General features: G+C 37.5%; 25 protein-coding genes and 1 long non-coding RNA gene across 36 annotated transcripts; 16 read left to right on the forward strand and 10 right to left on the reverse strand.

Moving 5' to 3' along the window:
• The first annotated feature begins 2,754 nt into the window (after positions 1-2,754).
• LOC145208270 (uncharacterized) lies at positions 2,755-7,765 on the forward strand. The gene is made up of 6 exons (XM_080078896.1): positions 2,755-3,010; positions 3,344-3,589; positions 4,248-4,358; positions 5,273-5,386; positions 5,820-6,055; positions 6,468-7,765. The coding sequence occupies exons 1-6, from the start codon at positions 2,974-2,976 to the stop codon at positions 6,480-6,482; spliced, it is 759 nt and encodes a 252-aa protein (XP_079935022.1). The 5' UTR covers positions 2,755-2,973; the 3' UTR covers positions 6,483-7,765.
• Positions 7,766-7,775: 10 nt separating this feature from the next.
• Positions 7,776-8,461, reverse strand: LOC145208286 (uncharacterized). The gene is made up of 3 exons (XR_013854611.1): positions 8,342-8,461; positions 8,189-8,269; positions 7,776-7,884 (listed from the first exon to the last, which is right to left on the reverse strand). It is a non-coding gene; the product is annotated as an uncharacterized LOC145208286 (long non-coding RNA).
• A 4,965-nt stretch (positions 8,462-13,426) lies between these two features.
• On the reverse strand, positions 13,427-19,721 carry LOC145231972 (uncharacterized). Its single transcript, XM_080096450.1, has 10 exons — positions 19,328-19,721; positions 19,079-19,173; positions 18,516-18,721; positions 17,852-18,037; positions 16,811-17,046; positions 16,214-16,314; positions 15,601-15,771; positions 15,016-15,240; positions 14,384-14,579; positions 13,427-14,012 (listed from the first exon to the last, which is right to left on the reverse strand). Exons 1-10 carry the CDS (start codon positions 19,530-19,532, stop codon positions 13,642-13,644), a joined length of 1,992 nt encoding a protein of 663 aa, XP_079952576.1. The 5' UTR covers positions 19,533-19,721; the 3' UTR covers positions 13,427-13,641.
• Positions 19,722-19,913: 192 nt separating this feature from the next.
• On the forward strand, positions 19,914-20,692 carry LOC145231991 (transcription initiation factor IIA subunit 2-like). The gene has a single exon (XM_080096474.1). It carries the CDS (start codon positions 19,970-19,972, stop codon positions 20,294-20,296), a length of 327 nt encoding a protein of 108 aa, XP_079952600.1. The 5' UTR covers positions 19,914-19,969; the 3' UTR covers positions 20,297-20,692.
• Positions 20,693-20,702: 10 nt separating this feature from the next.
• On the forward strand, positions 20,703-22,040 carry LOC145231982 (bis(5'-nucleosyl)-tetraphosphatase PrpE [asymmetrical]-like). Its single transcript, XM_080096461.1, has one exon. It carries the CDS (start codon positions 20,703-20,705, stop codon positions 21,621-21,623), a length of 921 nt encoding a protein of 306 aa, XP_079952587.1. The 3' UTR covers positions 21,624-22,040.
• A 1,537-nt stretch (positions 22,041-23,577) lies between these two features.
• Positions 23,578-74,723, forward strand: LOC145224718 (uncharacterized). Of its 4 annotated transcripts, XM_080091293.1 has the most exons (10): positions 23,603-23,738; positions 39,461-39,575; positions 52,078-52,143; positions 66,728-66,900; positions 67,601-67,872; positions 69,005-69,178; positions 70,472-70,822; positions 71,639-71,743; positions 72,156-72,374; positions 73,609-74,723. In XM_080091293.1, the coding sequence occupies exons 7-10, from the start codon at positions 70,631-70,633 to the stop codon at positions 73,909-73,911; spliced, it is 819 nt and encodes a 272-aa protein (XP_079947419.1). In that variant the 5' UTR covers positions 23,603-23,738; positions 39,461-39,575; positions 52,078-52,143; positions 66,728-66,900; positions 67,601-67,872; positions 69,005-69,178; positions 70,472-70,630; the 3' UTR covers positions 73,912-74,723. The 4 variants fall into 4 exon arrangements, with proteins under 4 accessions (XP_079947410.1, XP_079947419.1, XP_079947427.1 ...); XM_080091301.1 differs by lacking the exon at positions 67,601-67,872; XM_080091284.1 differs by lacking the exons at positions 67,601-67,872; positions 69,005-69,178 and having other exon boundaries at positions 23,578-23,738.
• On the reverse strand, positions 24,352-55,844 carry LOC145224700 (uncharacterized). Its single transcript, XM_080091262.1, has 4 exons — positions 55,789-55,844; positions 37,978-38,862; positions 27,011-27,117; positions 24,352-25,401 (listed from the first exon to the last, which is right to left on the reverse strand). The coding sequence occupies exons 2-4, from the start codon at positions 38,621-38,623 to the stop codon at positions 25,192-25,194; spliced, it is 963 nt and encodes a 320-aa protein (XP_079947388.1). The 5' UTR covers positions 38,624-38,862; positions 55,789-55,844; the 3' UTR covers positions 24,352-25,191.
• A 139-nt stretch (positions 74,724-74,862) lies between the features above and the next one.
• LOC145224691 (protein ILRUN-like) lies at positions 74,863-78,834 on the reverse strand. The gene is made up of 5 exons (XM_080091253.1): positions 78,583-78,834; positions 78,197-78,351; positions 77,584-77,781; positions 76,492-77,171; positions 74,863-75,849 (listed from the first exon to the last, which is right to left on the reverse strand). Exons 1-5 carry the CDS (start codon positions 78,744-78,746, stop codon positions 75,805-75,807), a joined length of 1,242 nt encoding a protein of 413 aa, XP_079947379.1. The 5' UTR covers positions 78,747-78,834; the 3' UTR covers positions 74,863-75,804.
• A 724-nt stretch (positions 78,835-79,558) lies between these two features.
• On the reverse strand, positions 79,559-83,201 carry LOC145224709 (alpha-soluble NSF attachment protein-like). Its single transcript, XM_080091272.1, has 5 exons — positions 82,952-83,201; positions 81,983-82,141; positions 81,656-81,778; positions 81,033-81,262; positions 79,559-80,167 (listed from the first exon to the last, which is right to left on the reverse strand). Exons 1-5 carry the CDS (start codon positions 83,102-83,104, stop codon positions 79,939-79,941), a joined length of 894 nt encoding a protein of 297 aa, XP_079947398.1. The 5' UTR covers positions 83,105-83,201; the 3' UTR covers positions 79,559-79,938.
• Positions 83,202-84,783: 1,582 nt separating this feature from the next.
• LOC145224684 (flotillin-1-like) lies at positions 84,784-96,350 on the forward strand. The gene is made up of 5 exons (XM_080091241.1): positions 84,784-85,165; positions 85,479-85,638; positions 87,925-88,126; positions 88,996-89,195; positions 94,872-96,350. The coding sequence occupies exons 1-5, from the start codon at positions 84,847-84,849 to the stop codon at positions 95,269-95,271; spliced, it is 1,281 nt and encodes a 426-aa protein (XP_079947367.1). The 5' UTR covers positions 84,784-84,846; the 3' UTR covers positions 95,272-96,350.
• A 3,779-nt stretch (positions 96,351-100,129) lies between these two features.
• On the forward strand, positions 100,130-110,300 carry LOC145224671 (Na(+)/citrate cotransporter-like). Of its 2 annotated transcripts, none has more exons than XM_080091220.1 (13): positions 100,130-100,305; positions 100,699-100,964; positions 101,748-101,895; positions 101,991-102,083; positions 102,307-102,434; positions 102,491-102,610; positions 102,774-102,866; positions 103,167-103,360; positions 103,524-103,648; positions 107,492-107,653; positions 108,862-108,998; positions 109,555-109,694; positions 109,752-110,300. In XM_080091220.1, the coding sequence occupies exons 1-13, from the start codon at positions 100,204-100,206 to the stop codon at positions 109,781-109,783; spliced, it is 1,740 nt and encodes a 579-aa protein (XP_079947346.1). In that variant the 5' UTR covers positions 100,130-100,203; the 3' UTR covers positions 109,784-110,300. The 2 variants fall into 2 exon arrangements, with proteins under 2 accessions (XP_079947346.1, XP_079947354.1); XM_080091228.1 differs by having other exon boundaries at positions 102,310-102,434.
• An 8,599-nt stretch (positions 110,301-118,899) lies between these two features.
• On the forward strand, positions 118,900-123,304 carry LOC145212920 (Na(+)/citrate cotransporter-like). 2 transcript variants are annotated; one of them, XM_080081169.1, is made up of 12 exons: positions 118,900-119,025; positions 119,151-119,416; positions 119,686-119,833; positions 119,945-120,022; positions 120,089-120,213; positions 120,278-120,397; positions 120,716-120,808; positions 121,122-121,315; positions 121,528-121,649; positions 122,290-122,451; positions 122,516-122,652; positions 123,041-123,304. In XM_080081169.1, the coding sequence occupies exons 1-12, from the start codon at positions 118,924-118,926 to the stop codon at positions 123,267-123,269; spliced, it is 1,776 nt and encodes a 591-aa protein (XP_079937295.1). In that variant the 5' UTR covers positions 118,900-118,923; the 3' UTR covers positions 123,270-123,304. The 2 variants fall into 2 exon arrangements, with proteins under 2 accessions (XP_079937295.1, XP_079937302.1); XM_080081176.1 differs by having other exon boundaries at positions 122,293-122,451.
• On the forward strand, positions 123,117-137,647 carry LOC145212884 (Na(+)/citrate cotransporter-like). Of its 5 annotated transcripts, XM_080081150.1 has the most exons (14): positions 123,117-123,180; positions 123,311-124,629; positions 126,098-126,363; positions 126,477-126,639; positions 126,703-126,795; positions 127,340-127,461; positions 127,659-127,778; positions 127,840-127,935; positions 128,198-128,391; positions 128,481-128,605; positions 129,552-129,713; positions 129,944-130,081; positions 130,731-130,869; positions 133,205-134,205. In XM_080081150.1, exons 2-14 carry the CDS (start codon positions 124,528-124,530, stop codon positions 133,327-133,329), a joined length of 1,845 nt encoding a protein of 614 aa, XP_079937276.1. In that variant the 5' UTR covers positions 123,117-123,180; positions 123,311-124,527; the 3' UTR covers positions 133,330-134,205. The 5 variants fall into 5 exon arrangements, with proteins under 5 accessions (XP_079937276.1, XP_079937266.1, XP_079937260.1 ...); XM_080081140.1 differs by lacking the exons at positions 123,117-123,180; positions 133,205-134,205 and adding an exon at positions 134,218-137,647 and having other exon boundaries at positions 124,562-126,363; XM_080081134.1 differs by lacking the exon at positions 123,117-123,180 and having other exon boundaries at positions 124,562-126,363.
• Positions 137,648-137,689: 42 nt separating this feature from the next.
• Positions 137,690-145,293, forward strand: LOC145213182 (glutamate--cysteine ligase catalytic subunit-like). The gene is made up of 15 exons (XM_080081446.1): positions 137,690-138,125; positions 138,433-138,545; positions 138,881-138,997; positions 139,063-139,128; positions 139,790-139,906; positions 140,322-140,380; positions 140,441-140,646; positions 140,937-141,064; positions 141,134-141,258; positions 141,871-141,995; positions 142,297-142,494; positions 143,135-143,162; positions 143,233-143,348; positions 143,559-143,679; positions 143,740-145,293. The coding sequence occupies exons 1-15, from the start codon at positions 137,973-137,975 to the stop codon at positions 143,862-143,864; spliced, it is 1,797 nt and encodes a 598-aa protein (XP_079937572.1). The 5' UTR covers positions 137,690-137,972; the 3' UTR covers positions 143,865-145,293.
• Positions 143,763-148,173, forward strand: LOC145212948 (glutamate--cysteine ligase catalytic subunit-like). Its single transcript, XM_080081196.1, has 10 exons — positions 143,763-143,830; positions 145,312-145,466; positions 145,972-146,084; positions 146,571-146,687; positions 146,787-146,852; positions 147,012-147,128; positions 147,341-147,399; positions 147,633-147,756; positions 147,918-148,045; positions 148,111-148,173. The coding sequence occupies exons 2-9, from the start codon at positions 145,314-145,316 to the stop codon at positions 148,030-148,032; spliced, it is 864 nt and encodes a 287-aa protein (XP_079937322.1). The 5' UTR covers positions 143,763-143,830; positions 145,312-145,313; the 3' UTR covers positions 148,033-148,045; positions 148,111-148,173.
• Positions 148,174-148,262: 89 nt separating this feature from the next.
• On the forward strand, positions 148,263-151,251 carry LOC145212956 (glutamate--cysteine ligase catalytic subunit-like). Its single transcript, XM_080081206.1, has 6 exons — positions 148,263-149,135; positions 149,592-149,679; positions 149,735-149,805; positions 150,004-150,124; positions 150,182-150,337; positions 151,188-151,251. Exons 2-5 carry the CDS (start codon positions 149,643-149,645, stop codon positions 150,304-150,306), a joined length of 354 nt encoding a protein of 117 aa, XP_079937332.1. The 5' UTR covers positions 148,263-149,135; positions 149,592-149,642; the 3' UTR covers positions 150,307-150,337; positions 151,188-151,251.
• LOC145212937 (uncharacterized) lies at positions 151,209-155,147 on the forward strand. Its single transcript, XM_080081187.1, has 7 exons — positions 151,209-151,271; positions 152,373-152,642; positions 153,272-153,447; positions 153,647-153,710; positions 153,843-154,018; positions 154,196-154,256; positions 154,429-155,147. Exons 2-7 carry the CDS (start codon positions 152,401-152,403, stop codon positions 154,766-154,768), a joined length of 1,059 nt encoding a protein of 352 aa, XP_079937313.1. The 5' UTR covers positions 151,209-151,271; positions 152,373-152,400; the 3' UTR covers positions 154,769-155,147.
• Positions 155,148-155,536: 389 nt separating this feature from the next.
• Positions 155,537-167,356, reverse strand: LOC145208903 (solute carrier organic anion transporter family member 4A1-like). The gene is made up of 14 exons (XM_080079152.1): positions 167,167-167,356; positions 164,913-165,044; positions 164,133-164,411; positions 163,667-163,782; positions 163,215-163,308; positions 162,865-162,953; positions 162,379-162,490; positions 160,394-160,566; positions 159,778-159,939; positions 158,924-159,102; positions 158,260-158,421; positions 158,147-158,200; positions 157,518-157,688; positions 155,537-157,117 (listed from the first exon to the last, which is right to left on the reverse strand). The coding sequence occupies exons 1-14, from the start codon at positions 167,256-167,258 to the stop codon at positions 157,004-157,006; spliced, it is 1,929 nt and encodes a 642-aa protein (XP_079935278.1). The 5' UTR covers positions 167,259-167,356; the 3' UTR covers positions 155,537-157,003.
• Positions 167,357-172,432: 5,076 nt separating this feature from the next.
• LOC145238760 (solute carrier organic anion transporter family member 4A1-like) lies at positions 172,433-182,584 on the reverse strand. Of its 2 annotated transcripts, none has more exons than XM_080102025.1 (14): positions 182,339-182,584; positions 181,234-181,368; positions 180,483-180,758; positions 180,116-180,231; positions 179,594-179,687; positions 178,912-179,000; positions 178,096-178,213; positions 177,480-177,655; positions 176,475-176,636; positions 175,100-175,278; positions 174,321-174,482; positions 174,176-174,229; positions 173,555-173,722; positions 172,433-173,152 (listed from the first exon to the last, which is right to left on the reverse strand). In XM_080102025.1, exons 1-14 carry the CDS (start codon positions 182,425-182,427, stop codon positions 173,045-173,047), a joined length of 1,926 nt encoding a protein of 641 aa, XP_079958151.1. In that variant the 5' UTR covers positions 182,428-182,584; the 3' UTR covers positions 172,433-173,044. The 2 variants fall into 2 exon arrangements, with proteins under 2 accessions (XP_079958151.1, XP_079958159.1); XM_080102033.1 differs by lacking the exon at positions 182,339-182,584 and adding an exon at positions 181,462-181,793.
• A 598-nt stretch (positions 182,585-183,182) lies between these two features.
• On the reverse strand, positions 183,183-194,821 carry LOC145213284 (solute carrier organic anion transporter family member 4A1-like). Its single transcript, XM_080081547.1, has 14 exons — positions 194,622-194,821; positions 193,500-193,631; positions 192,751-193,026; positions 192,114-192,229; positions 191,611-191,704; positions 189,669-189,757; positions 188,721-188,850; positions 187,762-187,934; positions 187,086-187,247; positions 185,841-186,034; positions 185,250-185,396; positions 184,892-184,945; positions 184,275-184,445; positions 183,183-183,865 (listed from the first exon to the last, which is right to left on the reverse strand). The coding sequence occupies exons 1-14, from the start codon at positions 194,711-194,713 to the stop codon at positions 183,761-183,763; spliced, it is 1,935 nt and encodes a 644-aa protein (XP_079937673.1). The 5' UTR covers positions 194,714-194,821; the 3' UTR covers positions 183,183-183,760.
• A 4,758-nt stretch (positions 194,822-199,579) lies between these two features.
• Positions 199,580-211,569, forward strand: LOC145209110 (solute carrier organic anion transporter family member 4A1-like). The gene is made up of 14 exons (XM_080079357.1): positions 199,580-200,143; positions 200,862-200,993; positions 201,096-201,368; positions 201,668-201,783; positions 202,116-202,209; positions 202,520-202,608; positions 203,598-203,733; positions 204,146-204,318; positions 204,988-205,149; positions 207,290-207,474; positions 207,917-208,078; positions 208,574-208,627; positions 209,414-209,584; positions 210,532-211,569. Exons 1-14 carry the CDS (start codon positions 200,019-200,021, stop codon positions 210,643-210,645), a joined length of 1,986 nt encoding a protein of 661 aa, XP_079935483.1. The 5' UTR covers positions 199,580-200,018; the 3' UTR covers positions 210,646-211,569.
• Positions 211,570-211,655: 86 nt separating this feature from the next.
• LOC145213372 (glutamate--cysteine ligase catalytic subunit-like) lies at positions 211,656-216,067 on the reverse strand. Its single transcript, XM_080081652.1, has 11 exons — positions 215,988-216,067; positions 215,734-215,792; positions 215,294-215,499; positions 215,000-215,127; positions 214,818-214,942; positions 214,101-214,213; positions 213,426-213,623; positions 212,773-212,860; positions 212,642-212,712; positions 211,970-212,090; positions 211,656-211,901 (listed from the first exon to the last, which is right to left on the reverse strand). The coding sequence occupies exons 1-11, from the start codon at positions 216,065-216,067 to the stop codon at positions 211,759-211,761; spliced, it is 1,332 nt and encodes a 443-aa protein (XP_079937778.1). The 3' UTR covers positions 211,656-211,758.
• A 7,480-nt stretch (positions 216,068-223,547) lies between these two features.
• Positions 223,548-225,299, reverse strand: LOC145213453 (glutamate--cysteine ligase catalytic subunit-like). The gene is made up of 4 exons (XM_080081772.1): positions 225,147-225,299; positions 224,057-224,196; positions 223,926-223,991; positions 223,548-223,671 (listed from the first exon to the last, which is right to left on the reverse strand). Exons 1-4 carry the CDS (start codon positions 225,297-225,299, stop codon positions 223,548-223,550), a joined length of 483 nt encoding a protein of 160 aa, XP_079937898.1.
• Positions 225,300-232,695: 7,396 nt separating this feature from the next.
• On the forward strand, positions 232,696-234,050 carry LOC145213535 (adhesion G-protein coupled receptor D1-like). The gene is made up of 3 exons (XM_080081887.1): positions 232,696-232,917; positions 232,986-233,453; positions 233,578-234,050. The coding sequence occupies exons 1-3, from the start codon at positions 232,857-232,859 to the stop codon at positions 234,048-234,050; spliced, it is 1,002 nt and encodes a 333-aa protein (XP_079938013.1). The 5' UTR covers positions 232,696-232,856.
• A 5,650-nt stretch (positions 234,051-239,700) lies between these two features.
• LOC145213607 (adhesion G-protein coupled receptor G6-like) lies at positions 239,701-242,466 on the forward strand. The gene is made up of 4 exons (XM_080081998.1): positions 239,701-239,809; positions 240,697-241,400; positions 241,918-242,139; positions 242,431-242,466. The coding sequence occupies exons 1-4, from the start codon at positions 239,701-239,703 to the stop codon at positions 242,464-242,466; spliced, it is 1,071 nt and encodes a 356-aa protein (XP_079938124.1).
• On the forward strand, positions 242,437-243,545 carry LOC145209405 (adhesion G-protein coupled receptor G7-like). The gene is made up of 2 exons (XM_080079686.1): positions 242,437-242,889; positions 243,342-243,545. The coding sequence occupies exons 1-2, from the start codon at positions 242,466-242,468 to the stop codon at positions 243,431-243,433; spliced, it is 516 nt and encodes a 171-aa protein (XP_079935812.1). The 5' UTR covers positions 242,437-242,465; the 3' UTR covers positions 243,434-243,545.
• Positions 243,546-275,327: the final 31,782 nt, after the last annotated feature.

A 275,327-nucleotide genomic window follows, 5' to 3' on the forward strand; every position in this document is an offset into this window, starting at 1 on the left:
TAAAACGCCTGTATGATACTTACTCATATTAAAAACCAATAAACTGCTCAGCTAAACGTCAGTTTGGTGTCCATTTTTAACGCCAAACAAATAGAATAACTATGATAAACAGTAGTAAATGTATGAAACCTATAGCCAGGGTTGCCATACCGTCCTTATTTCTAAGATTTGTCCTTATTTTGAAGGGCTATGTCTTAGAAAAGTTCATTGTCCTTATTTCTAAGAAATGTCCTTATTTTTGACTTGAGTCCTTCTTTTGTCTTATTTTCAACAATTGCTGGTCAAATCCCTGCTACAAGTAAAAGTAAATCTAGACCTGAGTTGTTGTGAGATGCATGAAGTATTTTCTACGAACAAGAAGTGACTGAAACAGATTTTTTCTGGCCAAAATATTGCATGTGATATGTCACGGCTCGTATAAATGCAAAGATTTGTTCAAAAACGTTTGTTTTGTTGCATATGAAAATTTAATTTTTCGGTTGTCCTTATTTTTGGTTTCAAGTCGCTGGCAACCCTGCCTATAGCACATTCTAGATGTACATGTTGACCCTAATTTAAATCCGTTCAATCCATACGTTAACGGTTAGTCAATCCACCCACTAATAATAACAACAAACCAAGCTAACCTTATAAGCAATACCAAATGTTTGGAAGCAGAAACACCCACCACAATCTTGCGTAAAACTGAAATGTCATGTAAAAATATTCTGAATTACTACTATATATAGTCCTGTGTTAACCATGTTAACGATTTGCGTTGTCCTGAACGCAGCGAACTCTGATATTGGACTGAATATTCGCAATTTTTTTAAACTCGGTTACCCTCCAATTTAAAGCTTTTCAAATCGAGGTTTATATGGACCAAATGGCCCGTGGTATCTTTTTAGGTAACCCACTGGATGTTTTGAAATTACTTCACTTCTCGAATTTTTACTGTTTAAAAGAAATCTATTTCCAACGAAAATGCCTGCTGTTGTAAATGCTAACTAAAATAAAAGAGAATTGTTTTCCCCGGACTGTTGGTCTATGGCCGGAATAGAGTTAAGAACCACTGCATTGAACCACTTTGAAAGACACAAGTTACTTTTACTTTTTCTTAATCATCCGATCACTTAAAACTGTTGCAAACACTAAGTCCAAACAAGTGGGTAGCGACTACTATATAGCAACGTGTGTGCGCGTGACATTACTAATCATGCAATAATAGGACCAGAGTCGGGCCGGGTCGGGCTTAAGTTTCTTTAAAAAACGGGCTTGATTCGGGCGGTACCGGATTAAGGGTCTGCTGGCCTGTAGGCACATTTATAAGTGGCCCGAAAATCAGGGTTGCCAACTAAAAAATTAGAATTATCAGTGTTGCCAAATTATTGTCACAAAGATCGTTGTTGCAACTATAACACAGGGTACCGTGCAAAAACATGGTGATATGCCTAACTAAATAACAAGTTTGCGCGTTTTGGCGTTTGAAAACGCGTTAACTAGTTTTTGGAGGCCAATCTTACGGAGTAGATCGCTTTCAATACACAAAATAATTATTTTGAAAATATGACTAAATTTCTACTGATTTTAAAGTGGTCTAGATTTTTGACTGGCCTATAGGCACGTGACTACTTTGCCTAATGGTTAGTCCATAACTGGATTCGGGCTTGACTTTACACTCTGCGTCAGTATATTTTTTTAATAAATTAACTATAGCTATAAAGTAGCCAGTTGCTGGACTTGACGTAATGTCAAACAGCCCTAAAACGCCTTGTTCAAAACCATTTGTCTATTATTGTCTAGTGTGTTTGTTGTCTCGGTCTTTCGGGCTTCTCAAAAACGGTAGAGCTACTAACACCATACGTTACGCCTGATCCAAAAGTGCTTAATTTTCGATAGGTGGCGTAAAGAGCTGAATTATTTATGTAGCGTCTATAAATGGGTTGGGTTGGGAAATATTTACATAAAAATTTTACATTAGTAACTAATTTTTTGGGTTAGTTTTATTGAATTTTAAGTGCTAATACCTTAACCCAACCCTAATAGCCCTAACCGTGAGCATTTTTTGAGATATACCGTTTCGAAAATTAAGCACTTTTGGATCAGGCGTAACGTATGGTGTTAGTAGCTCTACCCTCAAAAACGATTCTGGTTCGGGCTCCTATTTCAGGCCCGTTTGCAACTCTGATAGGGACCGAATAGGGTAAATCATTTGTCAATTCGTCTCTAAGGTTAGTTAAAACTTAAGTTTACTTATATTTAACACAAACCGTGGAAATTTATTGCTTAGAAGTAACCCCCCGACATGCTTCTGTGCTCGGTGGCGCTATCTAACGGTTGTTTCCAAATCACTCGTTACTAAACTTTCTGTATTAAAGACTTTAAATCTTAATTTGTAGCTGGATATTAGTGTGGCCAAAGCAGTCCAAAACTTGCAAAATAAAGTAAACCAACCGTTATTTGAAGTAGTCAAATGGAATCTTTATATTTGGGTTGGACTTGTCAAGCTAGGTGTATTTTGGCAAGTAATTTAGTGAAGTAGATAAAAGTATAATTTTTGCTAGAAATAGTATAAGAATAACTATCCTTATAGTTTGGAAATGAAAAAAAAATTCCCACTAACAGAATAAATTTACACATACTCCCTGCAGATAGAAATCTTACAGGATACGATTTCTATGGCATTCATTTCGTCAGCAAAAATCTTTGGCGTAAGGAAGGATTGGCATGATTTTCATATTTTTACAAATACTGTATTATGAATTCAACATAACAGTTTTACATATAACGCTGGTAACTTTGTCGTGATTTTACCAATCTTGATTTTAACCACTCCTTTACATTTTACACCTAAGTTTCGATACGGAAGTAAACTATCTTGCCGTTTATTTTCAGTACTGTTACGTTTTGCTATTGGACAATAACCACGTTTTTGACGGAAATATTGGCCTCGGCCTACAGCAGAATTGTGTTTGTTAGAAATTTGTCAATACAATGTCTGTAGCAAGCGACACAAAACCGTTTGACGATGGTGAGTTTGACAAAATACGTTTTCCACTGTTTTCAGTTTAATTAACATGCAACTTGCCTCACCTTTTCTGTACAAATACATTGTTGTTACCGTAGTTTTATTAGTAGTGAAAAATCTATTCTTTAGTACAGTCCATATTACTTTATAATACAAAGCCAGTAAAAGGGCAAAAAAATTATAGCTTACTGTACCTATTTAAACTGTTGAAGTTGCACATACATTTAATGGAAAGAGTTTTCAGTTGGAAATCTGTTTCCAAGTGATTTTTAAAAAATCCCTTTTTAAACACGTTTATTAATAAAGAAACAACTTTTGTTTAATTTCATTTTGTAGGCACCAAAAATCCCTCCAAGAGCTCCGGAGAAACAGCAAAAACCAACACATCAACAACTGGGGAACAACCTCAGCAACAGAACAAAACTCAACCTTTCGTAACTCCTGGTCCAACTGCTGAACAATCTGCATCACAACAAACATCACAACGACCATCACAGCAGCCAACACAACAAAACCAAGGCTTTTCTATCAATAGGCAGTATCAGGGAAACACACCAATGGAAATTAAAGCTGCCAGTGAAAGTAAGTTCGACTAAGTATATATGTAAAAAATTACAAACATCTTTTAGGACTGTTTTTTGGCATTGCAATTCCCATTCATGTAGGGTTCTTTCAAATTTTCTACAGAAAGGATTATAGCTGTATTATGCAACATTAAACTGGGGTTTAGGTTTTAAAAAGATTGCCTACACTTCAGTGCATTTGAATTTGCGAACAACAGAGGATACGGGCGCACCACAAATAACCTGTAAACAGTGTTTTGTTAAGGTGTTTTGGGGGACCGAAACGGTCCCCCAAATTTCTCCAGCGGTTTCCCAAAAAGCAAATATGGCTATTTTTTGGTATTTAAATGAAACACTTGCGGTCTCTTAAAACTACTTAGCGGTCACCCAAACCAAACCTTAAAAAAACCTGCCTGTAAATATTATCTCCAATTGTTTTGGGGAAATTAGTATAGAAAACTATTCCTGCACATATGGTTGCAACTGATTCAAATTGCATGAAAAATGACTTCTTTTAGTCTGTCTGATCCTTTATTTAAAGTTTTTCTTCTTCTTTGAAACAAACAATATTGGCGAGGTCAGTGAAAATAAGTGACCTATCTTCAGGTTGCAATTTAAATTGTTGTACATGTGATGCCCACTTTCGTGTATGTTTATTATGTGAACATTTCTTTTAGAATTTGGGACTTCCAAACATGTGAAATCTATCTTCAACATCAGGGCATCAAACATTAAAAATACGACAATATCAGGAGTGGGAGATGTTGACTTTAAAGCAACTAAGTCTGGTATGTTGACTGCAAAAATTTTGTATCAAAAATCTGTTTAATCACACAATAAGTTTAATTGCATGGATATGTAAATCCCTCCATTTGTTAAGAAAATTGTTCGCAACTCACATAGCCTAAAAAATTGGCATTTTAGTTATGCGATAGATCAGTGGTTCCCAACCTTTTTGTAGTCACAGACCCCTTTTATAAATTTTATCGGTCCGCGGACCCCCAACGTAATTTAGTCTTTTTTCGTTTCCTTCATTCATTATACCTATACGTTATTATACTTTTTTGGGGGCAGAATTGTAATCAACCTTCACAGTCCTAATAAGGTTCTGTACTGTAGCAGTCAATGCAACAAAGAGATAAATTTTCTGGTGTACAATACTTAAAACAAAGCACAAAGAATTATATTGTTAATGTATGTTGTGATGTCACAATGGAGGAACAATCACAAGTTTTTCTTGATCCAAGGATTTGATAAACAGTTTGCACTCAGATGCAGGATTGTAAAAACGGTTTGGGAACTTAAAAATATTGTACTGTTGTTAATACTACTACAAATGTTTGCCTCCACACGGACCCCCTGAAACCATCTCACGGACCCCTTGGGGGTCCGTGAACCCCAGGTTGGGAACCACTGTGATAGATTCTTTTATATTGTCAATTATAAAATCATGTTGTTTGATAGTTTGATATTACCTTTGTATTTATATGTATATTACTCTAATAACATGATATAATTAGTGTAATGGCAGGTGCCAACATATTACATTTTCATCACCTTGGCAAAAAACTTCATTTGGTTATACTATTACATTGAAGTTATGCCAGATTTCCCACTTTTCATTTCATTTTTACTGGTTGTTTTGTCATTTTTAAATCTTAATGAAACAAATTTGATGAATGTTTTTTTTTACTGATTTTAGTGTACAAGGATGGTGCTGTAAAACAAAATTATGATGTATCTGGTGGCCAGTTTATACAGTCTAATCTTGGTGGAAAAAGTACTTACACCAATGAAGGGTCTAATATTCAAGCAGGTATGAAAATTAAGTGAATTTTGCCTATTGTTCCTGTTCATCTCATCTTTTTAGAAAGTTGTCTTTATACAGTTAATTTTTTTTTAGTGTGTAGAGTTTTTAAATGTCATTTTATTGTCAAATGGCTCTATTTCTTGTGTGTTCTTAACAAGCTAATAAGGGATTTATAACAAGCTTTTATATATATATATATATATATATGTATTTATATGGTAACAATAATTTGGTGTTAAGCTTTTGAAACCAGTCTAGAGTTGGTATGAAACAAGAGTTATGTTTGGCGGAATTTACTTTCTTTTTTTAGTTTGTTTTGTATAGGATTATGCCCTGACATACCTTGTTCATTCTATGTCTGCTGACAAAGTGTCTGCATTTTTTCATGTATAAATTTTAAAGTGTAAAAAACAAATATCAACAAACCAGTATTTTTCAGTGTCAGGGTCTGGCGGAGCTGCAGGATCTGTAATTGATATTCCAGAATATCCCCCTTATACACCAGAGCAAGTGGTGATAAAGCTTCTAAATTCAGGAGTCAGTACTACTCAGTTGATTAAGTTGCTTGAAAAAGATTATACTGTGACCAACCTTGCCTATGCACTTCCAAAATCCACCCAGAAAAGAAATGCTATGGTGAATGCCTTGTTACAAGCATCTGTTGCTGAGGAAGTGGTGAGAAAATGTTTGCTTTATTTTGTTGGTCAGGAAGTATTTTTGAGTCAATTTGAAAGGTTGATCCAAATGGCCTGCGCTTAGTTCAGTATCATATTTTATTAAACCTGTGGGTTGAACTACTATTTTCTGCAATGGCTGTATTGTACATTGTTGTGTGGTTGTATGCAATCCTAGTGCAGAACATACCCTTCAAGCCTCATTCAAATAGCAGGTCACTTGACTCCATTACCTATGGTTGTTTTGGTGTTCTTGCCATTTTACAAAGGGTAATGTCAAATTTAAAAATTTCACAATGCAAATAAAATTGCCTTGATTTAGTGTTAATAGGTGTTGTCACATGTGTATGTTTGTAATAATAATATAATTCTAAAAGCCAACATTTGTAGTAAAGCTTGTTGCTTTTTTGCAGATGGATACAAACTAGCAATTTCTCGATGTTTGATTTAAAGTGGACTTGTTCTTCAATTTTTGTAAGTGTCATTTGAACAATGAAATTTCAACCACTTTTCAAACAAGCTGGGAAATGTATATTTACTGGCCCCTATGTGGAACTATGGGTTTACCAACCAACATGCTGGGATCCTTGCACAACAAAATATCCATATGTCGCAAAATCATTTTCATAAACTGTGCTTGTTTTGTACATTTAACTTTATCAGATGCCTTTAAATCAAGAAAGCGTCTGCTTTAAAAATTTGGCGAGTCCGATTTTTTTAAGTTCCATTTTTTATGTCCACTGTATTTAATGTTTATGTGACCAGACTAAACATTTTAGTGTTTGGGTTTGCAGCATGTTTTAATATACAATTTTTCCAGAAACAATTCTGCATTTTAGCAGTCAATGATATTTAATAAGAAGGTCTGCCAAGTTTGTGGCTTATTATCTGGGTAATGCTAATTTAAATAAATGTAGCCTATCCCCATTACCCAGGCATAAAGCCACCAACTTGGCATGATTTATGGATAAGTAAGTCATGATTACTGGGCTGTATAGATGCTTCAGGGTTGATCCTAGTATGGTATTGAATTGATCTTAGCAGACTAAATTTAAATGTCTTAGCAGACTAAATTTAAATGTCTTCTAAAGGATGTTTGTTTTACATGCTTTATTTTTGTGTACAACTATAAAGTGCAGAGTGATGCCTTAATCTACTGACAGCATCAATATTCAGTAATGTATTTCGATGATCTTTGTTTTTCATGTTTTATCAAGAAGTTCCATGTATTTACAAATAACTCATGGGTTTATTTCATGGAAAACAAACAACGGGTTCATTTCATTTTTAAAACATTTCAAACAAAAACACTGCAACAAACAAATGTATGCTGACAAACTAAAGTAGAATTGAGAGAATCACCCAACACATGGGCCGATTTCAACAAAATTTTCTTGTTGTTTATTTTTTATCTGGTTGATCTATAAAAGGTTTCCTTTGTACCTTTTTAATCCATCTCTGTAAAAACAGTTGTTTTTTTATTTTAATAAGGCATTTTATTGTGTCGTAAATTATCAATTAGGCTATATTGTACATGCAAATGATTTGCGTTTTAATTTTAATCACTTATTTGCAATTTTGAATACCACCAAAAGTAATGCCTTCTTTGGCTAATCATCACTAAATTTTTCGTTCTGTATTTTTTTGCATTTCTGTTCGTTGGTGGCAACGTTAAAACCGTGTTTTTGCCAGTAAAACTTTTCAGTTTAAAGCATTTAGATTTAGAACTCACAAGCCGTGCTCTCTAAGTAGTTTTCGTTTGTGACGAATTTCGCTAATTTCTTGGAGTGACTTGCGCAAAAATTTGAGAAGTTTTCTGTGTTCGGTTTTCTGCAATAGAGCAAACAACATCAATTGGATCAACTCTTTTTCTGTTTACACAATATAAAAGCTTATTACGAAAAACAATCGAGCCTTTTAGAACGGATGAGTATCATAAAAACGAACATTAAAATCTCATTAAACAGTATTAAAAGGCATTGTGTGTTTGGTAAAAACTTGGTGACCAGTATACCACAATGCATCACTAAGTTTCGGATTAAAAACAAAACAATTTGAAAGTGATTGATGATAAATTAAATTGATTGATTGATATATAAGGCATTAGGTACAAACGCGGCAGGACGGTACGAACTTGTTTTGAAGATTTCGTAAAAATTCTTTCACTCCTCGGCGAGTTTGGAAAATTGTAAAGCGTTGCGGGTGTTTGAAGATCCTGAAAAAGGCACAAATACGATATTTAGCTGAGAGATAGGAACGTAAGTAATTACTACAAAACCTACAATACCTCGCTTTGCTGAGGGCTTGATGGCGGACTCTCTTCAACAACTTGTGAGGGGTAGATACTAGCTTCAGTTTGCAGAGATTCATCATACTCTCTCACTAAATTGGCTAAAAGTAAAACGATTTTTTTACAGTCAGGTCGATGCACGTTACGTAACATCTCTAAACGGAACTTTACTGCATAAAAAAACAGCTGGCACAGTTAATAAAATTTCACTTTATATACCAGGGTAGTTACGTTTCAGTCTAAATCTGGCCTCCATTAAGACAGATCTTAGAAACCCAAATAGTATTTTGCAATACGATCACCAATAACAGCATACCGCAATTATGGCATGATTTCCAAGAAAACTCGGTCATTTAAATCTATAAGCTATATAAGACTTTTTGGAAAAAGTCAATGATTGCTAAGGAAATCAGGCAAGTTTTGTAATTAGTTTAACACTTCGCAATAATATCAGATACAAAGCTTTTATCACTAACCGTCAACTGCCCTTCTACCCATCATTAAACTTCTCAATGCTGGCGTTTCCAAATTTGCTTTGTCGCCCAGCAGGTTTTCAACGGTATAAGCTTGGGAAGTGCGTTTCGGCGAATCAACATCAGTCACAGTTTCAAGACGCAAACTGGTCTTTTTCTTAACTACTTAAACGTTATAAAGTAAGTTACAACATTAAAGGTCATTAAACCAGTACGACAGCAGCCTATGTTTAGAAATAATTTTTTATGCCTGTACATTTAACAAGTTTGCTAAAATGTTGTTGTCTGCAAAAACCGCTTGATTTAATTAAGAATTGATAATTTTTTAACTTCATCTGGGGAGTGCGCTATTTTTTTTTCTTTCGTATTGTAGCTTGAGGTGTGTGGCAAAATTTTGAAAGTTTGTCAGTAAGCTATAAAGTGGGTAAATCCGTTTTGTGAAGAAATGTGTTATGTTGCGTTTAAAATCTCTTCAAGTTATAAATACTTGGCGCTTTCTGACATTTATCTGACCAAAGAGATTATATTTTATTAAGTCTTTGATCTGACGAATGCTTTTACCAGTAGTTGACAAACATTTTCTCTTTTTGAACTGTTTTATGGCCTGATTTGTTTCGTTGTATTCTCAATATGCTTTCTGTCAACCACAGATTTCCCGGAAAAAATTTATTATTAGCACCAACATATATGACAAATATAATACAATCCAGCACAAATAACAGTCCTTATATCAGCTATATTTATTTTCCAGGGGCCGGACCACCCAGGCCGCCTCCCCCGACGGAATAACCACCACCTTGAGAATTGATTTGATGGACACTAGCATTTCTGCAGCAAAAGCTCACAGCATAATCTCTGCACTCAAACATAGTTTGCTTGTTATCTGCACACCATAGGCCCTTGTTGTAGTGAAGGTAAGTAAATGTGTTGTAGTTGTAAACATTGGTCGGCTGTGCTCCGCTCACGACTCGGGCTCGAATTCCAACTCTCTTGTTGCACACTGAGTTCGGTGGGTAATGGTTTTGTATCGTGTTAATCATCTCGTTGTCGCCGTAATATATGTTATTATGTGGGTCGTCGGCGTCAAACCATTGTGACCAGTAGTAAGCTCCGTTTTGTGGACAACTGCCTCGATCTGGTAAAAGTAAATATATATTCACGGTTTATTTTACTGAAATATTTTTTTTTTCACAAGCATTTGAAAAAACACACAACTTCTTTTTTGATCGTCACATTTTTTTTCGAAATACGAATAATTTTTATGACGACAAATTTTGATGCGAACGGAAACCCGAAAAGAGTTTTAGCTTTTAAGCAGGAAGTCGAACCGGAACTGTACCCGAACCGTTAATTCATCAAAACTGATAACGATTTCCTCAAAACCCAAACTGGAGTTGAACCATACGCGAATGTATATAGACATTAAATAGGAAAGCGATTTAACCGGTTTAAAAAGCGCAAACCGATTCGGGCAAAATATCTTTAAAAAAATCCGAACCCCTGAACCTATATAACAGGCGGTTTGACTCACTGGTTTAAGGCATTTAACAAATGAAGAAAACAAAACAGTATCCGGGTTGTAAATAGGGTTGGGTTTTTAGAGACGGTTTGGACCTGACTCTTCACACTCGGTTTAATGTTATTGTGCCGCAATTTCACGTGGGGGCCAAATTCAGGCTTTGTTTAACACAAGTTCGGGTTAGGCCGGGTTTCGGGCCTGTCGTTTTGGGTTCGGACTTTAATTTCGGGCCAGCTTACAACTCCGAGCTAAAATCTGTGATAAAAACGCTGAGGTACGAAGACTAATTCACAAAAAAAGGTTTTTACAGATTTTGAAAAAGAATTAACGTGGAAAAAAGAAAGGTTTTTACTTACTTATGTATTGAGCAGTTCCCTGGCACAGAAAACATAACAAACCAAACAGAACCGCTTGAATGACGATCTTCATCTCCTTGGTAACTGTAAACGATGATTGAAAGTGAAACTTGAATTGAATGATGACCAACCACGATCTGACGCCGCCTTTTAAGCGGGTGATTTGGATTCTTATACCTTTAGGCAAGTGATTTTAGGTGTGTAGTTATGCCCTTAAAACACCACGATTGATTTTCCCTTACATATAGATCAGTGAAAGCAGCGGTGTTCGTGACCAACTTAAACGTTTTTTTAAAATATATGTCATGCGTAAAGGCTAGGGTTACCAAACGCCAGGAATTTCCCGAACATGTCCGGAATGGGAGCGTAAAATCTGTGTCCAGAATTAATTTGAAAAACACTTCCAACGTCCGGAATTTTAGCGTCTTGTCGCCTAACCTACAATAGTTCTCACAATTCTTTTCCTGAGAGACTCAAACGTTTACGTTTTAACTGTTGTTTGTGCTGTTTTAATGCATAATGCTACCTACATTCATGCTACACACCTTTTCAGCATGAATTAAAGTCTAGTTGGTAAAATAAAGGCTATTTTTGCGTCTAAAAAGCTAACAATACTCTGTTTAAATGACCGAACCCTATGGAACTTTTTGTTAAGTAACTAGGCTTTTTGTGTTTGTGATATTAAGGTTATTTTGTCAAAAACGGGACTCTTTGGGTTAGTATCATATGTAACAACAGGCCACCCAGATAACGTACCATAACGCATGTTTGGTGTCTCCTAAGATGAAACCGGACTTTGCTTGTGCAGAAATGGTTACCTTAGTAAAGTCACAAGTTTGGCACTTAATTGTAAAATCTCGATAAGCGTAAGGTATCTGTTGCTACCGGTGTTTACGTGAGAAACGTACACGTTTATTTTTCCCGCAAACGATTATGTAAAATTACTCCCAGATGGGATTTCATTATTTGCATATTTTATTTAACTTACACGTTTGGGTTTTGCCGAAAACATTATGAGCACATGTTTGAACTAGGAAAAACACCTGGCGCAAATTCACGCACCTTAATTATTGCTAAAGATTTTTTTTGCGTGATGGTTTTACGTCCGTTGGTAAATTTTTGTGCTTGCGGGCATGTTACGATTGTCACGGCCAAGAAACCGAACTAATGGGATACTTTGAAATTTTATGATTCATAAAATCGTTACACAGCTGAAAACCTGGGATGCTTGGACTTATATAGTTTACGGCTAGAATGTGATTGAATTTTGTGTGGTAAAATGTGACATATAGAACAACTTGGTGCTATTTAAAGACAAAATACGACGAATTTGTTCCAACATGAACATTTGCTTTCCTTAATTTAATTAAAAATCACGTTTTTTTCCAAGAAACGAAATTGCGCACTGGAATTGAAATTATCGATTTCCATCAGGCTAATTTGGATTTTCGTACTCCTGTGTGAACGGTAATTGTGCGGCACACAGGTCGACGGATAACTCAAAGAGCTTTCGGGCTTACAAAAGATAATCGTTTTATAATTACCATTTTATAGATTTGTTCCAGATTTATCCAAAAACGCGACTCGACTCTTTTTCTTGCAATAACGCATAAGCATGGCGTGAGCTGTAAATGCTACTACCCCCATGGTTAAAAAAAAACACATTTTACAAAATTTGTTGTTATATTTGACACTAAGACGTGGTGTTGCGATGAAAAACACAAACATATCTCATGTGGGACAAAAAATTCGGCTGCACGAAAATTTCTGTGGCAAATATTATTCAGGCAAAAACGTTGTGTTTGCGGAACGGAACAAGCAACGTTATGGACTGAGAAAAAAGCTGAGAACTGAGTTATAAGCACTGCCAATTCGGAAAATGCCCTGGGTTGTAAAGCGTATTTTTTAGGGGTGCACAACCTTTTTGATATTGCAAATCGCTCGAGCCCAGGAAGGCAGTCAGACGCCTCAAAACTGAAACGAAAAGTTACTCAATATAAAGTGACCTTTTATTTCAATTTCATGATAAATTGTAGCAGTTTTATCTTATATGAGTATCCCGAAAAACTGTCCTTATCTCATACGCGCACAAAAAAAAATTTATGCGACAGCGTTTTTTAAATACAAAGTCGCAATACAGGTTTTTAATATACGCGTGGGCGGTTGTAAAAACTTGTAATCAGAAAGTTGTGCACCCCTGGTTAGGACGACAAATTAAATTTCCTAGAAAATGCAAAAATATTAACGATATCGATCGTCGATCTGAAATAGGCTAGTAACAAGACAAGAAAATGTTTGTGTAAAATTGCTAACTGCAACACAACATAATGACAAGAGTAATGTAGAAACGATCTAAATTTTAAATGATGCTAGATGTATCTAAAAGCTAAACAACGTACAGGTATAAAGTGGGTGGTTATATCGGACTGCTGGTGTTAAAAAACTTTGGCAACTTGACGGAGAAAAATTGGAATTTCTTGGGCGGAAAACTGGATTGCAACGGGATTACTAAAACAGGGGGAATGACATTGAAACTTTTCGTGACATTGAAAATATGGTTGTAGGAGGATCCAGAAAAAATAGAAAATGTCAAGATTCAGTTCTATTTCAAGTCCCAAACGGTGCCTATATACAACTAAGTTTAAATTCCCTAAAACCCTGCAGGGACTTCTTGGTGAAACAACTTGTTTAAACAAGGGCAAGAAGCTATTGTCACAAGTTACAAAAAAATGTCAGAAGTTGATAAAATATCTATGTTATGTTCTAGTGTATGCTTTGATATTGGTCTCTAGTTTGAACCATCGCCTACGAAGTTGCACTCACATGTAGAAGTAGAAGTTGTATAGGACAAGAAAACGTATGGCAGCATTTTCTATCTCCATTTTTAAACGATTTAACTCTGTCTTCATCATTTTTGATTCTAATCAAATCTTCATGGCGAAAATAACATCACGTGTCTGATGACGTATCGCTATCGTCGCTTTCTGATTGGCTGGAATCGGTCTCTGGCGACTGACGTTCAAGGTTGGGCATAGAGATCGTAGAAAGCTTGCGGGAAAGTGGATATCTCTTTCGCTCATCGGATTTCGTACCGACCACCGTCTGTGCGTATTGTATAGTGGGGGCGGCGGGCGGCTTGGTTGTCTTGGAAACGTTGTAGATCGTCATCAGGCTTTTACTGCTGTCGACTTGCCGAGGGGGCGTGTTGGAGGTGTGGTTCGGCGGTTTGAGAGGGGTGGGATGAGGTTTAATGTTGTTGCGGATGAAATCGTAGTAAGATAAGTTGGACGGATTGGAGTTAGCGGACGGTTCGCCGGAACCTGGGGACAAAACATCAAACTATTTATGAAATCCGTTTCGCCAAACATAATTTCTGCTGGAAAAACAGCTTAAATGCTTATGGCGCAGTTCTGGTTAAACTGAACAGATTATCGGCTGCAGGCAGCACCACACGAAACTGTTGAACCCGCTACAACAATATCTCCGGCTTGGTGATTGTTTTAATTCTAGTGCGTCGCCATATGTTTTTTCACCAAACGAAATAAAAAGATTTTTTTATTTTTTTTATTTTTTATTTTTTTTTTAAAACGAAATAAATTCAGCACAACTCAACAGCTGTTGTGTATCAAAGCCACCTAGCGGATCTTCTACAGAAACTTAAATACTAGAGACAACCGGATAGACATCTTACCACACTCCCTGATTTTGCTGTTGGGTTTAGGAAGAGGAGTGGATCTGATTGTGCGGAAGTAGCGCTTGATGTCGGGATCAGCCGGAGGATGAAGGGATGAGATCTTTCCTCCACTCCCATCCGAATCTTTAGAGGAGATTGATGATGCGCTGGAAACTCCACTGTCTGTTCTCCCTTCGTCACTCGCCATCGCCCCCTAGTGGCAAAAACAGATACGCGTTGTACAAACGAAAATAAGCTCTTGTTCTCGTGTATGTAAATCTACAGCGATATTTACACAAACTAAGCAATGGTTTACATTTTGGGCAATGTAAGAGACAGAATGACCATAGTGTCTCAAGGGTGTGATAAGCCAAAAACAACTGGGAAACAGACTTTGAACCTTTTTTTTGTCGACACTCTTTGGAGTTCACCAACCAGTTCTTGCATACCTTTTCATGTAAGTGAAGCAAAAACTACTCCCCCAAGCCCGATGGTGAGTGGCATTGGGTTGTAAGCGGACCTGAAATTGGGGCTCGAACCCGATTTTTTGAAAAACAGCGCCTGAATTAGGCCCAAAAGACTTGAAGATCACTGACTGGTTGTGTCCAGCCATGTGTGCTAGTTGACTTCTCTCGTATGTTTTCAATTACCTCGGCAGTTGCTTTTTCATTTCGCACAGTCAAGTCGTGTAAGAAATCCTTCCATCCGAGTTTCGCCACCAAGCGGTCAATTGTTGCGGTCAGTTCGCCCGTCAACGCGTGGTCGTTGGGTCGACCTCTGCTTCGCCTCTCAAACGGCCCGACTCTGTCCCGGTTCAGCAGAAGTCTTGGGATGTTGTAGCGCGTTGAATCGACTAAACTCGCGAAAGGCTCCACCTAGAGCAAAAATGTTTCAAGGTGAAAAATTTTTCAAATCGTTTAAACTTGTAACCGAAAACTGTGAGCGATAGAAACAACAACCGCTTTTATTCGTGTTAATAATACAAAAATATATTTTCATGAAAAATGTTGGACGACTTCAACCCAATGGTGGGATGCAGCCGGTTCGCACCGGTTCTTATATTGGACTTTTGTGATAGAACCGGCTGACAAAAAAATTTGAATCCCACCACTGCTTCAACCTTATTAAAGCTTAGTGCTTAGTGGTTTTCCCATAAAACTCTATTATAATGACTACATTTTATGCTAGTACTTTGGCAGTTTTATTGTGATTAAAACCAACAAATTACAACCAACCTCTAAAGATGTTCCCATGACAATAAGCATGTCACACACGGGGAAGTCCCTCAAGTAGTAATAAAACCTTTTAGGCAAATCTTCGCCGAAGAATACAATATCGGGTTTGATAATTCCGTAACATAGAGGTGTCAGTTGACATCGTGGAATCTTGCCGTTAAATATCTTTGCCTGTGTAATATGGAAAAGTTATAAAAAAAACACAACCATTTAAGTTTGGCATAAAATGTAACAAAGTTGCGCAAAAAATAACTGAGCTATACAGGCTCAGTGGCGAGCCCGTCGAAAGTCGAATCGCAAACACCATTGCCTGATTTCTATGCTCAACATGTCAGCTTAGCAGTAGGACATCGACCAGCGATCACGACACACTCATATATGAATCACAGTACGACAGGCCGATTGAAGGCGCCGTACCGAATCAGCCGGTCACCAAGCATCCACCATATGGCAATACGTAGAAAAATTTAGTCTGGGGTGGGATTGGATCCCCACTATAGCTGGGTTTCAAAAGACGTGTTTGAGAACTTTTAAGTATATTTCAAGCTACACGAAGTAAACTTAATTTTACCACAATAATTCATTTGTTGGATCTTTAAATATGTTGTTTAACCTTAATATCTTCTCCATCATATTTCTTCCCACACTTGGTACATGATGCTGTAGCAAATGTTCCATGTGCTTCAACAAGCTTTGAGGATGGTATCCCTGAAACTAAAGGAATAATGTGTTTGCTGAATCTGTAAGGACAAGTAGGAAAGTATAGTAAACCAAGCCTACTAAAATTGAAAGTGTGATACTAAATCAAACCGGGCTACCAAGCATTCCAATAAGGCAAGGTATCTGCGGTGGGATTTAAACCCACAACAAGAGCATATCCGAAACTGTCGATATACCAATTGAACTATGCATAATAAGTTAAAACCAATGTCATCTTTTTAATTTAATTATGACTGTGCGGCAAACACAAAGTTTATTTACGAAACGAGCCAATTTTAGTGCCACACATGGAATTAAGGACCATAGTTTGGCCACACAGGAAATTAAGGACCATAGTTTGGTGAACTTTCAAATGCCAAATTTAGCTTAATATAAACATGAGTTCCCGGACTTTTACCTAAGAAAACCAGTTATGACCCGCTTACATACTATTACAGATTCTCCTTTCAGTAAGTGTTTGAAAATATATGACACATCAAAAATCACCTACTTCTTTCAAGTCCATCGATGTTCTGAGTATAAAGTCTCATGAGTAGACCCTTCTCGTGAAGAGCTCTTACAAAATAATGAGCAGAGTTGGGACGGTACTTTCCACTCGGATATAACTCCTTGGCAAGTTCGAAAAATGGACGTGGATTGTTGTGAAAATAGTTGAGATCAAATACTGCAGTTGGAAATGGGATTCTGTACTTTTGAAGGTTGTCATACAGTCCAGTACCAGGGCTCCTAAAAATGGTGACATTTTTGACTCACATGATAAATTTTGGGAGAATTTTTATCATTGATGGTTTTGTTTTTGCATTTTATATGAAAGATTGAGCTATTTCTGAAAGATATCATGTCATTTTATATGAAAGATATATCAAGAAAAAGTTGGAGTTTGGAAAAAAATCTCTCTTCAACAGCATTTCTAGCATTAAAATACACCTCCACAAGTAATAATTATGACACAAATGTTTATTTAAACCCTGGCTATTTCAATGTGTACATGTATAAATATCTTAAACACTATAAAAGTTTAAAGGTTTAAGCATAGTTCATAGGGGCAGCTATTTATGGACAAAACAAGTAAGACCACCATGGTGTCGTGTTTTCTCACTTTCGACAACAACAATAAACAGAAGTAATTGAAAACCTTTGTTTGGCGTGTGTCACCTTACATGTACATATTGTGACATGTGATTTGATATTCGATTAATCATGTTATCAGAAGACATACAATTGATGCAGATTGAACATGTGCTTTGGTTCATTTTTATGGGACCACATATATTTAAGCATAAAAGCCAATAGGTTTATTCTCATTCTTGGTTCTATTGAATAGAAAACTAAACAGAGAACTGTTTTTTTTTTCAAGTTTTCACAGAAAAAAATAGGGCCAAATAGCGGTGTAAAGCATCATGCTTTATTTTGAAACACTGTGACAAATGCTTATGCAATGAGCAGTACTGTATTACAAACACAAAAAATAAAACAGTTTTCACATCTATATTTCTCACCAAATATAGTTAGAAATTTACAATATAAACACCTGAAATCTGGGATCCCACTTGCTGTACTAATTCCAGCACCGCACATTACTACAATGTTTTTTGCTCGGCCAGATTCGATATATTTCACCATTTCATCTAAGGAATTTAATTGAGCACTTTTGGATTGACTTGGACCAGCGCTATGAGAAGAATAAGCTCTTGTCTTTTGGATGTTACCTGGCAACCTGTGGCAAATATTTTTTTTAAATGGTTACTTCAACCGCCTGATAAGAATTGGATTTAAAAAAGCTGGTTTAGAGTTGTATCCTGCAGAAACTATAATCAGTAATTTCTAACTCTGGGAACACATCAAGTCAAATAACATTGGTGGTTGAAAGAAATGCATAAACATATTACCAGTAATGCTAAAAACATTAAAAGCCATGTGTCATATGCAATATATTGGTGGTTATCACGTGATTGCTTTGTAGGCCCATTTATTTTTATGCTTTTGTGGACCCTCCATTCCTAAAATATTTTAAGGCTGCTGAACTAAACAAGGACTACTTGGAAAAATGTTACAAACCCTTGAGAGTCAGCACATTTGAAAACTAATATATACATATATACAGCCAATTAATGGCAATAGATACAAAGGTTGCAACTTACACAAGTACAATTGTATGTACGTGGAGCTATATTTTGTAAATTAACAAAAGTCACCTTCTTTGTTGTTTGATTTTGTTGGGACTTAATTCAAGTTTGGACATTGACTGGGAAATTCCAGCAACTGCATCTGAATGCTTCTTTCCTTTTCGCTTTTTATGTGATGGAAGTTTCTGTTTTTCATCTTTAGTGGTGATTGGTTTTAGTTTGGATGGAGGTTTGTCATCAGAAATACTGGCAACTTTGACTTGTGATTGAGGTTTCTGTAAAGAAACAAACAACAACAGTTAACAAATATTTCTTGTTAATTTTATTTTCTGCAGAAAAGAATGTCTGAAAGTTTCTAAATGTCTGCTGGTAAAAAAATAGTGTTTTTCAGCTTTGTGAAACATAGTTTCCATGTTTTACGTAAGTAGAACCAACTGCTTATAATTTTAGCCTAATGTGCTTTGATGTGTATGTTGTCAAAGCATAGGAGGTGAAACTAGCCCATATACAATCATCACTGAAACTCTGAGTTTTTGGTACATGCAGAAACAATACAAATTTACTAAAGAAATAAATTCACTAATGTGTTGTTCTTTAAATTGCACCAACTACCTGAACACATTTATGCTTACCACATGGTTAGAATTCAAAGACTTGCTATTGGAACTTGATGACTTTTCTGTGGTAACTGTTTTGTGGTTTGGAGGTTTTGGTTTTGTTGTCACTTCTGAAAAGTAAATGAAAGTTAATTACTTTCACAGAATAACATAACGTAATAGCACGAAGAAACTGCTTTTTAATCAAGCATAAACATTAGGTTTTAATAATTTTGAAGCATGTCAGTTGTAAAAATTTGTTTTTTTAATTTCGCCTATTCTTACCACCAAGTATTTTCTTGGATTTGTGTGATTTTCCCATCTTATCCACCGACAACAAGTGGTGGAAAAGCTTGTTCGAAGTATAGGCAGGTGTCACATATTGCCTTGGTTTCACCAAAATGAAATACTTTGAAACCTTCAACAGGCTTGTAGGTGGTCTACACACAATAAACGGCAAAACCCTTCTACCCAGTTGTGCAATACACATAAATATATTCGCAATGCAGACAAATGTTTTGAAAAACAGCCAGCAAAGATTTTAGCGTCGTTTGTTGACATGGGAAAAAGAACTCTATTTACCTCCAGCGGAAAAAAAACAATTTATTTCGTTTTAAAGCACAAATGGTTGTGTAGTTGTGTGTGGAGTAACAATAACTCTATTTTTTAAAAACTTTTTTCAGCCTAGTTACTGCAAAAAATCACTAAAACCGCAGGCAACTCAAAATATTTTTGCCAAAAAATAAAAAAAACGCAAACGACCACTCATGCGTGAAATGCCGATTTTAGAAAGTTTATAGTTTTTGCAGTTAGATCATGATTTCGCGTTTTTTTCTTGATTTTTGACGTGTGAGAGCTTTATCAATTGTCATGTATATTTCAAGTGTTGATTTCTTGCAGGATCAAAAATTAAATTAGTAATTAATCATGAGTTACCAGCTTTATCGAAACACAACTTTGGGAAATAGTTTACAAGAATCCCTGGATGAACTAATTCAAAGTCAACAGATAACACCTCAACTGGCCTTAAGAGTTTTGCTGGAATTTGACAAAGCCATCAACTTGGGATTGTCTTCAAGAGTACGGAATAGAGTTGTTTTTCGGGGTGATTTGAACACCTACAGATTTTGTGACAATGTTTGGACGTTTGTGCTGAAAAATGCTGAGTTTACAGACTGTATGTTAAAAACCAAAGTGGATAAAGTTAAAATTGTGGCTTGTGACGGAAGAACTGCGGCCGGTAAAGATGACTAACATTGAGGAACTACTTTACATTGAGATGTTTACCATTTGTGAAGCTTCATGACTTACTGCATTATATGTGCCAGTGCTGAACTCAATTCCTACTTTGCTTTATTCTGAACACAACTTGCAACAATATGTTTTTATTTTGGAGACACCAATGTTATGACTTTGTTTATTTCACTTGTTTTTGCTTGAAACCCAAAACAATCATGATTCTTGATAGATTATTTTATTTAGTACATATCATTGAGTTGATACCATCTGGATGCATAAAACATGTCAATGTAAATTTTTGAAATGTGCGTTTTAGTACATTTTAGTCAAACAATGTTTAGATTTGCAGCATGTTTTCATTTTGTGTGCCGTGAATCTATTGAATTAAACCTTGTTTTCTTGTTGTTTAGATGAGTGTTCAATGTTTGTTGCAAAACTGCAGCCTATTGGTAAGAACATGGCTAGTTTGCTGACAATTACTGCAACATTTGTGGCTCCCTACATCTTTCCCAAGAAGCACAACAGTCAACAAAGATTCCAGGACGAAACTGAGCCATACATTCGACATAAAACAATCCATGAATCTGTTTTAGAGGGAAAAGACCTTCTGATTGTTGGGGATGTTCATGGATGCTGTGATGAAATCTTCATGATACAAGATGAAGCTCGCAAAAGAACAAAGAAGGAAATTGTTACAGTTTTTGTTGGGGATTTAATTAACAAGGGTCCAAAGAGTATCGAAGTTCTTGATTATGTTTCACACTCAACACTATGTTTTTCGGTTCGCGGAAATCATGACCAAAAAATTGTATCAATGTATCTTAAACATATCAAGGGTATGCTTTCTGAAGATGAATGCAAAGACTGGGTAAAATTGATAACTCCAAGACAAGCAGACTTCCTTAAAAGCCTTCCGTACACTTTAAGTATTCCCTGTCTTAATATTATAATTGTACATGCTGGATTGCTGCCAGGGAAAACTCTCAAGGATCAAAATCCTGAGAGTATGTTAAATATGCGGAGTATTGTTTATGAAAAAGATGACTTTCACGGGACTGTTTTCCGACCAACAAGCACGAAAGTCCCGGGATATACATGGGGTAGACTTTGGCAGGGGCCTGAGCATGTGTATTTTGGACATGATGCCATTAAAGGATTGCAATTAAACAAATACTGCACCGGTCTTGATACTGGCTGTGTTTATGGTGGAAAACTGACTGGTGCTTTGTTACATTTACCTGACATTCCCTCCCAGGGGGATATTGAAAATATTCACAGAGAAATTATTAGCATCAAGCCAAAGAAAACATACAAAGATGTTGGTTATAAAGCAACAAAATAGTTGATTGTTACAAAACATTTGTAACTTTTTTATTTTATTAAATTGTAGTAAATGGTGGTGGTAGCAGTAAAAAAATTGTGCTATATGTTGCAAAATGCAGCGACATAAAATGAATGTATATGTTGCACTTCAAATGTTGTAAATGCAAGGAGCTAAGTTGTAGTGTGCTGCCATGGATACATGTTATTATTTTACACTGTTTGTTATTATTTTACATTTGTTTCATAACGTTTTAGGTATTTAACTTCTAATAATCTCAGTATTTCAATTTTTTGTGTTTGCTCAAAGTTTTTTTTGGGTTTCAAAAATCATAATTCTGTATTTCTATCATGTTGTATTTTCAATTTGTTTCCTACAAGTTTGCAAACGCTTGTGTTCATATTTTTGCAATTAAAAAAAATACCTTTTAAAAATGAATGCCTCTTGTGAATTTTTTTACACAGGTTACAGAATTTGTGGTTTACAGTTCCATTTTCTGATGAACCGAACACAATTAGCGTGATTAGATTGTGGGGCACGTGGTACAACAGAGATTGTCGTCACTTTGTTGCGCAGCATTACATCCTAAAACTTTAATTCAGAGTAGTTTGGTATTTTATCATGACTAAATTATTATCTAAGGAATATATAATGGAAAAAAATGAATGTCACTGATTTGGAAGTCGTACAGATGTGTTTATATTTATGCCGACATGAAATAAGTAAATAAAGCGTCTCGGCCCGTCGAGCCTCAGTTTGAAGAAACACGCAAATTATTTGGCTTCTCCAAAATTTTCGGCCGCCTCCGCCGCATTTGGCCTGCAGGTAAACAACGACAAGTCGACAACAGTTGCAAAGAAGCATTTGTCTACCAGTAGACTTTACCTCGCTTATGCCACACCTCAAAAAGTGAGATGCGCAAAAACGTATACAACTGATACACATTGCGTACCATATGGGCCATGGCTTTCTAAACGTTTTATGTCACCCCCATCTTGTTTTTCGGAATCGTTTCGTTTAGTACAGGGGTGGGCAACATACGGCCCGCGACGGGATTTTGAGCGGCCCGCAGACAGTTTCAGGTCTTACATGATAATGTGGCCCGCGGCCACAGTCTGCCGCAATCCCCCACTTCTTGCTTACTGCGTCAAATTATAGTTGAAACGGACAGTAACGCTCGCCAATAGCAAAAAACTTTCCCGCCGTTGTTACCATTGCACCTTTACGTCCATTGTTACGACATATAACTGCCAACCATGTGTGTGGCCTGCTTTCACGGTTTCCTTTGTTTCCACACGTGTAGCCTAGTTAGTGTTTCAGCAGTGTCTAAGTCTGTGGTGTATGCATTAAATTTGCTGTGGTGAATAATTTCATGTTATATCAGTTAGATTGTTTGGACTGTATTGTATTTGTGATGTTCTTGAATGTACTTGGTTTAGGTGATCAAAAATCCGTTTTAAATCACTGGATAAATACGCGATTAATGTATCGATTCAGGATTCCGGCCTGCCAAGTACTTCATTTTCCCATATCAGGCCCGCCGACTGGAGAAGTTGCCCGCCCCTGGTTTAGTAGAATATTAAACTCATAAATTGTTTGTGACGTCACAAAAACAGTCTCATTCCCAACACAAAGAGAAGCATTGTTTCCAATAGAAGCAAGCTTATTTACTTAGGAAGAGCTAATTAACATAGCAGTGAAGATTTCAGCGTTTAGCAAAAGTAAATGCGTACCAAAATAACTTTTCATAACTTTTCCGGATAAAAGCTGTTTAATTTTGGACCTAAAACCGGCAATCACTTTCTTTCCGTTATCGATTTGTTCGGTTTTAGACAGATTGTAGCGCTGCTAGTATTTTGCCACAGGTAAAACTTCATCAGGTTGTAATCAGTGCAAGGTTTTAGGACGTTTTTTCTGAAGGCACGAACTATTGCTCCCGATTTGACTAAAACTGCATGTTAGTTTGCAACCTTTAAATCAAGGCTTGTAGGTAGATAGCTTTTCTAAACCTTGGGAATGTGTTTGCAGTTTTTTAGCTGTTTCTGCTTTTCAATTAACTGATTCTACAATTTTTTTCTGTATGGCGCACACGACTGTTCATCAACGAAAGAATTGACAATGGAATGTATGTATAAGGTCAGTAGATGTATTTGCTTGTGCCTATTCTATTTTTGCTGGTGTCCAAAATCTTTGCTGTAAAACTGAACCAGTTACTTGAATCCCTAATCAAACAAGCTAAGACAAGGGTACACTTTATATGTAAAGATATGCTGTGTTTGCAAACATTCATGAAGACGTTTTTTTCGCCTTTTTTAATATATATATACAACCTGTTTATCGGGACTTTGTTTTTCTGTGCAAAAACTTGTTACAGATTTGTACTGTGAAGTACTGAAGAAAAATTGTAAAATAATCCTAAAATATAAACTGACAAACTTGTTGAACTGAGAGGTAAAGAAAGGTTATAACGTGGACTTGCGTGTTTTGCTACTACAATGTTGCTCTAGGAAAGCGTGATGGTGTGATTAAATATAGTGGGCCTCTTTACTGTATTTTTCAACAATTAAACTGCTGCCTGAAAGTACTTTTATGTCATTTCTATTTGAAATGCTAGTCTAAATTTCAAGGAATTATATGTTGTTGAATAACCTCCTTAAAATTCGGATTCTGGCCTTAACAAATTACCACTGAAGTTTGTAACTTCGCTTTTAACTATTTCTGCCTGTCTTTACCATTTCACACAAGAATATCAAGACAACTCTTCCTTTGTTCGATTGTTTTCTTGTAACGCGCAACAATATGAGAAGAACAATACTGACTTTTGTATAGGTAGCTTCTCACTTATATTTACGCTTGAAAGATATAGAGGTGTGCAAATTCTTTATAACGTCACACGGGTGTAGTAATAGGTCTTATGACGTAACAACGTGATTTGTTTAAGTTGGAAGGTGTTTTTTATGAGCTGTTCGATCCATAAGACGTCGTCCGTTAACTTGTGAGGTGAAAAACTGAAATCGACTTTTTTCGAAGGCGTTGTGAGTTAGTTGGTGATTCATATCTTCCCGACCCACAAGGCCCGTGCGTTTTCCCCGTGTGTGACGTCATAATGAAGGCGTAAGAGGCTTTTGTTTGAAGACAAAGGGGTGCGAATGTACTTGGGACGATAAAACGAACGAATGAAAAGCAAAAACAACGAGTAGTTTTTTTGAAGAAGAAAATTTCAATAGGTTTAAACAACACTTAGAAAAAGAAATAGGTAGGGTAACGATTATAGATAATAACGGCCATAGTTTTTTTCATAATTTTGAAAGGTTGCTTTATTTTTATGTCATTAGGAAAGTGAAAATATGTTGTGTTTTTAGGAGATTTGTTTCGTGGCAATAAATAAGATCACTATGCAAAACATCCTCGATTGTTTAGTCATGAATGGGCAGTGTTGCGTCACTTGTGTTTGCGTTGGAGGTGACTGGTTTACATTTGTTTACGCCAAAAACTCTCTCGTGCGTGCGGGCGTCGTCTCATGCTCGAGGGTCGCGCAGTCGCTATGACAACCGCCGGTCGCCGTGGCAACGGAGGAAGAAGACTCGCGCTACAAACTCGTTGCCAACATCCATGTCGCTTGGTGGGACTCGTTCACCCGACTTCCCTTGCGGACCTTGCCCGATTTGCCGATGCCTACGAAGTAGGCCTTGTGACGCCGCCGCCGTTTTCCTTTAGGTAGCGCTAGAGAGTGATAGGTGCTGTACATGCTTCCTCGCAGAACCTCGACGAAGTTGCATGCTGTCGGTATGTAGATGCTCTGTTGTAGCAGAAAAGAGTTTGGTGAGATACTGATAAATGAGCAGAAGTTATGCAAAATGTTTCATGTTAGGCTTTTTAGCAAATGCGCTGAAAACAAATGGCGTACAACAATATTTTTTAAACTGACTATTTTTAAAACCAGTCGTGTTTAACCACAAGGTGACGCTAGTTGACTGTGGTGAGCAAAATTTTGAGACGCCATCAAAAGACAAACTTCCCACCGACCCTTAGCGCGCCACAAGCACCAAATTCCCACGCAAGAACATGACCACACGTACTGCCGAGTCATCAAACGTCAGAGAAAAACGAAAAAAATGCCGTGTCACGGGTTGTCGCAGCGCTTTCGGGTGCTCGAGTTTTCGCGAAAACGATTAGCATATCTGGTTTTCACGGGGCGTGAAACTTAAAGGAGCGGCCTGATCGGAAAATGGCGCAATTGATCAAAGCCGAACGGGTGTTTGGCGAGTTAAAAACAGTTTGCTTCGTTTAACTCGTGGCTCCTTGACGCGAAACTTTGACATTTTTTAAATCGTCCCAGTTTCAAGGACTTGGTTTTCGTCAACGTTTTGTGACAGACTTTTCTGCCTTGTTTGATTTAATGGTGTGTTTGGCGTTTAAAATTGTGGTGTAAAAGTGCAATGTTTTGTATGCGGGGACATTATTTTTGGTTGATTAACTATAACTTTCGATTACTGCAGACCGTTTTTTTTATGATAAAATCTATTTGGTTCGTGTCTTTAAATTTTTGGCACCTAGATGTAAAACATTTTTACTTCAAAACTGACAAATCGTTTCGTTCCATGCTTTACAAAAAGACCACAGTCTCAAATATTTCATTGGTATGTTTCACCCCTTGAACTTTGCCTTGACGCTCGGCAGGGTTGGAAATAGCGCAGAGGTCACCGCACCAGTTTAGCAGTTTAATCCTATTACACTACATCGCATGCAAAACCGTCACACGTTCGTGCATATCTTATCCACCCGCTTCCTTGCTACCGATACTAGCTATGTAAATAACATGTGCCTAAACAAATGGACCTAATCCGGTTCAACCACTTATTGCGAAATTTTACCATACTTTACAATCTTTAACGCGGCCACTATTATCTACCAAGTGGTTGCAAAAAAGGCGACAAAAATTTACAAAATGTTGAGTTTTGGGCAATTTTCATTCTAGGAGAGCGAAATCATGTGCGTTTTTGTGGTCGTGGGTTCTCCCTAAACCACAAAACGTTCCTTAACTATCGAACCAACTAACCGTAAACGCCCTGAACCTATTTCTGTATCAGGTTAAAAAAAACTGCCAACAATTGCTACCACACATGGTGTAGAAAGGTGCATTTTGCTAAACCTGGCTTAAGTTCAAAGGAAAGTGATGTAACCAAAATGAGGCTAAGTTACAAAAACTGATATTGTAATTTTGATCTCTGATTTCGGCCTGTATGGAATTCGCACCGACATGAAAACTTGGTAAAGGAAAATATTTTAAACCCGCAAGTGAAAGAACCATAATATATAGCAAATAAACTTAAACTTGGTCGGCGTATTGATTGTTTTTCTTTGTTGGAAATGAAATAAATGTACTGTTAAGCTTTCTCATAACTTACCGAGCCGAATAAATAGCCGTCGTCGGTCATGGCGAGGTATTTTTTTGACACAACGCTGTAGATGCTGACAACTCCCACTCTTCCCACTGCCAGTATCTTCAGTATAGCTTAAAAATAAAAAGAGAAATATTTATAATTATGAAGAGTTTAAAGTCACAAAAATATGATGGTTGTTTGTTTTATGTCAGATGTGTCTACAAAACCGTAAACTGTTTACAAATGTCACATAACATACAGAGATCTTGTAAAATTGCATGTTGTGTTTTCCATAAATTACACCAAAATGCAAAAAAGTTCAATATAACGTTCAAAATTAGTTTTTATGAAAATCACCGGAAATGGTGACTTTTAGTTTAATATTTTTCCAACGTTTTTTCGTTTTGTTGTCCTGAGGTTGTTTTACTGTGTCAGACAGATTTAACAATTGTGAACAATCTGGCAAAGTTTTTGCGACACTCACGTACGCAACATTATATCCGGGGCATCTAAACCGCTCGCCCGGTATAGCTCTCGGTTTAGGAAGACCCGGATTAAACGAACAAAAATCTCGCGCAGCTAATCGTGGGGAACAGAGAAGGCACAAGATCAACCGACATTCTTTACCCAGATGCGTGCGAGCCGCAAAAAATGCCCTAGAGGCAAGGATTATGGGGCTTGCGACCGGGCTAGCAGCCCCCTGCGAAACCCCTACTATTTCTAAACAACCCCCGTTGCGTGCAAGGCCCCATGAGGCCGGGGAAAGTGCTTTGGATCTGTTGAGTTGATAAGATCAGCTACAAGGTAGACGACATGCACCCCCTCCGTTTTTGTTTTTCTCTTGACTCGGTTGCAAGTAAAAGTTTTTCAAACTCATCAGTTGTCTACTGTTGCGCTCTGTTTCCGCTGGGGTGCCTCGCCCTGTGCAAGCATGCACGTTGCAGTTGTTTGTTTGCGACTTGAAGGTAATATCACATGACTTGTATAGCGCTTGCCAAGTAGGTTAATCCAATACAAACTTAACAAAATCGATAACTAAACCATTTCCAACTTAAGTGAACGAAAACTCTTGTTAAAGCAAACGTACAGTGCCCTTGTTCTCACTTTCTAAACTGAAACATATTTAAAAAAGACATTGTTTTTCGCTACACAAAGGTATTTGGTTCCAAGCAAAATATTAGGGATTAAACTTATAGCTATCGTTTACAAATGTCAAAATAAGATAACGTTGTTTACATCATTGTCGATCAGAAATAGTAACTAGGGCAACAGGTGCAACTTCAGTTTAAATGTTTTCTCTCATGACCAATGCTAATCGGTAACTGACAAGTATAACCGGGTCTGTGGGGCACTGGGGTGAAGGCAAACAACGCGGTGCCTCTTACAGGCGACGGACCCGGTGGTCTGTGTTTGTTGTTTGTGGTGAACAATGTGTATTGAAAGTTTAAACGTATAAAGGTCGATTTCTTAGGAATAAAAAGTATGTGAAAAACAATTGCCGAATTTACAAGATGAAATCTGCCCAATTTATAACACCGTCACATTTGTGCGCAGTGGCAAAGTTTAAGATAACTCAAAGAAGGATATTTTACAATCACTTATGTGATGTTGTTTGTTTTCGACTGTTATGAGATTCGACATATTTTTTCACCGTTTTAAATTTCTTCACACAACACACATTTTGGCACAGCGCCACCCCGCGGCGAAGCTCCATAGACGCCAAATCCCAATCTGACGTCAGCGACAATTAAAACGCGATCGAACGGGCGCCCGAGCTGTTATGGATGCGCGACCGCTAATCATACGTAAATGGCAAATCCCATGAGGGCAACGCCGCTGCACGGAAAGTCGCCGGCTGCTGTAAAGCACTTTCTCTTCACTTTGGGGCAGAAGATTTTCGGGTTGTTGAAAGTAGGTTTAACATGCCGAGCGGTTTTGCTGTGCACATTTTACGCGTTGTTGTTGACTTTGCGAGGCGTGGTCCTTTCTAACACACGCGAAGCGTTTCTTCATGCAAACCCTCGCAATAACAAGGGGCAGATTCGGTCAGAGGTTAAGAAAGGAAACCGGGTTTTTGGAGTAAACTTGTTTATATTTTTACTCTTCCCTGACGATTTGATTTGAGTAAAAAATATACATTCCCAAATTTTAAAATCCAATGAATTTGTTTCATGTAAACGTATTTCTGGGTTCAAGAAATTGTTGACAGATTTTTGAATTTCTGAATGGGCCAAACTCTTAAAGCCGCTTAGATTGTGATGCAAGCTAAACGCAAATAGTTTGTCCTATAGTAATAACATTTTTAAACACGAAAATCAGTTAGAAACTGTTGACAAATTCGCTAATAGCTTAAAGCTAACACATAGATTATAAAAACAGAGCAAATTTGACGAGGTACACAAAATTTAACGAAATATAAGAAAACGGGAACAGAAATAATGATTCTCTTTCCGTATTACCTCACTTTTCGTTACAATGGATTAATACGTGGGAGACGGGAAGGCGCTGTGAGTTAGTGATGCTTTAAAAATGAGGCCGAGCACAAAAGGAAAACGGGTGGATGCGTTGTAAGCTTAACCCGTTATACCCGACCATCTTTTGGTCCCAAATCGGTGGTTTAAAAGCGGGCGAGGTGTCCACGCGGCCTTTGATGCCTTTATGACGTGATAATGTTGTCTGACATTTTCTGGCGTCTGCGGAACACGCGAGCTCGCCTAATGAGTTAAACAAACTTGGTAACTTTCCCATGCACTGCCCGGAAACCGTTGCGAGTCGACGCGTCCCCGTGTCGTGAATTACACCCTCCCTCGAGGCCCTAGCGCCCGTAACAACACTTCTGTTTACCCCCATGTGCCCAGTTTCGCTGAATCGCCTTGCAAACAATCGCACTGGTCAGTTGTTGGTTGTCTTAAAATGCAACCTAGCCTTGTAAATCGCGCTCGATCGCTTGTTGTGTTGTTTTAGGTCGATTGTTTCACACAAAACGCGAGCGCTCGTATTACAAACGACCCCGCCCGCCGCTGTCCTGTCGATGCGATTTAATAGTGTTATGACGACACACCAACTCTTTTGTGAGGTCACAATTGCTTGTCAGTCTTATCGATGCCGCTGGTCGGTCGACGTTGACGAATTAAAACTTAATCGCGACTTTGGTTTCGGCGAAACAATCTACCCGAAACAGTTCCCAGTTGAGATCGCTATCTTTAAAGCTTTAACCCCTAAACTTCACACAAACACGATCCTAAACCGTAATAAATCCTCTAAACCGATACCCCGGTGTGTGTATGTTCAACTTCGGCTTTGGGACTGAGTTGTTTTGGTGTTGGTCATCAACTTTTGTGCGTTCAGACAGGAGCGATTCAGTTGCTTGGCCGCATTGCTTTGCGTGCACGCAGCTTAAACGGTGCATTAATAGATTTACTGCTTCTTGTTTGAAGCTGCCCGATGTACTTCCTTATAAGGGTACGTTGCTGCTGTAATCTGTGTTGAACGTTGCCGGTAAAAAAGGTTGCTGTTTTGTTGCTTCCTCGGCGAAAAACAACCCCCTACCCCCCATCCTTACCCGGGTCAAAAAAAGATTTGCGGTGTCGTCCCAATAACGCGTTCAAAGAATCTTTTTAGGTTTTCGAAGTAGTTCTTTAAAGTTAATTTTTACCAAGGTTTTTTTCATGCTTGTGGTTTGACTTTAGCATTATAATTGGAGTTGTTGGAAATGTTAATCTTTTTTTGACGATGCAAATTTAAAAAATGTTCAAGTATTAAAGTCGAGTTTAAATTTTACTCTTTGCGCTTTTTATTGTTATTTATTGTTGTCAAAATGTTTCAAAAAATTGCATGCAAATTGAGACTTCCGAAAAGCGAAATCTTTACCGCATCGCAAGGGGCTTTATTTAAGTCTGTAACTGTTCATTCTTGTAAAGCGCATTAACACAAAGCCCCACCCGGTAAAAACGTCCTAAAGCAACGCGCCAAAGACTGTATAGGAAGTCCGGATTGTGTCGGCATTCTCTAAATGCTTGGACTCTTCCCATGGAACAAATGCCAGCCGATTGCGCTAGTCTCTTGCCCTCACCACCACAAGAACTAAATACAAGACAGTAGCAAAAGTAGGCCCCCCTTCCGTGCAAAGGAGGAATGTTAATTTGCCCGTACAAGGGTCTGGCTCTTCGACGCCAAACTTAACTTGGGTGCTTTGCCTGATTTTGCTGCGATGACTTTCTCATTTCGACCTCGTTTTTAAATATAGCAGATCCCCGTGCTTACTAAGCGCACGCGAACTCTTCTAAACACAAAGTAGAGTGCTTAGCCGTGAACTTGAGTGACATTGCTTGTTTTTCAGTGAGAGCGGTCAGATTTATGTCTGGAAAAAGGAACTACCAAATAATTGTCTGGGGAAGTCGCAAAGTTGTCGAAAAATAATTTGGTGCTCGTTGCGCAAGGCCACAAATAAACGAGTTTCTGTTGCCGAATCGCAAGTGCATCCCAAAAACTGAACTAAAACACTCATGGCAAAACTAATGGTATCGACTTGAGATTTAAAAAATTGAAAAATAATGGCTATTTGTTACGCAATGTTGTTCCACTAGCGGACGCATTGTAAGTGAATTTAAAAACACAAAAAATGTATTTCTGACCTACGAATAATCATGCGATTTCGTTTCGCATTACAACTCAGAAACGATCAAACGATAGTTACGTAACACAATTGTCCGTGAAAACCCCACAAAAGTCGCTTTTTTAGAAATTTTACCCGGTTTTGAGCTCATTCAACTTGTAGACGAAAGACGCAGGCACAAGTGACAATCCACGTGAATAGCTCTTGAGGTCGCATCAAACTACACTTGAGTGAAATGTCAAAACCCAACTCCTTCTGTGCAATTGTCCAGCGATAGGTCAACGAAACGACTGGTGTTAAATTACTTTGTGAAGGAGGCTTAGCGGGCACTTGTTACACGTCACTGACGTCACACGTTACGTCACCATGACGTGGTGATATTAAAAATGGAGAAGTTCAAGAAGGGGCTGAATTGGGTAGAAGTGACGTGTGACTTTTAGAGTTCTGATCGATGGGGATTTCTTGGTAACATTTTCGAGTTATTTGAGCTTGACGGATGCCACTATTGAAATAGACTAAAACGATTTTTTGGAAAACCATTTGACATCACGTTATTGCGCAATTGTTTTAGTTATTACATCTCGGTTTCATGTGGGTATTCTAAAAGTTTTACAAACTATTTCTTTTGTTGGTTTGAATATTTATAGTTTTACATTTTAATTTGTACGTTTACTTTTTTTCGTCCAATACGCATCTGTGAAATGGGAAAAGATATACGAGATCTAGACCACGTTTTGTTCACAAAACGCCACTATTTAGCTTAAACAAGATTGCAAATATATAGGCCAGTGTAATTATAATCAAGTTGACGAACAACTCCTAATGCAGCAGTGTTCCTATCATGCAAATTCGTAAAAAAATTGCCCTCGATTTTGAGACTGTTGGGTAGATTTGGTTGATAACGCGTAGTTCCCGTTTCGTTTAAGCAACTCTTAATTTCGACAAGAATGTGCTTTCTGGCATGGGTCTATGGTTTCTTGCTGGTGGTGCACGCAAACTTCTAACGAAAGATTGATGACTAATCACCCGTCAATTTCGCTAAGTTGTCCCGGTTAACGGCGAAAATTTAACCCAAGCCACAAAAACCTCAGTGACCCTGTTGGGATTCGTGGTTCTTATATAATGGCAGAGCCGGAATAGCAGGTTAAAATTTCAGAAAATTTTCCATGTTACATCTTTTTAGTAGTGTTTATACAACGAATGTATTATTAAGCTTCTTATGGTGGAGTATGAAAATTGTGCATTGCAAACACATATTTTTAAATATGTGATTTCTGAAAGGTAAATATTGGTTGTAACCTTTCATGCTGTTGGTTAAAATACTTTTTTTGAACGGGCTTAGATTACGAACATTTAAGTTTCTCAACATTGCAAACTGCCATAAAATTGGGCATATGCAAACTTGTTAAGTGTTAAGAGTATGAAATAGGTGGTTTAAGGCCACTTGGTTCCCTTTGCAGTTGTCCCCGTGTGTCCCCGTGCAGCGCTTGATCAGAACAATGTGCGTCTATGCTGCTACGCATTCGCATGGCATTTCAATGTTGGCTTCTGGACAAAACTCGGCTTAACACGAAACGAACGCGTTCAATTGTTTCTGCGTCAAATGCCACGTTCTCACACCCGGGAAATCCCCTGGGGGAACTTAACACTGTTTTAGATAAACACCTACGTCGTCATGGTGACGCGTTAAAGGTTTGCGATGCTAATAATAAGGTGATAAATATGTGAAAAATGCGAAAAGAGAATGGTTTTACGGGTAATTAGGCGCTTAGATTCACAGCGAAGAAAATATGCGTCGTTTATTACAAATATTTGTAATCATAATTTTCGTTTGTAAAGCCCCAGATGATTAGCAAATGTGTGTTGTGAGTGTGCTGCTCAAAGGTTACACTTCTAAGTTGTTATAAAAGTAAACTGGAAATCTTGTTGATGTCATTGTTTGCGAAACGTTTTTCAATGCTTCATGCCTCAAATAATTTAAACCTCAAACTTACATGGGCCTCAACAAACTTTTTCAAAATTAAAAGTAAAAATTGTATTTAGGAAAGTTTTAGTGTTTCAATTTTCTGTTAAATATCAAACTCAACCTTCAACGCATTCCAAATGCTCTACAAGCTAAATGGTGTAATAGCTTCAAAGTTTGTAATCGCGGTGGGATTAAGGCACACGGCGGCAAGAACAACCAGAAACACTTAACACGGGGTTTGTGCCTTTGCCCTGCCTTGCTAGGGGGTCTCGCTTGTCCATTGCTTCTCACGTTATGTTGACATAGAAGCGCAAACGACAGAGCAATGAATCAGAGCAACTGGCCCCGAGCGTTATGTCAACTCCGTTTCGCGTGCGCCAGGGTCTGTGAAAGTCCACAAAAGCTTCCACACACTCCCTTTGGATTCGCACATATGTGACCACTGTTGTTGTTTACTGTCCGCCACGCACGCTATACTTCAATTTATGTTTGCGTTGGTTTTTCGTTGCTTAAAATATGTTAAGCTTGCTGGTGTTCGGAAAAACTGTCAACGAAATGTGGTTCAAACTCTTTAGTATAGTTCCAGTTGTATCGTTTGTTAAGATTAAACTTCGTCGGTGAAATGCAAAATGACAAACCTTTAACAAACCCAAATAGGTGTTTCGATTTGATACAAGAATTGCAACTACAAAAGCAAGCACAACTGATTAAACCTAAACGCCAAAACTGTAACCTTAAATTTGTTGGATTTAGCCTCTTAAACGCGTATCACCAAAAAATTTTAGCACTTAAAACTGCCTCTTCCCAACCGCGCACTTGAAAACGCAAGTAAAATCCACTAACGAACGACAAACGTTTACACAAACATGCCTGCGCTGCAAACAAACGGGGAATCCCCCATAGGAAGAGATTAAAATCAGCTGGCAGTAGTTTGCGTTCATCCTCGCATGGCTTGGACACGCGCAAGGCTCCCGCAAAGCCATCAGTCAAACCCGGGACCGAAGATCAATCCCTCGGCCGCGTTGGAACGCCAGGCCCGTCTAAACTAAGTCAATTTTCCCACACATCCAGTAGAACACCCACCGAGGAATCGCTCCGCCCCTTCGCCCCAAACAGAGCGAAGATGTTCGCTTTAAAGTGAGGCGTGTGGCGGTCACGTGCTTGTCGACCCTTGGGTTCAAGGGTCAGGGGTCAAGAATATTTTATTTTGTAAGACATGGACTTGAAAAGTAGAATAAATAAAAACAAAAACTGCCAGATAGCCAGTGTGTCAGGAATACATGTGTTTGTGTTGTCTTATGATGCTAATGGTAAAGTAATCATGAGATATAAGTCCAGTAGGCGTTTTATTTAAATTTGTGACAAACTGTATTATTTTCTTACATTTTTATCATTATAGGATTTAAAAAGCAACGCACAATTTTGGCACCAAATATTCCAACTGCGCTTTGTGCACGCTTCCAAATAAATTGGGACTTATAAAATACCTAAAACCACGACATATTTCGAAACTGACGTTTTCCGTTCGAAAATAGCACCGTTTAAGTAGAAGGGACATCGCGGACAAACAAGGGTTAACTTTGGTTCCTTTGCGGGAATTTAGGTCCCAAATTACCGCGGGCAACCTATAATTTAGCGCTGACACACCCGTGGGGCTATTTCAATTGCCCAGAGCTAATCCTCGCAACCAGGGGTGCGACCAATTACGATGTTCGAATCGGTCCCATCGCGTCACCTACGCCCCAAAAACTCGCTAATGTAGATACGTTGATAGGAAGCCAAACCCAAACAAGGAGGTATTATTTGCTGGCAGATAAATTCACAACAAGTTTTCCCATAGCAAGTGAACAACAACTGATTGATCACAACAAAAGGGGACTTTATGGCGTTTTTTTTTCAACTATTTAAATCGCCTTTGGCTGTTTTAGTTATAAGGTAAGCCTTTCTACATTTCACATCTGTGGCATTTTTTTCAAAACAATCATGTCAATAAATGTGCTTTAAATTTTAAAAGTTCTCAACACCGATTTTTTAAGTCAAAGATACTCTGCCGTTACGATTTAAAACAACGTCTTATGGTACTTAACATTTGCAATTAAACAAGAGGAAAAAATATCCCCTCTTTGGCCTATGCCTGTGCCAATGCCCTATACATTGCAGGATAAATCAACATATTATCCCCCTATACCAGTGCCTTGCACCTCAGTGAGTCTTCTGTGACTCAGACAAGCCCCCAAACCGCAAGATTCTCTCGAGACATGATAATCAAGAATGATTGGGTTTAGTGGGTGTCCTGTGAGTGGAAATAAATCCTCAAGAGCAGGAGCAGTGACCTTTACAACGTTTGACTCTCGCGTGACAATTCGAAATCTAGACTTATGTGATTCGGCGCCGAAAATAGTTCCCATTAAGCCCTTCCACTCGGTTTTGACTCGACTTGGGTCGGTTTTGGTGCTTTTCGAGATAAAAACAAACTTACGTGGGAAAGTCAAAAACAAAACGCAATTGTGCTTCTGCTTTTAGCCCCCTAATAGTTGTTAAAACATCAATTTTTACTATTTTTGAAATAAGACCACGCTTTTAGAAGGCCATGACAATGGACTTGAGATTTTAAAGTTCCACCCGGCCGACTAGATCTTGTTTTGTTCACAGCGTGAAAAAACACGAGCAAAAATAGTAAGCATAATTTTTACGACCCGGAGGTACGAAGCCTTTGGCGCATTGGTAAATGAACGCGACACATTTAATGGCTGTGGCGACTCAAACCACTTTGAAATTAAGTTGTCGCAAATTGAATTAACTGTCACATGCGATAGGACTGTCTAATGGCTGAATGGGGTTTATGCTGCAAGCGCTTTACAAAGTCGTGAGGCTAATTTAATTGTTTTGCAATCTATCTGGGGCGACCACTTGTGATTAAGTGACGTGGTGCGAGCTATTGCAAAATAACATCGATGTGACTTGCAATGCCAAACCTATAAATAAAGATTCACTCAAAATAAATGGAACTTATTTAGATAACCAATAAGTTGAAGAAATTTCCCTTAAGTTGCTGCTCATACGCTGGGCTTTAAACCAATCCAAATTGTATTCCAAATGCTCAGAAATTAATTGTGACGGACTAAGCTATAAAGTTAACGTAAGAAGGACTCCTTTATGTTTAAACATTGGCAAACTAACTGATTAACCCACGTTGGTTTAAATTTCCACAAGATGCCACACGCTCATTTCCACAGAGAAAGCTACAGATAAGGGTAACAAAATATGGGGCTAATTCAAGGGGGTAATAGGGGTCAAGAAGGGGGGCTTCTACCAACATGTTTTGGGGTCGGTTATCAGCGACCCAGTAAAAATCATTACCCTACCCCAGTTGGGTTAAAACGGGTCACGGTTCAAAGCAGAGAGAAGCCGCACAAAGCGACAGTGCTCTAAAGGGTCGGTGTTGAATCCTCAACTGTGACCTCTAAGCTATAGCGTTGTTGGCGTAAAGGATTTGCTTCGTGAAAACTTACTTGGGCATTCGAACAATGTGAATGTGTACAAATCGTACATTAAAACTTAACAAATGTTTAATAGTTAAGGGGGTCATTGTGACTTTTTCAGTTTTGTAAGTTTATGGGAAATTTTCTTCAAAGTGCGCAATAAGTTTAGCAAAAAATACCAACATTTAAGTTGTATAAACTGTGTTCTACAGATGTTAATGAATTGGATCAAAGTGTTTCCTTCTAGTCAAACTTCAGAAAATGTAAGGTTCATTTTGGGGCGAACTTTTTTCTAAGAATCAGCAGCCTTTGATCTTAAAGCCGCAAAAAGACTTGACTGGGTTCGGTGCTGCCGTTCGCGTTTAGAAACCTAACTTTCACCCAAATACGGCATCAGCACCGCGCAACACTCGCACGTTGTACAAATAGCAACTCAACTTCAAACGTCAACTACCGAAAAAAGTTCTTTTAATTACGTTTCTGCTCCAGTGATCGCAAACCCCAGGGTCCATGCAGTTTGTGACGTCAGAAAGAGGGGCGATTGACCTCAAACTAATTTTTTCGGCCACCATACTGTTTACGGAGCCGGTGGAAGGCCGTGTTTGGGACCCAGCTGTTGTATAGCTGTCAGTTTCTGAGCTGCGGTATCAATGTGTGTGATTGATCGGTAACATGCCGAACCATAAGACATTTCCCGAATTTGTGTGTTGCAAATAGCGTTAGATATCGTTACAAGTGAAATTTCCGCACAGAACATTTTGTACGCATTTAGAAAAAAAATATTTGATGCACTATCTGGGCAAACGATATTTTCTCGAAGAATGTAATTTATGTCCCAAACGACACTATAACCAAACATGGAAACGTTACGCCTTAAAATACCTCCTACGTTGCTTATTTTGCTACAAGAATTAACATTTTCACTTACTGTTTTGTGTTTGGGTCTTTGAGGAGCGAACCCTTCCATTGGGCAGCATTTCAAGGTAATATCCAGTTTTACTGACGAGACTCCTCAGTCGCACATCTCCGTCACTGGCCAGTCGCTTCTTGCGCGAGAGCAGTCTTTCTGTTAGTGACGTCATATCACGTCGCTGTGACGTCACTTCGTCTTGCGTATTTTTCGCTGCGGGACGACATAGTCGCCGGAGTTGTTCGTACGTCATATCGCCACACGCTCGGGCCGTGCGCTTGATTTGCGCGCGCAAAAGTCTGCCCGCCGGTGATGACGTAGGCGTCGTGACGTCAAGCAGTGACGTCAGGTATCTGAGATGCTGGCAAGACCTGCATCTTTGTGCGGTTGCGTCTTTTTCGTGCTTTGCTGCTGCGAAGTCAGTTCTGGCGCTTCTTAGTCTTTGCACGAGCGCGTTCTGTTGTCGTCGGTCCATCGCCGGACTTCGGTAGGATAGTTCTGCTGCGACTGGCAAACAACAGCCGAGCACAATCAGCGCAATATAAAGCGCGGCAATGATTTCAGTCCTGTGACGTACTAATGACGTCAGGGTCTTGAGTAATCCACGTATGGTCGTCGGTTGCAGAAGCTTCAGCAGTGGGTCGGCTCCGAGGTTTGTGGACATGGTGCTGGAAACTTGGGTGAAGAAGCGAACATAATTACTTTCCAGAGGAATAACTCGGATTTGCACGCGCGTTCGGCCGGGATTCGATGCTCTTATCCCCGCGTAGAAGCGTTCGTCTTTGTCGTAGTCGCGCACAGAAGAAAAGGAATGCGTTTGATTTCGGCGAAGCGCCTCACGCTTTTATCCTGCGTGTATTTTTTCTAATTTTCGATCGTCTGGAGACCGGGCGGGCCTCGAATCTAGCAAGAAAATAAACTGTTGATTCACTCTTATGCAACACATCATGACTGTTTATGTAGGATTTGTTCCTACCACTTTTGTTAACCTCACTTTACTGCTATCTGCTAAAACGTTCTTCTGACAATGTGTAAATTCATACTGAATAGAGGCGGCACTTTGTGGGCTCCTCGCGTGTTTATCCGGGGATAAACGAACCCAACTCAGCGTGGTCTGTCAAAGTGGCAATATTATTTGTCTCGCAAAGTAAGGCTGCTTTTTACAACAGCCTCTTGAAATAATGTTGACACAATGCTAAATATATGTCAGAAACACATTCAGACCATCGAACAACTTTCTAAGCTCTTGTAGCACCCAATTCGCCAAGCAACATTTAGCTATCTTTGCAAATATATGCACCAATTTGGCACAATAGGAACCACTTCATGAATAATTTTAACCTTATACAAATGACCAACGTTACTTACAATTGAACTTATTTTGCGTTTCTCTACAACATTTTTTCACATTTTTGAAAAGTCTGACTTACACATTTTTTGAAAGTAATATTTACATGGTAATATTTTCTCACTCTAACATAGTTTTTTTTTTTTATTACAGAACAAAGCTCGGAACTTAATTTGATCTTTCAGCTGACCTAATTTTACTGCGCATAAAGCAGATGATTGTTCGACTACAGCACCTGTTCTTAGGGAACGGAAAACGCCAAAAGAAGGTTGGTCCTATATAGTGCAAACAATAGAAGATTGTCGAGTAGCTTATAACGGCCGGTACTCACAAATGCCCGACGTTTACCAAACCCGTTTTCTACCTCTAAAGGCAAATGAAAAACTAATTTTAATATTTAAAATTATGTACAGATATAAATTGAAGATTCTGCTCAACTTTAGTTTAATTTATTTTTTACAACATTTTATTGTAAAATGTTGTCAACAACATCAACATTTGTGGTTGCCGAATTAATTTACGCTTACAAACTAAACTGAAAACTTGCAAAATAATGTCGGAACGAAACAGAAGCTTAAAATGTTAAGTTAAGGGAAAACATTTGTAAACATTTCAAATTCTAAATCCTAGAAAGTCATTCACACATTTCCGAGACAAGTAACAAAACATAAACATGATAAACATACTTCTGACAAAAACATATGACCTAAACATAAAAAGTAACAACAATTTGGAATAACTTTGCTGCTCAAATATTTCACATTACTTCACAATATTTAAAAATGCATTGTACTTATATCGTCCCAAATTATCGCTAAACACCTTTGAGTGTTTGTCAGTCTGGAAGCACTTTACAAAATTAATCCTGATTTGACACAAATAAATGAACGCAGTTGCGCAATCCTGTGCTCAGTGTGAGATCCTTAAACTCCAAAATCACTGTTACCGCACCGTGGTGCAAGATTCACTGAGTGCAACTCAACATAGAATCACTGCAAGAGTCTCCAAGACAACTCCTTAGAAAAAAATCTACTTTCCTTTCCACCTTTCTCCTATTTAAGGCTTAGGGAGCGTTCTAGAATGTGAGGTCTTGGGGGGAAGGAATTGATTGATCGATTTATTTTAAAGTGGGGGCCGTCACGTAACAGATTGCCAAGCAAGTTTCAGCCACCTGTGTTTGTCAAATGTCTTTGTCGGCAATACACAAATGAGTTTGGACTTTCACCAACCACTTGCAACGGAAAAATGTTTGGGTTTTGGAAAACTGAGCGTGTTTTTACAAAAAATAATTAAATATATAATCCACTATTAGGGCAAGTGACATACAGCGTTAGCCTGTTTATTTATGCTTATAGAGCTTGTTAGAAAATATATCTATTTTGATATGTTTGTTTACATATTTGTAAGTTTTAAAGAAGCGCCAAGTATACGCAATTGTTTTTTGCGACACATTTACTTTTACTTGACAAATTTGTTTCGTTTTACTAAATCTGACTTAGTAAACATTTAATATTGAGACGAGTCCCAATGAACTTTCAACGCGACCCTGAAAATAGCCGCAAGTGGGCAAGCAATTCCCCGCGCAATATATTTAAAAAACCCGGGGTCTTCAACACCGCCTTCTGCGTTCAACCAAATGACAAGCATGTTGACTCTTGCAATTAAGGCTTGTATCTTCTGGGCTGCTGAAGGTTCTAAACAACAGCAAGGGATTGAGGTGGGTATGCAGGGGCGTACCCTACCACGTATCGCATTTGTCTTTATTTTTATCTTCCCTTCATCTTTCCGCATGGGAAAACATCGAGTAGCCTGCATCGATGCTCCGGCCAACCAGGGCTCCCAGGCCCCGCTTGCACGCATTGCTCTCACGCGAACATTTTTTCTCGAATTCCGCTGATATTTTAGAAAGTACTGTTGCCCTTTCGCAAACAACCAACGCAGCTTGGGGTCTGAGGTTTTTGAGGGTAACGGGGACAAGCCGGCGAGGCCCCCTAACACCCCAGGCTAATCCCTTGCCAAATAATGTCACCTCCCCTCCTGCGCGCTGTGATTTATCACTCTGTGTGAAAAACGCTTGATTTCAAGGCTTTAAGACATGATTAAAATAAACCACGACCCAAACCAATTCGCAACTTTGTAAATTACTTCCAAATTGTTGAACAAGTTCGAGTAAATATGCGATTGCATGCGTAAAAAATCTTGATTTCAAGAGCCCTAAAGTAAACTACAACCAAAACAACTTGCTACTTTTTTGGTAACTCACAAATTCGTTTACTATCCAAGCAGGTACATAAGGCACACGCTGAAAATCAGTTAACAACGAACAAAATTACCATTAGAAAAGGAACAAGTCACAAAAGACTACTTAACAAGCTCTTTATTGGCAGGTTTGTTCTAAGTTCATTTACCCACTAGATATCTCATTTACTTGCAACATTGCAACATTTTTAACGTTGCTGAAACTGCTCATAGCGCCACATTGCCGCTAACTATTCTTGCACATAGATTTCACAACTATTAAACATGGGCAGTGTTACAAGAAACCGGGGTCAACCACCTAAAGTTTGCAATTCACGGGGTCGCAAAAAATTTAAATGCGTTTGTAGTCTGCGAGAGAAGTCTAATAAAAAAATCGTTGGTAAACAGCAGTAAATGTGCGTGGCACGCGAGTTAAAAATAGATCAAAGAAAATTGAAAGTAATAGATTCTATTTGAATAAGCTTTTGGTCACAATTTTGCAAGTAAATTGTCAAGAAAATGTTTTGGTTGTTTCTTTAGATTTTAAGTCAGGTTTTTGTTGCAAAGGGATGACAACAAAGTAAAATATCCCTTCGTTTTTGGAAACGTTTTCACGACAAAGATCCAGCTGAATTCGGTAGCAATAAATTGTGGAAAAAAGTATACAAATAGTACTGGCACGTAATGATTCGTTGAAACATTTTAATGTACGACCAACCACCAAACATATGTCATCATTTCTTTGTGTATTCATTTTTCTCAGGATTGTAGGGCATTTAATTCGTTACTCGTTGAAAATATTGAATAATGTTTAGTTGTTGTTAACATCAGTGACGGGAAATAATTTTCGAACCATTTTTGTTACAGTTGTATTTTAACGTTGTGTGAAGTTAAGTTATTGCTGGCATTTGACAGTGAGTGGGTTTAAATTGATTGTTTAAACAAGGTACAGTAGTTAATAAAGACTCCAGTCAAGTCAAGGATTAATTTAAAAGAATTGCCCATCTCGAATTTAATCTTACTTAGGACTTTAAATCCAAACGAATCTTATGTTTAAACCGCAACTTCAGTCAATCTTTTTTCTGGTTCAGCTCAGGAGTGACAGTCGAGTCGAGACAGAGTTACGTAATATCGACCCGCAAGTCGATTTCTTAAAACTGTGCATTATAGTTGCAGAGTATCTGTGGTTTGTTTGATTATCTGCAAAGTAGCGAAGCTGGCTTCCGTAAACTGTGCAAGTCTTAATTGGTTTCAAGTGTTCTGCCAATATACCTAAGCTTCACATCAACCCGACCGATAACGCTTTGATGCAAGACCTCTCAGATAATACGGATGCGGCCAGAACCTTGAATTAAAGGAAAACCGTTGAGGATTTTTTGGGGCACTTCATATGTCAAGGGCGTCTTTTTGACGTTATTGGTAAGTGTCAAATGCTATTCTTTTTCTTTCAAACTAAATCTAGGGTACACATTCGAAGTTGCAAACCAAGAATTTCTGCCTTTTCTACTAGCTGGACCTGAGAATGGTGTAAAGCAGTGGTTCTCAAACTCGGTTTTCGGGGCTGCATGCGGTTCCCAACTACTTATTTTGCGGCTCGGATCAGACCTCAGAAAACCACCAAACATTGCTTTTTTAGCTTTCAAAGTCATCTTCTTTAGTGATTTTCTCAAGGTTTCGATTTTTTGCGGCTCCCTACACACTTAAAAAATACCATTTGGCCCCGACAATAAAAAGTTTGAGAACCACTGGTGTAAGTATTGCAAAATCAATAAGCCGTATTAGATGGGTATACACGAACATGAAAAAATCAATATTGGAGATAAACAAACGTCTGTTGTAATTGTACAGCCGTTACTAAGCAGAATAAGCACTGTATTTATCAAATACCATTTACACTGAAACACTTGGTGGTGGGTTCCAAAATAAGAACTTTTCAAATATCTTTCTATCCATCATTTCTTCATTGCCTGTCTTTATCACTAAATTGAACTTGCACTTGACTAGCACATAATAAACTCAACCAAATAGTGCATGTAATTGTCCACTGAACTTGCGTAACAATATATACACAACACCTTTCCTTTAACAAATTGGAGGTTACGACCCGCATCAAGGAAAGGCCAATATTTAATCAAGATGTGATAAAAACTTGCTTCCGTTCGTCGAATACGTCACTGTGACGTAGACGGAAGCCGGTTAAACGAGCTAATTGATCGACAAAGGTTAACGCTACGATAAAAACCCGCTTGTGGTGTATATTAGCTTCCATTCATAAAAATTGCTTCGCTCCGAAACCTCAAGATAAATCTAAAGCAAAGAGAACTGCTTTCCCAGGGCAAACACGGCCGCGTGCTCTCAGCATGAAAATGAATGTTACCGGCTCTTTATCAAGCTACTACATGATCAAACACCGCATTGTTACGTCATAAGCTCTGTTAAGACGTAATAGACGCAAGACAATCGTTTTCGCGGTTTGTTTCCGCATTTGGACAAATAATAGCGTGTTTATTGCGGCAGTAAATTTCAGGTTGCGGTTTTCCGGTGAGTGAAGCTGATGCTATTTGCTTTCGATTGAATCAAAATTGATGTTGATTTTTGCGATGTCTCTTTGAACCGGGATTTGTACTGTGGAAACGACTCGTTTTTCACGTTTATGTTGTTAATCAAACCTGATTGCTTGTACAATTGATTGACCCTTAACGTCTAAATTGCGTTATGACGTTGTTATACGTCAACATATTATTGTCGTTTATAGAATGCTTTGTTGAATAACAAAGGCCTGATCTTTGCATTGGAACGACGTTTTTGTGACGACAAACCTTGCGTAGATTGATAAATTAAGTAATTTGTAAAAAAACACAGTTTGTTTCATTTTCCGGGGTTGGTATCATAAACTTCGTCACGTTTGTCGTTAACGAAAACTTTCGAAAGGCTTGATGCACTGCACTATTGAGAAAATACCTGCAAGTTTTACTATCTTTGGTTTCACGTCATATTCCGTTAAATAATTATAAACTTGCGTAAGCGTTGACATGGTAACCCCCTTTAAAGGTTGTTTCATCACAAGGCGCTGCTTTTACTCATAATAATATGTCCATGGCAACAACGAAATTCGAAGAAACATTCGCATAACAATCGCATGTGACCTTCGGTGACCTCTAACAACACACTGAGCAATATCAAGTTACACTTCGCCACGCCGACGTGAACCACAAAAAATACGTCATCTCAATCGAAAACATCAAAACAGCAGTAAAATCTATGAGGTCATACGTTGGAGCTGAGATGTTTATTTGCCGGCGAGTCGAGTTGCCAACTCAACTAACACTTCTTTTTGATGAACAAACAGATAACAGGGTTGTTGATTACACAATGCCCGTCCGGTTTGGTGACAAGCCAATCTGATATGTTCTGAGGCTTTGGCAACCGTACATACTGAATGAGAATGGACAATCGTCTTTGTGAAGTTGGTTTAAGATTAGGAGATCCCGGTTTTCACAGGTGTCAATATTTGTGGTTTTCTAACAACAAAATATTAATCTGTAACTGCGAAGTTTACTATCCGCCTGTTTGTGTTGCGTTGTGATACGATTCCCATGGATTTTTGGCTATGTAAGACCTGATTTAAATACGTCATGTGGCTATAAATGGTGCAGTGTTCTATTACGTGATTCATGAAAATGCTATTTAATTTTACAATTATTGTGATAAAAGCCGTATTTGTCAAAAGTTTTTGTTGATCTAATTTGGAGCCAACTTAGAGTTGCGGACCAGGAGAGTTTTTCGGTTCGGGTTCGGACTTACGCCTGAATCTACCGTTTTTTTTCGGACCGGACTTTATAGACTCCTTATGTACTGTACTTCTGGTACAACTTTTGGATATAATTCAGACTTGGTTTAGTAAACATTCAGGCCAGGATTTAAGCTAATACTTTCGATCTCGCTTACAATATGATCAACGTCTACTATAGATAAACAACTTAAGAACGATGATCCAAACTGTGGTTCCCAAGCAGTTGCTTGGCCATTGTGAGCCAGTTTCATTTGTGCTGTATGCCCAGTTGTGGCATCGCACGGACTAGTTGATGCATGGGGTTGTACCCTGTTGCTCCCAACAAACTGGAGTGCCGTTGGATGGCTACACTAGCCAATACGGCCGATCTCTCGTCACCAGCTGCACTGATGAGACCTTATAGGTCGAAACAGTGTGAAGAACGATGATATTAACAAGATTGAATATGAAATCCTTTAGCTTGAGATACATTTTTGAAATCGCCTTAATATACTTCTTATTATTCGTTATCCAAAACGCAAAAAGTTAAAAACTGCTGCAATGCTTTGAAAAAACTTTGTAGCCAACACAGAAAACCAGATCCTATATTTTCTTTCGCATTTAATATTCAAACATCTACCCATAGTTTTAATTGCAACTTAACAAAATTAAAAAATCGCTGAAACTTTTTTACGCTTCTTTTCTGTAATCACGTTTGGCAGTTTAGCGCAACTCGCACAAAGTATCCCACACATTATAAACCAGCTATTCTACTGTAGCCAAAATCAATAACTTTTGAACCCTGACAACTTCAGGTCAAGCCTATCACAAGCCCACTACAAACTTTGAGCATTAGGCTAAAAAAATGTCCAAGGGTGTACATTTTCGTAAATCCTGTTAATCCAATTTTAAACGCTTATCTTTCCTTACACGAGTGTTTTTTCCAGCGAGTCCACAAACACAAATGAGTCCGTCCACATCTTACATACAAACAGTCTTATTCATTTGGTGTTATTTACGCTGATGAAGACGACCTGTATAGGACGTCGAAACGTCGGAATAAAAGTACATCTGCCAGAAGTGCTCTATAAATTTGATACAAACAGATTTCTGACTTAACACTGTTTAGTTGAAATAAACGACACCATAAGTAAGGTGCTCTGGCAAAAATAGTCCAAAACCGAAAAAGAAAAACTGCTCTAGGCTAACGAGAGAATATTCTGATAGCCCTAAACCTGCTAAAGAGAATTCTGCATGAAAACTTAGATTTTTCACTGATGCAATCTTGCATTAATCGCAAACTTTTAAACAATAAAAAGAACGAAACTTTGCAATGGTTGACTACGTAAATCTTACTCCTTGACCAGCTTCGGCTGTGAAGAAGTCTTCCTAGCCGCTAGCGAACCTTTGTACCCATAAGATCGACTTTACACATGCGTCGAGGTTATTTCACCCTGTCCTTTAGCAACGTGCGTCACTGCGCTTCGAAGGAAATTAGATTTAAAATCCACGTTATGTGTTTTCAGTGTCGGTCGGTTGCAGCGCCGTTGCTATGGCTGCCTCCCAACGGGATCTGATGCATTGGTGGCCAAGAATAGAGAGATTAACAGCACGATTCGCGCTAACCTCATGTATCGCGTGTTGTGTCCTGAGGGACAAACTCGATCGGAGACGTTTGAAAAGCTCTTCATGCGCTGTCCAGCTATTAAGACCACTAAACCAGGTTTCGATGTACCGAAAAATTGGTCCAAAGTCCAAACGACCTACATTCGTGGCTGCTGCAATTTTGATTTCTGGTTTTCTGAGGCAAAATTGACTAGTTTTAATCCACGTACGAATAACTTCACCATTTTCGTCTTCTCATGGTATTGTAATCAACATGCATGGATAAAAAGGAGAAAATGCACACTATCAATTAATGAACTACAATCCGGGAAAGATCTTTTTACTAACCAACCAACTAAACAAACATCCTACATCCCTAAACTTGCAGCAATGGCTTTCAGTAAAGCAGAACCAAACACATAAATATTAACAAGTAGGTCAAATATGAAAGGTGTCAATCTCAAACTCTCATGCCTAACTTGGTTATATTGACTCACATCCACTTCAACTCCCATAAACTCACAAGCACCCAATCCATCCCTGTTCAACTGTACCCGAACACTTGTGAGAATAACCCGTCAATTGAGTGTCGCGATTGTGGCTTCATATGGCAATGACCAAGGCCGAGGTTGGCGCATCACACCACAGGAATGTAGGGACGCTGCCAGATTATTACGTAACAGACGCATCGAGATGTGGTTTTTGTTTGTTTTAACCAATATCCTGTCGGTATATGGGGTTCACCTCTGATTAACTGTTAAGGCCATGGTGCCGCGACCAATACATTCAGGAATAGATTGGCATGTGTTGATCTGTTCTGCTTCTGACTGGATGTTACTATACCATCATTTATGTAAAGAAACTCTTGATTAGTAACATGTTACGATTGTTCGAAGTAACAATCTCCGCACAGTCTTGCAGCTATTATGTCGCAAAAATATTGATTAACCAGACAAAACAAACCCAAATTCAGCGTTCGCCCACAAACTTTTTAAACAGTGATTCGTACATGCGTATCCTACTTCAGTTACAATATCAACATTGCAAATTTGTGCAAAGAAATTTGTTCGCAGTGACAATTATTACCTCCACAATTTTTAATGGAAACATAGTGATTAATCCAGACCAACAGGTGTCCTTAAAAACCTCTCACCAAAACTCATGAATGTTTTTTTTTTGTTTTTAACCTGATAAACTTATATTTTGAAGTCACCCGGTTCGATTCATAGCAATTTTGTGAAATGATGCCATTTTGATCAAAATTAAATTGCTTTTTTAGTTAGTTGGTTTGGCAAGGGAAGTCATTGCAACAAGATGAATGACAAATTTGGCCATCAAACCCAATATTTCTACCATTTTAAATCAGTGTGCATAATTTTTTTAAGACTTTGTATTGCGAAAACCGAAGTCATGAACGTATATGGTGGCGTACAACGTGTGCGAAGGCAAAACTCTTAACTATTTTCAATTTTAGTTTACCGAAATACCTGTTTCTACAAATTAGCTGATTAGAACTGACTGTAATTGCAAGGAACCAATTGACTCATGAAAACACACCCACAGTGGTCAGTGCAGAAGCAAAAACTGAAAAACGGATTAGCGGTCTAAGGCGACTTAAAAGTTTACCAATCGAAATGTGTAGACCAATGCGTCAGAAAATGCAGCTTGATTTCTGAGCTGAACGTTGTTGTGAACCTCTTTCACATATGAGTCATGAAGCCACCCAAGTGCTCAGGAGTTTGAGAATCTCACGAGAGGAGTCAAGCCATACTAATGTGGTTTGGGAATTGTGTTTTGAACACCCAACACCTAAAATTATTTCTTCTTAACAGATAACGAAAAAGCAGGAGTTTAATGTGTAGCAACAGTTAAAAATCACAACTCTAAAAACCGAAGCTATTTATGTTTGACAGAGTTTTTCTACTTGGTAAATTTCAACATAAAAATGTCTTTTATGTATGTATGAGGAAGTATTTCCCCATTATGGAAATATCTCTGTTTTGATTAAACATAAAAATAAGTATTCATCAAGCAACCGTTTGTCAAAACTGTCGTCTTCTATGATTCCATGAATCAGCAAATTTACTTAGAACTATGAACCTTGTTGTGTTTTTCAATATTTTGTTACGTGCTGCGTCATCGTCTTGTGATGGCTGTCCTCCCTAGCAACGACACCTGGCCTCCCTAGCAACAACACCTGTTCGTTTCATTCCACCCACACCTCCTCGGACAATTATTTTTGGGCGTGGATAAGCGGGGGTGCTAAATTCGCACGCTAAAGCAGCTTTAACCGGCGGAAAACAAATATTTCTTGCCCAGTTAGCGATCCCGTTGACTGACTGCAAGCTAGCGTGCCAAGTGAAAGGGCTGGTCACACCTTGACATCACAAACGGGTCGCCTATGATGTCACAAAACGATGACGGAAGACATTCGGACGTGCTAATTGGCCGCGAAGTTGGCAACATGGCGCAAGACCCGGTGCTGAGCTCTACAATGTCAGGCAAATATCGGTTAATAGTCACCAGTTTGCCTATAGATTTAGCCGACTATGATAGATCACCGGGCCGTCAGTTTAAATCAATGGCTTAATCGCGTGATCCAACCTTTCCCGATCCACCGGCTTAGCTGCGGGTAAACACTTCGCGTCTGCTCGGCCACAACACAAGTAACGCTTTCCAGAGAGACGGTTGCTGCTTGAGCAGGCGGTTGCCACAACCCAAACTCAACCTTGCCACGAACTCTACGCAAAAACCTGGGTTTTGTTTGACCCTTGTGTTGTTATGGCGACTTGTATGGCCCAGTTTAGTATTACTTCAAGAGAAAACATGAGCGCGTAAGATGTTTTGGATCTAAGTACTTGGTCAATACGTCTTTAAACTCTGATTTGGCGAGTAAGGCGAGTGAAATTCCTTTTTAAGCTTCGATTTGACGAGTAACGACCAGACCCTAATATAAACTTAGGTTAGATAAACTCGACGATTACTTTAATTTTTCACCTTGTTTTGCCGAAAGCGCAATTATGGGTTTCCAAAACGAAACATTCAGTCTATTTTAGACCAGATTTTCTTTTCAGTTGGGATGTTTTCTAAAATTGTCAAACCTTTCTATCAAATGAAATTACCATAGAGCTAAAATAAACATAAAAGGCAAGTCTTCCTTGAAATCTCAAACAAGCCAAAAATTCAAACATCACAAACACCTTAACCCTTAGACAGAAAAGAACCAAATTAGATAAGAAAAGAACCAAATTGGTTAACCAGCACTGCGAGCAACCTATTTCAAACATTTTTTTATCTGGGTTCAAAGCAATTCAAAATACCAAGCACACGAAATTAAAAACATAAAAAGGTTAGTATATATTTATATGTATATATATCACCTCATCGTTACACCCTAATCTCAAACAACCAAAAAAGTTAAAAATCACACGTAAGCCTCGTTAAGAGAACTCACTAATCAGCAACAGGCGTCAAAATCCACTTAAGATCTCACACAGTAACAGCAAAGGACCGCGTTAAAAGCCTGACGACTCGGGGCTGCCCATGTAGGCCGCAATGTTGATTCGACAAATAACTATTAATCCTCTGTACGTGATAAACATAGTGATCGAATCTAGGACTGTTTCCGCGTCCATTGTCGTTCCCTGCTTGGTCAGGCTTCACTTTATTGTTCGTGGACAGCAGTGCCCATGTTAGAGGCTTAGTTCTATATTTTTGGGTTGCTTTCAAAAAAAGCCTCGGATTTGCGAGATCAGCCGGCCAGACGCCACCAGTGGTTTCTATATTCTGACCTTTCCGTCCGATTCAAAGCCACAAGTGGTTTGTAGTGCAAGGGCGTCTGTCGTTTACATAGCGACCAAGACATCTAACAAGCCGACATGGTGTTTTACCATCCCCTGTTCTGAAGTTATTATTGTAAACAGCCTTTACTTGTGGGATTAACTATAAAAAGCATTTCACTTACAACTCTAAATGCAAAACGATTGCGGCCAAAAATATCCTCATGATAATAAACCTTCACAAATAAATATGTAGCGGTATTTTGGCAAAGAATGTGGCCATTGTATGCAAGCTACCAGGCGGTTTTGATTTTGATCAAGTTATTTCAAGTTCGTACCTGGCGTTTCTATATAATTTTATGATGTGCTTTGACAAAACAAAATTAGCTTTTAGTGCGCGCAACAGTATCAATATTGAAAAAACAAAGCGGTCAAAAATCCATCATCAACTGCTCATGATTTGCTTGTTATTGCTTCAGCTGCTATACATTAATGCCCAAACCAACCCCTAACAAGATTGCTACCAAAAGTATGAAATAACAAACAAATTGATGTGCAAGCCCCTTTTGTGAAGGTTTCATCTCTCTGTCCTGACAAGTTTATGAGTTTTGAGTGTTTATGACGGGTGTTGGTTTGAAAAATGCCACAAAACAACCCTGAAATTCTTTCTAATAGAGAAAGATCGAAAGCCATAATCAGACTTGGTGATTGTATTGCACCTAATGATAAAAAAACATCATCGTTTTGCCCTCGTTTTATTCGCTTACAATGGGTGACCTTTTGACCTTTACTAAGTGGAGGTCGCAAGCTGAAAGGTTAGAGACCTCTGTGGTTCTTTCATGATCGCCGGTGGTTAGTGCTTGCACATGCAACCGATGCTAAACAATCGTCGCTAAGCAGCTGAACATACAATCGACTCTCTCTCTTGTTGTTTTGCGGCCGTGTTGAAACGACAAAAGTGCTTCGACAGTTCTGCAATGACCAACGCAAACATTGCTGCTTGTTTTCGACACTCTGCTGAGAGCAACTAAAGATTCCACGGCATTGCAATGCACTAACGTACACAACAAGTGTATGGACTAGATATGTATGTTTTTGTATGTGCTGTCATTAGTAACATACACGCACATATATTAACTTTTGATGCTGGCTGTCAAACATGATATTACCATGTTCATTTTTGTGTGGGCTTTCATTGACACACCCGCACATAGGCTGTTTAACCTGTGCTGTTAGCAGCCAAAATTATCATTACCATTCCGCGTACGGCTTCAAGAGTACATTTGTTGGCTGTGAGTCCAAACGTTTTTAAATAAAAAATCAAAATTTTTTGAATAAAAGTTTTTTTGCCACAACTTTGTTTTTAAATTTTGTAGGTAAATTTAGAATAACCTCAACGCGCTGTTAAGGAGACCACACCGGCGATTGGAAATGGATACTAAGTAAGTCGTACCATAGGCGCCGACATTAAATTTTTTCCGGGTATGCCGTATTATATGACGTCATATAATGCCAAATATTTTTTCTGCGGATGCATATTGTAAGAATGCATTAAAGTTGTAGTATGTAAGCTTTACACAACGTAATTCCACCGCCAGGCCCTTTTGCTACTGTTGCAATTTAACGACCCATTTGCCGAAATTACGGGGAGGCAAAACCATAAAGATAGAAAAGATTTAGTTCGACTGTCACCTAACATAGCAAATCACACTTTGCCGTACGTCACAAATTACTTTAATGTTTGACATTTATCTTCTCTGAAATAACTATTACAAAAATGCTTAGTTTTCACGCAACAAAGCGCACACACTTCTGGCCTTGCAATCACAATATTCGTTTTGTACGTTTTAACGTCGCTTGTTTCGTTTACAACGTGTCGCAAATTTAACGCAGTGAGTTGTGACGCATTATTAATCTTAAAGTACTTTGTTTCAACGAAGTTCTGACCTGCCTGAAATTTTCGAAAAGCAACCACGTTAATTTGTGTAAGTACCAACCTTACGTTTGTGACGTAACATTAGGTGTTATTTGTTTGTTTTTTCGGTTGAAACTAGCCAGTCGCTGTTCTTGTGGTGGAGGGTGGACTGTATTTTTATAATGTAGTTCACAAACGGTAAACTTTTTTATCACGGGGTTTTTGACGTATATCCGGGGCAGCGGCGTTTCTACTGTAAGTCACCGTCAATACCTTTGTTGTGATATTTACCACTCTTTAATGTTTAAATTCCAATGCTTCTCGAATACGTTTCACAACTGTAATAAATGCGAACAATTTAATGGTTGTGAGACAATAACCTCGATTGAAATCAATTACGTATGTTGCGTCTTAGGTCGAAACAATTTTACAAAGCAACAACGCATAAGTGACGTTGGTCCGATTTTCGGGTATGCGGCATACCCGAGTTTTTCGTCCGGGTATGCGTGGCATACCCGGCATACCCGTGTTCGGCGCCTATGAGTCGTACAACGCACATCGCGCAATACCAACAGTTATGTTATAGGTATTTCGCTTTTTACCTAATATTTAGTTTTGAGATATAAATTGTTTATGGATCACTTCATTTTCGGGCGTGTCGTTATTCGTAATCCAGTTGCTGCAACATTTCAATATTTTCACACAAGAAACTCTCGAAGGCCTTTTGCCGCCAGTTACTTTCCCTGTGGTTTCAAACCTATAATTTAAATAACAGGAAAAAACGTCACGCCGAAAACGCCTAAAATTGACCACAAACAACCAAACAAAACACCTGGAAACTGACGCCAAAGCACATATTTTCAAACGCACCCTTCAATGCTTTCATCCGTTCAGTCAGTTAGTCACAGAAGCTTACATCACTAACGCCCATTTGATTGGACCCCATTACGCCACCCTGAGTCCCACACCCCAAACGCCTCCGCAGCATATCCTGAGGCATTACATCAAGCGCAGTTTAATGTTGTTTGTACAACACCCAGTGGTTTATATCAGGCGAAAGTGAAATATAAGAGTTCCATCTTCAGTGTAATGTGAAGCGTAAAAGTCAGGTCGGCACGTATTTCCTCTACGCAGGTTTAATGACATCCCCGACCCACCTGATGTTGCATGTTTTTAGCTTCTGGTTTTGAAATAGCTGAAGTTAAGGAGGATGGGCGACCTGGCGTGTTTAGAAAGCGTGTTTCCTATCAGTTACAAAGCGTTTTGTAAAAAGACTTTTCCACTACACTGAGTAAAATACATTTTCTAACCGTTTGTCTTTGCTTTTTACTCGTCAAAAGCATTTACGAATTAAAGCAAACTAGTTGCAACAATGCAACCGAAATACACACCAAACAAAGCATTGATCTACACCAGGGGTGGGCAAACTTTTCAGTGCAAGGGCCGCATTCAAAAGTTTATAATCTTACCGGGCCGCATAGTATTTCACCAACGACCGCCAATTGCTTGCTTGTTGTTTTGTTTTAAAACAACTGATGCAAAGAATAAGGTTTGTATCATATATATACCATTTAAAGTCGCCTAATATGCTCTGATTAACAATTTCTAACTTGTGCATAAATTTAGCTGAACGGAGCTAACTGTTTATGACGTCATAAACTGTATTGTGACGATTCCAGTGCCTGTTTTTTCGCATTGTTTGCACATAATAAGCGGACAAAAAGCCTGGCACATATGGTTACTAGACTGCTAATCTTTTTTCCAGTCCCACGAAATCTGTTTTAGCAGTTTAAAAATCAAAATATTTAGCAAAATAGATTGCGGCCGCAGGTTGTGCACCCCTGCGCAAAATTATTACATAGTATATTTTCAGCTTTATGCAAATACGTTTGTTCATGACTGCACAAACATTGGTTGAAACGCTACAATTGTAATTGTTTCAAAAAAACAAGCGTTTGTTGCAACAAAGGCTGAACCACGTATTTTGTTAATAAAGTCCGAGTGCCAACATTAAACAAAAAGTACTGCAACGACCTAACCATGATCCAAAGTGACCAAAGTTTGGGCGTCAACAGTGCAAAGTTGGCTGTTGAAAACGTGAATCGCTTTTACTTATATCGAACGAAGAAATTGTGTCAAGTGACGATTTGCATAATAACGTGGCAGAAACAACAGGCTAAAGCACGTGAAAAGTATCTGTGTTTAGTTCCAAAGTATCGAACGGGTACAGATACTGCATGTGGCATTGGTATCGGCAAGTGGCACCCCCGGTATTTTTAAAACTCTGCGCCTGTGCTCATAGTACTATTCAGCGTTGCTCGGAAACATTTGGCGGGCCGCATAAACTCCTTTGGCGGGCCGCATGCGGCCCGCGGGCCGTAGTTTGCCCACCCCTGATCTACACAAACCAAGGTACAGATCAAAAACAAATTCGACAAAAGTCACATAATGTGAATGTGTCTAATTTTGCAATTGCTTTGCTACAACATTAACACTTGTTAAGATCTCCTTTTTATGTACCTATATAGTAAATCCACGGCAACCTAACAACCACACAGTGATTTACACACAGTTCGATCCTAATTCATGCCCTTATTGGCCTTGTGCACAGTCCTGGATTAACCATTAGGCAAAGTAGGCACGTGCCCACAGGCCAGTCTAAAATCCAGACCATTCTAAATGATTTGGCAACACTGATAATTCTATTTTTTTAGTTGGCAACCCTGATTTTCGGGCCACTTATAAAATGTGCCTACAGGCCAGTAGACCCTTAATCCGGCGCTGCTTGTGCTCCCACTTAAGCCGCAAACTCCACAACTGAGCTTTACTTAAGCTCTGGCCTTCAGAGAGACATCAGTGTTTGTGCAAAATGTTTACGTTTACAATCAAAAGCGCCGACGATGTTCGACCAGGCGTTCTTTCCACCCTATGCGCCGTAATATCCCCGATGTTCGGTATTATTATTGTGGGCACTGTAAGTCTGGTTTAATATACTCTGTATAAAGTTTAGTTCCTTCTCCTTAGAGAGGTTATGTGCTGTTTTTGTTGTTGTTGTAGTGTGGGCTTTAGTTTGGATTTTAAAAATAGTTGTAGATTATGACCCTAAGATCAGTTTGTTGTTTAAACTTTTATCAAATGCTGATGAAAATATTATGTACAAGATTTTTTATACCTTTTTTAATGTAGTTTTTTCTTTTCTGTTCGATAAATCCTTTGGAAACACGCCGACAAACCGAATAGCCAAAGGCAATTGAAGTTTCATCAAAAGTCAAAATTATAAAATTATTTCAACATCAAATCAAACGGTGCAAACCTATGCAAAACTAAACAATCAGAATTATTGTGAACCAATCCCAAGTTGTTTTTCGCGTTATGACATTCATTGGATGCACAGTCTTCCGATATAAAATACGATTATGAAATAAAGGGTCAACGTAAACGTAATTTAAAACAATGACCAAATAAGGACACAAGCAACCCTAAATATTTTAAACTTTTTGCAAAACATAAAGGCAATGTCAAATCCGCTGATTCTGTTTCGACTCTTAGCGTTGAAACCACTGTAAAAGTCAGCGGGGCGAAAGAAAGTAGTTTGTTGAGACACAAAGATAATTTGCGTGTGCCAGGCCCGGGAGCAGACGAAACGATCACCGCACAAGCACGAAATCTGCTTCGACCTATTTTGTTGCATGTTGCTGGCCTATCCTCTTACTTAGCCTGCATCGTTCTCAGTTAATTTAGACAGATCACCCAAAGTTACAAGTTTCACACGGTCCCAGAGGTTTGCCCTTCAACGAGAGATGGGACTGAATGCTTTTGGACCCACAGTGCAGTCTTCGGGTCTTGTGATTTAAAACCTCCCTATATGGTACTCTTAACCTTGCGGTAAAGTTGATTTGGTGCTGTCTCACAACCGATATTAAAATACTACTTGATGATGCAAAAATTTTCTGAAGTTATTTTTTGCAAATTTCGTTTTGAAGTTATTTTTTACAAAGATGTCGTTGCTTAACAAAAAATCTAATGTATACCCTGATAGTCATCAAATTTTTGGTCTACAACCCAAATTGTAAAAGACAACTCCCTTGCCAATAAGTACAAGTTTTAATGCATTTATGCCACTTATTTATATGAACTGACTGTCAACCACGCATGCGTTGTATACAGTTAATTGATTCGAAGCATGTCGTTTAATCGGACCTTACAGATTTAAAGCAGACGTTTTGCTTTCCGAAAGTTTTGTTTTATCACTAAACCAACCGAGATAAATAAAGACCCAGCCTTAAACCATTGTTATTCTAAATTGTTCGACAAAACTCTGGCGTAATGTTGGGTGATATTTAATAAAAGAAAAAAAAAACTGCAGTTGTGGGGCATTGGTTTTACGTAAGTAATTACACACAAAAGTTATCCAATGCTTTCTGTAGAAAGTATAAACTTTTTACCCTTTCCATACTGTTTTTGTCATCTGCACTAAACGCTTTCCTCTCTTCAAGACATAAAACTCTTCAAAAAGGATACCTCAAAAAGCGCAGCACATACTTTGTCTTCGCAACATACAGAAACTATAGGCCAGCATAAGACCGAGCCATGTGGAAGTTATATTTTCCTCAGCGTTTTATAGCGAGCAAGCAATTAATCTAAGCGATAAATCTGTTTAGGATGGAAAGTTGGGCTTTTAGTCAAACCGCCAAAACTTTTAATAATTCATCTGTAATACCCAATTACGTAATTATGCTGTAACATGAAAAACAAATCGATGTGCCTACTAAGAACACCTCTTGAGCTAAAAAATAGTTTTCTGTATAAACAACTTTAACGGCCACATATATGCCCCTCCCTGTTACGAACACTTCTTATTTGAGCACAAAATTATTATTTTTTCTGCACAATTAACTTCCTGTGATCGAAACGCTAATAAATTTATACAATGTCATACAAGTCAACAGCAAAAACTTTCTTAATCTCTTCACTCAACACTCTCTGTTTTCTATCTGCTTGTAACTATCGTAACGAATACTTTTATCCATTTAACTTTGGCCTTAATGGAAGTTCTATTTTTTCAGACAGCCAATAGGCGCTGGAACATTCAATTAAATTATATGGAGTAATCGCGTGATTCCTAATCCGTAATCGTTTACACGCTTTCTATCACAATCGGTTAAATTATTTTTTCAGTTTTTTGTTTTGTCAAAACAAGGTTGAAATAATTGACCCCATACTTCAAATTATGCCCGTCTCTCATTTTACTCTTTAGAATAATCATCATACTAAAACAACAATCATCATACTTAAACAACAATCATCATACTTAAACAACAATCATCATACTTAAACAACGCGTTGCTAAATTTATTGCCAATAATTAAACAAATTTAGGAATCTTTTCCACTATATTGCAATGCCCTTGGTCCTTTACACAAAACTATTCGAAAAACATCCAATTTTTTCGTTACCCATTAATTTAATGGTTACCAAGCTGGGGGCGCGTACCCTCGTGGTCTGTGAAACTGTTTCAGGGGTCAGTAAAGGCAAGAATCCAAAGGGAGCATAAGATTAACTTTTCGCAGGGGTCTGTGACCCCATTAATTGCAGAAAAGATGTCCGGTAAAGTTTAGGAACGTACTGCTTTATACTGTAACCATCATAACATAAGTGAAATAATGCAAAACGAACGTGACTTTAAGACAACTTGGCCTTGTTTAGTAAACTTGCTGCGTCATTGACCGTAAGATGGCGGTTGGAAATTTTGTATCGACGTCATTATTGATTAGCGGACGTCATTGTTTTTGTACTCGCTCTTGTTTTTGCAGGTTTTCCTAAATTAGGCCGGAGTTTTCGCGAAAGCAACGTAAAACTTGTGGTTTCGGCTAAAATTCCAGCTTAAGCATGGTTCATTACAAGAATTCTTGATTGAAGTTGTCAATCAAAAACATGTTTTGGCACATTTGTTGACAAGAGTTTTTCAGCAAAAATTGTCTTTATTATTTCTATGAAGTGATTAGGACGAAAAGAATAATTGCAGATGTCAAAAGTATTCGAAAGTTAGTCGGAGAAAATGCTCTTAGTAACACGACATGGACCCCATGTAAGTGAAGTTGTTTTTGTGTTCTACACACATAAAAAGTTGGAAAATGCAAAGTACACTATAATGTTTAATTAGATCACTCTGTGTGGCCTTGATAACGTATTCTTCTTATTGCCATGGTTAACTGAAGCTTTCAATACACTTGAATCAGTCTATGTTTTTCGTTTGCAATGTAACAAAAATGTATTGTATTTGAGTACACGTTAGTTCAGGACGACTTCTGTACGAGCACAGTTTTAACTTCTATTTGTCGTCACTTGTTTATCTTCTATTACAACTTTCGTTTTGTGCAAACGATTTTTCAAGTGAAACAGACAGTGCACCAGCAAAGTTTAAAATAAGTGCTACCGGGCTATTTTTAGAGATCATTGGATGCGTGTGTATTGAAGTTATAATCCCGTAAACGACCGTAGTTAATCCGTTTTGAGTCGAAACCCAATTATGTTAATCCTCAAAGTTGGCGGCTGAGCAACTGGGGCAAATTAAAGCGGAGGGAGAGGCACGCGAGAAGCCCTTTGTCATTTTAACAGGCCAGAACTATTTTGAAATCGTAGTAAACTGTTTTTGCTCATTTAAGCATCGAATTGCAAAAACAAAATGTTGTACTACTGGTAAAAAGATTTAGGCTGTTGGGAAAAACATTTTTGCACCTTTAAATTTTGTTCTTTTATCTAAGGCAACCAAAGCACAAATTTTAAAAGATTAAAAAAGACATATCAACAACACAACCATATGTATGCTTTTCTGTACGCGAATGATATTTAAATCGTCAGCCGCAAGATAACAAGAATGTGCGTTTTTCCAAACAGTTTAATTTGGATTTTTTATGGAACGAATGCATGTGTATTGGAACCTTTGTTATATTTGTCAAAAGCAAATTACTCAACTGGCTCTTAAATTGTTTTTATTTTATTTAAATGATATGTTTAAAATCACTTTAGCCGCTATTGGGAAATCTTTCTTCGTCCAGTTTAAGGTTAATAAGCAGGGTTGCTATAATGTATTGCAACTTGTCAGTTTTGTTTGAACCTGGCTAATCTTCAGCTTGTGCAGCTTGACCTTGTACTTGACCTTGCAAGTGGCAGAGGCCCCACATGGCTTTGCGGGATGTAAAGCCTGTCACAGCACATCGTTAAGAAACCGCAACTTTTGAATCATTTTTAACATTATTTCACAGAAAGTCAACGTTCCATGGCAAATGCGATCAAAAAAGCAACTTCGAGTCGAAATCAATTAACTGGGGTACTTTTTACGAGCCCCTGGTGGTCCGACGGCAAACTTTTACTGAACCAAAAAACGTCATCGGATTATCGGGGTGTGGTCTTGAAAATGGGGGCATCTGTCTGCACCCGGGCTTGTTTGCGAACCTGCAGCGCTTTGTGCACCAAACACGTGATTGATGCAAGTGTCTCCAAACACGCTCACTTTCTGCTCCACAAGAAAGTGAGCGTGTTTGGAGACACTTGCATCAACACTCCTTTTTCACTCACTTTAAACTTGGTTCAAGGTCGTTAAGCCATAATACAAGTGACAAGATATAAAATACGACACATTTTGTCATTAAGAACTATCACCCTGAATCCAGTCAAGTTGTAAAAATACTTTACGGACAGTGTTTTACTGGTTAAAGACCAGTTTCCAAAATAATGCTTGTAGGAAACCGCTCTGTAACTCAAAAAGTTTACTTTTCGAAGATTAATATATTGCTCTAGAAGTCATTTCACAAGACACAGATTAAAAGAGTTTTAATTTTACTAAAAACAAAATTGCCACACAGACGTAACATGAAACGCCGTTCTTTTATAACTTAAACTATGTTGTGAATGTGGGAATGTATTGTCACACTCAGTGAATCATTGTATGTTTCAAGATGCAACATCAAAAAGCGGTGGATGACTTCAGACTTTTTATAGTTTTCAGTCTGAAGATCCAATGTTTGATATAGTTTGATGTTACCTAAACAATTTTTCGTAGAGATGCAAAGTTCCGGAATTTTTAGTTGCTATGACTTGCGACCCTATTAGGAGGTGAAGCATTTGGTGTAAACGAGTCAGATGCAGAAAACGCGTTCTTAAAGTCAAAATTCCCATCCGACATTCAAAAAGATTGACATCCACCAATTCATGTCTTCCTAAACCGCGTGAGAGGTCGAGCTATCAGCAGCAAATGGGCTTAAACTTTTGTTGTTTTTGCCTTATGAGTGTCTGACGCACAACAAACAACTTTTTCATGTATCTCCAACGAGCCCGTTAACCGCATCTGCTAAACCGATACCTGCCATCTGACCAACATGTTCCTACTACGGAATGTTAAATCGACATTGACGTAGAAACTGAAGATTGACATTGCACCATTTGCTCCTGTTTAATGCCCCAATGCTTGTGAATGCATGAAGCGCCTAGACTCTTATTATCTCAATTGACGCCCGTTGTGTGATGTGCGACTTTGAAAAGTTGATCGATTGGTTATGATATCTTGCTAGGGCTGTGGGCTCGAACCCCGACTTGCGCCCCGAGCAAACTTTTTGGACACCGTTGTTTGGCTCTTTAAAGTGGAGAATTGGTTTGCCAAAATTTGGGTGTCACAATGAAATAATACAACAGCTACATGACAGTCATAAATCTGTAAACATGAATCCTTATTTAAACTTCTTATGTTGTCAGCTTTGTTTTTCACATGTAAGCAACCTATACCAAGATTTACTCTGCTGTCGTATGCTGATTACCATATTTGGAAGTTGCTATTATGTTACTATACTTTCGGTTGTGCGTTTCCTATTGACCACATAATGTGAAAAAAAATGTTAACAAACGTTTATATTTTTAATTAGGTAAACAATAGTTTACGGATCAATTACTATTAAACTGGCATAGTTCCATTTTCCGGGTCCTGTTTCCTTTACAAATACGAGCATTTTAAGTCGACGAAACATCGGGCATTGTGACGTTGACAAATAGACTACGTGACTATTGACGTCATAACGATTGACAACTGTTGATGAATCGGGGTTTGGGTCTTAAGATTGATGCCTCTCAACAGTTTGGCGCGCTTGTGGCAAGTTACACATGTGTTAGGGGTGTGTCGAAGGCGTGGCTGTTTTAGCTGCTGAGTTTGGGCTATGACATAAAATGTTATGAAGGATGCAAAAACAATTTGCGAGAGTGTTTTAAACTGAGCGACATCAGACTTGAAGATACGAGTTAGAAGAAATATATAATAGTGTATGATATTTACTGACTGATTTGGTTACTTGGAAAATAATTTTATTTCGCTTTTAGATACAACGTGCATGGTCTTTATTTTAAGAGTTCGTTGTGTGTTGGTTTAATTTTCTTTCTCGCTTGGCAGAACAAAGACTGACCGAGATAGGATTATAACCGACTTTAGGGAGAGTTCAGTCAAATCAACATTTGTTTACGTTGTTGGGTGTTGGTCCCTCCTAAATTTGGTTTGTACTTTCACGTACAACTGTGCCTTGTAAAGTTCCATCAACCAATTTGATAAAACACTTATTCTCGGCTGTATGCCGCTACACTTAACCTGAAAATACATTGCATGCACAAATCAATTTGTCCAGTATATTTAAAACACTTGACTTGTCGAACCTAATTTCTTTTTACCACCCTGTACTCCTTGCCACATATTGCTTGGGAGACCGACTTTATATTTGGTATGACGCCCTTTAGTACAATGATTAAAACAATTCTCGCTACATTTTAAGTTTTAAAGATTGCAAGAAAACGTAAGAGTTGAAACAGACACGACTGGCAAGTTGTTGAAGTTCAGTTTAATCCAAAGACTTTTTTCTCAAGAAACGACTTGAGGAAAAGTACTGTACCATTCAATCTATTCATTTGCACAAGTGGATTATAAGATTATCAATGTTTGCAATGGTTATGTGACTGTCGAAATATTTGGAACACACCAACCTGAGCGTCCTGTGTTTTTGTGGAATTTGTTTTACATTTTTTGATGACATGTTATGATCTCACCCATGTTTTGCAACAAAAGTGCCGGTAGTTATTTATGGCTTATCACGTTCTGTAATCCCCCGATGAATCAAAAACCCACAAAACTACCTACAAGGGCGGTTGCACAATAATTTTGACTGTGCGTAAGACCACACAAAACTTTCCCAAAACCAAACCACGCACAGGAGAAACAAATTTTGTTAAAATATTTCTTTTTATTTATTATATTGAAGTTAAAAAAGTTGTGGTGTAAAAAACGTGGTATTTCGTCGAAACGTTTATCGCTGCTTTGAGTTTAGTTTTCGTCGAGCCAAGCTTGGGTTATCTGACGTAGACAGACGGAAATGTTCTGCTCAGACGGACCCCGTAATTGCCCCCGTCTTCCGCTGATTATGGGGTAAATCGTCTTGTTTTTGCCCCCACATGCAGATTCGTGACGATCGAAACAGAAGTTAGGCGTATGACGTGTTTAACTTCGCAAAACGTGCGATTATTTGCGGGTTTATTGCCATTTTACGGCGGTTCTGTGCAAACAGCAAATGTTGGAAGCCTTTGCGCCGGTACTTGAAGTAATTTCTCTCAACACGTTGAAATGTCACTCAAATTGTTTGCATCGCAACATAACATGTTTTTGACAAGTTAGAAATGCCAAAATAAATTCCGTCATTATTGCGGAATTCCAAGTGTCACGTGGCCAGAATTGGACCAATAGAATCACGGCATCTGTCATTACGTAACGCTATAGGTAACCGCCCTAACGTCAACGGCTCTCAAACAGGCTCTTTACAATCTTGTTCTTACCGACGCTAGTTCCCTGATCAGACCGAGCCCAACGTGGTGTTTTCGAACCACATCAGGCTTTGAATCTGAAGAAACGAAAACGTGTCCCCCCACCCAACCTTTCCCGCAGTTAATTAGGGGCGGTTTCCCCCGAGAGATCTTAATTAAGCCCCCAGACTCAACAAAACCCATCCCACAGTCTGTTTGTTGATTTTCGACCAGTAACGTAAACTAATTAACAACCGACCTAGAACCAACTGAAACTGCAAAATGTGCTCCCGAAGTTCTTTTATATGAGCGAGATGGTTTTGTTTGATTAAGTTATCATGAAAAATCTAAGATGGCTTGATGACCATGGTGTCATTCGTGACAAAAACAATACTTACATGAAAACTTCCAACTACTCTACAAAAGTCCATCACGGAGATCAAAGTGATAGCGCGGTGCTTTTGTTCTGATAAAAAAAGTCAGATATGCGATCATAATATGTGAATTCGGGATAAGTGGTATTTGGTTTCGGGCAAGAACATGACATTAGGTTAAACCAGGGGTCACCAACCTTTTGAAACCGGAGGGCTACCTTAAGATAACCAGATGGCTCGAGGGCTACCAGTTACATATGTATCAACATGCTGAAGCAATGTGTTCATACTTTTGTGTTATTGTCAAAGTGACGTTGTTCAAATCAACATGTCACGATTTTCATTTTTTTTTAAAACGAGCCCAATTTCTTTTGAAACATTATTACTACTTTTACTAAAAATGAAGCTATGCGGTCCTGGACATACCACTAGGTCCCAAAGAAAACGTGGGTCGCTGGTTGGTTCCGTTGGGTTGTAGCTATTTCGACAACTCAGTACCCTAGTTTTTTGCATATTTTGAACTTAACAAAATCAGGCGTTGTAAAAAGCAGCTTTGCCATCATTTTATGCTTAATATTTGTGTCGTTTCTGAAAAAACACGGCGGTCAAACTTTGCACTCGTTTTAGTAATTAACAATTTGACTCGATGGTATCACATTTAGTCGCTCGTCCGACATCTACACTTGCTCCCTAGTCAAATCAAGCTTTTAATTTTCAATGCTTCGTGGGCCGAACAAAAACTCTTGGAGGGCCGAATGTGGCCCGCGTGTTTAAAACCACTGGTCTACAACATTTTAGCGTATGAACTTGTTCACTAACTGGCATTTATTGCCGCGCGTGTGTGTCATGTTGTTGCATTATAGTTTGTTAAATATTAATTGCCCATAGTTAGATAAACGTCTTTTAATACAATCTTTATATGGCGCAGCATTTTGTGTAAACTAGAGGCGCAACTGGTTGTTTCTAGAACCACATAGCGGGCGACTGGAAATGATCCAACGGGCGACCAGGTGCCCGCGGGCATAGGGTTGGTTACCCCTGGGTTAAACCAATGCGGTCTATGAGGCTTCACTCCATTTTGATGTTGTAGGTTGTCCAACATAAAAACTGACAAGCTTTTGTGCAAGATGCAAATGCAAAGCCAAAATATATTGAGGCGTCTTCTTCCCCCAACCATTCAACACAACAAAGTTATCAAAGAGAAGACTTCTCCCAGAATAACTTGGGCGTTTCTGGAGAACAATTATGTGGGGCAATTTCTCTAAAAAAAAACTGTTTTACCGCGATTTCGATTCGATTATTCTCATTTGTGACGAAATAAAAGGTCAGACGCGACGCACCTTTGCGTGCTATGACGTCATGTTTGCGTTAGAGCTTTTGCCGCTGTTAGTGATGTTATAATGGCGAAGTTGCCTAAATTCGAATAACGTGGGTGTTAATATCGTGTGAAGACGTTTTGACTCGTTTTAGAATTGTGTAACTCCTGTTTTCGGTTTTGAGAAAGCGACTTTAGTTTTTTGTTAAAACTTTTCTAATGTTCAAGCGGTGGCGATATTTAATTGTTGTTGTTTGTAGTTTCAACGAAATGACTGAAAATAATATACAAATGTGTAAATGTCTGTAAAGCTTTTCGTTGTATTTTTTTTCAGGTTGTTAATTAAAATCTCAAATTGACCTCTCGCTCGAGTCTCCTAATATCTCAATTATACCAAACAGTGGTGGGATTTATCCGGTTCGCACCGGTTCTATAGAACCGTGTCACGAAATTTTATAAGATCAGCGAACCAGTTAGCATTACTGGTAACTGTTTTTGTAACAGAACCGGCTGAAAAAAATGACTTTTGTCATAGAACCGGGTGACAAAAAAAATGAATCCCACCACTGTGCCAAACCCATATTTTTTCATACTTTTGTTCACAAATTACATTTTTTTCGATTTGATAAAACCAGTGTCATAAAATTCGTAAATATTTGGCCTTGTTTGACACCGTTGTTGTCCGAAAAAGGCTACCGACCTCCAAGTTATTTGATCCTGAACAAACCTCGTTTGAAACTTCTGAACACAAACAACGCAGCGTCATATCAAAGACTGTCATTCCAACGTTGACATTTCCTAATCCCGCTGGATTAACCCGTTGCATTGTTACGTAACTATACATGTTAAACTTGACACCGCTGAAAGTGCCCCCGCATCGTCATAGTGACGTCACAAACCCGTTTTTCTCGGGGCATCTTTGGTTGAGAGGCAAGCCTTAACCAGGTGAAAGGGTTTAGGGTCAGGTTTAACAAACTAGGCTTGTTTCCACACAACAAAGGTTCTGTGTGACGTAACAACGTACCCGCGGTATTTTCGAATCGCTATTTTAGTGGTTTGCTTGTTTTGGCTCTGCAGTCTTAAGGGTGGGCAAAAATGTTCCCAAATTTGGGTCCTTTTTCGAAGAATTCGGGTTTGGAAAAGTAATCAACACAACTGGCACACCTGAAACACTTATTAGGAAGAAACGCCCCGAGATTGCACCCACAAGCACATTCTTTTCGAAACAATAAAGCAGTGTAGGCTATTCTTTTGCAGGTGGTACCTCAAAAATGATGTTATTGCTAGAAAATCTCAAAAATCTTGTGTCAAAAAATGTCAAAAGATTCCGAAACGCTATGATTTCATTTGATTAACCACAATATAGTTTTTAAATTTAAGCTCAATATATTCAGCACAGTTCAACTTCCCCATGCAGAAAATCTAAACTTAGTAATGTTCAAAATGTGTAATATTGTGTTTACGTGCTTCATTGTGTTTAAAACCTGATCTTTATCTTATTTCCTACCAAAACCAGCTTTAATCATCACATAAAACATGCACCTAATTCCAATAATTACGTTTTCATATTAAAACTAGTTTGTCACAATTTTCAGAATTACTAATTTGCATCATGAGTCGATAACCAGATCCCGACCGGTTACCGTGCAATCGTTGCCATGATGACAAACAGTCCACCGTCGTCTACCCTACAGCTGACCGGAGGCGGGCCAGACTTCAAAACTGGATGATCTCCAATTGCAAACTCTTGCCAAGCTGGGAACTGCAGGTTTGTAATTAATTCTAATTTTTACTGTGAGCAGGGACTTGGCGGGTCAATCCGAAAATCCTATGCTTGGACCGAAGTTTTAACACCTTTTTTAAGGAGGAGGGCTCTTGTAACTGGAGACGGTGATGTAACATTGGCCGGTGTCCAATGACTTTTTGTGTTGTCAGCTTGAGGCTAAAGGTTTCTGGTTTGGCAACATGAATCCGGAGTTGTCTGGATAGTAGGTGTTAACAAGTGGTGTTAGGGCTTTGAAGGAATTAGCCAGTCAGTAGTAAAGGATTGCAAGCAATGTTTTCTTCATTATTTCCGTGTGTCTGGGCATTCATTATTGAGGACCACTGTGTAAAATTGTACATGCTATGGCCACACACTAGTTTATGCGCAGCATATATTTTTATGCGTGTGGACATACACACAAGCTCCCTGAGTACACGGAGGAGCACTGTGAACAACATTAGAAATACACGCTGTGACCAGACACCAGTTCAAAACACATTTTCATGTGCTGAGAATGTCATTGCGCAATTATACTTACAGGAGTAAACATCGGTTTTAGGACATCATTCAAGTTGCTGTTTTTCATTTTTTGCACCATTTTTTTCATTAATTGACGAATAGACTGTATCTAACCAATGGAAAACCAAACTTGAACATTCAACTTTAAAGCAGACATTATGTGTCTCTACGTTGTTTCATCCAGGTGATGAAAAGTATGGAAAAAATCATCAAAATTTTGTTCACATGGAGTTAAACCCCACTTGATCACAACTAATAGGTGACGTAGAGTTCACACGCTTTCTTGACTTCTTCAAAACTCCCTAACACTCTATGACGTAACAAGCAAACACTCGCCGTCGGCTGGAAGGAGTGTTTTTGGGTGTAAACGACATTCGAGAATAACCACACGGGGTTAGATCGGCCACTTGAGGACGCGACGTGAATCACTGCCACAGTGACGTCATCTGCTGATCAGTAAGATTTCTATTTTGGGGTGGCAGATTTTGGGAACGGGTTGAAAGAAAAAAACACGGTTGCGGCACGTACACCGTGCTTTCGGTTATTCTTAGGTTGTTTTTGAACTTTCCTTTGTTGTTCTGTTCGCTCTGTAACGTCACTGGGGTGTTTGTTAGACTTTTTGACCTTTTTAAGTCAGTCGCTGTTTTAATTTTAAGCTGGGATTCCCGAAGTGCCAAAACTACTTTGACATAAATACCAAGAAAGATCAGCTAAACGAAATGTAACGATTAGGATTAAAATTAACCAAACTTGTCATACTTTTAGCCAAGCAAAAATATGTATTTTAATTGAAAGGTTGTTACGTAACAATCTGTGACACTTTAAAAGTTTTGGTTTGTGGTGCCTTCAAGGGCAACGAATTTTTCATTTTTTTAACTAGCAAATTGTATTTTTACTTTGGCAAGGTGCAGAACTACCTTTTGTGATATCCCAGGTTTTATTACGTTGCGTTTGGCGACACCTAATGGAGTTGTTTGCACATAACTCTTTATTGCCGTCATGTGGAGTTAACAAAACTAAACTCTAATAATAATTTGAAACTCATATTCAACATGTGACAAATTCTTGCGGTTGTTCCTTACAAGACTAAAACGTTTAAAAATTTAACCAAATTTGTCGAAAGGCAAATCAAAATCGAAATCCCTGGACACCTGTGTAGAAACACATTCGCAACGTTTCCTCATACAAATATGATTTTCTTGTCCATTTCTGCGCGTCGGGTTTAGGTTCGAGAAGTTGAAAAAAAGCTTGATTCGTGCCTGACTTCACACTCGGCCACTTTAGTGTCGTAATTTCGCTTTCATAAATTTGACTTGATAAATTTTGACCTGCTTAAAAAGTAAAAATCGACTGTTGGCGTGTCATAAAAACAGTGAAATTGGACTTTGCTGCTAATGCATACGTTTAACGCATGTATCAAATGTGGATACGAAAAGCATCATGATAATTGTCACAATTTATAACCTTTCTGTAAAGGTGGACACACACCCACAAAAACTCACTTGTCAAGTGAAAAATATTAAAAATTATGATGTACATACTTACAGCTAAAAAACTTCGAGCAATTTTGTTTTTGTCAAACTTCCAGGCTAACAAAAGTAGTGAACATCTGCCCGACAATTGTTTTGTGGACAATAGCAGACAGTGGGACACAAGTGCGATAATGAGTTGCCCATTGTGACGTGTAATTCGATCACAATACAAGGCTCACTTGTGGAATACGTCGATTGTCAGTAGCTTGGTGAATCAGGACCTGTTCAAAGTAAGTAGATTAGGAAACAGGCCATCGACTAAAGGTGTAGCCTATGCACAAACTGACTAAATATATTCCACAGAAACAAAAGCAACATTTTAAAACTAAAGAGCCGACCGATTTAACTGTTTGCTGAGATAGATGGTTTTTATTAGAGTTGTCGGCAGTAGAATACGAGCACAGTGTCGTTATGGCAAAACATGAAATTCTGGACAGAGTAAAGTGTCGAGCGAATTATTGGTAAAAAAAGTATTTCTGGTTTGAAAAGAAGATATTCGAGAGGTTTAAGAGGAAGTTTACGCTGTATTGAAGTTTGTTGTTAACAGACAGTTGTAGTTACAATTTCCACTTGATGTTATGTTATACTTGACATTCTAGAAATGTTTTGATAGTACAAAATCATAGGCGTGTTGCAAAAACATACAATAACTCAAATATTGGCAAGACAAAACAAATGCGTACATAATAAATTGCAGTTTTAGCTACGTATTATGTCCCAAATGTACGTGTAATTTTCATGTTTTTTTTTACCGTAATAATGTAAAAATATACCTACGTAATGCTTTCAAAGTATACGTTACACTAATTTACAATTTACTTACAAAGCGAGGTATGTGTAGTTATGATTTGTAAATGTGCCATTTCAAATAATTCATACAACGCAAAATCCACCATTAAACCCGATATGATGACAATCATTTCTGCACTGTCATGCCCGAACTGAGTCAAAGTTGCGGCATCAACGTGAAGAACGTCAAACTTTAATATTTCAACTACTACAAACTCACACCGCAAAATTGTTTTAACCACAAGAACCACTATTTGCCGACAATGTCAACAAACATAAAAATCAAACGTTTTCTTCCAACCTGAAATACTAACGCGTCTTTCGTCGCATTATGACGAAACAATTGTGTATTGAATAGTAACGAGCCCAGTTAAAGGAATGTTTCCTTTGTTACATAACAATCGCCGTTTTGTGTTGTTCGATTTCGAGTCTGGTTCTCATTATCTGCCATTGTTGAGTGGATCTGTGTTTACAAGGAACAGGTTTTCTTTTGCGTCCGAATTGTGGTTTTGTTGCTAAAAACTCACCTATTTAGCTGCTTGTTACCTGTTGTGCAGCAGTATGAAATTTCTGATAGCCGTGTTTAGTTCAATGTCGGAGGAAAAGCTGTCATTTAGAATTAGGATAAACATCCGTACTTTGAGGCGTCAGAAACCATTGCTTTTGTAATTTCGTTCGATTGCAGACTTATTTTTATGTTGTAGCAATATGTCTTTTGTGTTTTCTTTTTGCAGGACATCAAATGTTTCACAAATTGAGATTCAATCCAAGGAAAGAAAACAACTCATATTCATTCTGTTAAAACGTTTCCTTTTATTTGTAACAAAACTCAACAAGCTATCGATTCTCAATTGATTGTTTTCTGACAAAATCAACCATTTTGTAACGTCACAATGTCAAAGCGCATGAAACAAAAGAAGCCGACTGTTGTGTTTTGCGAGCTGCGTCGTCCACCGGAAGAAATCGTGAATATTTCGTCACAAAACGGAGCTGAGGGCGTCGTAAGTCGGATGCTGCCCAAGTCACATGTCAGTCACGTGATCTTGAATGCGAACGTCAGCGAAGAGAGATTTCTCGATATGAGGGTGAGGTTTTGTTGCTTGGTTTGTTAGATTCAAATCCATTGCAACCAGTGCCGGATTAACCATTAGGCAAAGTAGGCACGTGCCTACAGGCCAGTCAAAAATACAGGCCACTTTACAACAACGATCTTTGTGACAATGATTTGGCAACACTGATGATTCTATTGTTTTAGTTGGCAACCCTGATTTTCGGGCCACTTATAAAATGTGCCTACAGGCCAGCAGACCCTTAATCCGGCACTGATTGCACCAGTTAGCCTATCATAAAAATAAATATGTACAATGATGAAAACAAGGGCCCAAATAAACGTAAAAAGCGGCATGTTTTGAAAAGCATAAAAATGCGAACCGTTTACACCGATTTGAGAAAAAGATTGACAAAAAAGGTTAATATGTTTGCATATTTAACACGAATGTAAATATTTTTTAAGAGTGTAAAAATTTCGCCTTCGTAGATATAAAACTAAAAGTTTAAGCTGCAGACAATGTACACACTGTTTCGCCTCGAAAGGTCTCATCAGTGCATCTCATAGGTCGAAACATTATACGCTGTCTTCAGCTTAGTTATTGTCTATTGGCTTGCATGTGACTTTTGTAGATAAACAATTATTCGTAAAAGTGTAACATTAAACCAAAGCATATAATATCGAGCCGCCTGGTTTTCAGTAAAAGAGTTATCTGTTAGCTTATGTGTTGTTTTAGTGTCTTTGTGTGGTATTTTTTGTAAGTTTCTAAAAATATATATTTTGTGTTCAATATTGTGTCAGAAATAGAATTGCTTGACGTAACAGTACATTCTTTTTTATGACATCGCTGAAGGTTTCGACGGAAAACAAGATGAAGAAGAAGAGCATGGACGTCCACGATCACTTCAAAAACACTTTCATCAAAAGACTCGAGAGAAAACAACAACGATGGATGAAGGTTTGCAACTTTCATTCCTGCCTTCATAAAGATCTAGCAGAAATATTCCCAATATTGCCAACATATGCACAACAGCACAAGACTGTCTTTTTGTATTAAATTCTGTCAAACCCATAAAAAAACATTAAAAGCAAAACCCAATATTGGGCACAGTTGCTGCATGCTTGGTTTTATATTTTCTTGTTCGATGAAAAACGTAAATGGTTGCAGCGAAAGGAACATAATATTTTAGGTTGTGTCATAATTTCGCCAAAACCGTTTTATTTAGCATATTTGTTCAAATCCTGCTTTAAAAAATACTTAAAAAGTATTGCATGCTTCCACAATATATCGTGCATGGCAAAACCGCTAGGCTCATCTATGCACAAAGCAAAGTCTGATTTACGATTTTTCACAATCCGGTGCACCACAGGAGGATACTTACGTCAGCAAGAACTTCCAACTTTCAGTTCAACAGCGTTCCAACAGAGAATCCGAAATCCCTGTTAACCTTGGTAGTTTAACTCTTCCTACTCCTCCACGGCCTGCAACCCAACTTCTGTACAAACGAGCCAAATACCCCTACGTCAGTGTATCAAGATTCCCGCTCAAAACTGCGGACGCTTCAGGCCAGCGAACGGCCCGAACTACTGTAAGTATATTATCTAACCGGTATGAACATAAGTAAAATTGTTAACGCTGGCACATACATGTGCCCTATGCCTATAGGGCTTATAGTGAACACATGTTATTTCTTGGAGATCCAAAATATGTGCTTTATCAATTATGCAAGATCTTTAAAAATCTTATCGTTGAAAAAGTTCTGGAGGATTAGCTTCTCTTCCGAGTTGTACGTTTGTTTCATTTTCATCATCGGTGGATTGAACGCGTTTTGCCCACGTTGAGCCCACCGTCCAGCTGCCTGTTTTTTTTTAGATGAAAGCGATCTCGCTTAAGATTATTGCTCAGGAAAACACAAGTGTTCGAGACAGGATTATAACCTCAACCTTATGAACATATAGGCGGAGCGCTATTAACTACCCAGTTATCTTGGATGCTGGCCTTGATTTCCGAAGTGTTGCAACTGGTTGCATTTTATTACATTTGTTTCAAACAGCAACGTTCAATAGTATCTAAAAAGAATGGATATCCTGTTGGGCAAAAAAGACACGACAGGCTACAAAGTATAGCGTGGCATTGCTCTAAAACAGGGGTCACCAAAACTACGGCCCGCGGGCCGGATCCGGCCCGCGAGGTCATTTCACCTGGCCCGCGACCACATTTTTTGGTTTCCAAATCGTATCGATAACTTTGTGACATTCAAAAATTAATTTACGAAAGTTTTCCTGTCGCGATATGTAGAATAATATTACCTAGTTTTATAAGATTACAACGCCCAGGATTGATCCTAAAGCCAGCAGTTTGTTACGTCACAGACAAGACTACAAGTGTCAGTTGTGCGCAAACAATTGCCTTTTTTGTTACTTGTGACGTAATATACAAGCATTGCTCGTAAGAGACGACCTTTGTATTTTATAGGTCGCTTCACCAGATTTTAAATGGGATTGTAGAAAGACCATATCTTGGCGCACCTAGAAAAATCGCCTCGCGGATTAAGTTTGGAAAGGCGGCGCCAGGGCATGTAAACTATGCGGCCCGCGCGAATTATTTTTAAACTTATCCGTCCCGCAGTGAAAAAAGTTTGGTGACCCCTGCTCTAAAAGATATTAATTGGGTTGTAGTGGTGCTTAAAAATTTCGTACCATTAAGTAGCCAAAAGGGCAATTGTTGGTGTTAGGTCTATGAGGCGGTATAACGCCTTCAATTGGGCCTGGCGTACGGTATTAGGCCTACTTATAATCAGTTTTATTGTTTTCTGCTTCAAGGACACTCTACCACGCATACGTACAGTCCCTGCCGGTGGAACTCGTACTCAAGAACCCAAACCACCAACGACTAGCGATGCGAAACCGACCGAGCTTCCGCCAACCAATCAGCGTGCAGAAACGGCCAGCAGCATAGCAACGCGCATGACGACCACCACCAGAGGGCGGCGAAGAGCGAAACAAATGAATAACCACGACAAACGCTTCACAGAACTTATGAGTTTTCTATCACCAGTCGATGCAATGCGCGAACAAATGAAACGAAGTCGCTTGTTAAACTTTTCGGTGCAGGCCTCTTACTGATAATGCTAAACTTAAAAAATAAATGTTTGGTATTGTTACATGGCAAATAAGGGCTTGAATTTTTCCATTTTTAGTTTTTGTGAAACGGTCCCAAATGTGTTTTTTATACTGTTTGCGCTCCGAACTGACCTGTTGTAAACATTTTAATCCTAATTTTAGGTTGTACGTGAAATCGGTAAGGAAAAATGCCGATTTAAAAACAGAAAATTTGATTTTACACAGCCCAAAGAATTCCCGGTGAATTTAAACAATCCCAATTAATTGTAATTTATGTTGTTCACTTGCACCTTGTCGCAACAAACAAAGTAACACATAACGGTAATGTGGCACGAAAACACAGGACATTTTGCAGCTAAATTTAGGACTGATAGGCCTTTTGCGAAACCTTCCATACAAATAGCGGCATATTTTTATAGCACCCCCACCCAAAACGTCTGTGTTCGTATTCAAACAACATATTACGTAGTTGTAATGAAACCTAACTGCAATCTAATCCCAATCACACATCGTCAAATGTGGTCACGCTCCGTCAATTTCTGGTACGTGATAAACGACAACTATCTAACTGACGTCAGCAGCTGCGTGGATCATAACAAGACGAGTGAATACGTGTGAAAACCAAAACAGCCGACGGCAGACAATATTACTAGGCGTGTCAATTAGTGTTACAGTATAATTAGTTTTGGTACAAATCACATTTCAACGTTTCGTTTTATATTTTATGCCTCTTGGTACTGTACCTTTTTGCAATTTATAAAATTTGTCTGCAAAATATCACTTGTGTACCCTGTAATATATCTACACAGAAGATACTTTTAGTTCTGTTTAGTGGTTTTTATTTTCAATTCGTTTTTGTTATACCTTGGTTCCCATTTTCTAACAATGTTTTTCATTTTTTCCCTTAAGTTTCATTACAATGTTATATAACTAAACAGCACAATCAAGCAAAAATCTATGTCAAAATTTATTTTTGTGGGCACAGTGCATGTATCAAACACAAAAACCTTTACACAGGAGATACATACAATAAGGGAAATGCACAATTGAGAACTGTTTCTATAATATTCTATAACATATTTCTCTGCCCCATTTTAACCCACTACAAAAACAACAGTTGTTTAAGGACCCAGTAAGTATATTTGCGTTTTTTTAAGAACAAGTTTTAAGAAATCTTTATTGTACATTCGTGCATATGAAGCCACTTGACTGACCAACCAATGGTTGAACCTACTAGAATTAATATTTACTTTAAGTGTGCAATGAACGTTTTCAAAATAATCAGATTTTGGCCCTGTTTACATGCACACAAAAAACAGCTAATAAACACATTGTCATTATGCTCATTTTGCTTTGATAGAACACATAAACAATTTTAATTTAGTGATTTCAACTGCCTGTTTAGCTGATTTTTATGTGTGCATGTAAACTGGGCAATGCAACCAAATGGTTGTATATTCTTTGGTTATACAATATACCAACACATATTGAAACTGTTAAAATATACAAACTGGCTGTATTTACATTTTTCATATATACCAAGCAGCATGTATTAACTCGTATAAAAAATAGTCAATTGGGCAAGCTATATAGAAATGCTTTGTACAAATGCTATACAACATCAATATGTCTGTATTTATATCAGAAAGATGGTAGCATTTGCAATGCCAGTTATGCTTACCATAGCAGAACCATCATTGATTTGTAGTAATACATGTGGCAGCATTTGCAAAATAATGACAAGCAAGTGGCCAATATATGATTTTTCTATGAAGACATAGCAAAGAACTTTGTCAAAATATCGACCTCGAACCTTAAGGACACTAGAGGAGTCGCCATGGTAACAGCTCCACTAACAATGCAAATTAAATAAACCTTGTTGTTTGTTGAATAAAGTCAAGAACCTGAAGAGAAATCCAGTCTTTGAGCAGCACTTGATCCCTGCAATTAAAACATAAAAACTATAAGTGTTTTGTAGTTGATGGTACAGACTTAACTGTAACATAAATTTGAGAATTTGTTACTGCCTAAATGGGGTGTCAACAAGAAAGGAGGTTATAAATTGCTGCCATAAATACAGAGCAAGGTTCTGATTCAAGTTAAATCACTTTATGACATCATGTGGTGTTATTGTAGTAGCACAACTGGTAAAAACTTTAAGGCCACATGAAGAGCCATTGATAATTGCAATGATAACAAACATTACAAATGCTTGCATAGTTGACATCCAATATAGTGAACTCTATAGTAATGTGTCACAAACTTCAAAACAACACAGAGAGTAGGGAGTATGGTTAAGACAAGTATGCTGTTGTTTTTAAATAAATATCCATGGACCAGTGATGGGCTTCAAATTTTTTTGTCAGTCGGTTCTATCACAAAGGACATATTTTTCAGTCAGTTCTGTAACAAAAAGTCCATTGACAGGAACCAGTAACACTAACCGGTTCCCTGACCTCATAAAATTTCGTGAGACGGCTCTATAGAACCAGTGAGAACCCGCTGAATTCCACCACTGCAATGGACTCACAAACAAAGAAACCCTGCTACAAAATTATTTTAAAAAGGTTTTAATCAACTCACCTCAAAGTTAACCATTAGATTCCTAGCAGTAGGCCTGATTGGCGAAGGTGCATCAGGGGAAGAAAATGATTTTTCAAGTTCAAGAAGTTTCGATGGAGAATTAAATGGGGATGCTTGTCGGGCATTTAAATCGTAGGAAGAGTTCGAAGTTAAAAATGCAGGGGTTGGTTTTATTCCAGCATTGTTGTTTGTGTCACTGCTATTTGATTCCTCAGTGATCGAATGTAGAGAATGACAAGCTCCAGAAATTAAGTCACTTGAATCACCGATAGCTGTGGGGCTTTTAGCATTCCAACAGGATGGGTTCATTTCTTCTTGAATTGTCTTAAATGTGGTTGGGCTAAAGCTTAGTGATCCGCCTTCCAATTTGTTAGCAGTGTCACACATTTCACTGTCTTCGAATGCATTGCTATTAGATGTCCGGCCATTTTTATTGAGAAAATTTGATCCATCGGGTGAAAATCCATTTGGCTTGTCAGTTGAATTTGAGCCAAACATACTGTCATGATTGTGCATGGGGTTGTCTGACATGGCAAAGGGGTTTCCGTTAATACTGTTTTGGGTATTTCCTGCTCCGAATGTGTTTTTCGGGCTCCCTAATCCACTAGCGAACTGTGACATTTGTTGGGTGACTCCAAGCAAACCTCCAACCTCCACAGAAATAATCACCCAAATTGTATCTGCAAAGTGTTACATCAGGTAAGGTACATGCCGGAAAGTTGCATACAAAGTCTTATAACCCTAAACCAATATTACTACAAGATGAACTTATACGTTAAGGCAGTAGTTCTCAAACTGTGCGTCGCGACGCCCTGGTGCGTCGTTTCAATTTTCCAAGGGCGTAGCAGAATTTTTCCAATTTGTGGCTTTTTATGGTTGTTTTTGGGAACCACTGGGTTAAGGTATAAAAAAAATGCGAGTTGAATGAACACACTCTATTTCATGCATTTTAGCTTGATAATGATAAAGGTGTCATTTTTGTCAACAATTCAATATCATCAACTGTTAAACAAAAATTGTCCCAAAAAACACAAAACATTACAATGTTTATTAAAGTCAGGCCTTGGCAAACAAATACAATGGACTGTTTACCTCCAAAAGGAATCATATTTCTGTTATAAATTCTCCACTGTCCCTGGTGCAGTCCTGCAACAGATGGGCTTCTCATTCTCACGGAAATGTCAATGGTATCACTGGGCTGTAGCTCTGAGACTGCCACCCAATCAGGGGCCTCCATTTTTTCACCGTTTACAAACCTCAAAGTACAACCCATTGGCCACCTTTCATCACCTACAATGGTCCAAAATGGTCATGTTATTATGGTAAAAAGTGGCCTGTTGTATCATATTTTTAAGTAGGTGACATAAATTTGGTACACCAACAACAAACTAATTTTGACTTTTTATGATTATTTTTTATGATTTGTATGGTTCTTTATACTTTATGATTCGCATTAGCTACTTGTCAGGACAGAAGATCCGGTCTGTAGAATATGGCAGTTGCCAAGAAGATTTTGCGCATGTAGGACCATTATATATATATCCAGGTGAGCACTTGCAAATAACAAAAAAATCACACTTACAGCTGTCATTCTCTGCAGACTGGAAGGGGGCATGCATTAAGTGCTTTATGACATTATATACTTCTAAACTATTTGTACGCTCACAGCTAATGTTTTAATTTGCAAGTATAAAGCTGTACCTACCATTATTATGTAATCTCCATGTTTTTAGAAATTCCGTGTCTGGGGGTACGGCCTCCCCCTCACCGATTGTGACATCACGAACAAACGCCATCGATGGCAGCTTTCCCACTGGTGTCTCAAAATCATAATAAGCACCAATAGCCGCATGCAAGTTCCTACCAACAACAAAAAGTTTGGATGGGTTTAATTTATTATAAGCTGTAAAATGTTCCAGTTTATGTTTTGCACAATAAAAAGCAAGTTATCATACCTCGATCCAATGCAGTTTTTTTTTGTGTGTACTTACTTACACTTTCCAATTCATTAAGAAACCAGTGCACTACTAAGTACTAACTATATATTGTCACTTTTGTAAGTTAACCATAAAACATAGACTCCACCCTTACCAATTTGTCATATCCAGGAAAAACTCACAGCCAGCTGCATTAAGTTGAAAACCGAGCAATTTTCGAAACTCAGAAATTAGAACGTCTTTGTCAGTTGTTCCCATTGAACTAAACTTTCCGATGAGACACTGATCAACATCCATATCTCCTCCACTGTCTTCCATCGTACAAAGTTACCAAACAAATATGGTATGTAATTGTTTTGGGGGCCTACGATAAGACACCTTTTGAAACAAACAACCTTGATTCACAAAATTGAACTGTCTGTCGAAATTTCTGTAAATAATTACGCAAATGTGTCGCCAAAAGTTCTAATTTATTGTCAATTAAAATTGGGCTGCATCATTTTTGCATTTTTACAACGTTAAAACTGGTGTTGTCGACTGCTATGTGTTTATTGCAGTATGAATTGAATTAACCACAACACAATCACATCGTCTACGTTGTTTTCCGAATAATTTCGACTGTCTGGCGGTTTTCCGGATCGAGGCAACTCTTTCTGTCAAAACTATGACTAATCAGTTTTAGCCTCGATTTAATTTCAGATTTAAACCAGTTCAAGGTCAATTATTTTGAACGATAGCTGATTAAAAACATTTGAAAATAAACAAGCCTCAGAAAATCGTCCAATTTTGTTAGCCTTAGAACTTTCTAGTATTTGTATTTTTCATTTTGGCAAAGCAGACATATAAATTTTTGCTGATTAATTGTAGGTGGCAAGGTTACGCCACTAAGCGGCAGCAAACGCTACTATTTTTTTTATGTTTTAGGTAAAATATTTTTACTATTGGCCGTTTTTGTTTGAAAAGGCTGGTGTAGATCAATATCCATGAAATAATGTTTGCTTGTCGACTGTTGCCCAAACCTAGACGCACCGTTTACTTTCTCAGATGTAAAATAAGTTTGGGGGTGAAATGCACAAAACACATCAGTGACACAATAATGAGATACACTCATTGGAAAACTGCTTGCACTATATCATAACTTTAAAATATATTTTACACAATTCCAGAAATGGCACTTATGTCGTGGGAGCCAATCTTGTACATTTCCTTAGCAAAAATGCTTTAAGTGTTACTAAATATTATTTGGAAACAATTCAGCATGTTACAATATAACATATCAGAAAAAAATCATACAAAATTGCAGGTTTCTTTCACAAAAATATGAGGATGACAGCAGTGGCACACAATGGACACTTTAGCTTTAGAAACACATCAAGGGATGTTGATTACATAAGGTTTAAAATAACAGATAAAATCAGAAAACAATAAATTACTCTTATTAGCAGACATGGACCTTGCATGCGATCTCTTGTACTAACTTAGCAAGTTGCAAATGTTGGCAAAAAGAAATTTATGTCACATCAATTTCATCCGAACATCCACTGATGGATTTCTTGATTCGTAGCAAAATCGTGGTCAACCATTCATCTATTCGTGTAATTTTATCATAATCAGCAATAACTTCAGCAAATGAGTCTGCTGAGTTATTTTCATGAGCTTCAATCAGTTTATTGACTAATTTGAATTCTCGGCTGTCTTCGAAGGCAGGCATCCACTCTTGGTATTTCTCCAGTGCTTGACTGTGAATGGAAATACAGTTTAAGGTATGAACATAGGCGCCAAGTAGTTATTTCAGGTGCCACAAACCAACAGCAACATTTTTCAAACTTTTCTAAACCAATAATAAACAACGTGTTCAAAACAATGCTTCAAACATTTTGTTTTTTATTAAATTTTGACGAACGTGCCGTTCTATGCGAAGTTTGTTGGAATTGAGTTTGAGCTCTTTGTAGTTGCATACTTTACATCCGCCACCTTGCATTTTTGTGAAACTCGGCGCCTATGGGTATAAGTGTAACCTTGTGCATCTTTTACAGTGCAACTAGTTTGTAGTGAACGGTAGAGGTGGGCTGAGCTGAGGCAGATTCAACGTACTCAGTACCAACCACCGTTTTCTACTCGGCTGAGCAGTTGCACAAACTGACCCAAGCATTAAATTTGCATTCTTAACACACTGACATCTGAAACTAACATTCTAACATAAGAAACTAGTGTTCCAAAGAATATAAAAAAATAAAAATGACTGTTTAATAAATGTGTTAGATGGTGGAAAATGTGTTGTTTTGGAACCTGTACAGTTTATTACACATTGGAAACCTAAATACTAAGTGGAAATGTTTGGGACATCACAATCACACCATCCTGAGCGTGTTCAGCCGAGCCCTTGCTCTGTTATGGTATTTAGGTTTATGTCTATTAAAAAGTGCATTCTGAATGATTCAAATGCAAAAACTTATCTTTTTAAAACTAAACACATACAATTTTAGAAAACAAATGTTACTATGATTTAATTTACGAAGACTTTGTTAAGTCAAAAAGAGTACTTGTAGTTTGGACAGTCTATATAACAATCTTGAACTGCATGTTTACTACAAAATAGCATACCGTGCATCCACTCCACTACTGCCCAAGCAAAACTGGCATAAGGTTGCCTTGAACATGTATTCCTTGACTGAGTACTTTAGCAAGGGGCTCTCCAAGGAGGCCATGGCCACTCTTTCGAACAGCTCAATTGCTTTGGTGTATTGCTCAAGCTGGGCTGCATAGGAAGCAACTTTGAGCCAGCACTTATTTGCGCTGCTTTTCGAATCTTCTCCATCGTAGTAGTCTGCGGCCTAAATGTAAAAATGTTTAAGGGTCAACACAGCAGATCACAAATGTCAACAAATAATCCGTCCCGACTGTTTGTTGACAAATATTATAAAAACATGAATGCTTCTGCAGAAAACAAGTTGACTATGGGCTCAACCATGTAATCATGTTGACATAAAATGTGGAATGTATGACTAGAGTGAATCAGTTTACCAGTTTTCTGTCTGTTCTATGCCAGCACCATAAAGGCAAACTAAGGCCATTATGATCAATGAGCCTATCTGGGTTTATTGATCTGGGAGCTAAATAGGATATTTAAATGCAGTGAGCAAATTAATATCGGCATTTAAAGCTTATTCACTGCACAGATAATGTATTGTTACTAGTTGTTATGTTAACCTACAATAAAAATGTACCTTCTCATAGTGTGATATAGCTTTATCAATATCTACAGCTTCTGATTCATAAAGTTCCGCAATGTTCATGTGATGTTTTGCTGCAATGGTAAACCGTCCCATATCCGTGAATATATCAATTGCCTGTATATATTTAAAAACACAATTGACGAGGAAGCTCATAAAATACATGCACACAAAGTGGTATTTCATAAAATGGCACCTCTTTGCATTGAATAGCTAAAAGTTAAAACACTTACACAATACAACAGCCTACTTATTCCAAGTTTGCAGTTAAACATTATTCTAAGTAAAGACAATAAATTAAAATCATGTTAAAATGCATACCCGGCTGAAACATTTGATAGCTTGTTGTGCTTCAGACTTTTTGTAGCAGCCCGCAGCATCTACTAAATTTGTTGCTGCTTCATGTTTGTTTTGTAATGTAACTTGGAGATCAGCTGATTTGCAGAAAGCTCCACCAGCAGCACTCCATTTTTTTGTCATCTGTGAATATAAAACAATGTCACCAACCCAATATCTAAGTTGTTTATATATTTCACAATGTGCATGTAGTGTTTGACCTCACTGAATTTCACAAAAACATCAAAAATTTTAAAACTGATTTATTTAAAAAAAAAAAACTGATGTATATGTTTTCAAATTATTGGAAAAGTACAAGTTGGCTTGCAAAATCACAAAAAAATGAAAGGAAAGCTTTGCAGTTACAGCCAAAGATAGTACTATAAGGCAGGGCATTAAAATCACTTCAACATGAAAAATTCATGGCTAGGGAATCCAAATGAGACAAGCAAGTTTAAACCAGGACAAGTCTCTGGGTTATCTTTAACCTCCACAGTATAAAATACTTTAACTTTTCACAAAAATTACTAAATTAATTGTTATTGAATTGCCAAAGCAGAAACAGCAAACTATTTAATGGGGTGTAAACTATATGTATGTCTAAGGCATAAACTTGATAACAGTTTAATTCAAACAAAACTTATTTTGTGTAACTCATAATTCATCTACTTCAATAGACTCCAGCATGTTGAACTGGCCCTAAAATGCCATACTTTATACTATGTAACATTCATAGTGCTAAAAATGACACAAAAAACTATTTGGCCTACAAAAGGGACATGTTCACAAACAATTTTTCTTGTATTATTGTAGCGGCTTAAGTTATTCTAGCAAGAAAAATAAAGATTAAAGTACACAAAAATTTCACAAATTTCACCAACGCTGTGTCAACCCACTACCCATCCAATTCAGCAACAAGTTATTTAACCAGCATACAAAACCATGTTTAGGAACCTTAAGTAAATTGGCAGCTCGAATATATTTTCCACAGGCATCTTCGAGTTTTGTAGAACCACCGAATAAGGTACTTAAGAAGCCTCGACCAGATTTGACCATCTTGTCGGCATCAGCAATCATGTCCATTGCTTCTTTTTCCTTCGGATCCATTGTCAAGTGTTTTTTGTTATTTCACACCAAAATGTATATGACCGTTTTATTGTACAAATTTGCTATTGTAATTGCAACTAAATAAAAAAAAAAACTTTATTACATTTGGTCTAAAACAGAGTATGCTTTGCTTACCAATTTTAAAAAGTAAATGTTTTGAATCGTGACTATATTTGTTTGCAATATTGTCACATTTTAGCAACGAACTAAAATTGGGTTTAAGTCAGTGGTTCTCAACCTTTTTTTCTTTCGTGGCCCACTTTCATTGCAAAAAAATTCTGTGGCCCAGTAAATTTTTAAGATAGAAAGAAAACAACTATAAAATAGGTTCAGAACAAAAAACAAAACAAAAACATTCCTTCTCAATTCCTCTCCAAGCCATTATTCTTGTAAAATTGAGTGTAGTGACACAAATGAAAGTAAATTCTTGAAAGTAAAAAAAGCTTTCTATTTGGTTGGGCCATGGCCCACTGGTTTAAGTGAATAATGTGCATTATGTATAATCAGTAAAATACAATAACCTTCCAAGTTTCCAGCACATTTCAGTACACATATCTAATTATATACGATTAACGATATGTATAAAAAAATTCAACTCACGAAGTACGAATCACGCCATATTGCTACTGCAACTTTGCATGAAAAACGTTTCGCAGCCAAGTGCCGCTTTCCCTACCTTTTCACAAAAGAACAAGTCAACAAGTTACAGAAATAACACGAATTCGTAAATCGTAGTCGAGTGTTTGTTTCTGGACTGCTAGTGGACAATGGCGTGTTTTGTGATGTCATGAAAGATGTCGCGATCGTGTACAAAATTTCATAAAACATGAATTTAACCTTTGCTTACTTCGTAAAAATTTACCCGATTTCGGTACGTTCGGTTTAAAGAAAAAGAAAAAAAATGGACGTTGCGAGGAAAATTACAAGTAAACCCAACTTTCAGGTCACATGACAATTTGGTCATTCACGTCGCTGTTGTTTTTTCCATATCACGTGAAAAGAGACTCGATTTGCAATTAACATTTGACAACAAAACTAGTTTGGGATACATTAAGTTTCGAGATACGTTGTTTTAACTAATGGATAAACAAACTTATTCAGTGGTTAAATTTATTTTACTTATTTGTTGACATAGTATTGTTCACTGTTCAGAACTGACATTAGTAGTGTGCATCGAACCGTAGTAGACTTGTGCTGCGCCTTTTCGCCCACTATGATTAGCAACGCAAAAAATTGTTGTGTGCAACGTGCAGCGCAGGATAAGGGCGGTTTCCACTTGGAAATGCAAGTTTAGCCTACGCAAGCAGGCGTTTTAGCATGAAATATCTGTAGGAACAACTTACTAATAGCTTGAAAGTTAAACGAATATATTTGAGTGTGTAAATATCTGCTAACAGTTGTGCTTGACTTATTAATGATCGACGGCATCAGCTGCAACAGCACGTTTTTTATGTGTGACTGTGACACTTAAATTTGTTTAAAAATGTGTTACTCTTAAAACAGACATGTGTAATAGTGTATATTTTACCACCTGCGATAAACATAAGTGACCTTACTGCCCCAGTAGGCCAGTAGTACTATGCCATACAAAGTTAAAATTTATAACATACAATTGTATTGAATTACTTTGTTATTTTATGTAACTTATCGAACGTCAAATATATCGGTAAATATTTTTGTGTGAATCTACCAAATTTCAGGTTTCATTATTTTAACCAACTTCGAATAAAACAAAATCAAGCATGGGATTTGAAACATGTGGACCAAATGAGGCCATGGTAGTAGCGGGATGTGGCTACAGTCGGCCCTTGATGGTTCCTGGTGGTCGTGTATGGGTTTGGCCGGTCATCCAGCAATTGCAGCGCATCTCGCTTAATACGATGACCCTGCAGATACACAGCAATGAGGTTAACACATCTAAGGGTGTTCCAATTTCGTGTATCGGAGTTGCTCAAGTAAAGATTCAGGGCCAAAGCCAGGACATGCTGGCCAATGCTTGTATGCAGTTTCTTGGCAAATCCGAAAATCAAATTCATCAGATTGCATTGGAAACTCTTGAAGGTATGAATTTGTTAAATAAATGCATGTTTCATAAAACTGGTTTGATTGACATTGGTGGCCAACAATACAAAATGTTTATTTTGTTGAAATATGTCTACCAAAAAGTGCACAAACAATAAATTTATTGCAAGTTGCATGTGTACCTAAATTAGAAATAAAATTGCTGTGATAATCATAAAGTATATTTATATATGTATGTAACATAATATTGGGTATTGGCAAATGCATTGGGGCAAACATTAGCTAAATTCTGCTTTGATTTCGAAAAGCAGTCAAAAATGTCAGCTTTTGTTCTATTTCTGATGTCGTTTAGGTCATCAGAGAGCTATCATGGGCAACATGACTGTGGAAGAAATTTACCAGGACAGAAAGAAGTTTGCTCATCAAGTGTTCGAAGTTGCCTCATCTGACTTGATTCAAATGGGAATAACTGTGGTTTCTTACACTTTGAAAGATGTTACAGACAGAGAGGGGTAAGTTTTAATGATGTTTAAGTTATGAAACCACAAAACATTGGTAAAAACACTGTAATGCATCACACATGATTGTACAATTAAATGATTAGTTTTTTAACCTTTTTTTTACGGGTCCCCTTCCCTGAAGGGGACACATTTTGATTTTACTCGATTTGTTGTTGTTGTTTTTCTTTTTTTTTCTTTTTTTTTTTTCTTCCCTCAAGTTTGTCCACCCCACTTTGCCAAGAAATGTTTGATGGATTTGGATGAAATTTTCACAGATGGTAGATATGGTTATGTAGATGTGCCATTTGTTTTGTTTGACTCGATAGCCCCAGTGTTTACCCCACTAGCCCCCTAAAATGGGTAAATTTTGAACAATGTCCGAATTGGATGAAATTTGGACAGTTTGTTCATTGTGCCATTTTAGGGCATCGTTTGTTGTGTTTTACCCTGTAGTCCCTATATTTACCCCACTAGCCCCCTAAAATGGGTAAATTTTGAACAATGTCCGAATTGGATGAAATTTGGACAGTTTGTTCATTGTGCCATTTTAGGGCATCGTTTGTTGTGTTTTACCCTGTAGTCCCTATATTTACCCCACTAGCCCCCTAAAATGGGTGATTTTTTAAACAATGTCCGAATTGGATGAAATTTGGACAGTTTGTTCATTGTTCCATTTTAGGGCATCGTTTGTTGTGTTTTACCCTGTAGCCCCAATATTTACCCCACTAGCCCCCTAAAATGGGTGATTTTTTAAACAATGTCCGAATTGGATGAAATTTGGACAGTTTGTTCATTGTGCCATTTTAGGGCATCGTTTGTTGTGTTTTACCCTGTAGTCCCTATATTTACCCCACTAGCCCCCTAAAATGGGTGATTTTTTAAACAATGTCCGAATTGGATGAAATTTGGACAGTTTGTTCATTGTGCCATTTTAGGGCATCGTTTGTTGTGTTTTACCCTGTAGCCCCAATATTTACCCCACTAGCCCCCTAAAATGGGTGATTTTTTAAACAATGTCCGAATTGGATGAAATTTGGACAGTTTGTTCATTGTGCCATTTTAGGGCATCGTTTGTTGTGTTTTACCCTGTAGTCCCTATATTTACCCCACTAGCCCCCTAAAATGGGTGATTTTTTAAACAATGTCCGAATTGGATGAAATTTGGACAGTTTGTTCATTGTTCCATTTTAGGGCATCGTTTGTTGTGTTTTACCCTGTAGCCCCGATATTTACCCCACTAGCCCCCTAAAATGGGTGATTTTTTAAACAATGTCCGATTTGGATGAAATTTGGACAGTTTGTTCATTGTTCCATTTTAGGGCGTCGATTATTGTGTTTTACCCTGTAGCCCCAATATTTACCCCACTAGACTCCAAAAATGGGTGATTTTTTAAACAATGTCCGAATTGGATGAAATTTGGACAGTTTGTTCATTGTTCCATTTTAGGGCGTCGATTATTGTGTTTCACCGTGTAGCCCAATATTTAGTGCTTAAGCCACCTATTGTTTATAAAACGTCCGATTTGGATGAATTTTTGATAGTTTTTTGAATTTGGCATTTGTAGCTGTCGAATATTGTGTTTCACCCTGCAGCCCTATTATTTACCCTACCAACCCCCCAAAATGGGTGAATTAATCAACAATACATTTTGACAGTTTGTATAATATGCCATTTTGAGATGTCAGTGTTTTATGCTATTTAGGCACACAAACTTATAACAATGTCTCAATTGCATGAGATTTGGACAGTTTGTACTTTACATAACTTCTTTTTTTAAGTAACACTACCAATCACTGTGTTTGACTTTATAGCAACGTTTCTTATGGTTGTCTGTTTACAACTTTGCGGTTTTGGGGACCCATGAGTTTCTGCCTGCAGAAACAAATCAAGATTATAAAAATGTTGGCTAATATGGGACCCAATATAAATAAATATAGAGAATATATTACAGTTTGCAGAATAGGTTGTAGTGTATATGCTATAGTAAAATGTGCTAAGCCACCCTTCTAGTTGATCTTGTTTTTTCAAAGCTTAAAATTCATTTTCTGTATTTTATTAATATTTGAAGCTGGTAAAAAGTTTTTTAAAGAACCGTTAGTCTCTTACTTTGCCGCATTTTACATCTTCACACAATATTATAACTTGAATTTTTATGTTGTATAAAAGTGTTTGTTTGCTATTCCGTACATTTAAACAATATAACACACAAAATTACAAATAAAATGCTACAGAAGGTACAATTTGCTTTTAGGTTTGTTTTGGATGCAGTAATGGAATTTTTGGCCTTTTTTCACCAGGTACTTGAGAGCTTTGGGAGAAACAAGAACGGCTCAGGTGCATAGAGATGCAAAGATCGGTGAAGCGGAATCAAGACGAGATGCTGGAATCAAAGAATCAGTGGCATACCAGGAAAAGATGAAGGTCCGATTTGAAAACGACACTCAAATTGCTAAAGCAAAGAGGGACTATGAACTAAAGAAAGCTGCGTATGATATTGAGGTAAGTTTTAATTCTATTGAGGTAAAAACAAAATTTGAATTTATTCATGTCTAAAAATTAACAAAAATAAAAATATGTAAACCAAACAATACTTTTACTTTTTCTTGCTTATAATTTCCACTTTCTGACCATTTAGTTCCGTTTGTAAAATAATTGGCTGCTGTTGCAAATGCTTTGATATTTTCTGATTACATAGTAGCACCTTTACTAGATATACATGCCACATTTACAAGAGTATATATTTTGCTGGTTGTCAAATGTGTGTGTGTCTGGTATATTAATGATCTTTATCCTTTTGCAACATATGGAAGGCATAGGAAATAATAATGCAGATGACTGAAAGACTAAAATAGCAAGAGGGGGCTACTCGCTATGTGTGAAACAGGAAATAATCATTATTTTCTATCGGAAACACTTAGTATACTTTATGTGGTCTGAACATTAGACTCTTGATATATATATATATGTACTGCATATAGTGCAGAACCACTTTCTTTACCAGCTTTACAAACATGATAATGCACTTGGGAATACGGCTAAATGAATAATTAATTTTACTTGGGTACCTGAAAAAATAGGTACAGAAATACACAATATGTGGTTTTTAAGACTTTTTGCAGAAGTTAAATTTTAGAACAACATAGAGATTGTATCATTATATAAATGCCGAGTTGTGGATAAACGGAATATAGTTTGCATAATGTTAACAGAAATGAAAAGAACATCACACTATGAAATCTGAAATAACAAATTTAACTTGGTATTTGTATCAGTAGATTTTAAGTATTTTCAATGCACCAATTTTGAGGTCTGTAAGACCAAACTGAAATAGTGTGTATTTTTTTGACAAATCTTAAACCTTGTTTTAGGTGGAGACAAGAAAAGCAGAATCGGAATTGGCTTACGAACTCCAAGCTGCTGTGTCGAAGCAAGCTATCAAGGAAGCTGAGATGCAGATCCGCGTTGAGGAACGAGCAAAGCAGATTCAAGTCCAGGATCAGGAAATTCTGCGTCGTGAGAAAGAGCTGGAAGCCCAAGTTAAGAAGCCAGCAGAGGCTGAGAAGTATAGGTAAGCAACTTTGTGCTGTTTTATTTGGCTTCGGTTAATGTACATCTATCAAATTTACTCTTGTTTTTGCTTTAACCCTGTTTTTCTTCACAAAAAAGGCTGATACCAATTTGTGCAGTTAAGTAAGTCAATAAGTGGTAACAAAAGCAGATATTTATGGGTCCCCTTCCCTGATGGGGACACATATTGTTTTTGTCCGTATTTTTTTTTTTTTCTTCTTTTTTCTGTCTAACGCTGGTTTGTGAGACGCGTTTGGTCAAGAAAGAGTGCTTCAAATTTATTCAAATTTACAGAGATGTTAGTTAATAATCCAAATTTGATCCTCCTGAAGTTTGACCCCGTTTGACCCAGCGGTTCACCCACAGGCCCCCTAAACGTAATTTTTTTAACGCTGGTTTGTAACGCTGGTTTGGTAAAGAAAAAGTGTTTCAAATTTATTTAAATTTGGACATATGTTAGTTATCAATCTGAACTTGATCCTCTAGAAGTTTGACCCCGAATGACCCAGCGGTTCACCCACAGGCCCCCGAAACGTAAAATTTTTAACACTGGTTTTTATCGCTCGTGTGGTAAAGAAAGAGTGCTTTAAATTGATTCAAATTTGGACATATGTTAGTTATCAATCTGAACTTGATCCTCTAGAAGTTTGACCCCGAATGACCCAGAGGTTCACCCACAGGCCCCCGAAACGTAAATGTGTCTAACACTCGTTTGGTCAAGAAAGACACTGTAGGCAGAAGTACCAAGAAAGTAACTCACTGGTTTACGATAGCAGGAGGGCTCAGCTTGACGTCGGACAGACGTTTTACGAGACGTCGTTTCAGTGATTAGAAATCAGCTGTTTTGCACAGTAATGCTATGTCATTTTATTAAGTTATCTCTCACATTTTTAGTTTTGGCGAAGGTTTTACACCTATGACGTGATTTAAACCTAATAACCGTGCTTCGGTTTTGTATATGTCAAGAAAAACTTTGTTTTTCAAAGAAAAGATGAAAAAATTAATTTGACTTTTTTGCCAAATAAATGTTTTTTAAATGCTCGTTGTCAGGTTGGCCGCCACATGATCACTGGTTACTTAAGGTCAACTAGTCGGTATTACAAACACAGTTCAACTTGTTGAACTGTTGTTGAACACTAAGGACGGCATGCTATTGAAAACGGTGTCAAAAGATCAAACAGTCGTTTGGCGTGTGCACACTGAGAGGTTACTACAGGTCAATGGTACTCGTTTTGCGAAACAAAGTTAAATGAAAAACAATTTATTATGTATACACTTAATAATAGTGCAAAAAGAATACAAAAAATTTTTTTTTATTGTTGGGTTAATGCTTTCTAAAAATTTGTCCTTAAGAATCTAAAAATCACTGCAACATTTGTTTACTGTAAATCCGCACAAACGCGCGTATGGGGACCCATTTGTTTTTGTTAACAAAAACAATCATATGTGTAGATCAAATGATGTGTATAGTAAATTGGAAAATATCGTATAGAACAGGGGTTCCCAACCTTTTTACGATCCCGTACCACCTGGACGCTCTGCACTGCCACGCGTACCACCATAGAGCACTAATGTGCTCTACACTCTACAGTGCTCTATGGTACCACTTCTTGCAGAACAACTAATTTGTTTGAATCATATTTCATTCAACGCTATCTTAAGCACCAAAACAGTAGATATATCTATCAAGAGCAATCATTTGACATAATTAACGCCCACTGTGCCGCAGCGTTGTTCGGCTTTTCATAGCAAGTAGCAACTATGGTTTTTGTTGAGAATTGACATGACCTGTATTTTGAAGATGGTAATGATACGAACAACAGGAATAGTTACGTAACAATGACAATAGGCCTGGGGACTGTTTTTTTTGTAAACAAAACCAGACAAACAAAATATAAAGTTGCAAATTGAGGTTTTTGTGAACAAAACAGAAGCTACTCGCGTACCACCTGAAAACCCTTCGCGTACCACTAGTGGTACGCGTACCACCGGTTGGGAACCCCTGTTATAGAATATATAAAATGGAAATATATCAGAAAGCCACTCTTCTAGTTTGTTTGCTGTAAAAGGCCTAAATTTGTACCTTTTTAGCAGCAAAAAACTTCAATGTTGTTTAAAATGTGAACGCTGGATGATTGTAAGACAGGGGTGGCCAAACTTTTTTACCAGAGGGCCAGATTTGCAACTGTCTTGCCACTGGAGGGCCTGATTAAATGAGATTTACGTAAATTTATCCAATGAGCGTATTGTCTCTTATATGCTCAGTAAAATACTGAAAGTCAAAGCTGGAACAATTAACTTCCTGATTTCTTACAAAGTAGGCTAGTAGGCCAAAGGGATGTGAAAAAGAGCACATACAGGCTATGTTAGCTACTTACGTCTTGGTTGGCAGACTGTTCTAAAAATAACGCTGCAAGGGCATTTATTCTAAAAATAACAACGCTTGCCACAAGCTACTGCTAGTAGCACCCAGCGCTGTTGCACTGCTTGTTCACAGTGGTAAATATGGTGCTTGGAAAAAAACCAGGCAAGGTGTTTGGCGGGCCAGATGAAACAGGACTTGGGGCCAGGATGCGGCCCGCGGGCCGTAGTTTGGCCACCACTGTTGTAAGACAAAGTAACAAAAAACTTATACGTATAAACTAGCATAACCATATGAAAATGAAACTAATGAATGCCACTTTAGAGCTTTTGACGTCAATTTCCCCTTATACTGATTAGTGTCTGGGCAATTCTTAGACAAGACACAGTTGCATCAAGCAAAAAGAACATAGTTGCGAACATGCCATTTATTTGCAGTCCAATGACAAAAAGGGCAATACAGACGAATCCGGTTAATCGCATACCGGTTAATCGCATAATCCGTTTAATTGCATCACAATTAAAAATCCCAAACCGTCGCCCATCGTTTGTTAAGAAAATCGTCCGGTTAATCGCATAAACCGGATATTCGCATCGATTTTCAACGAAATATGCGATTAACCGGATTGATGATCTCTATGTGAAAGTCGAACAGACCGAGTTTTTCGAATAAAAAACGACGATATGATAGTAAAATCCTCCGGAGGTAATGTACACGAAAAGACGTGGGTGGATGCATGGTTGCATTCTACACCAAATAACGCATCTAATTTCAACGTTGAAAATGACACGTCTCGACTATAAAATATTTTGGAAAAGTCATTAGGAGATTAAAACGGCGTTCAGTGTAACGCTGTGCGATAACAAGGAGTCGTTATCTCAAAGCCGTGCACATTGATCCTTTTTTTATTGGCTTATCTAATCGCCAATAGTGATATAACAGGCGTTTAAAATTTAAATGAAGAGTTCAACGTGTCAAAATTACGAAACTGGTGTTCCGGCAAAGACGCTGATTGTAATTTCTTACTAAGTGCGAACTGCACCAAATTCGAAGTGTTGAACTGTATTGAAATTTAAACAATGTTAAATGTGAAACAAATGTTTAAAAATGTTTTCTGTTATATTGTTCATGACCCGCCAAACACGTAATGGTTGTAAAAAATGTTAGATCGCAAGTAATCACACGATGTTGTTTAGATTCACGTAATTGGTAACGTGCCAACGACTGACATATTTTATGTCTTCTATTCGTGACCTTGCGTAACTTATCAGGAAGAACACCGATTAAAAAAGGCATTTACTCCTCTAGTACTTGTTGCTGCTTTAAATTTTTGAAGCAACGATCACACGTTGATCACGTGACAGTCACGCTAGTCTTGCAGCTGTAGTTTTGCTGAGTAAGCTAGAAAGTAGCGCCACAATCTGAATCTTTAAAGTTTTGCTAAAATCAATTATTCTTTTTGTCAATTGTATAACGGGTTATAATAGAAACTAATGATGCAGCTCGCCTTAGCGCCCTTGCGCTGTAGAATGTGCCAAAGTTGTAAGTTTGACTAGGTTTCGGTCGTGTACGGGTTTGGGCTTGCTTACAAATATGCACCTAGCACTTTGCCGCTTAACACGCTGGTTTGAACTAGAAAACGAAATAGGTTAGAAACAACAGGCCATTTTACGTGTATATGAAGCGAGACGCCTGGCACATTTATATGGGAAACTACCCAAAACAAGACTAAAACGTCATAAACCGTCTTCATAGGGAAGTTCCCAAATTTAAATGTTGGGCCCCTTGGCTACGATGCGATGTAACATATCTTTTCAAATAAACCTTACTGCAAGAGAAAGCACAATCAAGCGAACTGTGGCGTGCGCGCCAACTAAGAGTGTGTGTGTGTGTGCGTGCGTTTCTACTGTTTCTTCAACACACTTAGGCGATTGCACCCCACCACGACAGTTAGGAAGCATGACGTCATGCATTGCGCTGAGAGTAATAAATCTAGTTTTGACTTGAGAGTACTTTTTTCGATTCTCGGCAACAAAAGAGAGAAAATACTGCCCCGTTGCCATAGTTGAGCGTCACTGCAACTTTGTTTTAGCTGGGGAAGTGAAAATGAGCACTTTCGTTAACGGGGCGTGTACTGTTTACATAGCAACCGGATTATGGCATAACAAATCGATGATGCGATTAACCGGATTCGTCAGTACTTCTAAGCAGAAATATGCCCGAATATCGGTAAAACCCTGTGAATAAATGAGCCATTTGCCTTCTAAACTGTGCACCACAGCTTATGACCTTAGTTGTATTGTGAAAGCCATGTTCAAGTTCAACTCGGTTTGTACATAATAGTGACTTAACTGTGCACTGTAGTTTACAATCTCAGTTCTGTTGAATACAAGTTTGTCTGGTGTGTTTTGCATCAATGTCAACACATACCACTAATTAGTGAGTGGGCGATGCTTAAGGCAAGACACAGTTGCATCAAGCAAAAAGAACATAGTTACGAATGTGCCGTTTATTTGCAGTCCAAGGACAAAACCGCTATGCACAAATATATATGCCCGAATATCGGTTAATCCCTGTAAATAAATGAGCCATTTGCTTTATGACCTCAGTTCTTTTGTGAAAGCCATGTTCAAGTTCAACTCATAATAGTGGATAGACTTAACTGTACACTGTAGTTTGCTATCCCTGTTCTGTTGAATACAAGTTTGTCTGGTGTGTTTTGCATCAATGTCAACACATGCCATTGGGGATCTTTGACTCAAACAATGTTCAGCTAAATCCGGCTGGTATAGTAAACCAGTCTTTACGTGTTTTTGTTTATCCACACCACACTTAGTCACCTAGTATCCTAACTGCTCCCATGTGGTGATATGTAAAAGTTTTCGTTAAAATGGTAAACTTTTATTCAGACAAATAAACTAAAACCATGAAAATAATAGTTTAAACAAGCTCTTAAAGAACACAAATCACTTCAAGCAGATATCCAAACAGTCCACAGTTATAAACAGTCTGTTTACTTATTAAGTTTGTATTGCGGTGAACTTGGTAGTGCAAACCCTCACTTACAAATACAACTGCTACAGCAATGTTTAGATAAATAACATGTTTTGACAGATATCTTATATCACCTTCATTAAATTACGTAAAACTGTTGACAATTTATGATCATGAAAACAGAGCTGAGAACATGAAAACAGTATCAGCTTCATTTGAAACTGGTTTCTTGGGCAATTCTCTTCTTTAAGCTGCCGTTTCAGATTTTGTCCTGTGTAGCGATGTAAGCTTCATGTCATACAATTGTTTTTTTGCTTACAGATTGGAAACCATTGCAGCTGCAGAGCGCAACAAGGTTGTTTTGGAGGCTGAAGCAGAAGCTGAAGCCATTCGTGTCAAAGGAGAGGCACAGGCTTATTCTATTGAGGCTAAGGCCAAAGCTGAGGCAGAACAGATGGTGAAAAAAGCTGATGCGTGGAAAGATTACCAGGAGGCTGCAATGGTCGATATGGTTCTGTCTACTTTGCCGAAGATCGCCGCTGAGGTAGCTGGTCCTTTGTCGTCAGCAAAGAAGGTTACTATGGTGTCATCAGGTAGAGGTGAGGTTGGTGCTGCCAAACTTACTGGTGAAGTGCTCGATGTTGTTGGAAAGTTGCCTGAAATGGTTGAGAAGCTGACTGGTGTGGATATCTCCAAGGCAATGAAGCACAAGGGCCGTTAAGCAGTCTTGGTAATTCTGCAATTTAACATGTGTTATTAACGTCCAACCTCAGAAAAATAACCTTTTGTTGTAAATATGCATGGTTCATTGTTGAGCTTGAGGTAGGTTGGCAGAAATACTTGTCAGTCTTCAATTTGTTAAAGTCCATTGAATTAAGGAATACAAACCTTGTGCAGTTTCTATTTGATAATTGCTTTACTAACACGTCAACCGTTGCTGGTGTAATGAAAGAAACTGGCATTTTCTATGTTTGTCTTATGGATACTTTCAAAAGTGAAATGCATTTCTCTGCATACATGCCTGCTGGCCTTTTTGGGCAAAAAAAATAAGGTTTTGTGTGTTTAACCTTCAAAACTATTTTAGTAGTGTCACTTAATACTTCTGTAGTAAAAGATGTGTTGTTTTTTTGTCGAACTGCTTGGTGCCTGTGTACACATTTCACATAAATAATGATACTACAACCTAAAAATGTGTTGTTTTATGTTACTCCTTCAATTTATGCCTTGATTTTACTCTGATTTAACAGTTTTGGCTGGTTCTAAGCATACCCTTCAAATCAGTGTGTGTTTGTCACCTATAAAGCTGTTTTATTGCAACCTTTTACCAACTGTTGTTATTCAATCATTCTGAGGAAAATAGTTTCTCAGCCATAGTTTGAATAACCTAATTATTGGATTTTTTGTGAATTATGATTTTACGTTTTTATAAGTTACACATACTAGCTATTCCGTTATATATGTTTTCGTCTAAAACAAGACCCAACATTTTAAGCCATCAGAAAGCTAAGCTTTACAATACTTCAGCAACGCAAGTCTACTAACAAATTCTAGTATCTTTGCCTTATATTGCAGCAGTAAATCGCCTTTTGTGTGTTACATTTTTTTCTGAGATAACCACATATAATTTTAGGCATTACCTATACCTGCCTGGTACCAACCATGTAACTTGTCAATTGATTTGTAAAATTACATATAACCCCCAACAATATTATCCTTAACGTTGTTTTTAACTGCTATTACTTTAGGACACAGATGGTCCTGTAATAAATAGAAAGTGTAAATAAACTCATTTTAAACCCATTAAGCGTGCGTTTATAGTTTGTTAATTAGGTAGCTTTTTTCTGTGAATTGGACACTTACAGTTTGCGTTAATTATATGTGTAATAGTCATTTCTGTTCGTAACAAAGTTGGTTTAAAATACCACTGAGACAGTGGTGGGATTCAGCCGGTTCGCACCGGTTCTATAGAACCGTCTCACGAAATTTTATGAGATAAGCAAAACGGCTATCATGAAAAAAAAAATTTAATCCCACCACAGGTTTTACGAGATCAGCGAACCGGCTGACAAAAAAATTAATCCCTCCAGTGCACTGAGATAAGTTTATTTGTATTCAGAAGTGCCTGAATGATTTTGAGAATCTAATTTACGTTGTTAACTAGTTGATCAGATTTTTACTGTTGTGCGTCACGTTTATATAATAGTTAAATGCGGCGTGTCCCAAGTTTACACATGGTATTAAAGTATACATTGGCGGTCTACTCTTAAAGATATTTTACTTTAAAGAACGGCACCACAGTAATTTTTGCCTTGGAAAGAAGCGGTGGCCGGCAAAAGCGAGAAGGTTTTGCGCCTCTAGCGTAAATACCAAACAAGCGTTTCGTCCACCAGGTGGCATGTTTAACAAATTTGTCGTTCAACTGGTGTAATGCTAAAATTGGTCTGGCGCGCCTGGCCCATATACAGATATAAAAAAGGAGTGCAATGGGTCCGAACCCCGTGAAAAAAATGCTAAACAAAATACTAGTTGTTTTTTCAAGAACTAATTGTAAGTTATTTTTGCTAACGTTTCGCCCACCAGAACGGTAAGTCTTCTTCAGAGCAATGAATGGTGTATTGCGAGCACACAAGGGAAAATGCACAAGCGCAGCGGGATATGATCAAACATAATTACACAAGAACAAAGGCATTTCGTGAAAAGTTGCGTGCGTTATAAAATGACAGTGCGTATCTAATGTCCGTTGTTTGGTGGGGAAGTCGGACGCAAAATGACGCGGAAAACCGGGCTTAGGTTTTTGTCATCATTACGATTTAAAACATTTGAATTTGAATTTATGAGGCAACTTTCAAAGATCAACCATTTCGACCAATTTGGTTCCTGCTTTAAAATTCGGGCCTCGTTCCAATTAATACGGTGGTCATGATCCAAAACGTGTTCGCATAAGGCGGACTTTTTAATTTCCATGTTTTTGACTGCGAGTTGGTGTTTATTAAAGCGTGAATTTAGATTTCGCTTGGTTTGGCCAATGTAAACCACATCGCAATCACGGCAAGGCACCAATTCCTGTACGGTGTTGTTGTATAGGGGTATCCTTTGGTTTTGGTCGCAACTGCCCAATTGTTTTGAGAGGTTTTATTGCCAGTTTTACCCCAGTATCGTTCAAGATTCGTTTTGCGTTAACTTCGATCAATGTATTGCAATGGTTAATAAAATTTATGCTACCAGTGGCATTCAAAAACATGGAAATTAAAAAGTCCGCCTTATGCGAATACGTTTTTGAACATGACCACCGCATTAATTGGAATAAGGCCCAAATTTTAAAGCAGGAACCAAATTGGTCGAAAAGGTTAGTCTAAAGTTGCCTCACAAATTCAAATCCACATGTTTAAATTTGCAATGATGGCAAAAACCTAAGCCCAGTTTTCCGCGACATTTTGCGTCCGACTTCCCCACCAAATATCCAACGTTTAGTTACGCACTGTCATATTGTAGCGCACGCAACTCTTCACGGATAGCCCTTGCTTTTTTATGCACGAAAACACGTCACTTCACATCGCATCTATTCTTTGCGCAGGAGCCTGTAGCACGCTAAAGGCATTACGTCCGTTATGATGTTCATTGTGTTGCCCCGTTTGTGAATCATCACTTTGAGGAAGAGGGACCCATAATCACCTTGTTTTGCAATTGCACTCAGGTTAGAAATGGACATTTTCCTGTCACAAAAAGGAAGTTAGTGTTGTCAATATAATCCCCAACCACAACACCGAAGTGTACGTATAATATCGTGCTGACAGAGTAAACATTTTGTGTGTTTGGGCAGAATAGATAGTCACAGATTCAATCAAAAATTCCCCACATTGTTTTACTGTATTGGAGCGATGGCAAAGTGTATTTTTGTTTGCAGGCAAAACATACAAACGTATTTGAAGAAACATATTTGCAACGTAGCCTTACAGTGCTTTTGATAACAAGAATTAAAGAAGGCCATAAAAATGTGTCAATTGACTTGTACAACCCTATTTTTGTAGTCAAGCCACAAAACATGTTGTAATAGTTGTAAGAGTTTTGCGCAGCGGCTAACATTTTTCTAAAAGTACACATAAGCTTCTTGAGTGCATGTTAAAGAATGTTGGTAAACATCAGCTTATCGGTCCTTATAATTATGGTATAGGGCTAGGCTATATGTTGGATTTAACTGTATGTGCAAATACATGGAGATATCGGTACATTAAAAATATGCGAGCAACTCGCCAGGACATTGGATGAGCTACGCCGTCCGTGTGACTTCCGAATATTCTAAATTTATTCCGGAATAGAAGTGTTTAGATCGCAAAAATGGTTAACGCAGCGGTTCTCAAACTGGGGTCCGCGGTCCTTTAGGGCATTTTGCGGGGACCGCGAAACGGTGGAAGTAATTCTATATTTATATTTGGCGTCAGTTTGTGCAACTGAATAAGTTGAAATCAAAGTGAAAGTGAGAATCGACCGTCTCCATTGCTAAACAATAGGCTTTATTGCATGACAACCAACAAAAATGCAATTGTTCGCGTACAGTTGTAATACTTTTTGTCTTGTCTGTGATGTCACATTTGGATCATTGTTATGCCCAATTTTGCATAACTGGCTAAAATCCTGCAATCAACTTTCGTTTTTCCGAAATACACATTCAGGCTTACTGACCGCGAGCCCTCGAAATAATGCAAAGGGCCGTTTAGAAAAAAGAAAAGAAAATGTCTGAGAAAAATTGGGTTAACGCAACCAAGATAAATTTTGTCAGGGATTGTGTATCATAAAATATGGCAACCCTAAGCTCCGGCAAACAAAAAATCTGCATTTTAACCGCGCGCCGCAAGTCTTATGCTATAATGTACACAAAACCAGATTTCGTGCGTTTCATCGACCCAAAAACTTTCTAATTTCCGCTGTACTAGGAAATCGTCTCTCAGTTGGTTGGTTAAAAATCGAAAGAATGGATACACGATGTTCGGCAAGTTTTTTTAACGTACACAAAACTTACGATTGGCGAAATGTAAAAAAAACGACCACAATAACCTCGGAAACATTTTGTTGTCGTTGAATCGTTATGTTGTTATGCAATGGGAGGGGCGATACTTTAAAGTGTAAGATATTGTAGCTTAATCGATTCTTTTCACAGTTAACAATAATCTTACGCATGAAAAATTTGTGAGTCAAGTGTGGTTATAACTTTATTGAACTTTTTGAGGAAGTTTCAAGAAGCTAAAACTTTTTTGCACAAGTCAGTGATTAAAAATCCCATTCTAATCAATCGTTTAAGTGTCGGCGATAAGGTTTTTTTCATTGCCAGCAACTTTAACACGTTGATTTACCTGGGTGCACATCTCAATAAAAGTGTGAGCTACTATCAGGTGTTTGCTGGGAGCATAATCGCTGAGTGGCCATAATTTGTTCAGTTTAAAAGTCAGCCTTCTGTGTACTTTTGGCACTTACAAGTCAATTGGCTTGAAAGTCGAAATTTGTTTAGTTCAAATAGCAATTTTGCGTTCGGTATTACTTTTGTTGTTGAAGTCGAAAGTCAGATAAACTTATAAGCTGGCCTCATTTTAGCAAGGATTGTTTATTTATTTCTGTAGCGTTTTGTTTGTGTTTGCAATCAGACTTTATATAAAATAAGATGGAAAAGGGAAGGTTTCTTCAAATTCCCAGTTTTTCTGCATTAGTTCTGGTTTTAACTCCTATTTTACTGAGCCCTCTTCCCGTAATTGTTCCTGGAAAGGTAAGAAAATAACAAGTAACACTGTGCCAATCTAACTTTTTTGTGAGCCCCCGTCACACAACGCTTAATAATACGGTGTAGCTGCAGCGCGTTCATCATCCACCAATTGAGCCCTTCACTGTTTTGTCCTCCTTAACGTTGCGCAGCAATTTCCGGCTTGGTGGTCGTTTTAGTGCATTGTGTCGTTATTTTGTCTTTCACTAGGAGGAATAAACTCCACTCAATCCAATTAAAATAAGATTTTTATGTATTTCTGTTTACGCGGGAATTTTTGGTAGCGCGTGTCGCGTAGCCGCTTATAAAGTTGTATAATATTGTTGCTATGTATAGGCCACTTGTGTAAGTCGTTGTGTGTTCATAAATGTGGTACCTTTCACAGGTAATGTTTTGCAGGAGTCGGATTGTGCTTTTGTGATATTATGGGTGGCACTGTATTGGATAACTGGATGCCTTCCATTGGGAGTAACTTCTTTGTTACCAGTGATTGTTTTTACGTTTATGGAAATTCTTACTTTAACCGAGGTCACCAATGCATTTTATTTCAACGGAACTTGGCTACTGCTCGGCAGTATATCATTGGCCATCGCAGCACAAACCACAAAATTACACTTACGAATTGCGTTGAAGATTTTACTGCTTGTTGGAACAAGTCCTAAAAGGTAAGATTTTCCTGTTTATTTCCTGATTTCCATATATTTTCATTGTTAGAGCCATTGTAGCCATTTGTTTGTTATATAATTTATCCTCGTTGGGAGGACTGACTGACACTGTCACAGTGAATGCTTTTTGAAATGTATTGAAAAAGCTTTACGTCGTTCCAAAGCAGGAGTCCGCCAGCTACATTCAGCTGTGACAGGGCTGACCTTGGTTTTGCAAGGTTGCAGATCCCTGTCTTAGAGAGTTGGTGACTTAATACACCTCAACTCACCAGGTTTTTGGGATTAAAACAATGCCCCTTGTCTTACGATACTCATATGAGTGGTGTTTAAACTAGGCCTACCATATTTCCATCCCCAAAAAAGAGGGCACATTGTTGAAAAGAACATGAAAAAACAATTTAATGCCCCAAAAAAATAAAAGCTTCAGAAATTAAATGATATACAATATAGTTTGGATAAAGTTTGACGTTTATCGCACCACAACATTAAAATAAGCTTGTGTTTTTAAAAAGGAAAACCTGTATTCATTAAAAAATAAGCTGAAGATTTATATTTTGCTGTTTTGAATAGCACAATTGTCACATATGTATTTGATAAATCAGAAATTCCTTTAAAAGAAGGACATTTGGGCATTTTTTCTTGTTCTCAGACAATTTGGTTTTTGTTTAAAGGAGGACATGTCATCCAAAAAGATGATGTATGGTAGGCCTAGTTTAAACAAATATTTTGCATTGACAAACAAAATATAATGCAATGCGTTGTTATTTTTAAATCTTTTTACAGACTGTTGTTTGGGTTTATGCTTACAACCTATCTTTTGTCAATGTTTATGGCAAACACTGTTGTTGCTGCAATGATGATACCAATAGTTGAGGGTGTCTTAAACGAAATGAGACAATATGAAAAACAAAGAAAGGACAATAACATGCAAGTAAGGAAAGCAACAGTACTCTTTCCTATTAAAATCATGCATATTTGATTGGATTTTCAAAACAGTGTGTTGTTAGCATTGTAATGTTTTGTTAGAAAGGCGCTAGACTGGAAGAAAGTCATTTGAATAGACGTAATGTTGATATGGAACAAATGCCAGATGATACCTGCTTAGTCAAAAATACTAAGGTAAGAGTTTTGTTGTTGGGTTTCTGTTCCATAAAAACCTTCTGAATAAACAAACAATTAATCTCCAACAGTAGTGATGGTTTAATGTCTTAGAACTGTTTTATTTTTATACATATTGGACAGAGCGACAAGAATATATTATGCTCACACTCTGAAGTTTCTTGTTTTAGTATGAGTTCATTGATAACAAATTAATGCAAAGTGTATGTTGGCATATTACTAGCAGGATGGTGTCCTGAAAAACTTATCAAAAGGTCTGTCAATATGTGTTCCCTATGCTTCAAGCATTGGTGGAGTTGCCACGGTTACGGGTACCATGCCGAACATGATCACTATCAACATTCTCCAAACGTAAGTCTTATATTCACATGACGGAAGTTTTTTGTTAAAATACCCTTTTTTTTCAGTTCATTTCCGAACTCTGAAGAAATTGGTTTTGCCAAATGGTTCTTTTATTGCTTTCCTGCTTCTTTGATCACTTTTATTGTTGCATATTTTTGGCTTTTGTGGCTTTACTTCGGAATCAGGTATTTTCAGCAATTATTAAATATATATATATTTATATACAGCATTTGTTTTGTTTTTGTGTTAAGTGTTAACAGCTAATACTGTAGAAAAAGATTTTTTAAACTTAAATTGTCATTATAATGACTGTATTTGCCAGCTTTATTCAAACCATTGTTTTTGTAGTCACCCCAAAACATGGTTTAAAAGAAGTAATGCAAAGGATACTTCAACTAAAATGCTGCTACAGAATGAGTATAACAAGCTGGGTCCAATTAGGTAAAGTACATGGAAGTAAAGAAAGCATCTTGTTAGTTGTGAGAACCAGGGTTGCCAGGTTAGAATTTTGAAAACAAGTTGAAGGCCAAGACTGTTCAAATTCGGCCAACTGAGAACCCATGTGTTTCTGCATGTAAAAAAACATTTTACACTAATAAAGCCTATCCTATAGTGACTCTTTGATTAAAATTGAAATGAATAATACTGTATGTGTCAATTCTTAACATATGTTTTACCCATCTCTTTGTTTTAATGTTGGTAAATGAAAAGTTTGAAAACTCAACTCTTGTCAAAATGTAGGTGGAACGAAAAATGGGTGCTTGCCATTTTCTTTGTTACCTTGCTTTTGTGGTTTACACGTCGTCCTGGCTTCATGCCTGGCTGGTCACAAATTATTGATGGAAAATATGTGAATGATGGTGTTGTTGCGTTGACCACTGTTTTCATTCTGTTCCTTATACCTCAAGAAAGGCCTAAAATATTTACAGACAAAAGTAAGTTACAGTTTTAATTACCTAAAACCATTTATGTTGTTGATAAATGTCATAAATGTCATAAATTTCATGTTTGATTTTTACATATTGTTTTAGCATGTAATATTCAAGGGTGATTTTTTAGGCTTTTAATTGCAAAAAAAATTACATTATACTTTTCTAGGTTATCGAAAACAAAACAAAAAACGTCTGAGAAGCATTTTGTCATGGTCTGACATACAAGAGCTTTTCATGTGGGAGTTAATATTCATTTTCGGAGGTGGTCTTATTTTAGCTGAAGGTGCAAAGGTATGACTGATGAATACAATTAACATTTTTTTAATATATATTTTTTGTCTTATGTTACCAGTCAGTGCTGGTTGGCTATAAATCCCCTTAAATAGGATCAGTACCGAACCAATAATAATGATACAGTTAAAAAACACAATTTTTTTGTGACATTATAAGCAGTGGTGGGATTCAGCCGGTTCGCACCGGTTCTATAGAACCGTCTTACGAAATTTTATGAGATCAGCAAAAAGGTTAGCATTACTGGTTATTGTCAATGGACTTTTTGTAACAAAACCTGCTGAAAAATTTGACTTTTTGTGATAGAAGCGGCTGACAAAAAAAAATTTGAATCCCACCACTGATTATAAGTAATACCGATTAATATTTTATAACGCATGTTGGCATAAAGTGGCTATAATGCTTTTGCCGATAAATGGCACTGTTGACTGTTACGTCATATATGCGCGCTTTTAATGACGCCAGTTAATCGAATGTCTACGCTATACAATGTTATAAACCAGTGGTTCTCAAACTTTTTTTGTTGCGACGCCTCTGGAAAAGTTTTCCGGACTTGCGACGCACCAGCAAATAAAAGTTAATTAAGCAACTTATTATTAAAGTTGTGTTTATTGACACAATAACTAAAAGTTACGAAACGGAAATATTCTGCGACGCCTTTGGAAGATTGAAACGACGCACCAGGGCATCGCGACGCACAGTTTGAGAACCGCTGTTATAAACAATGGAAAACAATCACCACGTACCTACAACATGGTTTGATGTACAAGTAGCCACTGAAGTGTTAAAAATTCAGACTTAGGAGACGGAATAAGGAGGGAAGCGTCGAACCGAGCCAGAACCGGAGTACTCTGTACTTAGCTGTCGCTCGAACTGAGCCGAGCATTAAAAGTTCAAACTTATTCTGAACTAAATTTAAAACTATGCAGTTACTGCGCAATCACATTACTTACTTATAAGGTAATGGCCAACTCACAAACGGGTTTGTTAAGATCGCAATAGATCGTTTGTTCCTTTGTTTTGGCAATGAACATGTGCAACCAAAAGATTATAAAGGCTAGTCTTGTGTATTTGGAGTATGTGCCCATTCTAGAAGTCAGGCATGGCATCAAATTCTTCGTGCGCCTGGGAATATTTTACAGTATCAGAAACCAACGAGTGTTTAGCAGCCTGCAAGCTTTGTAGTGCCAGCATTAGCAGGGAAAAAGACCCTTTGTCTTACACCACTGCGTCCATACTAAGACATTTGAGACAAAAACACGACTTGGAAACCAAAGCAGATAAAAGAGCGTCAGGTGAGGCGGCAACCAAGCAACCTACTTTGAAGGAAGTTTTTGCCAAAAACGCGGTTTGAAGCTTCTTATCCGTACGCAGCAAAAAATTGCAGAAATGATTGCTGTAGATTTTTGTCCTTTTTCCATCGTTGAAAAACCTGGATTTCGTCGGCTGATGGCTGAAGTTGCGCTCAGCTACAACCTGCCTTCCCGTAAACATTTTACTCAACAGATTATACCAGAAATCTACAATTCTGTTAAAAAGAAAATAAAGGAAACAATAAGCAATACCGCAAGCCCTGTTTGTGCCACAACTGACATTTGGACAAGTATGTGTGGAACGTCGTATCCGAGTGTAACTGCAAACTGCAATGTTTGGGATAAGTGAGATCTAAAGGTGTTTGCACCTGTTCTGGTTTGTGCTGAATTTCCTGGCGAGCATACCGCTCACGCCACATTGAACCTCATTGACAAACAAAGGGAAAAATGGGGTATTCAACTGTATGCAATTGTGAGTGACATTGCTGCAAATATGACCAAGGCTATAGACGATGGAAAGTATTTCAATATTAGGTGCTTCGCACACACGCTAAACTCTGTGGTTCAATTTGCTTTGAGCTCAAATCGTGCGCAGCGCACAATAAGAGATATTATAAGCAAAATCGATTGTAGGCCACTTCCACCGCTGTTCCCGTGACGCCCAGAAGTTAAAAGCAGAGCAACAGGAACGAGGGTTACCAACCCATCGTTTGATAACGAATGTTGCCACACGATGGAACTCTACATATGCAATGCTTGTTCGCTTACTTGAACAAAAGGATGTCATCAACTGCTTATCGTTGCGTGAAATATGTGACACCCTTTCCAATGGGAAAACCGTTAAAACACTGGAAAAAGTGCTGTTTTTGATGACGCTACAAACGAAATAAGTATCAAGGAAGCCTCACTGTGTATTATTTTACCACTCGTAAAGGGTATACAACGGAAATTGGTATTTTTTCAAGAACAAAGTCTGTCACATACGGATCCAGGTGTAGGAGGATTTGTATCCGACCTTAAAAAGCAAATCGAAAAACGGTTTCAAAAACCCGATTCTCAATCTGCACCAGCAAGAGAGAGAGAGACACATTTCCGGTCTTTGTCACACTATAGCCAGTCCAGATTGGCATCAACTTTGGATCCTCGTATAAAGTTAACTTGGGCAGAAAGCGATCAGCTACAGCCAATCTCCCAACTTCTTGAATCAAAAGTCATTGACTTTGTGAACTAGATGATATGAACCCACGAACTAATGAAAATGAAGCTGACAAACAAAGTTCAACATCCCCATTTTCCAATGACAAGTCTTGTATTTTTTCGTTTGAGGTCGTCACCTTCCTCTAGTTCTGCATTGTCAGATTTGCCGAGTTCGCAGAGTAAAAATGTTAAGTTGCACGTTTCCCAATACCTGTTAAGTCCACCAATTAAGCATGGAAAGTCCATCTTGCAATTTTGGGTAAAATATCAAATAGAGTGTCCGCCTTTTTTCGTATGGCCATGACTTTACTGTCTTGTGTGCCGACCAGTGTGTCTTCTGAACGATTGTTTAGCCAATCTGGGACTATCGTTTCGCCGCTGCTTAATCGAAATAAACCAAAACACGTGGAAATATTAGCATTTTTGCGTGCAAATATACCAAATATAATTTACGCTTATTAGTGATGACGATGTGTTGTATTTTAAGCGTTGAGTTGAATAAAAAGAGAACAATTTGTGTCATTTTTGTGATCTGGATCTTGCCGCCGCCGTTTAACAATTATAGGGCACACGTTTGTGTGTGGGTATGTTTGTCGTGTAGAAAGGACGACTGGAGCTTTTATACGCCCCCGATGGCTAGATAAGAGACATTAAATAGTAAAAATGTGTGTACCAGTGGGTGTCATTGTGACGTCACAATACCCCGAGCGTGCTCGAACGAGCACGTGAGATTCTCGGTGCTCGACCAAGCAGCATATTTGCAGTTTTGGCCCATCCCTGTACTGCCAATTGCAGTTTTTCTCCTGTTTAGGCAAATATGCGTATAAAATATTCCAGATTTACTGAAGAATTTTGTTGAGAAAAACGTCACAAATCATACCTCAAGTTTTATCAGAATAAGGCAAAGATCCGGATTTACTGAGTTCGGTTTACCGTAGTTTACTGTACTAGGGTAGAAATACAACCAATGCCTCTTGAAGGGATTAATTTCTCACTTAATGCCGTTTGTTTAAAACTGTGTTCTACGCTGTCTTCTTAAATTGCGAATTTCTTTGCTAGGTTTTTTTCCAAACCTAAATTTTGTTTTACCGAGTATTGGTCATCCAGCAGTATAATTGTAAGCAATCCTATACAAGACGCCTTCATCAGGATTATAGCATATCATGCAAGACAAAATTCTTATAAAGCGACAAAGTGCAAAAATCACACACGTGTAACAGCGGTAACATGATCGCGCGGCTGCAAACTCGCATCAACATAGGGATAAAACATTTATTCTATTATTCTATTGTTTCATTAAACTTCGTTGTTTTTTATTTATCACTCTGCACAGAAATCAGGTCTTTCCGCTTACTTGGCTGATCAAATCGGTTTCTTGGTGAATTGCCCTCCTTGGCTAACTTGTCTTTGTTTATCATTTTTTGGAATGCTTATCACCGAATGCACCAGTAATTCTGCTGTGACCAATATTATGGTGCCTATACTGGTGGAAGTGGTAAGTGGAATTATCGCGCACTAGCTTGCATTCAAGACAAACAAGTGCGACGTGCGTGCATGTTCCTCTAGATCAGGGATGTCCAAAGTTTTTTTGGTGGGGGCCAATTTTTACCAGGTGAAGATGCCCGCGGGCCAACGTTTTTTCGGAATCAGAGCGCAAACATACGGGATTTAAGGAAATTGTGGGATTTAGTTCCATGAAAGCTTTTGCTTGAAGTGGCAAGTCGCCAAAACCCCACAACGTAATCCAAACTATGACGTTACATACGCAACAGAGTTTGAAAAAAACAGCCGCGGGCCAAGTGAAATGCCGCCGGGGGCCACATTTGGCCCGCGGGCCGCACTTTGGACACCCCTGCTCTAGATCAGCGTTCGTAGATACTGAAAGCGCACTTTTCCTGTTCAGCTGTATTTATGTAGAACAGGGGTGTGGAACCTGTTTCGTCGGTGGGCCGTATAACCAATTCCGGACCTCAAGCGAGGGACGCATAACTTTTTTTTCATGTGCACAATAAATTCGGAATTCTTCCAAAAGCATCAATAAATTCATTTTCTACAGCATACAGAGTTTCAGCGCAACACTGGCTTTCGCAACAAAATAATTGTTTACTAGACAAAGGGAATTGTTACGTCACATTTGGTGAAGTAGGCTACTTGCTGTAACTGCTGTATGATCCACCGGTTGGGAAACGCTGATTTAGCTTATATTTGTTACGTATAGTATAGCAAAGAGATTTACCAAAAACTAGTGGAAAATTTTGCTAAATTCTCAGAAGAATTGCATTTTTTTTATCTTAATCAGTGTGTTGGTGGGGGCCACACTAAATAGCTTGGCGGGCCGGACTGTGGCCCGCCCCTGATGTAGAATAACCCTTTCATAAGTATAGGATAACCCAGAATTACCTTTTGTATAGTGACGTAATAAATCATTTGTTTTGTTGTGATGGTCATAACACAAAATAGGTTTAAATCAAAATACCTAAATTTTTCAGTGCCTATGAATATTTTTTACTCTTTAATTGAATATCCAAGGCCTTCGCGACCCACAGTAAAATGGAAACGACTTCCATAGGGGTCGCGACCCACCGGTTGAAAACCACTGTTTCAGTTAATTGCTGACAGATTTGTTACAATTCGAAATGCTGATGGTTCAAAACTCGTCTTGAACTTTTGCATTTTTTCGAGCAAGAACTATTTGTTTTGCAGGCAGTTGCAATGCGTGTTCATCCTTACTACATTTGCCTTCCTCCAGTGCTGTCGACGTCACTGGCGTTCATGTTGCCCGTAGCAACTCCTCCCAATGCAATCGCTTATAGTTCGGGTCATATCAAGATCGTTGACATGGGAAGTATTTTAAAAGTTTTTGCATAATATATTGTAGGAGTGCACAATATCTGCTTTAGTATGCCTTTCCATGTCTAAAGTATGTAGTTTTGTGTCATAACTACTTTTATTCGCTGTTTACACGTTTAACAAACTATGCATCTTTCTGTATATGTAGGTACAGTAATACACAAACACTGTACGAAAGTAGTACGCAATGAGCATCTTTTTGGGATCACTGTTTCAAGGCGTCAGAATGTACATCTATTGCAGTGATTTCCAAACCCTTTTTCCCCAAAACTAAAAAAACAGCGACATACTTAGCGATAACAAATATGCTATACAGTTCAATAGCTTTCGTTAGTGAAGTACTACACCGACATCTATCATAAATGTGTGAAACAAGAATGATAACAGTTTTGACACAATATTAAACTTAGCTTGCGTACTGCATTGATTAATGGTGTTATATGCAACTTGTGATACGTTGTGTACCACAGTTTAGGGACCACTGATCTTTTTAGTTTGAAAGTTTTTGTTGCACACAATTCTATCATTTTTGCTCTACTATGTTTAGCTGAAAGCTGGTTGGTTCTTAAACCTGGTTGGAGTTTTCTTCATCACTCTATCCATCAACACGTATGGCGTTGTATTTTTTGATCTCAACCATTATCCCGTTTGGGCCAACATTCAAAATCAAACAGATATTTTATCAGGTAACATAGGTGAAAATATTAACATATCGAGACAATAACACAAAGGTTTCTTTGTAGACATTTCAAACGGAACAAGTGGAAGATTGTAAAATATCGAAGACAAGACTTATGGCTATCACTTGCTGACCATTTATTGTGTGATTTGTGCCATATACGTCATTTGCTATTTATTGTGTTATTTAGTAAAGTTTATTATGCAGATTTGATTATATGCCATGTACAATCAAGTATTTACTGTCTCCAATATGGCCGAGCCGCTCACGGGGTTGTTGGTTCTAATCCCGTCTCGCCCATTTATATTTCCCTGGGCAAACAACCTTTATGGTTTGCTCTACACCTAAAAGGTTGAACTTAATTCAAGTCACCAATGCAATAAGTTAAAAAATCACAATTATAATGATGATCCGACCGAAGTGAGTATATAACGCTGTTAGGCGTTGCCCGCCGACGGAGAAAGAATATGATATTAAAACAGAGAAACCGTGGATACAATATCGCATTCGTGTTTGTTGTTAATAAACAGTGTTTTTTTAACAACCTTATTTCTACATTATCATATTATACTGCATTTTATATTGCAATAAACTTTATAAGCGCATGCAAAAACGGTACATTTTTTAAACGTTTTTCTTACATTGAGACAGGTTAACAGCGGGTAGGTTGCAATATAGCATATTTGTTCCTGGATAATACACGCGTTGACACCAGCTGCTTGACCGTTTTAAGTCGGGAAGTTTATTAAGACACCGGTCAAGCGCAAAATGGTGGAGGAAATACTTCGTATATAGATCAGGGGTGGGCAAACTACGGCCCGCGGGCCGCATGCGGCCCGGCAAAGGAGTTCATGCGGCCCGCCAAATGTTAGTGAATTTTAAAGAGAATGTTAGTAACGCTGAATAGTATTATGAGCACAGCCGACGAGTTTTAAAAAATACCGGGGTTGCGACTTGCCGATACCTATACCATGTGCAGTATCTGTACCCGTACCATACTTTGGAACTAAACACAGACACTTTTTGCGTGCTTTATAGCCGGTTGTGTCTGCCACGTTATTTTGCAAATCGTCACTTTGCCAAAATTTCTTTGTTCGATAAAGGTAAATAAAAGTAAAAGCGATTCACGTTTTCAAACAGCCCATTTTGCACTGTTGACGCCAAAACTTTGTTCACATTGGATCAAGTTTAGGTCGTTGCAATACTTTGCAAACGGACATTAAACACGGCTTTAGAATCGTTAACACATTAATGTTGGCGCAATAATTTCTTGACAAAAAGACGTGGTGTAGCCTATGTTGCAACAAATGCTTGTTTATTTTGAAACATTTAAAAAAAGGCGTTTCAACCAATATTTGTCCAATAATTTCAGTGACAACAAACGTATTTGCACATAGGTGAAAATATACTCCGTTAATATTTTGGGCAAAATCAGGGGTGCACAACTTGCGGCCTGTAACGTATTAATTTTGAGTTTTATTAATTTGCGTTTGTTTTATGGAATTCCATTAGTAAAATGTTTGACCGTTGTTTACTACCAACGAACCGTTGGAATTTGAATAGCCCTTTTGGAATCTAGCCCAACGACCTACATAACGTTTGTTCACTGACGTCCCTTTTGTATTGACTGCAGCAACGATCATTGTTCCCTTGGTAACTACTTATTGTGTACTCATTCGTTCCCTGGTTCTACTTATTCCCTTGGTAACAACCCATTGTGTAGAAGTGTTTGCTTTATTCAGATAGCGTTGGTTTCGTAAGCGCATTTGTTGGACAGTTTGACAGCTGATACGCTGGACGCTACTGGACAATAAGTTCTGAGCGTTGGCACCCACGTGTTAAGCGTTGCTATAGGTTATACCGGAAATTATTGACGGTTTGTCTAGATCTATATATACGTAGTAAGTTAGGCCGAGCGTTATTCTACTTCCAGTCTAATTCTACTTCTACTTGTACTACTATTCTGTTGTACTGCATTGAACTGATGTACGTGGATTCGCTCTGAGTAGAATCGAATAAACTACAAAAACAATCAATTTCTGGAGCAATTAATATCCAATCTGAACACGCAAAGGTTGTAAGACCTTCAATCTTACAGGCCGTACGGCTACATGCGGCCACGGAGACGAGTTTGTGAGGCGGTGACCATGTATGTCAAAAAATACACGTGCTGGCGGCGGTGACGTAACTAAATTATTTTGCCAAATAATTTGATTTTGAAACTGCTAAAAACAGATTTCGTAAGACTGGAAAAAAAGATTACCAGCCTAGTAACCAATTGCGCCAGGCTTTTTATCCGCTTATTGTGTGCAAACAATGCGAAAGAACAGGCACCGCAATCGTCACAACACAGATTATGACGTCATAAACAGTTAGCTCCGTTTAGCTAAACTTATGCGTCAAGTAAGAAATTTTTGATCTGAGCATTTTAGGCGGCTTTAAATGGTATATATAGGATACAAACCTAATTCTTTACACCAGTTATATAAAAAAACAAACAAGCAAGCAATTGGGGGCCGTTGGTAAAATACTATGCGGCCCCCTGAGATTAAGAACTTTTGAATGCGGCCCTTGCACTGAAAAGTTTGCCCACCCCTGGTACAGATCGTGACTAAATGTGCCGCCTCGTATGCTTATGAAGAATCAGTCTTCGGTCGTGTACAAGAAGAAAGAAAACCGCATTTGTAGGCCTACCTTCTGAGCGAGGGGCCCATTATCATCATGTTTTGTTGTCGCTATTGAGTTAGAAATGAATATTTTCCTGTCACAATAAGGAATTTAATGTTTTCAAAATAATCCCCTACCACTACATCATGGTGTATGAACATCAGTGGTTCTAACTTTTTTTGCTGCGACGCCTCTGGAAAAGTTTTCTAATCTTGCGACGCACCAGCAAATAAAAGTTAATGAGAAAACGTATTATTAAAGTTGTGTTTATTGATATATCAACAAAAAGCCACGAAACGGAATTGTTCTGCGACGCCCTTGGAAAATTGAAACGACGCACCAGGGCGTCGCGACGCACAGTTTGAGAACTACTGGTGTAAACGATGCTTCTCCAGCATATTTTATTGTTTATAAATACAGTTGAAAATATGTCATTACAAGAAAATTTTCATTTTAAATCCAAAAAACAAAACAAAAACAATTTATTTGTAGACACTTCAAACACGACAAAAAAGAAAAATTGAAGATAGGCCTTTGTCACTAGTGATCACTTACTCCCTGTATGATTTGTGCCATATTCGTCATTTACCACATATTTTTATTTACTACATTTCATCGTGTATTTCACTATGTATCGTTTAGTCAACTGGTTAAGCTTATTATGTAGCTTTGGTGATGTGACATGTAAGCTTAAATTTTTTTTTCATGTGACTTGAAATCAAGTATTTTACTTTCGCCAAGATGACCAAGCCGCTATAGCGCTAGCCCGTGCTCACAAAGGTTGTTGGTTCTAATCCCGTCTCACCCACTTATATTTCCCTGAACAGGAAACGTCAATGGCGTTGCTCCGCGTCTTAACAAGTTGAACTATATTTAAGTCACCAACTAACTAAAAAAAATGATTCATGAGACTTGCTGTAAGGGAAAATCTATTAACACAGGGAGTCACAGACAGGCTTGCTAATTTCCAAAAGGTAGCGCAACGGAGCATAGACTTTTATAATGGTCAACAATTATTGCCGTTATTAAGTCATCAATTTGCTGAGTCAGCAACTATTGCCATAGTACAGGGGTCTCCAAACTTTTTTCACTGCGGGCCGGATAATTTTAAACATAATTCGCGCGGGCCGCATAGTTTACATGCCCTGGCGCCACCTTTCCAAACTTAACCCGCGAGGCGATTTTTCTAGGTGCGCCAAGATATGGTCTTTCTACAATCCCATTTAAAATCTGGTGATGCGACCTGTAAAATACAAAGGTCGTCTCTTACGAGCAATGCTTGTATATTACGTCACAAGTAACAAAAAAGGCAATTGTTTGCGCACAACTGACACTTGTAGTCTTGTATGTGACATAACAAACTGGTGGCTTTGGAACAATCCTGGGAGTTGTAATCCCACGAAACTAGGTAATATTATTCTACATGTCGCGACAGGAAAACTTTCGTGAGGAGTCGATTAATTTTTAAATGTCACAAAGTTATCAATACGATTTGGAAACCAAAAAATGTGGTCGCGGGCCGGATGAAATGACCTCACGCGCCGGATCCGGCCCGCGGGCCGTAGTTTGGTGACCCCTGCCATAGTAAAAGCCTATGCTCCGTTGCGCTACATTTTGGAAATTAGCCAGCCTATCTTTGAGTTCCTGTGTTAGTGGCTCTACTAGCTGTGAGGCAACTTGGCGACGATATTATTGTGAGCATTACGCAACCAGGCGTTGCCCGTCCAGCCGGGGTAAGATATGAAATGAAAACCCAAAGAACCATGGTATATAATATCGCGACCCAATCAACAGTGTTTTTATGAACCTAATTTCTACATCATCATGTTATCCTACACAGAGTTGCAAGTCAGACCGGGTTCGGGCAGGTTTTGGGAGAAAACGGCCTGACTTTACGTTCCGTGTCCGCCATTTTTTGAAACAAAATCACTCAGCTAAGTAACAAGCCTCTGGCTTTGACCTAATACCCACCCTACGCCATTGTCTACTATTGTTCATTGTGTTTGTTGTCTTTGTCTTTTTTATTTCTTAACCTTTGTTGCAAGGCTTTCGTGGATACGCCTGTCAATCAAAATTTCGGGCCTAAACGGGTTTCTCAAAAACGTTTCGGGTTCGGGCTCAGATTTTGGGCCCGCTTGCAACTCTGAACCGGTACTGCATATTGCATTAAATTCTTTCAATTGCATTAATCTTGGTAACCGCATGCAAAAACGGTAGTGTTACCGAATTGTTTTGACAGCCGCGGAATTGGGTCTAGCGCAGTGGTTCCCAACCTTTTTGTAGTCACGGACCCCTTTTATAATTTTATCGGTCCGCGGACCCCCAACGTTTAGTCTTTTTTCGTTTCCTGCATTATAAACCTTATTATACTTTTTTGTGGGGGGCAGAATTTTAATCAACCTTCACAATCCTTTAATCTCAATAAAGCTCTGTACTGTGGTAGTCAATCCACTAAAGGAGATATATTTTCTGGTGTACAATACTTAAAACAAAGTGCAAAGAATTGTATTGTTAATGTGTGTTGTGATGTCACAATGGAGGTAACAATCACAAGTTTTCCTGATCCAAGGGTTTGATTAACAGTTTGCACTCATATACAGGATTGTAAAAACGGTTTGGGAACTTAAAAATATTCTACTGCTGTTAATGCTACTGCAAATATTTGTCTCCACGGACCCCCTGAAACCATCTCACGGACCCCTTGGGGGTCCACGAACCCCAGGTTGGGAACCACTGGTCTAGCGATTTCGGGTGGCCGTATTACCTTTGCCAAACAAACCCCAAAAGCCCTGCCAATCTGATCTTTTACCCGAGACTGTCTCCCCAATTCTGTAAACGGTTCAGAACCCTGCAATAACGGCTCACCACGGAAGCCAGATCTACCTAACACTGGTTTTGCTAAAAGGGCGTCTCACAGTTTATTATATTAAAAGCTATATCATGTACAACGTCACACCAACGTCAACAACCCAGGTCTCTTTACCTGTAAACCATCACAGCACGTAAAAACAACGACACAAGAAAGCAACCGTACAGTAAACGCCCACCAGAAGACTGCCTCGTCTTTTACACCACGGGCAAAACCGAACACGGCTCGCGGGCCGTTGACCAATTAACGTAGACTCACACACATTTAGGTTAACAGGCACATCCGGGAGCGACAATCGTTGATGCGGAAATGCGGCAAGGGAAAGACAGTGCGTGAATAAAGCGTGACTCTATAACAAAGAAAACGGAACCAATTGAAAAACAGCATTAAGTGAAAATAAGGGATTAAGTGAAAACAAAGAAAATATGTCAGTGAATTTGAAACAGAACATGTAAGAAACACATTTAAAGGTGAACATAAGTGAAACATATAAAACACAAGAGCGACATTTATACCAAATAACACAAAGAGATGAAAGAAAACGTGCTGTTCCAAAACAAATCAACAAGAAAATGTGCAGCGGCTGACACGTAAAATATTTTCGCCACAGTAGGGCCTACATTTTGTGACAGAATATCAAAATAATGTAGCACAATCCAAACTAGAATATACCACGACAAGAAAATAGCAAATACGTTCGTAGAAAACACACGACACCGTTGGAAAAAGTGGATGCAAAATTGTATTCAAACAAAAACTGCTAAAAAAAGTGGGCGTGATAAAACCAATTTGCTGGCTTAGGACGAAGTGGGCTGCTGACGTTCAGAAAACAATTTCAATAACGTAGGCCAGCGTGGTCCAACTGCAGGCCCGCGGGCCAATTGTGGCCCGCGAGATAATTTTGTTGGCCCGCGAATGTCCCAACATTTTAATGACAACTATAAGTTTTGTTTTCAATAATTCAATGTTTTTAAAATGTGAGGATTAACACACACTAAATATTGCAAAATTTCCTATTGTGACGCATGACAAGGCATTGTTATGTAATAAAGGGTTCTGCTTCTATAAACCGTTCGGGGGCATTTTTGCGCTAAAGTGGAAACTGAATGTTTTTGACAGCTTTTACTTAGTACATAACTATAAAGTATAAAAATAAACTTATCTACAGATAAAAAAGGTGTATAGTTACCCTAGAGTTTGACCCAGAAAAAAGTTTTTCTTGCAAAAATTTAAACCTTGGCCCGCGTAGTAAGTTAACGATTTTGAATGGCCCGCACCAAAATAAAGTTGGACCACACTGACGTAGGCTATATGTCATATAAATCATATAGGATATGTAAACAACTACTCCGCCACAAAAAGGGAAGCTGTTAGTTTTGAGGAAGTCTTCTTTCGATGTCACTAGAAACATTCTGTTGTGAAAGCATAATTACAGAAATAGATTGATAAATATGAGGCTATAGCAGAAAAAGAAATAGTCGTGTTGTTGTTAAGATATTGAACGAAAAGAGTTACGCTTGGTCCGTGCAAATATTCATATTTAATAAAACATACTAAACGCAGATAATGGAAAAGTTTTTAGAAATCCAACATAGATGTTATAAGTGATGAATGTTATCATCTAATAAAGCAGTACAGTGGGCAGTGCCGGCTTAACCATCAGGCAAAGTAGGCACGTGCCTACAGGCCAGTCGAAATCCAGGCCACTTTAAAATCAGTGAAATGATTTGGCAACACTGATAATTCTAATTTTTTAGTTGGCAATTCGGATTTTCGGGCCACTTATAAATTGTGCCTACAGGTCAGCAGACCCTTAATCCAGCACTGACAGTGGGAAACTCGTAGCCTACAAACCAAAACGTTGGTGAAATTGCGCCATGAATGTGTCTGAGTGTAATGTCAGGCCCAAATTAAGCTCGTTTTGTGCCTAACCACCTCGACACTCTGTAACGACCTGTTTTATTGGATTTGTATTTGTCATAATAACGTGTTTAGCCTACGTGCTCAGAAGTCTATAGATTGTTGTTTTGCTGTTACACATAAATTTGCAGAACGTGGCCGTACGGCTGCAGGTTGTGCACCCCTGGAAGCTAAATCCGATTTTTGCGACGGCCTGTTCTGTTGGACTTTCTTTTTGTGATAAAAACGTGTTTACGTGCCCAGGAGTCTATAAATTGTTGTTTTAATTATATCTCTGAATTTACCCAAACAGTTTACGTTCATTCTTTACCGTTAATGCAACCCACCTATAGTGTTACCCGTTGTTTCGCCTGTTTTCGCACTTTTTTACATTTCCCAAGCCAAAAAAATGTCAGCTGAACACAAAAAGTCATTTCAGACCAGTTTTGGAAGCCAATATCAAGCAAAAGAATTACAATTAATGCATGCGGCCACCAAAGCATGTTACAATAAAGGCCATAGAATCGCAGCAGCACAAAATTATCTCGCCGCCGCAGGCTTTGCACCCCTTGAGGCAAAAACAAAGAAAAGGAGCGAAGCTTACTTGGCGCTGGAAAGGAACGCCTTTTAGGACTACTTTTAAAACAGCTCACAGGAAGGGTGACAAGTTTTGCTGCGGTAGTGGAGGTGCGCAATTAATCATGGTGTCATTTACGGTCAGACTTCGGCGGTGTAACCCAAGTGTGACCGCTGACATAGTTAGAGTTTTCAATTTGTGTGAACTAACTTTTAGCGTTGGATTCGAGTCGAGTTTATTTCGCTTGGTAAAATAATACTTAGCGATTTTCCAAGTCGGAAATAGCTGCGCAACGTTAAAACGTAATGGGTCACAAAACAGCCCAGTCAGGAAAATAATCTTCTGCCACTCATGATTTTCCCCTGACATTCCACCCCCTACTTTAGTGTAGGGCACAATTGGTGGGTAGTGGCTAAACGCGCTGCAACTACATTAACTTGGCCTGCAACGTTGTTAGATTTGCAAAGTGTCGACAGATGTGGTGGATGGATGAAAATGTCATAGAACAGGTTTTCCCGCTCTGCGTTAAACGCTTTTCCTATTAGAGCTATTATTAGCATTGTTAGCCACGAGAATGAAGTGCACGAAGTGACACATTACTGCATAGGCAATATACGGTTGTTAACAACCTGTTGGTGGAGGTCACTCAATTTCCAAAAACCAGTAAGCAAAAACCGGCTCAATCTTCTCGGTGCGCACTTATGCCAGGTTTTTGAAGAATGTAGTGGAGTAAATAAAGGTAAAAGCGCCATGCTTTGGCATGTTCTCATGCCATTACTGGTGCTGCCTTTTTACTCAAGAATTTTGGAATAAAGCATGCCGCTTTTCAGTTTGATTGCCTATTTGGCACAATGAAATACCTAAACCAGTCTGATAGTAGTTGTTATGTACTAACTTATACCTTGGCGTATGCGTGATGGATTAGTCCATGTTAATTCGTTTTCAGCCTTGATTGGAGGCTTGGTCGTGAACCGACGTACGGGATCCAGGTCAGGGCCATTAACTATTTAGCCAGGGTTGTGCTAAAAGCATTATAGCCTAGCACGGATTAGTGGTTTTCTCCCCAGAGGCGTGATACATTAAACAAAGCTGTATATATTCAGAGATCAAATGACATTCACTTATAGCACTTTTGTTTTGTTTCGATTTTACCGTATAACTTACTAACGTTTCTTTTGTTTGATTTGATTTTGCTAGGTTAAAGCAGGTTAAATAAATAGTAACATGAAACAACAACGATTTCTTCAACTTCCAAGTTTTTCGTCAGTGGTGCTAATTTTGACTCCAATACTTTTAAGTCCATTAACAGTATGCGTCCCTGGAAAGGTAAAAAATATGATTTCCATTATTCTACATTTGCGCGGGATTTTTTTGATTAGTTTGTAAACTTTGTTTTCAACTTCTTAGTTCTTTGATTAGAATTATAGCACTTTATAGGCAATATTTTGCAGGAATCGGATTGTGCTTTTGTTATACTATGGGTGGCAGTATATTGGATAACTGGATGCCTTCCATTGGGAGTAACTTCTTTGTTACCAGTGATTGTTTTTACGTTTATGGAAATTTTGACTTTAACCGAGGTCACCAATGCATTCTTTTTCAATGGAATTTGGATACTGCTGGGCAGTATATCATTGGCCATCGCAGCACAAACCACACAATTACACTTACGAATTTCACTTAAGATTCTCCTACTTATTGGAACCAGTCCAAAAAGGTAATCTGACGTTTATCATTTTACCTAAGTCATTACTTGCCATTATGTTGTCATAAACTATGATCGTTTTAGAGGTGAGAAATAGGGGATTAAGTAGTAGAGTTGAGTTATGTTTTGCAACAGAGATGCATCTTCAATGTATTTTGTTTTAATGCTTCCACTTTTTGTGATTTTGGTTGAACTTCATGAAGTAAAGTTTTTGCACATTAAATATAGTAAATCACCTTGTTGTTGCACAAAATGTATAAATTTTGTGAATTACTTTGCAGACTGTTGTTTGGATTTATGTTGGTCACTTATTTCCTGTCAATGGTGATCTCAAATGTTGTTATTACTGCTATGATGATACCGATTGTTGAAGGTGTCATAGAAGAAATGAAACAACGAGAAAAATATGGAAAAAATAAAAACTTGCAGGTAGGGAAATTACTCATAGTAGTGTTTTTCCAAATACTTCCATGTAACTTGCATTAAGTACCATTCCCTACATTTAAAATATGTTTGTTTGTTACTGTCAATTTTTACTAGGAATGCATGGTATTAGAGGAAAAACATTCAAACCAAAATAATGCTGATATAGAACACCTTCCAGAAGATACACATATGGTACAAAGAATGTAAAAATTTGTCATTTGCTTTCCTGTTCAAAAAAGGTTTGTATTTTTTCCAAAGGATACCGAAATGCGAAATTTAGCAAAAGGATTAACCATGTGTATTCCTTATGCTTCAAGTATTGGTGGTGTTGCCTCTCTCACTGGTACCTGGGTTAACATTATCGTTGTCACTGTTCTTAAAGCGTAAGTCACCACCCTCTGTTGTTGACAAGGGTTGTTTTTAACTCAATTTATTTACTTTTTATAGCTCATTTCCAAGGTCTGAGGAAATTGGTTTTGCCACTTGGTTCTTCTATTGCTTTCCAGCATCTTTAATTACTTTCGTTGTTGCATATTTTTGGCTTATGTGGCTTTACTTCGGAATCAGGTATGTGTGTACAAGTTCAGGACTGAAAACACATCACCTGTTATTTCACTTGCACGTGGTTCCTATGGCTCAGCTCTATGTTCACTATGGCAAGTCCAGCTTAAAGACATACCTAGCTTTATTACAGGAGTCATCTGTTAAAGTGTAACATGATTAACTTTGTGTCAATTTTCAACAAAGTTATTGCTCAATCATTCGCAAGGAGGTTCTTGACTGCTATGTTTATGTTACAAATTTTGTTTCCACTTTTTGCTGTATCATTTGTTATGGCCTAAAATTGAACATTTAACAAGCTCATAAAATGTTTTGGTTTTGCAGTCACCCTAGAATGTGGTTTAAAAGAAGAGATAAGTCTATTGATGCCACTAAAATACTGCTAGAGGGTGAATATGTTAAGCTTGGTCCAATAAGGTAAAGTACATGAAATTGAATTAGTATTGCATGTTTGCAACAGGCTGTATGTTATCCTGTGACATGCCTTGGTGCTTTAGTTGTTGTAATGATGAGGTTTCTCAGCTCATTTAGGTATCAAACTTTTTTGCCCCCACATTTTTTTGCCTCACGATTGATCAAAAACACTGGTAGTCTATTTTTAAATGCAGTTAGGTGATCACAAATATACGAAAATGTTTCTGGACTTTTTCAGTATGCAGACTTACTGTTAAAACACTGTTGTGCAACAAAAATTGGAACTACATGAACTACTTTATTTTGGATATTGTAGATGGAAAGAAAAATGGGTGCTAGCAGTGTTTTGTGTCACATTATTTTTATGGTTTACACGTCGTCCAGGCTTCATGCCTGGCTGGTCACAGCTTATTGATGGAAAATATGTGAATGATGGTGTTGTTGCATTGACAACTGTATTTATTCTGTTTCTCATTCCTCAAGAAAAACCTACAATATTCACAAGCAAAAGTGAGTATTCATAGCTTTACTCTTCCACAAACACTTTGTGTTTAATAGATGAAAAAGATTGAAAAGTTCAAAATTATTATAAATAGTATGAAATACCATTTCAATGTGAGGTGTGTTTCTTGAAACATTGGACATGCTGTAAAGTTGGCTTATTTGGGTTTTGAATTTTTTTTAGATTTGCTCTATGAAAAACCATATTTTTTTAACCACAGGTTATAGAAAGCAGAGAAAACGTTCCAAAAGCATTTTGTCTTGGCTTGACATTCAAAAGTATTTCATCTGGGAATTAATATTTATAGTTGGGGCTGGACTTACATTAGCCGAAGGTGCAAAGGTACCTAATGTATTGTGATATGATTAGTGTGTAATTTATTGAGTGTTTTGGTGTGATTTTATATTGTGATTGTAGATTAAAATGTAACTAACCTGTTAGAATTTTATCACAGGAATAAGGGAGAAATTTGTTGTATTGAAACATCATTTAGTCTATGTCAGTGGTTCTCAACCTTTTGTGGCCTGTGACCCCCTAAAAGTAACTTTTGGGCCTCATGGCCCCCTTCGAGTAACCCTGTAGGACCTGTGACCCCCTATAAAATGTAAATGGCAATCTCATGTTGGAATTCAGTACTAATTTCAGCTTTAAACAGGTCGAATAGAGCAAACAAGAATCCGTAGTCATAAAAAACCTCAATATAAACAAATGGTATGTGAAATAGTCGATTAAATTAGGGAATAAAGTTAAAAAGAAAATTGCTTTTACTGGGTGTTTTTGGTGAATCTACACCCGTGGCCCCCGGAACATGGCTCATGGACCCCGGTTGAGAACCACTGGTCTATGTAAAACACTTGAAGCTGAACACATTAAATATGAGTGTTACAATGCAAAACCATCAGTATCAAAGTGTTGTTCCTTTACACTTGTCAAGAATTAGTTGTGACACATAAACGTTTTGTTTAAATTGAGATGTTTTTAGAAGTCAGGTCTATCTACTTATCTGGCTAACCAACTCAGTTTCTTGGTAAACTATCCTCCATGGTTGGCTTGTCTTTGTTTATCATTGTTTGGAATGGCTATCACTGAATGTACCAGTAACACTGCTGTGACCAATATCATGTTACCCATACTGGTGGAAGTGGTAAGCTTACATTCTCAGTTACACATCCCAGTTGGGTAAAAACTCGACTCACTTGGTTTTGCAGGCAGTCGCAATGCGTGTCCATCCTTACTACATTTGCCTTCCAACCGTGTTGTCTGTGTCACTGGCGTTCATGCTGCCCGTAGCAACGCCTGCAAATGCGGTTGCTTACAGTTCAGGACACTTTAAAATCGTGGACATGGAAAGTATTTTGGATGTTTTTCCAAATTTAGTGTTTTTGCCACGAAAAACTATTGTGCACGGAAATATTTTCAAGTTTGCCGCGAAAAAATAAATAAATTTGTAAAGTACAACTCTCACGTAATGTATTACGGCGGCCAAATAATGAAATACAGGTGTGCAAGGCAACGCTAGAACCTCATTTCGATCTTGTTTGCCAACTTGCAAGTTTATTTCTAGTCTGCCAACTGTGCAACAAACAAAGTTTTGTTTGTTAGAGTGCCACAAAAACTTTGTGAAACACTGCTTTTCTGTATTTTCTTTTATCTTTCTGGCATATTCAAGAACCTACTTCAATTTGGTTGAGATTGTGCTTTTTTATAATCTTGAAATTGGTTTGTTGTGTTTAGCTGAAAGCTGGTTGGTTCTTAAACCTGGTTGGAGTTTTCTTCATCACTCTATCCATCAACACGTATGGCGTTGTATTTTTTAACCTCAACCAATATCCCGATTGGGCCAACATTCAAAATCAAACCAACGTTTTACCAGGTAATGCAAAAAGAAAGATATTTTTTCTCATCCTTAAAATTGTGACAGAATTCTGTTCGCAATGCGGTTGTACAGGTAAACAGCACTGAAAAGACCTAAACAAACGCACATAATCAATCTTGCTTTGCAGGTCTTTCAAACATCACCCATAAAAATCCATAAAAAGGTACCAGTAAGACGGCTTGTGGAAAGTTATTATAAGATCAATACTTACGTGGTATGTTTTCAGCGCCAACATACGAATTAAAATCAAATAAGTTATATGGCTTCATTTTTACGAACACAATTCGAGTTGTCGGTTGCCTATAAACAAAGTATTCGAAAATATATTGCCACATGTTCTCGATTCGAATACAAGTAAACAACAAGAAATTCATTTTTGAATGCTTGAAGTCAAGCAAATAAAATTAACTTGTTTACAACACGTTAATAACAAAGATTCGAAGAAATTCAATGCTAATATGGCAAATCTAAGCTCGATGGTTTTACACAATTCGAATGTTACTGGTGTCGAACACTATAAACGCGTTGTGGCGGTTTTGTTTACTTACGTATTACAAATTACAATAGCTCAACTCGTTACATTTGAGTTCTATTAGAAGTGCCTTACGTTGCGGTGCCCATGTCTGATTCCATTTCCTATGCTATAATATTGACCGCTGTTTTGTTTTCTGTTCTCTCCTGCCTATAACAAGTTTCAGTGCGATAGATGTTTTTGCGATTTGCGTACCGTTCAAAGTTTTGAGACCGACTTTAGCCATCGTTATAGTCGCCATAAACATGTTTGCCTAAGCAAAAGACATGGAAGCCCTGTAATAAAAATGACGACCGTTCGGAAAAATACACAAGGGTATGTTGCGGTAACTGGGAACAATGACTGATGTCTGTTTTGTGATGTTTGTTTTGGATGAATTGGCGATATTTTGATTTGTAAAAGAGAAACAGAAAAGAACTTTAAGAAACACTCGGTTAGCCTGATTGTTATTAACAAGACACATTGGTTTTCAATTTTTGCCCTTCAAAATGAAGACAAATCTTAGAAAAAAGGACGTTAAAGCAACGCTGTGTACACGGTACAGATTACAAAGCTCAATAAAAAAATTTCTAGGTATTAAAAGGTTAGCCTCGGCCTGGAAACCAACGATATTCTTTTGATGATGCAATAGAACACGAGTTTTATTTACCAGAAGCTTGCTCGTCTTGTCCTGAGTTGTGTTCTCAAGTTTTCAGACCACTGACAACTTCTTAGCACCACATAACATTGTAACTACCACCAGTTAAAATTTGCAGCATCGATCAAATAGTCGAGTTGTAACCGTTAAACAGCTGTTAAGAAACGTCGAAGCAATGAGCGAAGGAAAATACTTACAAATTCCCAGCCTGTCTGTAGTTGTGCTTGTTTTAACCCCAATTCTGCTCAGTCCAATTGCGTTTTGCATTGATGGAAAGGTAAGCAACATTTTTTTCACAAGGTAGCCGTACTTATTTGAAGTTTTTAACTAAGGTACCTGCAGCTAACAAGGCCCATTAAAAAACTATTGCGTATAACTGAAAAAGCATTTAACCGTTCCAGGCCAAATTCGGCATGATTGTTGCAGAGGTTGATATTAAACATCCATTAAATTTTGAGGGCGTTTGCAAGTTTTGTTTTTGTAGGATAACAGTTTAAAAAAAATTAAAACTTGGGCCTTAATACAAACCTATGCTGTTAATAAAGCCCAACATTTTCATGTTTTTAAAAATAGTCTAGAAACCAATCAGACTCATTTATACTTTGCTTCGGTCAAATAAAAGTTCAAACAAGCAACGTTATTAACTTATATTACACATATACTGTTAACTAAGACATATAACTGTTAATCTGAAGGTACTAAAAAAAGAATAAACGACCCCTTGACATTTGATAACCAAAAATACTAAACGAAAGATTACTTCCACAAACATCTTATTCGGACATTTTATCTCCCTAAGAAAGCAAAAAAGCAAATTTTGTGCATATCAGTCGCTTTTACTATAAAAGAGACTTGAGAAAATAACAAATTATCGTTGGGCCTTATTGCAAGCAATGCCTGATAAACAAAACCGTAATAAAATTTATTTGAAGTAATTCTTTTTTCCTGATCGGATAATGCTCCAATTAAACTAAAATGACCCCATTACTAATATATCTTAATAAGTTTTCATTTCGACAACACAACCTTTTCATTTTTGCTATCAATTTTAACAAAAAATAATAAAAAGTTGAAAATAAACCCTTCTTAATTTGGATTGGTCATGATAACAATAACATATAACTTGCAGGTCCAAAACTTTGTAAATCATTTTAAGTACATATATATTTTAAAATTACATCAAAACGGAAGCATTTTTTCTGGCACATAAAAAAATATTAGCAGTGGGCCTTATTACCTTCCGGGCCTATATACCTTCAGGTACCTTATAACAAAGTAGCTTACGGTAAATCTGAAGTGTAAAATCTATGGCCAGTCAACCAAATGCGCTCGTAAGTTGCTACGTGGCCTCGCGAAGGTTTGTAGATGTCAAATATCATGTGCCTTGTTTTTCTAGGAAATGATACATCTGTAGGATACAATTAACCACTGGGGTGAAACGTTATTGGGACGTAACAAATCGCTCAAATGATTTGTGAAACTATTGGTTAAAATATTAGCACGTATAACTTATAAATTAATTAAAACACCCCATGCAAAATGTGCGGTCCCCTAGTGTTTTAGGGTATTTTGGGGGGCAATATGTTAAGATTTTTATGTGGCCTTTTATAGCGGGATTTTTTGTCTGTTTGAGTGTTTTAAATTACTGGCAAGCACGTGCTTTTGATTTTTGTTATTATTATAACTGGTACCGAAAATTTGTTGTTTCCAGTTGCGAAACCCCTCTTTTAACCTATATTTTGCAGGAATCTGATTGCGCTTTCGTAATACTATGGGTCGCTGTGTACTGGATCAGTGGTTGCCTTTCTATGGGCGCTACGTCTCTGGTTGGAGTAGTTGGTTTTACATCATTGGGAGTCCTTACACTTGACGAAGTTACAGATGCCTTTTTCAGCAAGAGAATTTGGCTTATTTTGGGAAGTATATCACTTGCCATTGCTGCACAAACCACACAATTACATTTACGAATTGCGTTAAAAATTCTTTTGACGATAGGAACAAGTTCAAAAAGGTAATGACCAGTCGTTTGTTTACTAATTGCTATTTAACGCAAGGCTGTCTCGTGACCACCCGGCCATATTGGCGCGATTTACAGTTGCAATAAGTTTATGTTGATTGTATTAGGTTGCTATTTGGATTCATGCTTTCGTCATACCTTTTATCAATGTGGATGTCCAATACTGTGGTTACTGCTATGATAATTCCAATTGTCGAGGGTCTTTTGAATGAAAAACAACAACAGGAAGAAATAAAAACTACAAATAGAATGCCCTCCAAAAGTTTTGAAGTATACGAAAAATATTTTATTGCGTTATATTTTAAATGTCAATTTTTTTGTTTGTTGCCCCAGGATGGTATTACTCAAAAAGAAAAAAAATTAGCAAGTTCTGAATATGGCAAAGAAGATAGCTCAGAATCCACTTGTATGATGCAACCTAATAAGGTACTTATCTACTACCAATTTGAAAACAAACTAATGGATTTTTAGGTTATAAATTTCTCTTGAAATGGTTCGCAACAAAAATTTGCAAAGTTTTTTTTAGTGCAAGACTGTTTTTGATTGAAAGATTGATATATATACAGGTTAGTGCAAGGTCATGGTCTGCATCTTACTGGTACTATGTAATCCAGTACTACCTATTTCATAGTCAGGTTGTCGGCGACTAAACCGGCTCACCACACTACACTTATGTAGTGTGGAGGGTTGCTAGCAACCCATTTAGGACAAATAAAGACCTAATAAAGGGCGGATGAGCTTAAAAATGCTAGCAGTGAGCTAGATAGCGATGATGTCTAAAAAAAAAACCTGCAGAAGTGATGTGGGGCCTCCATTGCAGATACATATGCCCTTAGTAATCAACCATGAAGTACAAAGAAGAAGTTCTCCTGGCTGAAACCAACGCTAAAATTTTAGCATGGCATCCTGAATGATTAATAGGTTAAACATATATCTGTTTTTTTTGTAAAGCACTTTTTGTATTTTACAGAATGTGCCAGAAAACCTCTCCAAAGCCTTGTCTTTGTGTGTTCCTTATGCAGCCACTATTGGTGGAGTATCTACTATTATTGGTACTGGTACCAATATTATACTTGTAGCAATATTAAAAAAGTATGTTATGTTTGCTTCCTTGTTTACACTTTTATTTTAGGATCTTGCAATAAGTTTTTAAAAAACTGTGCAACATATACTCATGTACTTTATAGGGTTTTTATTTGTTTTGCTTGTATCTGTATTGTCTGTATTATTTGTTTTGATTTGTATATGCTTTCATAATTTTACCTATACTTTTTTCATTATGTTTCCAGATCATTTCCTGAATCAGAGGAGATTGGTTTTGCTACTTGGTTCTTTTATAGCGCACCAGCTGCATTTTTTACTTTTGTTGTTGCCTATTTTTGGCTTATGTGGCTGTATTTCGGAATCAGGTAGTTGCAGAAATACACAATATTTTCTTTCCACCACCTTTTATGGTCATGTGTTTTACAGTCACCCAAAGCAATGGCTAAAAAAGTCAAATGAAAAAGACAACTCAAAAACTCAAAAACTTCTTCAAAACGAATATGAGAAGCTTGGAGCAATTCGGTAAGGTTAATTATTTAACAGTTTATTGGATGTTTAAAGTGAACGAAGATGGTGATTTGAATCACAGTAGTTTTAGTATTCGTAAAATCAGATATTGAAAGAACTTTTTAAATTGGATTTAATAGCAAAAATACGTTGCTTTGCAATGTAAAATTGATTTTACATTTTGAGCATCTTTGTGTATGAGTATTAAGCTGCAAAGTTTAAGTTTTAAACAGAAGTGTTTCTTAAGATATGTTTGTTTTTACCAGTTAATGTTTAGATGGGAGGAACTATGGGTACTTGCAATATTTTCTATCACATTGTTTTTGTGGTTCACTCGCCGCCCTGGTTTCATGCCGGGTTGGTCCAAGTTTGTTGATGGCAAATACGTTGACGATGGTGTTGTTTGCATGGCTACCGTTCTGATTTTGTTTCTAATTCCACAACAAAGACCAACTTTATTTACAGACCGAAGTAGGTTCGGCAGGTGTCCTTCTTATGTCATCTTGTTACATAACCAGTTTTGAAGCTTATTTTTTCCACACTTTTTGTTTCTTTTTTAGGTTATAAACGCCAGTCTAGAAAGCGCTGCAAAACTATTTTGTCATGGTCCGACATACAAAAACTTTTTATTTGGGAATTAATATTTATTTTTGGAGGTGGATTTATGATTGCTGCTGGAGCAAAGGTGGGTAAATCATATCTGTTTTATGCATACCAGGTTTTATAAATGCAGAGTTTAGTGACTATTTTGTCATTGTATTTTTTGGCAAATATGTGCTTCTTTGTCAATGCCGGTACATGTCTTTTTGTCTTACGAATTGTTCTATAATAGCTGTTTACCAACATTTATGTCTTAAATTTGTAGCAAGTTACATTGCTTCCATACATTGTGTTGTTACAATTGCTGGCACTAGCAAACCTTTCCATACCTGACTGAGAGTATTTGAACTAAACAGTATCTGACCCTTCAACAGACAGCATTTTTCCATACCCGAATTTAGATACTTCAAGTCATTTTTTCACTTTCTGTTTTCTTTTGGCGACAAGTGTTAGTTAAACCACTCATAGCAAACATATATTGAGCTACAACAAAATAACAAGACCAACACAGTACTTTGAACAACAAGATTCTAAACTTTTGTGCAAGTTTCTACTTTCTACCCTGTGTCAGCAAGTTTGTGTATGTTTTTTGTTGTTTTGTCGTTCAAATCCTGGACATCCTTGGTATTTTTTCTCCATCTGCTAGTTACCTGCCAAAAACCAACTTTGAAACTATATCTACCATAAACTATACAATTATGTGAGTGATTACGTTATGCTTGTGGTCACAGTAATCATATTTAACAGATTTGTCGTTCAACTGGTGTAACAAAATACTAGTTGTTTTTATCAAGAACTTGTATTTTTGCCAACGTTTCGCCCACCAGATCGGTAGGACTTCTTCAGAGCTACGAATTGTGTATTGCGAACAACAAGCGAAAAAGCGCAAGAACAGCGGGATACGATAGATAAAAACAACCAGTTGAACGACAAATTTGTTAAATATGCAACCTGGTGGACGTAACGCTTGTTCAGTATTTTCCATTAACAGTAATTATAGCTGAAAAGAACTGTTGTGTGTATTTGTTTAGAAATCTGGTTTGTCAACTTGGCTGACAAACCAGATACACTTTCTTGTGCACTACCCACCTTGGGTTGCTTGCTTATGCTTGTCATGCTTCGGAATGTTGGTTACAGAATGTACCAGCAACGGCGCAGTGTCAAATGTCATGTTACCGATACTTGTACAAGTGGTAAGTACATGTTTAGTACGGGTGTGTTTATTTTGGTTTCATTTCAACCCTAAAAGTGCAGCTTAATGTGCGGTTTATCGCAATGTGTAACAATTTACATTTATAACGACAACACATCATCTTTAGATGAGTCCGCGGAAAAAATCTGCCGTAGAAATTTTCGAATGGACGAAGCAGAATTAAACTCCTAAGTTTGGTAAAACGTTTTGGTGTTATAATTTGTTTTGCAGGCGGTTGCAATGCGTGTTCATCCTTACTACATTTGCCTCCCTCCTGTGTTGTCGACGTCACTGGCGTTTATGTTGCCCGTAGCAACGCCTCCCAATGCAATCGCTTATAGTATGGGTCACATTAAGATTGTTGATATGGTAAGTCGTAGGGGTTGGCGACTGAATTTTTAAAAATACTTTAATTTGAAGCTATTGCTGACAGCCATAATATCAAGTTTACAGAGCTCTTCTGGCAAATGTATTTTATTCCGACGTTTCGACGTCCTATACAGGTCGCCTTCATCAGGGTAAATAACACTGAATGCGCGTAGTACAGTGCACGATAAACAAAGAAAACAAGAATTAAACGCAAGAACGTCACCAGAAGAAGAGCTCTATAAACTTGATACATTAATTAGGTTGTACAAAACATTAAATCTCGTGACATTAAAACAACTGTACAAATGGGGTGAATTTTTATACCTTCAATGACTTTGAGTCGGTTTTCTGCCTTTATTCGGTCAAGCGTCTATGATTTATGTGTATGCCCTGATCGCTAGTCTGCATGAACTCTTCAAGCCCGATTTCACTTTTATGTTTCTCTCATTTTATTGACTTGGACATTCTAAAATCAGTTTATTGACTATTTTTCCTACCTTTGTGAATTTTGATAAAATAAAACAACAAACATTTTTGGGATTGGAAACTCAGACCTCATGTCATTACACATATAGTTTTGGCAGTTGGGTGCCAAATGGCAATAGTGGACGAATTTAAAATCGCATTTTTAAACGATTTTGTGTTTTAGCTGAAATCAGGCTGGTTTCTCAACTTGGTCGGTTTATTTTTCATCTCACTGTCCATCAACACTTATGGAGTGGCATTCTTTGATTTGAACCATTATCCGGATTGGGCTAATATTGCAAATCTAACCGATGTTACAGCAGGTAGAAAACATCACTGTTTTACAAATGGTTTAGTTGTTTTAAGGTGAAAATCACTAAAATGGTCGTTGCATTTTATTTGTTTAACAAAAACGAATGCGTTTCGCTTTTACAAGTATCATCAGTGTCTGAAAACAAAGGTATATAACAGGGGTGGCCAACTTGTTAGTCGTTAAGATCGACGAAAATTTTCTTAATTGCACACGATCGACTGATCAGTAGTAATTTAGGCTACCACTTACACAAAGCAATAACGCAAATTTCTGCATGAGATTTGATTGACGATTACCACATATTTATATTCATGAGTTTTATTATAAAGCATCACCTAGTTCTTGCAACAATAAAACGTCGCATATGTACATATTTTTCAAACTTTTAAATCTCCTCAATCAATTGCAACTGCTTCGTTAACGCAAACATTAAAGTTGTGACGACAAACGAAAATCACAATTGTTACCCAACAAAGAGAGTGACATTTACATTATTATTGTCTCATTGCACATTTGTGGGTTGTGTCAAAATGTCAGAAGTGCTGTTTTATATTATTTAATTTGTTTTTCAATTGATAAGCTTTTGATTAGTAATGGAGAATTTAGTGCGATCGACCAGTCAAAAGCAGACGATCGACCAGTCGATCACGATCGACGTGTTGGCCACACCTGGTATATAAGAACGGAACCAATTTTGTGGTTTTCACGGTGAAATTTCGTTGGTTTAATGACCCTCAATCGTCGCAGTCGTTTGCTTTCTTTGCAAGAAGATATCATCGATAAGAAAAGATTAACTGATTTAATTGTTGTTTGATTCATTTTTATCGTTGGTTGGCAGGTAACGCCTCGCGTTATGCTCGCATTAAGATCGCCGTTGAACTGGCATTGAAAATCTGCCGGTTGTCGACAATTGCTTGCGTAATTAAATCTATTTTTGTTTTAGGCTTTCAAAACTCAACTGGGCCAATTGTTTGAAAGTCAGTCATTTCAAATTTTCACTTTATTTCCGTGCACCTTGGATAGCTTGTACATGTTTGGCCCTAATTGGTCTATTGTGTTTAACTGAAAGAGATTTGTTGCTGCGTTTAACTTGAAATTTTTTTAACACCACGGCACAATTGCCGCTTTCTCATTATCTAAGACATTTTCAATATTGCAACTTGTTTAGGCTGCTTTGTTAGCTGGATTACTAGAGTAACATATCGCATTCTTTCTCACACTCGTCACTAATTTTCGACACACGGTCCAAGCAAATTTCTTCGTCTGTGATTTTGAACTGAGCACGTTTTCAAAATGTGTCAATTGTCACAGAACAATGATCATATTTACATATCCATACAATCAAGGCCATTACCTTATATCGTCTATAACAGGTGTCACCAATTTTTTTTTCACAGGGCCGGATAAGTTTAATTGTGATTTGCGCGGGCCGCATAGTTTTCATGTCCTAGCGCCGTCTTTCCAAACTTAACCCGCGAAGCCATTTTTATAGGGGCGTCGATATGGCCTTTTTACAATCCTATTTAAAATCGGGTGATGCGACTGTTAAAACGTCACACATAACAAAAGAAGGCAATTGTTTGCGCACAATTAACACCTGTAGTCTTGTCTGTGACGTAACAAACTGACTTTGGATCAATTCTAGGCGTTGTAATCCCATGAAACTAGATAATATTGTATTGTGCATATCGTGACAGGGAAACTTTTGTAAGGAGTAGATTAATTTTTCAATGTTACAAAGTTATTAATAGGATTTGACAAACCAAAAATGTTGTCGAAGGCCGGATCCGGCCCGCGGGCTGTAAGTTGGTGAACCCTGGTCTATAGTTTCGTTTGCATTTACAATGTAAATTACATGAGTTTATAAGGTACAGAAAATGATAATCATCGATCAATAAATGGTTTATTTGTCACGCTTTCAACGAAATAAAGTTACACGCAAAAATAGTAATGCGTAACAGGTCAATGAAAGGCCAAACATTGGCAACCAAGTCATGACCCGTTATTGTGTGAATAATTATTGAATCAATCATTTTGTTGTTGGAGCAAAAGAACGCGGTAATTCAGAAAAAAAATTCAGGTAACACAGAAACGAACAAATAAACAATACAAGAAATGAAACCTGATGAATAAGTAAATATGTACGAATCCTTGAGGGCATTTGGTACTTGACAAAGAAGGCGCAGCATAACTGGTTTATTGCTTGAGGTTAACCATAGCAAAACAAAAACAATGCCAGGAATAAGAGGATTAGCACGTGGAGGCAGCATGTCATTGAAGATTTCAGAAAGGGACATAGGCTATCTGGCCACAATAAAACGTTTGACTTTCTTTTTAACGTGTAGGCTACAAACCGACACGTTTAATGTTGTCTGGCAAAATGTCCCACATTTTGGAACTGGCGTATAGTCAGTGGCGGCTCGTGCCTAAAATTTGTGGGGGTGCTGCTTCAAATTTTAGCCTTTATTGAACAAATATTAGTTGGCAATATATAGAAAAGCCACATTTCTAGTTTTCTAGCCATTGTTTTGTGTACAAAAACAAGTAATACAAATCTTAATCGGCAACTCCATTGTGACGTAATGGTTGTTACGCAATAATGTACACGAGTGTAAACCGCAGACGGTATCATTGGGGAATTTTGTTTACTTGCACAGCGACGGACTAAACTTAATAACATGCAGGAAAAAAGTGGCACAAAAACACACGTGACACAGACTCGAAACGAAGCGTTGTAAATACGGTAAAACACAACAACAGTACATGGAAAAAAATATTAATAAATGAGTCGAAAAAGATCGAAGTATTTCAGTTGGACAACATTAAAGTAAAACTGGTTATAACAATGACTACTAACTAACACACTTGCTATTCAGTCATTAATATGGTCATGCATCATTTAGGTAACTTATAGCCACAGTCAGCATTTTCAACATATTCTATGACACTTCACAGATTATAATTGCCACAAAAAAACTAGCCATAAAGCTTTTAATTTGTATCATAACTGATAAATTTAACGACCACATTACATTTGTGTCAGAACTTGTTTATTTTATTCAACATCTTTACTTAACTTTTGTGTACAACTATTAATTGTTTTTAAGGCTCTTAACTGCTATACTTGCTGCTTTATTTGGTGGCAAGTAGCTTATAATTCCTTTTTTTGAAGTGCAAAACTCTCCAAGCTTTGAAAATTACAACACTCTCACTTTAATTTGAAACATATTATTGAACCTTGTGCTTCTATTTTACAACTTAAATGAATCATAAAGTTATAGTTTGAGCAAAATAATGGATAGCTTCTTCCTTGATTTCCAAATGACATGTAAGAAACTGTTTTTTTTCTTCTATTTAGTGCTATCACGGCAAGTGCAAGTCTTTTTGGAAATAATGGTGTTCCTTAGAAAAGTTTGCATCCTTTTTAGTGTTGACAAGAACCGTTTTGCCTTTGAGAGACTCATGGAAATTGCTGGGTAACTGGCTTTTCTTTTTGAAAGTTTCAGTAACTTTTCTAACAACAGGATATGCTTGGTGGTAACTACTATCTCCCCTGTAGAATGTTCATTCTTGAGAAACATTTCCTGTGTAGCAATTTAGCAGCTACTGTTTAGAGAAACAGTACATGTCCATTATATCAATACACAAGATTGCACTTGGCTGCAAATACTGTCCACATGGTGTGTTAAGAAAACAAACTTGAAATTGTCATCACTAAGATATTTCAAAATTCCTGTTGCTTGTGCAATTGTTTGTTCTGCATTTAATATTGCCTAAATTTCAGTAAGGCATTTAACTTCACAGTTACAAAGCTATTTTTTCTTTGTTAGCATTCAAAACTAAAACTGAGTAGTTCTTGTGGTTGCTTATTCCTGCATGACTTATTAGGAATAGCGGATGTGTTATCCCAGTTTTCTTAACTTTTTATTCAGGTTTTTATTATAAAGGTTAATCGTGACTTTTCAAACGGTTAGATGACCTTTTTTTCTTTTTCAAGGTGGTAGATACACTTTTTAAGTAGATACACTTTTTTGGGTAGATACACTTTTTTTCACCCTTTTTAATTCAATGATCACTGCAAAAACTAAAGCCCACTTACAGTCATCTTAAAAAAACCACGACTAACCTTCAAAGAATAAATTAAAAGATGACAAAATAATTATTTAACTGTACTCACTGTCGAACTTAAGAATATAGCAAACGGGTTTGGTTTTGTAGCACAGTAAACCCGGAACAGACAACACTGAACTGCAGGCCGGTTCACACGCTGCGTGATTGGTGGAGCTGCGCGAGCCGCAGCACCCTGTCGCCTATTTCGCCCGGCATGTAGCTTTCCCAAGTGCGCATGCGCACAAGTGCAAAACGTCATGAAACGTCACGATTAGTCATGAAACTGGAGCTGCAGTTCCACCATAGATAACATATTAATGCCATAATTTTTTTTTAAATGAAAAAAATGCCGACCGACCAAGAACGGAAATTTTATTGATAAAAATTATACTTTAGAATAAAAATATAAGTATCATGAAAGTTATCTGTAATGTTGTGGTGGGAATATTAAGTAAAAATCTCTAGGGGGTGATGCAGCTCCGCAGCACCCTAGCACGAGCCGCCCCTGCGTATAGTATAGTATTTTGCGCACTTGAGGTGGAAACGCGATGTAAAAAGCAATGCCCTCTGGATGCCAATCTGGTGTTATGCTTATGTATGTGTTGTATAGGTGTTAAAAATTCGTAAAACGTCTCATGTAATTGCATGTTTTTGAAAAGAAATACAAATTTTACTACCTCTGTGAAAATACATAATAAATTTGCAGACATTTGAATGTTGTTTTGTGCTCGGTATCTTGTTTCTCTCTGAACCGAACATTCTGGTTTATTTCCTCTCGAATACTGGGTTCCTTGAACTACCCGCAATCTAAATAAGATTGAGATGACCACATCCAAATAAAATTGCCCTTGGCCGACTTCTTAACTTGAATCCGCATATCTTAACGTTGAACTTTTTTGTAAGTCAATACAGCATTTCTAGCTTGCTTGAATATTTTAAAACTTTAGTAATAATAACGTGAAGTTGGATTTACATGAAAGAGCGCATTGTCGTCTATAGCTTATTTTTATTGCGCTGAAACGCATACGGGATTTCCGCTTTCGCAGCTGTTGTATTTTTTTTCCCAAGTGCACTTGTTGTTGGTGTGTGGTAACAGCATACACGTGCAATGTTATTTACAGTTGTTCTTTGTTCTGGGCTTGTGTGTATGCATAGACAAGCGGTTCTCAAACTGGCGCCCCCGGACCTATTGGGGTCCGCCACGCGATTTTATAGGGACCGCGAGAAGCTTTAATGCATTTTTACAATGTAATGTAACCCCAGATCTTCCATGTGTGTAGCCCCGAGACTGTCTCCCCAATTCTGTAAACGGTCCAGAACCCTGCAATAACGGCTCATCACGAAAGCCGGATCTACCTAACACTGGTTTTGCTAAAAGGGCGTCTCGCAGTTTATTGTATGAAAAGCTATAACATGTACAACGTCACACCAACATCAACAACCCAGGTCTCTTTACCTGCAAACTATCACAGCACGTAAAAACAACGACACAAGAAAGCAACCGTACAGTAAACGCCCACAAGAAGACTGCCATGTCTTTTACACCACGTGCAAAACCGAACACGGCTCGCGGGCCGTTGACCAATTAACGTAGACTCACACAAATTTAGGTTAACAGGCACATCCGGGAGCGACAATCGTTGATGCGGAAATGCGGCGAGGGAAAGACAGTGCGTGAATAAAGCGTGACTCTATAACAAAGAAAACGGAACCAATTGAAAAACAGCATTAAGTGAAAATAAGGGATTAAGTGAAAACAAAGAAACGATGTCAGTGACTTTGAAACAGAACATGTAAGAAATACATTTAAACGTGAACATAAGTGAAACATATAAAACACAAGTGCGACATTTATACCAAATAACATAAAGAGATGAAAGAAAACGTGTTGTTCAAAACAAATCAATAAGAAAATGTGCAGCGGCTGACACGTGAAATATTTTCGCCACAATACGAAGAGCTGAGAAACAAAATTAATAAAGTTTGAGAACCGCTGGCCTAGACAAATGACATAATCCATGTTACAAACTAACAAGTGACCATATCGTGCACATCTTACCATATACATGTAACATTGCTCATAGCAATGGTCCTTAGTATAAATCTGCTTACAAATGCAAATACGCTTGAAAGCAAGAGAATATCTAGTATGTTTCAGTGTACACGTTAAAATCATGATGTCTAATGTCAAAAATGTTTGTAGTTGGCGCACTTTATCCAATTATTCGATAAATCGGTAACGCGTGGTAAACATACAACTTGTAACTCGCCGGTGATTTGGACGATACACCATTATATTGTCCCCTTTGACGAGTATTGACATAACTGCGTTGTGGTGCGTCAGCGAAAAGGTGCAAGACAAACATTTCAAGTGGGGTCACCTAAGTAACCTGTGTGGTTGATTGGTTACCAATAAATGTTCGACCTCTTTGGTCAGCCTGTTAAGTGCCTAAAGCAGCAGTTAAGGATTTTTTATTTGTCACAAGATGCGGTTCATATTAACTGTCGTTGTTTTTCTTTTCCGAATAGCGGTAATAGTCAAGCAATTCAAAAGTAACCGCTGTATAGTGAGTTTATGCTTTGGATGAATTCAGTTACACATGTGGTTCAGTAAAATGCCGGTTTTTAATTGGGCCCTGTGCATTACTGAATACAAAGTAGTCTAGTCTTGATTTTAATTCCGCTGAAAAAGTGGTCAGTGTAGAAGTTCGTTACATTTTTGACAAGAAAAAATGTAGGAACTTTACCTAATTAATTTATTTGCATTATGTTTTAAAACACAAGCCGTTTACAACCGAGGGGCGTCTTTCAAAAGATTAAGTACGATATCAAACAGATAATCTTAAGAAGTTACACTGGTTTGGTTACTTTCTTTCGTAATGTCTAGGAATATTCGCTGTATATTGTTATCTTATGTGAAAATCGGTTCCACACAGAATACAGATAGTACCACTGTTTGCATGTAAATAGTTCCATTAGAGGTGTATTGAGAATCACGGCCCAATGGCGACCCCAAGTGATAACGACGTTCCCCTCAACTGGTCAGAAATACAAGAATACACTGATGACGTTAAGGCAAACGGCATTCGTCACTTTATTCGAACCTATAGAGAACATAAAAACAGACCCAATGACCCCCTCAAGTGGGGAGACGAGGTAATTGCGACCTAAAGCTTGTTATATTTTATAATGGCTTGTTATTTTTACACAACTATAAAAAGTAATTAAAACATCTTTTTGCTTTCGATGTTTGTTTGTTTTGTTTCATTCTTACCACCGGTGGGCAACAACCCAAAAATGTGTTACGATTCCGCCTACGAGCTGTCTGACTCGTTGTTAGTCTATTGAACTTTTGTGGTAAACGTGACTTCAACCCACAGGTCGGCTGCCCCAACCACTCGACAATCTCAGCAAAATTAATGTCACGTTTTTCCTTTATACATGAAGTTTTTTGTTATGACAGGTGGAATACATGATTGTTCGTTTTGATCACGCGAATCGAAAAGTGCAGATATCGTTGTGCGGTGACGAAGTTTGGAGAAAGCTAACAAAAGCCCACAAAAGTCCCCAAACAGGGTAAGAGAATGTTTTGCAAAGAACTTTGGAAAACGTTGTGACAGATTGCATCGAGCTATCACTGATCAGAATGTTTGTCGACTTCTTGTTATCAAATACGTTGCCATTAGACCTACTTCATGATGTGATCTGTATTTATTGTTTGTGTGCCTTTTCCCACCCATAGTGCTTTAACCTACCGTTTGCCTTTTTGTTATTGCTTAGTTTTATCTTTAAGTCCACGTTTAAAACAAGTTATCACGAAACACAAAATAGTTTTAATTCAAGCAATTTAAATGTTGGGATGCTTTGTTCCAATATGTGTTACTTCAGATAAAGCAAAAATGTTTTGACAGTGTTTCGTTCCTCTGGAGCAAAGAGTATGGGAGCTATATGCTGGAGAGTTCACCTGGTAAACCGTATGATGGGATATTGTCCAGTTGTTTGGATGTGGAAGAAAACATGCGCAACAGGTAACTGGTGCTTGATCAGTTTCTGTTTTTGTCTACAATTCAAGTCATTTTCAGAATGTTTATAGGCGAAAAGAAATCCAGAAACACTTGAAGGCTAACAATGTGGTTCTCACCCTTACCATATTTCCAAGGTACCATAACAAAATAAAAGTGAACTTTGAGTTCAGTTTTTTGATAAAAGAACTCATAGCCGCAGAAATGCATTTAAGCTATCTGCGCAACGTTAAACCAACGTATGAAGCGCAAGTTCAAGGCAAATTGGTGGATAATGACTAAACGTGCTGCTGGTACACTGCACATTATAAAGCGGCCCACGAGATAATTTACAGAAAACCCGAGCATCGCACTTTTTTTCTTGGTGCTCGGTCGAGCAGTCACATAAACTAAGCCATGAATTAGACAAAAATAAATAAAGAAATAACATTGCCTCACATGTGATAGAGGAGGAACTATTAGAGTTTAAATAAGGCCATGGTGGCAATAGGGCGTAAGCTCTTGAACCGACTCCAACAGCGAAACCGAGTGCGTCCACATCAGGAAACTCATGTTATAAGCTTATCAAGTGCACGACACTATAATGTGATGTTATGCGCCAGCTCCATCCACTTGCCTCTTTCATTTTACTAACGGGCACCACCTGAAATAAAGTTAATACGTTATGTCTAAAAGGGCATGTTTCTTTCTACACATGAATTCATGTTCCTAAATATCGCTTTTAGGTCAGTGGCAGATATTTAACAAGTTTGAATACGGTATTTTGAAAATTCGTGTCACATTGAAAAACATATTTAGGCTTGGTTGTCCGGATTCTACGAATCCTGTCGTTAAAATGTCACAGCCGGGCTCGAATCTTATCACACATTCAACGTTTCTGCCAGATCAGACGATTATCAACATCACAAGATGCAGGTCTTATTTTGATTTATTTAGTAATCCCACAGATGTCATATTCGCAACGGTCTACAAAACTTTATTTTAATCACTTCTGTTTGTAACAAGTTTTGTAGACAGGATTACTATCGTAGCTATTTAAATAAAAAAATATGAAACTGCCATGAACTTAAACGAAGTCATAAATCATGGTGAAATGTTTTTAACAAAGTTATAATGGTGTGATCAGTGACATTTACAACATTGGTACTTGAGACGAGGACTTGAAGGATAGTTCAGCTTCAAACAAAACGCGCTGGTTTTGCATTCATGCAGTTTTTTACTTAAAGATGACAATTGTTAGTGTTGAAACGTCTGCATAATTAACTATGTACATTTCTTTGCCACAAAGATGGCAAGTTTGTTCTGAGTTGAACTATTTCTGATTTTTTAGGCAACTCGCTGAAGGATTGCGACAAAGCCGAGGATCAAACGCAACAGCTAATATTCCAAGTCAGTTTTTGAAACGAAATTTTGCAACGTTATCATCAGCTAAAACGATTTCTGTTGCAGTTTTTCGGGATGTTAACACGCCTTCGCCTTTTATCGAGGAGTTTGATAATTCGTCAGCCAATCAGGATGCGAGGCCAGATCACGTGCATCTAGACTCGGTCGGTTTTGCCGGAGGAAATTGTTGTATTCAATGCACGTTGCAAGCAGCTGATATTGACGAAGCAAAGTATTTGTACGATCAACTAGCTGTTCTCTGTCCTATTATGGTTAGTCGTAGGTATTATATTGTAATAATGATTGTTTGTGTGTGAACCGTATTGTGTCCTGCATAGGTTTGCCTGAGTTTGCCATCACTTCACAAAACAAACAAACTTTAATATTAAATGTCGTTTTTTAGCCGACCGTTGGATTTGCTGAACATTAAAGCTACTAACAACATAACTCACAACAGAAAATACTTTATATATACCGATAGGTGGCGAGTTATTTTAATTGAAGATCATGTGCCTGTTCAAGTATGTGCCTAACATGTAAGTTTTGCGTATTTGCGTCACAGCTCGCACTCACTGCTGCGTCACCAATCCACCGTGGATACCTCGTTGATACAGACACTAGGTGGCAGGCGTTCGCAGAATGTTTAGATGATCGAACTAATGAAGAAAGAGGTCTAAACGTCAACAAACAGTTAAGTTAATCTATCAAACTTTAAGCAAGTAAAGTGATTAACATTTAGGTTATTGACTTAACATGTAGAGTGGCAAGGATCCACACACCGAGAGTTACTTCAATTAGAAGTTATCTCACGAATGATGAACCTACACTGCACGACGTACCATTGGAAATGAATCCACGTGCGTTTGAAATGCTCAACAACGCAGGTTTGAATTGGTGTTGTGTGCGCGTGTAAAGTCATATTTGTAGGAAGCAAAGGATTCTTGGCTCGTTGGGTGTTCTTTTTGCTGTGACTATACCGAACCCACGGTTTTAGCAAAATTCTTACCTGCCACAGTATATTTGGTATTTGTTGGAAACCACGGTTTGGAGATTTCAAATTTTAGGGTTGCATTTTTAAGTCTAAAAACTAAAATATTTAAATAAGATACAAACTTTTTTGCTACAACAAAAATTGATTATGATGTCTGACATTTTATCCAATATGCCACAACCATTTTTATTTGAGTATTTCGTTTCTCATTCGAGCTTCGAAAACTACTGTGACAAATGTTGGTTTCCTATTGTGTGTACTTTATGTTAAGCTTCTACTGGTTTCAGTTTCGTAAATCAGTGAGCATCGAAGAAAAAAACAACGATATGAATTAAGATAAGCCTTTTAGGGGATGATCTATTCCCTTGTATTTTAACACGGCACTGTAAGTGCAGCAGCTGTTGAAAACTCAGTGTTTATAATGGTCAATGTCTTGATTTTGTGAACAATGAAGAATAACTTTGCCATTTTAATAATGCTTTCTTACTATAAACGTGTACATCAGGTGTGGAAAAATCCATCAGTCGTCACTTTTCACACTTGTGGGTGAGAAAGCTACTTTCATTGCAACGTTCCATGGAACGAAGTCAAACTTCTATTACTCCACAACTTGGTTACGAGCATTTTGAGGTAAGGAATTCATCTTTGGAACACTCAAATTAAAGTGGAGCTTGCTCAAAACTAACACTATCGAAAAGTAAACATTTTGGCACCAAATGTTTGAAGCAACTGTTTTTTGAACAATTTACAATTTAAGTCAACCTAACAACCTACATGTAAGGCTAAACTCAGTCAGACCTATATAAAGAGTAAACAATTTAATTCAATTTGTCCAATTATTCTTGACAATTTTTGTTAATAACATAGATATAACATATTAAGCCATGTTTGGTCATTGTGTATATTCGCACAAACCTGGCATCTTTTGCAGAACATACAGACAACCAACTGGCAAACGGTTCGTTTCAAGCCTCCTCCTCCAGACAGTGATATTGGATGGAGGGTCGAGTTCAGGATATTGGAAGCTCAATTGAGCGACTTTGAGAATGCAGCTTTTGTTGTCTTCGTCATACTTCTCAGCAGAGTAATTCTGGCCAATAAACTCGATATTCTGGTTCCAATATCAAAGGTAGGTCATGTAAACTATGTAGCACTTCATATATGATCTTAAATCGGAACTGTGCAAGAATGTATGGAAACAACTTTATGTGACCCGTTGCTGCAACACAGAAGCAAACCAATAATAACTTAGTTTGAGTTATAGAAATAGCTACTCATTAAACGAATCACAATTTAGTTCGAGTTAACTACTCGGTGAATCTGACGTGATTCCGATTGTTGTTGTTAAATCGTGTCAAACGAGTCTTTATAAAATAGGACTGGAGTCAAAACGGGTTTTGTAAAATAAAACTCAAGTCACAGCGAGTTTTTGTAAGATAGGACTCAATTTAAAACGAGTCTTTGTAAGATGGAGTAAAGTCAAGTGAGTCTTTGTGTAAGGCAAAAATCGAGTCAAACGAGTCTTTGTAACATTGTACACGAGTCAAAACGAGTCTTTTTGAAACAAAATTTGAGTCAAATTGGACCACTGTGTACAATAAATGTGAATGTCAATGAATGCTGAAACTAGTTTATTTATCAAAATAAATTTTGAGTTTCAGCAATCACTGTGGTGAACGTCGACGTTATTACGCCAACAAAGTTTAGGCGAATAGACTAACTCAAAACTTACTAAACGTTCAACTATTAATGAAGTTTACTTTTTACAGATTGATGAGAATATGAGAAGAGCTCAATAAAACAACGCCGTTTTGACAGAAATGTTCTATTTCAGAAACCATACAAAGTTTGCTGCATGTCAGTTAAGTTTTTTCTTTGTTAGAATGTTATAAAGACTGTGGATGTTTTTCAGCTGTTGGAAATAATTACAACACAATGTCAGGAATTTCAAAGTCCAGTGTTGATGAAATAATCAACGGAAAAGTAGGGCTTGTTTCTGGTATAGCTTATGATATCCTATTTATATTTGTTTCTGTACACGGATGGCTGACTTGATGATGTGGTTTGTTTGCTATATTGTCCCTTTGCCATCCGCCAGTTGCTTGGCTATTGTATTTCATTTACGCGCAATAACCGTATACGCAACTGACAATAAACATTATGATGATATCATATTCTAACATTGCTTTACAGAACGATCATTTTGTTGGCTTTATTCCACTTATCAGTTCCTACTTGGACAAAAGTCCAATCAAAACCGACGCTCGGAGAAAAGTCCAGCAATACTTGGACTTCATCAGCAAAAAGGCATCAGGTACGAATGCATAATCATCGCATACAAAAATCTAAATAACTCAAATCAATTTGTATATAGGGGAAATTCCAACAACTGCACAGAAGATTCGGAACTTTATGACGTCACACAAAGACTACAAACGCGATTCAATAGTTTCCGAATCAATGACGTACGACTTTTTAATGACGTGTCATCAGATTTGAAGTCGAACATTTGAAATTGCATTCCAATCACGCATAGAAATAAGGTTCTAAGTTTGCCGTAATTTCAGCATAGCGCCGCTGATTTGGTACGATGTTCGCGATCAAATTGTCGAAGTAAATGCGTTTGATTCCTGAAAGTAGAAACTTTGTCCAATGCCACGTGGGCAGTGTATATAGTAAGCCAGGGTTCCTAATGGCTGCAAAAAGTGTAGAGGATAGTTATAAGCTAGACAGCCTGTTGCTTTTACTTCGGTGACTTTGGCCAAAACCGGGTAATTCCATTCCAGTAAGAGTATTGTTTGCATGCACAACGTTTATTCGAACATGCAGAAATTGCCCTGACTCATAAGGTGCAAATTATTAGGCATTTGTCAAACAGTTGAGCTAACATGGTTATTTTACTACATTTTGAACGGTGTAATACTGTAAGGCAATCAGTGATTTAAGATTTAAATTCATTTTGTGTGTTTTGTAAGTGTAATCATGAAAATAACTGCCCAAATAGACGTAAAAAGCGTCATGCTTTATTGTGGCAAATACTCATGCCATCAACAGTGGTATAAAGGGCCACACCAGTTACACCCGTTTATGTCTACACAATTCACGTTATTTTCATCATTAAACTTATGAGCAGTTCCGAAAAATGTCTAAATAATATGTTTCGAATTTGGAAAAGCAATGAAGGAAAGTTCGGGCTCAGTTCGGTAAAACGAAAGCTACTGATATTTCTAAATACTAATATATTGTAAACCAAAATTTTCCGAAATGAGTTAAGTTTAAAAAATAATTGCACTAAAATAATCAACACACCGGTAATACTCGCACAACGGCACAAAGACAAATAAATTGAAGGACACAATTGATCGATCAAATTTTAATGCACTGGGGTTGGAAAAACTCTTTCGGTAACGTGAGACCATACGGGAATTATGTCTGGACTTTGTGACATGCGACCTAGGTGTATTTGAACAGTTGCTTACATCTGCCCCTCGTGCAAACAAAGCTTGTGTGCGACAAATATACGCAAGTAACCTTTACTGAGAAATCATTACCACAGCTTGCTAAGGTTTCAGTCAGGGTTAAGTTTGTCGTGCAGTCTGGATTTTAGTTATATAATGTATTACGTTTGTGCATGAAATGCCTCATTATTCAACAAACAGCAAAGTGGGGACTATGAAGTGAATGTTTCCTACGGCTTTGCTTGAATTAATGTAGTAAAATTCATAACAGTACATTAATTTTAAAAACACTGATTAGTTTGGATACTTATACTAGAGTTCTCGTACTGATTCGGGTTTGGGTTTCAGTTTGCGCGCTTGATTCGGGCCTTTCGTTTTTGTAGAAGTACGTCGGACTATTTTTGGCAAATGTAATGCTATGCCAAAAAGTTATGTTTAAATAGTTTTGGTACATTTGCAAAAGGTTAAAGATATTTCAACATATTTAGTAATGGCGTCCCAAGCTTTTAAAGAGAAGCCTCTCACTTGGTCTGAAATCCAGCAGTTCGCCGATGACGTAAAGATGAACGGAATCAGCCATTGTATTCGAACTTATAAAGATCATAAAATGAGCAGAAACGAACCTCTCAAGTGGGGAGACGAGGTAACTAAAATAAGGTTGTAAGTGTGAATGTATTAAGACCTTTCGAAAACCCCTAGACAAGGCGTAGATTTAACACATACGAAGCTCGTGCACTCGATTGAAGCGCTGAGCTACCACATTGGGTTAGAAAGTTGCAAGCCTAAAGTGCATTCACTTGCCACGACTATAGATTTTAACCGGAACTGATTTTTTTTCAACGGTTCGTCCACACAACCCTACCTTTAGGATTATATCTGGCGGACCTTGCTTTGGTCATTTGGTTAACAAACAATTTTACATAACAAGCATTTGTCTGAACATTGTGTAGCAAAGAATGTGAAGAGGATTCGATATAGGGTCACAATTAAAGTGGTGCTACACTTTCATCTTTTTGATCCCATCACTTAGCCGGGCAAGACGTTGAAAACAACGAGAAACCAGTTAATAATTTACTGCCTTGTATGCGTACACGTTGATATGCTTCACAATGTTATTGGCATGACTTTAATACAGCTATATCAAACAGATTGAATATATGATCGTTCAGTTTGATCACAAGAATAGGAAAGTTCGTCTTTCGATGAGAGGTAGAGAACTCTTTAACCAACTCAAGCTTGGGCAGGAAAATAGTCTTCAAACGTAAGCTGCAAAAATGGTTTTACATTATTTTCACGATGGCTGGCCAATACTACCAAGTCGATGAAATACCACATGCTCCTGTTTTGTTACTGAATAGAGCACATTATTTTTGCCAACAAGCAGTTTTGATAGTAGAACAATTTCTAACCGGAATTTGTCATTATTGTCCCGTAAATACAAGTCTAATTTTGACAAAGTTGCTGTGATATAAGAACAATAAAATTTAATGCTACGTGATTAAAAGCATCAATGAAACTTAACAAAATGCCGACCGACGTCCATATTTTCTCTGCTACTCTGATAAAGTTACATACAATCACGACACTATAAAGCCCACACAACATTTGTGTCGAATTAACACCCCCCCTTCATTTGTTTGTTATATTTAATACTCAAAACACCGACCGAGATATTAAGAACACTTGCAAAAATTATTCGTTTAACCAACTCCCATGCCTTTCATAAAAAAATTAAACATGTCTACAGTCCAGACGCCTTGTGGAGCGTTGAGTTTGCAAGTTACATGCTGGAAAGTTCTCCTGGGGAACCATACAGTGGGATTCTGACAAGCTGTTTGGAAGTAGAGGCCAATATGCTTAACAGGTGAAGAAACTGTCCTGCTGTGAAAAACTGCTTTAGACCTTGGTTAAAAAAATAAATGATTTAAAGACCTTGGTAAAACCTTCACTTACTTGTCAATAGACGAAAGGAAACTTTGAAACACTTGGATGCCGATGAGATGGTTCTCACGCTTACAACATTCCCGAGGTGAAACAATATAAAACTGAACTAGCATTGTGTGGATTTGGACTTGTGACGCATATGCATTGGTTAAGAATGGTCAAATAAAACTTTAATGTGGGTGTCTGTCGCAGGTTCGAATCCCACGGCAAACCAACCAATCTCTTGTCACGTTTCTTTTTTCAGACTCGGTTGTCCAGATTTTATCTATCCTCCTATTATCATGAAGGATGAAGGTTCACATCACATCACTCACTCTTTGTTTATTCCAGATGAAGCAATAATAGACGACGTCCGTTGCAGGTAACATCATGTTAATTTGTTAAAACAACTAATTCCAAACGATTTGGAGATGATTATCTTTTGTTATAGTTAGCGACCCATAGGTTACTTTATTTGTTTACTTGTGCGGTTAAACGAGGTTCCTTTCGAAGTTTTCTGATCAGACGTAGACATAAAACAGCAACATGTAACAAACTGTCACTTTCATCAAATAATTTCCTCTTATTTTGAAGAATAAATGCACGAAGTCTTTTGGAAGTTCGAGGAAGGAATCCCGCGGCAAATATTCCAAGTATGACTACTATTTAACTCTTGGAAAATAAACTTTTTCTTTCCGAAATTGATTTGTTAGGTGGCCAAAATATATGGTGGAAATCGGTTTGTGACTTAATGCATTCTGCATCTTTTATTTTGTGCCATCGTGAGAGCTTATTTTCATCATATAATGCAATGATTCTACTGCTGGGACATAGCCCATTTATTTTATAACCGCTGAATTAAAGCATTAGAAATGTTTTACTGCAGTATACAAGGACAAGAATACGCCGTCGCCGTTTCTTGAATATTTTAATGATCCTTCAGCCAATCAGGATGCGATGCCAGATCACGTGTACCTTGACTCAACAGTCTTTGGTGGAGTCCGATTATGGTTAGTCATAAGCAATGAATCATGAAGAATGGCTGTTGAAACTACCCAGACAGTCATAGTTGTTTTGTCCAAACTCATGTGTTGTGAAATATTCTTCAAGCATCATGTACCTTAATACCATTATGTGCCTAACATGTAAGTTTTGCGTGTTTGCGTCACAGCTCGCACTCACTGCTGCGTCACCAATCCACCGTGGATACCTCGTTGATACTGACACTAGGTGGCAGGCATTTGTGGATTGTTCCGATGACCGAACTGATGAAGAAAAAGGTCTAAACGTCAACAAACAGTTGAGTTAATCAATCGAACTTTAACCAGTGGGCTTAAAATTTGAGTTATTGACTTAACATGTAGAGTGGCAAGGATCCACACACCGAGAGTTACTTCAATTAGAAGTTATCTCTCGAATGATGAACCTACACTGAACGACGTGCCATTGGAAATGAATGCACGCGCGTTTGAAATGCTCAACAACGCAGGTTTGATTTGGTGTTGTGTGCGCGTGTAAAGTCATATTTGTAGGAAGCAAAGCATTGGCTTGGCTCGTTCTGTGTTTCTTTTTGCTGTGACTAAACGTACCGAACCCACGGTTTACCAATATTCCTGGTGTTGGTTGGAAACCACTGTTTAGGAATTTAAAATTTTTGGGATTGCATTTTAAAGTAAAGTCTAACAAATTAAAAAAAAAAAAATACAAAAACTTTTTTGCTACAACAAAAATGAATGGTTTCTGAGATTTTTTCAAATAAGCTACAACCACAATTTTTATTTAAGTAATTCGTTTCTTACTTGAGTTTCGTGTACTCCTGTGATAAATCTCGGTTTCCATATCGCAAATACTTCATGGAAAGCTTCCCTAGGTTTCAGTTTCATAAACCAGTTAGCATCCACGAAAAATATCATCAATATGAAAGAAGTTAAAGGGATAATCTGTTCCTTTGTGTTTTACCACCGCAGTGTGTGTGCACCAGATGTTAAAAACTCTGTGTTTACAATGGCCAACGTCTTGATTTTGCGAGCAATGTAAAGACCATAACTAATTCTTGGTAACATGAGGCACCTGAAGATATATAGGCCCGGAAGGTAATAAGGCCCACTGCTCATATTTTTTATTATACAAGTAAAAATGTTTCAATTCTGATCTAATTTTAAAATATATGCGAACTTACAATGAATTGCAAAGTGCAAAGACAACCAACTGGCAAACGGTTCGTTTCAAGCCTCCTCCTCCAGACAGTGATATTGGATGGAGAGTCGAGTTCAGGATAATGGTAGCTCAATTAAGCGACTTTGAGAATGCAGCTTTTGTTGTCTTCGTCATACTTCTCAGCAGAGTAATTCTGGCCAATAAACACGATATTCTGGTGCCAATATCGATGGTAAGGATATAGTTACTCATTAAACGTAACACAACATAGTTCGAGTTAATTACTCGGCGAATTCACTCGAATCAGGCTGTTGTGTTAAATCGAGTCAAAACGTGTCTTTTTCAGGCAAGACTGGAGTCAAAACGAATGTTTGTAAGGCGCATTCGAGTCAAAGCGAGTATTTAAAAATAAAATAATTCGAGTCAAATTGGACCGCGTGTGTACCATAGTCAAACCGAAATGTCAGTGAATGCAGAAAGTTTGTTATTTGTCAAAATCAAGTCTAAATTTCAACAATCACTGTGGTAAACGTCGACGTTGTTACACCAACAAAGTTTGGGCGAATAAGCAAACTCAAAACTGACTTATAACGTCTAATTATTATGATTACATATTATGTTGGAGTAATGGTTCTAAATTTGGTTGGCTTGTAGTACAACTGCTGCAACAGAGCTTTACTTTTTACAGATTGGTGAGAATATGAGAAGAGCTCAATAAAACAACGCCGTTTTGACAGAAATGTTTTATTTCAGAAACCATACAAAGTTTGCTGCATGTCAGTTAAGTTTTTTCTTTGTTAGAATGTTATAAAGACTGTGGATGTTTTTCAGCTGTTGGAAATAATTGCAACACAATGTCAGGAATTTCAAAGTACAGTGTTGATGAAATAATCAACGGAAAAGTAAGTTTTATTTTTGTTGTAGTTTGTGTCATCATGTTTAGATTTATTTCTGTACACGGGTGTCTTACTTGATGACCGATATGGTCCCTTTGTCATCCGCCAGTTGCTTGGCTATTGTATTTCATTTGCACGCAATAACCGTATACGCAACTGACAACAAATATAATGATGATATCATATCCCAACATTGCTTTGTAGAACAGTCAGTTTGTGGGTTTTATTCCACTTATCCATTCCTACTTGGACAAAAGTCCAATTAAAACCGACGCTCGTAAAAAAGTCCAAAAATACTTGGACTTTATCAACAAAAAGGCATCAGGTACGAATGCATAATCATCACATGCAAAAATTTGAATTAACTCAAACCAATTTGTAGGGGAAATTCCCACAACTGCACAGAAGATTCGGAGCTTTATGACGTCACACAAAGACTACAAACGCGATTCAGTAGTTTCCGAATCGATGACGTACGACTTTTTAATGACGTGTCATCAGATTTGAATTTGAAAATTTAGGTTTTCTTTTCAATCAGGTATAATTAAGGTTCTTAATTTACAGTGATTTCTGCATTGCGCCATATAGGAATGTTACTAAAGTAGATTTTGTTGGTATGTTGTTCCTGATCAAATTGTCGAAATAAATGCGTTTGACTCGTATATAATAAGTCGGCGTTCCTAATTGCTGCAAAAAGAGTAAGTGATAATTTTGTGCTATTATGCCTGTTCTTACGTGGCAACAGGCCGAAAGCTCTCAAGTCATTTAACACCAGTCAGGGAAAATGTACTGGCTCAATAATAAAATACAATTACATACCTTTAGCACGAAAGATAAAATACAACGTTCGTTTAAATGCACGCAGAGATTGCCAAACGTTTGATCTAAATAAGTTGCAAGTTATATTTATTAAACTTTATTTTGTACAGTGTAAACTGTAAGGCAATAAGTAATAACGGGAGTTTAAGGTTTACATAGTTTTGATGTGTTTTGAATTTGAAAAATGGCAAAGGAAAGTTCGGGCTCAGTTTGATGATGTGCTGATCCTTAGGGTAGACAATTCCTAACACTTCGTGTATCTGACTCCTTGAATACACGAACTAATCCCTAAACACATTAAACCTATATGACGACGAACACTACAGTTAAGTTCCCAAGTATATATTTCGACAGAAAATAGCACGGCGTTACTTGCGGTTAAAAACACAACACACCAATTCTGATCTGCTTTTCCATATCTAGTATACTAAGAACTGATTTAACTTAAAAATGCTTGACTTATACAGCGTCCAGGTCACGATATTAACATGGGAGAGTAGTTGTAAATACGTAAACATGAAAAGGTTAACGATGATCTAAACCGTAATTATTCTTTTGGTTGATTTTAGAAACGTCAAATGCAACCTGATTGGAACCGTTTAAAAGATCGTCATAATGTACTTTCCATAGAACCAAAACAAGTTGAACATGTGGTGGGTTAAAAAATTTAGAGTGCGATGCATGCAAAGTGGTGTAAGAAATGGTTTAAAACTGACTGAGTTACTAGAAATATTTGTAGACACATAAAATAAACTTTGCGAATGTATGTTTATATCACCAGCTCAGCTAAAGTACTTTACACTAACACTGTTGTGCTTTGTGGCATGTTAAAAACATTCAAAAAAAAATTTGCTGGAACAAATGATATCCTCAAGAGACCAGCTTCTACTTAAATTCTATGAGTAAATTCCCGTACATCGAACATACCCATAGCCAACGTAACAATCGTAGCATAAACAAAAAAAAATTACTGAAATATTTTGACTTCCGTAATCCGTGTTCGTTGGACAATAGCTTTCCACTCTATCGTAGCGCTTCTATTCTTCAAGAAGCTAGAACGACTAAATTCCAACATCACTGAGCGATCTGTGAACAAGAATACTACCTTAGCAATGTTGATAAACAAATTTAATCAATCAGACGACGTTCTAAAATTGTACACGTCACAAAAAAATCAATTTCACACTTCCTTTCCGTAATTTACGGGTTAAGATAATTTAGCATATTGGATGTAAGCAATGTTATTGTGTCCCATTTATTGCTTTGAAAGTCCTGCGTTCCAACTTATTGCATGGTACTGCTACAAGTTTATAAAAACAACAGGTTGGCCCTTTGTTTTAAAGGCAATGTAGACTATTGGCGAGTTTTGCAAGGCTTCGATAATGCGACGTGTTTTGTAATTTGCCCCGGGGAAAATAAAATTGCCTTGAGCTGCAGCCTAAATACCAATAACTTTCACATCGCCGGGTTATTGCGCAAAAATGTGTGTTTTAGATTTTTCGTAGTTGACTTAGGCAAGAGCGCTTGTCTCTGGTTCGTGCTTATGAAGCTGCGATTTTATGTTTTTGTGACAATAATTTATTTGGCTTGTTGCTTTAACTTGTTTAATGGCAGCTGGAAGTTTGTCGTTGAGTAAAGTTAAATGTAATATTGGAAAGGTTAAAAGAACGGATAAAACACGTTGGCGTTTATAATACTATTATTTCAGAGTGACCTTACTACTTTTCAACAGTTTTTTTTTTCAAATGTTTCAGAGTTTTAGTGACGTTTTATGCGACAGCAATGAACCAAATGTTTGCTGTAGTCTCGCTGGTTGGTTTGATGTTGTTGGAAGCGCAATTAGTCAACGGTTTGAGTTGTGCTCTGGGATCAAAGCCACCTGGATTTGAATTAACTGAATGTCCTACCTCTGCTACTTATTGTGGATTGACAGAAACAACTATTGGCAATAGTTCTGAAACGACGTCTGTCGCATCGTGCCAGAAAGACGTCGTATCGTGCGATCAACTTTGTGCAGGAGTCCCGTAAATATCAATTTACATAAGTTAAACTGGGGGTTAAGGAAGAGAAATAAAACAAAAACATGTTTCACTTGATTAAAATGCGCAGTGGCGCTTCACTTAAATGGCAGTTGTACATTTTTTTGCATACAAGTGTTGAATAATGCAGGTTTAGGGTTAAAAAAGTTGACAAACTAGTTATTGAGTTCGTGTGGTGTTGTTCTAAAAATCAAAATGAACCGAACAAGCGTGAAAAAAATAAATGAAACAAATTGTTAAGATAGCAATAGCTAAACGAGCTATATAAGAAGGCTAAGTTGCGGTTGGCCTGAGGGCTCATAACAAACGACTGAATAGTCGTAACATTGCTCAAATGCCTAAAACGTTGCGCACTGTGGCTTTAGGTAACGAGGGATAAGAATCGTATGAAGGCCTGTTTGAAAAGCAACCATGGCAAGATATACAATCATGATTTGTTGGATAGACATATGACTATATAGTAACGATCCGCACATTTGGCCACGTTTAAATAAAACCATAACACTTCATTGTGGTAGCATGCTTATAATGACATGCACTGTTGAAATACTGTCTTCCTGACATGCACTGTCTTCCTATTCGTATCAGGATTTTTAACAAGACGATATCTTTAGGAATTGTTGGTCAGCATGCTGCAACGATCAGCCAAACTGCAACATCAACGATTTAGATAATACAGTTTCTGAGATGACTTGTATGACGGGAACAACAACAAATGGAACCCTTACCGAAACGAAACCATGCCAGTGGTTTGAGCTTTGCGCAAGGAGGGAAATTACCACTGATGGAGGTATAAGGAAAGTTGGCAAGATAAAACATGAAAGTCCGCATTCGATTATAATCAACAGATGGACCGATTCTCTATTAATTTCTCCATACCTGTTTATAATATAGTTACATGTATACCCAAGCCAAGGTATTCAACACAGAGGTTCGACACAAGGTAACATTGTTAGTTACCTCTCATTGTAACGTAGTTTTGTTTGCAGTCACAACAACAACCGGCATGTGTTCGACAGAAACAACTTGCAATATGCTCTGCAACAATTTCGCGTGAGTAAATTTTGTGACTTTAAAATCTTTCGGTCTGTGATCTACAAGGGGTTTTGAGCTTTTCCGAAAGCACAAAAGTTCGAAAAGATTGGATGGTTTGTTAAATGAGATAAAAAAAAATCATCTGTTTAGAAATTGTGTATCCGCATGTTGCAATGATGCGGATGAGTGCAACGTTCGACCAGTTAGTGACATAAACAACATTGTGCGCTGTGCGACCATATTCAGACCAGATGAAGGTGGTTTTTATTTTAGCACTTGTGCTCCGGGCTATCAGTGTGGAAGAATAGACGATGGGAACCAAAATTGTTAGTACTTAACTTACAACTAAACAAGAAAATATGAATTAAACAACTGAAAAGTGAAATTGTTGATGCTGGTTTGTTAAAGTTGAGTTAAAACGAGAAACAAAGATTTGGTTGTGAGTTGTCTGAAATGCGATTGAAAGTCGTTTGCTTTAAAACCGAAACTTCTTCCTGTTTCAGTAATTGAGGTTTCTTGTCAGACAACGGCTGCTTGTGATGCTGGACTTTGTGGAAACAGAACGTAAGTTATTTGTAAGTTTTAACTGACCGGGAACTAACAGTAGCGACTTGAAGACAATTAATTTAAAGTAAACTTCAGAGAGAGACCAAAATTTTCCAAAATCAGATTTTATGAAAAATATTTTTTTTAGTTTAAGATATCTGATTTGAAAAATACACGTGTTTCTTTACAGTAACTGTGTGGCTGCCTGTTGCCAAAACGACGCATGCAACTACCTGAGTGTGGCTGAATTCAATGTAAGGGAAACCACAACACCGGATACAACAACAGCTTCCACTACAGCAACAACACTTGAAACTACTACAGCAATAACAACAACTACAACCGCTGCAGCAACAACAACTACAATCTTAACAACAACACCACCTACAACCATTACAGCAGCAACAGCCATCACTACAGAAACAAGAATAACCACTACAGCAGCAACAACATCTGGTGCTAAACACGCAGCAAAAATTAATATTTTGATGACGATGTGTCTTGTGGTACTTAGTTGGTTCGTGATTTAACTATTGACATTTTTGGTTGGTGTTTTTGTTACTAAACTGCGCTTACATTTTCAATTTAAACTGGAGAGAAGATTCGTTTGAGTTTCAACAAAAATTGTAGAAAGTGACTGGCGAATATACTTATGCTACATAAAGACGTTTTATCCAGTTGCAAACATTCATTTAATTAAAGACATAACACCCGGCGAGATAGTGTATATAGAGTACATATTAGGACAGTTTGAACAATCGGTGTTGTCATCATCAGTGCAGTTTGTCAACTAAGCTTGAAACAAATATTCACATTTGCTACATGGATGATGCTTATTGTAATTCCAATAATCGTGTTTCCTGTGAAAATTTCGACTTACTGGTATTTCTCTACAATGTGGAGGCAAACTGCGTTAGTGTAGTCGAGCGTTGAAAAGAAATAAATGAAACAGATTGTTGAGAAAACAATAGCTAGACGAGCTATATAAGAAGGTTTAGTTGCGTTTGGTCTGAGGGCTCATAACATACGACGACGGAATAATCGCAACGTTGCTCAAATGTCAAAAACGTTGCGCACTGTGGCTTTAGGCAACAAGGGATAAGAATCGTACCAAGGGCAGATTGAAAAGCAGGAGTACCAAGATATACCATCTTGATTTACTGGATAGACATATGACTAGTAATGATCTTCACATTACTGTAGCATGCCTTTTTGACATGCACAGTTGAATAAGCGAGTAAATTTATTAATACGATTCTTAACGCTTGCTGCATAGAGCCGACATGATCCACAAAAGATCAATTTAGTTCTTGTCTTTTATTCTGGTTACGCAACACACATCAAGTCTCAATTATCTCAAGGAAAGGATACGATGGAAACAGACAAAGATCAACGATAAAGCACTGGCTTTTAAACTGATACTCGTTTTTCTTGCGATCACTGCAAAACAGTACCTTCTTTTACTCACATCAGTTATTAGTTTGTTTTAAGTTAAACGCTTACAAAGAAATGCAGCACTGCAATGGATTGCACAACTAGTCGAAACACCGCGGTTGACCCAACAGCCCATCTTATGGTCAGGCTGTTGGAACATATCAGGAAAACGGGAACATGTAACAGTGTGAGAACAACAACACTGAATATGTACTTCCAACAGTTACTGAATCATGAGAACGCATGGAACAGTAAAGTTACACCGCTCAATACCATATGTCATAAAAGCAGCATATAACTTCCATGGAAAGAAAAGTCATGCTTGCAAAGTTAAAACTTCCATTACTTAATGCTTAGCCAAATCAAACTGCCAAAATGATGGTTTAAAAGCACGTGACCGCTACAAAAGCTATTTGAAACTGAAATACTCTGAAAAAAGGAAAGGGCAATAAACTTCGAAAATCGGGTCAAAATTTCGGGTTTTTGATTCCGGTTTAAATCGGTCTGATGGTTCGGTAGGAGGCTAAAACCGACTAGAACCAGTTTGAAACTGGAATACTCCGGCGAAAACCCACCCAAAACCGGATTTTTCTTTAATTTATTGACCCCCAAAATCGAAAAAAAGTGAACGGCTTCAGGCTTAGTGTTTCTTCGAAAATCGGGTCAAAATTTTTGGCTTTCGATTCCGGTTTAAACCGGTTTGGAGGTTCGGTAGGAGGCTAAATCCGGCTAGAACCAGTTTGAAACTGGAATACTCCAGCAGAAGCTCACCCCCAAAAAATGGAATTTTCAGGCAAAATCCTACCCAAACCGGATGTTTTCTTGTACTTGTACGATTCAAAAAATATCCAAAACGTAAACATAACCTTGTCAAAGATTTTCGTCCCTGGTTTTATCAAGGAATAATATTGCGTTGAGCACCAAGAACATGCGCTAACAAATATGAAAAAAGTACAGTGAATATCTGGGTGGTGGTGATGAAACCATAAAACGTAAAAAATACATCGTAAATATACTAACACACGTGTGTCTTTGATTTTTTGTTAAATCAATCATTCTAGCAGCATAACAATTACGTTTGAAACGTTACTTAAACGTTTCCTCCAAAACTTAGTATTTCAGCTTATTTATCATTCCCGGTAAGTTCAAATAACATGAAAATAGGAAATGATTCAAAAACTGTTTTTGTAAATCAAAGTTTTCAAATGAAAGTTTTTCCGCTTAAAACTTAATCCTCGCCGCTTTTCTTTCGTTCTCTGATTTGATTTTGCCTTTTTCTCTTTTCTCTCTTTCACTTTAATTCTACCAGCATTCAATTCTTGGTTTTAATATTATGGTTCGGGAATCGATGTTTTCGACGCATTTCCAACAGGTGTCGTTGTGGTTCCGATTTTAGGAGCTTTGTACAGCAACATGCTTATGACGTAACAAGCAATTCCACTCATCTGAAAATCAAAATGTTGGTTTTAATTTATTTAGAATGTCTATGTTGTCAAACCCAGAATATTCTTTTGTTTTGTTTTACACAAAGAATAGTAATTGGGTCATATTTAAATGACGACTCAAACTTTGATACTGTGCAAAAAAGTATCTTTGTCACATTTGTGTAGCGATCATTAAATTTTAACAAAAGTGTTTCCATCTATGAGGTAGACAAGCACCAATAAGTACAACGATTGATAATGAAGTTAAAAATATCGCCAGAAAAATTGATAAGAGGTTGGTATCTGTGACTTGTTTTATAGGCACACAGCTGAATCAGATGCTTTTATATATAACCTTTGTCAGTCAAGGTCCTATTTTCTACTTAAAGTTTGTGATACAAATTTTATTAATGTAACTTACTTTGTGAAACAAAATTACCAAGAAGAGATAGAAAGACATCTCATCAGTGAAATACATCCTGCAGGAAGATCCCTCACCAGGTTCTGACCTCCAAACGGAACAGGCTTGATCCAAGACTTGCCCAACTATTATAGGGATTGGAATTCCTCCTATTGCCCGGTTCAACATCCACTGCAAAAAACATCAAAAGCTAAGATCCCGGTTTAATTTCGTCTGATGCTATTTAAGTGTAGGTAAATTAGTAAAAAAGACCGTGTTGAAGGCTACTTGGTGGAGTCTCCATTTATTTGCTGGCAGAAAATGATAATTTATAGTCAAAATTATAGTGAATTATAGTTATAGTGTACATATGGATTGCAAGGCATTCAACAAACTTTAAAAAAATAGCGTTTGTTATCATTATAATCCATAAAATAGTAATCCATAAAAATAAAACTGTATTCTGTTATCCAATCCATACAATTACTTCCCTACAAATTGACGGAATCCCATATATCCAGCAAACTTATCAACCAACCGCTGAACGTTTTAAATACATCAAGTTTTAACCAGGTCAATATTTTTCTGTGCGGTTTTCAATTTTCGATTTCGTGTTTCAACTTTATTTAAAGTTTTTAGTTTAAACAAACCTGAACGCCGACGGCGAGCGATCGAAAGTTAAACGGAACAATTCGCATCACAATCTGTAACAAAATTTCATCCATAATTTGCAAAAAAATTCCAACTTGACTTTAAGTCATACCTGTAAGTTTGGTGTCCAGCACATTAATGTGGTGAAGATTAGAACAAAGAAAAAAACGAGAAATAGAGGAAGGTTGGTGCAGGTATTATTAGCGCATTTTCCCATCTTAGCTGTTCCAAGTAAAGCTTCGTTACCCGGAATGCAAGAACAGTTCACGAACGTCTAAAACCAACAAGCAATCAATATTATATTCTTGATAGCTATTAAAATAAAAAGACACTCTTTATTCTGCTAAATTACAATCCTGGTGCTTACTCTCCGAAAAGATCTATTGCAAGTTAGTGATACCGTTACATCAAAAATCTCCCACCACATAACTGCGACCATGTTTAGAAGCAAAATTAGTGGTTATCCCAAAATGAGTAAAATTTTGCATTGTTTTCTAAAACATTCGCGTTTTTGGCAGGTAACTCCCGAAATCGTGTTATAATAAAAATGGATCTTTGTTTGCAAATAAAGCAAGCATTGGCCAACTTTTTGTTTGTTCTACGATTTTGTTGTGTTATTGTAAAAAGCGTGCAATTATTATCACGAAAAAGCATTTAATTGCAAATCTATGCTGTCATACTATGATATAGCTTATTTTAATCTATATTATACGTTATCACATCGTTTTGTTTTTAAACACAAACACAACCAGAGACGTAACAAAGTGTAAGCTAACCCCGTTGACGTAGTCATGACAACCGGCAAAACACGTCGAGAAGTAGGTGATGTCGTCACTTCCGCACACCGGATTATACTCATCCGTGCTGCAGCTGCAAGGGTGGTTGCATGATGCGGTGAAGTTGTCCGATGATAAAGTTGTTGTGTTTAAATATGGGACAGTGGCTCCAGCGAACTCTACAGAGGCAGTTGACAGGTTTAAATAGGTCTTACGGTTGAGTCACTATCTTCTGCGCAGACAAACTAGACCGGTGTTACGTGTGACGTTGTCGCAGCAGTTAAACCAAAAAACTTCGGACGATTCGAGTATTTTTTGAGAACAACACAACTCTGGTCACTTGAGAAAAACTCTTAAAATAAGAAGATTAACCATCGAATCAATTCGTGTAATTTCGAAAGTCAAACTCGACTCGAACCGGCTCAAATCAGTTTAAATAACTTTTACATGAACTCGGCTTATTTTTTTGAGTCACTAGACGAAGGACTTGACTTAATGAAGTTAAACTTATTTATTTTGTTCAAATCAAAGATGTAACGAGGTTTGACTTATTTTATGTAAAGATTTTGGTGGAACTCGGCTTAACATGGTTGCTTGTAACAAATCTCTCGACTTTACTCGAGTCAGTGAATGGATCTACTTAAATTTTCAACTTAAGAAAGATAAAAGTACATCCTATATGGTTGCGATTCCTATTAATGAATTAAAACAACTGAAATTTAAAGTCAGTTTACGTTTCACACATGGTGCAACATTCCATGCTGCAAACAACAGCTTTTATATTTAAAGATAACTTAGGTAGCGAATTAAAGCTCTTTAAATAAAGCATTAGTGCACAACTAAAGTTCTCTTACTCTGGTTCGGACATCTGAGAAAGAAAATGAATCCGCAAGCAAGTGCAATGATCGTGTTGAGCAGGCAGAACCGCTGTATTCCTCTGATGTCAAGGTTTGCTTTCGACACAATCACTCCGCCTAAAATCATGCCAAGTGCACCAGAACTGATTGTAACAGCGCCTAAAAAAACATGCTTTTCTCCTAAATTGTAAATATACGTGTGATGAATTGTACACTTTTCTATCTTGGCACACAAAAAATCGTTTAAACACAAATTTTACGGTTAAATTTTGGTATGTTTGCGCCAAACTGAATGTCAACAAATGCCAAAACATAATTTAGGATGTTAAAATAAAACAAAGTCCAATGTTATAAGGGTCAGCCTTAATGATCATTTTTAAAAATCTGACGGGAAAGTTACAAAACAACAACAGATAATTGAACTTATATTAATCTTGTCTTTAACGGATAAAACAGTAGTTAACATTTTGAGAATCAGGCTATTTTAACCCATTTCTTTTTTACCACATTTTGTAGTTTGACAGAACGTTTATGCGACCAGATAGTAAAATGCCGGGTAAATGTGGTACAAAAAATAAGAAAACGCTGTATATACTACACGCGTGTCACTTACCTAGATATACAGACGCCTCCGTGGCAGTGAGGCCGTACATAGATTCGAGAAACTTCGGTGTAAATGCGGAGAACCCGGAGACGAGCCCAAGGTCAAGTGCGTTTGCCATCGCGGTGAATATGAAGGGAGCGTTCCGAAGGAGAACAGCCAGTGCGCTTGGAAAGCTTTTAAGGCTGTAATAAAAAAAAACTTTTGTTTGTTACATACGAAAAGCGAAATGGGGTACAAAATCATTATATTGGAACGAAAATGTGTGTAGAAAATTCTGCAGTTGAATGTGCACGACCACTAGTGCTTGACCTCAAGTCTGCTTTTTGCTTAACAGTAATCAATCAATCAATCACTGTTTTATTTGTTTCAACGCCAAAATATGAATAAGACAGATGACATAAATGTAAACATGTAAAATAGGGATTGAAACAAAAGGGTGCAGCTGGAGCCACAATTGGCTATTTTGAAAAGCTGACCCTATCTATTTGTTTTTGGTGAATGGTTGTAAAAAGAAACACAAGAAGAGAAAAAAACAAAACAAGCACTGCGTTATAAGTGTTTTTCTTGAAAATGCATCAAATAAATAACATGAATCTTTGTGAAAATACGGCTGTAGAAATGTGTTCGCATTTCTTCGGGCAGTAATTTCACGCTTGTCTGGCGGGGGTAATTAGTGAACGGTATTTGCGTTGCACAAGTAATTAAGACCATAACACCCCGTGGAATGTAAATAATGCACCTCTGTGGTTGCGTTTATACTGTCTTATGTCTGGATTACAAACGGTATAATATTATGGATCGGTTGTCCTTGTGGACCAAGCGACATGCTTTGGTAGAGTTAACCTGAGCAAGGCAACCTGAATATGACGTGAAACCGACATCAATACGAAAATATATCCGTACAGAAATGTACTACGGTCGTCAACAAGATTTGAAATTGTTTTATGCGAAATCGTACATCTAAAAAATCCCGACATTACTACTTCACAAACAGCTCACGTATATTCTATTTTTAGCAAAGCTGTAAAGTGTTAACCACAAACATCGTGTGCGACCTGACATCAAACAAATTCCTTTTTTTAATACCGATTGAACAACACGCCGCCTTAGGCCAAAAAACACCAACAACGAAATTATACAACAGTTCCTCTACCTGATTTGTAGCGATTTTCAATAAGGTTGTCCTAGTGACGTTAATTTTTTCAAATTGAAAAAACTATAACAAACAATAGGAAATTTCTGTTTTAACAAAGTAATATATAGGCTGCTGACAGGCATAACATCAACTTTATAGAGCTCTTCTGGCAATTGTATTTTATACCGACATTTCGACGTCCTACAGGTCGCCTTCATTAGGGTAGATGCCCAATTAATGTGTTTTCGTTGCGTTGCGACGTGCTTGCGTTTAATTCCTTTATTTCCTGTATAAGACGTCGAAACGTCGGTACAAAAATAAAATCTATATAGTTAACAATGTTATATCGGGTTGTTTATAATTATGAATCCAACCAACAACTTATATTGTGGTTTGTGGGTTGACAAAGGTGTAAATGTTTACGCCTTCCAAGAAACGTTTGCACATTTGATTAAGGCGTAATCGTCGGGTTATAATCCAATGTCTTATGGCCCGGGGTTATCATTTTGACAATTCTGGTGCGAAAATATTATTTAATGGCAAAAAGTTTTGAGAAAGTCACTTTAATGTGCGAAGAAATCGGTTCAGCAAATTGAGATTGGAATCTACAGGTCAACAAAAATAGTTGCTTTTTCGTCATTTTTCACGCGCCAAACCATCGTACATTTATCTTTTTCAAATTTGTCGAAAATAACAAAATTTTAATGTTCTGACTAGTTTTGTTGTCATATTTTGGTTTAAATACTTTTTTCCCTATAATTAGACAAATCTTTTGTGTATAACACTCTTGACTGACTTTGGAGTAATTAATGAAAAAGACTCAATTCGGGCCTTGTAATGTAACAAACTAGTATTTAACCTTGTATCTTCCTGTCCGTTGTTGTCTGTGTTATTGTCATGTACTTGTGTTCCTCTGTTGTTCCTCACACTCTCCGTACCGGGAAGGTCACGAGGAAACATTAACATCGGAACTACAAAAAAACGCACACTCTGTTTTGACTGTACTTCAGCACGAAACAATTAAACAACACGGTAATTTAAAGTTTACCAAATCATTCAAGAATACAGTGCTTATACATGACCACCTGTGCCTCGTTTCAACATTTGGGTAATCCAGTCGCCTTATCAACGTTTTTGAAATAGTGACAACGTGGTAAAAAAAATTACAACGCTTCATACTTTATGCCACTTGTTTCCATCTACATTCCTAAATCAATCTTACAATCTTTAGAAAGCTAAAGGTGAGGATTTTTGTACGAATTTAATGACCTGTTTTTGTGGTACACAATTTTTGAAAAACAGTGTGTTAAAATATAATTGGACGAAGTTGTGGTTATTTAAATACCTGCAAGAGTAATCAGAAGCGCTCCAGAAATTAGAAATCCCAACCACCACGCTCCGACCCAAGATGGATGAGTGTCGTTTAATCCGGAACTATAGCGTATTTAAATAATATTTTGTTTATTATGAACTCATTGTTAAAATGGGGTGAAGCGTGTTAAAAGGCCCAGCATTTAAAATATTGTCATTACATGAGAAAATTTTAAATTAAAAAATCAGTAATGCATCTATCGTGGTAAATAAATTGCAGAAGTTTTTTTTCAATAACTGAAGATATTCACAATAAATTTGACGAAACATACGAAATATCCAGCAATGTTCTAAAGACGATATTTTTATTGTAATAGAACTTACGACATTCCGATGTCAGTGTACAATTGCAGAGTATAACCTCCGAGGATGTAACCGCCTGCTGGACCCAATGCACTGGCACAAGCATAATAAATACCTGAAAATACAAGTGGAAAATTAATATCAAATGGAAAAGTTTGACTTCCTGGTGAATGTTTTGTATTATGAAACTCTTTTACAGCAAACGTTTTTACTACTGAATTGATTGTGTATGAAAAAATATCTTTTTTTGAAAATTACCAATCACAGTAGGCCTACGCCAAACTATTTGAAAGTAACAAAAAGTATGTTTTATTAACTGTATATTTGTTTTGTTGGCAAACGTTCCGTAGAACTAACAAAAGAAGTCCAACTGTTTTGTACATTACACTTGACCTATTTTTAAGAACGAAAATAAGTTCTTGTACTGGCTACGTTTAAGTTACAGCGTGTTTAAGTAAAGCCCAAATTCTCACCGTGGTACACTGACGACGCCTGCTGAGGAACGTTCTCGTCCAAATACGTCAGACCCAACGTGTAAAGTGATGACGTACCAACTCCGTTCATTACTTGGGCGAGAATAAAAACAAATCTAAAAAGATTTTTTTGCACAATCAGGCTTCAACCATCTCAGTTTTACAAGAAATGTTGAATCGTTTTAATACTAAACTCCATGCCTAATTTAAATGTATTATTGGTTGATATATAAACTAAAGTTTTAGATACACAAAGTACCGACTAGATTACTTTTCTAAAAAAATATTGCAATCCATTTAGTATAAAACGTAGAAATGCGTACATTTGACTCTAAATCGCTGGAAATTAAGTGTTTGGTAAAGTAAACTAAAGAAGATTTAAACTTATTGTTAAAAGTTAGTATTTTTTGCTAACATTTGCCCATTTGGGTTTCTGCTTATGCAAAAAAATGCAAGATGTACTTACAAATAAATGTGTAACGCTGAAACTTCTCCGGCGATCTTCACGTGGTCTTCCACACACAAAAATTGCGATTCGTTTATGCTTGTTACGTCATAGGAGGGTGCCGCGAAGTGGGGTATAGTGAAGACAAAGCACCCCAATCCCATAAGAACGATACCCCAGCCGACCCATAAGGGTTTGTGACCCTTTCCACCCATGTACGTCACAAAGGGAATCGCGAGCAACGACGCGAAGTTGTATGAGCTGACAATGAATCCAGAATCTCTGCTTCGTAAACCGAATCTGGAAAGGAACAGGAATTAAAGCCAATTTTTGTCATTTTATCGTGTGTTTTTTTATCGGGGAAGATTTTATTGATAATTCTTTTATTTATTGGAAACAAAATTGTTTGCTTATACAATGTTGTACAACTTTATAAAATATAAAGAAAAATAATTATAATTATCTAAATTTACCCTTTGGTTTGCGACATGAAGTTTATCAGAGCAAACAATAGCAAAACGTTTAAAACAAAATTTTATAGTAATTTTAGATAAAACGTCATTCAGAAGTAAAATATGTTTTTTTCGGTAGTTTTAGAGAGATGTGGTATCTAAGATGAATATATTCATACTGGGAGCGTCCCTGAAGCGTCCATGCAGACCAGCGAGCACGGGTTACTGATTCCCACATGCCCTGGCGTAGTTTGATTTATGAGATTTGGTAGAGACGTTTGTGACATTTGCCGCGCGTTTAGAAATACATAACCCTATCACTAAAATAAATAATTAATTGCACAGTCACCTTTTCTCCAACGTAGTGATGACGACATTAACAAGTCCACTGATGACGAATCCTTGAAGAAACCCGATCGCACTCAACACTGCCAGGGCGAACTGTGGAGTAGCGAAACACCGCATAAACTTGAAGATGTACCTGGCAAGAAAACGGTTTTCGTCAGCAATTTTTTATTTACTTATTATTTTTCAATTTATTATTGTAATTTTAAATTAGTTAAACAAAAGTGGCAATTCTGATATTATACAAATACTTTTCATTCTCAGTAATTATTAAAAAGGTGTTAATTTTGACACGACACATAACTTGACCATCTCACAAAATAACCCTTTTCGTTTGAATAACCTGAGAAATATACTCAACTTTTTGCATTTACAAACCCTGGGCCGGAAACAAGCTCAGCAAAGCATCAGCGAGGGCCCAGTATGTGTTTATTTTGTAAATTTAAAGAGATAGCGATTGCGGTCTTTATCGCGGTATATAACTGGACCACTAGTTCCCCCCAGGGCGAAAAACATAGGTTGATATTCCACAAGTATGACGCGTATATAGTCACGTTTGTAATTTAATGTAAAATTACGTGAGTCAAACATAAAAACATATTTTATGCATGAGATATAAGCAATGTATGTTTAAAATATAAAATCTTATTGTTAAGTTGTAGGATCAGCCACATATGTAAACATTTTGACGGCTAATGCGTAAATAGTTTTGGGTAACTTTTCACCGACACACAATACTTTTTCTCTTGTGATTAAGACCGCACTTAATTTTATGCAGCACCTAATGGATCAAAAAACACAATCCGTCTCAAAAAGAGGGGGCATAATGAGAGTTTGACAATTTTCTCAAATAAATTTGAAATTAAAATAGTTTAGTTCTGTTTTGACCTTTGCAACTTATTATTGTATTTGCCGGTATCACGCTTTTGATTTATAAATTCCCGTAATTTTCACGTCCGGATAAATGTCCCAAACATAGCTCTTAGGTAAGAAAATCGCGTACGTCATGAAAAGGAAATGGTCATTAAAAGATTGCAGTGGTTTTCTTGGACTTTACATATCAAGACATTTTTACAAGTTTTAGGACAGTTTTTGGTTTAAAATTTATGCCAAAAATATGTTTTGACCTTATCAACGTCATAATTCCAATTCGATTTCATAAATTTATGTTTTATTTCCGGTTAGTGTTAAAAGCCGGGGTCGAATCTATCCGCTTTAATCGACTAGTTTGGCCCAGACAGAATTGCGCAAAAGTTATTTCTGTTTCTTGTGATGTCACGTATCTATTTGGCACCAACTAATGCATTTCAACCGTTGCAATGTCAGAACCTAGTTTAAAATCTCACAACAGTACAGAAAAGCAATAACATGCCTTTGATATACAGCGAAAAATTTGCAAAGCATTTAAACGTAAAATCCTATGATAGTTTAACTTAATTGCTAAAACATTTTTTAGTAATTTCTAGTTAATTTATCATTAACAGGTTGTACTTTCATACGAATTGAATTATGTTAAAAAGTTAGGAAGGGTTGACGCAAAAATGCGGTCAAGAATTTGTGATATAATCTGTGTTTATATTCTGACTGATATTTCTGCCTAATCCGAGAATCACATTCGTTACTTTCAGCGACGACATTTTTTGATTTCTTGTGAAAATCGAAGCGCGTTTTGCCATTGACTTCTTTTTTGAAGTTGTTCGGTTCGGGTTCAGGATAAATAGGCTTCTTCAGGCGTGACTTTACACCTGGCCGCATTTGTATCGTAAATACTCCTTGGTAAATTGAATTTCATGCCCAATGTGGTTGTTTTATAGGCCCGTTACGACTATGATTTAAAGCGACACACTTTTACACATTCTACAAATTTGAAAACTGACAACTGAACTTGGGGGATTTCTTGTAGTGACCGAAGCGAATCTTGCCATTGTCTACTTTGAGTATAAAATCAGAAATACATTTTTCGGGTTAGGGTACGCAATTAACTTTTAAATAATCAGACTTGAATCGGGCCTTACTTTGCAATCGAAGTTTGCATAGTAATTTGATCTTAAGAAATCGAATTTCGGACCCATATTGCCCGCTGACACTTTCACACGTTCTACAGATGTAAACGCTGTGTGGTTTTAGCAAACAGGTTTTTAATACCACAGCTGTCGCATCAAAGAATGTCGTTTCCATATTTCGCCTTAGGTTAATTCCACTTCAAAATAACACCTGGAAATTATAAACATCATGACATATGCGTAATATCTACGTACCTTTTTGGCTTACAGCAGCATCCGTAACTATACTGTAGCCCGCATCCGGTTTCAGATTCTCTGCAAATCTGTTCGCTTGACGTCAAAACCATTTTCCCACGGTACCAAAATATTTTTATTTTTACAAATTGTTTATTTCGCTTAGTTATCTGTTAACAGCAGTTTCATACCCAACATTTATCAATTAACTATTTGAAAAATAAGGAAAGGAAAGTTAGATTTAAGACAGTTTTGTATTGTCAAATTAATCAACAAAACGCAATAATAAATATATATATTTATATATTGTGTATTATCACAATCAGTTTTGTAACAAAACTGTTAAAATATTTGAAAAGCGAAACTGTTTGCAAATAAATGTACATTACAATATATGTATGACTGATCTAACTTTACCAGTGTAAATCCTGTTGTGTATAAATCCCGCTGTACGTGATACAGATAAAGGATCCTATCAATGGCATTACTGGCTCCTTAATTAAACGCAGCTGCAACGACTTAATGAGCACAAACATATACCGTTGTAAAGTTAATAAAACAAATGTCGGGTAATTACTGTAGTTTTATGAGCCACGTGGTTCATAAAAAACTGCGTTCGGACGTCAGCAGCTTTTTATTGTCCCAATTGCAAGGTAAATAATTAAATTTTCACTCCGACTCGCCACAGCATAAAGCGTTTCCGTTTTTAACTGCACCTTATGTTCAAGCCAGTGGTATTGTCATAACGGAAGTTTGAAGTTACATGCATGTTTGACATTTTGTTGCAATATTGAATGCAAATTTATATCTATATATGCTAACGTTGAAAAAATGGAACCTACAACAGAATTTGTTTTATCAATTTAATTCCAAATACATTAAAAATTAGGTCACCCCAACAACGAAATTTATACCACACGTGTTATAACGTAAAGATACTTATTCATTGTCGCTATCTATTGACCAGATAACGTGTCGTAATAATAATCTTTTTTTGAATAAAAATCTGCATTAGAAGTGATACGAGTTAACGAAGAGGTAAACGTTGTTTAATCAGAACTAACCTACAGCATAATGTCCCTTGGTTTGATCCTGTTATATTAAGCACATGTTTGTTACGTAAACCCACTAAACAAGTGCCTAGCCTTTTGACAGATGTTACTATACAATAATTCACGTTTTTACATATAAATCCATAATAAGTATGAGGTAACGAATAGCTTAAGTGGCTTGTTTGCTTGGTTCACCTATAGTATAGGTCCTATACTGAACAAGATTTATCACTTAAACATACTGAACAGGTGCCTGACCTCTTGACAAACGTAACCGTATAATAATCCACGTTTTTGCATGTAAACCAACATTACAACTGTGAAGTAACAAACGACAGTTCACTTGAGTTCTGTTCGACTCCGCAAAAGAGGAAATTTCAAAACCACAAGCGTGTCATAAAACTAAATCTAATCTCTACGACTACAAGCATTACAAAGGTGCGCTGTGATAATCTCACACTTACATGAACCTGCTCGTTTGCTATGCTGCCAGACACACGCAAAGCGCTGCGTTTATAAATAGACGCTCGCCTTTTTTCACACACGAAGCTGCGAATGTTCACAACAAGCTAAAAACGTCACAAATGAATCTGGTATTTTGGGGCGGGAATCTTTTTCGTGCAGTTAGCGCCGTTGAAAATGGTCGTGACCTCAAGAAAACATCAACAAGGGTCTAAAATCTGTTTATTTGTGAAGGTTTAATCATGATACGTGATGCCTTCAACTTGAGTGGACGAATATTATTTTCCCCGGAGGCAAGTGTACAGGTCAACTATGTTTGTTTTATTACGGCCACGTGCATTGAATCATATCCGCAAATTATGAAAAACAGACAGTGAGATATCAAATGACAATCAATTGTGACTACCTCTGACGTATTCGGAACACCAGGTTGTAAAATATTGGTGTGAAGTTGAAGATTACTAATATGTAACTAATTAGATGAATCAGTTGTATTGGTCCCCAGCACAACATTTTAGCTATAGTGCGTTTGGTTTTGAATACAAACCAAATCATTTTCACCCCAGAACCACATAATGTTCACAATGAACTTTGAAAAACCGTGAAATACGAGCCCACGGTTGTTCCAATGACTGCTTTTATTTATAAGTCTGAAAAACTTAATTGTAACTTTAGTCCAACAATTTGAACTGCAAGAATTTCTGCGACCAATTAAGATAATTTTCACATGCGAGGCACAGATTAGAATTGGGTTTGAGGCAAAGTAGCTGTTCCCGCTACACCTGCCGGCGGAACCAAACAAGCAAGAAAATGACCAGTGCTACTACTGCTAAGCTGTTGCTCAACCGGGATTAAAAGTTCATTAAGGTGTAGAAAAATAGAGAAGACATAGGTAACACTATTTCAAGGTTCCTGCGTAATTATAGCACTAACAAGCCTTGCATAATATCACAAACTCATAAGTTCTACAAACATGTTTCAATTAAATAATCGAACTGAAATTTGATCCACATTAGGATACAGATATCGGTTAAATTATCAGTTTCGGATTACTAAACCCGTTATCAGATGTATTTAAACTTGTAAAGTGAGGGTTCCTCGTTTCACCTGTCGCATTTTGCACCTTTACGCACCTGGGAAATTTTTTTTGACTGAAATTACGGTTTCAGGTTCTACATCTGAATCACTAATGTAAAAAGTGAGACGGTTGTGAAAAATAGAAAAAGCCAAAAATCGTGGCAATCAAATACTTAAATCATTAGCTTCTTTTAGTTTAATGGTCCTCAGCTTTCTAGGAGGCCTTAAGTTTGATTTGTTCTCAAACATTTTTTTTTAAATTTAACACGTTGCAACACAATTGCTTTAAATCCCTGGGTAATTGGTGTTCCGGTTTGTGGAACCCTTTGTGGAAACCGAGGTCTGTGAGTTCGTTCTAAAAAATCCAGAATGCTTAAAAGGCAAAACATATTCATTTTAAACTTTGTTTGTCAAGGAACGTTTAGGTAAATTTGACCGTTACTGCAAAAAGTTCGCGAACCTCTCGTTCAGTTACCATAACAAACGTAACATACATCGCAGCTCGTATTAGGATATCGTTACCGGAAAGGCGTATGTATATTAGGAACATGTTTAGTGCATAAAATTTCCGAGATATGTGACGTCACGGTATTTTGCAATCACATTTTGGCGCAAGCATCATGACATCATTTTCATGTTCGTTTGTGTCGGCGTCCTTTGATTTTCGCACGCCAGGAAAGTGGTTCGTGTCAGAAATTGCGATTCGGTCTCATGCTTGGTGCTAAATTTTAAGTTATAATGGGAAACGTTGGTCGTTGTGTCTGAAGACATTTGTCAAAATCGACCGTACAAGTCTTTACTTTGAACAAACAGATTGTCATTTACAAAGCACTTTTAATGAGGCCTCTATATTTGTACGTGCTATTTTCGATGGAACAAACTTTTCTCTAGAATAAAGATAGCTTAGAAATTGATATGTGTTTGCAAACTCTTTTTTCCCACTAAAATCACAGCACAACGAAAATGTTTTAGGCTCTATTAAACAAGATAAAACAGTTTTGTTTCTACTTCTATGTACTTTTACCGTAGTATATCATTTTAAACTTGTAAGTTAGGCTAAACGAAAAGTAAATTTAGTTTTCTAATCTGATTATAAACAATAGAAAACATGGCACAACTAATTTAAATCAGCCCCAATACATGTATTGATCATTCTTGATACTAGTCATGAAATTGTAGCGAGACACTTCTAATCAAGGGTGTTCAACACTGGGCCTGGGGTCTAAATTTATGTTTTCATTATTTTAAAATAACCCTCTCAGGGTGATTAAAATTGTTGTTTCGAAATAGAAACGGAATATGGAATTAATTTTTTACATGATATGATACCAGCAATAAATAGAAAACGGTGTTTCTCAAATATACGCCAACAATTTCGGGCAACAACCATGTTTAGTTTGTGTATCACTGTTCACAGAAAGCGGCCGTTTTATTAATATTGAGTTTGACTTGGGGTTATATGGAGTGTAACTTGTTTACGCAAGACCTGCTATACTAAACACTTATTACCCATCCACTGAAGCTACAAAATCTAAACGTCTGTTGTTCGACATTCATAATGCATAAGTCCTAATGAGAAAAGCACTGAAGGAGCGGAGAGTTTAAATCACAAACGCGTGTCTTTTACTGATAAGTCCCAAACAGCTCGATTGCAGATCGGATTAAAATTTTACTTCGAGCATTAGGTCAAGTTAATTCGATGATTTTTGTTGTTGACAATCAAGCAGTTGCAAAGCAGACCAGTTTCAACAATTGTCTTCGGCGTTAGTGAGTATTGCAACTGCCATGTGAATTTTAAATCAAATACTTTTTGAGAATAGATGACTAGTGGCTTCTGTTTAGAAGTTTAAGAAGTATTTGCGCAATTGTAAAACTTATTAAACCAAAATTCATTAATTCACTAAAGTAATATGATTTAATATAACAATATGACTCGGAAATAGCCAGCGCCTATTGGTGTTTCCAACAATTCAGATACTTTCCAACATTTGGCAAATTTACATTTTCATAAAGCTGGGAGGTTGTTGCCAATTACCCATTTCTCTTCACCAAGCGCTATTATTTACTACGGGCGTCGACAACACCTTGAACACCGCGTGTCAATTTACTTGTGATGTCAAAGTGTTGTAAGGTTCGCGTGCCAACAATTTTGTGCGTAATGGTGCTTTGTTTTTTGATTAAAAAGAATACCATGGAAAGCAGAGAGATTCGTACTTATGTGTTTTAAACCAGTGCTCTTCAACCGGTGTGCACGGTGCACCCTAGGGTGCACCAAAATATGCATGGGGTGCACCAGTACGAAGGGGTATACAAGGGTGCATCACAAACTTTTAATGAACCATTAATATTTGACTGCCAGGATATTAGAAAAAAGATGTATGTTTCAAATGATGTGAGCCAAGGTAAACTTTTTTAATGTTTTATCCCCGTGTCCAAGTTTGATAGTGTCTGCGTTACAGTCGGGTTATATTAGGACATCGAGTTTAAGCTTTTTCTCCTGTGTTTTACAGAAAATTCGCGAACATATGCTTGGAGTATTGGTAGCAATTCAAGCAATTTTTGCGAGCTCTGCTCGGTTTGATTGACATGATGATACGCATAATGATTTTTAATATCGCTTTTATCTCAGTTAACCTTTTTAAGTAAACAGGGTGCATGAGTTCGTCACAACAACTTTAAGGCTTCACCAAGCCAAAAAAGGTTGAAGAGCACTGTTTTAAACAACAATAAAATCATGGCAAAATAAATACAACTCATCCAACAGTAAAAATTTAAATTGACAAGTACTTAAACATGAACTAGCAAATCGTTAGCGTGCCTTGCCGACTCCTGCGTTGTTGTGTTGCTAACCACGCACAACCGATCCTATGGAAAAGCGAAATTTTATTACTTAGAATACTGACTGTGTTTTAAAGAACCTTAGTTTTTGGGTGTCACTTATAGTTTACAAAGTTAAACTTTGCCTAAGAGCAACTAATGTTTGAAAATTTGCATGGCCAAGCACGTCCACGTAATAAACAATGAGACAAGATTGGCAAGCCAATATACTCAACCAGTGTTTTTTTAAGGTGTTTTGTTTTTTCTCCAGCGGTTTCCCAAAATTCCCGTTTAAGCAAATATGGCTATTTTTTGGTATTTAAATGAAACACTTGCGGCCTCTTAAAACCACTTAGCGGTTACCCAAACCAAACCTTAAAAAAACCCTGTACTCAACTATACTTAACACAAAAACATGGCTTAGCTTTATCTTTTTCGAAAAAAAAATGTTCTTTGAATTCTCGCTGGAAAATTCAATGTTCAGATTGGATTCAACTGTCGAGAGTCGGTGAGGTTTCTGCTGAGTCAGCAGAATTTGGTTTTGATTTTGGAGGTTTGTAAAACAGATGGTCGAACCCGTAACAAGTAAGAGTGATAATCTGAAGGAAAAATAAACAAAATTAATTTCAGTGGGTGTAATTATTGGTTAGGTAGGGTTTGAGAACATAATTCCCGATAAAAAATGTCCAGGTCTTGAAAAATTCAAACAAATCAACCAAATTTTTAAATGTATTTCGCCCTGTTGCCCGAAACTAAAATAACAAACGAAACATACGAAACATCATACGAAACAAACAGGAAGGTGGTAAACTTGCTAAATCTTGTGAATATGTGAGTACACAAATATTTTAATATGGGATAAATGCAGTGGAACCTTACTTAAAAATATACTACACTAATAAACGTAAAAAATATACTACACTAATAAACGTAAAAAATATACTACACTAATAAAAATCTTATACTCCTGAATAAAATATATGCGTGTAAAGTAAACTTGCCTTGCAGCCCAATAGAATTAGAAAAAGATACAAAGACATTTGGTTGGAGGAGTAGAGCCGACAAGAAGCTGTTTTCCCCATTTTCGTGCTCCATACGATACAAGAATAATCAAGAACTCTGCCAACGATTATTGGGAATGGAAAACCAATGCAACGATTGAACACCCACTGAAGAAAAAAAAAATGTAGTCATTTAGCAATAAGTTTCATTGCAAAACACTGCAATGTAAAATTACAAATAAAAATTAATTTTACAAATATAGTTTAGTAAGTTGCAATAAACGTTTCTAGCGTTTCGTTCGATTGCAAACAAAGCCTACAATAGTTTATTATGGTAATAAAAGTAGTAAGTATATCAAAAGCATAAATCAGCCGTCATGAGCCATTATCAAAACGACTGAAAACAGCATGGTACTTTTTACCTATTGCTAGTATATTCTTGTTAGACTTTGAAAACGTGTTCAGTATTTAAAAATAAAACAGTCTTATACTAAACAAGTAATACTGAAAGCGCGACAACGATGCTTGTAGGAAACAACATTTTTGAAAACGTTTTTGCAATACTTATAATGTTCTACAAAACGTTTGTTTAGTAATAGTTTATAGAAATCATACACGAACCTGGAAACCCACAGCTACTGATCTTTGATTGAACGGCACGACTCTTAAAATAATCTGCAAAATATCTCTATTATATAACGACCTTAACTTTGTACGTGCAATGTCACACAAACTACATAAAGTCAATCAATAACGTTCCAGTTACCTGTAATGTTGGTGTTAAGCTCATTAATGTGAACAACATCAGAACGAAGAACGTGCAGAGGAATATTGGGAGGCCATTACATTGTTTACCACCACATTTTCCCTTTCTAGACGTAGCGAACTGATTAGTTGTTGATAAAATGCAAGAACAGTCTGTGTACGTCTGCAGATTAAAGAATAAGTTGTCATTTATTGAACAGAAGCAATTGATATTTATGTCGTGGAAGTATTATAAACATTTTTAAAATTGAAAACAAAACGGAACAATTTTTTTTACGCATTGTGTCGTGTTATTGTTAAGTTCAAAGAACAGTAGAAATACCAATGTGCATAAAAAAGCTGCCGGACTTGACTATAAAAAATGCTTTATAATAAAGTATTATAATATTACATATAATAATATTATAAACAATATTATACTATAAAATACTATTATAATAAAGTGCTTTTCCGTTGATTTTTTTCAATATGGCTTGGAGCTTTTCGAAAAAAAAATGAAAGAAAACGTTAATTAAAATTGTTCTGTACCCTGACATTTTAGTAACTGCAATTTAAACTTCTACTGCCACAATAACAAAATATTTGTAAAACGAAAACATGTTACCGAGCAAAGTGATAAACTTTAGAAACGCATTCAAAAAACGAATCTTATCAACCAATTTAAATTGCCTTTTCGATTATTATTGTTTAATATTTAAAGCCAGCGGAACTAAGTTGTCTATTTAAACGATGTTGACCTTGTTTAACAGTTGTCAAAAGACAGTCGACAAGTATTCTCACCTGGTTTAGACTTCCTGTGCAGCCTGCAAAACAAGGTGAAAAATATGTGACAGAATTTTCCCCACACACTGGACTGTAGTGGTCGGTTGTACAGTGGCAAAGAGAATTGCAAGTAGAAGAAAAATCATGCGATGAAACAATAGATTGCTCTGGGTAAAAAACGGTTGCTCCTGCGAAATCTGCAAAACCATGGGTCGCGTTACAGAGGCATAGCATACGTAACTGAACAATACAAATGCCTAATAAAAAATAAAATTGAATAGTCCAAAATTATTCCCTCAAAACTTTTACATTCCGGTCGCCTAAGTCAAGCCACTAACACAACTGTTTACATCGGAAACGTTTACCAATTACCGCTAATGGATGCAATGAGTCCTGGCGCGAATAGGTTTGAAAGAGATGTGGTGACTAAGTTATAAGTTTGTTTGATTTATACACCTCACACTAATCCAATTAGCCCAAAACATGAGCGTTTTTTTCCCAGAAATTTGTGTAAAGCGTCATTGCTCTTTGCGCCACCAATCGGTATTTCGCAACTTGTCTTCTGAAGCCGAAAATTCAAACAAACGTAAGAACTCGCATTGCACAAAGTTTGCTATGTACCGATTAGTGGCGCAAAGAGCATTTGCAAATATTGTAAACCAAATTGTATCAGAATGCTGATGGTAAGGGCTATTCCAGTATGGGTAGGGTTTGGTAATAAAAATAACTACAAAACCATCTTACAAAACTTTGCTGCCAACGATAAATTTAGTTCCTTACCCTATCCCAGCCCAACTGAAAATTTAAACAACTGTGCTCTTTACCTCATCTTTTGGGATTTATAATAATAATATCAATAAAACCAACTTATAAACTTGGTCCCTAACCCTATCCTAGTTTTTTTTTAGTTTTTTTATTATTTCTATTTTTTTCACGGGGTTCGAACCCAGGACACTCCCGGGGACGAATCCCGATCAAGGTTTTTTCTGTCTGTATATGGGTCAGGCGCGCTAGACCATTCGGCCAAGTTCTCACTGTGAAGTCAAATAACTGTGCTTTTTACGCCATCTACCGGTATGTGGCAAACTTTGTTTGTGGGAGCCCTTATGTTAGTAATTTAACCTATGTAGGCACCAAAAGATACGAAAACAAAAATTCGGCAACCGTTTTTTGGTCTGTGGACCGTTTAAAAACTGAAACGTTATCGCGGGCCGGCCTTCAAACAACAACAATTGTTCAGCAATCAAATTTTATCACAGCTTATATTAGTTATATCTTTGGATTCGGCAATACAGCCGTACAAAAATGTTTCAAAGCATTTACAACCCCGTAACTTACTGAAACCCCTCCATCCCTGGCACCTCGGATAGGTTTTAGTCACAACGTTGCTTACCTGCGGTGGGACATCGTATCAAAAACCCAAAGCTGCATACTAGGGCAATTAGAGTATTAAGGAAACAAAACTTGATCATTCCTCGAACTCGTAGACGAGCTTTGGTCACAACAACTCCGCCTGTGATTAAACCAGCAGTTGATCCAATGATTGACACGAATGCTGAAAAACATAACACACTGCAATTCACAAAATATATCGAGTTAAGACATAGATGAATAGTAGGGATCAGCCCTGAAGCGTTCATGCAGACCAGCGATCACGGCACACTCATATAGAAATCAAAGTACGTCAGGCCGATTGAAGGCGTTATACCGAATCAGTCGGTCACCAAGCATTCACCATACGTAGCTCAGTTGGAAGAGGGCAAGTCCCACTGCTGGCTAGATTTTTCTAGCTTGGGCCTTGCAATATGGTGAATGTTTGACCGGTTGAATCGGTAGAACGCCTTCAAAGGACCTGGCATACTATGGAAAATATATCGAGAAAATGTTTTGGCAATGATGGGGCAACAACTGTACACGGTCAGAATAAAAAAAAATTAAACTTTCAACATATGTTAAGACAAATTGCCCGACATAAATTTGTCCGATTATGTTTTGCAAATTTCAGGAAAAAAACAGTAAATGTTAATTCATTTTGGTTTGTTTGCTTTTTGGAAAAAAATCGGATAGACGAAACAAAATGTAATGATCAACATATATGTAACTTAGCTAAAACAAAAACGTACAGCCATAGTGGGTAAAGGTTAGAATCAACTCGACCCTAAATCGGAGTGGATTAATTTTTAATAAAAGTTGAATTAAATTAATCGACCTAATTCTATTCAAATATTTTGTAATTTTTATGAATAATATACAATGAATGTCAGTTTATTTTTGTTTTTTAAATTTTGGTAACTGCGTTGACTCAAGTGCGTTAAAAAGGTTTTTCAACAAGTGTGAAAAAAGTCCTGACTTTATTACAATCCATAGATTTGCCCTGTTCAAATATACACTGACTTACCTATCACAATTGAGGCTTGCGTAGCTGTCAATCCGTACATGGTTTCCAGGTATTTTGGCACATAAGCTGAAAACCCAACGATCAATCCATAATCGAAAGCATAAGCAAGTGCACTGAAGATTAGAGGCGCATTCCGCAATAAATTCGAGTTCGTTAAAATCAGATCTTTGATGCCTCTAAACATGAACGATCTAGTGTTGTTTTTACGTTATAGTAGGGAAAAAATATTTATAAGCTTGGTTCTCAACTGGGTGTTTCCTCAAATGCTCTATTTGTTCATGCGTAACCGAATCGCACATCACGTTACGTGCCCTTTTCTATTTTTAACTTGTCTTCTCTCGTTTTGGTGTCAGCTGTTCGATATGTGGCCCGGAAAGATTCCCGTCGGGGGTTCGAATCCAACAGCAGGCTAGAGTTTTTTAGGCTACGCCTTTTCATATGAGATAGTTTGGTTACTGGCTGATTCGGTACAGTCCTTAAATGGGCCTAGCCGCCTAGCGTAATATGATGACATAAATGGAGGACGGATTTAAGTCGTAAGATTTTAACAGTAACATGGCCAGCAGTTATATAAGTTACCAATAAAATTTACTCAAAACAACCCAATAAAACTAACTTTTTGTGGTGGTTGTCAGAGTGAAGATTTTCTGCCGAACGTTGTACTTCAGTTTCTCTCGCTAAAGTGTCGCCATCTAGACGTCCAGGCATCTTCTTTGGGAGCATCAGGAGTGGAACTGGAAAACGAAAAATAGGTTTAATACCTGCACTCTTAAACTTCTCCCCGAAAATGGTGGTTGATCCTTACAACAGACGATGAGGCGTATTTGGTTTACTAAATTTTATAAACGTGCTGGTCTAACTCTATTACATGTGGAATTACAAATGACTTTGCTATAATGATATCAGCAGATGAAGAGAAATATGGTGGTTTTAAATTTTTTTTTTATCATTGATTGAATTGAAACAAGCTATTTTAAGTATAATGGTGAAAATAACGGCCCAAATAGACGTAAAAAGCGACATGCTTTATTGTTCAAACATTTCGGCAAATGCTCATTCTGCGCACCTTTTTATCTATCGTTTTTTTGCGACGCTTGTTTCGCACCTTTTTATCATTCCTTTTTGTGACTAAAGTGTATATAAACGAGTGTAACTGATGTGGCCTTCATATCACTGATGATGGCATGAGCATTTGCCGAAACGTTTAAACAATAAAGCATGTCGCTTTTTACGTCTATTTGGGCCGTTATTGTCACCATTAAACTCATGAACAGATCCGTATATAGTGTTCCAAGGCTATTTTACATTTATGAATAAATTTAACAAAAGCAGCCGAGCAAGGTTGCCAACCCAAACTTAATCACTACATGTGACGGGTACAAGTTTTGGTGTTAATCACTTCATTTTATCATGTACAATTCTCGTAGTTTACCTGCAGATATGAAAAGCAATACAGAAGCGATGATCATTCCCAACCACCAAGCTCCGACCCATGCTGGATTCGTGTTGGTTATCTTCACACTGTTTCATGTGAAAAAAGAGACAACAAAGCTGATGCCAATTGTCTTGTAACTTGAATTAGAGTTAAGTTTATTTTGCTCGGTAAATAAAATTACTACAGCGCAGTTGCTCTAAAATACTTATAAATTAGAAAATAAATATAAAGGTTTTATTGTACCCAATTCTTAGTTTGACAATATTAAAAAACAAAACAAGCAACTATTTATGATGTAGTAAATAATGTGGATTTACAGTGCCGGATTAAGGGTCTGCTGGCCTGTAGGCACATTTTATAAGTGGCCAAATCATTATCACAAAGATCATTGTTGTAACTATAACACAGGGTACCGTGCAAAAACTTGGTCACATGCCTAACTAAATAATAACTTTGCGCGTTTTTGCGATTGAAAACGCGTTAAATATTTTTTGGAGGTCAATCTTACGGAGTGGATCGCTTTCAATACACTAAATTTTTGAAAACATAACTAAATTTTATACTGATTTCAAAATGGCCTGTATTTTTGACTGGCCTGTAGGCACGTGACTACTTTGCCTAATGGTTAATCCGGCACTGTGGATTTATCAAATGAAAGTTGCGGAGTCATGTTTTGTACTTTTCTCCAATATTGGTGAATAATCCAAGAGTGAGACCGCCCAAAATATAACCAGAAGCAGGTCCAACTGAAGATTGCAGGGAATAGTAGATTGCTGAAAAAAATTAAGAAATACAAAAATTATTACAAACAAGAACCACAGGGTTCCATAGAAGGACACATGTGGATATTTTATGAAACTCTGTTTTCCCATTTTTGTGTGTCGGATTATTTTTATTTGCCCCATGGAAAGTTCGTAAAAAAGTCAAAACAATAAAAATAGTTGGGAGTAAAATAGTGTATGTGGACTTACATGTAACGTGTTTAGTTTCATCTAAGCCTGAGACTCATAAAAAGATAAAAAGCACCGCACTAAATGAAAATATTTTAAATTAAGAAATCATATTACCATAGTATGTTTTCCTTAAATCAATGGAAGACTCAGTGAAAATATAAAGAGAAAAGTAGGAATTTAAAATATATCTATTTTGCTAACTGGCTAAAATCTTTAGTGGAACTTTTGCTAAATAGAAATCATATTACCGTGATATGTTGATGACGACTTTTGTGCAACATTTTCATCAAGATACGTCATACCCAGAGTAAATATGGCTGTAGATCCAACTCCATTCAATAAATTTCCAAGCATAAACAAATACCTAAAATCAAAACAAAACCGCCGCAACAAATTATCATGAAGACCCATCTATTTGCTTAACCCCCCATTTTATCTTACCCTATACTTATAATGTTAGTCTACATCGTAATGCTGTAGAAAATAATTACAAAAAAGGGAAATAAAAAGTTACCATGAAACTTTGAGCACTAAAACTATGAAAGTAATATTCTAAACGGACAAATCTTCGTAAAAACGGTCAAACATACCACTATGAAAAAACATATCACTTACATGTAATTTTTCAACGTGGCTTCAGCATTATTCACAGTGATGTTAGCGCCACATAGTGGCTCCTCTCTCTTTGGCGTCATCGCGACGTATCGGGGGGCTGCGAAGTGGGGGATCACGAATATGAGACACCCAGTGGCGAAAATAACAATCCCCCAACCAATCCATAGTGGTTTTCGTCCTCTTCCACCATAGTACGTCACAATGGGTAGCGAGAGGAGCGAAGCAGCGTCGTAACAACTGATGATGATTGCTGATTCAGTGCTACTCAGACCAAACCTGCATATCGAATAGCATTGGTGTATACTGTATAAAATATGTAGGATCACTTGGCGTTATTACCACCGCTTGATGTACCATAACAGTACTAGTTTATAAGCGCTTGGTGGCCTTTAACATCACTTGGAGTAACAGTGTACCAAGCAATTCAAGTAAATCTGTATATTTTAGATGTACTTCTCTCCAGGTTGAAAACTACTGTCGTGTAATAGTTTCTAGTAAACAACTGTTTTGTTAAATGTACAACAGCCAGTTTCAAACATACAAAACGACGAGTGTTCTTAAAACAAACACATATCTGTAATAATTGTTGTGTTACATAGATGTCGTTAAATTTTGAAAATGCTTTTCTTAACCAAATTAGAAAAAAAACATACAAAAGGTTTAAATATTCTATACCGCTATTGAGTTAGCATTTTTTTGGCTAAACATGTTGTTGCAGCAAGAAACATGATGTTACTGATGTAGCATATACCTTTTCTCTAATGTTGTAAGCACCACACGAGTCAGGCCATGTACAGTGAAGCCTTGCAACCAGCCAGCAAAACTGAGAAAAGCCAAAGCCCATTTGGACGTTGCAAAGCGCTGAAGAGGTTTGCAGTAAAGTCCCCTGAGTACAAACACATAATTTGCTACTAAACCAACAACTTGTCAAGAAATTGTTTTTGTGACATTGTTTCGTTCTGGCCTAATAAGGACTTACCTGTAAATCAAGCATTTTCAGTAATACAATCTACTAAACAAGAATCACTTTTTAAAAATGTGCTTCGCCATATACTAACACCGAAGACCTTATACATATAGTAACCACAGTCTATCATGGACATTTCAACAATCGCTGTTGTCATCTTTAGGGTAAAGCGATTGTCGAAGTGCCTGCTTTAGAGTTTAGTCACAATACATTCAAGCACCCTTTCAGTTTTGTTTTTGTTCAAGCCACTGTTGAAATCAACCCAAGTTTGTGCCTTCCTGTCTAAGCTTTGCGCATTTATGCCACTGGTTTGAAAAGCGCTGCATGTAATCTAATCACGGCCAAAGTTTCGGCACAGGCACGGTGGTTGCGTTCGAAAAACGTAATGCGTAAAAATCTAAAGGTTGCAACACAATCATGGCAAACACATACTCAGTACGCTGTAGGCACGTTACTAGGCAACGCCGGGTAATTAATTGAATTACTTCCTTCTTTCATGACCACAGACCGCTTGTGAAGAGAGTTGCCTGTTTTGCGTGTAACAAACTGTAAGCAGGCTTGTTCAAGTTATTGTTGTTTTTACTTACCAAACCTGATTGCGGATAGCTTTTATGAGCCTAGTTGCGGCATAACTTATATTTTAACTGATTTGTTTACAAATGTGCATTTAATAGGCAATTTTGTTATGTCCTAACTGAAAAAAATAAAGTCTTTTTGTTTATTGGTTGATTTTATCTGACAATATCTCGATATCTACATATTATTTGAGTGAAACACAATCCATTACGTTGTTTACGGTCGAAAAACTGAGCCAAACAAATATATGTGCCATAATCTTCTTATTGCAGGTGTAAAGGTTCATCATAATTATGAAATCAACTCTACCAACCTCTTTGTGCCTTTGTAGCAGCAATAATCCAGAGGGAAGCCGCATCTAGTGTCTGGATCTTCCGGTATGTTATTGTTAACAGCTGACATTCTTCTTGAAATATAATCTTAACAGAGACCCATACCCATTTTTAGCAGCACTGTGTCAAACACTTGGTAACTAACAACCCATTAATTGCTTGTAATATTTTCGATAAAATTTGTAAAGAGCTTTGCGTAGATGACTAGATTCACGACCCTGTTCTAGTGTTGCTATAAAAACACAAATTGGGCTTAAATGAGGCTAAGTAATTTTCAGTTTGTCACGTATGTCCTTATTTGGGACCCAACCAGCAGCAGTTTTCTTCCTATTCAATACAATGCTTAAATACTTTATGTTAACAACCAAATTCACAAAGCGTTAATCGAAGTGTATTTAAATCAAATAACAATTCTATATTCAGGTGTTACTGTGACTATAAGATTGATCGACCTATTCTACCGAGCTTAGGGTCTTCCTGTAGCAATAACTCATTTGCGAATGCTATTTTCGGAATAAAAAACATTGTTCGTTTTACAAAACAGTAAAATGTATAGTGCCATCAACTCAACTATTTTCAAGTTCTACTCTCACTTTAATCAAGCTATACTTTTAAACTTTGATCCCCTTGTAATAATTCTCTTTTGATAAACTTACTCTAGAACTTAGAAGACTGTCCAACTTATTCACAGTTGACTTTCGCATGCAAATCCAGCCCTGCGCCATTCTGTACTTTCCGGCTTTGTTGTTGACGTTGGGCACAATAGGTTATCTAAGGTTCACTAAAGTCAAATAGGCAATATACCAGCACACGTATTGTCTTCTTCGAACAACATACGACTTTTGTACGTGCGAAATTCTAAGTAGCCCGTACGTGAGAATACAGGATATGATGCATGTCACAACAACATGCAGCGCAGTGTTACATTTTTTAGAACACAAGTCGCAAATCAGGTTGCACGTTGTAAAGCAAGTAAAGTAATCTAAACAATGTTTGCTGAGATCTACTTACTGAGGCAAAAGCATACATTGAGGTAGTCAATGTTTAGATTGCAACAAAAACGTCTATTGAAATGCAACTTTTATAAAATTATTAAAAATAATTTTGAAGACAAAACAAACAAAAGGTATTTCAATAGACATTGCGAGAGTAACTCAGTTCCAAAATTAGCCCAAAAGGAAGAAAAATACAATTTTAAAGCGATATTTGTTTAACTTATGTTGAATTGTCAGTCGAAGTCTTTAGCACAGGAACCAAAAAAATGAAGAAAACCGCGGTCTTTTGTTTTAACCGAACACCGATTCACAAGCAGAATCATCTAACAATGCTCGGTTGGTTTCGAACGATTTGCGACGCTTGTTGTTCTTTTTGCACCTTCGTCTTCCACTTTTGTAAGCTTTTTGTCACCTGCCAATGTTGGCAGATAGTTCGCTTTCATTAGAACTTTGATTGTTTTTGTGTCTTCTGTAGATAAGCAGGGCAGCGATGTAGGACACAAAAGCGAGAATCTGTAAAGCAGATTATAAAACTTGCTGCCAACGTATATACATTTGTATTCTTCAAATATATACGTCTAGGCTCATCAGAGATCAGACCAACGTAACATTGAACAACTTTGACGACTAACTGTGTAAAACTAACTGACAAGCAAGGGATTACTGCATTAAAATGGTATGGTATTTGTTCTAAACGGTCTAGTTAATTAGACAGGGTAAGCTTATGGTGTTTTTCTGTTACAGTCCGCTGAAGCAACAATCATGAATAGCCTAATGAACTCGGAAACAGTTTGCCTAATTCCCTAAACACGATCACAGTTCAAACATATTTTCCGTTTTGAACCCAACAATACATTCGTGTTTTTAGTAACAGCTGCTTGGACATGACAATTTACAAAAAAGATCAAACTCGTAAACGCACCTTTGATATCAAAACAACGAAAAAGATGTAGAGCCCCATCTGGTGGTTGAAATATCGCCTACATGACGTCACTACTCCGTCTTCTGTGCTCCAAACCGAACAAGCCAAGTCAAGAAGTCGCCCCATGATTATGGGAATGGGAATTCCCCCCAACGCCCGGTTCAGTATCCACTGTAAGGTTAAAAGGGTGAAAAGTTTAAAAATGTTTTCAATACAACTTTACCACCCTGTAATAGTTTTGGTTTTGCCAGCCTATAGTTAAAGCTGCTAACATCATACCTGACGGCACACACACATTTTTCTAAATTTCGATAGGTGGCGTCAAGAGCTAAATTATAAAATTATCAGCTCAAGGGGGAGGGGGTTAGAAGTTTATATATTAAATTTAACTAAATTTTAAAATTACGCCCATATACCCACAACCGTCAGCATTTTTAAGTTTTCATATTTTTTAAATATAAGTTACTTGTTTAAATAGGTATTTCTGCTCTGTGCGCTACCGAGCGAAACTTAGCGTAATTTGCGTCTGCCATGAGGTGGAGTGTTGGTAGATTTTCCAGCCTACTACGATCATATAATGTAAATATATCGTAAACAAGTTTTTAACAAATACAAACCTGCAAACCGACGGCTAAGTGACGGTGACTGAATGGGACGATGCGAATGACGACCTAAGATAGAAAAAGACTGTTTCAAATAAATTAATAACGGCGTTTTGTCGACAATAGTTTTTTACAAGGGGTACAAAGAAGTAATACATAATTGGGATTGAACAAAGAGTGTGAAAACAGCATCATAAGCTAAACCGTATATAAATAAACTATTTTTTGTTGTGTTTCATTCCGAAACATTGTTGTCCCCTACAAATTAAATATACACACAAAGATTTACATAATTTTTTCCCAAATATCTACATAAAATGGTAATTTGTAATTTCTGTTTTGTTTGCAACACTATAAATTAACATGCCTGTACATTTGGGGTCCAACACATAAACGTTCCACAAACTGCAAGAAAAAATAAACAGAGAAATAAAGGAAGATTTTTGCACTGTTTGTCCACACAACTTCCCATAGTGACTGTTTGATTGAAAGTGCTCACACATGAGCAGTTTAAGTAGGTCTAAAAATATATAAAACGTATCATAAACAAACAACACAACCTAAAACGGTCGCAAACATTATCCACTTAGCCAATAGAAAACTTCGTTATTTTTCATTTACCGTTTCTATGTGGCAACAAATATTTACCGAAAACATTTAGTGATGTAATATCTTACAATTCGTCAAACCTGTTTTTGTGTTTTAAAAATGCATGTTAGAAAATTTGTCTCGCAAGATATGCCATTATTCTAATGAAGGCGTTTTGCATGGGACGTCGAAACGTCAATTATTTGTTGCAAAAAGTGCTGAAAGAACATTACTCGTTTATATGTTTGTAAATATAGTTTTAACAAACAACTAAAGCCTTAGACATAGATTTTACGATGGCATGTTTTAATTCAAATTTAATTACATGCAAATCAAGAGAAAGGCCAGTCTTGCGAAAAAGATAAAAGCGTTTTACCTCTCCCAAGTTGTTTATAGTATCGGTGCAGCCTGCGTAACACGGCGAGAAGTACGTGACGTCATTATCACCGCAGACCGGGTTATATACGTCACTGTTGCATCCGCAGTGAAGATTGCAAGACGAGGAGAAGTTGGTTGCTGATATTAAGGCTGATGTTAAATTGTGATAAGGGACGGTCGCTCCAGCGAAACCTGTTATCCAAGGAAATAATTTGTAAGTTTGTGTACGTTTTGGTTTCAAGTGTTATTATCTTGAGTACTTTTATCAATAACGTGGGGCGAGAAATTTAAGTTATCAAACGACAAAATATTATATATTGCTTTAATGTCACTTTTGGTTTTCAATGGAAGCGGGTAGAATAATGGAGAATACTTTTTAAACTCCACAATAGCACAAGAAAAACTATTTTGAGGATGAATAACTTTTAGCATCGTTAAAGTTATCTCTGCACAAATTAAACTCTGTATCCATGCCAACAGAACGGGCATTTCCTGATTTTCGTGCATACAAAACCAAGAGAGTTGGCTTCGCGGGAAGAGGCACCAAAAGGCGAAATAATGAATGAGAATTGTCTGCATGGCATTCTTACCGACAAACGTGATGTTAGGACGTGATTTACTACAGGCTACAAGCTCCTACTAACATATAAGATTGCTATTAATCGAAGATACTTTCCAGAAACGTTACAGATTTTATGGAACAAAGGTCGGCACAAACCGCGTTACAATCGTTTGCCGGTACGTTATGAAAATGTCATCGGAAATGTAGTATGATTTTATTCTTTACACTTAAATGTGAGGCAATGTGAGTTCGCTTGTTACGAACTAAGTGCATGTGATAGCGGCAAACTACGTAACGCAGTTTACTGAATCACCGTCACGATTATTGATAAATTTCCATGCGCCTAATAATGGTTGTTTAACATATTTATTATTTATCGTTCATAGATGACCAGTCAAAAAAAACACACACAAAATCTAACCACAATCTCTAAAGCTAAAAAGTTTGCAGCCCTCTGCCGCAATAATAACTGTTTTACTCCTGATATGAAATGACCAAAAGCTTCATTGATATGAAATTTAAATTCTACAATCATATTATAAATACTAAGTCCTCGGTATCGTAATGTGGACTGTTTGATAACCACTACTCTAATGTGTAAGGTTGTAAAGTTAAAATAATCATCCTGCTCATGTCAGAACTAAACAACATGAGAACAGTTTGCAGGTTTCACATTAATACCTGGTTGAGAACACTGCAGAAAGAACATTCCTCCAGCGAGCAGTGAAAATACAACGAAGAACATACAAAATTTGATCATTCCCTGCACCTTCATGTTGGTTTTTGTGACGATCAAACCTCCAACAGAAAGTCCTATTGAACCTCCAGCCACTGCAACTAAACCTAGAACGCAAATACAAATATGTGGACAATATTCACATACATGCAGAGATAAAAGATATAACCGGGTTTTATCACTCGTGTATTTGAATTGGGTTTAATTTAAGAAGGTAAGATCTGTGATTCTGTACGTATTTTTATGTTTGCTTTTTTTTATTCGGAAAAGCTAGCATTAGTAGTGGGCTACAAAAGACTAAAAGTATTTGGGTGGGCCTCAAGGGGCTTTCTAATTTGTTTTTTCAACAAAAATAGTTTTTCTGTTTTTTTCATGTGATAAATTTACACGTCACTATTATATAACAGAAAAACAACTGTTTTACATAATGGTCTGGATTTTTTTGAACTGGTTTGTGCCCCAGACCCTTCCGATCACAAATCCTAACCCGGTTTTTTATTTCACCTAAGACCATTCAGTCTTGTTCTAACCAAACAATAGTTTTTATGAGATCGGAACGAGTCGTCGAAAGTGTTCTAACCCCGTGAAAAAATCAAAATATAAGTTTGTTTTTGCACCAACCCGTGTAGAAAGCCCCCTCTGCGGCCGAAACTCCAAAAACAGTTTCCAAATATTTTGGAGCAAAACTGGAAAAACCACCGATCAGTCCAGCGTCCATGCAGTTTGCGAAAGTCATGAATAAATAGGGAGGGTTTCGAAGAAGAACCAGAAATTCTTTGTAGAAATTCACAGCCCTGAAAAATAGTTTTGAAATAAAACAACATTTACGATTGTGGTTAATATATTTTATAATATAATGTTTTTCAGCTTTTTGTAGGTATTTGCTCAGCAATTTACCATAGACTTAAAGAAAGAAATACGAATGTAGTATAGATCAGCAAACATAAATAAAAATGTGTATTAGGTTAAACTGGTCACTTATTGTTAACCTGTGCCTACTTTATTGACATAAACTATTAAATGATACACTAAATATACGTTAAACATATTTATAAGCTAAGAAAGAAAAAATGATTTTCCAAATAAAACAACAACCAGTTCATTCAAGAATTATTTAGCAAAAGTTTGGCAAGGAACACCAAATTTATTATTTGAAGCTACTTTTAAAATACTGCCTCTGAGTACTGTACATGTGTCAAGTTTATCGAGGGGCGGGCACGCCCGTTGCTAGATCAAGCATGTGTTTAGGAAAAGACACTACAAGACATTTTATGGAGTACCCCTGGCGTTATGACGTTCATATCGATGAATAATTTCAACACACGCGTATTAATAACTGAAAAATATTTTTTTTCGAAAGTTTGTGCGCTGAAAAGCTTTAAAGGCGTAGAATATTGTGTCAAAATTTCAGTATCGTATCTTTTTTAGTTTTAGCGCAATTGCGATTGCTGACCAGCTTCTCTATGGGGTTGTTATGCCACGTTTTTAAGTTTAAGATTTTCTATTGGTGTTTCAAGGCACAGTTGAAACGCGAGCGTTGCTAGCAATGTCACACACAGCTTTATATAATATTTACCCACCTACTCATTTTCCCTTTGACATTTTTCACTTCTTTCTCATTTTCGTGCGACGTCACATATTTTTCGTTTTCGCGGTTTTTGCGGATTTCTTCCGTCCCGGGAAGATTTCGAGGCATCAGCAGCATGGGAACTAAGAATATACAAAATATTAAGTTTATTGTGTCCACTTGAAGTTTCATTCGTTCTTGTATTTTGGACAAATGTAGCGAATTTTTATTTGATTTTTTACCAAGCTCAGTTAAAACTTTAAATCTTTTTCGGATTTACGATGGAGATTAGGGGCATTTGCTGTACAATAAGAGTATTTTGTTTTTATAATTGTAAAATAATATTAAAGGTAATTGATAACTTACTTAATGAAATTGTAAGTAAAAATGTTTGTAAAAATGCATGTACTGCATTTACGTCATGTGTCTTATTCAAATTTTGGCGCTGAAACAAATAAATAAAAAATTAATTGATTGACTGATTACTGCTAATATTTGCAGGTCCGCATAAATTTCAAGTTATCTACAACTGCTTTTTTGAAACATTTAATAGCATTACTGGCCATGTAACAGCTGTCCCTGTACTACGGGTATTGGTATTGGTTCATGTAGGAGCTACATTAGGTTGTGCATGACATGACTCAAAGGTTTTCGTATTTTTATAATTTCTAGCAAAATTTCAAGCTCCCGCAATCTGGTAAAGAACTCACAGCTCAAAATAGTTTTTGTTTCTTTTTTACCTCGAATTGTGACATTTAACGTCAGAAAATGCGTCCAGAATGCAAAATATCGACACTATGCCTAAAATTGGCGGTTTTAAAGCTTTACTTTGAAAGTGGATAAACGGAAAAATTGGGGCAGGCGCGCCGGGCCATTAGGCCAGTAATCAATGTGGCTTGAATATGCAAGCAGTTTGTGTAAAATAACTGTCCAATATTTCTTAAAATTTTTGTAATATTACCTGAAAAGAGGAATATCAATGTTCCACTTGCGATGTAGCCCGGCCACCAAGCACCGATCCATGATGCGTGTGCTGTTGTTATTGAAACTCTATTAAAAGTATGGCATATTAGCGTTGGTAGAACATATTATAACAAGATTTAATTACTTTGCCCACGATGGTGTCGTTTGTATAACTTACAACTTTATATGGCATTAGTGTCCTTTTTCATAAAAATATAACCTACACCTTTGTGTAAAACCTAAAATGTGCCATTTGTACACGCTTTCACCCAAACCGATTTTATATGATAAACTGCAGACAGTACATACTCTCTCGATCTGGAACAGGGGTTCTTAAACTGGGGGGCTCGCCCCCCTAGGGGGGCGTGAAGGGTTCGCAAGGGAGGCGCAGCACATTATGGCAGCAAAGTTTTCACTTGCAAACAATTGTAAATGAATGCATTGGAATTAAGTCGGCACTGATTTCGAGCTTATTGTTTAAAGTAAACGCTTCATTACTCTGAAATGGATGTCCAGTTGTACTAACCAAACTTTTCTACACTGCGGGCCGGATACGTTTAATACTAATTCGCGCGGGCCGCATAGTTTACATGCCTTAGTGCCGTCTTCTCAAGCTTAGCCCACGAGGCTATTTTTATAGGGGCGCCAAGATTATTATTTTTTTGTCGTTTTAAAAACCCATTTAAAATCTGTCAAATTGTATAGTTAGTTTCATCTTACAAGGAATGTTTGTATATTACGTCACAAGTAACACAATAAGGCATTTGTTTGCGCACAATTAACACTTTTTGTCTTCTCTGTGACGTAATAAACTGGCTTTGGATCAATCCTGGGCGTTGCAATCCTATGAAAGTCGGTAATATTAATTTTACAATTCGTAACAGTAAACTTTCGTAAGGAGTAGATTAATTTTTATCAATAACAAAGTTATCAATACGTTTTGGCCTAAAAATGGGATCGCGGGCCATAGTTTGGTGACCCCTGTACTATATAGTCGGCGGCACATTCTTTATTTGTTCGCAATTTCGCCTTAGAGATTGCCTTGACTTTGAGTGAATCAACAATTTCTGGGCAACATGTGCGTAGTTTACAAGAATACTGGCAACGTGACTCTGTGTGCGCGCAAAAAAAAACTTTTTTTCGCAACTTATCAGTGTTGAAGTGGCTTTTTCTAACGATTGGAACTAACTCGACAGTAGCTTAAGGCGGACCTACGATGTATGTTGTTTTCAAAAACCAAGATAAGCATCATCAGTGCTAACGTTTTTTAGGGGGACGTGAGATTAAATAAATAGCGTCAAGTGGGGGCACGACCGAAAAAGTTTAAGAACCCCTGATCTAGAAGGTCTCATCAGTACATCTGGTGACGGAAGATCTGTCTTATTGGCTGCAACCAACGGCACTCCAGTTTGTTGTGAGTTACAGGCTTGAAAGCCATGTCATACCTATTCTGTTCGATGCCACAACTAGGCACACACCACAGATTAAACTGGCTCGCAGTGGCCAAGCAACTGCTTGAGAACCAAAGTCGGTTTGGTGTCACAGGATCAATGCTAAAGCATCGAGGCAATAGACGATTAGCTGCAGACAGTACTTGGAATTTATATTACTTCGTAACGAAATAGTTTTTAAATTTCTAGTTAAGTAGTGATAATTCATTGGAAAAAAACAGAGATGAAACGAACTGTCGGGTCTCGAAACTAAATCGTAAGCGTAGTCATGCGAGAGATATCCCGATGCAGTGCATGTTCACGACTCTGTTTCTCTAGTTACACGTTTGGCAAGTTTTGAAGCGTATCCCCAAGTTTCATGTCACGGTTGACCGAAATAATAATTTCGTTCACTGTTTCGCGCACGTTAAATTTACTGGTTAGGGGCAAATTCACCTATGGTGAAGATCCTTAGGCGTAAGGAACAATCTTTTCCATTTGAGCACTTACTTTTCACCGATGTTAGTAAAGCATTGAAGCAGCGCACCAGAAACCAAATATCCAACAGCTGGCCCGGTTGCTCCCGTGATAGCGAAGTAGATACCTGTTGTACATGCAAATCAAACTTTTCAGATACGTTTGCCCTTATTTGTTAGTATAACTTAAAGACAGAACTGTCAAAGCTTTCTAACTTTATGCTAAACAGAAGCGGTTGCTTAAATTAGTTCGTTAAATGCCCAGTACTTTCTGAAATCAAACTTTTTACATATCTTTGCCCTCAAGTGATTAGACAGAACCGTCAAAAGCTTTTTAACTTTATGCTAAACAGAAGTGGTTGCTTCGGTCAAAATTAGTTACAGTAAAAAGTAAATAGTTTTCTTTCAATGTCCTGGACTTGTGCCGTAAAGAAATATTGCCGTAGTACAGTATAAAGTAATGAGTTTCCTAATAAACTGCAAAACTATTCAAATCTACCATTTTATTATTATTTCCTAAAAACGTGCATGTCTTACCATGATAGAGGGATGAATATTTTTGAGCGACATTTTCATCCAGGTAGGTCAATCCCAAAGTATAAAGTGCAGCAGCACCACAACCGTTCATGAGATTTCCAAAGTACAAAGCGTATCTAGAAAAAGCATGTTAGGTATATGAATTCAACTGTTCGGTACGTTTAAATAACTTCTATGCTTCTGTTACTGCAGAAAATTACCTGATTTCAAAATAATAAAAAAAGAATAATTTGCGTTTTAACACCACCATACCAAAAAAGCGGTGATAAGTCTTGGAAATTTTGCATTATGCCTGACACTTAATATATCTCTGATGTTATTTCACTCATGTTCATACCAAAATAAAATGATAACTTTTGTAGTAAACATTAAAACTTTCCGCATAAATCAATACATACTAATGGAAAAGTACACTGACATTTCAATATATGTTTTGTAACATGCCATATGGTATGTGGTATTTTCCTTGTGCCAAACACTAATACTGAAATAAAAACAAAAAAATCGCAAAAACATAAAATTTTGCGCAATACTAACGGTACACGGATTTGCAACATGCCATTTGTCACATGGTATTTTGCTCATGCCCAACAGTAATGCCAAAATACAAATATTTTGTAGGAAACATTCCACTTACACATAATTTCTCAAACTCGAATCAGTAGATCTCATTGTGGAGTTGACTGAACAAAGTAGTTCTCCGTTGCTGCTTGAATCCACTGTGTAACTTGGGGCGGCAAAATGGGGTAAAGAAAACACGATACATCCCGACCCCATAAGGATCATGCCCCACCCGATCCAGAGGGGTTTGTGCCCCCTTCCTCCCAAATACATCACAATCGCTGTAGCGAATAGAGAAGCGATATCATAGGAGCTCATCACTAAACCGGATTCTGCACTCTTTAAACCGAATCTGCAATTCAAAACGGAGCTTTAGATTTCCAGCTTATTTTTCTTGCATAAACCAAAATAAGTATTTCCTTTTTATCACCGCCTCATTTATTCATAAAATTAGAAATACCAACAAAGTGTTGGCGTACCTATGAATTGTTATCGTTCCACTGGGACCAAATCAAACACTAATTAAAAGTATAAAAACAAATGAAATTGATGCCCAACTAAAAATACCCGGACTAATGTGGTTTTTGTTTGATTCAACAGTTTTACACAAGCGATTTTGCGAGGTTTGTTTCGTTAATTCTCGTTCAGTTTAGTTATATTACAATCAAATTAACAAAACGCTAATGCAATGCACAACTACTATTCAAACATTTTTTTCTACATGTAAGACATGCAATTTGGCGATGGTGTTGATTTGTTATGTATTGTTTTGATTAACATTTGACTGAAATGATTCACACACACTAATAGCTGCGAACGTTTTACCGCTTCTCAATCGTTGTGAGGACAGAGTTCATCATCCCGTTGATTACAAATCCCTGGAAAAATCCAAGACACGACATAAAGAAGAGGGCCCAACGCGGGGTGGCAAAGCGTTGAAGAATCTTTAACGGTTGCCTGTTCATAAACAGAAAATTAGTTGGGAACACTATACACGGACTTGAAAAGTAATTTAATCATAAACATTACTGCCAAGGTACTGGTGTATATAGAATACATCATTCAGACGTTCCAACTTCCAGAAATCTCTGTTGTCATCATCAGTGCAGGTTGATGATGAAAACAGAGATTGTCGAAACGTCTGAACGATGTATTCTATATACACCAGTACCTTGGCAGTAATGTTTATGATTAGAAAGTTAGTTGTTTTGTGTTTTAATAGGGTTGTTTTTTGTCCAACCAAACTTATGTATTTCTTGAGTTTTATGACCATCTTACTGCATTCATGTTCTCATGATGTTTTCAGGGGTCGGGTATCAGTTTTTAGTGTCTTTACATCAGTCTTACTCCACGACTTATTGGGATTTAACAACGTTCTTCTTGTCATCCCCATAATTAGAATATTACTGCAGATTTTAGTGGAAAATTTACATTCATTTTTTCTAGTACTTCCGTTTAAGGAAGTTTTGTGATGTGTAACTTTACAAGGGCTGCTACATGGTCATAAGATACTATAAAGATACTATTAGATTACTATTTGGTTATAAGGTGCAGGGTGACTATACATGGTTATAAGGTAATGTGAATTTTTTTCTAGGTAAACCCTAGTTTGGTAAACAATACCTTTGTTTTAAGATTCACATAGATTTTTTTGAGTCGAACACTTTAAAACATTCATGCTTGATGACTTTATCAGTTATATTCACTACCGTGATTTTCAGTAAAAGTAAATTGAGAAACTAACAGGCACATTAGCATATTCTGTGCAGTACAGTGTCATGTACAGTTTTAAATTGTGTTGTGGTAATTAGACTGTAAAATGTCGTTATTTAACCATTTGGGTGGGAGGTGTCACAATATTTTTAAACTATAAAAAAGGCACCTTGCATTGAAAAAGCTCATAAAGATGCCCTAATTAGATAATTGACAAATACAAAATGAACAAACCGTTTCTTTCCTGTACAACATCCGTAATCAAGCTGCATACCACATAAAGTATCCTCGACATCCACTGGTTTTTGTTTTATTTCAACACTCATAATGTGGTTCTATTTACAATTGCTTTGGCTCAGAAGGTCTTAAGCAGTGAAAGAATGTTTTTGTTAATCCCACTCTGATTTCAGCTACAACAGTGATGTTTTTCTTTTGCCAAATGACGTACGTATATGTTTTGTAAAAGAAAACCTGCAACAACAAATACGTAAGAAATAAATTTGCACATTATGAATTTATGAATGATTTTAAACTTAAAAAAATAAAAACATATCTCGGAAAACAATTAAGCTTTGTTTATAATTTAGAGACCTTACGACGTTCAAAGAACAAACAACGTAAATCATTTCCAACCTAACACCGTTTAGAGAACATCACTGCCATTTAAGAATTTCAAAGCGAAATTCTAAATTTTATCTTGAGATTCTTTCTTACCGTAACACTGACTAAATCAGAAAAAAACAGTTTCCACTCAAACTAATCTCACCACGTTGGAAATTACGGCCCGTACAAGATGAATAACATATATCCTTGCAAACAGCTCAGCTATATTCCTAGTTTTTAGTTACAGCTTGCTATGTTCAGAGCATAATAAACCTATCGTCTCGCAGACATACAAAATGTTTCGTATTGACCCGAAAACAAGTAGGCTACAAAAAACTTCCAGTGCGAAACACCAAGACAACCTAACGTGGCTATAGAAACCGGTGACGAAACCAATGACATGCATCCGTTGGCGTCAAAACAAACTCTCTGCATTAAAACAGGCTGTGTTTTGGAAAGATTTCGTGACACAAAGCACGCAATAAGCAAAGGCAGATTCCTCTAAAACTACGCAATACAGAAACAACGTAACACTTTGCGTTTTTCCACTTAAGTCGTTTTTGTTGTTGACAAATAAGTTAAAGCAAAAGTCGCCTATAAGAAATTAGGACAAGGGACAATTTTGCATGAACTTATGTATGCAGTTGATAGGTGAATGAAAACTCTTTTAAAACACTGTACGGTAATATACTGTTGTCAAGGCACCTCAAATAATGTTATATTTCTAATAACTCTATTCCTCTGCTAGTAATAAACGCAACTAACCTTTCATAGTACTATTTTAGGTATCTAAGCTTCTCTAAGGACGGTAGCTGACTGTTCTGTCTTTTTACCTGCAGCCTATTTTGCGAGATACAATAAGTCAGCACACCAATAATCTCATCTTTAACTTAGAGACTACAACTTTATCACTTTCACAGCTACGCCCTCTTGCTAAATAAGGAAGGTATAGGCAGATTGTATGCGTTAGGGCTAACATTTTAAAGAAGTGACCTATGTTGGCAAAGTTACAGGCGTCGGATTTGCACAACCATTTTTGTCACGAGCTCTTTACAGAGAAATGTCGATCGTGAGGCTTCAACTTTAAATGCCCCAGAGTACTGGTGCGTTTGAAGCATGATTACTATTACAACACAAGTTACGAAGTAATTAACGTGTTGATTTCTATTGCAAGTGGAAACTTCTTAAAACACACAGAAGTGCTTCAAACTCAAATAAGCCGCTTGAACAACTAGATCTGTGAGGTTTTTTCAGAGCAGTTAGCGGCAAGACATTGGCAAGCGTAGCCACATTACATCAATTTAGTTTGTTGGGAGTGACAGGCTGAAAAGCCCCGCATCACCTTATCTGTTCGATGCTGCACAATTTTTGACACGTGCTGTCTCCAAGTTTACAAATTTACTTTCACGTTTAGGATTATGAGAAAACTAAAAAAAATCCATTTGAATCTCAATTTGTTTGAACTTTCAAAACACTATAAGTAACTTTCCATAACGACGTCAGAGAAATGAGCCACTTCACGAAAAACTTCACTTCCCATGAAGCGGCCTTAAACTGTGACGTAGCATAGTTTTAAAATTCACTATTTTGAGCTGACGTCACTGTTGACATTAGCGACATTATTACATCTTGAATTTAAATTCCCATCTTGCAGGAAATGACGTCATGCTTTGGCGGAGTTGACGCGAGACAACGAATTACCACGCAGATGTGTTTTACAGCACTTAGTTTGTTTACTTATCCGATGTAAACAAAAAACAAACGTTTTCACGCATGTCATGCAGAGACATTTTATAGGTTGCTAAAATATAAATAGATGCGACGTAATGAACAAATACGTCATTTTTCGTTGTAATCGTTTAATGGCAATACGCAAAAAATCTACTTTGTGGGGTTAGTCCTTAAACAGATATAACAGCTTTCTGTCATCACCAAACATATAATTTGCTGGTTGTAATCTTTATTCATGGCAATACGTAAAAACAAATCTAGTTTGTTGGGTCCCGTTTGTCCTTTAAACCGGATAGAAAAACCTTTCTGCTTTCACAAAACATTTAATATGCTCGCTGACTGCAATCTTTATTTATTGCAATTTGACAGAAGACAGACAACATGTTTTCATCTTCATACACATGTTCGTATTTGCTTGTAGATAATCGTGGAAGGGAAAAAGAATCCGGGGATGTCCCTAAAGCAAAACACAGCCCCAGTAACACTTGAGGCGGTAAAGATTAAAAAAGAAGCCAAACGTTGGCAGCAAAGAGATCAAATAAGTGGGTAGAACTACTAACGTAAGAACTGGCAGTAGCTAGGTTTGGGAATTTCCGCTGGGTAGCGCAACAGAATATAGGCGTTTACGGCGACAATAATTGCTGAGTCAGCATGTTGCAAATTGCTGTATTATTGTCACCATAAACGCCTATGCTCCGCTGCGCCACCCAGCGGAAATTCCCAAACCTAGCTACTGCCAGTTCTTACGTTAGTAGTTCTACCAAATAAGTACATCAGGACGACAGAGAAATCTATTAAAGACACAGGGGGCAGTAGAGAATACAATAGAGAACTTATTTTTGCCGCCCAGCCACAGAATTAGTTACGATATTCGCTTTTCTATTGAACGAAATACGTTTTAAAACAGTTTTTATCTGTACTGTAATTTCTATGAATATTGAACAATTATTATTATAAACTTATTATAAACACTGTTTTCCGAACGTTCACGTTTTGATGTGTGGCGTAAGACAGTTCCCAACCAGGGGGGAATTCCCCACTAGGGGGGAATTTTGTAATTTCTAGGGGGAAATTTGTGTCACAATCTTAATCTCTTACTGGTTGTCTGTGCTATGTGTTATTGCTGCATTTGCCATATATGAGCTGAGAAAAAAAGTTCTCGTATAAATCGATTTAAGGCAGCAATGCAAGGGTGGAAATAATTTTGAATATCGACTAAAACAGGACAAAAAAGGGGTGCACAGGACAAAAAAGGTTGGGAGCCACTGGCGTAAGATATTGTTGAACTGAATGCGATTCTTTCAAATGGACAGCATTTATGGGGCGATCAAATAAAACTGTATTGTTTGTCGTGATCGTTTGTCCCGATAACTTACTTGGTTTGCATTTTCACATGAAACAGCACTTTTGGTTCGCATGACACGAAAGTAAATATTGCTTTAGCTTACAACAGGTAGTCTATGATATTATGTTAAACCTGTCTATTTGATTATTCAAACGTTTTGGTCTAATTTAAGTCAAGTCAGGTTCCTTTCTATTGTCACTTCATCACATTGACTTCGTACACCAGTTACCAAAACAGCCGAAGGAAACCGAAAAAAAAAAAAAAACATGTTTAAAAAAAACATGGTAGGCGAGTCAAGTGTCCTGAATCTAATTATAATCGATAATTATCAGTACCAGTGAAAAAACGTTTTTTCATCAGAAACGTGTGTTAAAATGCACACCATGAAAAGAATAAATAAACAACTAATTACATCACAAAGATAAAATTCCAGCGCTTAGAATGAACAAGATGAGATTATGAAATAGTGATAATGAGTTATAAAAAAAACGTAGTGCAATAAATTGAACACTTTTTATGCAACTTTAGTGGTGGTATTTTGTTCTTGATCAAGTTAATAGAATTACTTTGTAAAGTTTGCAAATGTTGTATCACCAACTCATCACATTTCAATTTGCTTGGTCAAAGCTCTCAGGGAAGTCAAATTGTTCTACGGTTTGATTCAACTGGATTGCCAAATTATGTGTGAACTTTGTAGTATTCCCTGTCACAGATAATTTGTAAATGTAGTTCGGTATTTAACTGCACTAGCAGTGTGTACTGGTTTAGTTTGTGTCGATTTAATTTAAACTACATTAGCTAACGTAAATTATCGCTACTGCACCTTGACGTAACATTTTATTGCAGGACGTTTTAACAAACACTATTGTCTTATCAGCAAATTAAATTTAAAAGTTGAAAGGGAATTTATCCATTCAATCTGATTTTTTTAATAAAATAATACAATTTTTTTTTTGTATTCAACCTAAAAGAATCAAACCAAACATCATTGCCAGGTTTATAATTTTTTTTCAAATAAGGATCCAAAGGAACTAAAGATGCGATTTGGGCAGAATATACATGAATCCATATAAATAAAAATAAAACATCAATAAAACTGTTAGCTCTTTCACCAGTTTTTTTTTATTATAATACGCCGACGTTTCGATTTCCCATACGCGACACCTTCAAATTTTGTTGATACATTATGCCCGCCAGCAACAGTTTATTCATATGAATACATGTCTTCTGTGTTTTGACTTATTGGTTTGTTACTTAAAAAACGATTTTGGATTCTTAGTTGTTCCAAAATCGGTTTGTTTTTTCCATAAACACACAAAGTGGTACAGCTGTTGAGTGCCAGTTAACAACGCAACAAACGTGATATGTGTTTTTGTCTGGCCCGGGATTATCGGGATAATTCTCTTGTGCAAGTGACAAGAACGGTGCAAAACCGGAAGCACGTTTTTTGAGCCAATCTCTTCATCGAGCATTTTTTGTTTACAATTTCATTTTATTTTTGCAAGCTTGTAGACTGATGCAGAGAGCAATAGTTGAACTCTGTTGCTGAGTTGGAATCGTCACGAAAATCGTGCGCACAAATGTAGTTTATAGATCGCGCAACACTTTGCAGCGGACAAATTGTGTTTGCTGATAGCAAAGCGCGGTTTTGTTGGCAAATGTTTTTAGTCGTTTCAATCTTTATTTCAGCATTTTAAAAATTGGCAGTTTCAACGTGAGATATACGAAAGCACAGCTTTGTATTTATTTGGTAACAGTATTTTATCATTTTACATTTGGCTTAAAACTTTGTTCCGTTAGCAATCTTTACTGTACTTCGTTGATTTTTTTGTGTTTTTTCTTACACTGCAATTGAAAGGGCAGTTTTTTTTTAACTTTTTTTTATGACTGACGGAAATCTAGCATTACTAAAACAAGAATAGGTTAGTTTTTTAGATTATCAAACGACCACAATGCTTCAAAATCGTCGCTCATTGCGTATGAGCATATCTGAAGCAAAAGTAAAGATATCTTGTCCAGTCGAAGATACAACTTGTGGCTTGCAACTAAACTACGGATGCTGCCCGAAGAAGAAACGGTGAGAAGCTTTAATTTAAGTTTAGGTGTGTTACTTTACCAAAAGTACATAGAATGATGACCGTAGATTGCAGAAAATCTGATTTCTTTGCGACTTCAGACATGCGGAACTCTAATTTAGTGGTTTTTCAAGCGATTTGCCACGAGGATGTCGTGATAGATTGATAAATATATGTGTTCGCAGGATCCAAACGTCTGTTTAAGGTCCTTATGACATAATTCGAAAATAACCTATCTTAAGTTTTAGAAATTAATGAAAAAATGTTGGTGTACCTAATTGCACCAAGACCATCTTTTCAATTGATTTGTCACAAATAGTGATAATTATCAAAGCTTTAAACAAAGTTGATTTGAACGATTTAATGTTGTATTTTTTATTTTATTTTTTTGTCATGCTAAGTTACCGCCTTCCGTGTCGCAAGCATAAAAAGGTTGGGAAACGCTTGCTTCACTCATCAAACCACTGAGACTATGTATTTGCTAATATCGACTAGGCATTTTTACTACAGACAGCAACTTTATCTAAGCTGTTTAGCTTTCTAGTGATGCTTAAGTGCTTTAAATGTATAAACCTGGGCAGGTATTTTCCATGCTATTAGCATTTCACAACAAAACCACTGCATCTTGTAATTTGGACTTAAATTGGGCTAAATGCCGGTTGGAAGATAGTTGGATTTACTAAGGGACTGACATAGTTTTAACTTTGGTTTTATTTGCAGACAACCAATTGGTTTTCTGCAGGGATTCGCGTCATCTCGGTGGGTTTTATGCTTCTTCTGTTGTCTCGGTTTCGCGTACGGGTTGGTCTCAAATGGAATGATGAAATCGGTTCTAACCACTGTTGAAAAAAGGTGAGTGAGTGAGTGAGTGAGTGAGTGAGTGAGTGAGTGAGTGAGTGAGTGCTCGTGTGAATACGTTGCAAAAGTAAGTTATTATTAGGCCTTATTTTTCAGATTCGGTTTAAAAAGCGCGGAATCTGGTCTAATCATCAGCATGAAAGAAGTCACAGCAATTGCTGGAGCAGGAATAGCAATGTTTGTTGGCAGAAAGGGTCACAAACCACTGTGGGTTGGCTGGGGTACGGTGATTATGGGTTGGGGTACCATTTTGTTTGCAGTCCCCCATTATGCTGCACCCCGTTACACAGTAAATACCGATGTGGGGTCGCAGTTTCTATGTCTTGCCAATACAACACACGTAGCAGCCCAAAGTACAGAAAAATACCTGTAAGTACAAAGCATGTGATACTCAATATTCAAAAAAATATTTAAATGCCTAAATTGACGGTTAATTTGTAAATGCTGAACACACATAGGAAAAGCAACTAAGTTTCTATAATGCACTAATAATACTAATGGAGATTGTCAAAAAATCTGCACAATATGTTTTGTTTATACCCATGTTCCATATTATTATTTTTTATCAAGTTACTTTTACTAAATCAATGGTTAAATTGGCCATTTGAAATTACATTGCGTTACCTATGGAATCAAACATGATTTGATTATTACCAGTTTAAATGCAGGTACATTTTCTACATTTCTTCGCTGATGATAGGATACGGGTCAACGGCAATTTACACTTTAGGACTAACCTTCATCGACGAAAATGTACCTCAAAAATCCTCTTCAACGTATCACGGTGAATTTACGTGTTATTTACATAATTATTATTTGAATCGTATTAAACTTAGATGTACAACGAGACGAAATCATAGGTTTGGGATCATGAAGCATTAAAATGCAAAATAGCGAAAATCACGACACAAATGTACAAGCTCTTGTAATAGTTGAAAATTGTTGCAACTTTATCAAACATTTTCCGCCAAAATTCTACCAGCCTGGTTCTAACATTCACTTTAAAAAAACACGAAAACACTAGGTTTACATTTTGCGGACGACGCAAACAAAACGATTTCAGTATTTTTGGTCTATAAGTTTTCTTTGCCAATTTTTTTACTTTTATTTTTGCAGCTATATTTTTTGCGATCTCCAATGCCCTTGGCCCCGCAATTGGTTACCTTGGAGTAGGAGCTTTGCTAAAAATCTACACCAACATTGGAGAACAGTAAGTTTTGTCGCATAAGCCTTTTATCTCAGTAGGGATGAAGCAGATTTAAATTTAGCCGCAAAAAGCGATTAATGTCCCGTAAGGTCGATGTGTTAGGCATTTGTTATTGTTGCTGCTGCAGTAGTTGCTTCTGTTATTGTAGCTGTTGGCACATTGCTACTTTTAAAAGTTTCCGTAATTGGTGGTTAAGAGCTACTTCTGTACAGACGTTTGCAAGGCCACTGAAACAATCCCATTTCCTGTTTTTCAAGAAACTTTAACGAAGACCAACCACAGAAGCGATCACTAAAAAAATTCTTCTTTGTAGAGTTACGTTTGACGACACTCACGTTGAATGGGTTGGAGCTTGGTGGCCGGGATTTCTTGCTGCTGGAGTTTGGATGCTCGTCTTTTCAAGTAATTTTAACTAACTGATGCAGCGTTCCTACCTGCATGACGCAGTACACTGAAACAGGGGGTCCGAAAAGAGTAGGAATAAAAAATTTACAAACCCTTAATCTAAATAAAAATGAGTGTAGAATCGTTATGATTTGTAAAAACCAAATGTCTTGTTCATTTTTGAAAAGAGTTAAAACCTAGACTTGTTTTGCATGGCATCAGTAAGTTATCTATGGTGGAGATGTGCGCTTCACAGCTCCAGTTTCATGACGTTTAACAGTTGTGCGCATGCGCAAGTATGAATACGCGTGCGCACTTGGAAAACCAACATGCCGGGAGAAATATGTCACAAGGAGCTTTATAAACAAGAGTTAAAAACCTCATTTATACTAAATATTTTATGGCCTATAAAACCTTCGACCTTAACTTCGATTTGCGACAAAAAAATTCAACTTTTGAACACTCCGGGTGGAATATTTTCGCATAGCAGCAAATTTCTTCAATTCTGGCCTAGTTGTTGTACGATAAAAAACTGTCAGGTAAGGCAACTAGAAAAACTCATCAAAGTTGATGTTTATATCACGATTGTGTGTAATTGTTCTGCCTCTAAATACAAGGGTTATAGACCAGTGGTTCTCAAACTCGGTTTTCGGGGCCGCATGCGGCTCCCAACTACTTATTTTGCGGCTCGCACCAGACCTCAGAAAACCACCAAACATTGCTATTTTAGCTTTCAAAGTCATCTTCTTTAGTGATTTTCTCAAGGTTTCGTTTGTTTTGCGGCTCCCTACACACTTAAAAAATACCATTTGGCCCCGACAATAAAAAAGTTTGAGAACCACTGTTATAGACCCATTGAGAAAATAGTACAGTAAATGATTATTACATTTTACCTATTTTTCTAACTCGGTTTTGGTGAAACAGTGTGTGTTAAGATGGTTCGACCGTGTTACTCCCAAAACTGAACAACACATTGAAATTGATAAGTTATTGTTCATCGTTAACAGTTCCAGTGCTGATGCTTCCGCGCAATTTGCCGGGAACTGAGGAAACAAGGGAAAATCGAGGAACTGAAAGTTACGGAGCTTCCACAGATCCGACAACAGTAGCTGAAGAAGCGGAGAAGGAAAATAACACCAATAGGTTTGGATCAGTTTAATACAACCGTTTTCAAGCAGTGAAACATAGAATAGTTTTCAAATAGGCAAAACATAAAAGGCCTTTTCCTGGTCTGTGGCGTGTCGTAAGGCAGCGTTAAAATTGACCAAAGATCCAAACTTAAACGTTGTTATAACTGCGGCAAAACAGTTACTGCATCAATACAATACTATACAAGTATGTGCCACAGCAAGACTATGGGCAATGTTAATGAGACAATGGGCCGGAATTAAAAATATTGGAATAATAAGTATTTATTTTTTGGACTCGCTCAAAATTAACAAATTTACTAAAAAAAATTATAGGTGAAATCGTATTCAGACCCTATTACATACCTATCTTGCTTGCACAAAGTAAAATCCATTTTGTTACAAAAACCTTTGTTAACGTTTTAAAGGTTCAAGAAAGCATGGGACGATTTTTTTGTTCTTCTCCGCAATCCGCCCTATCTTCTCATGTGCTTTGCCAACAGTATGGAGGCTGGTACGATAGCCGGTTTGTCAACATTTATACCGAAATACCTCGAGGCAATGTACGGCTTATCGGCCACGGAGGGCGCTCTATACACGGGTAAGATTTCCGACACGTTTGCAGGTTTAAAGCAGGAACTTGACTAAATGGTCTGGCGCGCCTGATTCATATACAAACATAAAAAATTCAAGCAGGATTCGTCCTCGGGAGCGTCCAGGGTATAAAACTTGCAAAAAATGTGTGTAAATTTCTGTAAATGGATTTTACACGCACTATAAGCAAACTCACTGAGATTGCTACCTGCCCTAAGACATCAAGATAAAGGGGACATTACAAGTACTAACCCCTATTTTTTAATATACGGCAACTTATGATTGTCATTCTCTAAATGTAAATGTTGCAACAACGTTTTTTAGCTTTCAAGCTCGATTAACTCAAAGGTGCTCGGAGCCGCCACAAGGGCCTGCTCTAAGCTAATATTGTAACACATCCTTTCTCTGTTCGGTATAGACCTGCAATTGTCAGCTGTTGCAATCTTTGTTGACTATATAAAAACGGCATATAAAAACAAGACAGGAATATAACGTCTGTCTTGCACAAGCACCAAAAACGCCTACCACGTGCCTTTCCTGCCACGTCGAGTATCGCCACGTACAGAACAAACACTGGGCTCGCAACAGAACACATGTGACGTAATAATTATGTAACAATATTAGGTCACTTTGATACTGAACGTGAAGCCTTAACTCATCTTCAACTTCTTCTCAGGTATTGTTGCGATTGGAGGAGCTTTGATTGGATTATTATCAGGAGGAGTGATTGTGAGCAAAGCTGAACTGAATGTGGAAGGAATCATGAAGTTCTGTTTGTCGTTTTTGGTTTTTTCGGTGCTTTGTTCCGGGGCTTTCTTTCTCACCTGTCCTGAACTAGGTAAGTACAAGATCGCAGTCAAAAATACAAAGATTCTTTAGCTCGAATAATTTTGCGAAATTAACAAATTAGTTCGAATAATTTGCGTTGTTTTGGGGGTAATGCGGGACCTTTATTGGTGTACGTATCTACATCCCGGCGAGAACCCGATTTAAAAAGCCAAAATTATTCCCGAAATATATAATTAACAACGGTTGCGACACTAATGTGTCTGATCATAATGTCAGGTCGTAGAAAATAAACTTAAGGTTCTCATGGAAAAGTTGGAATAACTAATATGAGCTGTAATAAATTTTTATTGCTGAACATTTGTTGTTTTAAGGCCGGTCCGTGATACAATTTTAGTTTCAAACTGGTCCGCAGGGCTAAAAAGGCTGCCGACCCCTGTTGCAGCGTATCGTTCATTCAAGCACGTTTTCATGTTTTGCTTGTTCACAGTTTTGCAGTGTTCTTGTTCTAGTGTTCTAGTTGAGGAATTATTAAGTAATACTGTTGCAACTTTAACATTCCACGACAAAAAAAATGTTATGAAGTGAACACTTTTTTAGGACGTTCAAACAATCCCTTGTTTCAACGATTGTCAAATCAATTTAAACTATAATTACGTTTCATACAGGAAATCCAAGACGTTAGCGTTACAATGTACTCTCTTTCTACAATCTCTGGGACTGTTTTTCACTTGATAAAGCCATTTTTAAGTATGTGTTTATAGCGTTCCTTAACCCTTTAACTGCGGCGGGCGCATAAATGCGCCCCGACACATGCCTGGTTCGAAACAGCGATAAAAATCGTATTAGTGCGGATATATTTTTTTTTTACAACTGGGGTGCGTTTGAAAGCTTATGCATATTAGCTTCAATTTATTCGAAAAAAATGATATGTTAGTATTTGAAAAAAATTAATTACACTAAGTAGAAAGTCAAAATTCAGAAAAAAACAAGTTTTTTCCTAATTTTTGTTTTACAGCCATTTTTTATTATTTTACGCTTGGTTGATTCACAGACAGCTGTTTGGAGTTGATTTCAGGGCTTTGCGCGCATGCTGCGGCTATCTTTGTTTACAATTTGATATGTGTTCAGCTGAATTGGGCTTGGAAGTGGGTAGTTGGGGGCAGTGAATTTGCCTTGATTTGCTTGAATATACTGCTGTATCAGTCAGTTTAGCTTTACTATTCGTGGTGACAGCAGTTATTTATCAAGAAAACAACTGTTGTGGAAGCATTTTTTTGACTTAGAAAGTTTGTGGTTGCTGACCAATATTTTGATTATATCTGGCCCTCAACTGCATTTACATTGTCAAATGGTGGGAGGATTTGGCCTCATAAATGGACAACAAATACAGAAGAATCAGTGCAAAGTACCTTGGGAATGCTTGGAATTGTGTTTTTTCTGCTAACTTCTGTGAACTGTGTTTCAAACTTACACATGTTGTGGTGTAATGATACATAATAAACATCCCATGTACAAACACTTGTAAATGAATTATGTGTGTACAGATATTTAGTAAACGTTTATAAGTCCGTAAATTGTCAAGATTGCCAAAAATTATGATTGAAAACAAGTTTCATACGCTCAAAAACATTAATTTTATCCATTACTACAGAAAAATAAGAAACTAAAATTGATCATTATGACGTCATGAGCTAATTAATGACGTCATCGAAAAAAAACACATCAAGTTTTGTAAGGAATTATTTGTAAAACAACTTGGAACTAATAATTGTAACGAAAAACACCGCTAAACTGCAATTTTATGGAAAAATAGAATTGAAATGACGTCATTTTGTAAGTGATGACGTCATCGAAAAATTTTTCATCTTTGAATTGTAGAAAATTTTATACCCAACAACTTTCCCAGAGAAAGTTTTTGCCTATCTTCTATCGATTTTGCATAAAACCCTAAAGAGCAAGAGCAGGTCTAAACATTAATTTTTGTCAAAAAGAATTCAGCAGTTAAAGGGTTAATGAACTAAATGGTGCTCTTCTAGCACACATATTGGTTTGCAGAAAAGGCGACCTGAAAGGGACGTTAAAACATAGGCAAAACAATACAACTTACTTGCTAAAAGGACATCATTTAGTTCATTTTATGCCTAGCAGGAACAGTTTATTAGCAATCGTAATGTTTACTTGCATGACAGGTTTCGCTGGAGCCACTGTCCCTTATCACAATGAAACATCAGCCTTAATATCAGCCACCAACTTCTCCTCTTCTTGCAATCTTCACTGCGGATGCAACAGTGACGTATATAATCCTATCTGCGGAGATAATGACGTCACGTATTTCTCTCCCTGTTTCGCAGGCTGCACCGAGACTATCAACAAAGTAAGAGAAATTTGACATTTTTTTGTAATCTTGACAAAACTGCTTTCCTAGCATGGTTCTGCCGTTTCGAAATGACATAAGTAACGTAGAAGCGACCTAATGCTTTACTAAAATGCATTGCTTAGTCTGTTTCTTATCACAATTTTTGTTACAGTTTAGACCAGTTTGATTCAAATTTATTAATACATCGTCAAATGATCCTTGTGAATTCAAGAAAAATATATTTCGCCCCTGCGGCATCTTTGCGTTCATTGTAGTCTTGATCCACCAAGCAACAAGCTGGGAGATTTTAGCTTAAAGTCTTTGGTTTTTCCCGTGATTTTTTCCAAAGAAAAATGAGAAAAATAAATTTTCTTTCTTTCGCATTTTCTTTTGTCAAGATTGGCTTTTTGCGTTTTCTGGTAATACATATATTTGTAAAATATGTAAATTTTAATTTCAGACTTACTTAAACTGTTCTTGTGTCAGTCTGCTGAACCAAACTCACACGTCAGCAAAGCTGGGAATTTGTTTGGCCAAGAATTGTACGAGTCCAGCAGTGTTTCTTGTACTACTTTTTTTGCTCACCGTATCAACTTTCATTTGTTGGACCCCTAATATACAGGTAAAAGTGAATCCATGCGATTTTTCTTAGTTTTTGTACTTTGAGTCTTCACTTGTATCCAATAAGACAAATAGTGGTTCTTAACCTTTTGGTAGTTTTCGGGGAAAAAAACGTTTTCGTCTTGATGAAGTCTTGAAAAACTATTGTAAAAACAAAGTCTAGATAAGTTCCCTATCCCTATTACAATGACTTTTTTTATTTTATTTTTATTGGGCAACCCCTGACAAATACGGCACATGAAGTGGTTCAGAAAGTCGGATTCAAGTCATTTTTAAAATATATTTCAATAGTCTTAAATACCTCAGCCTGCATGTAGGAATCTGTCTGCATTCTGTCTGCTGTTGAAATCAAATCACAAGAAGCCATACGACTCATAATAAAACGTTTTTGAAGACATGGAATGTTTACACGTTTAACTCAACTCACACAATACAACTCAAAATATGTTTTTTTAAGAATACGAAAGCTTACATGTTTATAAACTTTTGTTTGCAGATAGTTCTTCGAATAGTTCCTTTTACTCATCGAGATTTCGCGGTTGGCACGCAGGTTAGTTTTGCAATGATGTTTAGCAACATTATCAGTTCTTGCTTTGCCTGAAGTTTTGTTATAAATAACTGGCGCATCATATTCGAGGCGCATCATCCTGCTCTTGATCAATTTCAAAACACCGTCATGGTCATATAGCACAAGAAAGTAAAATATCGTAAAACAAGAACGTTCATTCAGCACGCCTTGTAGCAAATGTTTAATTAGTTTTTGTGGCGTTTGATCATGATATTGAATTAGATAACCGTTTTGACTCAATACCGCATTTTATTATTTTATTACAAGTGAAAATGGTTCTTTAAACTGTAATCAGTTTAACAGTATTATTGAACTCGCAAAAAAGATCGGGAAAAAGTTCCTCCAACATTAGAAAACGTTTTTAACGTTATTTCAACTTGGAAAGATAAGTCAGATGCCACAAATAATTACGATTTAAAGGAACACCCGGTAAAAATGTACGTAGCCTTCAATTCAATTCTTGTTTAGACCGTGTTTTAAATGAAATCAAATGTTTAATGATAAAGATAACGGCCCAAATATATTCTTTATTAGCATCTCGTTTTTTACGTCTATTTGGGCCCTTATCTTTATCATTAAATTATAAACAGATCCGTATAGTGTCCGAAAATTAAATGTATCTTCCGTTTTTTGTAACGCTGACAAACGAAGTAAATAAAGGTGTAAAATCATAGAAAATATGGCTCGGCATTCTATGTTGCATTTGGGACAATACTACAAAATAGTGGTTAGAGTTTTAAGTGATATTTTGTGTTCCTTGCTTTTCAGTCGATAATCAACGACGTTTTAGGATCGTTTGCTGCTCCAATTATCATGGGTCGCATATTAGACTTGGCCTGTGCGGTTTGGAACACCGAGGACGGCGTAGTTTCCTCGTGCAGGAGATATTTTAACCACCAGATGTCGTTGTACATATTTGGATTTGTCATTGCACTGAAGGTATGTAATTTAGGGCAGGAACTTGGCCGAACGGTCTAGCGCGCCTGACCCATATACAGACACAAAAAAAACTGATCGGGATTCGTCCCCGGGAGAGTCCTGGGTTCGAACCCCGTGAAAAAAAAAAAAAAAAAAAAAAAAGGTATGTAATGTAGTGCAGGAACTTGGCCGAATGGTCTAGAGCGCCTGACCGATATACAGACATAAAAAACCTTAATCGGGATTCGTCCCCGGGAGTGTCCTGGGTTCGAACCCCGTGAAAAAAAAGGTATGTAAGTTAGGGCAGGACTTTGGCCGAATGGTCTAGAGCGCCTGACCGATATACAGACATAAAAAACCTGATCGGGATTCGTCCCGGGGAGTGTCCTGGGTACGAACCCCGTTAAAAATAACAACAAAAATAAAAGGTATGTAATTTTGGGCAGGAAAATTACCCGAAAGATCCAGTCCAGGGCGCTTGACATTTACACAGACATAAAATTGATCAGGATTCATTATTGAAAGCTTCTAAGTTCCGAACCCTATCAAAAAACATCTTGGGCGCTAAACCTTAGGATCACAAACATTTTTCAACCTGCTGCAGCGTTAATTTTACTTGCTCTCGTCAGTGGTGTGAGCTTAACCTAAGTGAAAAGTCTGGCAGCTGGACGCGTACGACCAGATATCTACAGATCCTTTTTTTCTGGACCAAAAAGTTTTTCATGTCCATTTTGGAAACAAAATATCCATCAAAGAGTATTCAACGCACAAAATAAACGAACAATTTATTACATATTTGTCGCATTCATTTAAAACCTTGACAATATGTGACCTTATGAGGCTGATGGTTATGCATCACTATTAATGTGTAAACATCATAACGTTTTAAAATAAGAACGTATTATCGAGCTATTGTTAAATTCGTTTTCATATCCAATTCTCGCTTTAATATCAAAATATTTTTTCAGTCCCTAGCAATAATTTCCTACACCATTGGTTTCCTCATCTACAAACAAAGCAAGACAAAGGATAAAGCGGTTGATGATGTTGGGAACACTGAAGACAGCGCGTTCGAAAATTAGCATATGTTCAGCTGGCATGTGATCGGTTTGCGCACCATGAACGACATAATTATGTGCTAAAGGTCAATCGTTTTTGAGTAACAATTAGAAGGTTGGAACATATATTTTTGAATATTTTTACGAGAAGTATGTCCACAATCAGTAAATACACAATAAAATACTTTTTAAAGGTAAAACTTAAAACCAGATTTTCGGTCTGTGCAAAACAATGATCGTGTGCGAAAAACGCTAACACGCGCCTTGACAGTAAAATACCTTTACCTTGTAAATGTAAGTTAAACCGTTTGCGTTAAAGTTGTGTTTTGTGGACGAAATGATTATGCATCAACGACGATTACTTGACTTTGGTAGTCACTTTCAAGGTCAAACACCTTCAGGGGTGAAGAATCAAAATATTTATTAAGGGCCATGTTTAGTGTATGTGGCAATTAAGTCGTTTTCAAACAATTATTTTTTCATTTTTTTTAACCAATGCTTAAGAACTACTACCTTATAACGCAGAGGTTTTTAATGTTCTCTTGATTCAAAGATAACATATGGTGTAGCTGCAGCGTGGTCAGCCAATATTTACCAATTGTGCTCGACACTTTTTGCGCTCCTTTACGTTTCAACGTAGCGCAGCTATTTCCGGCTTGGTGACTGTTTAAGTGCAATTATGTTGCTATGTTGTCTTTCACCAACCGAAATGAACCCAACTCAAAATCAATCCCAAAGGATCTCTACTTCACTAATTTTGCAAATATAAAGAATGTTTTTAGATAAAAACGTTTTACTTGTTTTTTCGTTTAAAAAATAGTAATAGTATGTGCTTGTTTTTCTGGGTAAATGTAATTTTTACCCCACGCACTATGTGATTTGCTTATTGTTACCGATTTTATTTGGCGAGTGAGGAGACTTGGTGTGCTCGTAAAAATATGTTTTCTCCAGCAATTTGTCCTTTATTGCAGAAATTAAAGTGTACGAACCATTTACTGAACAGAAACTTTCGATAAAAAATAAAATGTTTCCTTCCAATTACAAACACATTACACACAAGCTAGGCTTATTAACACCATTTCTCCTTTGCCTAAAACATTTTCTAACAACCACAGGAAAGATATTTTTGACAATTTTCTAAATCATGTACGGTTCATCCATAGATCGACATATCATCAAAAGGTCATAGGTCATAGATTCCGTCACTCGAGAGTCGCGCGCGTACTCCGTGTGTGACGTCACAAACGTTCGGATCCATTGTGCTGTGGTGGGGATTTCCCCTTAAAATAAAAACCCACCAGATGTAACTTATACTAAGAATAAAGTTATTGATTTTTGTAAACTTTACCAGAAGCTTTTTTGCTGATGAAATCCAAGTATTGTCGAAGCTTGGTTTGAGCGCTCATTTTGATAGATTTGTTTTTTAAGTATTCCTCAATAAGAAAAACGAACCCTGGAAACTGACCGACCTAAACAAATCACTAAGATATCAGTAATAATAATGACAATGCTTTTATATGTCAGAATATGTCAACACTTCGTATACACGGGATTTAATATGTATTCTATTTGAAAAGTAGAGACTGATGATGTCCACATCTCGTTTTGATTGATATATAGAAGCACAGATGTTTCGACATTAATAAATCCACAGTTTATCAGCGATTTTTGACATAAGAAGCCGACCATTTAAGGCAAAGATCCTGTACAAAATATAACGTAAAGGGACTAAAGATAATAAACAAAGAAAAACAACGGTAACACGTCTGAGCTCCACAATCCACAAATAATGTTAAAACCAAAATATAATTTTAATTCAACTAAGAAAACCTCGTAACACTTTAAAACTTTAACTAAAATAAAACATGGGTTAAACTAAGGTTGATTGTGGCAATTGTGAGCAGCATGGTGAATCTAACTACTGCGCTATGATGTAAAATGGCAATGTTACACATAAATTAAAATATTTTATCAACAATTTTGAAACGGGGTCGCAGTCTTGGTTTCAACTTTGACCTACTTTTCCATTTATGATTTCGTCAACAGTCATTTCCGGAATGGTTTGCTTAGTTTCCTTGATCTTGCAGCTCTCTGAAGTTGAATTGTTGATTAACAAACGAAGAATTAAGGCAGAAACACATACTGGTTTACCTGTTTTTGAGTTTAAATTGTGTTTGAAATGAAACTTCTGTGTCAATAGAGCGTTGTTTTGTTGAGCTCTTGTCATGTTTTCATCCAACTACAAAATGAGAATTATGAAAGCACGCTTAAATTTGATAAAATTTGTTAAAACAGTGAAAAAAGAAAAATAACTTTTAAATAACTTTAACTTTATGAGAAAAATAGCAGATAGTACGCACAATCTCATTCCAAATTAAATTTGAAAGTTATTGGGTGTTCTAGAGCAGTGGTCGGCAACCGCCTGTCCGCGGCCCGGTACCGGTCTGCGAGAAGTTCGTTACCGGGCCGTATAACTTTTCAGGTTAATTGCTATAAACCATTTTGCCCATGTATCCCGGGGATGATAAACTAGTTTAAGAGTTTTTATTGCTACATGTTTGTATTTTTTTGAAGACCGGTCCGCGTTTAATTTTCACTTTCAAAAAAAAAAAAATTTTCACGGTCCGCTATGCAAAAAAGGTTGCCGATCCCTGTCCTAGAGAATCTAGACCTCCAACTAAATTATTTTAGTTTTGCACTGTGTTGCAGAAAAGGGCTACTTCGGTAAAGTTGTTTCCATACATTCCTGTATATTTCCAATTTAAATATCACATTTAAAGTGCTACACAGTTTACATGACCTACCTTTGATATGGGAACCAGAATATCGAGTTTATTTGCCAGAATTACTCTGCTGAGAAGTATGACAAAGACAACAAAAGCTGCATTCTCAAAGTCGCTCAATTGAGCTTCCATTATCCTGAACTCGACTCTCCATCCAATATCACTGTCTGGAGGAGGGGGCTTGAAACGAACCGTTTGCCAGTTGGTCGACTGAATGTTCTGCAAAAAATCTACGTTTATGCAAATATACAGAATGACCAAACGTAAACTAAACAAGCAGTCTAATCATTTACAAAAATTTTAAGAGAAGGTCTATGTTATAAATAAAATTTGTCAAGAACAATGGAAGCCATTTTGACTCAAATTGTTTATTTTTTTTGATTAAATAGTTTACTCTTTATTTAGGCCTGAATGGGTTTTGCATTGCATACAGTTTGTTCAGTGACAGTAGATTTGAATAGTCTTCGTCTTTATCTTGCAATTCCAAACGTCTTTCGATGTTAAATGTTTCATGTATGTTTGATAATTATGAAAAGTGATCAACTGGTTATGATTACGTTTGAATAAAAAAGAATAACTACAACGTTTGCAACAGTTGTTGTTGTTTCCTCTTTGTTTCAAAAGTATTATTTCCGACAATGTTAGTTCTGACCAAGCTCCATTTTAAATCAAGTGTCCCAAAAGTGAAGCACACACCTGAAAATGCTCGTAACCAAGTTGAGGAGTGAAAACAGTTTGACTTCGTTCCAACGAAAGTAGCTTTCTCACCCACAAGTGTGAAAAGTGGCAACTGATTGTCTTTTCCACCCCTGATGTACACAATACAGTATTAAACTATTAATAGAAGACCGTTGGATTGCTCACAAAATCAAGAAATTGGCCAATATACACACAGAGTTTCAACGCTTAATGTACAAACAATGAAGTGTAAAATCGCAAAGAAATGGATAAACCCAAAAGAGGCAAGTTCAATGACGTCGTTGTTATTTTTATCAGATGTTCACTGGTTTCCAAAATTTGAGCCCGCGAAAGGGTAAGCGCAAGGAGACGCCCAGATTTGCTTAGCGCAGCTCGTGTAACCAGCAAATGTTATATTTCAGCAAACAAAAATGCTTGACACAAATTGGAGAAAATGTCGGAAATATAGTTTTGCTGCAAAAAAGAGTATTGGTAATTGAATGTTAGTATGTTAATCTGAAAATGCATACACGGACACCCTTTTGCACTTCGCAAGAGCCATTTGAAATCCCAAACCCGTGGTTGAAAACCAATGCCAAGTTCGCTGTGACAAATGAGAGTATTGTTAATAAGCGAAATGTGGTTCGGTATATTATGCTTGCAGGAAAAATACACACAACGACCAAAGCGTTTGCTTTCTACAAGTATGACATTCACACAAACACCAAATCAAACCTGCGTTGTTGAGCATTTCAAACGCGCGTGCATTCATTTCCAATGGCACGTCGTTCAGTGTAGGTTCATCATTCGAGAGATAACTTCTAATTGAAGTAACTCTCGGTGTATGGATCCTTGGCACTCTACATGCCAAGTCAATAACTCTCAAAGCACTTTACTTGGTTAAAATTTGACTCAACTGTTTGTTGACGTTTAGACCTCTTTCTTTATTAGTTCGATCATCTGAACATTCTGCGAACGCCTGCCATCTAGTGTCAGTATCAACGAGGTATCCACGGTGGATTGGTGACGCAGCAGTGAGTGCGAGCTGTGACGCAAAAACACTAAGCTTACATGTTAGGCACATAATGGGACTAAAGTACATGATGTTTAAAGAAAATTTCACAAAACATGAGTTTTGAACAAAACAGCTATGACACTTAAAACAACTATGACACTCAGCCATTCTTCATAATCCATTGCTTATGACTAACCATTATAGGACAAAGAACAGCTAGTTGGTCGTACAAATACTTTGCTTCATCAATATCAGCTGCTTGCAACGTGCATTGAATACAACAGTTGCTTCCGGCAAAAACTGGCGAGTCAAGGTACACGTGATTTGGCCTCGCATCCTGATTGGCCGAAGGGTCTTTAAAACATTCGAGGAACGGCGATGGCGTGTTCTTGTCCTTGTATACTGCAGTAAAACATTTTTCTAATCCTTTAATTCAGCGGTTTTAAAATACAAGGGCCATGGCCCAGTGGTGGGATCGTTGTGTATTATATGATAAAATAAGCTCTCATAATCGCACAAATAAAATTTGCAGAATGCTTTAAGTCACAAACCGATTTTCACCAACTATTTGGCCCGCCCTATAAACCAAGTTTGGAAGATAAAGTGTATTCATTAAGATTTAAACACTTGTTATACTTGGTATATTTGCCGCGGGATTCCTTCCTCGACCTTCCAAAATGCATTGTACAGTTTGTCTTTAAAATAAGAACAAATTATTATATGAAAGTGACAGTCACATGTTGCTAGTTTATGTCTATTTCTGATCAGAAAACTTAGAAAGAAACTAATTTGTAACCTATAGGTAAGTCAACTGTAATTTAATTGAACTTAAGATAATCATCTTCAAATCTTTTGGAATTAGTTGTTTCAACAAACCAATATGATGGTACCTGCAACGGACGTCATCTATCACTGCTTCATCTGGAATGAAAAAAGAGTGGTTGATGGGATTCAAACCAATATCTTTCATGTTTATTGGAGGATAGATGAAATCTGGACAACCAAGCCTGAAAATAAAAACGTTAAAGGAGAGTTTAGGTTGGTGTGCGGTGGGATTCGAACCAGCGACATCGTTCACACTAGGGTTGCGTTTCACCAAATTTCACCAAAGTAGGTGTGCTACGTTGGTCACAAGTCCAAATCCACACAATACTACCTCACTTTTCTATTATTTTACCTCGGGAATGTTGTAAGCGTGAGAACCATCTCATCCGGATTCAAGTGTTTTAAAATTTCCTTTCGTCTATTGACAAGTAAGTGAAAGGTTTCATCAAGGTCTAAAACAGTTTTTCACAACAGAAAAGTTTCTTCACCTTTTAAGCATATTTGCCTCTACATCCAAACAGCTCGTCAGAATCCCACTGTATGGCTCACCAGGAGAACTTTCCAACATGTAACCAGCTAACTCGACGCTCCACAAGGCTTCTGGGCTAAAGAAATGAGAAAATAATTTAAATTTTATTGTTCTGAGATCACAGTAACTTTGTGAAATTTAGAGTGGTATTTACGGGACAATAATGACAAATTCCGGTTAGAAATTGTTCTATTATGAAAACTGCTTGCAGGCAAAAATAATGTGCCCTGTTCAGTAACAAAACAGGAGCATGTGGTATTTCATCGACTTAGTAATATTGACCAGCCATCGTGAAATTAATGTAAAAGCATTTTTGCAGCTTACGTTTGAAGACTATTTTCCTGCCCAAGCTTGAGTTGGTTAAAGAGTTCTCTACCTCTCATCGCAAGGCGAACTTTCCTATTCTTGTGATCAAACCGAACGATCAGATATTCAATCTGTTTGATATAGTTGCATTTAAGTCATGCCAATAACACAGTGAAGCATGCCGACGTGCACACATACAAGATAGTAAATTATTAAACCGACTGGGAGATGGAATCAAAAAGGTGGAAGTGCAGCACTACTTCAATGGTGACGCAATCCCAAATCCTCTACACATTCTATGCAACACAATGTTCGAACCAGTGCTTGTTAAGGTAAAGGGTTTCTTAACCAAACAATCAAAGCCAGGACCATCAGATATGATGGCAAAAGTAGGGTTGCGTAAACCAACCGACGAAAAAATTTCAGTTGCGATGAAAAAGTTTTTTTCTAGTCATGGCAACTGAACACACTTTAGCCTTGCGAATTTCTAACCCCATGAAATAGCCCAATGTTCCAATCGAGCGCGCGAGCTTCGTTCTAAGTCACAGGTTTTACATTCATACTTACAAACTTACAACCATTTCTTTGTTACCTCGTCTCCCCACTTGAGAGGTTCGTTTTTGCGCATTTTATGATCTTTATAAGTTCGAATACAATGGCTGATTCCGTTCATCTTTACGTCATCGGCAAACTGCTGAATTTCAGACCAAGTAAGAGGCTTCTCTTTAAAAGCTTGGGGCGCCATTACTATATGTGTTAAAATATCTTTAACCTTTTGCAAATGTACGTAAACTATTTAAGCATAATTATCTGTTAGGGCATTACATTCGCACAAAACAGTTCGACAAACTTCTACACAAACGAAAGGCCCCAAACATTTCATTCCAACTGAAACGCAAACCCGAATCAGTAGGCCTACTAGAACTCTAGTGCGTACATTCACAAATGTGGCGAAATTTACATGGTGTTATGGCAAAACAGACAATAAAAAAAACTCTTGTGACATAGCTATTTAAATTCAGCTTTTAAAGACGCCAAGCAGGCCTTAGCTAAAGCAACTCTGCTGCACCACCTGTTACCGCATGCTCCAACTGCCCTCACCAACGATGCATCGAAAAATTCTGCTGGCGCTGCAAATCAGATTCCTTCACGAAATGCGATCACTTTTTATTCTGTACGCCGTATGTTTTGCCGGCAGGATATCGGTTTTCTCGGATTGTGACAAAAACGTTTAGGCTTGCCGTTGTTAAAAATAACCAGAAACATGCATTTCAAAAATGGATAATTTTATTCAAAAAAGAAAATAGATTAACTTTTATTCGCATGTATTCCCTTTTTGAGTGTAAAAAGAAACCTACGACGCCAGCGAGGGGATGGCATATTAACGCTTCGCCTTAGCTGCGTCGGAGCAGATGTTTTATGTTCAGTGTTGGGATTGGTTGTATTGAGACTGAAACCTAGTGTTCAGTCTTATGTTGAAGCCCCGTGTTTGTATAATCTATAATGTGTTGTTGATATTTAGGGTAGTCGTCATATAATGTGTGTAATCAGGTAGTCCACCATTTCTGCCCCGTGTGTTAAATGGTATCTCATTTAATAAAATAAGATGGTGGTGTAAGGGGTTGTATGCATTTAGAGGTATTGCCCTGCTAAATAGTTTAACTCTAATTTAAACTGAAATTAGCAAACAATAATCCATAAGCGTAAGAGTGAATTCACGCTTGACAAAGTATAAATTGTCGGTTAATCTTTGTTAACATCAAATTGTATTTTAATTTGTGACGTCAGTTTGGACATGAGATAGATATTACAGTCTTAATAAGAGTCTGGGCTATTTCTGCATGCGTTCGAATGAACGTTGTTGTGCATGCAAACAATACTCTTACTGGAATGGAATGACCCGGTTTTGGCCAAAGTCACCGAAGTAAAAGCAACAGGCTGTCTAGTTTATAACTATCCTATACACTTTTTGCAGCCATTAGGAACCCTGGCTTACTATATACACTGCCCACGTGGCATTGGACAAAGCTTCTACTTTCAGGAATCAAACGCATTTACTTCGACAATTTGAATTTAATTAAACCAAATTCAGTAACACTTCTATACGGCCCTATGCTGAAATTACGGCAAACTTAGAACCTTATTTCTATGCGTGTTTGGAAAGTAATAAATATTCGACGTCAAATCTGATGACACGTCAATAAAAAGTCGTACGTCATCGATTCGGAAACTATTGAATCGCGTTTGTAGTCTTTGTGTGACGTTATAAAGTTCCGAATCTTCTGTGCCGTACTGACATGCTGCAAACTTTATATGGTTTCTGAAATAAAACATTTCTGTCAAAACGGCGTTGTTTTGTTGAGCTCTTCTCATTTTCTCATCAATCTGTAAAAAGTAAACTTCATCACTGCAGTTGTTATATCAAACCAATAATAGTTTAAACAATATTCCCAACATAATATGTAATCATAATAGCTGGACGTTTAGTCGGTTTTGAGTTTGCCTATTCGTCCAAACTTTGTTGGTGTAATAACGTCGACGTTCACCAAAGTGATTGTTGAAACTTTTACTTGCTTTTGATCAAAAAAACAATTTCAGCTTTGACTGATACATTTACAATTGACTATTGAACGCAGTGGTCCAATTTGAATCGAATTATGTTTTTAAAAAGACTCGTTTTGACCCGAGTCCTGCCTTAAAAAGACACGTTTAGTATATATATCCTTACCACCGGTATAGGAACCAGAATATCGAGTTTATTGGCCAGAATTACTCTGCTGAGAAGTATGACGAAGACAACAAAAGCCGCATTCTTAAAGTCGCTCAATTGAGCTTCCATTATCCTGAACTCGACTCTCCATCCAATATCACTACTGTCTGGAGGAGGAGGCTTGAAACGAACCGTTTGCCAGTTGGTCGACTGAATGTTCTGAAAGTAGTTGAAGGTTTGAAAAACTATTTTGTTACATATCAATGTTAGAAAAATTGTGATTATGGATTTTCTGAGATATATGTAACATCCAAAACCCGACTTAAAAGCAACATGCTTCACACCCGTTTGTGTACATATTAATTCACTGCAACATTACGTTCCTGCTTTGCACATTTAATACCCATCTTTTTATGACACCGAAGTTTATACAAACGGGTATGACTGATGTAGCCTTATATCACTGATAGTGACATAAACATTTGCCGAAACGTCTGAACATTAAACCATGTTACATTTGATGTTTACTTGGGTCGGTATATGTCGGTACTTATGAACAGTTCCGGGTTTATTCAAAAAATTATCATGAAGCTTGATTGAAACAAACTGCCACGTGTCAATAAGTACAGTAAATACAATTTGTTGTAAAAGTCATAGCAATTGCTGTTGTTGTAAATCAGTAACGATTTTCTGGCAGTGTTATTAATCGAGTGTCTCAATGATCAAGCAGTGCTTGACAAGCACACACCTCAAAATGCTCGTAACCAAGTTGTGGAGTAAATAAGAGTTGGCTTCGTTCCAACGAAAGTAGCTTTCTCACCCACAAGTGTGAAAAGTGGCGACTGATTGTGTTTTCCACACCTGATGTAAACAATGCGGTATCAAAGCTTTGAGGTAACGCGAAGTGAATCTTGATTGCTCACAAAATCAAGACATTGACGATTATAAACACCTTATAAGTTTTCCGCGCCTAATGTACGCATTAAAGAATTAATTTAAGGCCGCTACATTGCTCACAAAATCAACACATAGGTCATTCTAAACACAGAGATTTTAACACCTGATGCACAAACAATGCGGCGTTTAAACAAAAGAAATGGATGACCCCTAAAAGGGTTAACGGCATTAAGGTTGCTGATATTTTGTAGAATGTTCACTGCTATAAGAAGCTGAAACCTGCAATTGTTTACTTATAATACACAAACGTTAAGGTTTGTCTCAGAAGTATACGAAGCTCTGCTGACAATTGTGTATTAACCAACTAGCAAAATGCCTTCACAGACCTCTCTTAACTTCTCAAAGCCTATTTGAAATCCGCAAAACATCAGATTAAAAAACGATTCCACTAACAAACGTAGACTGAAACCGTCCTCGAAAATGCTGTGAAGTGTCAATGGGAATATTGCTGAAACGCAATGCGTGTGTTCGGTACAGAGCTATCGTGAAACAAAGGAACCCAACCTGACATTTTGTTGAAATAAAGCTCAATTTAGGCCCCAATGTTAGATTTTCCAATGCGAAATTGCGACACGAAGGCATTCGAGTGTTTATAATCAAACCCTTTTATAAAGTGAAGCGCGAATCCGACTGATTACTCTAATTCGTTAAGTCTGATCGAAGTAAATAACACCAATAACGAGCCAGGCCGCTGCTTTGCTTCGTGCAAATATGACTTTACACGCACTCAAACACCAATTCAAACCTGCATTGCTGAGCATTTCAAACGCGCGTGCATTCATTTCCAATGGTACGACGTTCAGTGTAGGTTCATCATTCGAGAGATAACTTCTAATTGAAGTAACTCTCGGTGTATGGATCCTTGCCACTCTACATGGTAAGTCAATAACCTAAATGTTAATCAATTTACTTGGTTAAAGTTCGATTGAATAACTTAACTGTTTGTTGACGTTCAGACCTCTTTCTTCATTAGTTCGATCATCTAAACATTCTGCGAACGCCTGCCACCTAGTGTCTGTATCAACGAGGTATCCACGGTGGATTGGTGACGCAGCAGTGAGTGCGAGCTGTGACGCAAACACGCAAAACTTACACATGATCATCAATCAAAATAATTGTGCCATTTACGCCACCTATCTTTTGGTATTTATAAATATTGTCTGATGTGAGTTATGTTGTTGGTACTTTAATGTTTAACAAGTCCAATGGTCGGCTAAAAAACGATGTTTGATATTAAAGTTTGTTTTTTTCGTGGAGTGATGGCAAACTCAGGCAAACCTATGCAAGACACAACACGGTCTGTGGACTTAGGGTTGAAAATCTCCGATAATGTTAACACACACAAACAACCAATATTGCAATCTGAAACTTATGACTAACCATAATGGGGACAGAGAACAGCTAGTCGATCGTACAAATACTTTGCTTCATCAATATTAGCTGCTTGCAACGTGCATTGAATACAACAGCTGCCTCCACCAAAACCGAAAGAGTCTAGATCAGGGGTGGCCAAACTTTTCAGTGCAAGGGCCGCATTCAAATGTTCATAATCTTATGGGCCGCATAGTATTTCACCAACGGCTCCCAATTACTTACTGGTGTAAAAAATTAGATTTATATCATATATATATATACCATTTAAAGCCGCCTAAAATGCTCAGGTGTATAAGTTTAACTGAATGGAGATAACTGTTTATGACGTCATAATCTGTATTGTGACGATTACTGTGCCTGTTCTTTTCGCATTGTTTGCTCACAATAAGCGGATAAAAAGCCTTGCGCATATGGCCAGTCTCACGAAATCTCGTTTTAGCAGTTGAAAATCGAAATATTTGGCAAAATACTTTTAGTCACGTCACGGCAGCCAGTATATATATTTTAACATACAAGGTCACGGCCGCACAAACTCGTCTCCGCGGCCGCATATGGTCGTACGACCGCAGGTTGTGCACCCCTGATTTAGCCCAAAATATTAACATAGTATATTTTCAGATATGTGCAAATACGTTTGTTATCACTTTGTTTGAAGAAACATTGGTTGAAACGCTACAATTAGGCTTTTCTTGCAACATAGGCTACACCACGTTTTTTTGTGAATAAATTCCTTGCGCCAACATTAAACAAAGCGAGCGGGTCTGTGTTAACGATTCTAAAGCCGTGTTTAATGTCCGTTTGCAATGTACTCCTAAACTTGATCCAAAGTGACCAAAGTTTTGGCGTCAACGGTGCAAAGTGGGCTGTAATTGAAAACGTGAATAGCTTTTACTTTTATCGAACGAAGAAATTGTGTCAAGTGACGATTTGTATAATAACGTGGCAGAAACAACAGGCTAAAACATGTAAAACGTATCTGTGTTTATAGTTCCAAAGTATGGTACTGGTACAGATTCTGCATATGGTATAGGTATCGGCAAGTCGCACCTTCGGTATTTTTTAAAACTCTACGCCTGTGCTTATAATACTATTCAGCGTTGCTCAGTAACTTTCTTTTTAAAATTTGCTAACATTTGGCGGGCCGCATAAACTCCTTTGCCGGGCCGCATGCGGCCCGCGGGCCGTAGTTTGCCCACCCCTGGTCTAGATGCACGTGATCTGGCCTCGCATCCTGATTGGCTGACGAATTATCAAACTCCTCGATAAAAGGCGAAGGCGTGTTAACATCCCGAAAAACTGCAACAGAAATCGTTTTAGCTGATGATAACGTTGCAAAATTTCGTTTCGAAAACTGACTTGGAATATTAGCTGTTGCGTTTGATCCTCGGCTTTGTCGCAATCCTTCAGCGAGTTGCCTAAAAGGTCAGAAATAGTTGAACTCAGAACAAACTTGCCATAATTATGGCAAAGACATTTACATAGTTAATTACGCAGACGTTTCGATCCTTCAAGTCCTTGTCCTAAGTACCAATGTTATAAATGCCACTGATCACACCATTATAGCATTGTTAAAAACATTTCACCATGATTTATGGCTTCGTTTAAGTTCTTGGCAGTTTCATATTTTTGTATTTAAATAGCTACGATAGTAATCCTGTCTACAAAACTTGTTACAAACAGAAGTGATTAAAATGAAGTTTTATGGACCGTTGCGGATAGGACATGTGTGGGATTAAGACATAAATCAAATTAAGACCTGCATCTTGTGATGTTGATTATCGTCTGATCTGGCAGAAACGTTGAGTGTGTGATAAGATTCGAACCATGTTGTGACATTTTAACGACAGGATTCGTGAAATCTGGACAACCAAGCCTAAATATGTTTTTTAATGTTACACAATTTCAAAATAATCATGTAAATCTTGTGGTGTAGCTGCAGCGCGTTTAGTCATCAATTTGCCTTTAATTTGCGTGCGTCCATAACTTTTCAACGTTGCGAAGTTATTTCTGGTTTGGTGATAGTTTAAGTGCTTTTAATTTGTGTCGCTATGAGTTTAATTTGTGTCGCTATGAGTTCCTTTATCAAATAAACTGAACTCAAACTTCATTTTTATTTTGTTATATTACCTTGGAAATATGGTAAAGGTGAGAACCACATTGTCAGCCTGCAAGTGTTTCTGAATTTCCTTTCGCCTAAAAACATTCTGAAAATGACTTGAATCGTAGACAAAAACAGAAACTGATCAAGCACCAGTTACCTGTTGCGCATGTTTTCTTCCACATCCAAACAACTGGACAATATCCCATCATAGGGTTTACCAGGTGAACTCTCCAGCATATAGCTCCCATACTCTTTGCTCCAGAGAAACGAAACACTGTCAAAACATTTTTGCTTTATCTGAAGTAACACATATTGGAACAAAGCATCCCAACATTTAAATTGCTTGAATTAAAACTATTTTGTGTTTCGTGATAACTTGTTTCAAACGTGGACTGAAAGAATAAAACTAACCAATAACAAAAAGCCAAACCGTATGTTATACTATGTGTGGGAAAAGACACACAAACAATAAATACATATCACATAATGGAGTTGGTCTAATGGAAACATGTTTGATCAAAAAATCGACATTGCAGAATTAAACATTCTGATCAGTGATAGCTCGATGCAATCTGTCTCAAAGTTTTCCAAAGACGCAAAACAGACTCTTACCCAGTTTGGGGACTTTTCTGCGCCTTTGTTAGCTTTCTCCAAACTTCGTCACCGCACAACGAAAGCTGCACTTTTCGATTCTCGTGATCAAAACGAACAATCATGTAAAATGGTCTATGACACGTAACATAAGTTTTGCCGAGGTTGTCAAGTGGTTTAGGTAGCCGCCTTGTGCCCAGAAGGTTGTTGGTTCTAACCCCGTCCCGGCGGTAGAGCTACTTACACCATAACTCACGTCAGCCGCACATTTAGCTAATTTTCGTAAGATGTCGCAGGACGTGAACTATTTATTTAGCGGCTAAAACAGTGGTACGGTTGGGATCTATGTTTTTGTAACTTAGGTGTTAGTAGATTTTCCCGTTTCGGCTGGTGGCATTGCTCTGGCCCAGGTAAATCTTATGGGTTGAAGTCAAGTTTAGTCAACTAACACACCGAGACAAGAAAATCCAATAGACTAACAAGGAGACAGACAGCCCGTAGGCGGAATCATACCCCATTTAGGGGTTCGCCCACCGAGAGTAAGAATGAAATAAAACAAACAAACAACTCGGAAGCAAAATGATTTTTTGATTACTTTCCCTAGTGGTTTTAAAAAACAGCACTGAAAGACATCGAAAACCTTCAGTCGCAATTACCTCGTCTCCCCACTTGAGGGGGTCATCGAGTCTGCGTTTATGCTCTCTATAGGTTCGAATAAAGTGACGAATGCCGTTCGCCTTAAGGTCATCAGTGTATTCTTGTATTTCTGACCAGTTGAGAGGAACGTCGTTAACACTTGGGGGCGCCATTTGGGTTGAGTTTCTTAATACCATTTCAAGACAGGCTCTAATTAAACGTGGTGCTTTTTGTACAGGTTCTTCTGTGTGGCATCGAATTTATAAAGCAAGTATTTTTTTCTAGACAGCACCAAAGCAGCCAAATCAGTGTAACATTATTAGGTTATCTGTTCATATCGTATTTATTCGCTTGTTAAACGCCCTCGATTGTAAACGGGAGGGGTTTTGAACTTTTGATGTAAATAAATGAGCAAAATGTAACAAACGTCTACACTGACCACTTTTTAACTGAATCTAATTCAATGCCACTTTGTATTTGATGTACTGCACAGGGCCCGATTAAAAACCAGCATTTACTGAACCACAAGTGTAACTGAATTCATCCAAAGCATAAACTCACTATAGAGCGGTTACTTTTGAATTGCTTGACTATTACCGCTATTTGGAAAAGAAAATACAACGAGGGATAATATAAAGCCGCATCTTCTGACAAATAAAATTCCTTAACTGCTGCGTTGGGCACTTAACAGGCTGACCAAAGAGGTCGAACATTTATTGGTAACCAATCAACCACTCAGGTTACTTAGGTGACCCCACTTGAAATGTTTGACTTGCACATTTTCGCTGACGCACCACAACGCAGTTATGTCAATACACGTCAAGGGAGACAACATAATGAAGTATCGCCCTAATCATCGGCGATATACAAGTTGTACCTGTAACCACGCGTTACCGATTTATCGAAGAATGAAATACTTTTTTAGGCGGGGGTTTGGGGACCTCTAGGGGTCTGCAAAGCGTTTCCAGGGGGTCCTCGACAATTCTTAATTTGCACATAAATTGCGATATAAAAAACCAGGGAGTCGAACCGAAACTGAACCCGAACCGGTTTGAGCGGTTTATTTCATTAAACCCGAACCGAACCCGAACCGCTAATTACGATTTCCTAAAAACTCGAACCGGAGCTGAACCCCATATTTTGTTTGGCGTTGGACCCAAACCGGAACCGAAGCAGTAAAAAAAAATTTTTTTCAGATTTTTTTAAAACAGCGCACTGAAGATAAAAATACGCAATATAACAGCTATAGGGCGTGTCAAAATTAACAAATTTGAAAGTGTCTGCAATACACGGTCAAAATTCTTTCGGAGTTTAATAACGCCATGCAGATGACGGACAAAATCAAAATTAATTGAAAGAGGATTGAACCGGTTTAAAAACCGCAAACCGGTTCGGACCGAGTAATTTGCCCGAACCGGAACAAAACCCGAACCCGAAATCGAACATTTCTAAAAACCTTTTTTAAAAGACAAACAAAATGCATTGTAACATTTAAACCCCATGGTGATGCAACAGGCGTTAATTATCAGCGACAAACAACGTCACATCACCATATAATGGCTCTTTCCTGTTGATTCACGATGTTTCAACCAAAACTAAGCAATTAAAATTATGATCCTGGACCAAACGTGGCGTGGTCGGCATTTTATGTAACATGTTTTAGTTTCTTGTTAATGAAAAAAAGACAAAAATACCTAAAACTCAAAGGGTCCATAATTAGATTACAGCAGTAGTTCTCAAACTGGGCGTTGATGATTATAATTTTCAATACTGTACAAACTCATGCAGATGCAAACAAACAAGTGGTTCCCAACCTTTTTGTCACATTCCTCCCTTTGCCCATTTTCGAACTATTCATTCCTTCCCATAAGACGAAAAACAAATATAACATAAAAAATTATAGCAATTTAAAATAGACCTTATAATTAGGGATGTCCATTTTAGAATCCTTTACAAATATTCTGTAACATTTTCAATGTATTTTTTACAGTTTTTATAAATTCCTTCCCTAAAATCATAAAATTCCTTCCTAGGGGGGAATTCCTTCCCGGTTGGGAACCACTGCAGTATAGACAATATAAACTAATGGACTTGACCGTGTGGCCTTGAAATAAATAGTTGAAATAGTTTAATGCCACACAAATATTTGTTTGTGCAGTTGGAAATGTGAATACGATCACTGTTCTGTTACAATTGCCACAATTTAAAACGTTCCCAGTTCAGAATCACAGACGAAGAGACTTGCTTGGACCGTGTTTTGAAAATTAGGGACAAGTGTGAGAAAGAATGCGATATGTTACTCTAGTAATCCAGCTAACAAAGCAGCCTAAACAAGTTTCAATATTGAAAATGTCTTAGATAATGAGAAAGCGGCAATTGTGCCGTGGTGTTAAAAAATGTCCAAGTTAAACGCAGCAACCAAGTTGTTCCAGTTAAACATAAATAGGCCAACAAGGGCCAAACAAGTACAACGTGTACAAGGTGCACAGAAACAAAGTGGAAATTTAAATGACTTTTAAACAGTTTTCCAGTTGTGTTTTGAAAGCCTGAAACAAAAATAGGTTTAATTACGCAAGCAATTGTCAAATGACCAACAAATTTTCAATGCCAGTACACCAGCGATCTTAATGCGAGCACACCGACGATGAAAATGAATCAAACAATAATTAAACCATCTCTTCTTATTGATGATATTTTCTTGCAAGTAAAGCAAAGGACTGCGCCGATTCAGGGTCATTAAATAAAATCAAATAAATTTCAGCGTGAAAACACTAAATCGGTTCCGTAGTTACATACCTTTGTGTACAGACGGATGATGCTTGTGAAAGCAGATGAATACAACGACCGACGTAATGATTTTCACCTAAAACAACTAAAACATTTATATAATAGTTATAATGTTTCTACCTGCTTCGGTTAGATTTGCAATATTAGCCCAACCCGGATAATGGTTCAAATCAAAGAAGTGTTGATGGACAATGAGATGAAAAATAATCCGACCAAGTTGAGAAACCAACCTGCTTTCAGCTAAATCACAAAATCGCGTAATGACGTGAGGTCTGAGGTTCCAATCCCAAGAAAAATGTAATGTTTTATTTCATCAAAATTCACAAATGTTGGGAAACATAGTCAATTAACTGATTTTGGCATACCCAAGTCAATAAACTGAAAGGAACATAAATTCATAAGTGAAATCAGCCCTGAACCATTGATGCAGACTGGCACGTATGCATCACGACAAGTCATTGTTTCTGTGTTAAGAAATCATCGGGAACAGGTTTATCGTGCTTGTTGCATTCATTCAAACAGATAACCCAGTGGTGCCAAAAGTGATTGGTTCTAATTACGTATGTCTGGTTCCAAGCGTTAAAGTATGAACCATTAAAAGGTATAAGCAGGTCAGACAAGCGGGTAAGAATAATCACACCCCGTCGATTATATTTAAAAAAAACAGATTAGGTATATCCTACATGTGAAGCATATTTTGTACAAAAAGACGAAGTGAGTATTCGTGACTGATAAGCCACTAAACCACAGGTTCTCAACTGGTGGTCCATGATGACTTTTTGTGTGGTCCACTAAGTTTGTTGATAAACTAGAGATTATTGCATCTTACATATTGAAAGAGTATCGAAATGTTAGCTGTTAATAGTTCTTGAAAATCGTTTTTTTGAAGAATTATGTTTCAAGCCCGAATAGTAGTTTTGTACGTGTACTTCAATCTTGCTCAAAAATAAAATGGTCCACGATGTTTTTTTTTACTTGCGCTGTGGTCCATGGCCCGAAACGAGTTGAGATTCACTGCACTAAACCCTTCATACGACGTGTAAGTGTGTATTAATCCACTAAGTCAACCAGGTTCATAATTTTGCGCATTTTTTTGTGTTTTAATACCTGTAGCGTCTAATTTTACTATAATTTTCTGTGAAATGTTTTGGCGAAACACAGCACGTAATAAGCTTCCTACCAAGCTGATATATCATTGTGTGTTGTCATAAATGCAGAGCAAATATCTTACTATAGCAAATTTAACCAACGTGTATAGTTTGATGCAATTTGCTGCTACTGTTTCTGGAGTTATAAGTCGGGCAAGGGTTTGAGGTCAGGTTGAGTTGAGTTTATTTCGCTCGGTGAAAAAATCGCAGTAACACAATTGCACTAAAATATTCACCTTGCCAGAGGTTCGGGTGTAAAAAGAAACAGGTTCAATTAGGGCCTGACTCGCTAACACTCCATAGTTTCACTTCGGTTAAACAAGTTTTAGGGTAGAGGTCAGGTTTTGTTTTTGTTTTTAAAATATATTTCGGATTAGGTTTTTATTATTGTACGTTCGGATTTGGGCTGCGATTTCGGGCCAGCTTACAACTCTGCTACAAATGAAAACATGTTCGGTTGCAATTTTTTTACGTACAAGTTGGCCGTTAGAGGACAAAACATGAGGTTCGACTGGTAAAGTCAGTCTTGATAAAAGGTTTGCTTTTTGCGAAGTGTTGAATCTCTAAGACCAAAAGCACGGTAAAAAACAAACTGGTCGCAAAATCAGCTTAAATGTCGATTTGATATTAGGCGAAATTTGTGTTTTGCTTTAATTACATTTTATAGAACTGCAGAAATTTTTGTGGATAAGTTCCAAAAATGGGTTTGAATTTGTCATTTAACATTAAATCTTGCTTTGTCTATTTCTGGATGTTGATCTTCGCTTCAGGCATTCGGGAAACTGTGCAACAACACCCTGAACACTGTGGTAAGCGTTTGTTTTGATTTTATCGACCAAGTATGGTGTATTATGTTTAAAATGCCTGCTACCGTACCAAAACCTCCAGTCAGGATAACTGAGTGGAGAGTTGTAAGAATGCCGTGTTTTTACCAAAAACTAAAGGAGTTTAATTTTGTATTTCTTAATTTGTTTTTGTTTTTGTACCCTTACTCTGCTTTTATCCCCTTACACTGTATTTGCTCGTTACATTTTGGGTTTAAGCATTGGATCGTCAACAAGTTTTTATGCAAACAAAACTTTTTGAACATACAGTGCATGGGAAATTGAATTTTCTTTTCAAACATTTCATATCAGATTTTTTTTATATTTTACGATAACGAAAACATGCAATTGTGTTTGTTTATCAGATCGTGGACCAAACAACTGTACAGTGTTTTTGTGCGACGTCGAAAGTAGCAAAGCATCCTGCGGTGAGTATGATCGTACAAATGCACTTACTGAGTGTCATTATCAGCTATGTAGTTTGCTTAACTACCTTTTATGCTTGGCCCATAATGGTTCGTAAATTCCATATCTTATCAACATAGCAAGCTTTCTTTAACTTGTTGTGACACTTATGCGTTTTGAAAAGTGCATGTTTCTTTTTTGACAGTCTTTGCTCCACGCAATGTGTCTGAGTCGGTTTATATTGGCGTTGTTAAAAAATGTGAGTATTTCAATTATTTGCACATTCCATGTGACTTGAAATGAAAGTTTTGCAATGTTGTTTTAAAAGTTACTGCGGGCGCTGCTTCTGCACAGCTGGAGATCTTTATTACCGGAGGTAAGCACCAAATTATCTTATTTGTAGTAATCACACATTTTATTGTCAATAATTGATACTAAAGTAAATCACCATCAAATTTAACGGAGTCTGTATGAGCAACTTAAGGCATATGTTGAAAACGTGGAATAAGTTTGTTACATTAAATCTCTTACAGAGCTAAGTTGTTGGGATTCGAGTTGTTGTATGACAAACTTTACCCACATACCTGAAGATGTTGCGGTGAAACTTCAATTGTTAAGCGAAGGTAATTAGATAGTGAAATATAAATACTTACCTCCTTAAAGTGCGCAAATAATAAATGTTGAACTATTTCCAAACTAGGTACAAATCAAGAAGGTTGCAATATATAGGATATGTTGCATTTGAATGTTAAATGCATAGTAAATACAATAGGTTTAAATTTATACTCTTTTAACTTTTAGTTCCACGATCTGCATAACATACTTGTGCAAACTGATTATTATATTATGCGTACAATTACATCTGTTTGGCAGATTCATTACATGAAGCCTTTGAAATTGAGACCATTGTTATAACGGATTTCCAACCTTGTAAGTATTTACATTGTTATTAATAGGTTTTGTGTCAAAATTACATGAAAAGACACTTATAAATTTGTGCCACTAAGTCTGTTTATTTTCTGTTTGGTGATGAAAGCATAATACAGTTACGTGGGTGAATAATGTACGGACAGACGGGTGTGTAGTGTAAGATACAAACAAAGGACAAACACCAGTATGGTTAAATTTCTTAACTGAAAAGATGTATTTGCAAAGGTTTTCCTGGTGTCGATGCGGTGACATTGCCACAGAAATTGAAACAGAATTTCAACAAGTGCCTTAATTTATCATTATATTGTCGTAAGTAATTTTTCATTATGATAACATAGCAATTACTGGAATCAAAAATTCTTTTTTCGTACCTCATGCATCTAGAAAATAAGCACGTTCAGACCAAAACGATGTGATTTTTTAAAGCTTTATCAAACCCGAATAAACCAACCGCAGAACCACCAAACAAAAGTCCAAGCACACAAAAACCAATGACCAACCCTACTACAAAACAACCAACGATAAACCCAACCACGTATCCAATAAGGGAGGGTATGTAAAAAAAGCATATAATTTGCCAGATTGAATATTGTGCTTCATTGACAATAAAACGTAACGTGCACTTTTTTGACTAAAAAAAAACAATAGACAATTACTTTCAAATGTTGGTTAAATATAGTTTAAAAGTCTTTCATTTTCTAGAATTGGAATTTCTGGATAGATTTGTACTTTCGGAACCAAACAGTGTGGATGCTTTGGAGGAAATTGAAAAACAACTGGCAGATGTTGCAATATATTTTGCATCAATGAACGAATCAATTTCTGACGTTAGAAATTCTCAACTGCACCAAGTTTTTAAAATCAACCAAACTGAATATAACAAAAACTTCCAACTGGGGTCGTCGCACATAAGCATCTCATTCCAGACACTTAACGTAAAAAGAATTGTAACTTCCGTTCTCACCTTTCAAACAAATCGAACCGAAACAGTACAGACTCAACCCAACATACAAGGATCCCTTACTCAAACGCAATACATAGCTGCTGTAAATAGCACTTATATTGCTGTGGTTGGTTGGGATGCTGATCAACTTCTTAATTCAACCACCAGTCCCACGGTAGAAAACAATCAGCTACCCGGAAATGTGAGTTTCGTCATACCCCCAACGTCACCAACAACCATCTGCAAGCTGATCAAAGCGGGACATATATTCAATGCCAAACTAAATTTCAAAAAACTTGAACCAATCTGTCTCTTCTTCGACAGAGTTGATCGAAAATACTCAGACCGCGGTTGCGTCACAACCACTCATGACGTAACAGGCAACGTCACTTGCAAGTGCAACCATCTTACTTTGTTCACAGTTTTACTGGCTGTCCAATCCACCACCATACCAAAGGGGGTCAAGGTAAAGATTTGAATGTGAATTTTGAAGCTATTGCTCACATTTATGCAGCATTTTTTTTTCAGATCACATCTTACACCACAGAATCAACTTCAGTCGTGTTTCTGATCTCCACCATAATAATCCTTTACAAATCGAAACACAACGGAGATCGGGTTTCTGTTCAAATCAGTTTGTCACTGGCTCTTCTGCTTTTCCACGCTGTCAACATATCACATGATCTTGCCGTGATGCATGAGATTCCATGCGTGATTCACACAGCAGTCAATCAATATCTTCTGCTATCTTCAGGTATATGAAGTAACAAACCAATTTACGATTTTAAGCGTTGATTTGTTCTGACGCAATATTTGTTGTAGGAATATGGTTGCTAATGGAAGGTATTCGTCTCTTTATGGCGACGTCGTATCCAGTCAAGTTCCGAACCCAAAATCCGTCAAAACGTCTTAAAATCTTCATGATGATTGGTTGGATTGTTCCAGTCTTTGTAGTGGGAACATCCATGGCAGTGGGTTTTCCCCTCGACATCTACATGAAGCTCCAACCATTGTACGAGCAATGTAACGAATTTATACAGGTTCCAAAGTACGACAGATGCTGGTTGGCTCCCGGTACTCCAATCTTCTACTCTTCGGTCATCGCTCCTCTTGCTCTCGTCATCCTCATCAACTTCATGATCATCCTGAAGACGACACATGTGATGCTGCACTCGAGGAAGATGCGGAACAGAGGAGGTCCAGGGAGAGGAGATGCGTTGAGAGCAGCAAAGTCTTTCATGTTGCTCTTCTTCATGCTTGGTGGAGCTTGGGTTTTTGCTTTCTTTACGGGTAATATTTATGCGTGTGAACTTTTTAATTTTATTTGCAGCTGCATCAACTTAGGGTTATATCTTAACTACGAATCTCTTTTGACTTTTAGGGTTATATCTTTAACTAGGAATCTGTTTTGTAGGTGTTGGAAACGAGATTTCGAACGAGGTGATCATGTACATCCACAGCTTGGTGAACGGATCGCAGGGAATTGTCGTCTTCCTGCTGTACTGCGTCATGGATGACGACATCAGACAGGAAATGCTGACGTGCAAGCGTGAAGCTGATGTTGGGCCGAAGCAGCAGAGAAACGGGGCCAAATCAAACGGAGGTGAAAGTTCAAATGCTAAAGGGGGTGAAATTTCAAAGGCGGAAATGGGTGAAAGTTCAAATGCGGAAAGGGGTGAAAGTTTAAATGCGGAAAGGGGTGAAAATTCAAATGCGGAAAGGGGTGAAAGTTCAAATGCGGAAGAAGGTGAAAGTTCAAATGATGAAGGAGGTGAAAGTTCAAATGCGGAAGAAGGTGGAAGTTCAAATGCGGAAGAAGGTGAAAGTTCAAATGCTAAAGGGGGTGAAAGTTCAAATGCAGATGGAGGTAAGAGTTCAAAGATCTAGTTCGCAGATGCGCTGATCAATAACAATCGTCATGAGTTGTCTCAGTCGAACTAGAATTGAGGTGTAGCTTATATGAACCAGGGAGTCGAACCGGAACTGAACCCGAACCCGCGAACCGGTTTGAGCGGTTAATTTCATTAAACCCGAACCGAACCCGAACCGCTAATTGCGATTTTCTTAAAACCCGAACCGGTGTTGAACCCCGTATTTTGTTTGGCGTTGGACCCGAACCGAAACCGAACCAGTAAAAAATGCAGTCTGATTTACATTTTGTGATTTTTTTTTCAAAACAGCACACTGAAGAATACGCGACATAACATTTATAGGGCGTGTCAAAAATAACAGTGCACGGGCAAATTTTTTTTGGAGTTTGATAAGGCCAGGTAATGATGGGCAGAATTAAATTGAAACCAATAAAAAATTGAACCGGTTTAAAAACCGCAAACCGGTTCGAACCGGATAATTTGCCCAAACCGGAACAAAACCCGAACCCGAAAATTTACATTTTTAAAGACCTGAACCGAACCCGAACCCTTAAAAACAAAACCAAGTGAACCCGAACCGAACCTGAACCCATATGACAAGCGGTTCGACTCCCTGATATGAACCTCCAAGATTTTCACATAATTACATTACATCGTTTCAACCGCTTAGTGTCTTCTTGGCGTTGGAGGTTAGTGAATAATGCTCCTAATGTATCTCTTATCAGTCAATTACAAGTCGTGTGTTTGTTTTTTAACTTCTGATTTTTTTGGGATTTTTTTTACTTTGATTTTTTTTGTGTGTATTTGTGTCGTGGGTTTATAATAATTGCACAGTGGAATATGTAATTTGTGCAACGCTTGTGCCTTGCACTTTGGAACGCATTTTCGTCTTATTTTACACGCTGACACTGTCACGCGTTTGAAATGCCTACATGTGAGCTTCATTTCGGCTTCTCTGGGCACCAGTGAACGTTAATATCCCAAAACTTATCAGGAAAAAACATGAATTGTAATACCACAGCTCCTCCACCGATGTAGTGTTGTTGCGTTTTGTTGTCATCACATCACATGCCTTTTTGACCCTTTGCACTGAGAACGACTGCATTGATATCATGTTATATGCGCGTGATAATAAACGAGTGTGAATGTGTAATAAACTAGTGACTGATTTTTGAAATGTGTGTTTCTATGGGTTCTTTAATTAAAAATTTAGAACGTGTAAACACAATTTAAGATGCGGATTTGCATGTATTTTAGACAATACTGGGGCATACTAATAATATAGTCTTAAATGCATAAGATTTGTTAACATTGGTCTTGCGTAGGAAGTAGGCAATATTGTTTGAACATTTGACCGCATTTTATGTTCAAACAAACGTACAAGATATATAAGCTATTGCTGTCAGGCATAATATCAAGTTTGTAGAGCTCTACTGGCAAATGCAATTTTATTCCGACGTTTCGACGTCCTATACAGGTCGTCTTCATCAGGGTAAATAACACTGAATGCGACTAGTACAATGCAAACAAAGAAAAAAAGAATGAAACGCAAGCACGTCACAACGCAAAGAAAACACAGCGCGATAAGGAATGATTGGGCCTCTAATCTTAAAGCAGGTGGCCTGTATCACGCTGAAAGCATCACGTCTGTTTTGATGTTCATTGTGTTGCCCCTTGGTGAATATTCCATGACTCATAATCTATTACTGTAGTCAGGCTCCCGGGCCACAACAGACGCCCCATTGAAATCAATACGGTGGCCTTGTGATACCGCGTGAATGGAAAGGGCCGACTTCTTCGCGTCGCTGTTGACAACATCCAGTTGATGTTCTTTTCGGCGGGTGTTGAGTGACCTTCCCGTCTCCCCGATATATAAGACGGACACTCGGCGCAGTGAATAGAATAAACAACACCACGTTGTTCAAAGGTGTTGATTGGATCTTTCGGGTGACTCAGTAGCTTGCGGAGACGCCAACCACTACGTCGAAGTCACACAACATACGCCGTAGAATATTCGTCAGTTTCGGTATGTACGGAAGTGTCACAAAACCATCTGTTTTTGGATGGGTCACCTGTTTGGGACAAGTTGCCCGTCGATCAAGGAGAATCTAGTTGACGTAGCCGTTATCTTTCAAGGCTTTACGAAACCAGTTCCGCCTCGCAGTCGTCGCTATGAGTGCACAAGCGTCGTGCCTGATCTTTAAGGGAACGAAACGAACCACCCCTCTTTTCTGGTATGTGGGTGATGAGATCGAAAATTGAGATACCTGCCGGTACTCGTTGGCTTGTGGTACACTCTCGAGCACAAGACACCGTCATCGGTTCTTGTGACTTGACCATCTAAAAGTGAAAGACAATTTACCGATTGGAGTTCCATGGTAAACCGAATGCCTGGTTGGGCCTCGTTGAGATGCCGTAGAAATGCCTCAACCTTGTTCTTAGCAATGACACAAAAAATGTCGTCGACATATCGCCGCCAGAATCTTGGTGGGTTGACAAATGTTGATGAGGCTTTTTCCTCAGGCGCTTCCTTTGTCATGTTTATGACAACCACAGGCACCGGGGATCCCATCGCTGTGCATTGAACCTGCTGGTAAAAGCTTCCCTCGAATGTTAAAAAGGATTGCTTCAAGCAAATCCGCTAACCGTCCACAATATCCATCGGGGGCAAAGGTGTTCTGTCTTTTGGGCTATGGTCGTTTAAAATCATAGATGACGCGATGTTCATCGCCAATTCCACAGGAACACTTGTAAAAAGTGACACGACGTCATACGACATTTATCTCTTCGTTGGACAGGGGCGGCAACTGTAAAATCTCTTGAACAAACTTGGAGGAGTTCGGAACAGTCGAATCTGTATTGCCCACGAGCGGAGAGATAAATTTCGCTAAGTACTTCGCAAGATTGTAGGTTGGAGAACCAACAAACGAAACAATTGGTCGCAGAGGGATGCCTTCCTTGTGGTTTTTTTGGTAAGCCGTAGATGCGCAGGGCGGAACCGTCCGCGTTATGCAGTTGATGGAATAAGGCCTCACAAATGCATCGTCTCAATGTGTGCAATTTCCCCACGAACTTATTAAGGACGCGTTCCGACTTACGTGTTGGATCACGCTTTAAACGCTTGTAAGTCGAAGTATCCAGTAATAAATGTCTGACTTGATTGTAAATGTCACCAAACCCTACGTATCGCCTTATAAGTGTGTATTAATCCAAAAAGTCAACGAGGTTCATAATTGTGAATATTTTTATGTGTTTTGATACCTGTAGCGTCTAATTTCACTATAAATTTCTGTGAATTGTCTTGGCGAAACACAGCACGTAATCAGCTTCCTACCAAGCTGATGTATCATTGTGTGTTGTCATAAATGCAGAGCAAATGTCTTACTAGCAAATTTTGCCAATATTTACATACTGATGCAATTTGCTGCTACTGTTTCTGGAGTTGTAAGTCGGGTAAGGGGTTTAAGGTCAGGTTGAGTTTATTTCGCTCGGTGAAAAAATCGCAGTAACACAATTGCACTAAAATATTCACCTTGCCAGAGGTTCGGGTGTGAAAAGAAACTGGGTCAATTCGGGCCTGACGCGCTAACATTTCACCTTGGTTAAACAAGTTTTAGGGCAGAGGTCAGGTTTTTTTTTTAAAAAATATTTCGGAATAGGTTTTTATTATTGTACCTTCGGATTTGGGCTGCAATTTCGGGCAGCTTACAACTCTGCTACAAATGAAAACATGTTCGGTTGCAGATTTTTTTCGTAAGTTAGTTGATTTACGTGTTTATTGGTCGTTAGATAACACAACATGAGGTTCGTTTGTTAACGTCAGCCGTCATAAACGATCATAAACGACGGGAAACTGTGCAACAACACCCTGAACACTGTGGTAAGCGTTTGTTTTAATTTTATCGACCAAGTATGGTGTATTATGTTTAAAATGCCTGCTACCATGCAAAAACCTCCAGACAGGATAACTGAGTGGAAAATGGGAAGAACGGCGTGTTTTTTATCCAAAAACTAAAGGAGTATAATTTTGTCTGAATGCGTTTTTGTACCCTTACTCTGCTTTTATCCCCTTACACTGTATTTGCTCGTTACAATTTGGGTTTAAGCATTGGATCGTCAAGTTTTTATGCAAATAAAACTTTTTGAACATACAGTACATGGGAAATTGAATTTTCTTTTCAAACATTTCATGTCAGATTTTTTTATTTTACAATAATTAAAACATGCAATTGTGTTTGTTTATCAGATCGTGGACCAAAAAACTGTACAGTGTTATTGTGCGAATATAAAAGTAGCAAAGTATCTTGCGGTGAGTATGATTGTACAAATGTACTAATTGAGTGTCATTATCAGCTATGTAGTTTGCTTAGCTACCTTTTATGCTTGGCCCATAATGGTTCGTAAATTTCGTATCTTATCAACATAGCAAAGTTCCTTTAACTCGTTGTGACACTCATTCGTTTTAAAAAGTGCATGTTTCTTTTCTGACAGTCTTTGCTCCACGCAACGTGTCTGAGTCGGTTTTTCTTGGCATCGTTACAAAATGTGAGTATCCTAATTATTTGCACATTCCATGCGACGTGAAATGAAAAGTTTTGCAATGTTGTTTTAAAAGTTACTGCGGGCGCTGCTACTGCACAGTTGGAGATCTTTATTACCACAAGTAAGTACCAAATTATCTTATTTGTAGTAATCACACATTTTAGTGTCAATAATTAATACTAAGGTAAATCAGCATCAAATCTAAACGGAGACAATATGAGCAACTTAAGGCATATATATGTTCAAAACAAGTTTGTTACATTAAATCTCTTACAGAGCTAAATTGTTTGGAATCGATTTGTTGTATGACAAACTTTACCCACATACCTGAAGATGTTGCGGTGAAACTTCAATTGTTAAGCGAAGGTAATTAGATAGATAAATATGAATACTTACCTCCTTAACGTGCGCAAATAATAAACGTTCAACTATTTCCAAAGTAGGTACAAAGCAAGAAGGTTGCAATATATAGGATATGTTGCATTTGAATGTTAAATGCATAGTAAATACAATAGGTTTAAATTTTTACTCTTTTAACTTTTAGTTACACGATCTGCATAACATACTTGTGCAAACTGATATGATATTATGCGTACAATTACCTCTGTTTGGCAGATTCATTACATGCAGCCTTTGGAATTAAGACCATTGTTACAACGGATTTCCAACCTTGTAAGTATTTACATCGTTTTTTCAATTGTTATTAATAGGTTTTGGGTCAAAATTACATGAAAAGACACTTATAAATTTGTGCCACTGAGTCTGTAATTTTCTGTTTGGTGATAAAAGCATAATACAGTTACGTGGGAAATTATTTACGGACCGATATGTTTGTAGTGTAAGATACAAACAAAAGACAAACACCATTATGTTTAAATTCCTTAAATGAAACGATGTATTTCCAAAGGTTTTCCTGGTGTCGATGCGGAGACATTGCCACAGAAATTGAAACAGAATTTCAACAAGTGCCTCAATTTATCATTATATTGTCGTAAGTTAATTTTCATTATGATAACATAGCAATCACTGGAACAAAAATTCTTTTTTCGTACCTCATGCATCTAAAAAATAAGCACGTTCAAACCAAAACGATGTGATTTTTTAAAGCTTTATCAAATCCGAATATGCCAACCGCACAACCACCAAACCAAATTCCAAGCACACAAAAACCAATGACCAAGTCAACTACAAAACAACCAACGATAAACCCAACCACGTATTCAATACAAGAAGGTATGTAAAATGCGCTTATATTTTGCCAGATTGTATACTGTGCTTCATTGACAATAAAACGTAACGTACACTTTTTTGACGAAAAAAAAACAATAGACCAGTGGTTCTCAAACTTTTTTTGTTGCGACGCCTCTGGAAAAGTTTTCTGGACTTGCGACGCACCATCAAATAAAAGTTAATGAGGAAACTTATCAATAAACAGTTAAGCACTTAGAGAACAATCTTAGCCTAACTGTTTTTCGACAAAGTTATAAGACTGCACTCAACACTTTCAGTACACCCGGCAATCACGTGCGGGCTTTTGTTAATTGTTTCAATTATTGCGCACAGTTGCATTGTCTTGTCTGCAGCAAGGCCTTAACAGCATCAATAACGAATTACAACGAAAGTAATGTTTCACCTTACGCACAATACAAACTGATGCAAAAAAATTTACTGCTGTAACTCATGCACAATAATTACTTCAAACTTTGCTGACAATTATAAGTTATAACTACCTCAAGCCTTTGAAGCGAGAATCCGTTCACATAATCAAGTTTAATGCCCGCCAAGCGTCGCCCCAGACACGCGCCTATCACGCACTTGTTGCTTGTACTGTTTGGTCTCAACGGACAGCCGCATTTTTGATCAAAAACTTATTGGGTAAATTTACGTCAATCCGCACTCTACACAAAAAGTATTTGGACGTAGATATACGTCAACCGCACTGAAACCTCATTTTTACGAGATAAACTGAGTTCAGCCACGAAACGGAAATATTCTGCGACGCCCTTGGAAAATAGAAACGACGCACCAGGGCGTCGCAACGCACAGTTTGAGAACCACTGCAATAGACAATTACTTTCAAATGTTGGTTAAATATAGTTTAAAAGACTTTCATTTTCTAGAATTGGAATTTCTGGATAGATTTGTACTTTCGGAACCAAACAGTGTGGATGCTTTAGAGGAAATTGAAGAACAACTGGCAGAAGTTGCAATATATTTTGCAACAAAGGACGAATCAGTTTCTGACGTTAGAAATTCTCATCTGCACCAAGTGTTAAAAATCAACCAAACTGAATATAACAAACACCTCAAACTGGGGTCGTCGCACATAAGCATCTCATTCCAGACACTTAACGTAAAAAAAATTGTAACTTCCGTTCTCACCTTTCAAACAAATCGAACCGAAACAGTACAGACTCAACCCAACATACAAGGGTCCCTTACTCAAACGCAATACATAGCTGCTGTAAATAGCACTTATATTGCTGTGGTTGGTTGGGATGCTGATAGACTTTCGAGTTCAAACAGTCGCACGGTAGAAAACAATCAGCTACCCGGAAATGTGAGTTTCGTCATACCTCCTATGTCACCAGAAAGGGTCTGTATGCTGATTAGGGAGGAAAAAATCAACAATGCGAACATGAATATCAAGAAACTGGGGCCAATATGTCTCTACTTCGATAGAGTTGAAAGAAAATACTCGGATCGTGGTTGCGTCACAATCACTGATGACGTAACAGGCAACGTCACTTGCAAGTGCAACCATCTCACTATTTTCACCGTTCTTTTGGCGTTGGAATCAGTCACCATACCTGATGGTGTAAAGGTGAAGACATTGTTGTAGAAGTGATGTTTAAAACTATTAACTAGCAGTAGTTTGCATTGGATCTTTCCTCTGGTAAAGTGCAGTAAAGTGCAACGTGACCGTACGACGTGTTTTATTTACTTTGCTTTTCTCTTTTATTTGATGCCAAGTTTTTGATACTTGGTATGTCATTATACTTTTTCCTTCCTACACAGAAATGAGGTTAACTTTTGTTGAATGATGTAACATATCACTTAGTCAGATCTATATCAAAACATTTGTGACCATCTGATATATATACTTGTTTGAATGGGTAGGGCGTGTTTTTAAAAGTTATACTGGTTAACATAAAGCATAATGTGCTGTATAGTTTAGTACAAATAGTGAAGCAATGTTTTTGCCTCAAACACAGTTCCATAAATGAGTCATACATATACTTAACACATGCCTTCATATTTCCCTATTTTCTATTAAATTCAATCATCTTTTGTCTAACAAGTGCATATATTTAACGATGAAATTAATATTTTGTTTTCAGTATTTATCCTATGCCACAGAGACGATCTCGGTGTTCTCTCTTTTTGCGACAATCGCAATCCTCTACAGATACAGGCGAGGTGAAGACAGATTCCCGGTTCAAATCAATCTGTCAGTTTCACTTATGCTTCTCCATTCGGTGAACTTGATGCACGATCTTGTAGTGATGCATGAAACATCATGTGTCACTTTTGCTTTAGCCAACCACTGGCTCCTGTTGTGTGTAGGTGAGTTACTGTCGAACATAATAGAATACTCACGACTAAAAGTAGAAGTTTTACAATTTAAACACCGATTGTAAACGTTTTAGAGTGTTACAAACGGCGCTTGTTCTGTTTAAGTGGCGTATATCTACACAGTTACAGCTCCCTTTATCCAATTTGGAATTATCACAGGATTTCAATATTCTCTGTAAAGTCTGTCTTTAATGCTTAACGATCTATTGGCAAAGTCAGAAATGAGTACAAACGATATCGTATTAACAGTAAGCTTAATCATAACTTGTTTGTTGCAGGAATGTGGTTCCTTGTTGAAGGACTCCGCCTCCTAATGGCAACCTCCTTTCCGTACATTTTTGGAGCTCAAGATCCAGAAACACGTCTTAAGATCTTTATGCTGATTGGTTGGATTGTTCCCGCTTTTGTAGTTGGCTTATCAGCGGGTGTGGGTTTTTCCCTCGGCGCCTACATGAAGCCCCAACCGTTGCACGAGCAATGTAACGAATTTATGCCGGTTCCAAAGTACGACAGATGCTGGTTGGCTCCCGGTACCCCGATCTTCTACTCCACGGTCGTCGCTCCTCTTGCTCTCGTCCTCTTTACCAACTTCATAATCATCCTGAAGACGACTCATGTGATTCATAACCTGAGGAGGTTGCCCAACAGAGAAGAGGAAGACAATAAAGGAGCTGCAAAATCCGTGCTTGTTTTCTTTGTCATGCTTGGAGGGACTTGGATTTTAGCTTTCTTCACAGGTGGGTTTACATCAAGCCTAATAGCCACACGCTTGAGTTAAATTGACTGTTTCGCTTGGTCAAAGAATATATAGCAACACAGTTACATTCAAAGAACCAAGAGTTCGGAAATAACAGCGAAACGTTAAAATGTTATGAACGCTGCAGCTACACCGTATTATAAGCGTTATGTGACTGGTGCATACAAAAAAGTGATGTCAAAAAACACGACTGGGGAGACGTTGGTGGAACCAGTTTAGAGGGCCCTAAAACTAACCAACCGAGTAATGCTAAGAGGGTTGGGCTCGAAACTTACTAATAGCTTAGCGGCCTAATTTTGTGTGTGCTTTCTTTACTGGTTATTTATTGATGCTTTTAAACTCCATAATTTCCATGTTTAATATCGTCGCAATAAGTTTTAAGTTTTTAATGCTAGGAGACACATGTGCTTTATCAATAAATCTCTCTTGCAGGAATCGGGAGCGAGATTTCGAACGAGGTGTTCATGTACATCCATGCCTTGGTGAACGGATTGCAAGGAATCGTCGTCTTCCTGCTGTATTAAATATAAAGTCTACCACAGCTTTAAACTTGCATCAATAACCCTATAACCATGTTTGCCGTACCATAATGTAGCTGGGATATTCAAAACAGCGCTTGAGAAATTGCATTGTCTGTGTGGCTCAGTTGATACAATATCTGTTTTGTAAATCTTAAACTCTACGAATAACTTTAGTCATTTATATCTGTTGCTTTGCTTATGTTTGCATGGAAAACTTCTAACAACACAATCAGCATGAGTAAAGTATATGGGAGTTTTCAAACGGGAAAATTACTTTTACAAGATCGTAAGGTTTATGAATCACATTATGTTAGTTGTTACAGAGATCTGTCGCTTGGCTCGTCTGTCGATCTCAGACGGTTGGCTAAATTGTTATCGAAGATGTAAGTGTATAATTGCGCTCCCTATTTTGTTGTCATAGAAACGATAAAGTTGATTTTTTTCTTTCTTTTTTATCGTGGCGTCTTTTGTACATTGTATATCTTGACGTTTAGGCGTATATGTTTGGACGGTTATACAAATACATTTGTTCGAAAAGGTACAATATATTCGGTAATACAAGTTTCTCTAACTTGTTTTACTTTGGCCCCTTTCGAGACACGAGAGCTGGACTTCAGGTAAGCTGTAACAAAGGTTACGAAAATGCAATACTCCATTTCTGCAGCCATTTAAGCATTATTAGGTGATCAGAGGCATCGTATTTTGTGGAGTTTAAAAGGCCTTTGCATAAATATATCGTCACCATCGCCACCATAATTATCCTCTACAATTTGAAACACAGCGGAGATCGGGTTCCGGTTCAAATCAGCTTGTCATTGGTTCTTCTGCTTTTCCACGCGGTCAACATATCACATGATCTTGCCGTGATACATGAGATTCCATGCGTGATTCACACAGCAGCCAATCAATATCTTCTGCTGTCTTCGGGTATATGAAATAATAAGCATTGTCTAATATTATGTGTTCTGGTGCATTTGTTTGTTTTCAGGAATATGGTTCCTAGTGGAGGAAATTCGTAAATATATCGTCATCAGGTGACGCTAGAGAACAAATTAGTTTATTTATTGATTGAAACTAGAAAATATCAATGGTTAAATATAAGAGAATAGAGTTCTTCTGACCAAGAACCAGCCACCAAATTTTCTAAACTAAGCAGTGGTTCAGAAGATTTTGTGCTTATTAAACCCACCAAACGTTATTTATTTGCAAACAAAAACACTTAATCTTAGGGTTACAGTAAATAAACACTTGCATGTCGACCAATACTAATAACCAGATTGTAACACATTGGGTCCTCATTATGTTCGAATAAACCCAGGTTATTGACTGTTGTTGAGCATCAACATGTTCTGCTGTATTTGTTGTTAGGAAAACAATATTTTTCCGACTCTGTGTATATTTCATCCAGGTAGGCAATAAACGTTCTAAGACATCAGGAATCTGGCCCTTCTTTTCTACGCGTTTCCTTGCATTTTCTGAGATGCAGAGCCCATTTGTTTATAACGCAGCACCTTTGCTTGTCCTTTGTTGTATGAACACTCAGGTGCCAGTTGTCGGTCTGATCAATTAGTAAATTATCTCCTTTTCGAAGTTCTTTTATTCAATGTAATTTATTTAAAGTCAAAAGTTTTTATTAGAAATAAACACAAAATGCCGTTTATTTTGAGAGTTTCATTGGTGCGTTTAGTAGCTGGAATGCTCTTTCTTCTGCCAGTTTCGATTTGGGGTAAGTGGCTTGATTTTTAAAACCTATGATATAAAAGTGCATCTGTAAGTTTCCTAAACTGATAAGTTATAACTTATTTAGCGTTTGCACAAACATTGTAAAGTAAATCGGTTTAGAAACAATTTAGAAAAACATAGTCAAAAATGTTTAAAAAATCTGAAGAAATGGTGATTATTACTTTGTCGTAATTTTCAGGTTTTTATTTTTCAGCTCAAGTACCTCTTTTGACCGGCTGTCTGGGGGAAATAAACAACACCCGATGCATCGGTAAAAATTATGTTACAAGAAACTAGAATGAATTTAGCTGTTTTATAGAGAAATATACAAACTTTTTGATTTTTAAATTAGTTTGTGAAGGAAATTGGTTGTTTATCCCCTGCCCTGATGGAACAGTTATTGACATAAAATCAGCTCTTTATGGTCATGAATTTCCTTACGCAGGGTAAGTAAATTTAACATCGTGGATTTCATAGATTTTTTTTTCTCAAACGATCCAATTATGATATAAACAGATAAATTTTGAAATTGTGAGCTGCAACTTTTAGTTTTTATAATGTATAAAAACATTTTTTTGTACTACAGTTGCCGAACGGCTTTAAAGTTAAGCAAGTTTTAACATAGCTTTTGGAATGAAATATTGAGATTTATTGGGTGTTTTATTCATACAAAAAGTATTATTTACAAAATTGCATTTTGTTTTCACTATTGGTTTGTAAAGTTTTGCAAATATTTAATCTCTACATTTTTTGGATAAGGGTGTTGCTCACGGTCAACGACAAAGAAGATGTTTAAACCAACTTGTATTCAGTCAGTATTAAATCCGAAATTCTGTACTCGTAGCGACTTTGCAAACTATCATTTTGGTCTGAACAATCGTACTTTGCGTTTACTTTGACTCGGTAAATCCAATTCAAAATGATATGTTGTGTTTAAAGAGTGTGCAGGATGACTTCCCCTACGGCCCAATGCAATGGAACTGATGGAGTAACAGAGATACTTAGGAAGTGTCAACAAAAACCTCGGTGCGTAATTATTCAATCAGCCATTCCTGGTGACCCATGTTCTGGTTTCGTCAAATACATAGACATCAACATGACATGCTCCTTTCCCAGAGGTTGGTTTTAATATCAATATTGCGCGGCATCACACCAATTAACACCCGTAATATTACCATCAAACGCAACATGTATAACAGAAAGTAATTCGGTACTTATTTTTCCAAGTTTTCTCGCCATCATGTTACCTTTCACGCTAGGTTTGGTTTGTCGTTTGTTGTTATACACAGCTTAGTATTTGCAATATTTAGTTTATCGAGAGTACAGGCGAATGGATGCTTTAAGAAGCGTTTTGTTGTTGCAGCTCTATCGTTTATGAAAGACTTAAAAAATGTGAATCCGGCAAATTCTGAGGCATTAGAAAACGGGGAAGATAGAATTGGAAAGTTTTCCCGAAATCATCTTGATACCAGTGGAGTCAACTATACAACCGGAGATGCTCAACTGCACATCGTGGTTTCCAACATCAGTCAGGAAGCATTTAACTCATTCCTTCAGTTAGAGTCATCTCACATTGACTTTACACTGCAAACAAACAGCACCAATCGTACAGTGAGTGCAGTTCTAACCTTTAAAATAAGCAAGACAGAAGCTGCAGAAACCATGTTCAACAACGCCAGTTTTCTCTCCGCCAAAACGCGCTACATAAGCACCCAGAATACAAGCTTCTTCGTTATTGTTGGCTGGGACGACAATGACAACCGGTTGCCTGGGAACGCGAGCATCATTGTCAATTCTACGTCACCGAAATCGGTCTGCGAGAAGATCAAAGAAGAAAAGAAGAACACAAGCAATCTGATGGTCAAAAAACTAGAACCGAAATGTTTGTTTCTAGACATGGTGACAAAAACGTACTCGGACAAGGGTTGTGTCACAATCACTGATGACGTAACAAGCAGAGTCACGTGCAAATGCAGTCATCTTACCATTTTCACTGTTCTGCTGGCTGTGGAAACCACCGTTATACCGGAAACTTTGAAGGTAGGCAAAACACAAGTGTGCTTGATACAGACTTGAATTGAGCTTATTTCGCTTGGTGAAAGACAACATAGACAACAAATGTGGCGGGTACGAATGGTTGATAATGGCTGAACGCGCCGGAGGCTGCAGCTACACTGTTTTGGGGCCTTGTAAGCCGATATATGCATGATGGGAGTTTGGGCGCCAGTTCAACTCAGTCTTAGGAATTAAAGACCAAATTTGAGCTCTAATTCAAAAGGGCTTCGACTTAAAGTAAAGCGGTCAATTAAAACACATGTCTACCTGACTTCCACATTATCAAGTCAACCAGTTCAGGCCTAAATAGCCCTTTCATAAGATGGTTGCAAACTTGTTTTTTTCCTAAATTCCCACTATTATTCTATTTTCAGATCATATCATACACAACTGAATCCATCTCTGTCGTGTTTCTGGTGGCTACCATAGTGATTCTCTTTAAATACGGACGGGGCGATGACAGGACTCCAGTTCAAATCAACTTGTCAGTGGCTCTTCTGCTTCTTCACGCCATCAACTTGACCCATGACGTTGCTGTTTTGCATACAACTGTGTGTGAGGTTTTCACAGTAACCCTTCATTTCATCTTACTGTCTGTAGGTAAGCTGTCAACCAGCTGATTTACTATCTGATCTAGATCATTCAAGGGTAAGCAAACTATTAAAAAGTAAAATTAATCTCGGTTGCTCCCTTAGAAATAATTTCTGGATCCGCCCTTGCTATACTTACATTACAACCTGCCATCTTCGTGAAGAAAAACTTTTGTTGTTGTTGTGTTTAGGAATGTGGTTTCTGATTGAAGGAGTCCGCCTCCTAATGGCAACTTCTTTTCCATATTCTTTTGAGGCTCAAGATCCGAAAACTCGACTTAAGATTTTCGTTTTCATTGGTTGGATTGTTCCTGCTCTTATAGTGGGACCAGCCGGGGGTGTCGGTTTTTTCCTTGACATCTACATGAAGCCCCAACCCTTATATGAAAAATGCCACAACCACCAAAATCAATCTTCACCGATTCCAAAGTATGACAGATGCTGGTTGGCTCCCGGTACTCCGGTCTTCTACTCCACGGTCGTCGCTCCTCTTGCTCTCGTCCTCCTTATCAACTTCATGATCATGCTGAAGACGACACACGTATTGTTCAAAACGAGAAAAATGCAGAGCAGAGATGAAAATGATACCGTGATGATTGCTATGAAAGGAGCCAAGTCCTTCTTCCTCTTGCTCCTGATGCTCGGAGGAACATGGGGTCTAGCATTCTTCACAGGTTGGTCGATTGAGACAATTTAAAATGTAGAGTGGTTGTATTCAACCAGTGTGTATGGAAAATCATTCATAAAATGCACATAGTTAATAATATTTAGGTTATAACTTTATCTGTTTATGCTTTTTTTATGTTTTTCATGGTTGCTATGTTTGAAGCTTGTTTAAACCAGGATTGCGGCATAACAGGTTTATTATTATTATTATTATAGTTTCCCACGCTCTTGGGCGCATTGGGCAGCAAGATTGTTCCACTTTTTTCTGTCTTTTGCAATTTCCTCTATCTCCTTTATGTTTAACCCTCTCATTTCTAGATCTTTGCGGAAAGTCTCCCTCCAGGTAAGCTTTGGTCTACCTCTTTTTCTTTTCCCTTGCGGTGTCCAGCTCATAGCGATTTTTGGAGCCCGTTCGTCTGACATGCGTAACACATGCCCTGCAAGTCTAAATCTCCGCGTCGACATGATGGTGCATAAAGGCTTGGTACCACTAATTTGGTACACCTCATCATTTGTAATGTGGTCCTTGTATGTGATATTTAGGATCCTTCGAAGACAACGCTGATGGAAAGCGTTTATGTGCTTTTTCAGCTTGACTGTCATTTTCCAGGTTTCACTGGCATATAGAACGGTGGGCATTACAATTGACTGGTACAGTTTGATCTTTACCAGTTTCGAAACCTTCGAGCTTGACCAAACTGTTTTGAGCCTTCTGAAGGCCGAAGCAGCTTTTCCGATGCGGGCATTTATGTCGGCCTCCACATCAGCATCTGTTGTGAACACACTGCCAAGATAGGTAAAGCTTGTGATGTTGTTAATAGGCTCAATTCCATTGATGGTTAAATGTACGTTGGACTGAGTTTCCCCTCCAACTCGAAGTAACTTAGTCTTGTCGCTGTTGATCGTCAGACCGGCTGTTGCTGCATTTTTGGCCAATGAGTTGGTCATTTCTTGAAGATCTGTCATCGACTCTGCGAGCAAGGCGATGTCATCTGCAAAGTCGAGATCCGTAAGACGCTTGTGGTTTGTCCATGAGATGCCGAACTTTGGATAATTCATTGCCTTTCTCATCACATAGTCGATAGTGGTAATGAATAGTAGGGGTGATAAGACACAGCCTTGGCGCACACCTGTGTTGATTCTAAAGAACTCTGTGTTTCCTGACTGAACTTTTACGCAGCAGCTTGATCCTTCGTAGATGTTTTTGAAGGTATCTATAAACCTGAGTGGAACACCGTATTTTTGTAACACCTGCCATACAGTGTTGCGATGCACACTATCAAATGCCTTCCTGAAGTCAATGAAGTTGACAAACAGGGGTTTCTGAAATGCAAGGCACTGCTCCACAATGTTTCTGAGAACAAAGATCTGGTCACAGCACGACCTGTTGTATCGAAAGCCTGCCTGTTCTTCTCTCAACTTCTCATCTAAGGATGTCTTTAATCTGTGCAGAAGCACGCAGCAGAACACTTTCCCTGGAACAGATAGCAGTGTGATTCCTCGCCAATTACCACAAATGCCTAGATTTCCCTTTTTTGGAAGTTTCACAATTACTCCTTTTTTCCAATCAGATGGTACAGTCTGCATTTTCCAACATAAGTTGCATAGCTTTGTCAACTGTGCAATCAGTGCATTCCCTCCATTTTTTAGCATCTCAGCAGAAATTTGGTCGAGACCTGCAGCTTTGTTGTTTTTGAGTTTTTTCAGTGCACTGGAAATTTCTTCTGTTGTGATGTCACCCATATCTACTTCCATCGTTGGTCCATCTTCATCTTCAAAAGTAGGCAGTTCGTAAGGTTCTGGTTGGTTCAGAATTTCCTTAAAGTGTTCGTACCATCGCATGTTTTGTTCTTCCTCGGTTAGAAGAGTTTTTCCAGTTTTGTCCTTAATTGGTACACCGGAGCTTTTTCCTGTCTTTGTCAGATGCCTAATTATTCCAAATAGCGCTCTAGTGTCATTTCTGTTCATTGCTTTCTGTGCGTCCGCACATAGCGTTTCAGTCCAAAACTTTTTGTCGTCTCTACAACTCTTTTTAACAACTTTGTGTGCTTGTTCGTACTGTTTTCCTATCTTCCAGTATTCATCAGAAGATTTGGCGCTTTCCCTTTCATGTTTAATCTTTCTTCTCTGATCAATCAATGCCCATGTTTGTGGTCGAATCCAGCTTTCCCTTCTCGTCCCGCGCCTTCTGCCGAGGGTTTGATCTGCAGCTGTTGTCACTATTTTTTGAAATTGTTTCCATTGCTCTTCAATATTATCTTTTACTTGTACAGCCTGGAATCTTGTGCTCAAATTTTTGTGAAACATTTTTACTATTTTTTGATCTTTTAGTTTTATAAGGTCGTATGGTTTTGTTCCACTGTGTTTGATAATTTTTTTCAGTTTTAGTTTCAGTGACCCTTTGACGAGGTAGTGATCGGAGGCTACGTCTGCACCTCTGCAGCTACGTACATCCTGCAGTGCGCTGCGCCATCTTCTGCATATGCAAATGTAGTCAATTTCACTTGTTGTTTTGCCGTTTGGGGATTTCCAGGTTTGCTTGTGTATTCGTTTGTGATTAAAAAAAGTGTTCCCTATACATAACTCGTTTGTACTGCAGATGGTAAGAAGTCTGTGCCCGTTGTTGTTAGTTTTGCTTGCTACACCGAATGGTCCTAAGATGTCACTCCAACCAGCTCTGTTTCCATCAATCTGTGCGTTAAAATCGCCCATTAATAATTGTAGATCATGTTTAGGGATACCATTTAATGTATCCTGGAGCTGGTCATAAAACAAATCCTTTTCTGACTCTTCTGCCTCTTCTGTAGGGGCATACACCTGAACAATAGATGTTTTCCCATGGCGCGAGTGAAAACGTGCAGTAATTATTCGATCACTGATTGGTTTCCATCCAACCAATGCCTGATTTGCTTCATGGTCCAGCACGAACCCAACACCATGTATATGCTGTTTGTTGTGTCCCGAAAAGACAACTGTCTTTCCCTCGCTAGTCAGTTTGCCACTTCCAATCCATCTCATTTCACTAACACCGAGAATATTTAATCCGTAGGTGTGAAACTCGCGCAATACTTGCGCCAATTTTCCACATTGGAACAAAGTTCTTACATTCCAGGTTGCTAGTTTTGTAATTGTTGTAGCAGAGAATATGTTGCTCTTCATCGGGACCAGAGCTTCCCTGGGGCTTTCACCCTGGCCCGTCATGAATGATTGGGTCGAACACACATTCCTGCCACTGCTTAAAGTAGTAACTCTTCTTGCTGTTTCTGTAGCGGTAAATTGTTTTACGGGGTCGGGTTGCTGGCCCGACGCCCAACCCTCCTTCTTTTTCAGCCGGGCTTGGGACCGTCCTTGGCGAAGTTCATTCATAAAATGCACATAGTTAATAATATTTAGGTTATAACTTTATCTGTTTATGCTTTTTTTATGTTTTTCATGGTTGCTATGTTTGAAGCTTGTTTAAACCAGGATTGCGGCATAACAGGTTTACCACTCTATTTTTGTAATGTTGATAATTTACGGTTTTTTCTGTAGTTCGATTTGCAACAATGGGGTTAATGGCTGTGTCAAATTGACGAAAAACACTTGAAACCCTCAGATATAAACACATGAGTTCTGTTTTTTGTTTTGCAGGAATTGGGAACGAGATTACGAACGAGGTGTTCATGTACATTCACACCTTGGTGAACGGATCGCAAGGAATCGTCGTCTTCCTGCTGTACTGCGTCATGAGTCACATGATAAGACAGGAAATTGTGCCTTGTAAGCGTGAAGCTGATGGGTCTGAGCAGCAGAACAACACAGCAAACACTACTGATGGAAACCGACACTAATCTCTCCCAGATTGAAGGTTCATTTAACCAAATGTCTATTTAAGTTGATTGAATGTTAAAGATATTTTGAAAGCTGATCAAATAAATGTACACTGACATAGGCGCCGAGTTTTACAAAAATGCAAGGTGGCGGACGTAAATTATGACGTCACTTCAACTAGAAAATAAAATGCAACGTTCGTCAAATTCTGAACAAAAATAATATTCATTTGAAACACTTTGCTTTAACGTTATTATTGGTTTCGCAACGTTTAGAAAATGTTTCGTCAAGTTGTCGCTCTCGTATCACCTGAAATAACCATTTACAACAGTACAATTGCATTGCACATAATAATGGTCATACATTCAATGCCAACCATTGTGTGTTTGACGTCATAAACAAAGCACTAACCACAACAGGTTGCAGTTTTGGCACGTTTTGTTGTTTTTTGCCAGTACGCTTGTTTAAGCAAAATTGTTCCAAATTTAACTATGTTTCGTACGATACCGCTACAAACAAATCAAAATATCCAGGGTGGCCGCCACCATGCTTCACAAACCCAAGGTGGCGGCGCCACCCCGCCACCGCCCACTCGGCGCCTATGTACACTGATGTTTTAAAGCTGCTGTTACTGGTGATAGTAAAGCCCCATGTCACATTATTTATCATAAAATTCTAGCGGTTTGGTGAAACTTGATCTATCAATTGTGCCTGTAAATATTAATTAGTAACTTTGAAACCAACATTTAAACCTGTAAGTTATACGCCTCTCGAAACCAAGGTTCGCTAACAGTTACCAGCAACTTTGTATGAATTCAGCCTTAAACATGTTGTTCAAAACCAACTTAAGGTTTACGCATTTTCCTATTGCGAGTGTCTCTGTTTGAAATCACTGTGTGTTTTTCTTGGTTATTGATGATGTAAGTCTTAATGTTTATCTTTTCTAATGTTATATTTAGCTATTGGTCATATACAGTAGTAATTAATTAGCAACCTTTGTCATAACAAATCACACGTTGTCTTTATTGTGTAATTTCCACATGTATGACTATATGAAACATGTCTTACAACCGTTTTCTTAACGCGAATTAGTGATCAACAATAACGGCGGGTCAGGTGGTATTTCTCTATTTCATTTGATTTCAATTACGCACCTGCACCGGATAGGTAAATGTCTCTTCAGTTATCGGAAAATTTCTTACATTCTCATGTTGTACATTATAATAACACGCCAACCATGTACGTTTTAATATCATGTGAATATTAAAATGTGTTTGCCATTTTACAAACATGTATTTTTTGTCCTTTACCTGCATACAGTGACGAAAAATAATGGAAAATATACGTCACAAAGCTTTTTGTTACATGTAACATGTTTTGCCGCAGTGGTTGCCTGATATTAAACACAATCTTAAACCAGAAAAGAGATTTTAAATGTTTTAGATTTTTGGTTAGATTTTTCGCAGTGATGCCTTGCCACACTGAATATTTGGGAGACTGGTTTGATTCGGTATACGCCGCCAATGGGCCATGGCGTACTATGATTTTGAATAAATCTTAAACCATCGCATTTTTATCTTTCACTTTACGCTCCCGTTCAAAAAAACTGTTCGTCACAAATTGAAACAAAGCGTCTTGTTACACCCTTTTTTACATTATGTGATATTTAAGCTTTATCCTTAAGCTCCCACCGAACACCGAATTACCTATAAATAGCCACAAAAATATAAAACATCCCATTGCAAAAAACGTACAGAAACCCGCCGGTTTTGTGTTTTCTGTTGAATATTGTCATTGATTTGATCATAATGTAAAATGTTCTTTATTGACTTTGTACAGATATTTATTTGATTGAAATAAATCTGTGTGAAATTGTAGCTGTTTCTATTTGTAACATACACTGATTGTAGGTAAAGTCTCATCAGCAAGAAAAGAGGGTTTTTAAACAGGCAAAGTCTTGCGAAAGTACATGTTCGAGTAACCGTTTCGTGCATTGCAAAACCTAATAGAGTACGTACCTAGTGGTGGGATTCAAATGTTTTGTCAGCTGGTTTAATCACAAAAGTCATATTTTTTAGCCGGTTCTGTTACAAAAAGTCCATGGACATGGGTTCGCTGATCTCAAAAAAATTCACGAGATGGTTCTATAGAAACGGTGCGAACCAGTTAAATCTCACCACTGTGCGTAACATGTTTTGTTTAAAGTTGTAACTATATCCAAAGTTTGGGAGCATCAACTTAAGTGTGACAGTGTCATAACCAAAAATGTATCAATTTATGGTTGTAAACCTTTTTGTTCGTTTGCCTTCCCAATCTCAAACATACAGTTACTCAAAACACCTAAATGTTCTCACTGAGATTAAATCCCGAAACATGCTGAATGCGAAGATTAATGTATCCCAGCATGCTTAGAATCTCTCTAGATTTATCACTGGTGGTGTTCAACACATTTTGCGAACGGAATTGAAAACGCTGGATGGCGTCAGTGGGTAGAGGGGTCGCGGGATTTAAACCCGCACACGCAGGAACGATTTCGAGTCGAATGCGAAGTAACCACTTGACTAAGCCAGCGCGGTTACGTAACTCTCTAAACAGCCTTTTATACAAAGAATAGGCCAGACAAAAGACCAGGCACGGCATTCAGGTAAGAGCATCGAGCAAATGTTTTTAGCGTAAGCTGCCCTTTGCCTCTAAGAACATAAGAATCATGCACCGCTGAACAACAAATATGTGATTTTGGAATAGGGCAACGTTGGGCAGTTAGAACGTCAAATATATTAACAGTACAAAGTGTAAACCTATTCTTACAATAGTTTAGAACAGAGGGATTATATCTTTGTGTTTTGTGGTCTTTGATATGTTCACATGCCCGGTAATTAGTACATAATGGCTTAGATCATAGCTTCCCAAACTGGGGGTCGCGACCCCGGAAGGGGTCGCTTAACAAACTTGAGGGATCGCAGAGAGCTGTACCAATTTTGCACAAAGTACTCCATACACTAGCGTAGAGTACGGGGGGCGCACACCTCCGGCCTTGACCTTTGTATAACGTCACAATGTCATTTTTGTTCAAGTAACGTCGGTTTTGAAACGTTTCCAGGTAAGGTTCGCTTGTAGTGACGCCATTAATCGAACAAACGTCGGTTGAAACGCAACAATTGCAATTGCCTTGAAATACACAGGCATTTTAATGTAACATAAAGATGACTTATAGAGTTATAGACTGGCGTTTAAGTATTGTGTGGCGCAACAACTTTCTCTAATAAAAATAGGTAATAAATTTACGATTTCTAAGCAGTGTTTAATGTCCGCAATTGCAAAGCAGTGTTTAATGTCCGCAATTGCAATCCCAAAGCCAAACAAACCTCTGGATGAATCAAAGAGCTCCCGTCTAATCTCGCTGCTCGGCATCACATTTTAGGCCTTCGAGCGCTTGATTCACAACCGCGTCGAGCCAGTCATTGACCAACAACTCCCCCAGGAGCAGGTTGGAAACGCAAGTTGTCTGTCCAGACTAATAGAAGAACTCTAGACATGCTGTAGCAACTTATCTCGGTGTGCAGCTGGATAGATCACTCACCCACCACAAATACCCTAAAACGACAGGCACTGGTCCACTTGTCTTCGCCCAAGCTGGATACTGCGCTCCTGTGTGGGGCAGAACACCCATCCTATCGGCAAGCGCCTTGACGACGCCATGCGTATTACACTGGTTGCCTGCGCCTAACAGCAGTCGACTATTTACCCATCCTGTCAGGTATCCAGCCGGCTGATCTCCGTCGCAAAGGACCCACCTTACGTCTAGGATGCCGCGCCCTAATAGAAGAACACCTTCTCAAGTACAAGATTACAGAGCCGGCCAACCTCAATCATCGATTAACATCAAGGCGGCCCTTCGCACCGGCTGCCGTTGAACTGCTTGGCGACAACAACAGCTCAGATGCAACAGACTGGGTGACCATCCAATGGGAAAAGAGATGGGGAAATACAAGCACTCCACTTCATTTCTACTGCCCCGACCCATCTAACAAACCATCAGGGTTTGGTCTGCCTAGGCGGGTCTGGACCGACACGTGGCCGTTTTGTTTCTTAGTTGTTGTGCCTTTAGCTACACAACACGAAACCACCTCTGAACATTTAAAATTATAGTGGTTGGTGCTTTTGTCATATAATACATAAATTTGTGTGTAGCATAATAAATAATAACGGGTCACCAGAGGAACTGCATATAGATACGGGACAACAGTCGCATATAATAACAGACTGAAACTTTTTGGTAATCCACGCTTTCTCTCTTGCTAACACTCCATAGTTTCACTTCGGTTAAACAAGCTTTAGGGTAGAGGTCAGGTTTTGTTTTTGTTTTTAAAATATATTTCGGATAAGGTTTTTATTATTGTACGTTCGGATTTGGGCTGCGATTTCGGGCCAGCTTACAACTCTGCTACAAATGAAAACATGTTCGGTTGCAATGTTTTTACGTACAAGTTGGCCGTTAGAGGACAAAACATGAGGTTCGACTGGTAAAGTCAGTCTTGATAAAAGGTTTGCTTTTTGCAAAGTGTTGAAAAATGAATCTCTAAGACCAAAAACACGGTAAAAATCAAACTGGTCGCAAAATCAGCTTAAATGCCGACTTGAAACTGGGCGAAATTTGTGTTTTGCTTTAATTACGTTTTATAAAACTGCAGAAATTTTTGTGGATAAGTTCCAAAAATGGGTTTGAATTTGTCATTTAACATTAAATCTTGCTTTGTCTATTTCTGGATTTTGATCTTCGCTTCAGGCATTCGGGAAACTGTGCAACAACACCCTGAACACTGTGGTAAGCGTTTGTTTTAATTTTATCGACCAAGTATGGTGTATTATGTATAAAATTGTTTCTACCGTGCCAAAACCTCCAGTCAGGATAACTGAGTGGAAAATGGCAAAAATGTCGTGTTTTTTAACCAAAAACTAAAGGAGTGTAATTTTGTCTGAATTTGTTTTTGTTTTTGTACCCTTACTCTGCTTTCATCCCCTTACTCTGTATTTGCTCGTTACAATTTGGTTTTAAGTATTGGATGGTCAAGTTTTTATGCAAACAACACTTTTTGAACATACAGTGCATGAGAAATTGAATTTTCTTTTCAAACATTTCATATCAGATTTTTGTATATTATACAATAATTAAAACATGCAATTGTGTTTGTTTATCAGATCGTGGACCAAACAACTGTACAGTGTTTTTGTGCGACGTCGAAAGTAGCAAAGCATCCTGCGGTGAGTATGATTGTACAAATGCACTTATTGAGTGTCATTATCAGCTATGTAGTTTGCTTAACTACCTTTTATGCTTGGCCCATAATGCTTCGTAAATTTCGTATCTTATCAACATAGTAAGGTTCCTTTAAGTCGTTGTGACACTCATGCGTTTTGAAAAGTGCATGTTTCTTTTCTGACAGTCTTTGCTCCACGCAACGTGTCTCAACCTGTTTTTATTGGCATCGTTGAAAACTGTGAGTATTTTAATTATTTGTACATTCCATGTGACGTGAAATGAAAGTTTTGCAATGTTGTTTCAAAAGTTGTTGCGAGCGCTGCTTCTGCACAGTTGGAGATCTTTATTACCGCAAGTAAGTACCAAATTATCTTATTTGTAGTAATCACACATTTTAGTGTCAATAATTGATACTAAAGTAAATCACCATCAAATTTAACAGAGTCTGTATCAGCAACTTAAGGCATATATGTGTTCAAAACGTGGAAGAAGTTTGTTACATTAAATCTCTTACAGAGCAAAATTGTTTGGATTCGAGTTGTTGTATGACAAACATTACTCACAAACCAAAAAGTACGATGGTGAAACTTCAATTGTTAAGCGAAGGTAATTAGATAGAAAAATATGAATACTTACCTCCTTAACGTGCCAAATAATAAACGTTTAACTATTTCCAAACTAGGTACAAATCAAGAAGGTTGCAATATATAGGATATGTAGCATTTGAATGTTAAAGACATAGTAAATACAATAGGTTTAAATTTTTACTCTTTTAACTTTTAGTTACACGATCTGCATAACATACTTATGCAAACTGATATGATATTATGCGTACAATTACCTCTGTTTGGCAGATTCATTAGATGCAGCCTTTAGAATTAAGACCATTGTTACAACGGATTTCGAAGCTTGTAAGTATTTACATCGTATTTTTACATTGTTATTAATAGGTTTTGGGTCAAAATTACATGAAAAGTTACCTATAAATTTGTGCCACTGAGTCTGAAATTTTCTGTTTGGTGATAAAAGCATAATACAGTTACGAAGGAAATAATTTACGGACAGATGGATGTGTAGTGTAAGGTACAAACAAAGGACAAACACCAGTATGTTTAAATTTCTTATGAAACGATGTATTTGCAAAGGTTTTCCTGGTGTCGATGCGAAGACGTTGCCACAGAAATTGAAACAGAATTTCAACAAGTGCCTTAATTTATCATTATATTGTCGCAAGTTATTTTTCATTATGATAACATAGCAATTACTGGAAAAAAAAATTTTTTTTTCGTACCTCATGCATCTAAAAAATAAGCACGTTCAAACCAAAACGATGTGATTTTTTAAAGCTTTATCAAATCCGAAAAAGCCTACCGAACAACCACCAAACCAAATTCCAAGTACACAAAAACCAATGACCAACTCAACTACAAAACAACCAACGATAAACCCAACCACGTATTCAATACAGGAAGGTATGTAAAAAACATATATATTGTCAGATTGTATATTGTGCTTCATTGACAATAAAACGTAACGTGCACTTTTTGACGAAAAAAAAACAAAAATATTACTTTCAAATGTTGGTTAAATGCAGTTTAAAAGTCTTTCATTTTCTAGGATTGGAATTTTTGGGTAGATTTGTACTTTCGAAACCAAACAGTGTGGATGCTTTGGAGGAAATTGAAGAACGACTGGTAAAAGTTGCATTATATTTTGCAACAAAGGACGAATCAGTTTCTGACGTTAGAAATTCTCAACTGCACCAGGTGATAAAAATCAATCGAACTGAATATAACAAAAACCTAAAACTGGGGTCGTCGCACATAAGCATCTCATTCCAGACACTTAACGTAAAAAAAATTGTAACTTCCGTTCTCACCTTTCAAACAAACGAAACCGAAGCGGCACAGACTCACCCCAACATACAAGGGTCCCTTACACAAACGCAATACATAGCTGATGTAAATAGCACTTATATTGCTGTAGTAGGTTGGGATGCTGATCAACTTTCGAGTCACCGGAAACTGTCTCAGGATTTCAATATTCTCTGTAAAGTCTGTCTTTAATGCTTAACGATCTATTGGCAAAGTCAGAAATGAGTACAAACGATATCGTATTAACAGTAAGCTTAATCATAACTTGTTTGTTGCAGGAATGTGGTTCCTTGTTGAAGGACTCCGCCTCCTAATGGCAACCTCCTTTCCGTACATTTTTGGAGCTCAAGATCCAGAAACACGTCTGAAGATCTTTATGCTGATTGGTTGGATCATTCCCGCTTTGGTGGTTGGCATATCAGCGAGTGTGGGGTTTCCCCTCGGCACCTACATGAAGCCCCAACCGTTGCACGAGCAATGTAACGAATTTATGCAGGTTCCAAAGTACGACCGATGCTGGTTGGCTCCCGGTACCCCGATCTTCTACTCCACGGTCGTCGCTCCTCTTGCTCTCGTCCTCCTCATTAACTTCATTATCATCCTGAAGACGACTCATGTGATTCTTAACTTGAGGTTGCCTAACAGAGAAGAGGAAGACATTAAAGGAGCTGCGAAATCCGTGCTTGTTTTCTTTGTCATGCTCGGAGGGACTTGGATTTTAGCTTTCTTCACAGGTGAGATTACGTCAGGCCTAATAGCCACAAGGTTATGTTGAAATTTTAGTTTTTAGAGTTTATTTTGCTAAGTGAAAGTAATCATGGCGACACAATTGCATTAGAACAGTCACCGGAAATAGCTGGAAGAAACGGAAATTGCTGCGAAACATTGTAATGTTATAGATTGCAAAACAGTGCATGGCACAGTTGGTGGATATTGGCTAAACGCGCTGCAATAAAGCGTTATGTGGCTGGGGCTCAGTTAAATCACGGCTTGATGGGACGTTGGTGTGACCTGTCGAGAGGGCACCAAACTAACCAACCGTGTTAGGGAAAGAGGGTGGGTTCAACACTTTCTAATAGCTTGGCGGTTCGTTGGTTTTTTTCACTCCCTGATTATTTTTGATAGCAAACTTTATAATTTCTGTGTTTGGCATCATCGCATTATCCTTTAGTTGTTTATGCTAGGAGACATAAGCTTTATCAACAAATCTCTCTTGCAGGGATCGGGAGCGACATCTCGAACGAGGTATTTATGTACATCCATGCCTTGGTGAACGGATTGCAGGGAATCGTCGTCTTTCTGTTATACTAAAACTGATGTCTACCACAGCTTTAAACTTGTAACAATGTTTGATGTGGCATAACACAGCACAGCTCGCCTCAAAACTCCGCTTGGAAAATCGCTTTGCCCTTGCAGCTCAGTTTATACAATATCTGTTTTGTAAAATATTAAACTATGCGAATACCTTAATTTATTTCTATCTGTTGCTTTTGTTTTATCCGAACACAACTTTTAGGATTCGCATTTTACATTTATGATGGTGGAATAATTGTACACTGTAAATTGAGCAGATAATTTGAGTGGGAAACTTTAACTACACAATCAATATTGTGAGTGTTTCCAAAGGGGGAAATTACTTCCAGATCGTAAGATTTACGAATCACGTATATTTAGATGTTACAGCGATCTGACTTTAAACGCATGGTCGAATTGTTATCGAAGAAGCAAGGCGTATAAATATTTTGTTGTCATTGAAACGGTAAAGTTGGTAACGTTTTATCGTGGCGTCTTTTGTACGTTGTATTATTTTGCGTGGATGTTTGCACATATGTACAAATATATTTGGCTAGAAACTTACAACGTATTATCTGAGTCAATATGCGTCTCTCTAACATGTTTTGTTTAAGTCCCATGAATAACAACTGGACTTCAAATAAGATGTAAACCTATGTTACGAAAATGCAATACTCTATGATAGATGATCAGAGTCAGCGTAGTTTGTGCTTTTTGTGTTACCAACACATAAAATTTATTGTCACCAGGGGATGCCAGAGAACAAATGATATCATTCATTGGTTAAAACAGAATTGAAAAAAAATCAAGGCATCTTTCTCATAACCTAACATAATATCTAATTTTGATTCCCATTTAGAGATCATGGAATTTAACTGCTTCCTAAAGTGGTTGGGGTTGATCTATTCCAGAACATTGACAGAAATTGTAAACTAAGACAGTGGTTGGAAGAAATTTTGTTCTCATTAATCCAATTTTGAAATTTTGTTCTCATTAATCCATTTTTTTATCATGTGTTAAAAATCCATAAAAACTTAAGGTCACAATAAGTGAACACTAGAATGCTGATGAATTATAAATAGCCAAACTATGACACAGTGTATAATGTTCAACCAAATCCAAGTTAGACTGTTGTTGACCATCAACATGTTCTGCTGTCTTTGACGGGAAAACAAAGCTCCCAGGCCGGCAAATGTGCTTTAACCCGAGCGAGGTATATCAGCATGTTTAGCGACGAAGTAATTTAAACGGGTTTGATTCGGGTCTGACATCACACTTTGCCACACTTGGGTCGTATTTGCCTTAAAGCTCAAATAGCGTAAAAAAATATTAATTGTTAAGAACGCTGTTTCGGGTCTGCTTACAATCCGATTTTATTTTCAAAACTATTGTTTTTACTGATTATTTAATACAAGTTTCCTCGTCCCAACAGTTTTATTCTTGTTATTTGGTGATTTAATTTAAATGATAACATCTTCGACCAATGGAGCATGTTGTAAGTCGGTTTGGTCTTAAGTTTGAAAAAAAAACACATACTTGGTTAAGGCCTGACTACTAACTCAGTCGTTTAAACGTAATGCGACTTGTAAAACAGTTGCGGGCTTGTACTTTTAGGTTAGGGTCCGGCTATATAACACCTGCAGCGAAGCGGATGTTCAACCGTAAAAAAATGCTACTATTGTTTCAGGTCGACGTGGTATGAACTACTGGCATAGGGGGTTGGCTCTTAACCTTTTTCCAACTCTGTGTTTATTTTACCCAAGCGACAAAACGTCCTAAGACGTCAGGAACCTGCTGTTGCCTTTTTACACATTTTCTGAGATGCAGAGCCCATTTGTTTATAACGCAGCACATTTGCTTGTTCTCTGAGTAACCGCTGCGACACAAACAATCAGGTGCCAGTTGTTGGTTTGATCAATTAGTATATCATCTCCTTTTCGAAGTTATCTTATTCAGTTATTTAAAATCAAAAGTTTTAGTAGAATTAAAGACAAAATGCCATTTCTTTTGAGAGTTGTATTTGTACATTTGGCAGCAGCAATGTTTTCTCTTGTGCCAGTTTCAATTTGGGGTAAGTGCTTTGATTATAAGTTGGCCGACTAAAACAAAACATTACTTTAAACCTGGCTTATGGTGTAGTTTGATATTAAACAACGTTATGAGTAACAAAACCTATTTTTAGTTTCTTGTAGTTTGGACATAAAAGTGCATCTATAAGCTTCACTAACTAATCTGTTTTGGGTTTGCACAAATGCTGTAAAGTATTTAAGTTAAGAAATGATTTTAAAAATATCGAATGGAATGGTGTTATTGTGTCCTAATTTCTAAGTCTGTAGTTTCAGCTCAAGAAAATCTTGGGACCGATTGTCTGGGGGAAACAAACAAAATGCGGTGTATAGGTAAAAGTATCTAAAAGTTAAGAAGTTTTTAAATTAATTTTGCGATGTTAAAAAGTATATCCGGGTTTTTGAATTTTGTTTAGTTTGTGAAAACCATTCACTGAATATCTCTTGCCCTGCTGGAACTGTTATTGACATAACATCAGCTCTTTATGGACAAACATTTCCATATGCAGGGTGAGTGAGTTTAACATCGTATAAAATAGTATTGGCTATGAGACTTCGACAAATATAATATATACAGTTAAGTTTTGAAATTGTGAACTTTAATTTAGTGTTTTTCCTCCATGAAAAAAATTTGGGGTCTTGTTGACTGTGTGTTTGTGGTTTAAGTCAAATTTAGGCATTTATATATCAAGATTTCAAGTATCAAGATTCATTCAGTATTTTAATTCACAAAAAAATGATTTGCAAAAATCGCTTTTTTGTTTACTAATAACTTGTGAAGTTTTACAAATATTTCATTCTTGTATTTCTGTTAAGGGTGTGTGGGACTGCTGGTGTAATGGAAATCTGCAATGGCACTATGGGAGTAACAGAGATACTTAGGAAGTGTCAACAAAAACCTCGGTGCGTAATTATTCAATCAGCCATTCCTGGTGACCCATGTCCTGATATTCCCAAATACATCGACATCAACATGACATGCTCTTTTCCTAGAGGTTAGTTTAAAAAATCAATCTTACTCGACATCTTACCAACACCCAATATAAACATCAACGTAATAATGCGCAAAAGGTTATGTAGTAAGTAAGAAATTCGGTATTTATTTTCTCATAGTTTGCTTATCATCATATTACCTTTTACGATTTTTTTTATTGTTTGTTGCTATATACAGCTTAGTATTTGCAATAACTTAGTTTCTCGATTTCGGTACGAACAATCGGGTGCTTTTCTTGTTGCAGCTCTATTGTTTATGAAAGATTTAAAAAGTCTAAATCCAGCAAATTCTGAAGCATTAGAAAATGCCGAAGATAGAATTGGACATTTTTCCCGAAATCACCTTGAAACAAGCAAAGTCAACTACACAACCGGAGATGCTCAACTGCACATCGTGGTCTCCAACATCAGTCAGGAGGCATTTAACTCATTCCTTCAGTTAGAGTCATCTCACATCGACTTTACTGTGCAAACAAACAACACCAATCGTATAGTGAGTGCCGTTCTAACCTTCAAAATAAGCACCACCCAGGCTGCAGAAACCCGGTTGAACAACGCCAGTTTTCTCTCAGCTAAAACACGCTACATAAGCAACAAGAATACGAGCTTTGTGGTTATTGTTGGGTGGGACGACCATGACAACCAGTTGTCTGGCAACGCGAGCTTCGCTGTCAATTCTACTTCACCAAAATCGGTCTGCGAAAAGATCAAAGAAGAAAAGAAGAACACAAGCAACATGATGGTCAAAAAACTTGAACCGAAATGTCTTTTCCTCGACATAGTGAGAAAATCGTACTCGGATCGTGGTTGCGTCACAATCACTGATGACGTTACGGGCAGCGTCACGTGCAGATGTAGTCATCTCACCATTTTCACTGTTCTGCTTGCTGTCGAAACCACCGTTATACCGGAATCTGTAAAGGTAGGCAAAACACCAGTGTGCTGGATACAGACTTGCAAGCCAAACCAAGTTTGTGAGCCAGTTTAATTAAGCCTTAGGAGTTTTGGAGAGCATTTGGGTCAAATTTAAGCTTTAATTCAAATGGGATACCATTGTCAAAAAGCAAAAAGTTATTTTTACGACATACGACAATAACGTTATCAAATTATACGCATGTCTGGCTGACTGTCGTATTACCAAGTCAATCCAACTTTTTTTATAGTCCTTTAATTACATGGTTGCAAACTTGGTCTATTTCTCCCAAAGTCCTGTGATTATTGTATTTTCAGATCATATCTTATACAACTGAATCCGTTTCTGTCGTGTTTCTGGTTGCTACCATAGTGATCCTCTTTAAATACGGACGGGGCGATGACAGGACTCCAGTTCAAATCAACTTGTCAGTAGCTCTTCTGCTTCTTCACGCCATCAACTTGACCCATGACGTTGCTGTTTTGCATACAACTGTGTGTGAGGTTTTCACAGTAACCCTTCATTTCATCTTACTGTCTGTAGGTAAGTTGTCAACCAGCTGATTTACTATCTGATCTAGATCATTCAAGGGTAAGCAAACTATTAAAAAGTACAATTAATCTCGGTTGCTCCCTTAGAAATAATTTTTGGATCCGCCCTTGCTATACTTACATTACAACCTGCCATCTTCGTGAAGAAAAACTTTTGTTGTTGTTGTGTTTAGGAATGTGGTTTCTGATTGAAGGAGTCCGCCTCCTAATGGCAACTTCTTTTCCATATTCTTTTGAGGCTCAAGATCCGAAAACTCGACTTAAGATTTTCGTTTTCATTGGTTGGATTGGTCCTGCTATCATTGTGGGTGCAGCCGGGGGTGTGGGCTTTTCCCTTGACAACTACATGAAGCCCCAACCCTTATATGAAAAATGCCACAACCACCAAAATCAATCTTCACCGATTCCAAAGTATGACAGATGCTGGTTGGCTCCCGGTACTCCGATCTTCTACTCCACGGTCGTCGCTCCTCTTGCTCTCGTCCTCCTTATCAACTTCATGATCATGCTGAAGACGACATACGTATTGTTCAAAACGAGAAAAATGCAGAGCAGAGATGAGAATGATACCGTGATGATTGCTATGAAAGGAGCCAAGTCCTTCTTCCTCTTGCTCCTGATGCTCGGAGGAACATGGGGTCTAGCATTCTTCACAGGTTGGTCGATTGAGACAATTTAAAATGTAGAGTGGTTGTATTCAACCAGTGTGTATGGAAAATCATTCATAAAATGCACATAGTTAATAATATTTAGGTTAGAACTTTATCTGTTTATGCTTTTTTTATGTTTTTCATGGTTGCTATGTTTGAAGCTTGTTTAAACCAGGGTTGCGGCATTACAAGTTTACCACTCTATTTTTGTAATGTTGATAATTTACGGTTTTCTGTAGTTCGATTTGCAACAATGGGGTTAATGGCTGTGTTAAATTGACGAAAAACACTTGAAACCCTCAGATATAAACACATGAGTTCTGTTTTTTGTTTTGCAGGAATTGGGAACGAGATTACGAACGAGGTGTTCATGTACATTCACACCTTGGTGAACGGATCGCAGGGAATCGTCGTCTTCCTGCTGTACTGCGTCATGAGTCACATGATCAGACAGGAAATTGTGCCTTGTAAGCGTGAAGCTGATGGGTCTGAGCAGCAGAACAACACAGCAAACACTACTGATGGAAACCGACACTAATCTCTCCCAGATTGAAGGTTTTATTTCACCAAATGTCTATTTAAGTTGATTGAATGTCAAAGATATTTTGAAAGCTGATTAAATAAATGTACACTGATGTTTTAAAGCTACTGTTACTGGTGATAGTAAAGATGATAGTAAAGCCCCATCTCACATTTTTATGACAAAATTCCAGCGGTTTGGCCAAACTTGACCTGCCAATTGTGCCTGTAAATATAAATTAGTAGCTTTGAAACCAACATTTAAACCTGTAAGTTCTACGCCTCTTGAAACCAAAGTTCACTAACAGTAACCAGCAACTTTGTATGAATTCAGCCTTAAAACTATTGTTTAAAACAAACTTAAGGTTTACGCATTTTCCTATTGCGAGTGTTTGTGTTTAAAATCCCTTTATTGTGTTTTGCTTGGTTATAGACAGGGTTGCCATCGACTTGAAGCCAAAAATAAGGACAAACGAAAAATTATATTTTTAGATGAAACGATTTAAACGTTTTTGAACAAATCTTTGCATTTACACGAGCTATGATACATCATATGCAATATTTTGGCCGGAAACAATCCATTGCAGTAACTTCTAATTGTTCGAAGAAAATACTTTTTGCATCTTACAACAGCACAGGTCTAGGTTTACTATTAATTGTAGCACGGATTTGACTTGTAGTTGTTTAAAATAAGACAAAAGAAGGACTCAAGTCAAAAACAAGGACATTTCTTAGAAATAAGGACGGTATGGCAACCCTGGTTATAGATGATGTAAGTTTTAATATTATCTTTTCTGGTGTTATATTTAGCTATTAGTCATATACTGCAGTAATTAATTAGCGACCTTCATAACAAATCACTCGTTGTCTTTATTGTGTAATTTCCACATGTATGAATATAGGAAACATGTCTTACAACCGTTTTCTTAACGCGAATTAGTGATCAACAATAACGTCAGGCCAGGTGGTATTTCTCCATTTCATTTGATTTCAATTACGTACCTGCACCGGATGAGTAAATGCCTCTTCAGTTATCTGAAAATTTCTTACATTCTCGTGTTGTACATTATAATAACACGCCAACCATGTACGTTTTAATATCACGCGAAGATTTAAATGTGTTTGCCATTTTACAAACATATATTTTTTTGTTCTATAGTTGCATACAGTGACGAAATATACGTCATAGAGTTTTTATTACATATGTAACATGTTTTGCCGCAGTGGTTGCCTGATATTAAACCGAATCTTAAACCTGAAAAGGGATTTTAAGTGTTTTAGATTTTTGGTTAGATTTTTCGCAGTGCCTTGCCACACTGAATATTTGGGAGACTGGTTTGTTTCGGTATACGCCGCCAATGGGCCTGGCGTACTATGATTTTGAATGAATCTTAAACCATCGCATTTTTTGTTCACTTTACGCTCCCGTTTGACATAACATGCTAACTGTTCGTCACAAATTGAAACAAAGCGCCTTGTTACACCCTTTTTTACATTATGTGATATTTAAGCTTTATCCTTAAGCTCCCACCGAACACCGAATTACCTATAAATAGCCACAAAAATATAAAACATCCCATTGCAAAAAACGTGTAGAAACCCATTCGTGTGTTTTCTGTTGAATGTTGTTGTTGATTTGATCATAATGTAAAATGTTCTTTATTGACTTTGTACAGATATTTATTTGATTGAAATAAATCTGTGTGAAATTGTTGCTGTTTCTATTTGTAACGTACACTGATTTTAAGTAAAGTCTCATAAGCAAGAAAAGAGGATTTTTAAACTGGGAAAATCATGCGTACATAGAAGTACATAGAAGATTTACACTACCCAGCAACATTTCAGCGGATCAGTGCTTTTCAGAGCAAAGGTGTTCGAGTAACCGTTTCGTGTATTGCAAAACCTAATAGAGTACGTACCTAGTGGCGGGATTCAGACAGTGTCATAAACAAAAATGTATCAATTTATGGTTGTAAACCTTTTTGTTCGTATGCCGTAGCAAATTTCAAACATACAGTTACTCAATCACTCAAACAATTTTATCTAAATGTTCTCACTGAGATTAAATCCCGAAACATGCTGAATGCGAAGATTATTGTAGCCCCATGCTTAGAATCTCTCTAGATTTATCACTGGTGGTGTTCAACACATTTTGCGAACGGAATTGAAAACGCTGGATGGCGTCAGTGGGTAGGGGGTCGCGGGGTTTGAACCCGCACACGCAGGAACGATTTCGAGTCGAATGCGAAGTAACCACTTGACTAAGCCAGCGCGGTAACGTAACTCTCTAAACATGCAGCCTTTTAAACAAAGAATAGGCCAGACAAAAGACCAGACAACTCATTCAGGTAAGAGCATCGAGCAAATGTTTTTAGCGTAAGCTACCCCTTTCCTCTAAGAACATAAGAATCATGCACCGCTGAACAACAAATATGTGATTTTGAAATAGGGCAACGTTGGGCAGTTAGAACAATATCTGTCCGAACGACTGACTTTAAATAGCCACGTCAAATATATTAACAGTACAAAGTGGAAACCTATTCTTACAATAGTTTAGAACAGAGGGATTATAACTTGTATTTTGTGTTCTTTGATATGTTCACGTGCTCAGTACATAATGGCTTAGAATGTCGCTATGCTGCACTGCAACAGCTTATTACACTACATCATAACATGTAAAGTGGAAAAAGGTCGAAATCTAGATCATATAGAAAATATTTGCAAGTATCTAATTTTAATTATTTGTGGCCCGAAAGTTGATAGAACCGATAGGAAATTACCAATTAAATGTGTTCGAATGTGAAGTCAGGCCCGAATTAAACCTTTTTTTTTTAATTAAGCCCCAATCCCATCCGAAACGCTGAGACTCGTATAGAAAAGTTCACAAACAAGTGATTTTTTTTAATTATCAATCTAAACAAAAAATATTATCGCGTCATAAATGCTATGACTCTGTCTTGTCTCATCTGTAAAGCAAGGCAAATCATTCAAAGGTACCAGAACATTTTGCACTCTATAGCAACATTCCAGCAGATAGTCTTGTGATTAGTGCTTTTACGGGTTAAGGTGTTTCAGTTTCGTGTATTGTAAACCTATAAGAGCAGGTAACATTTTTTGTTTAAAGTTATAAACTATTTCCAAATCTTAGGAGCATCAACTTAAGTATGACAGTGTAATTACCCAAAATTTATCAGTTTATGGTAGTAAACCTTTTTCTTCGTTTGTCTTAGCAAATGTCGAGCATACATTTACCCCAATTACCCAAACAATATTTCTGCATGTTCTTTGTTATCATCTCGCTGACATTACATTTCGAAACAAGCCAAATGCGAAGGGTAAATTTGCCCCGACTAAGAGTCTCTCTAGTAAGGTTTAACACTGGTGGTGTTCAACACATTTTGCGAACGGAATTGAAAACGCTGGATGGCGTCAGTGGGTAGGGGGGGTCGCGGGATTTGAACCCGCAAACGCAGGAACGATTTGGAGTCGAATGCGAAGTAACCACTTGACTAAGCCAGCGCGGTTACGTAACTCTCTAAACAGCCTTTTATACAAAGAATAGGCCAGACAAAAGACCAGACAACTCGTTCAGGTAAGAGCATCGAGCAAATGTTTTTTAACGTAAGCTGCCACTTTGCCTCTAAGAACATGAGAATCATGCACCGCTGAACAACAAATGTGTGATTTTAGGAAAACAGTTAGGTCTTAAGTCTTAGGACAACATTAGGCAATTAAAAAAAGAAGAGTGTCTCTTTAAACGACCGACTTTAAGTAGCTACGTCAAATATATTAACAATACAAAGTGGAAACCAATTCATACTAAGTTATAGTTTAGAACAGAGGGCCTAAAAGCATTGTTTTTTGTGTTGATTGATATGTTCACAAGCCACGTAACAAGTGCAGAATGGCTAAAAAAGTAGAAAAAAATCCAAAGCAGGTTTGGTTCGAACCGACTTCACATATTGGAAAAAAAATCGAAATCGAGATCATGCAGCGAAATGTAATAGAAAATATTTGCAAGTATCTAATTTTAAAGATTTAACCCAAAAGTTGATAGAACTAGGGATGGCCCGATAGTACTGTATCGGCGCCGATACCCGATGCTTCGAGCAGTATCGGTACTCGTCCGATACTTTAGCGGTATCGGTACAAGTACCGATACTTTTTTTGAGACTTTATCATGTGTAAAATTGAAAATGAAAGGAGGCAAAAAACAACAACCATCGGCTGTGATAAAATATTTATGGGACTACAACTAAAAACGGGTTCGTTTTGGATTTAATGAAATATGATGACCTAAATCGCTACAGCGACTTAATGCCGTAACATGTTTTTTAGGCCCGCGTTAATTGCGAGCGAGCGTCACAACGCACAAAGTTCATTGTAGACGTTTGTAAGCATAAGTTTCGAAACGGCAGGTGTTTAATTTGTATGGCCAAGTGTATTTAGACATTCCTAGTGTTATCAGTGACAAATTATTTTCTATGCCGTTAGGTGAACTTTTAAATCCCAATTAAACTACCTGCGATTTTGCAATACAAAAGTTGGCGTTAAGAAATGACCCAAACGTCATATGTTTTTGGATTCCTTCACTGTTTTGGGGATATTAACAGACAATCCCATTCTCTGCCTAAAGCCATGATCGTTAAATGTTTTTTGTTGTCAAAGTCGTAAAACATTAACGCCGGTAAGACGTTACAAACAATAGACGCCGGTAAGACGTTGCAAAGCGCGTAGCATAAACGTAATCACGTGATCAGATGCGTAACAACAAGTGCACCAATCGTTAGTTATGCCTCCAATGCACCACCGTCGTTAGGGCATCGTTAGCTCGCCAGCTGATTTGCCAAAGAGTCTTTACCAGATCTGGGCATTTTACGGCCTTAAGTGATTTATTAGACTGAGTGTGTTGTTAAATTAACTGTGATGGGAAAACACATTACAAATACATCAGTTTGAAAATGTTTTTGCTTGTTTGCAAAGTATCGGGTATCGGTATCGGATCGCAGTACTTTTGGGGTAAAATATCCGGTATCGGTATCGGTTGAAAATATTGGTATCGGCCCAACCCTAGATAGAACCGATGAGAAATTACGATTTAATGTGGTCGAACGTGAAGTCAGGCCCGATTTAAACCTGCTTTATTAAAACGTAAGCTCCAATCCCATCAAACGCCGAGACTCCTATAGAAAAGTTGATAAACAAGTATCTTTTCGAAACAAGTTGAAGAGGCATTAGTTAACAAACTACGCCGGAAAAACATTTTGAGTGTTGCTTAGTACTTAATTGTATGTGCCCACTGTAACAAGCTATGTCGCCATGAAAACAAGGAAATAAGAACAAAATAAAAGTACAAACGCTGTTTAAGACTTTTTCAGTGGCGATTAGTACGAGATAATAATAAAACTGGTTCACGAGGAAGTTTTGTGGGGTGACAGAAGTAACTACATTTTTTTGAATAGCAAAATGTCTGAAAGATTTCGTGAAACTTGGAATTTTAACTTATTTGGTGAACTTTTATTTTTAATTTTACCATTAAACTTTAAAATTAAATGTTAATCAATTGTGGATCAAGTCATGAAGATGCCGACACCATATAAGTAAATTCGAATAAAAATAAGCAATAATAACCTTTAGTGGGTCGTAAAAGGAATTCTTTAAAGTGAATGTCACAAAAGGATAAACGTGACGGCAAATTTATTTTGTAATTTGGCAACAAAACATCAACGTGTACTTTTGTGAAAAGGAGTAGACTTTTATAGCAGTGCGTTAAATGTTCAGCTTCCCAACGTTATGTTGTTGTTATCCACAAAAACATGCACTATAGTTTATTGCGCCCTTTAACACCGGAACAAATTAGGAAATCGTGCGACTGGAAATCAACAATATCCTTCAAGCGCCTATCAAATCTGAATATTAAAAACGGATGTAATTTCAACTAAAAATAGCATCCGAGTCGCATCGTAAAATGCACACTATATATACGTAACTACTGACGATTTTAGAGACTAATTAATCTTTAACATTTGTAACTGAGACAGATTTAGTCATTCGGAAGTTTAGGGAGGATATATGTCACCCGGAAACCTCAACACAATACGCATTATTACGTATGTGGAAAGTAATTATCTCGTCATAAATACTATGACTGTGTCTTGTCTCACAGTGACGCGTGAAGTCGGTTTAACATCCTGTAAAGCAGGGGTTCTTAAACATGGGTGAATTTATATTCCAGCTTAAAGCAGGGAGTCGAACCGCTTGTCATATGGGTTCAGGTTCGGTTCGGGTTCACTTGGTTTTGTTTTTAAGGGTTCGGGTTCGGTTCAGGTTTTTAAAAATGTACATTTTCGGGTTCGGGTTTTGTTCCGGTTTGGGCAAATTATCCGGTCCGAACCGGTTTGCGGTTTTTAAACCGGTTCAAATTTTTATTCGTTTCAATTTAATTCTACCCATCATCTACCTGGCCTTATCAAACTCCAAAATAATTTTGCCCGCGCACTGTTTTTTTTGACATGCCCTGTGAGTGTTATCTCGCGTATTCTTCAGTGCGCTGTTTTGCAAAAAATCACAAAATATAAAACAGACTGCATTTTTTACTGGTTCGGTTCCGGTTCGGGTCCAACGCCAAACAAAACATAGGGTTCAACTCCGGTTCGGGTTTTTAGAAAATCGTAATTAGCGGTTCGGGTTCGGTTCGGGTTTAATGAAATTAACCGCTCAAACCGGTTCGCGGGTTCGGGTTCAGTTCCGGTTCGACTCCCTGGCTTAAAGTGACAAGTGAAAAACATGGCTGTTGAAGAAACAACCATTTTAATGTTATTCAAGCTTTTCTTGAAGTCCGTGTTTTGTGTATCTATATTTTAGAACAATTACAAATTTTGACAACTTCTATTATAAAAAATAGCTGATGAGTACGTGTATTTAAAAACCAATGAAAACAGGCCAAAGTATTGTGATGGTTTTAATATGTTGTTGTATAAGACCATAGGCTACCTTAAATAAACTTGCCACACTTTTTAACAAAATTAGAGTAATAGGGCATATTTCGGTAACTATAAGGATTCATTTAACTCACGACCTCTGACCCTTGCCCTTTAACCTCGCCTAATGCCCTTATATGTCCAACCTGTGGACATGCAGTCGTTAACATTTTGGAACGAGCGTTCTTTCTACGAACAAACATCAAATGTTTGTTGCAGCTAATAATAAACCTTGATTTGGAAAGCTCACGGGCGTTTTATTACGCATTCGAACGTCACTTTCGTCCAACGCATTTCGAGTCGCGATTTCCCGGTAAATTGTGACGTAACAAAGTGGCCTGCACGATTTTTGACGTCACGGGTCAGTGCAAGGCAGCGGCGTGAAGTAGTAAACGCGCGATGCGGTTGTTTGTTGCGTCATAAGGGGTGTGCGAGGACAGAGCGCGGTCGGAGAAATTGGCTGGCTTCTAGTTCGTGATTTTACGAGTAATGTGCTTGGTTCAACAGTAGCCAAGTTTTTCTGAATAGCTGAATTGAGTCAAGGCCAGCATTTACACAGAAATTGTTTAAAGGAGCTTCCGTCGAAAACCTAAATTTTCGCCATAATTGCAAGTCATTGCGTTAAGATGTGTTTTTGGAGTGTTTTTTATTGTTTGTTTGTAAACGTTGGTTTCGGTTAAACGTGTTGAAGTATGTAAAACGCTACCATCGGAGTTTTACTAGAAGGATAGTACATGGTTATGAGTAATAGCCTGCTTTATAACACATACTTAACAATCGCTGTTGTCACCAAGAATAAATTTCCAGTTCGTCAAAGCAGAAAAAAGTCTCCGTAGAAAAGATTTTAAAGCAGACTTTATTAACATACGGAAATCTTTAATTATGGCGTTTAATGCTTTTTGTGAATTACTAGTGTCAACGTCAATTAGTTACGGCCATTATCGGCAGCCAATTAACGCGTTGAGAGATTGAACGACAAAAAAATCAACTTTCCACAAACGGGGATTCCCGGCGCGGTGACGTTGACGTCATAATGGTGCGTCGCGAGGCTTCGCGGTAAACAAGATTGTAAGTCGTTCGAGAATTTCGTTTCCGATCGCCTTCTATGGAGTTGGCAGTCGCATCGCCGTCAATTCTCTGCTGAAGGTGATGACAGACGATCGCACATAAAGATCTTATCTGACAGAGGCTCTGAATTAAGTGTTGTCAAAACGTTTAGTTAGAGGTATAAGTTGCGACTAAAGTAAGATTGTCAATGTTTTGACTACTTTTTTGTAACAACTACAAAGACATGTTTGACTTTGAAACTAAGCGGCCAAAATCTGGTGGGATACTCCTCAATATGAATGTTATGTAATATGAGGTAACTGAGAAACAGAAAACGAAAAAAAAAACGGTAGCATTATTGTCTTAATGTGGGCGGGAGGTTATAGTAAACTGAATCTAAAAACCTCCGCCTTACAACCAAAAATATTTTCAAAAATGTCTTGTTGTGATCTTTTGCTATGCGGACATAATATTCTTTATTCTTAGGGTTTAGGCAAAACTCGATTCTTAAAGTTGGTCAAAACATTCAGTTTAAGAAAAAGTTTAAAAGATTTTGTGATGATATTGGCACAAAACGAGGTGACCAACTTGTGTCCCTATTTGTGGCGCGGGAATTCAGACCTTGCCATAGAAATAACAACCGGCTTTGACTTGTAACCTAACGGCATGCAATTTTCCCACACTTGCAAAATCTTGGCAACGGATGCATACGAGCGCGCATCAAAGCCACATCGCAGCCCGCATACTTGCATAAAAGGATACTTTTGTGCAGCAATATAGCACAAGACAAGTTTTTCAAGAGTTCGTCTCAAAAAACAGGAAATACCGTCGTAAAATGCCTTTGCCAATTGCAAACGCTTTCTGAATTTATTTTGGTCCTGTTTACACTTCACCGCGTGCAACACGTG

Source organism: Phallusia mammillata, chromosome 1 (assembly GCF_965637545.1).
Source record: "Phallusia mammillata chromosome 1, kaPhaMamm4.hap1.1, whole genome shotgun sequence".
Lineage (NCBI taxonomy): Eukaryota > Metazoa > Chordata > Ascidiacea > Phlebobranchia > Ascidiidae > Phallusia > Phallusia mammillata.

Bases quoted from the DNA above. Each gene is read 5' to 3' on its own strand.
- LOC145208270 (XM_080078896.1), top strand. From the start codon at position 2,974: ATGTCTGTAGCAAGCGACACAAAACCGTTTGACGATG. The intron at 3,011-3,343 runs GTGAGTTTGACA...TTCATTTTGTAG, and splicing joins CACAAAACCGTTTGACGATG to GCACCAAAAATCCCTCCAAG. The intron at 5,387-5,819 runs GTATGAAAATTA...AGTATTTTTCAG, and splicing joins AGGGTCTAATATTCAAGCAG to TGTCAGGGTCTGGCGGAGCT.
- LOC145231972 (XM_080096450.1), bottom strand. From the start codon at position 19,532: ATGTGTATTGCACAACTGGGTAGAAGGGTTTTGCCGTTTATTGTGTGT. The intron at 18,722-19,078 runs GTAAGCATAAAT...GTTTCTTTACAG, and splicing joins CTTTGAATTCTAACCATGTG to AAACCTCAATCACAAGTCAA. The intron at 15,241-15,600 runs GTTGGTTGTAAT...TTTTTGCTCTAG, and splicing joins TCATGGGAACATCTTTAGAG to GTGGAGCCTTTCGCGAGTTT.
- LOC145231991 (XM_080096474.1), top strand. From the start codon at position 19,970: ATGAGTTACCAGCTTTATCGAAACACAACTTTGGGAAATAGTTTACAA.
- LOC145231982 (XM_080096461.1), top strand. From the start codon at position 20,703: ATGTTTGTTGCAAAACTGCAGCCTATTGGTAAGAACATGGCTAGTTTG.
- LOC145224700 (XM_080091262.1), bottom strand. From the start codon at position 38,623: ATGTCCACAAACCTCGGAGCCGACCCACTGCTGAAGCTTCTGCAACCG. The intron at 27,118-37,977 runs GTAAGTGAAAAT...TTTATTTTTAAG, and splicing joins AAAGACCCAAACACAAAACA to CTATACTGAAGATACTGGCA. The intron at 25,402-27,010 runs GTAAGTTATGAG...CTGCTACAACAG, and splicing joins ACGGCTATTTATTCGGCTCG to AGCATCTACATACCGACAGC.
- LOC145224718 (XM_080091284.1), top strand. From the start codon at position 70,631: ATGTCAAAGCGCATGAAACAAAAGAAGCCGACTGTTGTGTTTTGCGAG. The intron at 71,744-72,155 runs GTTTGCAACTTT...GGTGCACCACAG, and splicing joins AACAACAACGATGGATGAAG to GAGGATACTTACGTCAGCAA. The intron at 72,375-73,608 runs GTAAGTATATTA...TTCTGCTTCAAG, and splicing joins AGCGAACGGCCCGAACTACT to GACACTCTACCACGCATACG.
- LOC145224691 (XM_080091253.1), bottom strand. From the start codon at position 78,746: ATGGAAGACAGTGGAGGAGATATGGATGTTGATCAGTGTCTCATCGGA. The intron at 77,782-78,196 runs GTAGGTACAGCT...GGACCATTGTAG, and splicing joins ATGGAGATTACATAATAATG to GTGATGAAAGGTGGCCAATG. The intron at 77,172-77,583 runs GTAAACAGTCCA...AACACTTTGCAG, and splicing joins AAATATGATTCCTTTTGGAG to ATACAATTTGGGTGATTATT.
- LOC145224709 (XM_080091272.1), bottom strand. From the start codon at position 83,104: ATGGATCCGAAGGAAAAAGAAGCAATGGACATGATTGCTGATGCCGAC. The intron at 81,779-81,982 runs GTATGCATTTTA...AAATATATACAG, and splicing joins CTATCAAATGTTTCAGCCGG to GCAATTGATATATTCACGGA. The intron at 80,168-81,032 runs GTATGCTATTTT...TTCCATTCACAG, and splicing joins AGTAGTGGAGTGGATGCACG to TCAAGCACTGGAGAAATACC.
- LOC145224684 (XM_080091241.1), top strand. From the start codon at position 84,847: ATGGGATTTGAAACATGTGGACCAAATGAGGCCATGGTAGTAGCGGGA. The intron at 85,639-87,924 runs GTAAGTTTTAAT...TTTTTTCACCAG, and splicing joins GATGTTACAGACAGAGAGGG to GTACTTGAGAGCTTTGGGAG. The intron at 88,127-88,995 runs GTAAGTTTTAAT...ACCTTGTTTTAG, and splicing joins AAGCTGCGTATGATATTGAG to GTGGAGACAAGAAAAGCAGA.
- LOC145224671 (XM_080091220.1), top strand. From the start codon at position 100,204: ATGGAAAAGGGAAGGTTTCTTCAAATTCCCAGTTTTTCTGCATTAGTT. The intron at 102,867-103,166 runs GTAAAGTACATG...GTCAAAATGTAG, and splicing joins AACAAGCTGGGTCCAATTAG to GTGGAACGAAAAATGGGTGC. The intron at 103,361-103,523 runs GTAAGTTACAGT...ATACTTTTCTAG, and splicing joins TAAAATATTTACAGACAAAA to GTTATCGAAAACAAAACAAA.
- LOC145212920 (XM_080081169.1), top strand. From the start codon at position 118,924: ATGAAACAACAACGATTTCTTCAACTTCCAAGTTTTTCGTCAGTGGTG. The intron at 120,023-120,088 runs GTACAAAGAATG...TTTTTTCCAAAG, and splicing joins TTCCAGAAGATACACATATG to GATACCGAAATGCGAAATTT. The intron at 121,316-121,527 runs GTGAGTATTCAT...TTTTAACCACAG, and splicing joins TACAATATTCACAAGCAAAA to GTTATAGAAAGCAGAGAAAA.
- LOC145212884 (XM_080081134.1), top strand. From the start codon at position 125,885: ATGCAAAATGTGCGGTCCCCTAGTGTTTTAGGGTATTTTGGGGGGCAA. The intron at 128,606-129,551 runs GTGGGTAAATCA...GTATTTGTTTAG, and splicing joins TGATTGCTGCTGGAGCAAAG to AAATCTGGTTTGTCAACTTG. The intron at 130,082-130,730 runs GTAAGTCGTAGG...TTTGTGTTTTAG, and splicing joins ACATTAAGATTGTTGATATG to CTGAAATCAGGCTGGTTTCT.
- LOC145213182 (XM_080081446.1), top strand. From the start codon at position 137,973: ATGGCGACCCCAAGTGATAACGACGTTCCCCTCAACTGGTCAGAAATA. The intron at 138,546-138,880 runs GTAAGAGAATGT...ATGTTTTGACAG, and splicing joins CACAAAAGTCCCCAAACAGG to TGTTTCGTTCCTCTGGAGCA. The intron at 138,998-139,062 runs GTAACTGGTGCT...GAATGTTTATAG, and splicing joins GAAGAAAACATGCGCAACAG to GCGAAAAGAAATCCAGAAAC.
- LOC145212948 (XM_080081196.1), top strand. From the start codon at position 145,314: ATGGCGTCCCAAGCTTTTAAAGAGAAGCCTCTCACTTGGTCTGAAATC. The intron at 146,085-146,570 runs GTAAGCTGCAAA...ACATGTCTACAG, and splicing joins CAGGAAAATAGTCTTCAAAC to TCCAGACGCCTTGTGGAGCG. The intron at 146,688-146,786 runs GTGAAGAAACTG...ACTTGTCAATAG, and splicing joins GAGGCCAATATGCTTAACAG to ACGAAAGGAAACTTTGAAAC.
- LOC145212956 (XM_080081206.1), top strand. From the start codon at position 149,643: ATGTTTTATTTCAGAAACCATACAAAGTTTGCTGCAT. The intron at 149,680-149,734 runs GTCAGTTAAGTT...GATGTTTTTCAG, and splicing joins CCATACAAAGTTTGCTGCAT to CTGTTGGAAATAATTGCAAC. The intron at 149,806-150,003 runs GTAAGTTTTATT...ATTGCTTTGTAG, and splicing joins ATGAAATAATCAACGGAAAA to AACAGTCAGTTTGTGGGTTT.
- LOC145212937 (XM_080081187.1), top strand. From the start codon at position 152,401: ATGAACCAAATGTTTGCTGTAGTCTCGCTGGTTGGTTTGATGTTGTTG. The intron at 152,643-153,271 runs GTAAATATCAAT...CGATATCTTTAG, and splicing joins CAACTTTGTGCAGGAGTCCC to GAATTGTTGGTCAGCATGCT. The intron at 154,257-154,428 runs GTAAGTTATTTG...GTTTCTTTACAG, and splicing joins GGACTTTGTGGAAACAGAAC to TAACTGTGTGGCTGCCTGTT.
- LOC145208903 (XM_080079152.1), bottom strand. From the start codon at position 167,258: ATGGTTTTGACGTCAAGCGAACAGATTTGCAGAGAATCTGAAACCGGA. The intron at 159,103-159,777 runs GTAAGAGAACTT...CTGCCTCTGTAG, and splicing joins TCTCAGATGTCCGAACCAGA to AGTTCGCTGGAGCCACTGTC. The intron at 158,422-158,923 runs GTTAGCTTACAC...TGTTGGTTTTAG, and splicing joins GTCATGACTACGTCAACGGG to ACGTTCGTGAACTGTTCTTG.
- LOC145238760 (XM_080102025.1), bottom strand. From the start codon at position 182,427: ATGTCAGCTGTTAACAATAACATACCGGAAGATCCAGACACTAGATGC. The intron at 179,688-180,115 runs GTAATATGATTT...AATTTTTTTCAG, and splicing joins GTCGTCATCAACATATCACG to CAATCTACTATTCCCTGCAA. The intron at 179,001-179,593 runs GTACAAAACATG...CACATGAAACAG, and splicing joins TTCACCAATATTGGAGAAAA to TGTGAAGATAACCAACACGA.
- LOC145213284 (XM_080081547.1), bottom strand. From the start codon at position 194,713: ATGAGTGTTGAAATAAAACAAAAACCAGTGGATGTCGAGGATACTTTA. The intron at 184,946-185,249 runs GTACAGGCATGT...TTTCTATCTTAG, and splicing joins TTATGTGTTGGACCCCAAAT to GTCGTCATTCGCATCGTCCC. The intron at 184,446-184,891 runs GTTTGTATTTGT...TTAACCTTACAG, and splicing joins ACTTAGCCGTCGGTTTGCAG to TGGATACTGAACCGGGCGTT.
- LOC145209110 (XM_080079357.1), top strand. From the start codon at position 200,019: ATGCTTCAAAATCGTCGCTCATTGCGTATGAGCATATCTGAAGCAAAA. The intron at 200,144-200,861 runs GTGAGAAGCTTT...TTTTATTTGCAG, and splicing joins TGCTGCCCGAAGAAGAAACG to ACAACCAATTGGTTTTCTGC. The intron at 200,994-201,095 runs GTGAGTGAGTGA...CTTATTTTTCAG, and splicing joins CTAACCACTGTTGAAAAAAG to ATTCGGTTTAAAAAGCGCGG.
- LOC145213372 (XM_080081652.1), bottom strand. From the start codon at position 216,067: ATGAAAGATATTGGTTTGAATCCCATCAACCACTCTTTTTTCATTCCA. The intron at 214,214-214,817 runs GTTTGATTTGGT...TGTGTACATCAG, and splicing joins TGAAATGCTCAACAACGCAG to GGGTGGAAAAGACAATCAGT. The intron at 212,091-212,641 runs GTAGGTCAAAGT...TGATTTGTTTAG, and splicing joins ACGAAATCATAAATGGAAAA to GTCGGTCAGTTTCCAGGGTT.
- LOC145213453 (XM_080081772.1), bottom strand. From the start codon at position 225,299: ATGGCGCCCCCAAGTGTTAACGACGTTCCTCTCAACTGGTCAGAAATA. The intron at 223,992-224,056 runs GTAACTGGTGCT...GAATGTTTTTAG, and splicing joins GAAGAAAACATGCGCAACAG to GCGAAAGGAAATTCAGAAAC. The intron at 223,672-223,925 runs GTAATATAACAA...AAACATATTTAG, and splicing joins ACCTTTACCATATTTCCAAG to GCTTGGTTGTCCAGATTTCA.
- LOC145213535 (XM_080081887.1), top strand. From the start codon at position 232,857: ATGCATGAGATTCCATGCGTGATTCACACAGCAGTCAATCAATATCTT. The intron at 232,918-232,985 runs GTATATGAAGTA...TATTTGTTGTAG, and splicing joins ATATCTTCTGCTATCTTCAG to GAATATGGTTGCTAATGGAA. The intron at 233,454-233,577 runs GTAATATTTATG...TCTGTTTTGTAG, and splicing joins GGTTTTTGCTTTCTTTACGG to GTGTTGGAAACGAGATTTCG.
- LOC145213607 (XM_080081998.1), top strand. From the start codon at position 239,701: ATGCCAACCGCACAACCACCAAACCAAATTCCAAGCACACAAAAACCA. The intron at 239,810-240,696 runs GTATGTAAAATG...TTCATTTTCTAG, and splicing joins CACGTATTCAATACAAGAAG to AATTGGAATTTCTGGATAGA. The intron at 242,140-242,430 runs GTAGGTGAGTTA...TGTTTGTTGCAG, and splicing joins ACCACTGGCTCCTGTTGTGT to GAATGTGGTTCCTTGTTGAA.
- LOC145209405 (XM_080079686.1), top strand. From the start codon at position 242,466: ATGGCAACCTCCTTTCCGTACATTTTTGGAGCTCAAGATCCAGAAACA. The intron at 242,890-243,341 runs GTGGGTTTACAT...TCTCTCTTGCAG, and splicing joins GATTTTAGCTTTCTTCACAG to GAATCGGGAGCGAGATTTCG.